The sequence below is a fragment of the Salmo salar genome, chromosome 02 (genome assembly GCF_965601325.2).
Source record: "Salmo salar chromosome 02, fSalSal1, whole genome shotgun sequence".
In the NCBI taxonomy this organism is placed as follows: Eukaryota; Metazoa; Chordata; class Actinopteri; order Salmoniformes; family Salmonidae; genus Salmo; species Salmo salar.
The window spans coordinates 43,932,208-44,220,565 of NC_138292.1; the positions used below are offsets into that span (position 1 = coordinate 43,932,208).

Here is a 288,358-nt window from a genome sequence, read left to right on the forward strand (position 1 = left end):
GAGTTGGGCTTTACAATCACCATGCCATTGGCAATGACAATCTTCATGATTGATTACATTTGATTACATTACATTGATCACTCCCCTCCTCACCGTGGAGAGAGAAACAGACTGCTGGATAAGAAAGGAGAGAATAACAGGGGCGTTGAGAATCCCTCAAGGTCAGTGTGATGTCCAGGCTTTTGTTTTCACCACTCAGATCAGTGGTCCCGGCGAATCACGAGGGGGACAGGAAGAATAAACTCTTAGAAACAAAGGTGCTATCTAGAACCTAAAAGAGTTCTCCGGCTGTCCCCATAGGAAAACCCATTTGAAGAACCCTTTCTGGTTCCAGGTAAAACCCTTTTGGTTCCAAGTAGAACCATTTTGGGTTCCATGAAGAACCCTTTCCCAAGAGGGTTCTACATGGAACCCAAAAGGGTTCTACCAGGAAACAAAAATGGTTTTACCTGGAACCAAAAAGGGTTCTATGGGGACAGCCAAAGAACCCTTTTGGAAAGCTTTTTTCTAAGAGTGTAGCTAAGGTGGCAGGAACAGATGTTCTAACACAATGAACATGGATCTCTTCTTCGGTCAGAGTCAAGAGTGTGGCTTCCTCTAACCAGAAATCAGCTGGGAGCCACACTGCATTCCAATGACTATACATAACAGAGATGTAAAGTACATGTGAACACATAAAACCAAGTTATGAAGGGAGTTACTTTCATGTCCACATTTATAAATGTGGTTACATTTATGATGTAAGAGAATTGCCATGCAAACCCACGGCATCATATTATCAACAAGCACTCAAAGGCTATGGCATACAAGCAGAGTTTCCTTTTCACTTTCTCCCCATGCTTCCTCCTCTCCTTTGTGTTCATATGGCTGTGAGGCTCCCCTCGCTCTCTCTCTGCCAGCTCGGCTATAATGGGCTTGATTCCACAGACAGAGTCATTATGTTTGTCACACTGAATCACAAACATCAATTCTCCCAACTTCCTGTCATTGTCAGTGTATGAAAGCTTCGTTATTAATACCCGTCACGGGTCATTCACTGCCAAGGACAAACATTTAACATTCAGGTGACTCTTCCTTTGAGCAGGAGTGACGAAGCAGAGGATTGTAATTGGCCTTTTCTCAATTAGATTTGCTCACCTCCTGTGTCTGCACTCCTCCTTCCTCTCTGGCCTCCTTTGGAAAAAGGTCAAAGGTAATCGGGGAGAGGCGGCAAGGAGTGGACGAACATGCGCTTGTATGAAATGAGAATCTCGTCCGATCGCGAGCTATCAGGCAAATTAAGTGTACAGGGTGGAATCCCAATGTAAATGTATGAAGTGGTAAAAAGAAATGGAGCTAGTATAGATAAAAGGATAAGTAACATATTGCTTTTAAATGTTTGCATCTTTTCCTCTTTCCAGAAAACAATAGGTGATTCTAAGGGGCATTGGCAAATTTCAAAAGTCTTCTGCGAAGTACTCAGGTAGGATATACTTGTCCTTCCTCGCCAATAGGAGGTTATTGAGGAAGTGAGGACCGACAACTCTTCATTTTTGCAAGATTCAGGAAGTTGAGATTGCCTCTCTAGGCAGAACAACTGATCTCAATGGACCGTATCTTATTTTAGCAGCAATGGCAGCCTGTTGACAATTTGCAGATTATCGCTTCTGTAGCAACAATGGCGAAAATTCACAAGTCACTGCTGTCCTCTACTGGTCGATTTATTTACCTTTTTCACACACCAAAACCAACCCAAGATACTGTATCTGTGTGTGTGTGTGTGTGTGTGTGTGTGTGTGTGTGTGTGTGTGTGTGTGTGTGTGTGTGTGTGTGTGTGTGTGTGTGTGTGTGTGTGTGTGTGTGTGTGTGTGTGTGGTGTGTGTGTGTGTGTGTAGGTTTATGCAATCTGGAGTGCATACACGCGTGTCCACCAGAAGTGCTTAGTTCTTGCACAGTGATGGATATAGAGGTGCTGTGTGACCTCAGGGTGAGGGAAAGGGGAAGGGTCACATCAAAACAAAGAGTCTTTTAGTGCTCCAGTACAAGCACAGCACAAAACATAGAGAGAGACAAATGACTCACAGTGAATTGTACCCCTACTGTAAGTTTAATTAAATAATAAGTTACATTATATTTTGAAATGTAGGGAGGCAAATTCAAAATACATTGACATTTATTTGCAATATGTTCATGAAATACTGTATATACAGTACCGGTCAAAAGTTTGGACACACCTACTCATTCCAGGGCTTATCTTTATTTTTACTATTTTCTACATTGTATAATAACAGTGAATTATTAAACTATTAAATAACACATATGGAATCATGTAGTAAACAAAAAAGATCATTCAAAGTAGCCACCCTTTGCCTAGATTACATCTTTGCACATTCTTGGCATTATCTCAACCAGCTTCATGAGAAATGCTTTTCCAACAGTCTTGAAGGAGCTCCCACATATGCTGAGAAATCTTTGGCTGCTTGACATTAACTCTGCGGTCCAACTCTTCCCAAACTCTCTCAATAGGGTTGAGCTTGGGTGGTTGTGGAGGCCAGGTCATCTGATTCAGCACTCCATCACTTTTATTGGTCAAGTAGCCCTTACACAGCCTGGAGGTGTGTTTTGAGTCATTGTTCTGTTGAAAAACAAATGATCGTCCCATTAAGCACAAACCAGATGGGATGGCGTATTGCTGCAGGATGCTGTGGTAGCCATGCTGGTTAAGTGTGCCTTGAATTCTTAATACATCACAGACAGTGTCACCAGCAAAGCACCCCCACACCCCCTCCTCCATGCTTCACGGTGGGAACCACACATGCAAAAAAAAAAAGATCTGTTCACCTACATTGCATCTCACAAAGACACTACGGATAGAACCCAAAATCTCAAATTTGGACTCATTAGACCAAAGCATAGATTAACACCGGTCTAATGTCCATTATTCGTGTTTCTTGGCCCAAGTAAGTCTCTTCTTCTTATTGGTGTCCTTTAGTAGTGGTTTCTTTGCAGCAATTCGACCATGAAAGCCTGATTCACACAGTCTCTTCTGAACAGTTGATGTTGAGACGTGTCTGTTACTTGAAATCTGTGAAGCATTATTTGGGCTGCAATTTCTGAGGCTGGTAACTCTACTGTAAATGGTAAGTTCATTAGAAGGTAACTCTGGGTCTTGCTTTCCTGTGGTGGTCCTCATGAGAGCCAGTTTCATCATAGCGCTTGATGGTTTTTGCGACTGCATTTGAAGAAACGTTCAAAGTTTTTAACATTTTACAGATTGACTGACCTTCATATCTTAAAGTAATGATGGACTGTCATTTATTTTTGCTTATTTGATCTCTTCTTGCTGTACTATGGACTTGTTCTTTCTTCTGTATACCACCCCTACCTTGTCACAACACAACTGATTGGCTCAAACACATTAAGAAGGAAAGAAATTCCACAAATGAACTTTAACAAGGCACACCTGTTAATTGAAATGCATTCCAGGTGACTACCTCAAGAAGCTGGTTGAGAGAATGCCAAGAGTGTGGAAAGCTGTCATCAAGGCAAAGGGTGGCTCTTTGAAGAATCTCAAATATAAAATATATTTTGATATGTTTAACACTTTTTTGGTTACCACATGATTCTGTATGTGTTATTTCATAGATTTGATGTCTTCACTATTATTATACAATGTAGAAAATAGTAAAAAATAAAGAAAACCCCTTGAATGAGTGTTCGCTAACCTTTCTCTGCCCTTAACCTTGTTCTGAACGCCTCCAAAACAAAGGTCATGTGGTTTGGTAAGAAGAATGCCCCTCTCCCTACCGGTGTAATTACTACCTCTGAGGGTTTAGAGCTTGAGCTAGTCACGTCATACAAGTACTTGGGAGTATGGCTGGACGGAATGCTGTCCTTTGACTCATCACATATCAACGCTGCAGGCTAAGGTTAAATCTAGACTTGGTTTCCTCTATCGTAATCGCTCCTCTTTCACCACAGCTGCCAAACAAACCCTGATTCAGATGTCCATTCTACCCATGCTAGATTATGGAGACGTAATTTATAGATCGTCAGGTAAGGGTGCTCTCGAGCGGCTAGATGTTCTTTGCCATTCGGCCATCAGATTCGCCACCAATGCTCCTTATAGGACACATCACTGCACTCTATACTCCTCTGTAAACTGGTCATCTCTGTTTCCCCGTCGCAAGACCCACCGGTTGATGGTTATTTATAAAACCCTCGTAAGCCTCACTCCCCCCTATCTGAGATACCTACTGCAGCCCTCATCCTCCACATACAACACCCGTTCTGACAGACACATTCTGTTAAAGGTCCCCAAAGCACACATATCCCTGGGTTGCTCCTCTTTTCAGGTCGCTGCAGCTAGCGCCTGGAACAAGCTACAACAAACACTCAAACTGGACTGTTTTATCTCCATCTCGTCATTCAAAGACTCAATCATGGACACTCTTACTGACAGTTGTGGCTGCTTCGCGTGATGTATTGTTGTCTCTACCTTCTTGCCTTTTGTGCTGTTGTCTGTGCCCAATAATGTTTGTACCATGTTGTGCTGCTGCCATGTTGTGTTGCTACCATGCTGTGTTTTCATGTGTTGCTGCCATGCTATTTTGATGTCTAGGTCTCTCTTCATGTAGTGTTATGGTGTCTCTCTTGTCATGATGTGTGTTTTTTCCTATATTTTTATTTTATTTTTTATTTTGAATCCCAGCCCCTGTCCCCGCAGGAGGCCTTTTGCTTTCTGGTAGGCCATCATTGTAAATAAGAATCTGTTCTTAACTGACTTACCTAGTTAATAAAGGTTAAAAAAAGTCAAATCAAATTTCATGGCATCCTAATCTTTAAATATTTATGAGCTCCTGGTTGTGTCCATAAACCAAAATACACATTTATTTGTTGCCTGGCTTTACCACCCCCCTACTGCCATGGCGGATGCTATCTGACTCAATTGATATCAAAACTTACACGACTAAATGTGAAAAACCCTGTTAACTCTTCATTGATTGATTTAATTCTTACTAATAACCCCATAAATATTTATCTAGTGGAGTATTTGCATATGATCTCGGTGATCATTGTCCTATAGTATGTATTAGAGATAGGAAACAACAAAATACTAATCTTTGTTTAATTAAGAAGAGACATTTTAAGTTTTCTGCTCAATGGTTTTTACATGACATGTTCTACTCTGATTTAGCCACTGTCTCCAGTATTCCTGACCCTGAGTTGGCTCTTGAAAATGTATCCTCCATATGTATTTCTCGGGCAGATAAACATGCCTCATTTAAACAATTCAGAGTCAAAGATAGATCAAAATCCTGGTTTTCTTCTGAATTATCTGAGCTCATTCAGAGGAGAAATCAGGCCTGGAGCAAAGCAAAGAAAAGTGAGTCTGTAGTGGACCGGCAATCTTTCAGACAATTGAGAAACAGATGTACAATCTTGTTTAATAAAGCTAAATCAAGCTACTTTAAAAGCTCTATCTCTCACTCTGCTGGTGATCCTTCAAAATTTTGAAAAATAGTAAATGTACTGAAGCGTAGATTACTCTTTTTCCCTGCCTAAGCAAGTCTTGTCTGACTCTGACATCATAACTGAGAAGAATGGGATAAGTGATGCTTTTAATCATCATTTTTTATGAACTTTTTATTTGAGGTAAACTTTGGTTTAATTGACCCTGGTCAGTCAATCGACTGCTCTTCCCTCTGCCAGCCTCTAGCTGACTTGAAGGTTCAACTTGTAGTGAATCTTTGTTTTCATTTCAACAATTTACTATCTGTGATTTGCTATATTCCTTGCTTAAGATTGTTGTAAAAAAGAAAATCCACTGCAGATGATATGCTTGATCCATTTTTGTTGCAGCTATTAACCCCCCGATTGCTGAATCATTAACCCATATTTTTAATCTGACGATAATATCTAGTACTATCCTCAAGGTTTGTACTCCCCCTTCACAAAGGTGGTGACCCTTGTAACCTAAATAATTAATTGGCCTATTTCTAAACTTTCTTGCCTAGCTAAAATATTAGAATCCTTGATTAATTCTTAACTAAGATCTTTCTTATCTTTGAAAAGTATTCTAAATGTACATCAGTCAGTTTTAGACCAGGTCATAGCACTACTCATAGCTGCATCCCTGGCTATACATGATGTGGTTAACTGTATGGATAAAAGGCAACATTGTGCTGCCCTCTTCATTGACCTGTCAAAGGCTTTTGATACTGTTGATTATTCACTGCTTATTCAGAGGTTTTTGACAGACAGAACAGCTACTGAGGGTATAAAATCAGCTTTCCAGGATATTACGAAAGGTGTCCCTCAGGGGTTGATTCTCGGTCCTGTACTTTTTACTGTTTACATTAACAATATTGACTTGTCTGTAAGAATCATAATCTGGACTTGTACTGAGGGCAGGTAAAACTAAGTATATGTTGTTCTCTAGAGCACCAAAAAACAAGTCTGATGATTTAAGCATATGTACTTTGGATGGTGTCCATATTGATTGTGTCTGTGATTACAAATATCTGGGTGTCTGGATAGACGAAAAGCTGTCTTTTAAAAAGCATATTGATAAGTTAGTTAAGAAGCTGAGAATAAAAATGGGCTTCTATAGAAATAGTTGAAAGCAGATTATTCCATTGACGTTCCTATCGGTCCTAGACTATTGGGGCGGCAGGTGGCCTAGTGGTTAGAGCGTTTGATTAGTAACAAAAGGTTGCGAAATCAAATCCCTGAGCAGACAAGGTAAAAATCTGTCGTTCTGTCCCTGAACAAGTTAGCCCACTGTTCCTACGCTGTCATTGAAAATAAGAATGTGTTCTTAACTGACTTGCCTAGTTAAATAAATAAAAATGGCGACACCATCTATATGAATGCAGCTGCCACTTCATTAAAGCTGTTAGATGCAGTTTATCATGGCACACTGCGCTTTATTACGGGCAACAATTTTAGTACTCATCACTGCATTCTCTACCAGAAAGTTGGTTGGCACTCTTTGATGTCACTTAGGTTGATACATTGCTGTGTTTAAAATAAAGCCCTTTTACAAAATCCCACTCATCATTACTAAACTTTGGACATACAGTAGGAGTTACCACACAACTCAGGGATGGCTAATTCTGGAAATTCCTTTGGTCTCTACTGAGTTAGGAAAATCAGCTTGTAGTTTTCTTGCACCTTATTTATGGAAGAATCTTCAAAATGTTTTTAAATTTAAGGACCTTATTACTGATGAATGTGTTCGTTTTTTATGACCATGTTTTTCTTTTTGCTTGCATTTTGTATTGATATTTTGATGTGTCTATTTTCTGTAATTTATTTAATTCAGGGCTCATCTGTAAAAGAGACATTGATCTCAGTATGACTCCCTGATAAAATGAAGGTTAAATAAAAAAACGAATATTTCAATTATTTTTGTGTTTGGAATGCTGTAGTTGCTTTGGGAGATAATGCTGTCATAATGAGAATGTTGTAAGCATTTGTAGGCCAATTTTGAATCTGCAGTATTAGTACATTGTCCATAATGCTCATTGACTGGATATTGCAAATTACCATGGCAACTATGCATCACAACAGTAAACCATTGCAATTATGCATCGCAATAGTAATTATATTTATATTGTGTAGGGCAGAGTTCGACGTTCGACCAGACACGTGCGACATGCGCGCACAGTTACAAGCGGCAAGCAGACGAGCAATATCCACAGTTGTAGTACAGATGAAGCCTGAGCGGGAATGTGAAGCTACATGAAGCTGGCTAGCTTTATAAATGCCTGTGGAAATCTAGCTTCTTTTGTAGTATACCCCTATAGCCAGTTTCGTTTGAAACCTATTTTACTGTGCCAGGTCTCAGAGAGACCGTGTGGTCACACAAGGTGTCACCTGTGGATTCAAAATGAGAAGCCTAATATTTGGGGTAGATGTTCCTAAAACTGATCTATATATATAGACATATTATAAAGTATGAAATGGCTTGGTCTTTCACGTCATGAATTTACATTCATATCATCATATCAGTATATGGTTTATTATGCTTTCATTATGTACTAGATCATATGGGTTGAAAATATATATTTTTTCTCAGACATAAATAAACAATTCCAGGTGAAAGTCAAAGGCCTAGCTTTCTGGGGGGACACATTTTGCAGTTTCCCAAGGCTCTGACACTCTTATCCAGAGCGATTAGGGTGAAGTGCCTTGCTCTAGGGCACATTGACAGATTTTTCACCTCAACCCTGCCCTTTGCAATTGGGTCCTGAACTTCCTGACGGGCCGTCCCCAGGTGGTGAAGATAGGAAAAAACATCTCCACTTTGCTGATCCTCAACACTCGGGCCCCACAAGGGTACGTGCTCAGTCCCCTCCTGTTCTCCCTGTTCACCCATGACTGCGTGGCCATGCACGCCTCCAAATTAATCATCAAGTTTGTGGACGACACAACAGTTGTAGGCTTGAGTACCAAAAACTACAAGACAGCCTACAGGGAGGAGGTGAGGGCACTCGGAGTGTGGTGTCAGGAAAACAACCTCTTACTCAACGTCAACAAAACAAAGGAGATGATTGTGGACTTCAGGAAACAGCAGAGGGAGCAGCCCCCTATCTACATCGACGGGACAACACTGGAGAAGGTAGAAAGTTTTAAGTTCCTCGGTGTACACATCACGGACAAACTGAAATGGTGCACACAGACAGTGTGGTGAAGAAGGCGCAACAGCGCCTCTTCAACCTCAGGAGGCTGAAGAAATGTGGCTTGTCACCTAAAACCCTCACAAACATTTACAGATGCACAATTGAGAGCATCCTGTCGGACTGCATCACTGCCTGGTATGGCAACTGCACCGCCCACAACTGTAAGGCTCTCCAGAGGGTGGTGTGGTCCGCACAACACATCACCGGGGGCAAACTACCTGCCCCCCAAGACACCTACAGCACCCGATGTCACAAGAAGGCCAAAAGGATCAAGGACAATAACCAGCCGAGCCACTGCCTGTTCATCCCGCTACCATCCAGAAGGCGAGGTCAGTACAGGTGCATCAAAGTTGGGACCGAGAGACTGAAAAACAGCTATCTCAAGGCCATCAGACTGATAAACAGCCATCACTAACACAGAGAGCCTGCTGCCTACATACAGGTTTAAAATCATTGGCCACTTTAATAAATGGATCACTAGTCACTGTAATAATGGCACTTTAATAATGTCTACATATCTTGCATTACTCATCTCATATGTATATACTGAATTTTATACCATCTATTGCATCTTGCCTATGCCACTCTGTCATTGCTCATTCATATATTTATATGTATATATTCTTATTCCATTCTTTTACTTAGATTTGTAGATATTGCTGCACTGTTGGAACTAGAAGCACAAGCATTTCGCTACACTCACAATAACATCTGCTAACCATGTGTATGTGACCAATACAATTTGATTTGAATACAGCCATAGCAAAACAGTGCAAAATGTCTGTTAGCTCAAGATTAAACTACCTTTTCTCCTGGAATAGAAATCTCCATGTGGAGTATTCATTCCAGCATCACACACTGGTCATACCATGGTGATGATGGGAGGTGGTGGATTTACAGTGAGGGAAAAAAGTATTTGATCCCATGCTGATTTTGTACGTTTGCCCACTGACAAAGAAATGATCAGTCTATAATTTTAATGGTAGGTTTATTTGAACAGTAAGAGACAGAATAACAACAAAAGAATCCAGAAAAACACATGTCAAAATGTTATAAATTGATTTCCATTTTAATGAGGGAAATAAGTATTTGACCCCCTCTCAATCAGAAAGATTTCTGGCTCCCAGGTGTCTTTTATACAGGTAACGAGCTGAGATTAGGAGCACACTCTTAAAGGGAATGCTCCTAATCTCAGTTTGTTAACTGTATAAAAGAGACCTGTCCACAGAAGCAATCAATCAATCAGATTCCAAACTCTCCACCATGGCCAAGACCAAAGAGCTCTCCAAGGATGTCAGGGACAAGATTGTAGACCTACACAAGGCTGGAATGGGCTACAAAACCATCGCCAAGCAGCTTGGTGAGAAGGTGACAACATTTGGTGCGATTATTCGCAAATGGAAGAAACACAAAAGAACTGTCAGTCTCCCTCGGCCTGGGGCTCCACGCAAGATCTCACCTCATGGAGTTGCGATGATCATGAGAACTAGAGGTCGACCGATTATGAGTTTTCAACGCCGATACCGATTATTGGAGGACCAAGATAAGCCGATACCGATTAATCCACCGTTTTTTTTGGGGGGGGGGTAATAATGACAATTACAACTATACTGAATGAACACTTATTTTAACTTAATATAATACATCAATAAAATCAATTTAGCCTCAAATAAATAATGAAACATGTTCAATTTGGTTTAAATAATGCAAAAACAAAGTGTTGGAGAAGAAAGTAAATGTGCAATATGTGCCATGTAAAAAAAGCTAACGTTTAAGTTCCTTGCTCAGAACATGAGAACATATGAAAGCTGGTGGTTCCTTTTAACATGCGTCTTCAATATTCCCAGGTAAGAAGTTTTAGGTTGTAGTTATTATAGGAATTATAGGACTATTTCTCACTATACGATTTGTATTTCATATACCTTTGACTATTGGATGTTCTTATAGGCACTTTAGTATTGCCAGTGTAACAGTATAGCTTCCGTCCCTCTCCTCGCTCCTACCTGGGCTCGAACCAGGAACACATCGACAACAGCCACCCTCGAAGCAGCGTTACCCATGCAGAGCAAGGGGTACAACTACTCCAAGTTTCAGAGCGAGTGACGTTTGAAACGCTATTAGCGTGCACCCCGCTAACTAGCTAGCCATTTCACATCGGTTACACCAGCCTAATCTCAGGAGTTGATAGGCTCGAAGTCATAAACAGAGCAATGCTTGAAGCATTGCGAAGAGCTGCTGGCAAACGCACGAAAATGCTGTTTGAATGAATGCTTACGAGCCTGCTGGTGCCTACCATCGCTCAGTCAGACTGCTCTATCAAATCATAGACTTAATTATAACATAATAACACACAGAAATACGAGCCTTTGGTCATTAAAATGGTCGAATCTTGAAACTATAATTTCGAAAACAAAACGTTTATTATTTCAGTGAAATACGGAACCGTTCCGTATTTGATCTAACAGATGGCATCCCTAAGTCTAAATATTGCTGTTACATTGTACAACCTTCAATGTTATGTTATAATTATGTACAATTCTGGCAAATTAATTACAGCCTTTGTTAGGAATAAATGGACTTCACACAGTTCGCAATGAGCCAGGCGGCCCAAACTGTTGCATATACCCTGACTGCTTGCACGGAACGCAAGAGAAGAGACACAATTTCCCTAGTTATAAGAAATTCATGTTAGGTGGCAATATTAACTAAATATGCAGCTTTAAAAATATATACTTGTGTATTGATTTTAAAGAAAGGCATTGATGTTTATGGTTAGGTACATTGGTGCAACGACAGTGCTTTTTGTCGTAAATACGCTTGTTAAATCATCACCCGTTTGTCGAACGAGGCTGTGATTCAATGAGAAATGAACAGGCACCGCATCGACTATATGCAACGCACGACACACTAGATAAACTAGTAATATCATCAACCATGTGTAGTTAACTAGTGATTATGTTAAGATTGATTGTTTTTTATAAGATAAGTTTAATGCTAGCTAGCAACTTACCTTAGCTTCTTGCTGCCCTCACGTAAGAGGTAGTTAGCCTGCCATGCAGGCTCCTCGTGGAGTGCAATGTAAGGCAGGTGGTTAGAGCGTTGGACTAGTAACCGGAAGGTTGCAAAAAAGAATCCCCAAACTGACAAGGTAAAAATCTGTCATTCTGCCCCTGAACAAGGTAGTTAACCCACCATTCCTAGGCTGTCATTGAAAATAAGAATGTGTTCTTAACTGACTTGCCTAGTTAAATAAAGGTGTAAAAAAGAAATAAAATAAAAAAAATCGCCAAATCGGTGTCCAGAAATACTGATTACCGATTGTTATGAAAACTTGAAATCGGCCCTAATTAATCGGCCACTCCGATTAATCGGTCGACCTCTAATGAGAACGGTGAGGAATCAGCCCAGAACTACACAGGAGGATCTTATCAATGATCTCAAGGCAGCTGGGACCATAGTCACCAAGAAAACAATTGGTAACACACTACGCCGTGAAGGACTGAAATCCTGCAGCGCCCGCAAGGTCCCCCTGCTCAAGAAAGCACATATACATGCCCATCTGAAGTTTACCAATGAACATCTGAATGATTCAGAGGACAACTGGGTGAAAGTGTTGTGGTCAGATGAGACCAAAATGGAGCTCTTTGGCATCAACTCAACTCGCCGTGTTTGGAGGAGGAGGAATGCTGCCTATGACCCCAAGAACCCCATCCCCACCATCAAACATGGAGGTGGAAACATTATGCTTTGGGGGTATTTTTCTGCTAAGGAGACAGGACAACTTCACCGCATCAAAGGGACAATGGACGGGGCCATGTACAGTCAAATCTTGGGTGAGAACCTCCTTCCCTCAGCCAGGGCATTGAAAATGGGTCGTGGATGGGTATTCCAGCATGACAATGACCCAAAACACATGGCCAAGGCAACAAAGGAGTGGCTCAAGAATAAGCACATTAAGGTCCTGGAGTGGCCTAGCCAGTCTCCAGACCTTAATCCCATAGAAAATCTGTGGAGGGAGCTGAAGGTTCGAGTTGCCAAACGTCAGCCTCGAAACCTTAATGACTTGGAGAAGATCTGCAAAGAGGAGCGGGACAAAATCCCTCCTGAGATGTGTGCAAACCTGGTGGCCAACTACAAGAAACGTCTGACCTCTGTGATTGCCAACAAGGGTTTTGCCACCAAGTACTAAGTCATGTTTTGTAGAGGGGTCAAATACTTATTTCCCTCATTAAAATGCAAATAAATGTATAACAGTTTTGACATGCGTTTTTCTGGATTTTTTTTGTAGTTATTCTGTCTCTCACTGTTCAAATTAACCTACCATTAAAATTATAGACTGATCATTTCTTTGTCAGTGGGCAAATGTACAAAATCAACGGGATCAAATACTTTTTTCCCTCACTGTATGATGCCTGTTGAAGGGATCCCCTCCCTCTTCACAGGGGATGCTGGCTGCTGGGAGGATCCCCTCCCTCTACACAGTGATGCTGCCTGTTGGGGGATCCCTTCCCTCTTCCCAGGGACGGTGGCTGTTGGGAGGATCCCAAACATCTGTGTAGTGATGCTGCCTGCTGGGATGATTCCATCCCTCTGTGCAGTGATAGACTTGCCATACAGATTTTAGAGTAGACCTATGAGACCTATGCCAGGATAAGACAAATAGTTTACGTGCAGGACCATACGTTTATCTGAGACATGCTTGATAAAGCGAATCTGTCAGTCTGTTATCAAAGCAGATCGAATTTATAGCCTTATATACATTAAAGGTCACAATCATATTTGGTAAATCTTTGCATCACAAGTTAGGGTACAGTCAGTGATGCATATCAGTGTTTTATATACAGTATATGCAGTGAACAGGGTTTAGGGATACTTTATTAAAGTGAGAAGATTAAGCCTATAGGCTATGCATTTTAGTTCTAAAGCTCATCACATTCCACATAAAATTGAATTGAGATTACATGTACTGCATCACGGAAACTATGTAGCCCACAATCCTATGAGGATAACATGTCCAATGCCATAATCATGGCACAGGAACAGGTAGGCCTTGACTACATTAGCCTACAGGAGGATAATACATCTTAATACATGTATTAATGCTTCAATGTTGCTTTCCCCCCATCCTATAGTAGCCTATCCTTGCTTTTTTTTGCATGATTTTGAACAGGAATTCTGCCTACTTTATAAAAGTCCTAATTATATGCTGTCATTGGACTTGAAAAAAATTGACTTTATTCGTTTTTCTCTCTTAAAACTATACACCAGTTGTATTCAGCGCATGTGACAAATACAATTTGATTTAGATTTGAATGGTGTCACGTGATCGATGACTTTCCCCTTTCCTTTTACAGTCTTTTTTTTTTATTATTATAATTTTTTATATAATGTAGAATAGTCTGTATACATACAAGAAGTACACAAATAGACAATGATAACATATGCTAGGGGGTACAACAAATTACAGATTATACAAAGACCTTAAAAGAAACACACATATTGATTGTTTTTACAGCTTTCTTATTAGAAGAATGTTGAATGGTCTTAATGTACTGCTCGAATGCCTTATAGAAAACACGGAAGTGTTTTTTTTATTAGTGAATTTACATTTATGAATATGAAATTTTGCCATTAGCACAATTAGATTGAGGTAAAATTGTGTTTCTTAATCTTTATTATAGTAAAGGAAACCGAGCAGCACATTCTCCCAAAACAAACAAAAGTCATCAAGAACATTAACAATTATAAAACTGTGAATGTCTTTCCATAATTGTTTTACATGTAGACAATGCCAAAATAAATGTGAAACTGTTTCTGGATGCTCAACACAAAAAGTACAATCAATGTTAATGTCTTTTTTGAGTTTCTTCAGGTAATGATTCGCAGGGTAATACTTATGGATCATTCTGAAAGAGACCTCTTTGACCTTGTTAACAAGCAAATATTTGTGTGGTAATAACCCAACTTTTTCCCAAAAGATATTAGTGACCAATGTATTCCAGTAACTTGTGACATAAGGAATGGATACAATATCCCTTTGAAATAAAGCAGGTATAGATCTGTTGTTCTGAGGGGGTAGGGAGAAACATATTTTCCCTATTGGAGAGTCAACAGGATCAAGCGAGGGTAGGTCAAGAAGGTGAGGTCTGGTTACACCTCTAAACATGAGAGTTCCAGATGGAATAGCATCAAAGACTATGGCGAACTCAACAGGATATGATTACTGAACCAGTTCTTAAAAAATAAAGAAAAAAATAGACTTCATTCCCTATTCTTATTAAGAATTTGATGACACTCCTCCTTGAGACAATGCATATCCATATACGCTAGATGTCTCCCTCTTCCATGCATCGGAGCCTCACAACAAGTAGCCTAGCTAGACGTGCACTACTACCGCACTGAAGAGTTAATGTGTTCGCGAAGTGCTCGTCGTGAGGCAGTCGCCATTTTGAAACCCAAATCGTTCACAGTACACCCGCCCTGAAACCTGGAACTATGCCGCGGGGCCGGCCTCGCAAACTGAGGGATAAAACCAACGACGGAACAGGTAATCAGTCCCAAAATGTCACGAATAAAAAAAGGCAGCAACCATGCTGTTTACACAAGTTCGTAATGAATGGACAAGCTGCTGCGTAGCTGAGATAAACTCACTTGAATATAGTGTATATAGTCCCCGGATATAGTATTCCGGGTGTCCATTGCTTTGTACTGTAAAGTAGTGATTGAGGCGGAATGATATTAATAACATTTCGGTGGCTCTACTTATCCAGATTTAGTCTAATTTACACTTCAGTGAGGCAATAGTTCCCGTAGAGTCCTGTCAAATATAGACAATTTGGCTAAGTAACGTTAGTTCGATGTGTTTTTCTGACTCGTGTGTTAGCATGTTGGTGCTAGGCAGTTGGCTAACCTTTGTTTTTATTTTTTGTGTGCGAGAAGACCGCTAGCTAGATGTCACTCGGCTAGCCAAACCATCAAGAAAGTGGAGTGTTTCACCATCCAGTCTCCGTTCGCTGCAGCTCGATAGCAACATTAGCGAGTTATAACTACTACTGCTAATTAGTTAACTAACATTAGTTTAGCTAGTTAGCAGCCAACTCAAGTCGAGTGATCAGAAGAGAATGGGTTTTATGCATGTGGCTAAGTTAAAGTTTGTTGCCATCCGATAGCTAACTAACGCGTTGCCAGCGAGATACAGCTGTAATACAAAAAAAACGAAGAATATCCCTATGCCAGAATGAAGTCAATTAGTAGTTAGCTAGCTAGTGTCGTAAGAATAGTAACGTTAGTTCGACGAGCTAGCCATAGTATCAGATAATTTTCCCATGTTTAGTTTTATGACAGCCTACTAACTCGTCCAAGGAACTAGCTAGCGTACAGTATGTTCTACCAGCTAGGCCATCGGGTGTGTAATCATTACTCCTAGAAAACTAGCGTTTCTATTGGTCAGATTCAGGTAGGTCCATCCCTATTTGCTGAACCGGTCCAATAGAAACGCTAGTTTCTGTTCAAACGTTTGGCGTGATGATTACACCCCAGGAATATTCAGTGGGTTTGTTTAGTGCAGTGGTCACCAACCTTTTCAGAGTCAAAATGCAAGGCGAGATCTACCACTCAGATTTGTTTTGAACATGACTTAAAAAAGTAAGCCTATGCAACATTAACCTATTAAAAACAGTACTGTAGCAATGAGGTTTGTGCTCTAGCCTATAGGCCCAATACATTATCACTGCATTGCTTGAATTGCCCTGCCAATGCGTTGTTGTTTGGACAATTTCAAATATATATATATATATATATATATATATGATCACACCGGTAATAGTCAGTTGTATTACTTGTGAGGTACAGTTGAGTGAGCATACACTTAAGTAATTTGCTTTTTATTGTACTGGGCTGATGGTGCCTGCATCTGGTCAGTCTCAGTGGAGAGAGAGGGCAGAAGACTGAGGGTCTACCTCTCAACTTCCCGCCACTCTCCCTTTCCACCTTTGACACTGACCAAAAAGTGACAGTCTTCCAGTTGATGGTGAAACTCGAGTCACACTGCATTATTTCTGCGTTACGCACAAATTCATGTTACTCCTATGAACAGAGAAAGTGAAATATTCGTTGATATAGAAAAATAATTAAAGACCCAAGCTGCTAATAATAATGCAAGCATGTCGATACAATTTCCTACTCATTACAACTCAGTGCTGGTTGTAGCGCGAGTGGAAGTAGGAAGAACCCACATTTTATGGCTTATAAAAGTGTTGAACAAAAGTTTTTGACAGTGCGGAGTAAAAACAAGGACTCACTCGTAAAAACGGCAGCTCTTTGATGTATTCGTTGACAGTCTCTATTAATGGCTTTAAAAGTTTTTGAAATCTCACAGTATTGACTTTTCTGTAGCTTACTTTTACGCCTGCTATGTTACTGCAGACACGGTAATCTTAGCCATCCGATTGGTCAGTGTTGGGCCTATAGTGCACTTGATTTGCTCTCCGGGCACGCCAGGAAGGCAGAGTTCGTACCTTCAGACACATGAAATGGTTCAAAATCATTGTCGACAAAACAAAATATGTTAGACAAGGTGGGATATTTCTTTGGTCAATTGCGGTGGAAACCCTTTTCTGTGCAAACATGTCACAGTAAACTTGGAGTCACGTGATGCTGTAGCCTACTACCACCACGACATATGACCATTACACACAACATGCGCAATGGCTGTGGATATAATTACAGCTACCTATTTCAATAACAACTTGTGTACCTCTAATTTTCTATCAATGAGCTGGGCACATGTAGTAGTTACAGAAAATATACAGGCCTATACATATATACAATATGACCAAGTGAAGTGCAATTATGAGATCGCAACAGTTGTCATAAAAAGTAGGCCCAATCCAGAAAGAACTAGTCCCCCTGATATTCAAATTCGGCCCCTGACATTTCATGTGGCCCCTGGTGTTCACTAATTTCATAGACGTAAAGAACAAATCATTTTGAGCATTGTGCACACTATTGAAACTGAACTCCCTATTTGCTCCTGGCCCTAATCCTTCAATGTTTGCAGATCTGTAAGGTCAGCCTGACCTGGTCAGGTGTATCATTATGGTGGTAGCATCACCACTGCACTGCATAGCCTACCTATCCAGACCCTTCAGATTTGCAAACATTGAAAGATTAGGCTAGTACCAAGGGGAAGGGGTTGGTAGTGATTTGGGACAGGCTCGTATCTGTTACCCCATGTAGGCCTGCCCATTACCTGATTTGGCTACCAGATAAAGGCTAGCATAATAGGCCAAAACATATTAGTGGATGCACTGTCTCTGTGTCTTAACCCTCTTTTTAGTTTAAATATGAAAATTACAATAAAATGTGATTTATTAGGGCTATTCCATTGCTTGGCTGCTTGTTATTTGGATTAGTTTAGTTCTACATATCTCCTTTCCACACATCAATCATACTAACCCAGGGTTTTCCCCAAATAATGTAAGAGGCGCTGTGACACCTTGTGGACTGGCTGCCACACTATTTAAATGCACTGCTCAAAAAAATAAAGGGAACACTTAAACAACACAATGTAACTCCAAGTCAATCACACTTCTGTGAAATCAAACTGTCCACTTAGGAAGCAACACTGATTGACAATAAATTGCACATGCTGTTGTGCAAATGGAATAGACAACAGGTGGAAATTATAGGCAATTAGCAAGACACCCCCAATAAAGGAGTGGTTCTGCAGGTGGGGACCACAGACCACTTCTCAGTTCCTATGCTTCCTGGCTGATGTTTTGGTCACTTTTGAATGCTGGCGGTGCTTTCACTCTAGTGGTAGCATGAGACTGAGTCTACAACCCACACAAGTGGCTCAGGTAGTGCAGCTCATCCAGGATGGCACATCAATGCGAGCTGTGGCAAGAAGGTTTGCTGTGTCTGTCAGCGTAGTGTCCAGAGCATGGAGGCACTACCAGGAGACAGGCCAGTACATCAGGAGACGTGGAGGAGGGCAACAACCCAGCAGCAGGACCGCTACCTCCGCCTTTGTGCAAGGAGGAGCAGGAGAAGCACTGCCAGAGCCCTGCAAAATTACCTCCAGCAGGCCACAAATGTGCATGTGTCTGCTCAAACGGTCAGAAACAGACTCCATGAGGGCCCGACGTCCTCAGGTGGGGGTTGTGCTTACAGCCCAACACCGTGCAGGACGTTTTGCATTTGCCACTGGCGCCCTGTGCTCTTCACAGATGAAAGCAGGTTCACACTGAGCATGTGACAGAGTCTGGAGACGCCGTGGAGAACGTTCTGCTGCCTGCAACATCCTCCAGCATGACCGGTTTGGTGGTGGGTCAGTCATGGTGTGGGGTGGCATTTCTTTGGGGGGCCGCACAGCCAGAGGTAGCCTGACTGCCATTAGGTACCAAGATGAGATCCTCAGACCCCTTGTGAGACCATATGCTGGTGCGGTTGGCCCTGGGTTCCTCCTAATGCAAGACAATGCTAGACCTCATGTGGCTGGAGTGTGTCAGCAGTTCCTGCAAGAGGAAGGCATTGATGCTATGGACTGGCCCGCCCGTTCCCCAGACCTGAATCCAATTGAGCACATCTGGGACATCATGTCTCGCTCCATCCACCAACGCCACGTTGCACCACAGACTGTCCAGGAGTTGGCGGATGCTTTAGTCCAGGTCTGGGAGGAGATCCCTCAGGAGACCATCCGCCACCTCATCAGGAGCATGCCCAGGCGTTGTAGGGAGGTCATACAGGCACATGGAGGCCACACACACTACTGAGCCTCATTTTGACTTGTTTTAAAGACATTACATCAAAGTTGGATCAGCCTGTAGTGTGGTTTTCCACTTTAATTTTGAGTGTGACTCCAAATCCAGACCTCCATGGGTTGATAAATTGGATTTCCATTGATTATTTTTGTGTGATTTTGTTGTCAGCACATTCAACTATGTAAAGAAAAAAGTATTTAATAAGATTATTTATTTCATTCAGATCTAGGATGTGTTGTTTATGTGTTTTTTTAGCAGTATATATATTTTTAAACTGTTATCATATAAGGCCATTATTTTCTCTAGATTACATGAAATGGCAGTTGCAGATGTTCAAATGCCCCCCCTGTTAAAAAAATTCTGGGGGGAACCCTGCAAACCCTAAACCTAATATTTTACTGTCTTGAATCTGCTGGGAAATAGGCTGGTGGACCAAAGCATTAGGGAAATTGCAGATACCGTTTAAGTAACCTAATTATGAGCACCATGGTAATATGATGGTAATATAATGTCTTTGTCTCCCTCTCTGTTTTTGTCAACAGAGGGTATATCTGGAGCCAAGCAGGACTACAGCCATGGGGATTCCAAGGACAACAAGTGCACTGTCTGCTCTCAGAGCTTCACTACTGAGAGCCAGCTACAGAGGCACCAGCGCGACCATGAGGCTAACGACAAGGCAAGCACAGTGCAAAGGGCCAGACGAGGCCGTTTGACACGACATAGACTGGACAGACCTAGCCTGGGTGCCAGTCTCTTTCTGCTCTTTTGCCAACGCCTTATGGAATTGTCATGCCAATGTTTAGCTTGACAATGACAATGGAGTAAGCAAAAGCATAAACCCATCTGGGACCGGGCTAGTACAGACCTACCTTAATGATCTCATTTGATATGGATAGAAATGTACTTCATTCACATGATTAATTTTGTATATGTATGAATGGTGTGCCGGATGTGAAAACACTAGATATATGTTACATCCATTGTTGATGAAGGTGAAGAACCCCAAAAAAGTACCAGCATATAGGCCTAGTCCTTTTACTGATGTTCCTGCCTGACACACGGATGAGTTGTCCTCAGACGACAGTTGTAGCTTGTCCACAGAAATGCAGTGCGAGTAGATTTAAGTTTGTGTTTACTATTCATTATTCAGCAGTCAGAGTGGGAGAGCCTCTTTGCAGGCCAGTGAGCAAACAGACAGAGGGAACATCCTCTTAAGACAAATAGCCCAGTGTATGAGGGAAATGTAGTGCCACTAGAGAGCAAATGCAACTGACAAGAGTTATTGAAGAAATAAGTATATTAGAAAATATACCCTGGAAATAAGACCTTCAGCCAAGCAGACCAACTGACATTTGCCTGAAAATTATAACAGGGAGAAAATATACTGTCCGGACTATTTGTTATTGTAGGACTCAGTTACTCAGTCACATTTCTAAAAACTTTTAAGTCATTTAGCAGACGGTCCTATCCAGAGTGACATACAGGATCAATAAGGGTTAAGTGCCTTGCAAAGGCACATTGCCAGATTTTTCACTTGCTCTGCTTGGTGATTCGAATCAGCGACCTTTCGGTTACTGGCCCAACACTCTTAACCACTAGGCTACCTGCAGCCCACACAGCCACTCACTTGCGTACACTTGCTCGCTTACTCACTCACTGTCTTTTCTCTCTTTTTTCCCTTCCAGCCTCACCGGTGCGACCAGTGTGCCCAGACGTTTAACGTGGAGTTCAACCTCACGCTCCACAAGTCCACACACGCCACCTCCAGCCCCACCTGCCCGGTGTGCCACAAGAAGTTCTCCCGCGTGGCCAGTCTCAAGTCCCATATCATGCTGCATGAGAAGGAGGAGGTCAGTCAATCAGTGATATGGGGCGGCAGGTAGCCTAGTGGTTAGAGCGTTGGGCCAGTAACCGAAAGGTTGCTGGATCGAATCCCTTAGCTGACAAGGTAAAAATCGGTCGTTCTGCCCCCTGAACAAGGCAGTTAACTCACTGTTCCCCGGTAGGCCGTCATTGTAAAGAAGAATTTGTTCTTAACTGACTTGCCTAGTTAAATAAAGGTTAATTAAAGAAATGTGATTGAACTCATTCAAACATGTAATTTAAAAAATGTGATTGTCTTCTATCTGCTGGGAAATATGGTTTATCGAAGGTTAAAATGTCATTTGTAGCTGGTGGCTACTACTTTTAATTAACTTATTAATTCAATTAATCAATAAATATCTGTGGACTTTTTCACATCAGGTCACAACCATCCTCATAATAATAATGATAATACATATAATTTATATAGGTGACAGCTTTCTAAAGCACATGCATGTCTTCTGAATTGGGGTTCTTCTCCGTCCTCCTCCTCTTGTCTGTGACCTCATCTTCTCGTCTTTTTCTCCGCCTCTGTTTTTTCCCCCTCTCCTCCTCTAGAATCTGATCTGTACAGAGTGTGGCGACGAGTTCATTCTCCACAGTCAGCTCATGCTGCATCTGGAGGAGCACCGCAAAGAGCTGTCTGGGGCCAAGGTGTACACCTGCAAGACCTGCAGCAAGGAGTTCAAGATGGCGGGCCAGCTCAAGGAGCACACCAAGACCCACATCAAGATGAGGTTAGAGAGCGAGGGGACAGTAGCACAGAGGGTCTCAGGTTTATTGATACTGTTGTCCAAAGTGCTTGCTTAGCAACACATTACTAAGTGTACTGAGTGCTCTTATCTCCCTGCGTCTTTCTGTTTCCTATTTTTCGTTTGGAGGACCAGCAGTTAAATTGTGTTTCAAAAGAACAACCTGACCCAAAGACTGTTTCCACATTGCGTTGATTTCTGTTTCTCGGAACTTGTTTTTTTCCGTCAGGCCACTCAGCTCGAATTCCAGAAACTACAAGAAGAATATTGATCGCAGTGGATTTACCAACAGCTGTCAGCACTGTGGCAAGACGTTTAAAAAGCCCAGCCAGCTCGTTCGACACACACGAATACACACAGGTAAGCAAAAGACAGCTGGGTCATGTTCATTATGGCACGCATCAGAAAACATTGAAAAACATTTTGCAACTGAAAATGAGTCCCACCCTGTTTGTATGTTTTCTTCCATTTCTTGCCTAATGAACACGACCGAAGACTCAGATTTGGAGTTGTTTACTTCAGAAAGCGAATTAATTGGAGAGCATGAGATGAAATAATGGCCTCTTCAGCCCTAGAGGCCCAGTCAGTGTGCTGTATCACTGTTGGACACCAGGGGTCTCCACCATGATTGGGAATAATCCTTGTCTCTCATCAACAAGGACTCCTTTTTCACTGTTGCACCTACTAAGGATTCTGTCACAGGAGGCTGCTGAAGGGAGGACGGCTCATAATAATGGCCGGAACGGAGTTAATGGAATGGCATCAAACGCCTGTAAACCCTGTGTTTGATGTATTTTATAGCGTTCCACTCCAGTTGTTATTACGAGCCCGTTCTCCCCAATTAAGGTGCCACCAACCTAGTTAATACATAGGAAGCAAAGGCCACATTTGCCCTGAGAAATACAACAGGGCCATACAGTTGTCCCATACATGTTTCTACATTTTCCCCTTGTAAAATGTGTTGAAATAGATATGGCATATAGCCTTAAAAAAAAATCTCCCAAAACATCCACTAAAATATAATAGTCATAAGCTACGTGCACAGGGGCATTGTTATTCTGAAACAGGAAAGGGCCTTCCCCAAACTGTTGCCACAAAGTTGGAAGTACAGAATCATCTAGACTGTCATTGTATGCTGTAACGTTGAGATTCCCCTTCACTGGAACTAATGGGCTTAGCCTGAACCATGAAAAACAACCCCAGACCATTATTCCTCCTCCACCAAACTTTACAGTTGGCGCTATGCATTGGGGCAGGCAGCGTTCTCCTGGCATCCGCCAAACCCAGATTTGTCTGTCAGATTGCCAGATGGTGAAACGTGATTCATCACTCCAGAGAATGTGTTTCCACTGGTCCAGAGTCCAATGGCGGCGAGTTTTACACCACTCCAGCCGACGCTTGGCATTGCGCATGGTGACCTCAGGCTTGTGTGCGGCTGCTCGGCCATGGAAACCCATTTCATGAAGCTCCCGACGGACAGTTCTTGTGCTGACATTGCTTCCAGAGGCAGTTTGGAACCCGGTAGTGAGTGTCAGAACCGAGGTCGGATGATGAGTCTCCACTTCACAGTAACAACACTTACAGTTGACCGGGGCAGCTCTAGCAGAGGAAAAATTTGACAAACTGACTTGTTGGAAAGGTGGCATCCTATGACAGTGATACGTTGAAAGTCACTGAGCTCTTCAGTAAGGACATGCTTATACAAATGTTTGTCTTTGGAGATTTCATGGCTGTGTACTCGATTTTATACATCTGTCATCAACTGGTGTGGCTGAAATAGCTAAATCCGCTCATTTGAAGGGGTGTTCACATACTTTTGTATATATTCAGTAGTGTAGCTTGCCAGTGGTGTGGAAAGTGACCCTGTTTAAACCCACAGCGTCATACACAGCTACTGACAGCTGTGTTGACACGCGCGCACACACACGCACGCACGCACGCACGCACGCACACACACACACACACGTATGATGCTAAGAAGGCGCCGACAGAGATGGTCGCCTCGCTTCAAGTCCTTAGGAAACTATGCAGTATTTTGCTTTTTTAATGTATTATTTCTTACATTGTTAGCCCAGAAAATCTTAAGTGTTATTACATACAGCTGGGAAGAACTATTGGATATAAGAGCGACATCAACATTACAACCAGGAATACGACTTTCCCGAAGCGGATCCTTAGTTCGGCCCCCACCCAGGACAATGGCTCTAATCCCAGAAGCCGTCCCAAAACAAGGTTGCCGCTGAAGAGGCAGACGGAGGGGCCTCCTGGACAGGCTCGGTAGATGTGCACACCGCCCTTTCGAGTATACTACTCGCCAATGTCCATTCTCTTGACAACAAGGCAGACGAAATTTAAGCAAGGGTTGCCTTCCAGACAGACATCAGAGATTGTAACATTCTCTGTTTCACGGAAACATGGCTCTCTCGGGATTCGGAGTCGGATCAGCCACCGGACTTCTTCATGTGTCGGGCAGACAGCAATAAACACCTCTCTGCGAAGAAGATGGGCGAGGGTGTATGCTTCATGATTAACGACTCATGGTGTAATCGTAACAACATATAGGAACTCAAGTCCTTCTGCTCACTCGACCTAGAATTCCTTACAATCAAATGCCGGCCATATTATCTCCCAAGAGAATTCTTGGGAGATAAGTCTTCCAAGAGACACCACGACAGCCCTCAAGGAACTTCACTGGACTCTCTGTAAACTGGAAATGGTATATCCTGAGGCTGCATTTATTGTAGCTGGGGATTTTAACAAAGCAAATTTGAAAACAAGGCTACCTAAATTATATCAGCATATTGACTATAACCATCGCCTCTCCTTTTCTGTGGCCGACGTAAGACATTTTAAACGTGTTAACCCTCACAGAGCTGCTGGCCCAGACGGCATCCCTAGCCGTGTCCTCAGAGCATGCGCAGACCAGCTGGCTGGTGTGTTTATGGACATATTCAATCGCTCCCTATCCCAGTCTGCTGTCCCCGCATGCTTCAAGATGGCCACCATTGTTCCTGTACCCAAGAAGGCAAAGGTAACTGAACTAAATTGACTTCTGCCCCGTAGCACTGACTTCTGTCATAATGAAGTTCTTAGAGAGACTAGTCAAGGATCATATCACCTCCACCTTACCTGCCACCTTAGACCCACTTCAGTTAGCATACCGCCCCAACAGGTCCACATATTGATGCAATTGCCTGCACACTGCCCTATCCCATCTGGGCAAGAGGAATACCTATGTAAGAATGCTGTTTATTGACTACAGCTCAGCATTCAACACCATAGTACCCTCCAAGCTCATCATTAAGCTGGAGGCCCTGAGTCTTAAACCCGCTTTGTGCAATTGGGTCCTGGACTTTCTGACGGGCCGCCCCCAGGTGGTGAAGGTAGGAAACAACATCTCCACTTCGCTGACCCTCAACACTCCCCACCCCACAAGGGTGCGTGCTCAGCCCCCTCCTGTACTCCCTGTTCACCCATGACTGTGGACATGCATGCCTCCAACTCAATCATCAAGTTTGCAGATGACACAACAGTAGTGGGCTTGATTACCAACAACGACGAGACAGCCTGCAGGGAGGAGGTGAGGGCACTCGGAGTGTGGTGTCAGGAAAACAACCTCTCACTCAACGTCAACAAAACAAAGGAGATGATTGTGGACTTCAGGAAACAGCAGAGGGAGCACCCCCCCCATCCACATCAACGGGACAGTAGTGGAGAAGGTGGAAAGTTTTTTACGTTCCTCGGCTAACAAATCACAGACAAACTGAAATGGTCCACCCACACAGTCAGTGTGGCGAAGAGGCGCAACAGCGCCTCTTAAACCTCAGGAGGCTGAAGAAATTTGGCTTGTCACCTAAAACCCTTACAAAGTTTTACAGATGCACAATCATCAAATGAAATGAAATCAAATGTATTTAAATAGCCCTTCTTACATCAGCTGATATATCAAAGTGCTGTACAGAAACCCAGCCTAAAACCCCAAACAGCAAGCAATGCAGGTGTAGAAGCACGATGGCTAGGAAAAACTCCCTAGAAAGGCCAAAACCTAGGAAGAAACCTAGAGGACCCAGGCTATGAGGGGTGGCCAGTCCTCTTCTGGCTGTGCCGGGTGGAGATTATAACAGAACATGGCCAAGATGTTCAAATGTTCATAAATGACCAGCATGGTCAAATAATAATAATCACAGTAGTTGTCGAGGGTGCAACAAGTCAGCACCTCAGGAGTAAATGTCAGTTGGCTTTTCATAGCCAATCATTGAGAGTATCTCTACCGCTCCTGCTGTCTCTAGAGAGTTGAAAACGGCAGGTCTGGGACAGGTAGCACGTCCGGTGAACAGGTCAGGGTTCCATAGCCGCAGGCAGAACAGTTGAAACTGGAGCAGCAGCACGGCCAGGTGGACTGGGGACAGCAAGGAGTCATCATGCCAGGTAGTCCAGAGGCATGGTCCTAGGGCTCAGGTCCTCTGAGAGAGAAAGAGAGAATTAGAGAGAGCATACTTAAGTTCACACAGGACACCGGATAAGACAGGAGAAATACTCCAGGTATAACAGACTGACCCTAGCACATAAACTACTGCAGCATAAATACTGGAGGCTGAGACTGGAGGGGACAGGAGACACTGTGGCCCCATCCAATGATACCCCCAAACAGGCAGGATATAACCCCACCCATTTTGCCAAAGCACAGCCCCCACACCACTAGAGGGATATCTTCAACCACCGACTTACCATCCTGAGACAAGGCTATAGCCCACTGAGTATAGCCCACTAAGATCTCCGCCACGGCACAACCCAAGGGGGGGGCGCCAACCCAGACACGAAGACCTCGTCAGTGACTCAACCCACTCAAGTGACACACCCCTCCTAGGGACGGCATGGAAGAGCACCAGTAAGCCAGTGACTCAGCCCCTGTAATAGGGTTAGAGGCAGAGAATCCCAGTGGAGAGAGGGGAACCGGCCAGGCAGAGACAGCAAGGGGCGGTTCGTTGCTCCAGAGCCTTTCCGTTCACCTTCACACTCCTGGGCCAGACTACACTCAATCATATGACCTACTGAAGAGATGAGTCTTCAGTAAAGACTTAAAAGGTTGAGACCGAGTCTGCGTCTCTCACATGGGTAGGCAGACCATTCCATAAAAATGGAGCTCTATAGGAGGAAAATGGAGCTCTACAATGGATGGATGACTAATGCTGTGCAAAAGATGGTTGGTCTGTGCTCTGAATCTCAAACAGCACATTAAGGGGATGTGCTGAAGGGGAGCTATGGTGCTTCAAACACAGCCTGCAGACTCCAGTTAGCTAACTGAAACTAAAGCCGGTATCCTCAGCTAAGTATCCACCTCTGCTCTGATTCTACATCCTCATTGTCTAAAGCAAGGCAGGTTAGTCCCTGTGGGCTTCTCAGCTTAGCTAAACTCAGATCTCCCTGAGCAGTCGGGCTTCAAGACGGGTTACTCAACCAAGACTGCTCTTCTCTGTGTCACGGAGACTCTCCGCACTGCCAAAGCTGACTCTCTCTCCTCTGTTTTCATCCTCCTAGATCTATCTGCTGCCTTTGACACCGTGAACTATCAGATCCTCCTCGCCACCCTCTCAGGGCTGGGCGTCTCATGCGCTGCACACTCTTGGTTTGTATCGTACCTTGCAGGCCGCTCTTACCAGGTGACGTGGAGAGGATCTGTGGCTGCACCACGTACTCTCATTACTGGTGTCCCCCAGGGCTCGGTTCTAGGCCCTCTCCTCTTCTCTCTGTACACCAAGTCACTCGGCTCTGTTATATCCTCACATTGTCTCTCCTATCATTGCTTTGCGAATGACACTCAACTACTTTTCTCCTTCACCACTTCTGATACCCAGTTAGCGACACACATCTCTGCGTGCCTGGCAGATATCTCAACTTGTATGACGGAACTGCTCTTCACACAGGAAGCGACGAAGGTCCTAATCCAGGCACTTTCCTCTCCCGTCTGGACTACTTCAGCTTGCTGTTGGCTGGCCTCCACTTGTGCCATCAAATCCCTGCAACCTATCCAGAACGCTACAGCCCGCCTAGTTTTCAACCTTCCAAAGTTCTCTCATGTCACCCCGCTCCTCTGCACACTCCACTGGCTTCCCACACACACACACACCTTCAGGCTATGCTCATGCCCTACACCCCAACCCGAGCACTCCGTTCTGCCACCTCAGGTGTCTTGGCCCTCCCACCCCTACGGGAGGGCAGCTCCCACTCAATCCAGTCCAAGCTGTTCTCTGTCCTGGCACCCCAATGGTGGAACCAGCTTCCCCCTGAAGCTAGGACAGCAGAGTCCCTGCCCATCTTCCCGAAAACATCTGAAACCCTACCTCGTCAAACAGTATCTTAAATAATCCTCATCTCGGGACTTAAATGTAAATGTAAGCAATGGTTTTCCTACGGGATATAGACCCTTTTCTGTGTTTGCTAACATTGTCACATGAGGGCGACGCGTGCAAGTTGGTGGCAGAACAAGGGGGAGTTCTAATAAAACACCAGCAAAGAAATATTCTATTTACATGTTGCTTATGAGTGCATGTCACACTACTTTTGGATTATAATTGGATTTTAAGGCTCGTATGAATGTCCTGCTTAACATAATGTTTGTGTCATCGCAAATAAACTGCATTAAAAACGGAGCAAAAAAAGAAACGTCCTCTCACTGTCAACTGCGTTTATTTTCAGCAAACTTAACATGTGTAAATATTTGTATGAACATAACAAGATTCAACAACTGAGACATAAACTGAACAAGTTCCACAGACATGTGACTTAATAGAAATGGAATAATGTGTCCCTGAACAAAGGGGGGTCAAAATTAAAAATAACAGTCAGTATCTGGTGTGGCCACCAGCTGCATTAAGTACTGCAGTGCATCTCCTCCTCATGGACTGAACCAGATTTGCCAGTTCTTGCTGTGAGATGTTACCCCACTCTTCTACCAAGGCACCTGCAAGTTCCCGGACATTTCTGGGGGGAATGGCCCTAGCCCTCACCCTCCGATCCAACAGGCCCCAGACGTGCTCGATGGGATTGAGATCCGGGCTTTTCGCTGGCCATGGCAGAACACTGACATTCCTGTCTTGCAGGAAATCCCGCACAGAACGAGCAGCATGGCTGGTGGCATTGTCATGCTGGAGGGTCATGTCAGGATGAGCCTGCAGGAAGGGTACCACATGAGGGAGGAGGATGTCTTCCCTGTAACGCACGGTGTTGATATTGCCTGCAATGACAACAAGCTCAGTCCGATGATGCTGTGACGCAAAGCCCCAGACCATGACGGACCCTCCACCTCCAAACCGATCCCGATCCAGAGTAAAACAAAATGTTATGTCATACCCGTGGTACACGGTCTATCAGAATTCAGGGCTCAAACCACTGAGTTTATAATGAGTTTTATACCATGGAATTGTTGAGTACTCGTTTCTGATTGGCTTGAATGGCATTCTAGAGCGTGCATTATTTCCCTATAATGCACTGTATAATTTCACAGTATAATTCAATGGCAATGAAGTTCTATTTTTTTAGCTGCTTTTAAAAGCCAAAGTTGAATTGAAAATATCAATGGCATTGTTGAATTCGATTTTCATAATAGCAAGCTAGGATATTGGTTTAGTTAGCTAAGTCTAATTGTTTGGTTACCAGACTCGCATTAAGCATCTCCAATCCAAAATGTAATCTAGAATCGGCTTCCTATTTCGCAACACAGCATCCTTCACTCATGCTGCCAAACGTACCCTCGTAAAACTGACTATCCTACTGATCCTTGACTTCGGCGATGTCATTTACAAAATAGACTCCAACACTCTATTCAGTAAATTGGATGAAGTCTATCACAGTGCCATCAGTTGTGTCACCAAAGCCCCATATACTACCCACCACTGCGACCTGTATGCTCTCGTTGGCTGACCCTCGCTTCATATTCGTCGCCAAACCCACTGGCTCCAGGTCATCTATAAGCCTTTGCTAGGTAAAGCCCCGCCTTATCTCAGCTCACTGGTCACCATAGCAGCAACTACCCGTATCACGCGCTCCAGCAGGTATATTTCACTGGTAACCCCCAAAGCCAATTCCACTTTCGGCTGCCTTTCCTTCCAGTTCTCTGCTGCCAATGACTGGAACGAACAACAAAAATCACTGAAGCTGGAGACTCATATCTCCCTTACTAACTTTAAGCACCAGCTGTCAGAGCAGCTCACAGATCACTGTACCTGTACATAGCCCATATGTAAATAGCCCATCCAACTACCTCATCCCCATACTGTTATTTATTTTTCTCTTTTGCACCCCAGTATCTTTACTTGCACACTCATCTATCACTCCAGTGTTTAATTGCTATATTGTAATTATTTAGCCACTATGGCCTATTCATTGCCTTACCTCCCTTATCCTACCTCATTTGCACACACTGTATATAGACTTTTTCTATTGTATTTTTGACTGTATGTTTGTTTATTCCATGTATAACTCTGTGTTGTTGTTTGTGTCGCACTGCTTTGCTTTATCTTGGCCAGTTCGCAGTTGTAAATGAGAACTTGTTCTCAACTGGCCTACCTGGTTAAATAAAGGTGAAATAAAAAAATAAACCAAGGCAACAACTCTAGCTATCTAGCTAGCTAGTAAACATGCTAGCTACTTCAGTGGATGTTGTCACATCTCTAATGGCAAATATGTTAAATTATAGCCATGGTATAAAATAGATAATCACCTCGGGACTCATAATGCAACTCCGCGGAAGGTTTGTTCCACTCCGATAACGTGTTGTGGAACACACATTCCAGGTCATGCTTTATTTTCCAGAGAACGCATAGCCCCTCATTGATTATCCCTTTCGTGTTCTTTCTCTGCCTCCCTCTCTCTCTCTCCCTCTCACATTTTGTCATGGGGTGCAGAGAACATTTTTCAGTTTTAAAGCTCATTTTCTTGCAATTCTATACATTTTTCAATGTCTAATGTGTGTTCATGTGTTATTTGAATGACTCAAGCATTACAACAAAATCTATGGGCGTAAACACGCTAGCTGACATGGGCTAGTTGATCTTGAAATGTCTTATAAATAGCTCTCTGAAGTATGCAATGACTGACATGACAACAGGAAAACTGATGATGCAATACCCAATTTCGAAATTGCACCTCGTGCATTCTACTATTACAACTTTCAAAAGTAAGTTGAAAGCCTGACTGAGTTCCTTAAAAATTCTGCCGACCCACAATTTGGGAACCACTGATCTATACCACCCAGGTGTATTGAGTTGTGTTCTCTCTCCCTCCTATTCTCTCTCCTCTCCCACCCAGGCGAACGGCCGTACAAGTGCAGCCACTGTAGCAAGGCCTTCAACCAGAAAGTGGTGCTACAGACCCATATGGTGAGGCACACAGGAGAGAAGCCCCACCTCTGCATCTTTTGCCCCGCTTCCTTCTCGCAGAAGGGCAACCTGCACTCGCACGTCCAGAGAGTGCACTCTGAGGTAAACAACCAACTAACTACATCACCTGGCACATCTCTGTTGCCCTTGTCTTTAATCAGTAGGCTGGGTGGAAATATTATTGACAAATAACTTTCACCTGTCTGATCCTCCAAGTTGTCCACAAGTGTCTACAAGGTTGTGTGTGTGTGTGTGTGTGTGTGTGTGTGTGTGTGTGTGTGTGTGTGTGTGTGTGTGTGTGTAGTACCATTCAAAACTTTGGACACAACTACTCATTTTAGGGTTTTAAATTGTAGAATAATAGTGAAGACATCAAAACTGTGAAATAACACACATGGAATCATGTAGTAACCATATTTGAGATTCTTCAAAATAGCCACCCTTTTCCTCGATGACAGCTTTTCACACTCTTGGCATTCTCTCAACCAGCTTCATGAGGAATGTTTTTCCAACAGTCTTAAAGGAGTTCCCACATATGCTGAGCACTTGTTGGCTCCTTTTCCGTCACTCTGTGGTCCAACTCATCCCAAACAATCTCAATTGAGTTGAGGTCGGGTGATTGTAGAGGCCAGGTCATCTGATGCAGCACTCCATCACTCGCATTGGTCAGATAGCCCTTACACAGTCTTGAGGGGTGTTTTGGGTCATTGTCCTGTTGAAAAACAAATGATCGTCCCACTAAGCCCAAACCAGATGGGATGGCGTATCGCTGCGGAATGCTGTTGTAGCCATGCTGGTCAAGTGTGCCTTGAATTCTAAATAAATCACTGACAGTGTCACCAGCAAAGCACCATCACACCTCCATGCTTCATGGTGGGAACCACACATGCAGAGATCATCCGTTAACATACTCTGCGTCTCACAAAGACATGGCAGTTCGAATCACAAATTTCAATTTTAGTCTCATCAGACTAAAGGATAGCTTTCCTCCGGTCTAATGTCCATTGCTCGTGTTTCTTGGCCCAAGAAAGTCTCTTCTTCTTATTGGTGTCCTTTAGTAGTGGTTTCTTCGCAGCAATTCGACCATGAAGGACTGATTCACGCAGTCTCCTCTGAACAGTTGATGTTGAGAGTGTCTGTTACTTGAACTCCAAAAAGTGAAATCCGAAGTGCAGTTAACTCTACTGAACTTATCCTTTGCAGCAGAGGTAACTCTGGGTCTTCCTTTCCTGTGGCAGTCCTCATGAGAGCCAGTTTCATCATAGCGCTTGATGGTTTTTGCGACCTCACTTTCAAAGTTCTTTACATTTTCCGGATTGACTGACCTTCATGTCTTAAAGGAATGATGGACTGTCGTTTCTCTTTGCTTATTTGAGCTGTTCTTGCCATAATATGGACTTGGTCTTTTATCAAATAGGGCTATCTTCTGTATACCACCCCTACCTTGGCTCAAACGCATTAAGAAGGAAAGAAATTCCAGAAATTAACTTTTAACAGGCACTCCTGTTAATTGAAATGCATTCCAGGTGACTACCTCATGAAGCTGGTTGAGAGAATGCCAAGAATGTGTAAAGCTGTCATCAAGGCAAAGGTGGCTTCTTTGAAGAATCTGAACTATATTTTGATTTGTTTAACACTTTTTTTTGGTTAATACATGATTCCATTTGTGTTATTTCATAGTTTTGATGTCTTCGCTATTATTCTTTAATGTAGAAAATAGTATAAATAAAGAAAACCCTGGAATGAGTAGGTGTGTCCAAACTTTTGACTGGTACTGTATATTTTAGCGATTTACATTTACTTTTGATACTTAAGTGCATTTAAAACCAAATACTTTTATACTTCTACTCAAGTAGTACATTTTCTATTAAGGTATCTTTACCTTTACTCAAGTATGACAATTGGGTACTTTTTCCACCACTGATCTTTATCAAGGGTGTGCATATTTCGGACCCCACTGTATATTTTCCTTCTAGGGTAGAGTCTAAAATGCTGACCACACCACTCGCGTCGCGTGCGCAAGCATTGTAAAATAAATGTACACATACATGTTATTCAATCATTGCACCCACACTGCTCACGTGTGCCAACGAGTGTCTGCTTTGCCAAGCGCTAAAATAGAAGTCAGTTCTATTTGTGACGATGAACGTGGTGCAAATCCTGCCTCTCCCATCTCCTCATTGATTTATAGAAACAGATACCCACGTGCCATCTCCTCATTGGTTATACCCACGTGGGTGATTGAAAGATGAACTGAGGTCGGTCGGTCATTGTGGTAATACTATGAAAGTTAGATGCCAATCACCATATAAAGTCCAAATAAGAAAAGGCCTGGAAGGAGGAGAGATGACTAGAAACAATTCGGTTGACTGTTTTATGTGTGGATTAATTGTCGGAATAGAGGACCTTGTGTATTTCAGCTAAAATAACAACTCAACATTTATATCCCAGGACAAATGAGCTAGCAACAGTAAGCTAGCTAAATAGGACAAATGAGCTAGCAACAGTAAGCTAGCTAAATAGGACAAATTAGCTAGCAAGTGCAAGCTAACTAGCTAAATTGACATAAATGTTTAATGCTTTTTGACCTGTCCCTAATTTAATATAATTGGTTCAGAGTTTGTTTTGATATTTCAACCTGGGATCGTGATCGCGTTTGGTGTGGGGGGACAAAATATATTTGCGCACGTCCGGTCTGGGCATGATGTAAGGGTCTCTGGACAGGCCCCCCTGTCTCGCTCTCTCTCTCACTCACTCCCACACACGGTCACCCTCCTCCCGGCTCAATTGCTTCAATAGAGCGAGACTCTGTTGCAGGTAAAAAAAGTTTCAGTCTCTTAGACAGAGAATGAGCTTAAATTACAGTTAATTGTCCGCGTCACATATGTGCCTCTGTAATTCGAAAATGTATTTTATGAGTCATCTAGCTGAACGCAAGACCTGGCTGTTTCTCTATTATACGCCAGCCAGGTCATTTTAGGCTCCCTAAATACCCTGTGATGTCCATAGAAGAGCATGACTCCTCCATCGGTTGCGGGCCCATAATAAATGGAGACTAATGGAGAGGGAGAGAGAGCGAGGATAGCTCCCAGCTCCTGTAGCCTCGATGGAGAGGCAGCTCTGTGGGGTCATGAATAGGTAGTGGCACGTAAAGAGATGGCTCTGTCATGGATGCAGGGCAGGGCACGCAGATCGATGGATGGATCCAGACTAATGCTGCACTAGTTCATGATCTGCTGTCGCATTTTACCACTCAGAAAAGAAGGCTTCCATTCTATTACACTGTCTGCAACGGAGCTTGTTCGTTTAAAAAAAAAAAAGCCTCTGCATGCATTCTGATCACAGACAAAATCATACATTGTCAATGGTAGGAAATGGATTTGATGTGAAGGTGGGTCTTGTGTCTTCTGACCTTTGTCCCCCCCCCCCCCCCCCCCTCCCCCTTTGTCTGTAATCAGTTAGATATACGGAAGTAATATAGAACATTCTTATGAAACAGAAGCTTCTATTACTGATGTAGCAACATTGCACACATTGAATGTGATATTTTCACATATTTGACGGTCCATGGGGAAAATAATGAGCCTAAATGAAAAGCAGTCTCTGGGTTATTCAGTATGATGATGGCAGTCGCGGAGTTGGTGTTTTATAGGCAGCCGTTTTTAAGTGAATGGCTGTACGTTCTTCTGGATCTGAGTGCTACTTTCATCGGATTTGTGTCCAGTAGTCACCATTACTTACATCGGTGCAAATGAGGACACGCAAATGTGAGGCTTCGTCCTTGTTGAGTGGCCAACTCAATCAGATAGCCTTTCAATTTTCCCCACCCCTCACGACAAACACATGTGATCGTTTTATCAACCGAACATTTTTAAACGAATGGGGGAAGAGATTGTAAAGATCGTCTGTAGCGTGTTTTTGTCCGTCAGTGCTAACTGGCAATGATGCGGTGAGTTGATTTGAATCTGCCCCGAAGCCCCAAACCGTAGCTATTCAACGTTTTTTTGAATAATGCATGTGATTCTCACGAGTGTCCTTCAACCTACTCTGGCAGTCAGGACCTCGGCTTTATGAACGGACTTCATGAATATATTGAAGTCGGATGTGAGTGGGAATGCATTTCATAAAGCGGAAGCATCTGGAATATGGACAGGGAAGTGGGACTGTTTTTAGATTACCCCAAAGTTTTAGCATGAAATTATTCTCTATCCTCCTAATCGCTGCCTTATATTAGATTGCTCTTTAAAATAATCAGAAGATGGATATTTGTAATATCTGTCTTGGCTGAAGATAAAATATGTATAATGTATACACTGATTGTACAAAACATTAGGAACACCTGCTCTTTCCATGGCATAGACTGACCAGGGGAATCCAGGACTATGATCCCTTATTGGCACTTGTTAAATCCACTTCAGTCATTGTAGATGAGGGGGAGGAGACAGGCAAAATAAGGATTTTTAAGTCTTGAGACATGGATTGTGTATGTTAGCCATTCAGAGGGTGAATGGGCAGGACAAAAGATTTCGGTTCCCTTTTGAATGGGGTATGGTATTAGGTGCCAGGCGCACTGGTTTGAGTGTCAAACCCAGCAGCGTTCCAGTTATTTTCACACTCAACAGTTTCCTGTGTGTATCAAGAACCCACCCAAAGGAAATCCAGCCAACTTGACACAACTGTGGGAAGCATTGGAGTCAACATTGGCCAGCATCCCTGTGAAACGCTTTCGACACCTTGTAGAGTCCATGCCCCGATGAATTGTGGCTGTTCTGAGGGCAAAATGGGTGCAACTCAATATTAGGAAGGTGTTTTGTACACTCAGTGTATATCTTAGTTGGTATTAAATTATGACATGGCATTAGGTAGTTTATTTTTACCTGATGTAAAATCATTTATTTTTAATATAAAAATCGACGAAGAATGTAGCCTTCTGCTAATTCCCAACGGCATCATATCCAACGGAAGCATTTAGGCCTTTAACAGCTCATTTAATAGAAAGTAATAACCACAGTTGTGTGTGTATACTGACTTTGTTTCTTGTATATGTGTCTCTTCAGCTTACGGGAGTACCACTGTTCCCGTGTATGGACTGTAGCTGTGTGTTCAAAAAGCTGGGCAGTCTCAACGCCCACATCAGCAAGATGCACATCTTGCTCATAGAGGAATCGGCCAACACACAGGTGAGCGAGTGCATGCAGATGATGTGAACTTGTAGAAGTTTCTGCTGATTCGGTTTCTGACCTCTGCATTCAGTTTGTTGCCTCGCGCTGCAGCTAGCTTGATGCTGAGGGATCAGACACACACACACACCCACACTGGAACCTCCCTGTAGCTCTACCACTACATGCAGATTTCTATGGGATTATTTCAGAGTGGGGCTCAATATAAAAAAGCCTCTCATTTTCATATGTCATCGTGTTTTTGTAAGTAAATGGAACCTTGAAAATCAGGTGTTCAGGTTCCCTATTAATTAGGTGAACTAGGCTTCCATAAAAACTTTTCGCTCATCAGTGATGCACTGCAAAAAACGAAAGATAGAAAATGCTCTACGCTGCTCAGATCAGCTAACCTCTGCCATTCTCAGTATTCCCTTTTCTCTCATTCTCTCCACTTTCACACCCTCCCTCGCTGTCCCGTAGGAGGTGGAGGAGTCGGGTCAGGGCGTGGCGGGGTCAGAGGGCAGCGAGGTGGTGACTGACGTGATCCAGCAGCTCCTAGAGCTGTCAGAGCAGGTGACAGGGGAGGGGACCCAGTCACAGCCCCAAGAACAGACCATCACCATGGAGACGGCCATCAACCAGGACATCCTACAGGTGGGAACCATAACACACTCAGGAATGCATGCATACATGTACATACACACGCATGTGCATAAGTGTACACGCACGCACAGACACATGAACGCACGCACTCATGGATACATGTGTGTACACACACACACACACACACCTGCCCTACTATACTTGAGAGGACTTTTTGGGGACCAATTCAAAGTCCTATTTTCCCTAAACCTTACCCTAACCTTAACCCTTAACCCTAATTGTAACCTTAACCTGAAAGCCTAAAATAGCCTTTTTACAAGGGAGGACCAGCAAACTTCTGGTACCAATTTCTAGAAAACAATAGTCTATATTGATTTAAACTGGTGTTGAGAACAACGTGGCAGAGGTGGGCGGCAGCGGAGTGAGGAGACGGGGAAACAGCCGTTGGGCCTAGAAAAAGCTCAGAGAGAGGAACACTCACCGTAGTTATGATCAACTGAATGATGAAAATAGTAGATTAAAGTAGGCTAATGCAATTGAAGGCATGTATCAAATTCTTGCTTGGACTGAAACTCCCAAAGTCATATCCAACCGTTTATACTCATTTAAAGGAATAGTCGTGTGTGTGTGGTCACCTAGATGATCATTTCAGCACTGTTTTGATTGGGACAGCACCATCGCACTGCTTTGAGGCAAAAGTGGGGGAGTTTCTTTCTCACTGGATCTCCGTTTTGGATATTTTGTAACAATTAAGCTGGGGAAATGTTAGCTAAATTGAGGTGAGTGCTAATGATCGTCCTTATATTAGTTTGCTCATTATATTAGCTGATCAGAACGTTTTGCTAGCATTTATACCAGTGGATTTTACTCTTCACTCGCGTAGTAGCCTGTCTTACTCCCTTCCAAAAGCCTGTGACTTGTCTCATAGTCAGTCAATGTGATTTTGTTTTCACTGAATCTGTCTGTATATTTGGTTAATTGATCTCTGGCTGGACAAGTGGAAGTGGTAGCTCGTTTATTCGTTCCCTGATCAGAAACATTTAGCATGCAATAATGTAGCCTAAATCGACTAATATACTTATCTATTGTCTTACGTAGTAGCCTTATATAGAGCTATTTTCATATCGTCCCGAATCCCACTGAAACCCAAAATCCTGACTCCTGTCTCGCATGAAAAATCCAAACTTTATTCTGTAATCCAGGGGTTGGATTATCCAAGCACATTTTTGTGAAGTAAATACGCTAGGCTTAAGGCTTCTATGCAACAACCTGTTTGGATAATGTGATATTTTATATTTTAAATCTGCTGCTGAGTATGTTGTGTATTTCGTGGAATTGCATTAGTGCGACATTGGGGGAAAACGTTGTAATTTCCCTTTTTTGGGGAAATGTTAGGAGTGGGCCCAGGACAGTCCCGGGATCCTGGTTACCGGTGTTTATCCCTAGCGTCATGTAGCCTAGCTCTAATAATGTGATCGAGGCATACGGCACAGTATTGTCCAATACTGTGGATGGAAAAATGTACTAATACATAGTATTAGTCACAGTTTTTTGTTAAACCCTGTCACCCCTGAACCCATACCCACACAGCAAGCCCTGGAGAACAGTGGGTTGAGCGTGGTTCAGTCCCAGACCAATGGAGCGGCCAGACAGACTCAGAGCCATGCCGCCGAGGGGGCTCTACCTGACAGTAAGAAGTTCCCAGTCCAGGACAAAACCGCCAAGAAGGAGAAGAAAAGTATCTTCAAAAAACCTGTACAGATGCCAGGTAGGGCATACCCCAATAATGTCCATGTGTGCTTATGTATGTCACTGTCTCTCCGTTCCGTTTGAACTCCCATCAGTTTACTAGCTCGTGAAATGTCCGTTGACAATAAACAGGTATATTGCATACTGTGCATTCGGAAAGTATTCAGGCCACCTTCCCTTTTACCACATTTTGGAACGTTACAGCCTTATTCTAAAATGGGTTAAATAAATGTTTTTCCTTATCAAGCTACACACAATACCCCATAATGACAAAGCAAAAAAAGGTTTTTAAAACTCTTTGCAAATGTATTCAAAATAAAAAAACAGAAATACCTTATTTACACGTATTCAGACCCTTTGCTAGTAGACTCGAAATTGAGCTCGGGTGTATCCTGTTTCCATTGATCAACCTTGAGATGTTTCTACAACTTCATTAGAGTCCACCTGTGGTAAATTAAATTGATTGGACATGATTTGGGAAGGCACACACCTTTCTATATGAGGTCCCACAGTTGACAGTGCATGTCAGAGCAAAAACCAAGTCATGAGGGTGAAGGAATTATACATAAAGACAAAATTGTGTCGAGGCACAGATCTTGGGAAGGTCTACCAAAAAATGTCTGCAGCATTGAAGGTCCCCAAAAACACAGTGGCCTCCATCATCCTTAAATGGAAGAAGTTTAGAACCACCAAGACTCTTCCTAGAGCTGGCCGCCCGGCCAAACTGAGCGATCAGGGAGAGAATGATCTTGTTCAGGGAGGTGACCAAGAACCGTATGGTCACTCTGACAGAGTTCCTCTGTGGAGATGGGATTACCTTCGAGAAGGTCAACTATCTCTGTAGCACTCCACCAATCAGGCCTTTATGGTAGAGTGGCCAGACGGAAGCCATTCCTCATTTAAAGGCAAATGACAGTCCACTTAGTTTGCCAAAAGGCACCTAAAGGACTCTCAGACCATGATAAACAAGATTCACTGGTCTGATGAAACCAAGATTGAACTCTTTGGCCTGAATACCAAGCTTCACGTCTGAAGGAAACCTGAAACCATCCCTGCGGGAACGAAGGAAAGATGAAAGGTTCTAGTTAGGTCCTAGGGAAAGATGAATGGCGCAAAGTACAGAGATCCTTGATGAAAACCTGCTCCAGAGCGCTCAGGACCTCAGACTGGGGTGAAGGTTCACCTTCCAACTGGACAACGACCCTAAGCACACAGCCAAGACAACGCAGGAGTGGCTTTGGGACAAGTCTCTGAATGTCCTTGAGTGGCCCAGCCGGACTTGAACCCGATCGAACATCTCTGGAGACACCTGAAAATAGCTGTGCAGCGACACTCCGCATCCAACCTGACAGAGCTTGAGAGGATCTGCAGAAAAGAAGGGGAGAAGCTCCCCAAATACAGGTGTGCCAAGCTTTTAGCGTCATACCCAAGAAGACTCAAGGCTGTAATTGCTGCCAAAGGTGCTTCAACAAAGTACTGAGGAAAGGGTCTGTTAAAAATGTTATACATTTACAAAAAGTTCACAAAATATCAGATTTTGCTTTGTCATTAAAGGGTACCAACAATTTAAATAATTTATGAATAAGGCTGTAACATAAAACAATGTGGAATAAGTCAAGGGGTCTGAATACTTTCCAAATGCACTATATATCGGGAGTTTCAATTGATCCCCTGAACTGAAGAAATTTAAGTGTATTTGCTCTCAGCTCTGTGCCTGCTCATCTCATGTGGGACCAGTGTCGTATCCATTAGGGCACCCTATAACAAAACATTTTGAAACCTAACACGAAAATTCATGTTTGTTATTGGCCAGGTCCAAGGTAGTCTCCCTGTTTCAGTCTGTTTTTCTTCCATTTGGTGCTTAATGAACACAACCCATGTCACCTCTTTCCCCCTTCCCCATAGGCTCCATCAGGGAGGAGAATGGCGTGCGGTGGCACAGCTGCCCTTACTGCAGCAAGGAGTTCAAGAAGCCCAGCGACCTGGTGCGCCACGTCCGCATCCACACACACGAGAAGCCCTTCAAGTGCAAGCAGTGCTTCCGCGCCTTTGCCGTCAAGAGCACCCTCACTGCACACATGAAGACGCACACAGGCGTCAAGGCCTTCGAGTGCCAGTGCTGCATGAAGTGCTTCTCCACGTCAGGCAGCAGGAAGGTCCACATGCGCCTACATACAGGTGAGGGATTATTATGGTGTTGTTATTATGGTGTGATATTAGCACCAACAGAGATTTGAATTCAACCATTTTGATTGTATTCGTAGATACACGTTTAGTTCCTGTTGGCAGCTATATCGCTCCATGATGGTCATGCATGGGACTGTGTTGTCAGGTTTGCAGGAAGGTTGCTTTTGTACACAATTCTGAATTTGTAATCAAGACTTATTATGATTAACGTTGGTGTCATAATCTGGTTTTGACGAACTTGATTAAGTTCTAGAAAAAAGTCCTATTTTCTTTTATTAATTTGTCCTATTTGTCCTCTTGTTTTTGTTGTGTTTAATTACAGTGCCTTCAGAAAATATTCACACCCCTTGACACAGCCTGAATTTAAAATTGATTATATTGAGATTTTGTTTCACTGGCCTACAAACAATATATCCCATAATATCAAAGTGGAATTATGTTTTTAGAAATGTTTACACATTCATTAAAAGCTGAACTGTCTTCATTCAATAACTATTCAACCCCTTTGTTATGGAAAGCCTAAATAAGTTTAGGAGTAAAAATGTCACATAATAAGTTGCATGGACTCACTCTGTGTGCAATAATAGTGTTTAACATGATTTTTGAATGACCACCTCAATCTCTGTACCCCACACATACAATTATCAGGTCTCTTAGTTAGGGCTGTGGCGGTGATTGTCAAGCAAATAACTGTCGGTCTCACGGTAATTGATCGTTAATTAACATAAAAATAGTTAGCATCTCCTGAGTTCCACACAGCCTACAAGCCACTGATGCAGACCTTTTGAACATCTACATTTTAAAAATCAAATAAATCCATGTAATATAGCCTACACCTTCACAATAAATCCATTATGTATTTTAAACAGGTCTAAAGAAACGTGATATGAAGAAAATGTTGTCTATTTCAAAAGAACAGAACAGCATACTTTGAGTTGTTCTTATGTTAGATCCTGATCTGGCTATGCCATATGGCTGTGGGCTACACTAGTTCATTTAGCAGACAAGATTTGCATTGAATTCCGTGGCATTCATTTATATTATTTTATGGTATGAAGAATGCAATTTAACAAAGCTGAATAAAATAGCTATCCTGTGTTTGGCAGTTAACAAAGATACTGTAGGTACTCCTATATGCTTAATTTAGAGTTATTAATGTAACTTTAGTTGTTCTACAAACGTCGGGCTATATGTGTTCCTTACATTGTAAGGCTGCATGATGTGACTAATGATGTTTTGAAAAAAGTAGCTTGAAAGGAATGAGCTCTGCTTTGCGCAGGCTGTACACACTTCATCAGTCTCTCATTCACAATTTGAGAAGAACTTGATAATGCCTTTGTGTGGCCACAACGCACCTAAAAAAAATCCATGTCTTTTGCGGCCCTTCTCCCTGAGTGCTGCCTACTCCGAAGCACCTCTCACTCACACGGCTCTCCATCACGCGATCGGGTCTTTCTCACAGGCTACAAGTGATGACAGACACATCGGGGACACAACTGTGCACATCCTTTTCCAATTCCGAGGTGCATATTAAAGAGATTGGAAGAACTGTCCACATTTACAGTGCCAGTCAAAAGTTTAGACACATTCAAGGGTTTTTATTTATTTTTACTATTTTCGACATTGTTTAATAATAGTGAAGACATCAAAACTATGATATTACACATATGGAATCATGTAGTAACCAAAAAGGTGTTAAACAAATCAAAATATATTTTATATTTGAGATTCTTCAAAGTAGTCACCCTTTGTTTTGATGACAGCTTTGCACACTCTTGGCATTCTCTCAACCAGCTTCATGAGGAATGCCAACAGTATTGAAGGAGTTCCCACATATGCTGAGCACTTGTTGGCTGCTTTTCCTTCACTCTGCGGTCCAACTCCTCCCAAACCATCTCAATTAGGTTGAGGTCGGGTGATTGTGGAGGCCAGGTCATCTGATGCAGCATTCCATCACTCTCCTTCTTGGTCAAATAGCCCTTACACAGCCTGGAGGTGTGTTGGGTCATTGTCCTGTTGAAAAACAAATGATCGTCCCACTAAGCGCAAACCAGATGGGATGGCATATAGCTGCAGAATGCTGTTGTAGCCACGCTGCTTAAGTGTGCCTTGAATTGTTAATAAATCACTGATAGTGTCACCAGCAAAGCATTCCCACACCACCACCTCCATGCTTCACGGTGGGAACCACACATGCAGAGATCATCCGTTCACCTACTCTGCGTCTCACATCGTCACATGGGTTGGATTTGGACTCATAAGACCAAAGGACAGATTTCCACTCGTCTAATGTCCAATGATTGTGTTTCTTGGCCCAAGCAAGTCTCTTCCTCTTATTGGTGACCTTTAGTAGTGGTTTCTTTGCTGCAATTCGACCATGAAGGCCTGATTCACGCGGTCTTCTCTGAACTGTTGATATTGAGATGTGTCTGTTACTTGAACTCTGAAGCATTTATTTGGGCTGCAATTTCTGTGGCTGGTTACTCTAATGAACGTATCCTCTGCAGCAGAGGTAACTCTGGGTCTTTCTTTCCTGTGGCGGTCCTCATGAGAGCAAGTTTCATCATAGTGCTTTATGGTTTTTGCGACTGCACTTGAAGAAACTTTCAAAGTTCTTTACATTTTCCAGATTGACTGACCTTCATGTCTGAAAGTAATTATGGACTGTCATTTCTCTTTGCTTATTTGAGCTGTTCTTGCAATAATATAGGCTGTATTCTGTATACCACCCCTACCTTGTCACAACACAACTGATCAAACACATTATGAAGGAAAGAAATTCCACAAATTACATTTTTACAAGGCATGAAGCTGGTTGAGAGAATGCCAAGAATGTGAAAATCTGTCAAATTGCATTTTTTAATGGTGAAAATGATCTTCCCCAAACATGAAACTCGTGCTGCTTATGTATGCGAGTTAGGTTCTACACCCCTTGTAAAGCGGATTAACGTGCTTAATTTTAAGAAGTTTTTTGGCCACTTTAGTTGTGATACAAACCTTATCAAAACATAAAGGCCTATGGGCTAGGCTACTTAAGGTGTGCTATTTATGATTAGAAAAAAAGGCATTGTTTCTTGCCTTACACTGGGGCATCATTCACAAGTGATAATATATTAATATATTGTCACCCATCAGACTATTCTTGATTTAATCTTGTAGTCACATATACTAAATAATATGTGTGCAATTTGATTTTAGAATGGAGCATTATCATGCCCCTGTCTCTAAACGGGGGTAGGGGGGGAAAAAATATCTTAAATATTGAATGAAGGATGATTTTCCTGTGGTTCATTTTCATGCAAGCCAGGTAGGCTATACTCCTGTTCTAAAGATAAGCAATGTGCTTAATATTAGGAAAGTTGTGAAATACCTATAGTAGGTCTAGCCTATAGAAAGCTGATGGGATCCTCCTCTATTTAGTAGAGGCCTACTATCACTCTGTTTTCTCCTGTAATAGAAATGTTGTGTAACATGTGCTCATGGGCTCTCATAAAGTGTTTGATTAGATTTTCGATTACATTTGCATTGATGTCAGAGTGATTAGAGGGACAATAGAGTGCTGAGTACCAGGCAGTTAGCAAGTTTGGTAGGCTACTAATGACCAGCAGCAGCATCAGAGCTTGGAGAAGCCTAATTACCGTGACTAAACGGTTATGTGGAATTTGACTGCCTTCATGACTTGTGACCACCGGTGTGGCGGTAATACGGTCACCGCAACAGCCCTACTCTTAGTCGAGCAGTGAATATCAAAAACAGATTCAACTACAAAGACCAGGGAAGTTTTTCAATGCCTTGCAAAGAAGGGCACGTATTGGTCAATGGGTAAAAACAAAAAACATTGATTCTATAACCCTTTGAGCATGGTGAAGTTATTAATTACATGTTGGATGGTGTATCAATACACCCAGTCACTGCAAAGATACAGGGATCAAATCAAACTTTATTTGTCACATGCTCCGAATACAACAAGTGTAGACCTTACCGTGAAATGCTTACTTACAAGCCCTTAACCAATAATGCAGTTTAAGAAAAGTAAAAAATAATAAAAAGTAACACAATTAAATAACAATAACAAGGCTATATACAGGGGGTACCGGTACCGAGTCGGGTTAGTTGAGGTTATTTGTACATGTTGGTAGGGGTGAAGTGACTATACATAGATAATAAACAGCGAGTAGCAGAAGTGTACAAAACAAATGGATGTAAGGTGGGGTGTCAATGTAAATAGTCCGGGTGGCCATTTAATTAATTGTTCAGCAGTCTTATGGCTTAGGGGTAGAAGCTGTTAAGGAGCCTTTTGGTCCTAGACTTACTTGGCGTTCCGTTTGCCGTGCGGTAGCAGAGAAAACAGTCTTTGACTTAGGTGACTGGAGTCTTTGACAATTTTTTGGGCCTTCCTCTGACACCGCCTAGTTTATAGGTCCTGGATGGCAGGAAGCTTGGCCCCAGTGACGTACTGGGCCGTACGCACTACCCTCTGTAGCGCCTTGCGTCAGATGCCGAGCAGTTGCCATACCTGGAGGTGATGCAACCGGTCAGGATGCTCTCGATGGTGCAGCTGTATAACTTTTTGAGGATCTGGGGACCCATGCCAAATTTTTTCAGTCTCCTGAGGGGGAATAGGTTTTGTCATGCCCTCTTCACGACTGTCTTAGTGTGTTTGGACCATGATAGTTTGTTGGTGATGTGGACACCAAGGAACTTGAAACTCTCGACCCGCTCCACTACAGCCCTGTCAATGTTAATGGGGGCCTGTTTGGCCCGCCTTTTCCTGTAATCCATGATCAGCTCCTTTGACTTGCTCACATTGAGGGAGAGGTTGTTGTCCTGGCACCACACTGCCAGTTCTCTGACCTCCTCCCTATAGGCTGTCTTATCGTTGTCGGTGATCAGGCCTACCACTGTTGTCGTCAGGAAACTTAATGATGGTGGTGGAGAGCATTCCAAGACGCGTGAAAGCTGTGATTGAAAATCAGGCTTATTCCACCAAATATTGATTTCTGAACTCTTCCTAAGTTAAAACGTTAGTATTGTGTTGTATAAAAATGGTTATGAACTTATTTTCTTTGCATTATTTGAGGTCTGACAACACGGCATCTTTTTTGTTATTTTGACCAGTTGTCATTTTCTGCAAATAAAAATATTGTCATTTAGAGCATTTATTTGGAATTTGAGAGAAATGTTGTCAGTAGTTTATAGAATAAAACAAACATTTTTATTTTACCCAAACACATAGCTACAGTTGAAGTCGGAAGTTTACATACACCTTAGCCAAATACATTTAAACTCAGTTTTTCACAATTCCTGACATTTAACCCTTGTAAAAATTCCCTGTCTTAGGTCAGTTAGGATCACCACTTTATTTTAAGAATGTGAAATGTCAGAATAATAGTAGAGAGAATGATTTATTTCAGCTTTTATTTCTTTCATCACATTCCCAGTGGGTCAGAAGTTTACATACACTCAATTAGTATTTGGTAGCATTGCCTTTAAATTGTTTAACTTGGGTCAAACGTTTCGGGTAGCCTTCCACAAGCTTCCCACAATAAGTTGGGTGAATGTTGGCCCATTCCTCCTGACAGAGCTGATTTAACGGAGTCAGGTTTGTAGGCCTCCTTGCTTGCACACACTTTTTCAGTTCTGCCGACAACTTTTCTATAGGATGGAGGTCAGGGCTTTGTGATGGCCACTCCAATACCTTGACTTTGTTGTCCTTAAGCCATTTTGCCACAACTTTGTAAGTATGCTTGGGGTCATTGTCCATTTGGAAGACCCATTTGCAACCAAGCTTTAACTTCCTGACTGATGTCTTGAGATGTTGCTTCAATATATCCACATCATTTTCCTCCCTCATGATGCCATCTATTTTGTGAAGTGCACCAGTCCCTCCTGCAGCAAAGCACACCCACAACATGATGCTGCCACCCCCGTGCTTCATGGTTGGGATGGTGTTCTTCGGCTTGCAAGCCTCCCCCTTTTTCCTCCAAACATAACGATGGTCATTATGGCCAAACAGTTCTATTTGTGTTTCATCAGACCAGAGGACATGTCTTCAAAAAGTACAATCTTTGTCCCCATGTGCAGTTGCAAACCGTAGTCTGGCTTTTTTATGGCGGGTTTTGGAGCAGTGGCTTCTTCCTTGCTGAGTGGCCTTTCAGGTTATGTCGTTTTACTGTGGATATAGATACTTTTGTACCTGTTTCCTCCAGCATCTTCACAAGGTCCTTTGCTCTTATTCTGGGATTGATTTGCACTTTTCACACCAAAGTACGTTCATCTCTAGGAGACAGAACACGTCTCCTTCCTGAGCGGTGTGACGGCTGCGTGGTCCCATGGTGTTTATACTTGCGTTCTATTGTTTGTACAGATGAACGTGGTACCTTCAGGCGTTTGGAAATTGCTCCCAAGGATGAACCAGACTTGTGGAGGTCTACAATTTATTTTCTGAGGTCTTGGCTGATTTCTTTTGATTTTCCCATGATGTCAAGCAAAGAGGCACTGAGTTTGAAGGTAGGCCTTGAAATACATCCACAGGTACACCTCCAATTGACTTAAATGATGTCAATTAGCCTATCAGAAGCTTCTAAAGCCATGACATCATTTTCTGGAATTCTAAGCTGTTTAAAAGGCACAGTCAACTTAGTGTATGCACATTTCTGACCCACTGGAATTGTGATACAGTGAAATAATCTGTCTGTAAACAATTGTTGGAAAAATGACTTGTGTCATGCACAAAGTAGATGTTCTAACCAACTTGCCAAAACTATAGTTTAACAAGAAATTTGTGGAGTGGTTGAAGAAACGACCTTTGTGTATGTAAACATCCGACTTCAACTGTATAAATAGTAAAACCAGAGAAACGGGTCATTTTGCAGTGGTCTCTTCATTTTTTCCAGAGCTGTATTATGACAACATTTTGCTCGTTTTGTACTTCGGTGAGGTTTTTTTCAGTTGTTCGGGCAGCTGGAGTCAAGCGAGTCTACGGCCCTTCGTCTGTGATTGGTCAACAGTAGGGATTCATCAATAAAGTATTTGTTGTCATTCGAAGAGAGAAGACTCGTTTTCGTGCAAATAAAAATATTGGAAAACGCTGCACCAAACATTCTAGTTAGATGTAAAATTGAGCGATTAAGATCTCTTCGGCAAAAACGTAAAAATGAATGACAGATTTCTTGAGTTATCTTAGATTAATTCTGAGGAATCGTATACTGGCTATGGTGTCTCAAAATGGACAAACAGTACTATAGCCACTTAAAAAACGAAAAGAAAAAGTGAAGGTCTTTAAAAGGAGTATGCGAGCACACTAGTTTGGTTCGGCTAGCCGAACTGAAGCATGCTGACAACTTTAGGCGTTGGCATTCCACAGGATTCTTTTGATTTTATGTCATCTCTCAGGAGGCATTGGTACGTTAAATCAATTTTGGCCTACTCAATACGATACTGTTTAAGTTTGTATTTTCTCTAGTTTGTCTCTTGATTTAACTGACATCAATACATTTCCATTTCAAAACTGCTGCAGTTTGTTCTCGTTATTGTTATTTCATTCTACGTGCTAATTGAGGTGTATGTTCTTGTTGTCAGGTGTGCGTCCGTTCCCGTGCCCTCACTGTGACAAGATCTTCCGTACGTCGGGCCACAGAAAAACACACATCGCCTCCCACTTCAAGAGCCTGCAGCAGAAGAAGCACAAGTTCCCACGCAAAATCCACAAAACCAAGGTGTCCAAGAGCAACCTACCTCTGCCTGATATCCCCCTGCAAGAGCCCATACTCATCACGGACCTCGGTAACGCATGCATGCTCGCTCGCTCCCTCACATGCACGCATGCACACATGCACTTTGTTCATATTGTCCCCTCCTCCCCAGGCCTCATCCAGTCCCAGAACCCTCGCCTGGCCTTTCAGGCGTACCTGGAGATGGTGGACAATGATCGGCCGTACAAGTGTCCCTGCTGTAACAAGGCCTATAAGAAATCCAGCCACCTCAAGCAGCACGTTAGGTACAGCTATCCTCTATGCGCACACACGTACACATACGTACTGTGTCTCTCACACACACACACGAGCATTTCGCTACATTCGCAATAACATCTGCTAACCATGTGTATGTGACCAATAACATTTGACACACACAGCATATGTTTTACTATCCTTCTGGGGCCTAAAATGGATTTGTCCTCGTCGGAAATGTCCCCACGAGGGAGAAATTTCCTTGTTTTACTATCCTAGTGGGGACTTCTGGGGATTTCCGGTACCCACGAGGATAGTAATACACACACACACACACACACACACACACACACACACACACACACACACACACACACACACATTTAGTTTGTAGTCACATTTATTCCTTTAGAAATATCATCCTCTCTGAAGCAGCCGGCATTGCCGACATATACCAGTGAATGTATTTCTGATACAGTGCATGGATATATAGTAGTGAGAGGAAGTTTATATATTTCGCCTCAATTTAGATCCTCTTGTACCTTGTCACTGGGATAAGCCTGCTGTAGCATGTCAGACAGCTGCTGAGCTGCCGTTATCAGTGGCATTAGAGTCCACCCCTGTGGCTTAGGGGCATTAGCTCCTCATTTGATGCGAGAGGGATGAGCCGGGCTGAGCAGAGCCCGGGGATAGACAAGGAGGCAGGGGGAGGAGGGCTCAGCACATGGCAGAGGGTTTGAACCACTGGCAGACGCATGGGTTCAAGTAGTATTTGTTTTCTTTCAAATACTTTGAGGGTTTTATTGAGCCTGCCTAGAGTGCCAGGCAAACTCGATCCAGCTCAGCTAAAGTACACTATATACACTACCGTTCATATGTTTGGGGTCACTTTCCATGAAAACATACATGAAATGAGTTGCAAAATGAATAGGAAATATAGTCAAGATGTTGACAAGGTTGTAAATAATGATTTTTAATTGAAATAATAAATGTGTCCTTCAAACTTTGTTTTTGTCAAAGAATCCTCCATTTGGAGAAATTACAACCTTGTAGAGCTTTGGCATTCTAGTTGTCAATTTGTTGAGGTAATCTGGAGAGATTTCACCCCATGCTTCCTGAAGCACAACCCACAAATTGGGTTGGCTTGATGGGCACTTCTACGGTCAAGCTGCTCCCACAACAGCTCAATATAGGGTTGAGATCCGGTGACTGTGCAGGCCACTCCATTATAGACAGAATACCAGCTGACTGCTTCTTCCATAAATAGTTCTTGCCTAGTTTGGAGCTGTGCTTTGGTTCATTGCCCTGTTGTAGGAGGAAATTGACTCCAATTAAGCGCCGTCCACAGGGTATGGCATGGCATTGCAAAATGAGGTGATAGCCTTCCTTCTTAAAGATCCCTTTTACCCTGTACAAATCTCCCACTTTACCTCAACCAAAGCACCCTCAGACCATCACATTGCCTCCATCATGCTTGACAGATGGCGTCAAGCACTCCTCCAGAATCTTTTCCTTTTTTTCTGCGTCTCACTAATGTTGTTCTTTGTGATCCGAACACCTCAAACTTAGATTAGTCTGTCCATAACACTTTTTTCCAGTCTTCCTCTGTCCAGTGTCTGTGTTCTTAATCTTTTCTTTTTATTGGCCAGTCTGAGAGATGGCTTTTTCTTTGCAACCCTGCCTAGAACGCCAGCATCCCGGAGTCGCATCATCGCTGTTGATGTTGTTTTGCAGGTACTATTTAATGAAGCTGCCAGTTGAGGACTTGGGGTGTCGGTTTCTCAAACTAGACACCCTAATGTACTTGTCCTCTTGCTCAGTTGTGCACCGGAGTCTCCCTCTCCTCTTTCTATTCTGGTTCGAGCCAGTTTGCTCTTCTGTAAAGGGAGTAGTACTCAGCATTGTACGAGTTTCTTGGCAATTTCTCGCATGGAATAGCCTTCATTTCTCAGAACAAGAATAGACTGACGAGTTTTAGAAGAAAGTTCTTTGTTTCTGGCCACAAATGCTGATGCTCCAGATACTCAACTAGTCTAAAGAAGGCCAGTTTTATTGCTTCTTTAAATCGGCACAACAGTTTTCAGCTGTGCTAACATAATTGCAAAAGGGTTTTCTAATGATCACTTAGCCTTTTTAAAAGGATGAACTTGGATTAGCAAACACAACGTTCCGTTGGAACATGATGGTTGCTGATAATGGGCCTCTGTACACGTGTGTAGATATTCCTTTAAAAAAATCTGCCGTTTCCAGCTACAATAGTCATTTACAACATTAACAATGTCTACACTGTTTTTCTGATCAATTTGATGTTATTTTAATGGACAAAAATGTGCTTTTCTTTCAAAAACAAGGACATTTCTAAGTGACCCCAAACTTTTGAACGGTAGTGTATACAAAAGTACTTGGAAAAGTACTTGGACTCCCCGCGAGCGCGGAGTGCTGAAGCACGTAGCGCATAAAAGATTCTGTCCTCGGTTGCAACACATTTACATTTAAGTCATTTAGCAGACGCTCTTATCCAGAGCGACTTACTCACTACATAGTTTCAAACTGCCTCTAGAAGCAACGTCAGCACAATCATTGTTAGTCGGGAGCTTCATGAAATGGGTTTCCATGGCCGAGCAGTGGTACACAAGCCTAAGATTACTATGCGCAATGCCGAGCATCGGCTGGAGTGGTGTAAAGCTCGCCGCCATTGGACTCTGGAGCAGTGGGAACGCGTTCTCTGGAGTGATGAATCACACTTCACAATCTGGCAGTCCGACGGATGAATCTGGGTTGGCGGACGCCAGGAGAACGCTACCTGCCCCAATGCATAGTGCCAACTGTAAAGTTTGGTGGAGGAGGAATAATGGTCTGGGCTCCTTAGTTCTGTTGAAGGGAAATCTTAACGCTACAGCATACAATTACATTCTAGACGATTCTGTACTTCCAACTTTGTGGCAACAGTTTGGGGAAGGCCCTTTCCTGTTTTTGCATGACAATACCCCTGTGCACACAGCGAGGTCCATACAGATGGTTTGTCGAGATCGGTGTGGAATAACTTGACTGGCCTGCACAGAGCCCTAACCTCAACCCCATCGAACACCTTTAGGATGAATTGGAACGCGGACTGCGAGCCAGGCAAAATCGGCCAACATCAGTACCCAACCTCACTAATGCTCTTGTGGCTGAATGGAAGCAAGTCCCCGCAGCAATGTTCCAACATCTAGTGGAAAGCCTTCCCAGAAGAGTGGAGGCTGTTATAGCAGCAATTATTTTGCAATTAGATGTTAAACTAGCAGGTGTCCACATACTTTTGGTCATGTAGTGTATTTAAAGTATAGAAAACAAATACTATTTGAACCCAGGTATGGCTAATGTCTACTGTCTATGCCCTGTGGGCCTGGTTTATGATAGGACAGGCCAGTTAGAGAGGAAAACATCTACAGAGGGAAAAGATCTGAGGGGATTTAGGGACAGAGAGGGGGAGAGAAATATTCAGATGTAGTGTGGTGCGGCAGGTAGCCTAGTGGATAAGAGCGTTGGGCCAGTAACCATAACAGTAATTGCTCCTGTAAGTCGCTCTGGATAAGAGCGTCTGCTAAATGACTAAAATGTGTGACAGGCCATTTTATTTTGTCTGGTTTAATCTCCAGGTTGTTGTCAGGAATAACGTGTAATGTCACAGTGATGGATAGGTCTTGTTTTTGTTTTCAGTAGCCTAAGTCATTATAGGTCCATTAACTAGCAAATGTATCTGGAAAATGTCACTTCGCCATTTACCACAGGAAAAAATCTCTCTACAATGAGTATTGCATTCAGTTTCAGTGTTTTTTTTTTAGGATGAGAAAAATGGGAGATTGAAGTTTGGGGCTCCAAGGAGTAATTGCCGAGCGATATTCATTGATTCTCTCAAGATGTCGTTTTGACCTTTGGGCTGACACATCGAATCTTCCCCTTTACTAAAATGTTTCTTCGTTTTACCACTGTGGGGAAAAGAAAAGTAACAGCCTATTTAATAAAGGTCACAGTCTCAATAAACAAGGAAACAAAAGTTAACCTTAATAACGACGTTGCCTTCGCTGCTCCGCTCAGCCTATCTGAGATTGATGTTCTGTATTCCCTCGTGTCTGTTTACTTCAGACCAGGACCGAGCCCAAATCAAAACTCTGTCACATTATACTGATAAACGTGTTCCTCAGTCAGAGGGAATTTACTGCATCCACCATGCATAACGTATAACGCTTATTGTTTTTTTAGGATTTGCAAATTCGAGTCCCTTGACATGTATTGAACTATTTATTCTTCCTAATTTGAGCCATTGACTCAGACCATAACACCCAGTCATAACATCACCTGTCATAACATTCTACTATACTCAGGGTTGATATGCAAAGTGTTTGTGATATGACCTGAGGAAGATCCTTGTGGATCGAAACGTTGTCAGTAAAGGTGGTCTTTGGGAGCATATTCAGTGTGCGGGCCTTTCTGTTCTTGTGATGACACCGTGCATTCGGAAAGTATTCAGACCCCTTGACTTTCTCCACATTTTGTTACCTTACAGCCTTATTCTAAACTGGATTTAATTGTTTTTTCCCCCTCATCAATCTACACACAATACCCCATAATGACTAAGCAAAAAAAGGTTGTCAGAAATTTTAGCAAATGTATAAAAGAATGTAGTATCTCACTTACATAAGCATTCAGACCCTTTACTCAGTACTTTGTTGAAGCACCTTTGGCAGCAATTAGCAGAGTCTTCTTGGGTATGACGCTACAAGCTTGGCACACCGGTATTTGGGGAGTTTCTCCAATTCTTCTCTGCAGATCCTCTCAAGCTCTGTCAGGTTGGATGGAGAGCATCACTGCACAGCTATTTTCAGGTGTCTCCAGAGATGTTTGATCGGGTTCAAGTCCGGGCTCTGGCTGGGCCACTCATGTACATTCAGAGACTTGTCCTGAAGCCACTCCTGCGTTGTCTTGGTTGTGTACTTAGGGTCGTTGTCCTGTTGGAAGGTGAACCTTCGCCCCAGTCTGAGGTCCTGAGCGCTCTGAAACAGGTTTTCATCTCTGTACGTTGCTCTGTTTATCTTTCCCTCGGTACTGACTAGTTTCCCAGTCCCTGCCGTTAAAAAACATCCTCACAGCATGATGGTGCCACCACCATGCTTCACTGTAGGTATGGTGCCAGGTTTCCTCCAGACGTGACGCTTGGCATTCATTCCAAAGAGTACAATCTTGGTTTCATCAGACCAGAGAGTCTTGTTTCTCGTGGTCTGAGAGTCCTTAAGGTGCCTTCTACTGAGGAGTGGCTTCCGTTGGGCCACTCTACTATAAAATCCTGATTGGTGGAGTGCTGCAGAGATGGTTGTCCTTCTGGAAGGTTCCCCCATCTCCACAGATGAACTCTGGAGTTCTGTCAGAGTGACCATCAAGTTCTTGGTCACCTCCATGACCAAGGCCCTTCTCAGTTTGGCCGGGCAGCCAGCTCTAGGAAGATCTTAGTGGTTCCAAACTTCTTCCATTTAAGGATGATGGAGGCCACTGTGTTCTTGGGGACCTGTCACGACACAATCCTGTCTCGGAGCTCTACGGACAATTCCTTCAATCTCATTGCTTGGTATTTGCTCTGACATGCACTGTCAACTGTGGGACCTTTATATAGACAGATGTGTTCCTTTCCAAATCATGTTCAATCAATTTAATTTACTGCAGGTGGACTCCAATCAAGTTGTAGAAACATCTTAAGGTTGATCAATGGAAACAGGATGCACCCGAGCTCAATTTGGAGTCACATAGGAAAGGGTCTGAGTACTTATGTAAATACGTTTTTTTCTGTTTTTTATTTGTAATAACTCTGCAAAAATATCTTTAACCTGTCATTAGGGGTATTGTGTGTAGATTGAAGATATATATATAAAAAAAAACAAAAAAACATTTAGAATAAGGCTGTAATGTAAATAAATGTGGAAAAATTCTTGGTCTGAATACTTTCTGAATGCACCGTCTGTCTCATGATATTAACATTGTTAGGTCATCTTCCATCAGGTCTCACACGGGAGAGAGGCCGTACAAGTGTGTCCAGTGCAGTAAGGGCTTTGCCTCCTCGGGGGTGCTGAAGGCCCACATCCGGACCCACTCGGGCCTCAAGGCCTACAAGTGCCTGATTTGTGACACCACATTCACCACTAGCGGCAGCCTGCGCCGCCATATGACCACCCACAGCGACATGCGGCCCTACATGTGCCCTTACTGCCAGAAGACCTTCAAGTCCTCACCCAACTGCAGGAAGCACATGAAGACCCACAGGTTAGTAATGCTCATGTGTTGTCGGGCACGGACTTGTTTCAGGTCATGTGATCTGACCAGGAGGAAAAAGGAAAATCTACAGGCCCTAATTCAGGGCATGTGATCAAGAATGTTGGCTAGCGAGAGCGTCGCTCTCTCAGTTTGGTTATTGTCACATTGCTGAAATTTGTGTGAAATTGAATCTTTCTCAACTCTAAATCTCTAGATGTCAAATCTTTCCATAAAAAATGGCTGATTTCTGTTTGTTTTGTAGGTCAAAGTAGTAAGCAACCTGAATCCACCTCCCCATTTCCCCCTCCCAGGTATGAGTTGGCCCAGCAGCTCCACCAACAGCAGAACCCGGAGCCCTCGCCACTGGACGACCCCATGGACGGCACCACCGTGACCCACGACCTGCAGGTGGAGCTGGAGGACGGCACCCTACAGCAGGAGGCTCCTCCCACGGTGGGCTCGGAGCAGCAGGGCATGCTGGGACTGGGCCAGGCGCAAGTGGTGGATGGCGGCCAACAGGTGTCGCTGGAGACCCAGCTGAGTGACCAGCCCCTGGGACAGGAAGAGGGTAAGAGTGTCAGTGTTTTAGAAGGTATCAGTTTGGACAAGGCACAGACTCACTGGTCTTGAACACGTAAAGCGTAGTTATTAGGGACGCATGCTGATTGCCAGATCAGTGATTCTGTGCAGTCTGACGGCAATCTGATCTCGAACATAGTCTTTTAATGTCGATGACAATCATGCCATAACTTTATAGGCCTGCTGCCACATCTATGGGGTCAATTTCACACCATGTGTATTGAATTCTAAATAAAGTTAATCGTGAACATGAAAAATAAAGTTGAGAATATAAACATATTTTCAAGGACGGGTGAAGTAATGTATGTTGAAATCAAAAACCAAACAATTGAAAGCAAAATTGATAGAATTGTAAACTAAAATAAGACATCAAAATGCAAAATCTTGTAAGCAAATAATTTTAAAGCGAGAGAGCAAAACTCTATGACAAATGATAAAAAATATATATTTGAAAACAAATGCAAAAATCATTTTCGGTTAAACTTTCCCAGCAACCAATCCTATTGAATACATTTGGCCTACGCTCGTGCCTGCATGTACTACCTTTTGGTTACGCTACTCATATCTCTGCTTTTGATGTCTGTTTCTTTGCTTTCACTGCCAGTCTTTTCGATTGCGAGTTTTGGCATTTATTTTTCCATGACGAGCAGGGTTTAGAGGAAGGCGTAGACAATGAGTCTCCATCGGTCTGCTAGTTTTGGAATGACAGTTCGTCTTAACCCAATCAATAATTTGATGTGTCACTGGCTCTGACCCATTGAACTACTTAGGTAAACATACGAATTACCTGTTGCACAACGTTCGGCGCAGGTGTTAGTAACTGGTTCGCCATGTTCAGAACATGCAGGGGGGAAGATTTGGTGTCATCAGACAGTCTACCTAAGTAGGCAATAGAAAAAAAGCCTGTCTCATGTTCAGTGATTAGATTAAGACAAACTGTCACTCCAAAACTAGCGGACCAATGGAGACTCATTGTCTACGCCTCCCTCTAAACCCTGCTCTTCACGGAAAAATTATGCCAAAACTCGCAATCGAAAAGACTGGCAGTGAAAGCAAAGAAACAGACATCAAAAGCAGAGATATGAGTAGCGTAACCAAAAGGTAGTACATGCAGGCACGAGCATAGGCCAAATGTATTCAATAGGATTGATTGCTGGGAAAGTTTAACTGAAAACAATTTTTGCATTTGTTTTCAAATATTTATTTTTTATCATTTGTCATAGAGTTTTGCTCTCGCTTTAAAATCATTTGCTTACAGGTTTTAGGGTTTTGCTTTTGATGTCTTATTTTTGTTTATAATTCTATACATTTTGCTTTCAATTGTTTGGTTTTTGATTTCAACATCCATTATTTCACCTGTCCTCGAAAATATAATGTTTACATTCTCAACTTTATTTTTCATGTTCACGATTAACTTTATTTTGAATTCAAATCATATGGTGTGAAATTGACCCCGTACACATCCCTCTAACTTTCATTGGGGGATCCACGTAGTTCTATGTTGGATGTACAAAGGATGATGTGAACAAATTGATCCACCCCTAGAAGGTGTCTGAACCCTTCCCAACATCAACAGACACGTCTACAGAGATAGTCTTGCTCTCCACCCATCTCTCTTGATCTTAGACTGTATTTTTCATTTGGCCAGTCTACGCGGCAAGGTGTTTAATTTTCAGGGACATGGGTTGGCTACAACTGTGTTAGCAAATAAAGCAAGGAACTGTTGAATATGGAATCTTATTAATATTTTGAATATCAATATCTTTCTAAACGGCACTCCTTTAACATGGCAAAGGGCAGAAATCTAGGTTTCTAAAAGGGCACTCATCTTGTCCACCTATATAACTCCTCCATCTCTATTCCTTCCTCCACTCCAAATAGTGAGTCCATTTATTTCACTTTTTAATCTGTCCCTTACTCAAACGCTATTTCCATCCCAACGCTGGATCTTCAGAAACCTTCTCTTTTCTTATTGATGCCTTTCTTGGAATTGTTATTTCAATGGGTTTTTCAATACCATGAGTTTTTGAATGTGTCTCATTTAGGATTCATGGTGTGTGACTGACGGAACCACGTCCTTGACCTTGTAGCTTTTAATATTTAGAACAGTTCCAACATATACTATATTTAACCTCAGAACAAAGCGAGAAGAGCATAGCACAACCAATGAAACTGGGCCAGAGGTCAAGCTTCAATCCTCATTTAAATTGCTACATTACCCTTTCCACCTCACGAGTTCACGGTGAGTAAAAGAAAAGAGAACTGAAAGAGGGGAAAAAATAAACTTACCCTAGCTTTACCATTGTACGTGATTTAGATTAGTATTTGTCCTCTCAGCCTTCAATCAAGTCCTTTTTAGAGCTATTGCTTAAGACCGTAACGTTTGTAAAAAATGCATGAGCTTAACCCCTGACCCATTCACAGAGAGAACAGATAACCTCTTGATTTGATTCACTGATGCCTATGGAGTCAAAAATAAAAAAAATATATGCACTAACGTTCAAAAGTTTGGGGTCACTCAGAAATTTCCTTGTTTTTGAAAGAAAAGCTAAAAAAATTGACCATGTAAAATAACATCAAAATGATCCGAAATACAGTGTAGGCATTGTTAATGTTGTAAATGACTATTGTAGCTGGAAACGGCTGATTTTTAATGGAATATCTACATAGGCGTACAGAGGCCCATTATCAGCAACCATCACTCCTGTGTTCCAATGGCACGTTGTGTTAGCTAATCCAAGTTTATCATTTTAAAAGGCAAATTGATCATTAGAAAACCCTTTTGCAATTATGTTAGCACAGCTGAAAACTGTTGTCCTGATTTAAAGAAGCAATACGTTTCTGGAGTATCTGGAGCATCAGCATTTGTGGGTTTGATTACAGGCTCAAAATGGCCAGAAACCAATAACTTTCTTCTGAAACTCGTCAGTCTATTCATGTTCTGAGAAGTGAAGGCTATTCCATGCGAGAAATTGCCAAGAAACTGAAGATCTCATACAACGCTGTGTACTACTCCCTTCACAGAACAGCGCAAACGAGGAGTGGGAGGCCCCGGTGCACAACTGAGCAAGAGGACAAGTACATTAGAGTGTCTAGTTTAAGAAACAGACGCCTCACAAGTCCTCAACTGGCAGCTACATTAAATTGTACCCGCGAACACCAGTCTCAACATCAACAGAGAAGAGGCAAGCTGGCAGAGTTGCAAAGAAAAAGCCATATCTCAGACTGGCCAATGAAAAGATTAAGATGGGCAAAAGAACACAGACACTGGACAGAGGAACTCTGCCTAGAGGGCCAGCATCCCGGAGTCGCCTCTTCACTGTTGACGTTGAGACTGGTGTTTTGCGGGTACTATTTCATGAATCTGCCAGTTGAAGACTTGTGAGGCATCTGTTTCTCAAACTAGACACACTATTTTACTTGTCCTCTTGCTCAGTTGTGCACCGGGGCCTCCCACTACTCTTTCGATTCTGGTTAGAGCCAGTTTGCTCTGTTCTGTGAAGGGAATACTGAACAAAAATATAAACGCAACATGTAAAGTGTTGGTTTCATGACCTGAAATAAAATATCCCAGAATTTTTCCATAGGCACAAAAAGCTTATTTCTCTCAAATTTTGTGCACAAATGTATTTACAACCCTGTTAGTAAACATTTCGCCTTTGCCAAGATAATTCATCCACCTGACAGATGTGGCATTTCATGAAGCTGATTAAACAGCATGCTCATTACATGCTCAGCACTTTGTGTTGGGGACAATAAAAGGCTAAAATGTGCCGTGTTGTCACACAATGCCACAGATGTCTCAAGTTTTGATTGAGCGTGCAATTGGCATGCTGACCGCAGGAATGTCCACCAAAGCTGTTGCCAGAGAATTTAATGTTCATTTCTCTACCATAAGCCGCCTCCAATGTTGTTTTCGAGAATTTGGCAGTACGTCCAACTGGCCTCACAACCGGAGACCACGTGTAACCACACCAGCCCAGGACCTCCACATCCGGCTTCTTCACATACAGGGATCGTCTGAGACCAGCCACCCGGACAGCTGATGAAACTGAGGAGTATTTCTGTCTGTAATAAAGCCCTTTTATGCGGAAAAACTCATTCTGATTGGCTGGTCTTGGTCCCAGTGGGTTGGCCTGGCTCCCAAGTGGGTGGGCCTATCCTCTCGCAGGCCCACCCATAGCTGCGCCCCTTCCCAGTCATGTGAAATCTATAGATTATGTGCTAATTTATTTATTTCAAATGACCGATTTCCTTATGAACTGTAACTCAGTAAAATTGTTGCAGTTATATTTTTGTTCAGTATAATATGTACAGGTAATTGCCAAAATAATGGAAACACTTGAGTAAATTAGGTATACAAAGTATATTGAAAGCATGTGCATCCACAGGTGTGGTTCCTGAGTTAATTAAGAAATCAACATCCCATCATGCTCAGGGTCATGTATAAAAATGCCCATTTGCCCATTATTTTGGTTACCATCGCTAGAAGAAGAGATCTCAGTGACTTTCAAGAAGGGGTGTGAAAGGAGCTTTGGGGGTTTAAAGGGTGTGTCAGTCTCCAGATATCATCCCAATTGAACACTTATGGGAGAATCTGAAGTGACGCCTGAGACTGCATCAACAAAACACCAAATTATGGAATTTATTGTGGAAGAATGGTGTCGCATCCCTCCAACAGAGTTCCAGACACTTGTAGAATATAAGCCAAGGTACACTGATGCTTTTTTAGCGGCTTGTGGTTGCCCAACACCCTATTAAGACACTTTTTTTTTGTTGCAGTTACCTGTACAGGGAAACTTTCGAACTACAAAATTGCCTTGTCATATCATGTTTGCCTCGGTTAAACGCCATATAACAGTCAACATAGAGAGGCTGTTTGAGTCTAAAGTCTCTAAAGTATCCCCCCCCCCCCCCCCCCTGTCTCCATCTTGGATAGGGTAGGATAGTATTCTTGGTCTCTGCGGTGCCACATAGGGCTCTTGTCAAAGGTAGTGCACTATATAGGGAATAGGGAGCCACTTGGAATGCAGTCTGAGTATCACAGTGTGACAGTGATTGGGACTGGGGATCTTTAGACGGATCAAAGGTCAGTAAACTGGAATCAGGTTGTTACTCCAGAGGACAGGTCGCCTGCCTGTCTTCAAGAAAGGTCACTGTTGTCAGTGGCAGTCTTTTTACCATTCTAAAAACTAGAGGGCAAACGAAAATGTAGACTTGATTAGTGACCTTTCTCTCTCAACTTTCAAAAAATATGTTCATATGACTTTCATTTTGCCAGGATAGACCATGGATGTTAGAAACCTCTGTTTCGAGGGTAATCCTGATTGCCATCTATAAGGTTTGAATTGAAACACCATGCACGGTAGAACTGGCCGAATAAAACCATCTAAGATCAATAGTCTATAATTCCTCTCAGTACAAAGTACAAAAAAAAACTGGACTTGCTCTACGTGAAGCATCTCTATTTCTCCAGTGCTTTGTGTTTGACATTTAGCCTGGGGTCAAAGACCGACAGCAAATTAAAGATGAACCCCAATTTGACTACTGAACCTTGACTTGCTCTCTTGTTGCTGTCTGTGTGCTGTATTGCTTTAATGGCCTAGAGCAGTCGAAAGCGTGATTTTTCGGTGCTTTATATATATTTCCATGTTGACATCACCATGCGGTAAATTAGTTAATAGACCAATAAGAAAGAGTTCCAAACTTCTCTGCCGATAAGTGCCCATTTTTTGTTTTCCTCTCCCCACTCAAATCACTCCCATACAGTCCTAGCAAAATGTTTTTTGTTTTTTTTTCTTGCTTGAGAAATGTTTCTTTGCTAAGAAGCTACAGTATTTTGGGTTTTGTTTCTTTTTGACCATTTTCATTGAAAAAAATCACAGTAATTATTTGATATTAAGATAAAGGTCCAATGCAGACGTTTTTAAGTGAATCGTAATACTTTGGTCTTTTATTTATACAGTCTACCCAGACTAACCTGCTTTGTTCCTCTGTCCTCTTATCTTTCCCCCTCTGACTCCAGACACCTTTGTGACTACCCAGCATGCTCTGCCTCAGAATATTAGCCAGTTTGAGACACAGACACTCCCGCAGCCTGGCTTTGACCAGCAAGCACTTACTCAAGGTAACTCATGCACGTACACACAAAAACACCCCCTGCATGGTAGTGGCACACAAACCTTTCTCTCGGTACATTTAACAATGTCTGTGAGTTAACCTGGGGTAAATTATGCACTGGCACACACACACACACACACATTGGCAGCCCACGGCTGTCTCAATCCAGTGAAATGGACAAACGCCATGGTTGCCTCTGACCTCTGGCTGAGAAGAGCCCAGTTACAGCGAGGACTGTCAGAAAGCATCTGCTTGGCACATCAGATGTAACATTTTCACAATGGGTAGCCTAACCTTTTGTCTCCGTAACGATTGCATTCAGCCTCTATTGCCCACAGCAATATGCTCTCCCCCTCCTACAGAGGTGCATCAAACACTAGAACACGTTCTCTTTCGAAAGGTTTCCTGCCACATCCAAGGCCTCCTATACTCTCTGTATAGTTTGATAAAGTAAAAAGTTTGATGTCATAAATAAACCCGAGACCGACAGCAGGGAGGATATTGATGTGTGTGTGTCTGTGTCTGCATGCGTGTCTGTGTTTCTCATTAGCATGTGTGTGGCACTCCACCAGATGGACTTCTACGCATTTCCTCTCCTCTCTTGTTCTTTTCAAGAAGGAAAGTAAGGAATTAGAAAAATCCGGGAACTTCTCTCTGCCGTCTGCCAGCATTTTAATGAACCGTGGCCGTTCATTAACTTCTCTAGTGTATGTGGGACGGTAGCGTCCCACCTCGCCAACAGCCAGTGAAATAGCAGAGCGCCAAATTCAAAACAACAAAAATCTCATAATTCTAATTTCTCACACATACAAGTATTATACACCATTTTAAAGATAATCTTCTCATTAATCCAACCACACTGTCCGATTTCAAAAAGGCTTTACGGCGAAAGCATAGCATTAGATTATGTTAGGACAGCACCTAGACAAGAAAAACCACACAGCCATTTTCCAAGCAAGGAGAGGCGTCACAAAAACCAGAAATACAGCTAATATGAATCACTAACCTTTGATGATCTTCATCAGATGGCACTCATAGGACTTCATGTTACACAATACATGTATGTTTTCCTCGATAAAGTTCATATTTATATCCAAAAACCCCATTTTACATTGGCGTGTAATGTTCAAAAATGTTTTGCCTCCCAAAACTTCCGGTGAATGAGCACATCAATTTACAGAAATACTCATCATAAACGTTGATAAAATATACAACTGTTATTCAAAGAATTATAGATACACTTCTCCTTAATGCAACCGCTGTGTCAGATTTCAAAAAAGCTTTACAGCGAAAGCACACTTTGCAATAATCTGAGTACAGCGCTCAGTCACAAAACCAAACCCGCCATTTTGTGGAGTCAACAAAACTCAGAAATAGCATTATAAATATTCACTTACCTTTGATGATCTTCATCGGAATGCACTCCCAGGAATCCCAGTTCTACAATAAATGTTCATTTGTTTCGATAAAGTCCATCCTTTATGTCCAAATACCTCCATTTTGTTCGCTCGTTCAGTCGAGTAACCCAAATCCACTGTGCTGGCGCAGTAAATTCAGACGAGCAGGTTTTTGCCTGCCATATGAGTTCTGTTATACTCACAGACATCATTCAAACAGTTTTAGAAACTTCAGTGTGTTTTCTATCCAAATCTAATAATAATATGCATATCTTAGCTTCTGGGACTGAGTAGCAGGCAGTTTACTCTGTGCACCTTCTTCATCCGGATGTCAAAATACTGCCCTCTACCCAAGAGAGGTTAATATCAGTGAATGGAGCTTTAATGAATGACTGTGTGGTTCAGAGAGTCCCCTAATTTGCACCCAAAGACAATCCGACTGGTGGCACAGGAAGTGTCCTGCACAGTCTTTGTCCACACGCGCGCACAGACTGGCGGCATGGGCTCTGGAAGCATCAGTCTGTTAATGGCGCGTTGTAGGAGGATGAGCCGTTGCGATCCTTAATTTGCTTTTGAGGAACTTTTCCAATCACACTTTTAGCCATATCATGTTTGCAGTAAGTCATTAATTAATGTCCTCCTCCTAATTTGGCAAAGGCTCTAGCTTCTTGCCAGATATCCAGATGTACAGGGTTAACTCATTTCGTGCTGTAGTGCATCTCCTGTTGGGAAGTGTGAGGTTTATCCTTAATAGGCTTTTCAAATCCACTTCTATCTTTGTAATCAATTAATCTATTCTAAGGTTCAAGCTGTGTACCAGTGGAGGCTTGTGGGGTTAGAAATCATAGGACAGGTTCCTGGAATTAAATTGATTGGAACGGTATCAAACACATTCATTCCCTTACAGCCATGACAATGAGCCCGTCCTTTGATTTCAAGCCTACACATGTCTATACAGTGCATTTGGAAAGTATTCAGACCGCTTCACTTTTTCCACATTTTGTTACGTTACTGCCTTATTCTAAAATTGATTAAATATTTGTTTCCCCTCATCAATCTACACACAATACCCCATAATGACAAAGCAAAAACAGGTTTTTAGACATTTTTGCAAATGTATTAACAATAAAAACTGAAATATCACTGTTACATAAGTATTCAGATCCTCTCTAGCTCTGTCAGGTTGGATGGGAAGCGGCATTGTTGCACAGCTATTTTCAGGTTTCTTCAGAGATCGGGTTCAAGTCTGGGCTCTTGCTGGGTCACTCAAGAACATTCAGAGACTTGTCCCGAAGCCACTCCTGCGTTGTCTTGGCTGTGTGCTTAGGGTCGTTGTCCTGTTGGAAGGTAAACCTTCACCCCAGTCTGAGGTCCTGAGCTCTCTGGAGCAGGTTTCTATCAAGGATCTCTCTGTACTTTGCTGAGTTCATCTTTCCCTAGATCCTGACTAGTCTCCCAGTCCCTGCCGCTGAAAAACATCCTCACAGCATGATGCTGCCACCACCATGCTTCACCGTAGGGATGGTGCCAGGTTTCCTTCAGAGGTGATGCTTGGCATTCAGGCCAAAGTGTTCAATCTTGGTTTCATCAGACCAGAGAATCTTGTTTCTCATGGTCTGAGAGTCCTTTAGGAGCCTTTTTGCAAACTCCAAGCAGGCTGTCATGTAACTTTTACTGAGGAGTGGCTTTTGTGTGGCCACTCTATCACAAAGGCCTGATTGGTGGAGTGCTGCAAAGATGGTTGTCCTTCTGGAAGGTTCTCCCATCTCCACAGAGGAACTCTGGAGCTCTGTCAGATTGACCATCGGGTTCTTGGTCACCTCCCTGACCAAGGCCCTTCTGTTCCCTGGGCGCCGAAGACGTGGATGTCGATTAAGACAGCCCCCCCACACCTCTTTGAGGGGTTGGGTTAAATGCGGAAGACACATTTCAGTTGAAGGCATTCAGTTGTACAACTGACTAGGTATCCCCCTTTCTCCTCCGATTGCTCAGTTTTGCCGGGCGGTCAGCTCATATTTTTTTATTTAACCTTTATTTAACTAGGCAAGTCAGTTAAGAACAAATTCTTATTTACAATGACGGCCTACCCCGGCCAAAACCTCCCCTAACCCGGACGAGGCTGGGCCAATTGTGTGGCACCCTATGGGACTCCTGATCACGGTCGGTTGTGATACAGACCCGGGATCGAACCCGGGTCTGTAGTGACGCCTTTAGCACTGCGATGCAGTGCCTTAGACCACTGCGTCACTCGGTTCCCAAAGAAGAGTCTTGGTGCTTCCAAACTTCTTCCATTTAAGAATGATGGAGGCCACTGTGTTCTTGGGAACCTTCAATGCTGCAGAATATTTTGGGTATCGTTCCCCAGATCTATGTCTCGACACTGATGTCTGCGCTCTACGGACAATTCCTTCGACCTCATGGCTTGGTTTTTGCTCTGAAATGCACTGTCAACTGTGGGACCTTATATTGATAGGTCCAGTCAATTGAATTTACCACAGAAGGACTCCAATCAAGTTGTAGAAACATCTCAAGGACGATCAATGCAAACAGGATGCACCGGAGCTCAATTTTGAGTCTCGTAGCAAAGGGTCTGAATACTTAAGTAAATTAGCAAAAATGTCTAAAAACCAGATTCCGCTTTGTCATTATGGGGTATAGTGTGTAGATTGATGAGGACTTTTAATTATTTATTTTTTTTTAATTAATAGGGGCGGCAGGTAGCCTAGTGGTTAGAGCATTGGGCCAGTAACCGAAAGAAAGGTTGCTAGATTGAATCCCCAAGCTGACAAGGTAAAAATATGTCGTTCTGCCCCATGAACAAGGCAGTTACCCTCTGTTTCCCAGTAGGCCATCACTGTAAATAAGAATTTGTTCTTAACCTTTATTTAACTAGGCATGTCAGTTAAGTGAAAAATAAATAATAATAATACATTAGAATAAGGCGTAACAAAATGTGGAAAAAGTCAAGTGGTCTGAATACTTTCTGAATGCACTGTACATCCCCCTTTAGAGTTGCTAGGGTCCCTTAAGTTCTCATACAGGGTTAACCCATTGTATGCTATAGTGCTGACTGTACCCCTTTTGTGTCCTCCTGCAGGTTTCACCATCACCGCAGAGGGCTATGCCCAGGCCCAGTTCTCCACGGTGCAGCAGCTACAGGACTCCAGCACCCTGGAGTCTCAGGCCCTGTCCTCCAGCTACCACCCTCAGAACCTGCTCCATGTGCCCAGCCAAGAGGTGGTGAATCCAGCACCGTCAGCCTCTACCTCCACACCTTCCACATGGGGCTTCCATCTCACCATCATAGCGTGGCATTGGCTCTATGTAGAGTAGGGTTGCAAAATTTCCCCAAAGTTCTCAGTAAACCCTCCCATAGGGATTTCTGAAAAACCCAGGGACTTTGGGAAATGTCAAATGAAATGTTATTTATCACACGTGTCGAATACAGCTGGTGTAGACTTTACAGTGGAATGGTTGCTTACAAACCTTTCCCAACAATGCAGAGTTTTAGAAAATTATAATGAATCAAATATTAACTAACACAAAATAAATAAAATACACAAGAAGGTAGCTATATACAGGGAGTACCAGATCAATGTGCAGAGGTACGAGGTACTTGAGGTAGATATGTACATGAAGGCAGGGTAAAGTGACTAGGCATCCAGATAGATAATAATAATAAGGTACTTGAGGTAGATATGTACATGAAGGCAGGGTAAAGTGACTAGGCATCCAGATAGATAATAATAATAAGGTACTTGAGGTAGATATGTACATGAAGGCAGGGTAAAGTGACTAGGCATCCAGATAGATAATAATAATAAGGTACTTGAGGTAGATATGTACATGAAGGCAGGGTAAAGTGACTAGGCATCCAGATAGATAATAATAAGGTACTTGAGGTAGATGTGTACATGAAGGCAAGGTAAAGTGACTAGGCATCCAGATAGATAATAATAATAAGGTACTTGAGGTAGATATGTACATGAAGGCAGGGTAAAGTGACTAGGCATCCAGATAGATAATAATAATAATAATAAGGTATTTGAGGTAGATATGTACATGAAGGCAGGGTAAAGTGACTAGGCATCCAGATAGATAATAATAAGGTATTTGAGGTAGATATGTACATGAAGGCAGGGTAAAGTGACTAGGCATCCGGATAGATAATAATAAGCGTAAAATAAAGAGCAGAGTAGCAGCAGCAAATGTTGTGTCTTAAAGTCTGTGTTATGTTTGTGCGTGTGTGGTGTTTGAGTGAGCGATTTGTGTGGGAGTGACAGTGTAGTGTGTGATTGTATGTATATGGTGTGTATACAAAGTCTAGTGAGTGTGCGTAGGGTTAGTGCAGATAGTTTGGGTACCATTTAATGAACTATTTAGCAATCTGGCTATTTAGCAGACATATGGCTTGGGGATAGAAGCTGTCTCAGAGCCTGTTTTGCCACCCTAATTTAGCAGGTGTTCTATCAAGCCGAGAAACGGCTGAATTAAATGGATCCCTAAGTAGTCCGTTCAAATGGACTGTAGAGCATATTGTCAAGAAGTTATTTTTTGTATTCGGTGATTTAATCACAATGTAGTTAATTAATGGTTGCGTATATTTCTGTTTAGACGAGTGGCCTGCTCCAGGAGACTAGCCAAGGAGACCTCCATCTGTCTGACCAGACGCAAGACTACCAGGACCCAGAAGACAGCGAGGACAACAGCAAGAGGGCTTACAGGTGTGTGTCTGCATGCGTATGTGTGCGGTGTGGCTCAGTTGGTAGCGCATGGTGATAGCAATAGTTGTGGGTTCGATTCCCACGGGGTCCAGTACAAAAAGAAAATAAAAGGTATGAAAAACGAATGAGCTCACTGAGGTGAGTCGTTTTGGATAAGAGCCTCTGCTAAATGACTCAAATGTAAATGTGTGTGAGCAAGCGAGACCGAGCCCTATAACTTTCGGGAAGTAATAGATACATTTACTTTCTGTCATTGTTTGAGCTTCCCGGCTCGTCTGCAGATAACACTGTTATGCACCTTTATCAACAGTTGTGCTCTAGGGCTGTAAACAGCATTAGCAGTCGACACAGAGGAATGCAAAGCTACGATAACACTATCAGAATTGCACCTCCGTTGTTGTCCTTGTCCCCTGATACCGTGACCATTTTGAGAGCGACACATAAATCATATTTAGGGTCTTTTTAGAATCAAGCTGTTTTTTTTATCTACCACCGCACAACACTCCCGCTCATACAGTCAAGTCTTTGTCTCCTCCTTTCTAAAGCCGTTTGTTAAGTTCCTCGAGGCCCCACTACCGCTAGCTTTCAATTTGTTTATTTAGAATTTGCGCAACTAAATATATGTGTCCCAAATGGCACCCTATTCTCTATGTAGTGCACTACTTTTGACCAGGGCCATTTGGGAAGCAGACAATGAGTTAACTCTGCTAGCTTTCTGTCTGTAAAGGTGACGGTGTCAGCTTGTTGCTACAAGCTTTTTTGTTTTGTGACGAACTTGTGCGTCATATGTCTGTGGAGGTGACGGTGGCAGCTTGTGTTGCTACAAGCTCTTGGTTTTCCCACTAACTTGTGCGTCAGATGTCTGTGGAGGTGACGGTGGCAGCTTGTGTTGCTACAAGCTCTTGATTTTCCTACTAACTTATGCGTCACATGTAGGCGGAGAACACTAGCCACTGACGTTGTTGCGTTGTGGAAGCAGAGAGTGGGACAGCAAGTGGACTGAGTAATGCGTCATGCTTTTATTCAGCTTTGCCTCTGTTGTTCCCCATGGCACTCAGAACGGATGCAACAACAAAAAAAAGAAAGACTTATGAAATCCCTAACACGTCAGCGCACGATGCATTATTAGTGCTGGTCTAGGCTGAAACGACTAGCGGTATAGACAAAACAAGAGAAAGGACAACCTAGATAGATATGGGAAGGGAATGTGTATTTGAGATTGTAAACTACTGAACTTTCTCCTTCAGGTACGACACGGATGTAATGAAGACTAAGGTTATAGCAGTGAGAAAAGAGTATAGTGTCTGGAATGGTGTGACTTCAGTTTGGGTGTAATGCTCTGTATGGACTCCTGTATATGTATCAAAATTAGACTCCACATTCTGTTTAGATAAGTATACACATACACCTCATATCTATGGGGAGATGATCTCTCTGTCTCATTCTAAACGCAGAAAAAGTGGTGGAGCTTCAACACATAACTCACAATTAACCCACACCTTCCAAACAGGAAGCACAAACAGATGCCATAGGGCTGAGTTAGTGACCTTTCCAAATAAAAGTTTGGTTTTCAATTATTCTACTCTTCACAAAAAGTCTGATGTGCTTTTATAAACCTCAACTTGCTTTGTGAATCAGTGGTGGAACTTTGAAATGATTCCTGTTGTCGGTATTGTTAACTGATGATTTGTGACTTTTGATAGGAGCTTTATTGATACACATGTCATTGACAGAAACAGACAGTCTATTATATCATGGTCGTGTTCATTAGGGCACGCAATGGGGAAATGTATTGCAACAGACCAAATTAGTATTTCCTTTTGGTGGTCAGTTAGTCCCTCCCTGTTTTAGCCTGTTTTCTTCAGTTTGATTCCTAATGAACACGACCTGTGTGTTTTGATTCCCCCCCAGGTGCACCATGTGTAATAAACCTTTTAAGAAGTCCAGCCATCTGAAGCAACACGTGCGCTCCCACACCGGGGAGAAACCCTACTGCTGCAACATTTGTGGCCGATGCTTTGTCTCAGCAGGGGTCCTCAAGTCCCACCTCAACACACACACAGGTAAGAACAGTGTACCTCAACACTGCGTGCATAGTTAAAATAGCACGCTATTTATCTCACCGACCCAGACTCACCCCTCTCATAGGACAAGCAAAGTGCTTCATTTGACGAATTCTGTTTGTTCACGTACGACTGTCAAATATCGATTTCAGACTTGTTTCTCTCTCGTGGCTGTGCAGCTGGGTTGTGGAGAGAAATGACGTAATACTATAGCCACAAATGCTTTGGGATACCCAGTGGTGTAAAAATACTTTAAAATACTACTTAATTAGTTTTCTGGGGTATCTGTATTTTAATAAAAAAAATTTTTTACCTCCGATCTTGTCTCATTGCTGCAACACCTCATCAGGCTCGGGAAGCGAAGGTTGAGTCATGCGTCCTCTGAAACATGACCCGCCAAACCGCGCTTCGGATCATACCCCCTTTTTTTTTTCAATTTTCGCCTAAAATGACATACCCAAATCTAACTGCCTGTAGCTCAGGACCTGAAGCGAGGATATGCATATTATTGATATCATTTGAAAGGAAACACTTTGACGTTTGTGGAAATGTGAAATTAATGTAGGAGAATATAACACATTAGATCTGGTAAAAGATAATACAAAGAAAAAAACATGTTATTTTCTATTTCTTTTGTTCCATCTTTGAAATGCAAGAGAAAGGCCATTATCTGACTTAGGACTCTAGGCGAAATTTAGAGTTTAGCCACTAGATGGCAGCAGCAGTGTATGTGCAAAATTGTAGACTGATCCAATGAACCATTGCATTTCTGTTCAACACGTTGTATCAAATATGCCTAATTGGTCAAGTACATAACTGTGCACTCTCCTCAAACAATAGCATGGTATGTTTTTACTGTAATAGCTACTATAAATTGGAGAGTGCAGTTTGATAAAAAATAATTTAAGCTTTCTGCCCATATAAGATATGTCTATGTCCTGGAAAATGTTCTTGTTACTTACAACATCATTCTAATCACATTGGCGCAAGTTAGCTCAACTGTCCCGATGGTTGGACACCGATCCTTATTACCGTTCGCTTAACCTGGAAGCTAGCCGCACCAATGTGTCGGAGGAAACACCATTCAACTGACGACCGAGCCGCCACAAGGAGTCGCTAATTCGCAATGGGCCAGGTAAAGCTCCCCCGGCCAAACCCTCCCCTAACCCGGACGCTGAGATGCAGTGCCTTAGACCGCTGCGCCACTCGGGAGGTGGGGCATCTGTACTTTACTTTACTATTTCAATTTGTAACAACTTTTACTTTTACTCCAATACATTCCTAAAGAAAATAATGTACTTTTTACTCCATACATTTTCCCTGTCACCCAAAAGTACTTGTTACATTTTGAATGCTTAGCAAGACAGGAAAATGGTCCAGTTCACACGCTTATCAAGATATCATCCCTGCTATCCCTACTGCCTTTAATCTGGCAGACTCACTAAACACAAATGCTTTGTTTGTAAATTAGCCCCTTAATAAATGTTTTGTTCGTCTTGTTTGCTTAATATAAGGAATTTGAAATGATTTACTTTAAAACCAAATACTTTTATACTTTTACTCAAGTAGTATTTTACTATGAAGGTATCTTTACTTTTACTCAAGTATGACAATTGGGTACTTTTTCTACTTCTGTGGAAATCAAAACCTTTATTGGTCAACACACTGATGAAACATATAGTTATTTATATTTTCATCTCCTTTGCTCCCGCTCCTAGGAGTGAAGGCCTATAAGTGTAACATGTGTGACACTTCCTTCACCACCAACGGCAGTCTGAACCGCCACATGGTCGTCCACCTGAAGCCCTACAAGTGTCACATGTGTGAGGACAGCTTCCGCAACAGCGTGCTGTATAGGAAGCACTTGAAGAAGGACCACGCCGAAGTGGACAGAGGTACAGACATAGGCTGCGTCCCAATAATATCTCCTTTCTCCTAAAGTGTGCATTCGCTCAGTACTTCCCACAAATCTAAAAGCATTGGATTGGTGGAGGTAAGGAAGGAGAGGTATTTGGGACATTCCCATAGAGATATACACTAGACAAGCATTTCACGACACCCGCAATAGCATCTGCTAAATATGTGTATGTGACCATTACATTTGTATTTAGAGTGGCTAGTGTCATAGATCTGTTTAGCTCTAGATTTGCTGATAATGGCAGCCATATTGGTCAGTGTCCTATTTAATTATATGTGTACAGAGATGCAGTATATACAGAAGTATGTGGACACCCCTTCAAATTAGTGGATTCGTTGCTGACAGGTGTGTAAAATTGAGAACAAATTCATGCAATCTCCATAGACAAACATTAGCAGTAGAATGGCCTTACTGAAGAGTTCAGTGACTTTCAACGTGGCACTGTCATAGGATGCCACCTTTCCAACAAGCGAGTTTGTAAAATTTCTGCCCTGCTAAAGCTGCCCCGGTGAACTGGAAGTGGAAACATCTAGGAGCAACAACAGCTCAGTCGCGAAGTGGTAGGCCACACAAGCTCACAGAACAGAACCGCTGAGTGCTGAAGTCTATAGCGCTTAAAAATACTATGTCCTCGGTTGCAACACTCACTACCGCGTTCCAAACTGCCTCTGGAAGCAACCTTAGCACAAGAACTGTTTGTCGGGAGCTTCATGAAATGGGTTTCCATGGCTGAGCAGCCGCACACAAGCCTAAGATTATCATGTGCAATGCCAAGCGTTGGCTGGAGTGGTGAAAAGCTCGCCGGCATTTGGCTCTTCTGGAGCAGTGGAAATGCATTCTCTGGAGTGATGAATCATGCTTCACCATCTGGCAGTCCTACTGACAAATCTGGGTTTGGCAGATGCCAGGAGAACGCTACCTGCCCCAATGCATAGTGCCAACTGCAAAGTTTGGTGGAGGAGGAATAATGGCCTGGGGCTATTTTCTCATGGTTCTGGCCTAGCCCCTTAGTTCCAGTGAAAGGAAATCTTAACGCTACAGCATACAATTCCAACTTTGTGGAAACAGTTTGGGGAAGGCCCTTTCCTGTTTCAGCATGACAATGCCCCTATGCACAAAGCGAGGTCCATACAGAAATGGTTTGTCGAGATCCGTGTGGAAGAACTTGACTGGCCTGCACAGAGCCCTGACCTCAACTCCATCGAACACCTTTGCGATGAATTGGAACGCGGACTGCGAGCCAGGCCTAATTACCCAACATCAATGCCTGACCTCACTAATGCTCTTGTGGATGACTGAAAGCAAGTCCCCGCAACAATGTTCCAACATCTAGTGGAAAGCCTTCCCAGACGAGTGGAGGCTGTTATATCAGCAAAGGGGGACCAACTCCATATTAATGCCCATCATTTTGTAATGAGATGTTCGACAAGCAGGTGTCCACATACTTTTGGTCATGTAGTGTATACTCTGTAGAGATGTGCTCTTTTTAAAGATGCAGTCTTGCGCATTTTGTCAGAAAAGGGACGATAAAATGAGTATCAGCTTTTGCGAGGTTTTATGTGGATTTTGACACCAAGGCAACATACACCATTTTCATTTTGGCCCTCCAGACCTCTGCAAAGAAAGAATTTGGGAAAGAAAATGAGTTTGACACCTCTGGAAAAAGGCAATCAGCCATGATTACATAACAGTTAAAGCAGACCTTGGTCACATACGCTTTCCAAATATTTGAAATACTTGATTTAGCTGGTCTGCTTCCATATAGAGTGAGCACTTTTAGTAATATTCTATTTGATTCTATTCTGCTTGACAAGCGGCAATTCTTTAGAAATGCAGCTGAAATGGGAGCAGGTCTGAGTCGTGGCCGTGATGTTGAGTGACACTTAAAGAGCATGTGTATCCTTTCCTCCTATAATGTCTCTCCCCTTGCAGGGCTGGAGGATGAGGACGGCGAGGAGGAAGAGGAGGGTGAGCAGACCGTGATGAAGAGGAACCGGGCCAACATCATAACCTTCACGGAGGAGCAGGCGGAGGAGCTGGCCAAGAATGACCCTGGTGACGAGGCGTCGGTGTCGGAGAAGGTGCTGGCCCAGTCGGCGGCGGAGCGCGACCGCATCAGCGAGATCAAGGACAAGGCGGTGGAGCTGGAGACTGAGCCCAAGTTCGCCAACTGCTGTAACTTCTGCCCCAAGAGCTTCAAGAAGCCCAGCGACCTCGTCAGGTGAGCTGAGTGTCGGAGAACTGTCTCCCTCTGTCCCGTACTCTCTTGTATGCTCTTTCTCACTCTCTCTTCATCTACTTTCTGTCTCTCTTTCGTTGTCCTATTCGGGGCTTGAAACTAACTTTTTGTTCCACAGCCACTCTGTGGATTTAAAAATTGACCAGCCACTCAGATTTTTTACTAGCCAAAATCAGATGAGCATGCTTCTAAAACAAGAAATGTATTACTAATAAGAAGTTATGTGGTCTATTGCCCAATGCTATTTCATTTTTTTGTGACCGGAGTCTTTTAATCAAAATATCACAGATGAGACAAAAAAAATTCAGCTGCCCCTTTAAAGGAAAGAGTCACCCATTTTGAGCGATGTTCAATCGATTCCCTTGGTCATTTCATGTTTTTATGTGTATCTGAGCTATTGCTGTTCAAGCAGGCATACATTCGGCTGGTATGAAGCATCTCACTACACTGGAAGTTAATAGGAATATGACTTTGGGATCACAAAAACATCTACAGTATCATACACGTCAGGTTTCAATACTGGCCGATGTCACAATGCGAGAGGTTGTCTTCAAATGAGCCACTGATCATATTTTTGCAATATTCCTACCTGGAGAAATGTGTAATTTAAGAGAGTCTAGCACATTTCTCAGATTTGTCTGCCTCTTCACTCCAGGGTGCGTCGCCTGGTGGCGTTGCAAATGTCAAACTCTGCAGGTTGAACACGGTGAGATTGTAGACTCCTAAGTTGATAGTGCCGTTTGTTTAGGCAATTTTACAGCTAACTAGCTACTTCACATGCTGATGTTAACTTTGGTTTTATTGTGTGTAGCTACGTTTGCTAGCTAGCCAGCCCTTAGAGAGCATTGCATTGTGGGTTTTGTAGTTGACTTGAGCTGCAACAGATTTCCACGTTTCCACATCAATTTTCACATGTTGGTGCCATCCTTATTATAACGATAAAATAAAACATTTGTTCACAAAATGTACATTTTATGCCTGTGCGCAGCACTTCTTCAGCACAGGCAGTGTTGTTGCACGTGATGGGATATTATAGGATTTGGAGTTCTTTGTGTGATTACCAGCTATGAAACAAAACGACAGAAACACTTTGAAAACAGCTACTGCAGCATTTATTTTGCTATATGTGATCATACTTGGCTTTTAATTCTATTTTTATTGGCGAATGCGAGTGAAATGCTTGCACTGTGGAGCCCTGACCACCCGCCAACGTGGCTGCTGAAATAGACATGGCAGGTGTTCATTTTAGGTCCTGGTCCTATTCCCCCTCATGCTCTGATTCTGAGCGACTCAGACCCTCTCTGTGTCTCTGAATATCTTGCTCTTGGGGTTGGAGTTTCCCCCACCTCTCTGAGCTCTTTGACAGGGGCTCTTCTCTGTAGTCATGTTCAGGTGCAGTCCAGCCCGTGTGCCCACCTCTTCTTTCATCTCCACCTCCCTCTCTTTCTCTCTCCTTCTCATTATTCTGTCATGATTGTTTTTCCCAGCGGTTGAAGAGTTACCTTGTCGTTCCAGCCGCCCCCTCTTCCTGGACCTCTCAAAGAGCAATGCCCAGCTCATTGTCTCCCCACCCACGCCCATCCTATATCCCAGAAGAGCCCTCCACCACAGAGAGCCCAATTACAGGGCCTTGAACAGGCTCCAAACTGCAGCCCTGACCCAACCTCTCTCCCAGAAGAAGAGCCCTCCTGCCAGTCACTACAACAGTTTCCACTGCAGACCTCTGCTCTGAGAGGGGCTCGACAATAGACCTTGTCTGAAGTTATTAACACCGCCCACAGCACTCACAGGCTGGCTGACGGGGTTAGTGTTTAGTTGGGTGCTTATCACCTGCCAATCACACACACACACACACACACACATGTTTACTGGGGTGTTAATTTGTGAGATCACCGCCAAACAAACTGTTAAACAGCCGATTTGATTTTTATCTCCCCTGTATATATGATTGTCCTCGTCAGGCGCTGGAGAAATGAGTTGTTTCCCCTCTTCATTTTCCTCTTGTTTGACACTAGTGTTCCACCAGTGTGTGACAGGCAACATTTTTCTTAAAATGTCAATCTGCAGTAACAATAACACAGCGGTCCCCGTCACTCAGCTGTTTGGGTAAACAGCTGAGTGATGGGGCTGGAGAAATGTAACCACTTTCAAATTCCTAGAAATAGGTATGGATGTAAGGACTGACCATCCGTGATTGCAAATGTATATTTTGAGTCGTGTTTTGAGGCTATACAGTGTTTGTTTACAGCTGCATTGTTTTTCGAACAGTGGAGTTAAACAGTGTTGTATTTTGGGTTCTGATGGGGTACGACAGTTTGAACTAAGCTCACGAGGCATGTTATGTTCTTCAAAAATCAATGGGTATATATCATGGATGTAGCGATCGCAGATCGCCCCTTTGAGGAATGATGCCTCCGTTATACATGAGCGGAGCTGAGTGAGGAGAGGTATGATATAGTTTGACAGCTGGAATTGTCCCATCTTTTTTTTTTCATCTTGGAAGAAGAAATAAAGACTGCTATGAAATGGACAGAGGTGCTATATCAACAGCTAATTTCTTTAGTAGTGTTTCGGGCAGTAACTTTCAGTTAGTCAAATTTCGGTCCGTCATTCATTGCAAGCCGAGCATAAAACGTTCTGCTACCAAGAGAATAGGTTTCACTGAAATGAACTCTGGTTTTATTGGGCCATAAACGTTTGGTTGCAATTAATGGCGAGGAATATTAGATTGGGGTATTAAGATATTAAGTAATGATCATTATTGCATCATCAAACATCCACAAGGCCATATTGAAGTATTTATGGGATAGGCTTAGCTTTTTCATTTCAGAAGTTCTTCAAAAGTAGCCCCATTGGATTATGGAGTCACTAAGCATGCCAAAAACAAGGGGAAATGACACCAACACCCTAGGAATGGCTGCAACAAAGATATATTCACTTTGTTTTCATGGTGCTCTTTTATCAAAAACAATAAAGCTGACATGTTTTTGGCAAAGACGAGTTACCCTGACACGCTACCCATTCTCAAAGAAAACTTTCTGCTTTGTCAGGAAAGATGTAATAATATCAAAATAAACGTACCCCCGCTCAGGGAGACGTAACAAAGTTACCTAGTACACATTACAAACAAAGACCAAAGTTATGAGAGGGAGTAAACTAACAATTTTGCCGAGTCAGTGGCCTTGTGCCTGAAAACCTTGCAGATTCAAGTTCAGAAAGCGAAGACGTCGACATGTTGTTATTTAATTTCATGGGAGCCTTGGTAAGCACAAAGCATGCAAAATGAAAATAGGAAAAATCAGAATGGCCACAGGTGATAAATGCATTGTGTGTTGCACTGTATTTTTTATGAAAACAATGTGAGCCTTCTTTTAATTTAACTTATTTGTAATAAATTCTTCAACTCTGCAAACTTAACCTAAAGCGTTCCCTTGACACTCTCTCCATTCTAACAGGAATGTTCATGAGTAATTTGCTCACTCGCTCTTTCTCTCCCTCCTCTCTCTCTCTCTCTCTCTCTCTCTCTCTCTCTCTAGACATATCCGGATCCACACAGGAGAGCGTCCTTACAAGTGTGACAAGTGTGGGAAGAACTTCACAGTGAAGTCCACCCTGGACTGCCACATAAAGACCCACACAGGTCAGTGTGTAGTGCACAGTGTGTACTTCCACTCCATCTGATCAATAGGAGGGAACATGAGTTAAAATGCCGCTGCTCTGTCCCTGTTAATTTAGTTTAAATGATGTTAGGGTTGTTACTACATTCGTCACAATATGTTCTCAATATGGTCCAACTCTGTGGGTGTAGAGTGCACTTTGATTCCACCATTTAAGAGTTTTATATTACGTAAATCAATCAGTAAATGCAGTGAAAGAGGGCCTGTACTCAAAAACAAGAGTTTATACACTTCTTGGATGCGTAGTCCTATTTTATTATGAACAATATTTAAATCCGCCTCATTTGCATGTCTTATAATCTAACGGCGCCGTGGGGGGTAATTGTGCCCGATGATTTATGGGACGGAGTTGTAGGTTTGATCGCCCGGCGCGAGATGGCAGCAGAAAAGTTTTGTCAGTCGAGGGATATTAGGAGATAATATCTTCTCACACCTTGTTCTCTTTTGGTAATTACTGTGGTTGACACTCTGACCCTGGATCAGACACACTCATTCTCCCTGATTTTAATGAGAAGGCCCAGACATTAGCTAAGTAGGCCTCATACTCCCAAGTTATTGTTGATGAGCTGTGGGTTAGTGTCCTCTTTAGCGACGTCTGAATTAACTTTTGGAACGGCAGTAATCAGAAAAGTGACTCGTTTTATTGGTGCTCTAGGGGAGAAATCGAGGAAAAGGCGTCTGTCAGCCAGTCAGAACGGAGGTGCAATACATTCGTCAATGGAACAATGACGTTCAAACACTCAAGTTTCAAGTTTTTTGAGAATATTTTTTTCTTTGTATTGATTCACGTCAATCTAGAGTCACAATAAAACCTTGGCGGCCCTCACCCGATCCCAGACCTCAGCCACATTATTGCAAAACCTACCACTATGTCAAATAATGAGAATCAGTGGTACACTGTAGGGCTACATACTATAGGGAAAACAAGAAGAAACCTACCGTTAACAATGCTATCATTCTGTTGTTCTCTCCCCTGTAGGTCAGAAGCTGTTCAGCTGTCACATGTGCAACACGTCTTTTTCCACCAAAGGGAGTCTGAAAGTCCACATGCGTCTCCACACGGGCTCCAAGCCCTTCAAATGCCCCTTCTGCGAGCTCCGCTTCCGCACCTCAGGCCACCGCAAGACCCACATCCAGTGTCACTACCGGCCCAGCTCAGAGGGTCGGAAGGCCAAGCGAGCGGCATCATCAAGAAGTAACCAGAACCAGCAGCAGCACCCAGCTCACCCAGAGACCCTGCACCCTGTGGGCCTGCTCCAGGCTACTACCACAGACCATAACATTTACCTCCCAGCCAACCAGGTCCTCACAGGCCAGTTTGACCAGAACCTGGTGCAGCAAGGCCTGGTGGGCCAGGCTATCCTGCCTACCTCCATGTCAGGTAAGGACTCACTCACTCACATCAGGGTTGGGGCTCAATTCCAATTCTGAGACTGAAATTGTTTGCGGTGAAGAGGGGCACGAGGGGTGTTGTACGAAACAAAGTCATCAGCGATTGGATCATCTCTAACCAATCAGAGTACACATTTCCAAACTGTCGCTTTACCCACTTGTGTTCTGTCTCTGGCCCAACCCATCGGTTTCTGGACCAATAAGTCGGCACCAAATGTCTGGGTAGTCTGGGTAGTCAGGCAACGTCTTTCACGCCTGGTTCAAAAGCAAGACCGATGTTCTGCAAATATTGAAAAACACTTTTCCTGTAGTTTTCCTCGTGTGAGCCTCATGTCAACGACAAGTTTCCATCTTATGTAGACTTACGGAAAATAAGTATTTGTTCAATCCAATTCATTAAGACATTCTAGGCTACGACTACAGTATGATGTATCTGTTAATTAGTTATACAGACTGGGATGGAATAAGGAGTCTGAAACAACATTTGTGGAGTCGGAAAAGCATCAACACTTAAGAGTTTAAATGTTTTGACTGAACTCTGGCTCACTTCACCTCTAATCTGTCGTTTGTTCAAACTGGCGGTGAGGAGGAAGCCATCCAAAAAAAAGCAGCCGTGAAATGAATTTCCCTCAGTGCTTGTTCGAGAATCGACGTAGTAGCGCTTCGAAATGGCTTCCACGCACCGTGCTCATTGCTGGCACACAGCTACGCTTGAAGCCCCCTAGTTCCCTTGAGGATCCCCCATTGGATGATAAGTCACTCCGAGCCACTCTCCTCTTATCTGTCCGAGCAGACAGAAGGCACATCGAGCAAACACAGAAAAATCGGAATTATTACAATTCGTTTTTTTATGATGTGAATCTGCATTAAATTAAATGATTGAAGTTATTTTTCAAAGTCCCACACCTTATATTTTGTTTTATGGTGGGTTTAGAGGCTAGACACTTGAACTGGGCACATAATGCATTTATAAGTGACATTTTTCCAGAATAGATGGGTGTTGGTGATTCATTTAAGTGATAGAAAATGGCTGTAAATATCACAGAATGGGAGTCTTGCTTTTTATAACAGCCCGTTTTGTGTTGTGTATAAACTTAATGACATTTTGTGCCTTACTGATGTTGTGAAACTTCAAATAAATATCCAATTATCCAAGCTTGGGACAATATATGTCTTCTGATCTAATCGTGTGGTTTGTGATTGTATTGTAGCGGGTGGTGACCTGACAGTGTCTCTGTCGGAGGGTCTGGCTACTCTGGAGGGCATCCACCTCCAGCTTACCTCTGCCAACCTAGTGTGTCCCAACGTCCAGATCTCTGGCATCGACACCAGCAACATCAACAACATCACACTGCAGGTAATGAGGGGGGTGTGTGTCCGCCAGTGTCACCTACTTCTCGCCCTCTCTCTTTCCTCTCTCTCCTTTGCTCCACCTCTCCTCCCTTGGTTCCCTCGTTTTCACCATCTGTCCTACTCTCCTCTATCACTCTCCCTCTCTTTTTTCACCTCTCTCTTCCTCCCTCTCCCTCTCCCCCTCCCCCCACCCCACTCCTGTGTTGACTCATTGGGATTCTCCCATCCCCTCCAGATTGACCCAGCCATCCTCCAGCAGGGAGGTCTCCTCTCCCACGCCCTGACAGGAGACGGAGGCCTGACTAGCCACCCTGGTTCCCACCTCATGGCCACGGGAGACCACTTGGCTCCCGGCTCCAATGTGGTCCTGCACCCGCTCACCAGCCTGGCCCTGCAGCCCTCCGCCATCGGCCCCGGCCACGTCACCATGGGCAGCCTTGGCGAGCACGACAACACAGGTGCATGGTGGTCCCGTCTGCTCCGGGGAACTTTGCATTTCTGTTCCTATACTAACATGATCACTCAGGAGAATTGAAGGGATAGTTCACCCGGAAAGTTCACTTGTTTTATGTTTATTAGTCAACTGTTACTACGATCCCATAACATTGTGCATGTCAGCAGTCACGTTTTGAAGATGGAGCATTTTCTGTACAAAAGCAAAAACTGTGATGCCTTTTTGATAATTATTTTTTTTTTTTTCTCCTCAACTTACCTGTTCCTTCAACGGATGCATACATTTTCTTTGACAAAACGGGTGCATGGTGCTCCCGTCTTCTCCCCATACCTCTCATATGCGTTCCTATACTAGCATTGCCCACATTTACATGCGCACAGTATTCCTGATAGTAGTTCATAGCCCGCTTAAGGTGTTATCCGGGATAAGCTGTTTACATACACATTTGAAGTCCCGCTCATGAGTATCCCTGTATCCATGAATTAACAGAATATTCCTCATTAAAGGTCATATGGGTGAAATGGAATAGTAACTGAAATCTGGACACTGACTTTGGCCTATAACCTTTCACATGTAACGTAATATAATTTGAACTCCAGCAGAATGATGCATTTCTGGCAGTGAAATTATACAAATGTTCATTTTGTCTCGGGAACAGGAGTGGAGAAATATGGTTTCTTTCTTTCGGCATCTCTTGAGAAAATGTGACTGCGTGTGTAATGTGTTGTCTTTGACACTGTCATGCAAGAAGACAGTATTTCAACCACATAAAATATGCAACCAAGACGAACAGAAGTCTTTCCCGAAACGTGTTTCGTCATTTTCTCAGCTTTTAATTTCCTCAAAACCGGTCAAACTGATGCCATTTGGACATTTTACACAGGACTGTTTTTGGAGTTATTGCGTTTTTCTCCCCGGTCCATAAACGAACCAGACAACTTTACTGGTGTTTACTTGATTACTAATGCATTCATTCTACCGATGTAAGACTTTCTGGTGAGCCCCGTTTTATTTAGTCTTCTGGGGCAACATGTTATGACAGAAGAGAGGCTGCGTGTTTCAAGCTTTAGTTGACAAATGGACTACCAAATGTCGGAAATTATAATATGGCCTAGCAAATGTCTGATTATTATTATTTTTTTATTATAGTAAATTAATTATAGTAAGCAAAATTATTATGGTGGATAGAGCTGCGCAGGTAGCCCACTTTTTGAAGTGATTTTGTTTGACAATCAGATGAAAACATCATCACACAACACCCATGATAAGCAAAACTCAGCCTGCGCAGACCGCAAAAACAACAGTAAACTGATAAGATTTTTACATGCCGCATTATCCCGTCGTCGATCAGCATATCCCAGGCTTATCCGGGTTTCTCATAACCGGGATGCAAGCCTTTATTGTAAACGGGATTTGTTGTTTATATGCATCAACTCAAAAACAGAATTCTTGAGTATTGTGAATAATAACATTATCACTCAGAATAATTCATAAAGTTCTGGATTTTCCTCGAACACACCGAATCCTTTTGCTTCCTTGCAGCCAAACTCAAAATGGGTAGATGTTTCACTGAAGTGTTTTTTTAAAACTAATTTATGCAGCTGACCGTGTCTCTTCCCTTTTACTCATATCCTTTCCTCTCTTTTGGGCCCCACAGCTTTCTGTTGTTTATATGAGTGTCTGTGATGTGTGGCCCCCCGAGAGGAAACTGTCACGATGAGTTTGTTCCACTGCCATGCTTTCACATCAGCTGGACCTACTTTGACGGTATAGGGTGTCAGCTTAAGCCATGGGGGGGGGGGGGGGGGGGGTGGCAGGGAGAGGAGAGAGGAGGGAGGGAGTAAAAGAGGGATAAGGAGAGGAAGGATAAAAAGAGGAGAGGATAGGAGAGAAAAGAAGGAATGGAGGAAGGATAGAAGTGAGGACAGTCAATTAGTTAACGATGACGTCTGTAACTCCCTGTTTTCTCTCTTTCCCCCATTTAGGCTCTCATCAGGACCTGAGCCATGTGATGAGTGCTCCAGGCATGGTGTCCAGTGGGGCTCATGGTGCCCAGGAGATCACCCTGACCATCAACAACTCCAGCCTCACCCAGGCTCTAGCTCAGGCTCAGGCCCAGGCCAATGCTGCTGCTGGGGGCAACACTGCTGCAGGCAACCACCCCCAGGAGATCACACTTACCATATCAGGTAGACACACACAAATGATCTGTCCCTGTTCTCCATCCTTTTCCCAAAGTGTACGCCTGCACGCTCCCCGACATGGATTTATCAATGAAGGAAACTCTCCTGCTAATGCTTTCATCAATCCAATATGCTTTAAAATATGCACTATGCAGACATTTCTCTGCCATTTCCTGGTTGCTTTTAAATTCTAATAGTTGACCTAATTTCAGTTTATGTGACAAAACAAGCAAGTATAGTGTAGCAAATCATAGTATCATCTAAACCGCTGTGAAAAAATATTTTCAGCTGTTTGAAGAGTGTGTGCAAAATCAAAAGTAAAAGACTCAAAAACGAACCTTAAGAAAGGGAAGCATAGAAAAGGCACACATAGAACACATCTACTGCTTCTTAGGACGTGCTTTCAATGAGATTGACAGATCTACCACACACATTTTTATGTGAATTTGGTCGGGTCGCCCAAAAAGTTACATATTGTAGCTTAAAATCTGACACAAGTGCACACTTTGGGAAAACACACACACAGCTACAGACAAACACTCACCACAGGCACTCACTCACTCATGCCCACACACACGTGGCAGCTAAACAAGCTGGCTCACAGGAGCACAATCATCTATTTGTCTCTTCACCTTAATTCAACAAACCAAGTATATAAAAAGGTTTCGAAAATCAAGAACTGTATTTTCTACAGTTGCCCTTGAGAGTAACACATATATTTTCATGAGACTATAATTGGTATACTGTCCAGATGCGTCAACAGCGCTTCAAGAATCGTGAGATACTCAAAATATGTATGAATAATTCACAAATAATTATCCTCTCCTATTCTCATATGTCGTTGAGGCACTCGCATTCCACAAAAATGTCAATTGACATACTGGACACACACACACACACACACACACACACACACACACACACACACAAGTTTGATTCATCCTCTTACATGGAGCCTTCAATACCCCAAACGTAATCCAGAATACCTACATCCAGCTTAGAATCAGTTCCCCTCCACTCTGCCCGGAATTCAATTTCAGTCGTAAAATTTCATTTAAAGTGCATCATCACAGAGAGGCAATTTCACAGTAGCCGAGTGATGCTGAGACTAAAAAAAGTTTTATGCCAAACAAAAACCAAAGCTTTCAAAGTTGCAAAGACGACTTTTAACAATTTCCACAGAAAATATTACAAAAACACATTTACTTGACGAACGGTGCAGATGCAAAGTTTGGTAACAGAATGCTGGCTTGTGCTTCTTGTGCCGTCGTTCTGTTACCAAGCTTTGCATCACTGTAAACAAAAAAAAAAACAAAAAAAACGAGAGATGAAGACTGCAGACATAGGATGAGCAAGAAGGGGCGGGAGGAAGATAATTGAATCACGTCACACTGGGCTGGAGATCAAATGTATTTTCTCTCTTTCTGAAGGTCAAGACCTCCTCCAGCAGCATGGCGCCCCTGGTGGCGGAGAGATGATTGGCGGGATCAGGCTGGCATCCCACCAAACCACAGGTGCCACCCTCACCATGGGAAATGACCACCTCCTACCTCAGAGCAACGCGGGCCTGACTGGTAAGGATTGGCAGCAGCACTGCTGTGTGTGTATGTATGTTTGCGTCTACTCACCCATTGTGCAGCCCGCTGGGAGCACACAGTGAAGCGCCTGTGATGTAAAGTGTGTTGAGTGATTTGTTCAGCGGGAGCGATGGAGAGCTGGGTCAATTAGCAGGCTGATTGCAGTACCTCTCAACGCTCATCACTTGTGGAGTTAAATCAACTTCTCTGAGCCATTGTCATCACTCTCCTCTCAACTCAAGTGGACAATATCCTGTGACAAACAATGAATAGGCATTGAGAGGAGTTGGTCATTTTACAAATGTATTCTTATTTAACAACAGTGAGTCATCTAATCGAGAGACATTATGAAAGAATGAGACGATAGTAAAGCTTTGGGTTAGATGAATGGAGAATTGTGTATTCGTATGCCAAGGCATAGGCTACTCTTCCTGGGGTCCAAACGCATTAAGGCACTTGCGTCACACATAAAACAACAGATAAAACAGTACATCATATGACATTATTACACCACTACATATCTATAAATCAAAACGTATAATGCCACCATACAACAATATTACGATGTACGTGTGTGTAGAGTTTGTGTCTGTTCCTGTGTGTTTGTGTCTCTTCACAGTCCCCGCTGTTCCATAAGGTGTATTTTTATCCGTTTTTTAAAATCTGATTCTACTGCTGTCATCAGTTACCTGATGTGGGATAGAGTTCCATGTAGCCATGGCTCTATGTAGTGCTGTGCACCTCCCATAGTCTGTTCTGGACGTGAGGATTGTGAAGAGACCTATGGTGGCATGTCTTGTGGGGTATGCATGGGTGTCTGAGCTGTGTGCTAGTAGTTTAAACAGACAGCTCGGTGTATTCCGCATGTCAACATTTCTTATGAAAATAAGCAGTGATGAAGTCAATCTCTCCTCTACTTTGAGCCGTGAGAGATTGACATGCATGTCATTAATGTTAGCTCTCCGTGTGCATTTAAGGGCCCGCCGTGCTGCTCTGTTCTGAGCCAATTGGAGCGGCAGGTAGCCTAGTGGTTAGAGTGTTGGGCCAGTAACCAAAAGGTTTTTAGATCGAATCCCCGAGCTGATGACAAGCTGTCGTTCTGCCCCTGAACAACCCACTGTTCCTAGGCCGTCATTGTAAATAAGAATTTGTTCTTAACTGACATGCCTAGTTAAATAAAGGACAAAAAAAAAAAAATAATGGTAATTTTCCGAGGTCCCTCTTTGTGGCACCTGACAACACGACTGAACAGTAGTCAAGGTGCGACAAAACCAGGGCATGTAGGACCTGCCTTGTTGATAGTGCTGTTAAGAAGGTAGAACAGCACTTTTTATTGTGGACAGACTTCTCCCCATCTTAGCTACTGTTGTATCAACATGTTTTAACCATGACAATTTACAATTCAGAGTTACTCCAAGCAGATTAGTCACCTCAACTTGCTCAATTTAGGCCTAGGGGTTCTTGGTCATTCACATTTTTATGCTGTGGAACATAGTTGGCGAGATTCCTTGTAGTGGTGAGTGTGGGCACGCTGCTACGCCTAATTTCTCTTCACACTGTCACGTCACAATTTTAAATGATGTCTGCAGAGAACAAGTCAGTTATCTGGTGACCTCTTATAAAATGTGCTTTTTTTTTTCACGTATTTGCTGTTCATGTGGCGTTTTCAGGCATCTGCCCAATCCACTCCGTCAATTTCCACTGGCTTGCTCTCCTTGCGATTATCACATGCCACAGTGCATCATTCTACCCATTTGAAAATGCATTGCCAGTTCATTTTCAATGGCATGACACCAAAATGGCTTATTGAAATCTTGCAAGTATTTCTGTCAAGCTAAATTCTCACCTACTTCCTGTCTCTCCTGTCAGTCACCAGCCTGCCGTCTAGCACCTCCCTATCGCAGACGGCTGGCTCCCAGAGCCTGGTGATGTCGTCATCGAGCATGGCCAGCGACGGCAGCGTGACTCTCACACTGGAGGACACACAGGGTATCCTGGACGCTCAACCTCAATTCACGCTCAACTTCAACGCACAGGTAACCACTCTGAAACACACACACACACACAATCATGCACGTACACAACAGCACATACACAGGTAACCACTCTGAAACACACACACACACACAATCATGCACGTACACAACAGCACATACACAGGTAACCACTCTGAAACACACACACACACACAATCATGCACGTACACAACAGCACATACACAGGTAACCACTCTGAAAAATACACACGTGGGCGTGCATACACTCACCCACACTCAGATATCTATCTTACTATACTTTTTGGGGACCAACAATTGATTCCCCATTCAAAATCATATTTCCCTAAACCTAACCACTAACCTTAATTCTAACCCTAAATCTAAACCTAACCACTAACCTTAATTCTAACCCTAAATCTAAACCCAACCACTAACCTTAATTCTAACCCTAAATCTAAACCTAACCACTAACCTTAATTCTAACCCTAAATCTCAACCTAACCTTAATTCTAACCCTAAATCTAAACCTAACCCCTAAGCCTAAAATATACTTTTTTACAATTAAGAACCACATCTTTACTATTCTTGTGAGGGCTTCTGGTACTCACAATTATAGTAAAATGTCCCCCCCCCCCACACACACACACACACACACACACACACACACACACTCACACTCACACTCACACAGTAACAGTGAGTATCTTCTCTCCATAGAGTCAGCAGTACCAAACTATGCTCAGTGACCAGGATCTCTCAGGACAACAGGCCGGCTCCACCCAGCAGGTCATACTGGTCAGTCACCACCCCCAGGCCACCGAGGGACAGCCCAACAATATTTACAGGGTCAGTCAGTCACTGTGTGTGTATCTGTACGTGTGTTGTGTTGTTAACAGATATCTAAGAAGGACCGGGCGGTGGGTAGGATAACGTGCGTGTAACGTGTGTGTTGTGTTGAAACCAGCTGTCAGAGGAGGGCCAGGCGGTGGAGAAGGAGGACCAGGGGGAGAACCAGAAGCAGAACCAGTGTTTCTACTGCGATCAGGTGTGTCAGAGCGCCAACACGCTGCGACGCCACTGCAGGCAGGCCCACGGCAAGGAGCGCTGCCACGTCTGCAGAGTGTGTGGCAAGGCCTTCAAAAGAGCTACTCACTTAAAGGTAAGCACGGACAGACACACAGTTGCCCACACACACACACACACACTGGAGACTGGACTATAGCATGGAACACACTGTCAAGTTTGCAGAGTGTGTGGCAGGGCAGCACACACACACACACACACACACACAACAGCATGTTTATATGTTGTATGTATTCCTTCCCTTCCCTGATAGTAGTTGCCCTGTCTTGCCCTCAGAGCAGAGTTCAACTCTGGATAATCGTTTCCTGTGGGACCAGCTCTGAGTACTCTTGGGTGTATTCTGGGTGTATTCTGGGCGGTGGGACGGGGTTAGGAGTGGGTTACAGGAGTCAAACGGCCGAGGGTTTCTCAGCGTTCAGGGGAGTTTAAACACAATCGCCTTAGAGGACTTGAGCACAATGACTAAAACCTTTCTTCTGCTGCTTCAGTTTCTGAAAGAGAAAGCATGTAGGGACTCTCAGGAGAATGATAAATCAACTGTCACTCTTCCCTCTCTCTGTGTCCCAAATGCCTACTGCCTCCTGACAGGGTAATAATAGCCCCGGGAGGAGCGAGTGGTAAAAGTTAACAGCTGAAGTCCAATTTCAGATTGTTTTTGGTCATTTTCTCCAGTGCAGACTTTTTCGCATCTGACAATGCTACTCATGGGGATACGGCTGCCCTAGGAAGAGAGGCTCTCCATTTAATATCTCCACCCCAGCACGTAAACTGTGGGAAGCTCTCAGCAATGAGGAGAGGCAGGAGCTTGACCTAATTTCTAGAGTTATAAGCAGAAGCAAGCCCCCTACAAGTTGCTCTCATCCAGCCTGAGAGCCATGATGCTCTGCAACTCCTCAACGTCCTCCTCTGTCCTTGGCTGTGTAGTGTGTGTGTGTGTACTGTGTGGTGTGTGCGTGTGCGAGCGTATGACCGTCTTTACCTGATATAACACGTGTGATCCCCTGATGGTGTGTCTGCGTCCATGTGTATGAACAAGAGAGAGAGCATATTGGATGTGTGTTTGATTGTGCGTCATTCAGAGAGCGTTCGTGTGTGTTAAGATACTTCTATATCTTCTCTGGCTCATTGACGCCCCCCTCATTCCTTGCTCATCCTGATCCCAGAAGCTTTCCTCATCTCATTTACGGAATTAAACGCTCCTTTGGAAAGGGGGAGCACGGCTGGAACCGTATCAAAGCCTGTTCCGTACTAATCGGCAGCCCCATGTAACCCCAGAGGGGACATTTGGCCCATAGACTTCCCTGAAACTGGCTGATTTTCCATTTAGAGGAGTGGATACTTTGTTAGTACATTAAGCTTATCAAGCATCTGATGCAATTACGCAAACAGATTTTAGTTCTGGGTGTCTGAGATTAGAGAATGTTTAATTCATGTTTTGTTTTATTTCTCCACTTTACAAACTGTTGCTGGGTTCATTAACGTTATGTCATTTAGCGATGGAGAGAGACAAACGGCAACCGTTTCAGCAATAGTTAAGAGGGAAATACCAGTACTTTTATCAATAATGTTTAGGAGATGAGTAGCTTTTATTTAAAGGTCAATACTAGGGCTGCTCAAAGTGGGGCCCGCAGGCCAAACTTCACCCTGGATGACATTTGGCCCGCTAGACCGAAAGTTTGGGCGCATGTTCACACGCGCACATTCACACACACGCGCGCACACACAACCCTCACACACGTTTGTCTGTGTAGTTGGTTTGCTTGCTCAGACTTTTCTATGACTCTGGGGAAGTTATTTTACAAACTTTCAGTTACTGACTTTTCTTGATCTTAAAAGCAATCAGGGGCCTACTATACTATCCTTTTCATTCGTCACACTACCCTATGACGAGACTGGCCGCCTTGTTTCTTTGTTCATGACTAGACAGGAGTTTTCTTCAGTCTTCTTCATTAGACGTTGCAGTCTCTTGAGGATTCGTTATTAGACTGGAGTTTCTTGATGGGTTGTCATTGGACTTTGAGCTTTATTGATGGTTTGTCAGTAGACTTTGGGGTTTCTGGATGGTTCTGCATTAGAATTTTTTTTTTAAATGTTGGGATGGTTCATCATTAGACTTTGGGGTTTCCAATGTTCCCAGATGTTTTTTTTCTTCTAGTTTTAAGTGTACGCTGGCGCAGTTGGCGGGCCAGTTCTCGTGTAAATTGCAGATTTCTTTTAAACATATTTGCTATGTTTCACATTTTCTTCTGAAATATTTTTTGTTCTGTGTCCCCGGACCTTTGACCTCTTTCTCCTACAGGAGCACGAGCGTGTCCACCAGCGAGGACCCTCACTGGGCTCCCAAAGGCCCAAGTTCTTCAAATGCTCCTCCTGTGACAAAGCCTTCGCCAAGCCCAGCCAACTAGAGAGACACAACCGCACGCACACAGGTAATTCCACAAACGCGCGCACAACGTTCACTCGAATAAATCTCAGACTACTATTCTGTTTAGGACTATTGTACATCCCAGCCTTGAAGGAGCAAAATTAAAAATGTACCATATCCGAGTCCTCGACTAGAGTGACCTTCCATCAGGCATTTGGGACACTTCAAAGACCTTAGGAAAAACGATTTAATGTATATCCCTCAATGGCAAAATGACCAAATGATCTTCTTCAGAGCAAATCATGGACTCTCCTAAGATAAATTTAACACAACTCCGACACGACAAAGTAGGATGTGCATTTGCTTCTTTTGAATTGGGACCTTTTTGTTCTGGAGAGGTAAGTATTAATCTGAAGTGCGACTTGAACGTTTTGACTCGTTGGTACCTACTGCCTACTCTTATGGCTACCCACTCAATGGCTGTGTCAGTGGCAGGCCGTGGTGAGATTACTGTAATGTTGTGTGTTGAAGAGCCCACTGTGGCAGCTGAACCGGTAGGGGGGGGGGTCCTGTCTTACCTATTATCGTCCCCAGCAGGAGAGACTGTAAGGGAGCTTGTACACACGATATGTAATGACATAGCCTAGCTTGTTAGCGTTACGTCAGCAAGCGAAAAGCATCACAATCACAACCGTTGCTCTTAGCGCTTCTTTAAGCTAACGGGGGGGGGCCTCTTCGTACTGGAAATTGGTTTTACTCTCCATCTCCACATCAGAGGAGAGGCAGAGCCATTGTCTTCAACAAATTGTGTGGCTGTTTTCTCACAATGCAGTTTTCATGGTTTAGACTGAGGAAGAGGTACTTAATAATGTCCATGGACTTAGTTACAGACATAACAGGTCTCTTCAATTTCAGTTCATTAAGTCAATGTATTTTTGACTGTAATGGTACCAATTATGGCAGGTCATTATGTTCCAAGATCATGCTGAAGGCCTTACTTACACTATACTTTCTAAATGGGAATCTGGAGGGGAGGTGGCACCTGGCGACGCTATTATTCTGAATTGGCACAGTAGGCTACAAGTTATTTTGGTCAATCGGATTTACACTTTGCCGGCGGTTCACATCTTTCAGCAGATAATGTAAGCTGACAAGACCTTTTCATTTTTTTATACATTTTTTATTAAATTGGATGTAAATTGCTACCGCTTGCAGTAATATACTGCAACGCATCAATTACTGTACGGGCTTTCACTTTTTAGAAGTACTTCTGTTCCATATTTTAAACTTATTTTAGTGCGAGACACCTTTTTATTGCCTCCTTCACAAGATTGAATCAGAATGTGTGTTTTGTATTCATCTGGCGAATTGCACCGCCATTTGGACTCCTTTGTAGTCCTTAAAGTCTTGAGAAGGTGTCTCTCTGTTTTTTTTGTGTTTTTTTTACAGGTGAGCGTCCCTTTAAGTGTTCCCAGTGTGACAAGGCCTTCAACCAAAAGAGTGCCCTGCAGGTACACACGGTCAAGCACACAGGGGAGAAGCCCTACAAGTGTGAGATATGCAGCATCAGCTTCACACAGAAGAGCAACATGAAGCTGCACATGAAGAGGTCGCACGGCTACGGTGAGCCACGAACACTCAAAACATGCGCAGTACCCCCCCCCCCCCCACCGCAAGACTATCACACTCGAGACACGGCAAAAATGTCTAAAGCCCGAGCACATCTCAAGTGTTTGTGCGTGTGTGTGGTTGAGATGAGATTTACATTTACATTCCATTTACATTTAAGTCATTTAGCAGACGCTCTTATCCAGAGCGACTTACAAAATGGTGCATTCACCTTATGATATCCAGTGGAACAACCACTTTACAATAGTGCATCTAAATCTTTTAAGGGGGGGGGGGGGGGTTAGAAGGATTACTTTATCCTATCCTAGGTATTCCTTAAAGAGGTGGGGTTTCAGGTGACTCCGGAAGTGGTGATTGACTCCGCTGTCCTGGCGTCGTGAGGGAGCTTGTTCCACCATTGGGGTGCCAGAGCAGCGAACAGTTTTGACTGGGCTGAGCGGGAACTGTGCTTCCTCAGAGGTAGGGGGGCCAGCAGGCCAGTGGTGGATGAACGCAGTGCCCTTGTTTGGGTGTAGGGCCTGATCAGAGCCTGAAGGTATGGAGGTGCCGTTCCCTTCACAGCTCCGTAGGCAATCACCATGGTCTTGTAGCGGATGCGAGCTTCAACTGGAAGCCAGTGGAGAGAGCGGAGGAGCGGGGTGACGTGAGAGAACTTGGGAAGGTTGAACACCAGACGGGCTGCGGCGTTTTGGATGAGTTGTAGGGGTTTAATGGCACAGGCAGGGAGCCCAGCCAACAGCGAGTTGCAGTAATCCAGACGGGAGATGACAAGTGCCTGGATTAGGACCTGCGCCGCTTCCTGTGTGAGGCAGGGTCGTACTCTGCGAATGTTGTAGAGCATGAACCTACAGGATCGGGTCACCGCCTTGATGTTAGTGGAGAACGACAGGGTGTTGTCCAGGATCACGCCAAGGTTCTTAGAACTCTGGGAGGAGGACACAAGGCAGTTGTCAACCGTGATGGCGAGATCATGGAACGGGCAGTCCTTCCCCGGGAGGAAGAGCAGCTCCGTCTTGCCGAGGTTCAGCCTGAGCTGGTGATCCGTCATCCACACTGATATGTCTGACAGACATGCAGAGATGCGATTCGCCGCCTGGTTATCAGAAGGGGGAAAGGAGAAGATTAATTGTGTGTCGTCTGCATAGCAATGATAGGAGAGACCATGTGAGGATATGACAGAGCCAAGTGACTTGGTGTATAGCGAGAATAGGAGAGGGCCTAGAACAGAGCCCTGGGGGACACCAGTGGTGAGAGCGCATGGTGCGGAGACAGATTCTCGCCACGCCACCTGGTAGGAGCGACCTGTCAGGTAGGACGCAATCCAAGCGTGGGCCGCGCCGGAGATGCCCAACTCGGAGAGGGTGGAGAGGAGGATCTGATGGTTCACAGTATCAAAGGCAGCAGATAGGTCTAGAAGGATGAGAGCAGAGGAGAGAGAGTTAGCTTTAGCAGTGCGGAGAGCCTCCGTGACACAGAGAAGAGCAGTCTCAGTTGAATGCCCAGTCTTGAAACCTGACTGATTAGGATCAAGAAGGTCATTCTGAGAGAGATAGCAGGAGAGCTGGCCAAGGACGGCACGTTCAAGAGTTTTGGAGAAAAAAGAAATGAAAGATGAGAGATGAAAGGTGACCTTGTGCGAAATTCACAGCCAGACAAAACCTTGCTTGAGAGTTCCTACATGCTTTCTCTCTGAGGAGGCCAGTCCATTATTGATGGACGCCACAGCCCAGATGACACCCTTTTCTCTAAATTCTCGCGGACTGGGATATGTTCCGAGTAGCCTCTGAGAATAACATTGACGTATACGCGAACACAGTGACTGAGTTCATCAGGAAGTGTATAGGGGATGTTGTTCCCACGCCTAAAATGACATACCCAAATCTAACTGCCTGTAGCTCAGGACCGGAAGCAAGGGTCAAATCAAATGTTATTTGTCACATCCGCCGAATACGACAGGTGTAGACCTTACCGTGAAATGCTTACTTACAAGCCCTTAACCAACAATACAGTTCAAGAAATAGAGTTAAGAAAATATTTACTAAATAAACTAAAGTAAAAAATGTAATGAAAAGAAACGCAATAAAATAACAATAACAAGGCTATATGCAGGGGGTACCAGTACCGAGTCAGTGTGCGGGGGTACAGGTTAGTCAAGGTAATTTATAGGTAGGTGTAAAGTGACTATGCATAGATAATAAACATTGAGTAGCAGCAGTGTGAAAACAAAGGGTGGGGGGGTGTCAATGTAAATAGTCCGGGTGGCTATTTGATACAATTTTCAGCAGTCTTATGGCTTGGGGGTAGAAGCTGTTAAGGAGCCTTTTGGACCTAGACTTGGCGCTCCAGTACCGCTTGCCGTGCAGTAACAGAAAGAACAGTCTATGACTTGGGTGACTGGAGTCTTTGACAATTCTATGGGCCTTCCTCTGACACCGCCTAGTATATAGGTCCTGGATGGCAGGAAGCTTGGCCCCAGTGATGGACTGGGCCGTACACACTACCCTCTGTAAACCTTTACGGTCGGAGGCCGAGCAGTTGCTATACCAGGCGGTGATGCAACCAATCAGGATGCTCTCAATGGTGCAGCTGTAGAACCTTTTGAAGCCAAGAAACATGAGCAATGGACATTAGACCAGTGGAAATCTGTCCTTTGGTCTGATGAGTTTGGTTCCAACCGCCGTGTCTTTGTGAGATGAAGGGTAGGTGAACGGATGATCTCTGCATGTGTGGTTCCCACCGTGAAGCATGGAGGAGGTGGTGTGGGGGTGCTTTGCTGGTGACACTGTCTGGGATTTATTTAGAATTCAAGACACACTTAACCCGCGTGGCTACCACAGCATTCTGCAGCGATATCCCATCTGGTTTGTGCTTAGTGGGACGATCATTTGTTTTTCAACAGGACCATGACCCAACACACCTCCAGGCTGTGTAAGGGCTATTTCACCAAAAAGGAGAGGAATGGAGTGCTGCATCAGATGACCTGGCCTCCGCAATCACCCGACGTCAACCCAATTGAGATTGTTTGGGATGAGTTGGACCGCAGAGTGAAGGAAAAGCAGCCACGTAGTGCTCGATATATGTGGGAACTCCTTCAAGACTGTTGGAAAAGCATTCCTCATGAAGCTCATTGAGAGAAAGCCAAGAGTGTGCAAAGTTGTCATCAAGGCAAAGGGTGGCTACTTTGAAGAATCAAAAAATATATTTATATTTTCTTTTAAACACTTTTTTTGGCTACTACATGATTTCATATGTGTTTATTTCGTAGTTTTGATGTCTTCACTATTATTATATAATGTTTAAAATAGTAAAAAATAAATAAAAACTCTTCAATGGTTAGGTGTGTCCAAACTCTTGACTGGTACTATATATTTTATTCAGCTTTGTTCAATTGTATTTTTCATATTATAAAATAATGCCACAGAATTATAAACAAATCTTGTCTGCAAAATGACTAGCCCACAGCCATTTGGCATAGCCACATCAGAACCTAGCAACTCAGAGTATGCTATTCTGTTCTTCTGAAATAGACTACATATCATGCTTCTTTAGACCAGTCTAAAATTTAAAAAAATGGATTTATTGTGAAGGTGTAGGCTATATTATATGGATTTATTAGACTTTTTAAAATGTATTTATTAAACTTTTTTAAATGGCTTGTAGGCTATGTGTGGAAGCCAGGAGATGGTAATTGTTAATTAACAGTCAATTACCGTTAGACGGACAGTTAGTGCTTGTGACAATCACCGGCAGACGAAATATCGTAACCGCCACAGCCCTAGGCGCAACAACGCCTCTTCAACCTCATGAGGCTGAAGAAATTCGGCTTGACCCCTAAGACCCTCACAAACTTGTACAGATGCACAATTGAGAGCATCCTGTCGGGCTGTATCACCGCCTGGTACGGCAACTGCACCGCCCGCAACTGCAGGGTTCTCCAGAGGGTGGTACGGTCTGCCCAACGCATCACCGTTAAATAGCCATCACTAGCCGGCTACCACCCGGGTTACTCAACCCTGCAAGGTGCAGAGGCTGCTGCCCTATATACATAGACATGGTACCGCTGCCCACTTTAACAATGGAACACTAGTCACTTTAATAATGTTTACCTACTGTTTTACTCATCTCATATGTACAGTTGAAGTCGGAAGTTTACATACACCTTAGCTAAATACATTTAAACTCAGTTTGTCAATATTCCTGACATTTAACCCTAGTAAAAAAACCCTGTCTAGGATCACCACTTTATTTTAAGAATGTGAAATGTCAGGATAATAGTAGAGAGATTGATTTATTTCAGCTTTTATTTCTTTCATCACATTCTCAGTGGGTCAGAAATTTACATACACTCAATTAGTATTTGATAGCATTGACTTTAAATTGTTTAACTTGGGTCAAACGTTTCGGGTAGCCTTCCACAAGCTTCCCACAATAAATTGGGGGAATTATGGCCCATTCCTCCTGACAGAGCTGGTGTAACTGAGTCAGGTTTATAGGCCTCCTTGCTTGCACACGCTTTTTCAGTTCTGCCCACACATTTTCTATGGGATTGAGGTCAGGGCTTTGTGATGGCCACTCCAATACCTTGACTTTGTTGTCCTTAAGCCATTTTGACACAACTTGGAAGTATGATTTGGGTCGTTGTCCATTTGGAAGACCGATTTGCGACCAAGCTTTAACTTCCTGTCTGATGTCTTGAGATGTTGCTTCAATATATCGTCATCATTTTCCATCCTCATGATGCCATCTATTTTGTGAAGTGCACCAGTCCCTCCTGCAGCAAAGCACACCCACAACATGATGCTGCCACCCCCGTGCTTTACGGTTGGGATGGTGTTCTTCGGTTTGCAAGCCTTCCGCCTTTTTCCTCCAAACATAACGATGGTCATTATGGCCAAACAGTTCTATTTTTGCTTCATCAGAACAGAGGACATTTCCAAAGAGTACGATCTTTGTCCCCATGTGCAGTTGCAAACCGTAGTCTGCCTTTTTTATGGCGGTTTTGGAGCGAGTGTCTTCTTCCTTGCTGAGCGGCATTTCAGGTTATGTCGATATAGGACTTTTGTACCTGTTTCCTCCAGCATCTTCACAAGATACTTTGCTGTTGTTCTGGGATTGATTTGCATTTTTCACATCAAAGTACGTAGAGATGTAGAGATGACTAGGAGACGGAACGCGTCTCCATCCTGAGCGGTATGACGGCTGCATGGTCCCATGGTGTTTATTCTTGCGTACTATTGTTTGTACAGATGAATGTGCTACCTTCAAGCGTTTGGAAATTGCTCCCAAGGATGAACCAGACTTGTGGAGGTCTACATTTTATTTTTCTGAGATCTTGGCTGATTTCTTTTGATTTTCCCATGATGTCAAGCAAAGAGGCACTGAGTTTGATGGTAGGCCTTGAAATACATCCACAGGTACACCTCCAATTGACTCAAATGATGTCGATTAGCCTATCAGAAGCTCCTAAAGCCATGACATAATTTTCTGACATTTTCCAAGCTGTTTAAAGGCACAGTCAACTTAGTGTGTGTAAACTTCTGACCCACTGGAATTGTGATACAGTGAATTATAAGTGAAATAATCTGTCTGTAAACAATTGTTCGAAAAATGACTTGTGCCATGCACAAAGTAGATGTCATCACTGACTTGCCAAAACTATAGTTATGCTAACAAGAAATTTGTGGAGTGGTTGAAAAACGAGTTTAATTACTCCAACCTAAGTGTATGTAAACTTCCCACTTCAACTGTATATACTGTATTCTATTCTACTGTATTTTAGTCAATGACACTTCGACATTGCTCGTCATATTACTTATGTATTTCTTAATTCCATTCTTTTACTTTTAGATGTGTGTGTATTGTTGAGAATTGTTAGATACTACTGCACTGTTGGAGCTAGGGGCACAAGCATTTCACTACATCCACAATAACATCTGCTAAATATGTGTATGTGACCAATAAAATGTGATTTGATTTGTGGACTACTTTTGACCAGGGCGCATGGGGATAAAGCGCACAGATCAGGCTGATACTCCATCTCTCAATTCTGCTGCATTTCCCTGCCTGAAAGGCCTTTTGACAGAGAAGGCTGCCAGACTTGTGATGACAGAACCTGTCCTTTTTATTCTCATTTGGAAGCTCATACGGAAGCTTCGGGCCTTAATATTTCAACAGCCACCGAGCTGATTGACTGGAGCTGTAAGTCAGCGCTCTGCTTCTCACTTGAAACGGGGAGTCACTAACTGTTTGTGACAAAATGCTTATGACGGTGGCAAGTGTTTGAACAGGATTTAGCATTTTCAATGGATTGTTGTGTTGGATGTTGGCTTTAGGACTGTCTGGAATATGCAACTCTGGCACTAACTTTTTGTGCTATATAGCGCTTCTAATACCATGGTAAATATGTGAATAGGGATTATTGTGCATTTTGTGACATTCTAATTGATTAATCCTCATTATAAACTGGGTGGTTCGAGCCCTGAATGCTAATTGACTGACAGCCTTGGTATACCAATCCGTGTACCACGGGTATGACAAAACACTTATTTTTACTGCTCTAATGACGTTGGTAACCAGTTTATAATAGCAATAAGGCACCTTGGGGGTTTGTGGTATATGGCCAATATACCACGGCTAAGGCCTGTATCCAGGTACTGTGTGTGTGTGGGGGGGTGAGTGCGAGCATCTGTCCTTGCGCGCTTATAGGCGAAGGCTAGCAACAACAAAAAATTCAAAGCGATTTCTAACACACATTCACCTGGATGATTCACAATAGCTCTTTTATTGAGAGCGTCTGTAAGAGACAGTCCCATTTAAGTGAGTTCATTCAATAGATAGATGGGTTTAATTATGGAACCTTGCTGTGACGCACTCTCCCGTTAGTGCCTGTTTGGTTCTGTAAGACCTCCATTTAAACATTTGATGGTTCGTACAACGGAAATGTCCTCTGCTGAAGTGACTCTCGTGTTTATTGATGTATCCCAGACACGAAGGCTCTGTCTCGACTGCTTACAACATTTGTCCTCACCACCTCTTCATCTGCACTGATTGGAAAAACAATATGGCTGAAGGCAACTCGTCCTCCTCAGGCTGACTCATCGTCACCTTGCCAATTCTTCCAGATCAATGCATCGAAGGAGAGGAGGCGAGGAGAGGATTTTTTTTAAAAACAAATTTCACCTGCCACTCACCCCTTCCTCTAACTTACCTCACAGGTGATAAATGCATTGTGTGTTGCACTGTATTTTTTTCATTCTTAAACTCCGAAACTTAACCTAAAGAGTTCCCTTGACACTCTCTCTCTCCGTTCTAACAGGAACGTTCATGAGTAACTTTGTCCCTCTCACTCTGTCCTTTCTCTCGCTTTCATTCTCTTCTCTCCCCCTTTCTCCCTCTCTCTGTGTCTTTATCTCTCTCTCTGTCTTTCTTTTTCTTGGACACAGGTCCCGATCGGACCCAGGAGGTGACGTTGGAGCAGGGGACAGAGACGGAAGTGGATGTCCCTCCCGAGCTGAATGACATGGAAGAGGTTGTCCAGGAGTCTTCTGGAGACTGGCACTGTGGTATTCCCAACGTTTTCCCTTAGCTCCCAACTCAGAATTGAATTGACCATCCCAGTTTATCCCAGCATAGACTCTTTACTAGGCGTCTGTGCACTGATGATACAAAGCACTGATTTTACCACTAAGTAGGTGTGGAAAAACCTACCCCTCAGATCAACCCCCTCCTTTCCTCACCTCTTTTTAATTGAGTTGGACATTTCTGCACTTTTTCTAAAGCATATCCAAGGTGATGTTGCCACGCACATGCTGAAAACTGAAAGTGTGTGCGGCCATACCTACACGCATTAGGTCTTAGCAGCAGCTATTTCTGCCTGTTTCTCTTGTCCTCAGATATGCATTAAAGGGACAATCTGTGATTGCTACATCAATGTTTTTTTTTTTACTTTTAAATTCATGATATATACCCATCGATTATTGAAGAGTATAACTTAAAAAATGCCCCATGAGCTTAGTTCAGCTTGTTCCTCTTTTTTTGTAAAAAAAAAAAAGCAATTGTAAACAAACATTTTATCGCCTCAAACATGGTTAAATCTATCCTTTTGATATCATGGATATCATAGGTCGGTCTTATGAATTTGGTTACATTTCTCCAGCCCCATCCCTCAGCTATTTACCAAATCAGTGGCGGGTTGCCCACTTTTATTATTGTTTGAACTGCAGATTGTCCCTTTAAAGGCAGAGAACTGGTTCCTCCATTGACTAAATTGCTGAATCAACCTGCGCTCTGATTCTCATTAGTATGAGTCCCTTACGAGACGTTTTAGGCAATAAGCTGTTTAGTAACCAGACGCTGACCTCCCAGTACAGTTCACCAGTCGGGGCTGTAGCTAGCTGAGGTAGGCTACCGGCGGTTGGTTCCTCGACTGTACTCTGTTTGCCAATAAGAGGGGCGAACACTATAGATCTGCATGGCTGCACTGTCAATCCTGCGGTACTGGTTCACATCACCCTGTAGAGTAGAATAACCACTCACCTGCCCCATCCAGAAACAGCACCCCTGTAGATCCGCGGTCCATAAGTCAGCAGTAGTCAGTCACAAACTGCTCCGTATGACCTATTACGGACTGGACTAGGTATAAGCAATAGTGTAAGAACTCCACCTTGCCCTCTGAAAGTCTGGATGAAAGGTTTGCCTTATTGCTTATTCCTATCCAATCATTTCAGATCTACACAAGTGTATAACGGGCTGGGGCAGGGTCTAGGCGTTGTTTCTAGACGGGGAAGTCAATCTCTCCCGTGCTCCCGGGGCTGCTCCACACACTGCGAACAGGCCCACTCTTAACTGTTTGACAACTTGAGCTGTGCTTTAACAGGCATTTAACACATTGGAGTGATCTATGTGCAGTTTACCAGAAAAGTACTTTTCTTTTTAAAGTCACATATTTTTGCATATTTATGCTATACACTTTTCTAAAAGGCAAGCTAAACATTTTGTTTTTGATTAATTAGTTGTAAAAAATATACATATATTTTTGCCATAAAGTTGAAGGTAGCCTTGAATGGTGAGACTATAAAGTGCTAAGATATGGTCATATGGTTCAGACCTGGGTTCAAATACGCTACTATTTGAAATCATTCACTTTAGTCTCCCTAGAGTTCCAGATGGGTGGGTTTGCAGATGACTACTCTATAGGTTTCATTGTGCCAGGCAAGCTCGATCAAGCCCAGATCAAGTATAATGATTTCGAAGAGTATTTGAACCTTGGTCTGGTGAGGATTTGATCCCTCTCTTCTGAAACGTTATGCCTGTACATTTGACGATGATGACGATGGCCTGTGATACCACTGTTATTGGCTGCTGTATAAGGGCTTCAGGGGTTGACTCTACGTTCACAAGGTGTTGCATGAAATTGTAATTTAGTTGTAAGCTTATGCACAGCCATTTTGTAATCTGATATTTAATTTTGCAATGTAAATAGTGTATGATTGCATATATTTTTGGATTCCTTATCAAATTGGCTGTGAACAAGAGTTCATTTTTTTTTGTCAATTGCTGAACCAGTTTAGACTATAAGCTGTTAAGTGTTTTTTTTTTTGTTTTTTTTGGCAGGAATGTATTTTGTAATGTTGAAAAGTATTTAATTAATAAAACCAGTCATTTTTTACAGATTTAATGTGTGACAATTGTTTTAGAAATCATGTGTGAAGTTGATTGCATTTTGTCTGTTTTTGATTTTCTGTGATACCTGAAGATCTCGGTATGTCTCTGCATCAAAACCTTGTATCTAGAAAAGGCAAGTGTTTAGTGATTGAAAAATCCATTGCCACATAGTCAAAATCCATTTTTGTCCCTCTATCTTTCATTAGTCCCAGAGTTAAACTTTCGCAGCATATGGAAAAAGCTTGACCACTTTCAACTTCTATAAAAACAAATGTCTCTTCCCCCACATTGAGGCATTATTAAATTCCTCTCCTTGATTATGCAATTATTGAGCAAACACAATTACTATTGGAACCAGGAATGAGATGCGGCTCTGGCATGAGTCTGCTTCAAACGACACAATGACCTGACCGAAACAAAGATGGATTCCGCAACAGAGTTGAATATTTCATCACTTCTTGTACCCTACACCTGCAAGTTACTGCATGTGTGTACACTACTTTTTAAACTTCTATCAAACAACACAACCAGAGACCCATAACGATTTAATGATTTTTAATTCCTTTATTTATTTTTTTCCAAGTTAAGTGGCTGGTCGTACATCTTTTTTATTACCGATACAACAATGAGAGTCTCAAGAGTTTCATTTACATTCATTCACAGGACCCATACAAAAACGAGCGCGCACATTTAGACATGGGGGAGGGGTGACGGGGGGGCAGGCAGAGTATACTACAGATTACACACGTTTTGTTTTTAAACAAATGGAGGAAAGACTGGTGTGAGGATATTGGACAGTACAGTGGCAGTAATAAGCAGTTTATGCAACTCATCGCTCGTACCTTGGTCACCAAACTCCACGCCCTCTATATCCATCTTCATCTTTTTTTAATAACATTTATGCTTTTACACAGTTAAGTAAGGAGCACCTTTATGACAGTGTTGGTATTTTAATATCCACATAGAGTAAACACGGCACATTGTTTTTGGCAGTCAGAAATGGTATTGCTTAGCTAGCTGTTTTGTGTTCATATTTTGTGCAGTGCTTCGATAGATATATAAAGCAAGAGATACTTGAGACAGAAAAGACTACACTAATGGGGGAAAGGGTCTGAATCTGTCCTGGAAATGCCATGCTTGTAGCAGGTCCAGTGTGAGCTTGGTTTCAGAGCAGTCTGTCTGCTTTTCAACGGTCAAAACAGTGCACTTTAGACAAATCTCCGTTATATCTGGATGGGGAAACTCCCAATACCATACATATTAGTGTCTTAATCAATCTACATGGACTGAAAATCAAATGAAAATAACATTAGAAATGATAACATCATCCATTGATTTCTACAATTCAGTGGATACTACAGACAGACTTTTAGTAGGTTAACAACTTTCAGTAGCTCGATGTCATTTTACCACCGAAGATCCCTGCCAGCCATAGACCCTAACGTAAAAACATGGAAAGACAGCAACACTTAAGACAGGACACTTACACTGAGGATACAGGAGGGTAGACATACAAACACATGACCAACTGGCCATCACAACAACCCATGCAAGCTGAGTAAGACAATGCTTAGCTATGAATTCATGTCAGGTTGTACAGAAATGGGAGAGTGTGTGGGGTTTGGGGGGAAATGACAAAGACAAGCATGACAAGACAGATAATCACTTGTTTCTGAACCAGAACCAGACCTGGTCACACCTTCACAAGCGGTCAGGGCCAGGTCAGTTGGACCTAAGCTACTTCAGCCAGGTCTGGTCCAGTTAACCAGCCTTGTTAGACGACTCTATACAGACAGACAGACAGACAGAGAAATAGAAATGAAGACACAGGTACTGTAGAGCTACGACGGGGGTCCTTTAGGCTGTAAAAGGGGGTCCGGATGACTTCAGCAACAGTTCACATCCAAGATGGTTGCACAGGAGAGGTGGGGGGGGGGGGGGGGGGGAGCAGGGGTGGGGGGCACAGATTGTGTCGCTATATCTACCAGCCGGTGGCGGAGGCATTTGAGTTATAAAATGAAAGTGTTAGAAAAGCAGGGAGAGGTGTGTGTGTGTGAGTCGACAAAGATCCGTTCTTTTATCTTCTTTGTTTTCCCCCACTTGTGTCCCTTTTCTTGACGTCTGCCTTTGTGCTCTTGAAAGGGGACCTCATTTTTTGGGTAGAGACCCGGTCCGGCTTGCGCCCTGCAAGAGAGCGAGAGACGAAACATAATCAGGAAATGGACAGTTTTTGTCATTCGCTAACCATGCTCACTAAAGGGACCTGCTAATTAGGACACAAATGTCCAGCTGTATATTGACGTACAGTCTATGTGGCCTTGGGCATTGTGTACTATTGTTTTGTTAGAATAGGTGGGTGAGTTCTAGGCCTAGAGTATGATCGTAATTGTTTATTTTGTGAATTCTCGGCTATGCCCTAAAAAGAAACATCTCCCAGTTCTAATTTGCATGTTGTTGCCAAAACTGATCAGTGATGTGTTGTACTGTGTTCACCAAGCTCAATCCCTAAGAATAGATTGTGCATTTTCTCGTGGGGATATAAAAGTAGGAGAAAGAGGGGAGGATTGGTACGGAACAAAGATTATACAAATGAGACAATTCTTTAGGAGAACTATTGGAATGAATATAATCCATAACATACAAAGCCTTTAAATCTCCTGAAACATAAGGAGATCAGAGGAAAATGGGCCAAGCTCTGAGCCATTCCTACAGCAATTTGAGTTTAAAATCATTATCGATTCAAAAAACAAACTAATTAGAATGCGGTAACAGAACGGGAGAATGGAAAACAAATGAAAAGAAAACGTGAAATAAAAGTCCGTCCCCAGATAACGATTAAACAAAACGGTAATCAGAAGCGCTAGAGATGGTGGCTTTAGCTTAACGCCAATTAGGCAGAGAGATTGTGGGGAAACAAGCTATCAGCAAGAGAAGAATGGTGTACTATTTACCCACACGTTTGTAAATTTGATCGTCTTCATCTTTTAGTTTCATAATGCCACATAGTCCAGTTTAGCAAAGACACCTATGCAGGGAGCATATGTATATATACAGACTCTCTAAACATGTTTAAAAGTAGGCCCCTGTATGGTATGAGGGAGATGACTGTGCTTGGTTGCCTTGCTAATCACTGTGAGTGCACTGACTGTACCTACGGGAACATAAGCTCCCAGTGCCTATTCTGCCTAATTAAATAACTGTATCTGAAGCTTGGGCCAGACTGGATAATTAAAGCTGCCAGAGACCTCCAGAGCATGTCCTAGAGATTAGCATTCACCATGCCATGGATGACGCAAGGAGAGACAAACAAACAAACAACAGCCTCAGAATGCAGGAGCTCTCCGAGTCACTACTCAGAGGAGAAAGTGAGTCTACGGGCAGAGTGAGAGGTGAGGAAAGATAAGCGGAGAGCGTAAGAGAAGGAGGGAGACAGACAGGGTTGGAGACCAAAAGAGAGAGGTAGAGAAAGATACAGTAGAGACTGTAGTAAAAAATATCTATAAATGGTATACTCTCTGTTCAAACACCTCAGTCATCTGTTTGCGATGAACACACCGGGGTATTATGCTGCTCCTCTAAAAGTCATTAAGTATTCACTCAAGTGTATATAAGTGTGTCTGCCTTACCTTTATGCGTGGCCTACTGTGTCGGAGAAAGACCTCTTGAATAAGTCTGTCTGTGTAGTAATACATCCCGGTATCATGTATAGTGTGCTTGGTACACACATGCAGGAACCAGATGGTCAATCTAATTAAAAGCGCAATGTCCTAGCTGTAGAAAGAATGAAAGGCACTGCTTCCATAACAGCTTGGCTTACCTGACGGTGTGTTTGCAGCCGCGTAAGCCATCGGCAAAGTGAGCAAAGCTACCACACGCCACAATTGTAATTACTAAGCATGTCCCATTGCAGTTAGCACAGGGCTTAGAACAGCCATTAAGAGTAAGCAAGACTACTATCCCTAAAGCTGGTTTCGAAGCCCTTTATTTCACAGCCAGATGTAGGCCCACAGGTGCAAGATCACTGCCTGCAAGTAAGCTGCCAATTATGTTAGGTGCTGCATGTCCATATCAAGCCAAAAATAGCATTACCTTTGACATCAAACTGCACTCTTTAATGCATGAAGCCTGTAGCATCAGCCAGACACTGTAATTATCACTGTCTAGAGGCTGTCTCGAGGTGCAGTTATTCTGCTGGTGGTATGATAGGCAATGGAAGGTGTCACCTTAGCCTATCAACGTTGAATAAATTCCTAGCAAGTAAGAGTAAATGTATATTGCCGCCCATGACTCATTAGCTACTCACTGAATGGTGGGTATCGTCACTGAGGTGAAAGAAGAAGAGAGAGACAGAAGGGAGGAATAAAAGAGAGAGAAAGATCCCATCTGTTTAATCGAGTGCACATTCGGGAATAGGTTTCAATAACATACAAAGGGAATTATATAATTGGATATTCCCTTTTTATGTTAATGTCAAAGACAGAACAGTGTTTTTGTCCTGTTAAAAATGGGTTTCGTTTCCGTTTACCATTTTGAAGATCTTGGACAGGGTTCCGCTGTCTCCTGCACCGGCCTTCTTCGCCTTAGCGGATCCTGTTGACTTCTGAGTCCCCTGGAAGAGAGCAGGGGTGAGGTAAGACACCGGGAGACGTTGTTGTTGTCACCTAGCATGGTGGCCCAGTCAGTGTGTGCTTTTGCCAGCTCATCTCTGTGTTTGTTCATCTAAATTATTTACTAATGGCTAAAAAAGCGGCATCATGCGTACATATCTGACGTGAGTATTGCATGGTTGTTTAGTACAAAACAATGTTTTCTGATAATATCATGTTGCATGAAAACAATAGAAGTGATAGTGTCGTCTCCAGGCTCAACTGAAAGCGGGGTTATAGTAGAGATGGCTATCTAGTCAGTGACTCTTATCACAGAGTGAAATTTTACATACAGTATTGAACCAGACTAGATCAAAAAAGTGGCGCATTCGTGGTGGCAATCTGAGTCAAAGTGGAAGTGCTTCACTTAAGCATTTCCAAATCAAACATTTGAAATTCAATCTCAGTAACAGCTGAGCTGTGGCTGCTCCGACTCTCACAGGGGGGATTTAGACTGGGAACCGTTCACGCAAAACTCCAATAAACATGCATGAGGATGAATGAAATGTTGGGGAGGAACACCTCAAAGTGTTATCTAAAGACCTCAGAGAAGTGCTTTAAAGGTCTCATCCCTTATCACTCTCTTATTATACCCCCCACACAATGTTAGCTGTTATGTGTGACTCATAACATCCACACACACACACACACACACACATCCACACACACACACACACACACCAGTGGAGGCTTCTGAGAGGAGGACGGCTCATAATAATGGCTGTAAGGGAGTCAACGGAATGGCATCAAGCACATGGTTTCCATGTACAATTCCAGTGAATCCATTCCAGGCATTACTATGAGCCGTCCTCCCCTCAGCAGCCACCACTGACACATACACACACAGAGACATACAGAGACACACACAAAGACACAAACGCATGTGCACACACACACGTGCATGCACGCTCGCACAAGGGCCAACAGGGGCCAAGAGAAGAGGACGAGACTTCAAATTCAGCAGGGCGAATAAGAAAAAGCAGGATTAATGCTGGTTATCATACCGAAAGGGAAAAAACGACTTCAACAAATAAAGAACTGGATATTCAGTTGAGCCGGAGGCGGAGAGCTTGCCAAACAAAACCTCTCAAAACATGTAAATGTACATGTAAAACATGATTTAATAAAATAGAAAAACTGATGCGGGCGTTTGTGACGTAGAAGTCCGTCACTGGCCGCGGGCAGCATTTGGTACTTTAACGCACGCACACATTCATCACTCCTCCCTGCTCCGTTATCAGATAAGTTAACAATGTGGGTCGACACACAAGTTAACTTCTCTATCTTAGTACATACATTTCACACTTACGTCAGTAACCGGTTAGGGTATAAAGAAATAAACAGACAAGTGTTCATATTTAATATAAGCAATATTTATTATACTTAGATGTTATGGATGAGCGCGTTGTTTGTTCTGTTCCTCTATCTCTCCATCTCTGTAGCTTCCGGGTATGCTGGATAAGGACCCGAGCTAAGGGAATTGGGCTGACTTGGTAGTGCCTGTTCCGGATTGGCTCATTAATGTTAATTGGATATATTGGAAGACACTGTCAGTAGTGATGTAATTGTGTAAATGTTATATTGTGATGTTGTTTCATAAACGTGTTGCAATGTATATATTTTGGTATGTTTAGATAAATGGAAACTCTAGGTTGAATAGGTAATTGCGTAATTAATTAGTGTTAATTGTTCTGAGGGGAGGGGCTACCCCTACAAAAGGAGCCTCTCTTTCAGTTCATGGAGAGGCATTTTGGATTGAGCTGTGGGCGGGGCAGCATTGTTTTTAAGCTGTCCCATAAGGTGTACGTTTGATGGCAGTACTGTTGTTTTTGTTCCGGAATCACTATGTAAATAAACACCTTTGCACAGAACAACTTTTGCGGCTCCGCCATCTTTTAATTTTTTATAGAGGTTAGGTTTTCCAGTTTAGCCTACTCTACGTGACAGCGTTATGCATGTATCCTTGGATTACAACAAGCTCTCAAGTCTCAAAATGGCTACAGAATATACTGTTTTAAAGAACGGCCGGGGATTTTTCTCTTCGTTTTCTTTAGCTGTAGCGTTTAACCACGTACCTGGCCTAGTTTTGCAGTCATTGCCGTCCACTGGACAAGGACACGTAAGAGACAGAGACAGGGAATAGACAGGGGTGAGACACAGGGGTGAGGGGAGGAAAGGCAGTGCAGCAAAGAAGAGATGAGTACACATCCAGGGTAGAGCATAGCAGAGTAAGGCAGACGCTCGCGTCACCAGAGAGAGCACAGACTCAGTGACATACGTTCAGTGACATCACATGTTAACAAAGCCAAATACACAATCCCATCCAAAGACTAAAACAACCTTCAACTCCTCAATTGGACAATATTGACAAAGAGTAAGGTAAATGGGGCTCACCCTAGACTTAGGAGGGGCAGGGGACACCTGAGGGGAGAGAGTGACACAGACCTTTAGAAATACAATAGATGAGGGTATTTCTCATTACATTTTAGTCCTTTAGCAGACACTCTTATCCAGAGCGACTTACAGGATCCATTAGGGTTAAGTACCTTGCTCAAGGGCACATCAACTGATTTTTCACCTAGTTGGCTCAGGGATTCGAACCAGTGACCTTTCGTTTACTGGCTTAAGTTATTTCTACTGCTAGGCTACCTGCTCTTAACCGCTAGGCTACCTGCTCTTAACTGGTAGACTACCTGCCACCCTCATATCAACAAGTCAAACATCAACAGTAGTAGGCAAACTATGCAAATGATGTGACTCACGATCGTTCTGAAGAGGCGCACAACAGCGTTCTCCCCACCCTTAGGGGCTGCCTTGGCAGGTCTGACAGGAGAGGACAGGCCACGGAAAGAACCCTGGAGGAAATGGAGGGAGGGATGGAAGAAGGAACGGAGGGAGGGAGGGATGGAAGAAGGAACGGAGGGAGGGAGGGAGGGATGGAAGAAGGAACGGAGGGAGGGATGGAAGAAGGAACGGAGGGAGGGATGGAAGAAGGAACGGAGGGAGGGATGGAAGAAGGAAAGGAGGGAGGGATGGAAGAAGGAAAGGAGGGAGGGATGGAAGAAGGAACGGAGGGAGAGATGGAAGAAGGAACGGAGGGAGGGAGGGATGGAAGAAGGAACGGAGGGAGAGATGGAAGAAGGAACGGAGGGAGGGATGGATGGAAGAAGGAACAGAGGGAGGGATGGAAGAACATTATAAAGGCACAGCGGGAATACATATAGCCCAACACAACCTAACAATAAAGTGTGCTCCCTGAACCAGACCAGGTTCTACTCTGGCTCCACTCTCCAGCTCCTGAAAGGTGTTACCATTGGAAACAGCTGGTGGCATATTGCCAAACACCAGGGATGCTGGAGCACATTTTCTGGGTCTGTAGAACGGCTTCTTCTTCAGCTGGATGGACTACCTGGGGAGCTCTTACATCACAGAGGACCTGCGATAAGCTCTCTGAGTCATTCACAGCAGACTCACGTAGGCGTACACAGATAACGCCCATCCAAAACTCATTCAAACTGAAAATAAGTGATTAAAAACTAACTGGATGAAGGAATTATAAATAAATGAATAAAGTCAGTAAGAAAAAGTTTGGGGTCTTTTGCAAAAGTGTGGTAAATATTAACACTAAATGCTGTTGAAGGGGAAGTTAAGTAGAGATCAATACAATTAAGTTGTACTTCAGACAGATACATCTTCAGAGGATTGGATAGGGATGAATGCAAAATTAGCTCTATGTCTCATTCTCTTGAACTTGAATAAATAGCATCCCCCCTTTTTCTCACAATAGGCTTCAACGTGTACTTTCCAGACGCACACAACTGGGACCTTAATTAAAATGGTGTGATTCTGAAAAGATTCATTGTCATTTTCTCAATAATAACCCTGATTATTCCCGGTCGGCTATTTAGGGATATGTTTGTGAATAACATCCTTTGATATAGCGAAACCCATTTCTTCCTAATGAGTGCCTCTCTCTCTCTGTGGTATTTTGTGGAGTGAGAGCAAGGGGACCTTTATGCCCCCATTAATGTCAGTAAGTGAAGAGACTGGAGAGGCTGAGGCTCTCACTGAATCCCTGTGATTATCCCTATGAGAGAACTTTACCAAAATGAGAGGGCAAACTTTCACCCCTGTACATCATTCACAATATAATACTCTCATTAGTGGTTCCAATTGAATCTCATTCACTGTCTTTTCTGCCCATAAATGGATGGATGGTTGGATGGATGGATGCAGCCCATGCAGACAATGACCTCTGGAAGGAAACACATTGTTATAGAAAATGTGTTTGTTCTTTTGAGCATTATCCTCTCCAATAAATAGGTATCTAACCCGGAGGACCAGAGGTCCTTTAGAATCTATCAAACTAAGAGGCGCATTCTATTGGAAAGTGGATGATAATATCCAACACATTTCTGAATGCAGATGACGCTCAGTAGACTAGCCAGGTAGCATGGTTGTTGGTTGGTCAGTTCGTTCCCTACGAGCAAAATATGTCCAAAACAAGTGGAAATAAGTTATTTTCAACCAGAAAGTGCTCGCTGGGTTTGTGCTGGAGCTGGTACAGGTGAACTAATTTCACCGCTTGTGGTTGTTGTGAAGAACTGATCTGTCTCACAGCTGCAACTGGATGACTCAACGGTTATTCTTTCTGTGTCCCAGCAGCTCTGTCACCAAGATGGAGACAACGGGGGTGCGCACCAAATGGCACCCTATTCCCTATATAGTGCACTACTTTTGACCAGGGCCCATCAAAAGTAGTGTAATAAATAGGGAATAGGGTGTCATTTGGGATGCAGACCTAGGGGTTCATTATTGATTGCCATTGCAGAACCCTGTCCACAGTTGATTAGGAATTATATCAAAGTTAGGTACTGCACACATCAGAAGTTCCAGTTATGTTCCCACTAAATACAGTTCCAGAGATTGAGCAGCCTGAGAGAAAGAGTTAGGAAGAGAAATTCAGAAAGTGGAGGGAGAGAAGTAGAGCGAGAGAGACATTGAAAGACAGGGGTAAGACAGGCAAGGCGTTAGTAAAAGAGGAATAGATGTGAAGAAAGAGAGGTGCTCAGTGGTGATTTCAGTGTTGCCTCGGGTTTGTCTGTACCTTCAAACCCATGCTTTGTCTTCAGATAATGTAACTAGACCAACAATTATACAGTATTGTATGTTGCATCATGTTGGCAGCTTGAGAAAACGTTCTACATTTTTTTAAAGTATTGTTCTGTGGAATTTTTATGACTCTAGGAGTCACAGGAGGTTGGTGGCACTTTAATTGGGGAGGACGGGCTGGTGGTAACGACTGGAGTGGAATCAGTGGAATGGTATCAAATACATCAAACACATGGCTTCCAGGTGTTTGATGCCATTCCATTTGCTCTGTTCCGGCCATTATGATGAGCCGTCCTCCCCTCAGCAGCCTCCTGTGCCAGGAGTAAAAGGTTATTCAAAATGCATCAGTGATTCAGGCAATAGTTCTGAAAATAAGTTTTGTAATCCTAAATTCTGAATTTAGAATCCGTTTTGATTTATTTGTAAAGAAGGATCACAATATTCAGTTATGAACTTCACATGTCCTTTACGGAAACATGTTGCATTGAACGTTGTCAATATAGTATAGTATTTTCTAACACGAGAAGAGTGTTCAAAGGACAACGCAATTCTGACGCAAGGAGGGTCCTTTCAGGATAGAGCAGAGTGGGGGATTAATGCGTAGGGAGGGAGGAAGGGAGGGAGGGAATGTTCTCCTCTCTCTGTTTGATGTTTGAAGAGTAAGAGAGGTAAGTGTGTGTTCCTGGCATGAAGCGCATTGTTATTCGGCCACAATTCAGACTTCACAAAGTAGCTGTGCTCGTTCCACAGCGGAAAAGAAAAACAATAAAATTGCATCACACTGCCATCCAACTTTCAGAAAACTGCAAATATCCCGTTTCATCCTCAACGTGCATGATTGTATATACATAACAATGGACGTCCATTTATCATTTCTAAACTCAGCGAGCTGCTCTCATGGCAGCCCAGCTGTCGTAGAGAAAGTTCGGTGACACTTCACTATCCAATTAACACGTCAGTGTTGTTTCACCTCTGACATAGAGGCTGTACATAGAGGTCAGTACAGTCGTAATGCAAAATGTCACCTCGATCATGACAACAGTCATAAGTTAGAACTGCAGTCACGAATGGATTTGACACCAGATTACACCGTCATGTTAATGTCATAGCGAACCAAAAGTTTCCTGCAGTGAAGAACAAGGTCACCTAGCCCGAGGTAGAGAGAGTATTCAGGACACATAGGACACCTCCTCCCTGAGGATTTAATTACTGTCAAACCTCTCTCCTCGGAGGTGCTGGAGGTCAAACCTGGACGCCGACTCCTTCAGAAATGGATCACGGTCAATCATTTATTCTGGATTAAATGAATTGTAATAATGTATTATTTCCTAAAGAGCAGGAGGATATGTGGGCCACATAGTTATCACTACATCCTATCCTATTGAGACAGTGTGTAAGTTATTGTGGACACACACAAATCACAACTGCCCACTGTCAAATAAACAGATCTTACCCATGCACCATACATTAAAATGATGTACAGTTGAAGTCGGAAGTTTACATACACTTAGGTTGGAGTCATTAAAACTCCTTTTTCAACCTCTCCACAAATTTCTTGTAAACAACTATAGTTTTGGAAAGTCGGTTAGGACATCTACTTTGTGCATGACACAAGTAATTTTTACAACAATTGTTTACAGACAGATTATTTCACTGTATCACAATTCCAGTGGGTCAGAAGTTTACATACACTAAGTTGACTGTGCCTTTAAACAGCTTGGAAAATTCCAGAAAATTATGTCATGGCTTAAGAAGGTTCTGTTAGGCTAATTGACATCATTAGAGTCAATTGGAGGTGTACCTGTGGATGTATTTCAAGGCCTACCTCCAAACTCAGTGCCTCTTTGCTTGACATCATGGGAAAATCAAAAGAAATTAGTCAGACCTCAGAAAAAAAGTGTAGACCTCCCCAAGTCTGGTTCATCCTTGGGAGCAATTTCCAAATGCCTGAAGGTACCACGTTCATCTGTACAAACAATAATACGCAAGTATATACACCATGGGACCACGCAGCCATCATACCGCTCAGGAAGGAGACGTGTTCCGTCTCCTAGTCATCTCTACATCTCTGATGTAGAAAATGCAAATCAATCCCAGAACAACAGCAAAGTATCTTGTGAAGATGCTGGAGGAAACAGGTACAAAAGTCCTATATGAAAGGCCGCTCAGCAAGGAAGAAGACACTGCTCCAAAACCGCCATAAAGAAAGCCAGACTACGGTTTGCAACTGCACGTGGGGACAAAGATTGTACTTTTTGGAGAAATGTCTTCTTGTCTGATGAAACAAAAATAGAACTGTTTGGCCATAACGACCATTCTTATGTTTGGTGGGAAAAGGGGGAGGCTTGCAAGCTGAACAACACCATCCCGATCGTGAAGCACGGGGGTGGCAGCATCATGTTGTGGGTGTGCTTTGCTGCAGGAGGGACTGGTGCACTTCACAAAATAGATGGCATCATGAGGATGGAAAATTATGTGTATACAGTATAATGAAGCAACATCTCAAGACATCAGTCAGGAAGTTAAAGCTTGGTCGCAAATGGGTCTTCCAAATGGACAATGACCCCAAGCATACTTATAAAGTTGTGGCAAAATGGCTTAAGGACAACAAAGTCAAGGTATTGGAGTGGCCATCACAAAGCCCTGACCTCAATCCTATAGACAATTTCTGGGCAGAACTGAAAAAGTGTGTGTGAGCAAGGAGGCCTACAAACCTGACTCAATTACACCAGTTCTGTCAGGTGGAATGGGCCAAAATTCACCCAAATTATTGTGGGAAGCTTGTGGAAGGCTACCCAAAACGTTTGACCCAAGTTATAATTTAAAGTCAATGCTACCAAATATTAATTGAGTGTATGTACATTTCTGACCCACTGGGAATGTGATGAAAGAAATAAAAGCTGAAATAAATCATTCTCTCTACTATTATTCTGACATTTGACATTCTTAAAATAAAGTGGTGATGCTAACTGACCTAAGACATGGAATTTTTTACCAGGATTAAATGTCAGGAATTGTGAAAAACTGAGTTTAAATGTATTTGGCTAAGGTGTATGTAAACTTCCGACTTCAACTGTATATATGGTGCATGCTCCTCAATCCAGCACAGCTTTACATTTGACTTTGTTTTGATTGATCACAAAGAACAATGTCCGTCAGTGTCATAACTGACAACTTGGCGATTGACCAATAAGACTGACCGGCTGCAGATCCACTAGCCACTGACTGACTCCTTTGAAGTGAAATCTACTGTAACAGTTCGTAGTCTCAGGAGGACAGACTTTTTGAAGTACTTCTACTGCCAGATGACCTCTTCAGTTGTCTCTTTGCTGCAACTTCTCCAACTATTTAAGAGAACCTAGCAGGAATTAGACAACTACCTCAGGGGGTTGACAGTTTACAACAAAGTGTCATATTAGAAAGCAGTGGAGCTCTCGGTCATTCCCTAACACTGACAACAATAACAAGACAAAGTTGGGGACTACAATCTAATAAACCATAATTGAACTGGTTCTTTACCATCCAATACCAGGGTACTGGACCGGACATCTAGTGAGACCTAGCTCTTGACATTTGACAGGGCTTGTCTGACAGTGCCAGGTGAAAGTAGGGTAATAGTAGGAATGCTCTACACTCCTCAGCCCTTTGCTAACCTGAATACAAAATGAAAACAAGAAGTAAACACTGTTGTTTTATCCTGATTTACTATATCTTGATAAGCTTTCCAAGATGTTAAATTAAAAAGCAATTCAAAAAATACTTTCAATTAAAAAAGCATAAAATACAAATGTGACTGAAATATAATTTTCAGTTGAAACAAAGTCATAAGGCAGACAGTACTAAGATGCATTTCCAAAAGAAAGAATTCAGCATATTAACCTGGTCCCAGATCTGTTAATGCTGTCTTGCCAAATCCTATGGTCATTGTCATGCCGAACATGATTAACTTCTCACTGTGCCCATCAATGACAGCATGATCAGATATGGAGATTGAGGTGAGGCCAGACTGTTTGGCATGAATGACAACAATTATAGGAGTTGGCTAAGAAAGCGCAAACAGATCTGGTACCAGGTATCAGTCAATGTCGGTGTACTTTCTAGTTCTTTCATCCAAGGAACAAGACATTAGCCTACATTTTACATGGCCTTAAGCTACTTAATAAAAGCTGAGCTAAGAGTAAGCCTCATATTTCCATTAGGGTCTACACCACACTTCTCCCAGCCTCGTCTAGACAAGTATGCACTTACTGCAGAGCGTGGTCTTATCCACTTAAGTGAAAAGACAAAACAAATGGGAATAGTTTGATGATGTACATTCCATTCCCTCTTCAACTAGGCCAGCTTCTCCATTGGCTATTCCTAGCATTGACCACCTCAGCCCAGCATGAGAGGTTACTTCTCAAGCTAGACTGGATCGAAACTGAATTGTCAGAAGGACATTCACCGTAGTGTTGCATCAGAGGAGGGTTATTAAGTGTCATGACTGTCCTTTGAGGATCAGAATGGGCAGATCAGACTGGTGGGGGGTGGGGGGGTGACAGAAACCAGGCCTCTCTCTCTCTCCCACAGAGATGAGAGGGGGAGCTGATGGATGGTCACCTTCACACCCTGCTGCAAATCTCTGGAGGTGGGAACTTTCTCTCTCTACTCTTTAGTATTGGGATTGGAATGTCTTTTGTCTAGAGACTTTTACAAGCCAAAAACTCTAACATTCAAACATCCCTCTCCATATGTGTAACAAGCCGTCATATCTGGTCAGTCTACTAGGGACTTTGGTCTCATGTAATTGTGTATTCTGTGTTATTATTTAGTTAGTAAATAAATTATTAAACCAATTTGTGTAGTACTGAATAATCAACAACGGTTGGGGTTCTTGCGGATCCAAGAAGGTCACGACTGTTCAGAATGAGAACTGATGAGGTAATGATTAATAAGTGACTGTTATGGATATATATATATATATATATATATATCTCTTCTTGAGTTTAATTCGAGAGATGGTAACTTGTTAAACAACTTCCTCCGTTGTGCCCCAAATTCCTAATGAGGTAGTTGTTACATGATTAATTTAAATCTGGTAACAAGTAAACATAGTTAGGGGATTGAATAAATAACAGTCATCAGATTAATGAAATTCACATCACAACAAAAGTGACATTACATAATAAAAACAACAACAATACAAAAGCATAACAAAACACTGCTCAGGGTGGGTGTTGTTAAGAGAGTTTAATCAAGCCATTTATCCAAAAGCTCAGAACAGGATCAGGTTAGGAACAGATGTTGGTCATTACAATTCACAGGAAATACAAACAAAATTACAAGCATCAGTTGGATATCTCAAAGCATTACAAAAGGGATCAACGAATAGGATCCATGGATCCACCCTGGGATCAAACAGACTCCCACACACACAAACACAGTTCCTGACAGGGTAAAGGAAGACCTGGGTTCAAATACTATTTGAACTCCTTAAAATACTTAAAAGCCCACCTGAAGCATTTGAAATGATTTGAAATAGTATTTGATCCAGGTCTGGGTAAAAGACACCAGTGAACCTGAGCGGTGCTCCATCTAGCTGGCGGGAGGAGTTCAGCTCTTGGAAGCTTTTGGCCAAGACTCTGGGGTTGAGTTAGCTCAGGTATCAGTCTGCTTCTGCTATCATGCCACTCCTTGTCACGCAAACATTTTTTTGACATGTTTGGCATGATGGCACAAACAGACTGGTACTCAGGCCAGGGATGAGTGCAAAAAATGTTGGGTTCTGAATCATAAACTGTTGTACTGTACTTTTAACATTCTTCAGGGTATCGGGTCCTAGTTCTGACAAAGTTACCCAATAGACCCCATATTTAAAATGGACTTATTTTGCTGTCATGGAGTTCAGTTTCATGGTGACTGCACATAGACACTCATTTATCCATCAAATTAGTCTAATAAGGTCTTCCCCTTTTTGAATAATACGGATTACCAATCAGCTTAGACAGGTCACAAATTGGCTTTAGTTCCTGCGGTTAAACCATTTTTTTTCTTCGCTTTTGGTGATATCGTTCTAATTTCTTAAAATAAATGACATCACCATGCAGATTCCCATGAACTAGTTTCAAACCAGAATCAACTAATTAAAAGACAAAACAAAATACAGGTGAAACCAAGACAAGAATGTACAACAGAAAGAGCTAATTCCAGGTTGTAAAAGGATCCATGTCTCAACAGTGAACGTTCATATCTGTCAATAACAGTAGCCCTTTCCTGCAGTCACATTACCTAGTGGCCTCATGGGTGAAATGTGATTCATAAATGAAGCTGCAAATCTGGTGTTTCTATGTCAAACGGTTTTGTTATATTTCAGTCTTCTGTGATGTATATAAAGTGTAATATTGGGATGCAAACTCAAAATTGAATACATTTCAACTCTATATCTGACATAGTACAGGTGTCTTCTTTTCTTTAAGCCCATAACCATGTGTGTGAGGTGTATACTTTTGTTTCAAAATAGATTTGTTTAAGACTACCAAGAAACACTGACCCTGATTTAGCCCACTGCAGTAAAAGGTTAAAGAAGGATTTTTAAGCCTCGAGACTATTGAGATATGGATTATGTATGTGTGCCATTCAGAGGGTGAATGGGCAAGACAAAAGATTTAAGTGCCTTTGAACAGGGTATGGTAGTAGGTGCCAGGCACACTGGTTTGAGTGTGTCAAGAACTGCAATGCTGTTGGGTTTTTCTTGCTCAACAGCTTCCCGTGTGCATCAAGAATAGTCCACCCTCCAAAGGACGTGTTCCTAATGTTTTGTACACTCAGTGTATATTTCCACACTATGAGGTTGGAATAATACTGTGAAATTGTGAAAATTATGACAATTCCCTTTTAGTGTAAGAGGTGTTTGAAAATAAAAAAGAATTTAAGCCTGTTTTGGTGGGATTACCAGGCAGTCAATTAGTTAATAGACCAATAAGAAAGAGATCCAAACCTCTCTGCCAATAACAGCTAGTTTTCCCCTCCCCACTCAGACCACTCCCCCATAGTCCTAGCTAAATTCTTGCTTGAGAAATTACTCTTTGCTAAGAAGCAATTTGTTTCTTTTGACCATTTTAATTGAAAACAATCACAGTTAAGTACTTGATTGTTACCCGGAAATGATTTGATATTAGATTTTTTAAAACGGCTACATTGGATCTTTAAGATTTTTTTTTTTTTTTACCTGTTTATCCTTTTTGAAACTTTGATCAGTGCAGAAAAAAACCCAATTATGCTCGATGCAACAGAGAGTTAGGGATCATATATTTGAAATCCAAACACTTATCACACATCTGAAGGCAACTCCACTACTCTGATGTAGAAAACACACCATTTCCTGAAAGAACAGAAAGAGGTGACAATGAAATTCAAACAAATAGATCAAATAGATAAAAACAAAAAGCTAATACTGCCTCTTTTCACAATAATTTTGTTCATTCAATTTTGACAGGCAAAACACTGAAATCTTCACTCATGGCAGATGTGTTTTAGCAGTACATTTCAATTACGTTTAAAATGTGAAAGACTGATCTACAATGCACGCAACCAAATAATTCCGAAACGAGAAAAAAAAAAATGCTAAAATTACTTTGATCTGGGATTTAATTTAAATATGTAAAAGTCAAAAGATTTTTGTCCTCTCTGAAGTTGTTGTAAGGCTTGGGAGAACACATATTGTTGAGACTGTTCAGACCACATTCTGCAACCTACTGGATCATCATCTCAAACTACCATTCTCCTCTCTGAACCAATGAGGAACTCATTCCCCATCCCCAGAGTGAAACAGAGCTAGACAACATAACAGAGTTGGACTTGAACTCTCTCTTCAATACACTGTACCAACTTCAACACATAACTGTTGAAATATACAGTACCTTTTGTTTTAGACTTTCCTCTGCTTCCAAAGGTGACAACTGATACACAAACAGTGCCAAGCTGACTGAACTGTGCACTGCACTGCGTTGCCATATCGATTTATCTACATCCCTTGTCACCAGCTCAAAGGAGAGGCTTTGGGATTTAGCATTAGCACATCACAGAGAGATCGAGAGAGAGCGAGACAAACAAGGCAATGTGGGCTCAACTATTCTCACCGTACCGCAACAGTTATCCACACACACGTCTGAGTCCAGGTGGCGCTTGCTACGCCAGGATAGTGGGTTCAATTCCCGGGACCACCCATACTTGAAATGTATGCACGCATGACTGTAAATCGCTTTGGATGAAAGCGTCCGCTAAATGACATATATTATCTGAACTCCGACTACACAACGCATCATCTTGAATTCTACATAAACCCATATAGGATAAGGATTAGCCGAGATAAATGGGTTTTCCTACTCTATAGTATATTATATTATTTATGTTGGATTATGTACAATATTATGGGCTAGAGCGGTCTTTGTAAAGAAGGAGTGAGAGAATCCTAGTCGAAGACACTCTCTGCACCCGATGGAGGTCCATGCAAGGCATTTAGGTTATAGTTCCCCACCATGGACGATCCACAGTTAAAATGGCTAACAACTAAAGACTCAGAAATCAGGAAAATTGAAAGCCTAACAATCATAACAGTCTCTCCCAAAATACAACCAAGTAAGGGTGCTGACATATATGACATTTATTCCAATTTCCTCATGAAATCTCCCGAATCATTACTCTCTCTTACAAATACCTGATACACAACTTTAAAATGGCTCCAGTTTTAGATATATTTATGAGTTAAGCATACAGTATATTTGGAATGAAAGCGCACACACATGTGAATGGATCAATTCAATCATTCACTTGTACTGTACCACAACTATGACCATATAAGTAGCACAGATGCTTTGAAGCTCTAACTGAAATAAAATGTAAAATATACCATTTTAATGACATTTTATTGTGGTACTAACAATCACAAAACAATTATTCCAATGACTAAGTCAAAGCCTCTTTGCACTACACCAATCTCAAACCACACCCAAATCAGTTATCCAGTGTCTAAATGTAGCTTTCAATGCCATTCATTCGCAAATAAGCACATTTCAGGAGAATGTCATAAACTTTGGTACATCACAAGAAAAAAGAAAAATGACATCAAATCTAAGCAAATTGAAACAAAAACTTGTGACAAATTCTTGCAGATCACAATCTGCCAAAACCATAAGTCAGACAATTGTCCCTCAAATTAAGACTGAACACAAAAATAAACCATAGTACTTTAGAGGTGTATCTTTGAAACAAATCAAACTCTCTCCTTTCCTCACCTTGCTCTTCCTCTTCTTGTCCCCTCCAAAGAAGTTCCCAATTTGATCCATAAGGCCAGGGGCCTTCTTTTTCCTTCCCAGGCTAGACAGTCCAGAGGAGCTTGCAGTTGCCATGTTGGTGGTTAGGGTTGGGTAATGCTGCTAGTATCTCTGTAAGTGGGGTTCGGTCTCTCAGGTAAGAGCGAAGGGGGTATTAAGAGTGAGAAAGGAGGACAAAGAAACAAACTTAGTCTAGATCCTGATCCTCTGAACCGCACTCTGATCCTGCTCCGCTGTGCTCTTGGATGGTCTGTAGCTCATCCGATTCAGAAGGACGGTCTTTGAAGGTGTTGTCCTCGCGGCCCGGGGCATCTCGGGAGAAGAGGCGGACCAAGTGGGGGCGTGGCACGGCGCTATCGTCAGCATCAGCTGTGCTGGCCTCGTTCCAGGAGCTGCTGGGCCCCTCAGCGCCCGTGGAGTCAGTCACCGCCGCCGCCTTCTCAGAGGGGCAGCCATTGTTCGGGTTCACATCTGCCTCACCCAGGCCTGCGCAGAAACAACAAGGGTTATCTATTGGACTATGGGCCTGCATGGCGCACAATGAGTCCCTTTGACAAGACCCTGCCCTTTCTGCCAGAGAAACTCAACAGAGAAGGGATCCTGAGTGACATACCCTGTAATAGATCTAGAACACAGATCAAATACATAGCTCGGAGATTATTGCACCTGGGAAAACCATACATTGTTAGCAAGGGACATTACCTACGGTACTATCAAAACGGTTTCAGTGTCTCCTCCCTCAGTCCATGCCAAAAGCCCTTTACAGTTATAACACTGTATTAAAGTAACATAGCACACACATATCCTTCCCCAAACCCCCACCACAAGCCCAATAACTCTCTTGGAATGATAATGGCATGCTTTCCACATTCCTGGACAGGAATCATTTCACCAGGTAAGTTGACTGAGAAGACATTCTCATTTACAACAATGACCTGGAGAATAGTTACAGGGGAGAGAAAGGGGGATGAATGAGCCAATTGGAGGCTGGGGATGATTAGGTGGCCATGATGGTATGAGGGCCAGATTGGGAATTTAGTCAGTACACCGGGGTTAACAACCCTACTCTTAAGATAAGTGTCATGGGATCTTTAGTGACCACAGAGTCAGAACACCTGTTTAATGTCACATCCGAAAGAAGGCACCCTACACAGGGAAATGTCCCCAATCACTGCCCTGGGGCATTGGGAAATATACTTTTTTTAGACCATAAGGAAAGAGTGCCTCCTACTGGCACTCAACACCAGATCCAGCAGCATCTGGTCCCCCATCCAGGAACAACCCTGCTTAGCTTCAGAGCCAGGCCAGCAGATGGATGCAGGGTGGTACTCATATCCCTAGGTCAGTCATTTGTCATCGAATGTCCAACGCTGACACGCTAATTCACACGTTTCTCCATTTGTTTTCCACGTGTGCGAATGGACACTATGGCCATCAGTGTGACGCTGAGATCTACGGCATTAACTGTAACTTATCCCTTCTGACAGAAGCCACCATGCTAGCTAGCTCCCGGAGCACAGGGCATGCAATGCAGCGCTCCCTGAAGAACAATGTAGACACTATACTGGACGAAATGGTGTAGGAAAAAACAACAGTGGAATCCGCATGCTAATATTTCCTCAACAGTGGTCTATTGTCAGAGCCGCATAGTTATTTATGTGGGACAAGGAGGCCAGTGTCACTAAAATAACTCCTATAAGTATGGATTTTCAACCCGATGCACAGTGACACTTATCTGACTCCTGAGCAACTGCAAGGCAGGCGTTGGTTTGAGCCGGTTTGAGCAGATCATTGGGTTCGAGAAAGACCTCAACAGTAACTCAAAATGGATCAACAAGGCGTTCAGATGGAAGGATATCACAGCATTTAGAATAAAACATAATTTTAAAAAAATATGCAATTTGGAGAACCAAACCAAACTTCCAGATCTGGATCTACTGACAAATGTTCCGATTCTATGATCAAAGAGACGCATTACATTCCTGATCAGCTATCTTCCAAAGGGCTATGATGGATCCGAGTACAACTAAAGCACGGACGCTGAGACTGTTAGGGTTGTGTGAATGATGTACATGGAGGTAGAGCCATACTGCTCGAGTCAGCCACAACGACAAATCACAGGCACTTGAACTGGCACACTGAAATGAAATATCTACCATGAAAGCAGGTTTACTGTAGCGGAAGCCATTTACTTACTAAAACAAATTGCTCTTAGATATGATTGTGTAAGGATGAAAGGATGGCTGGTCTCAACCAAAGCTCAAAGCCCATTCGGGAACCAGGATGCCACCAGCACATCTTTTCTTATTTCTCTAGGAGTCAGTAAGACCTTGATACTTTCCCAGTGAACAAATCACAGAACCAAACATCCCTTGTCACCTTGGTGAAAGGCAACTGTAATTGCGATCCTACACCTCACAACATGGAATATGTGAGACTAGAAGACCAGGAAAGAAAAAAGAAAGATCAGGAGAAAGAGAGAGAGAGAAACAGAGAGAGTATGGAGAAAGAGATTCATTGATATAGTATGAAAAGGAAAGAGAGAGAATGAGAGAGAGGATGAGAGAGAGATTTCCCCAGTAGATGTGGTTGAGGTTTGTGCTGCTGTGACAATGCTGTAAAGACATTGTGATTTGATGTTATAAAATGATGATGAAAGCAGTGCCTGTGCTCCGGTGCTCCAGCAGATTCCCAATATGAGCAAACTGTTCAGACTTATTTCCTCCAGGCAGTGGCCCTGTTATGTTACAGAGTCATCTCACTCCACCACCTCCATCATCAATTACCATCAAACCCACTACCTCAGCAAAACAAAACTACTAGCGTTGCTCTGATAAGCCTTTCCACTGCACTTACAATATGACGACAAGTCACCTTGCATCTTGTATGCTTGGCAAAGACAAAAAAAAAACGCTGAATAATCTGTCTAACCCCCATTCCTTCTCCCTCGCTCTGTGACTCTGGGAAAGGAACTCCATAGATGTGGTTATCTATGTATGTGTCACATGCTTTGGCAATGAAACACCTCTGCAGATTAAAACTCCAACAAACGTAAAATGTTATAGTTTTGCATTGCCCATCTACTCTACATGTGCGTACTGTTAGAAAATCATACAGTTATGAATAAAGTTTATAAAGATAAATGGTCATCTTGACATCAGATTGCTTTTAAAAAGGACTAAACACATCTGACTGACTTTGATTTTGAGGTGGAATACCCCTTTAATACTTTGTCTTTGGTTCCCTGACAGCAATACTGCGACAGAGACCTGAACAGGACTCTCGATCTCCATTAGGCTCGGCCACTGTTTCCAGGTGCACTCAGAATATGTCTGCACCGGGCCACCGTCTCCACTTTATCCTAATAACACATATCGTCAGTCATTCAATCAACAGGGCTGAATGCTGATTAAATAGTCTCTCTTACACACTCTCCCTACCAAATAAGTTAAGAGCACTGTTCCCTCCACAGATAACGGAGCTTAATCTAACTCAATGTTCTATTAGGAAATGCTGTGAGTCATGCTCAGAGAAGTGTGGCGCACCACGACGACGCCTTTAAAGATTGTGGACGATTACATTTCATTAACGCTCCCTACATTGCTGTGAGACACTGAGTTGGGTCACAAACGTCGGCCCCACTTTATACGTAATATACTGTATATTTTAAGCCCTAATGAAGTGGCACTGGAATGTCGAAGCAGGCCCAAAGCAAAACCCTAAAAATAAACATTTGCTTCATCTTTTGGAAAACAAGACTCAAAAGAGCCTAAAAAAAGCGAGATGAAAAGTGAGATGCAGTAGCAGAGATAGCGGGGGTGATAAAACACTGGTGCTTGTCAACAACATGAAAGGGAAATGAATGGGCAGGCTGACGCTTAACACTGAGGAGAAGGGGGGTGGGAGGTAGAAAGGTCTTTACAGAGCTGCTCGGGGGTTTCGCAATGTAACACGCTGTTGCTCACTTTTCTTGATCTATTGCTCTTCCGATGAGAACATTTAATGAGGCTCTCATGGTCTCTCCGTCACAGGGCAGGCTGAAGCAGGCACAGGGCCTGGCCGGAGACAGATGATAGGCCTTGGTTGAATGGTTGAAAAGCACACAGCCACTCATCGTGACACAGTACATATTCTCTTGGGAGACGGACCACTTCAAAATCAGGCCTGTTATTGATCTACACTCTTTGAAAAAAAAGGTGCTATCTAAAACCAAAAAGGGTTCTTTGGCTGTCTATATACCCTTTAAAGTCGGAGAAGCCTTTAAAGAATCCCATAAGAGTGTACTTTAAATATGTGCTTATTCACCAAGCCGTGACCGTTCCATAACAAGAAGCTCTGTAGTGCCGAGTGAGAGGAGAAGAAGGAGAAGCGACAACCCACAGTAACAAACAGACAAGAGAGGAGAGGAGAAATGCAGCGAGTGGGCCTTGGCTCTCAAGCTCTCTCCTCATGGCCCCTGTAGTGCAGAGGACGTTTAGCCTTCTGGTGGACCAGCTTCTGGAACAACAACAAGGAGCAAGCTAGGATCCACCCATAGTGGTGGGACCCAGGCACGGGAAGTATTCCTCTAAGAAGCAGCGCAGCTATGTGGCCCTTGACCAGACCTCCCACCCAGGAGTAAATAACTGCCACCACCCACTCTGCCACAGCATTCATCATGGATCCCGGACCTCCACCCACAGGCCCCGGGGAGAATGACCCTCTGTCTTCAGACTCATCAGGCATTCATGGTCAGGCTGTCCTCCGGAGATTTTTCAGCGGTAGATAGAGGAGATGCTACAGATGCTACAGCTAAACCCCTTATTTTTCGCCTCGGTCCTTGAACCCCCCAAGCCCCTTGCATGACTTTTGTGACCTTCACTTCCTACAACTGCTCAATCCAAATGGGGAATCATGTGTACGTCAGAAATAACAGCTCAACCAAACCTGTGTACGCACTTAGAAAAAAGGAGAACCCTTTAAAGAACCCTTTCCGGTTCGAGGTACAACCCTTTCGGGTTCCATGTAGAACCTTTTCCACAGAGGGTTCTACATGGAACCAAAAAGGGTTCTCCTATGGGGACAATGAAAGCGTGTATGTGATATCAGCTTTTACCCAGGACAAAATCGATGATAAAAATGAGTCAGTGGTAGTGCCAATCTTCATTATTCCAGCATGCACCTCAACTCTTCTGTCAACACCGGCCAATACTTTTCGCACTGATCTGTTTACTGGCAAAGAGCTCTCTCTCTCTCTCTCTCAAGAAGTGTTAGGTAACAACAGCACAGAGCAGGCAGATACAGCATCAACAGGTTGCTAATGATCAGTGTGTGTGTGCGTATGTACAGGGACCTTGCCTTGCCATCTCCTAGACAAGACAGCTGTTAGCTGTGTGGATGTGGGCTAACGTAGCCTCCATTTACAGTATGCCCATAGAATACACTAGTTAGTTTCCTCTCCCACCACCATTGTCCTGGCAAACTTAAACGGAAAAGGAGTAAATCCAGTCGGTGACAATGGATTTTGTTACGCCCCGAGCACAATCCACCATTATCCTGCTTTAGATGAACATATAAAGTGGGCTTTCGTCTAATTGCTTAATTTCTTCTTGCTTCATCCCATTTCCTCTTTACGTTAGGTTTCATTCTTTAAAGTCTAAGACGTTGGGGGAGGAGGGGTGCTAAGCTGACATATGGAGTTGTTTTAAGACGGCCAAATTACATTTTCAATTTAAGGACCTCTTTAGGTATTAAAAAAATTATAAAAGAATGATTTGATAAAAATATAGATGTTGTCCTTCATTACCAAAGCCCATAGAAAAGCATTGAATAACATATTCATAAAAAAGGAAAGTCAAAAAATGAATCATAACAAACAAGGTTTTTGAAGTGTCTATCCAAAATCTGTCAAGGCAGCTTTAACACTTTTTTCGTTACAACACGATTCCATATGTGTTATTTCATAGTTTTGATGTCTTCACTATTATTCTACAACACAGAAAATAGTAAAAATAAAGAAAAACCCTGTTCTGAGCAGGTGTGTCCAAACTTTTGACTGATATACAGTTGAAGTCGGATGTTTACATACACCTTAGCCAAATACATTTAAACTCAGTTTGTCACTATTCCTGACATTTAATCCTAGTAAAAAATCCCTGCCTTAGGTCAGTTAGGATCACCACTTTACTTTAAGAATGTGAAATGTCAGAATAATAGTAGAGAGAATTATTTATTTCAGCTTTTATATCTTTCTTCACATTCCCAGTGGGTCAGACATTTACATACACTCAATTACAATTTGGTAGCATTGCCTTTAAATTGTTTAACTTGGGTCAAACGTTTCGGGTAGCCTTCCACAAGCTTCCCACAATAAGTTGGGTGAATTTTGGCCAATTCCTCCTGACAGAGCTGGTGTGACTGAGTCAGGTTTGTAGGCCTCCTTGCTCGCACATGCTTTTTCAGTTCTGCTCACAAATTGTCTATGGGATTGAGATCAGGGCTTTATGATGGCCACTCCAATACCTTGACTTGTTGTCCTTAAGCCATTTTGCCACAACTTTGGAAGTATGCTTGGGGTCATTGTCCATTTGAAAGACCCATTTGCGACCAAGTTTGAACTTCCTTAGTGATGTCTTGAGATGTTGCTTCAATATATCCACATAATTTTCCATCCACATGATGCCATCTATTTTGTGAAGTGCACCAGTCCCTCCTGCAGCAAAGCACCCCCACAACATGATGCTGCCACCCCCGTGCTTCACGGTTGGGAGGGTGTTCTTTGGCTTGCAAGCCTCCCCCTTTTTCCTCCAAACATAAGAATGGTCATTATGGCCAAACAGTTCTATTTTTGTTTCATCAGACCAGAGGACATTTCTACAAAAGTACAATTTTTGTCCCCACGTGCAGCTGCAAACCGTAGTCTGGCATTTTATGGCGGGTTTGGAGCAGTGGCTTCTTCCTTACTGAGCGTCCTTTCAGGTTATGTTGATATAGGACTCGTTTTACTGTGGGTATAAATACTTTTGTACCTGTTTCCTAAAGCATCTTCACAAGGTCCTTTGCTGTTGCTCTGGGATTGATCTGCACTTTTCGCACCAAAGTACATTCATCTCTAGGAGACAGAACGCGTCTCCTTCCTGAGTGGTATGACGGCTGCGTGGTCCTATGGTGTTTATACTTGCGTATTATTGTTTGCACAGATGAACGTGGTACCTTCAGGCATTTGGAAATTGCTCCCAAGGATGAACCAGACTTGTGGAGGTCTACAATTTTTTCTGAGATCTTGGCTGATTTCTTTTGATTTTCCCATGATGTCAAGCAAAGAGGCACTGAGTTTGAAGGTAGGCCTTGAAATACATCCACAGGTATACCTCCAATTGACTCAAATGATGTCAATTAGCCAATCAGAAGCTTCTAAAGCCATGACGTCATTTTCTGGAATATTCCAAGCTGTTTAAAGGCACAGTCAACTTACTGTATGTAAACTTCTGACCCACTGGAATTGTGATACAGTGAATTAAAATAATCTGTCTGTAAACAATTGTTGGAAAAATTACTTGTGTCACTTATAAAGTAGGTGTCCTAACCGACTTGCCAAAACTATAGTTTGTTAACAAGACATTTGTGGAGTGGTTTAAAAATGAGTTTTAATGACTCCAACCTAAGTATACACTACCGGTCAAAAGTTTTAGAACACTTACTCATTCAAGGGTTTTTCTTTATTTTTGTATTATTTTCTACATTGTAGAATAACAGTGAAGACATCAAAACTATGAAATAACTACATGGAATCATGTAGTAACCAAAAAAGTGTTAAACAAATCAAAATATACTTTATATTTGAGATTCTTCAAAAAGCCTCCCTTTGCCTTGATGACAGCTTTGCACACTCTTGGCATTCTCTCAACCAGCTTGAGGTGAAATGCATTTCAATTAACAGGTGTGCCTTCTCTTAAAAGTTAATTTGCGGAATTTCTTTCCTTCTTAATGCGTTTGAGCCAATCAGTTGTGTTGTGTCAAGGTAGGGGTGGTATACAGAAGATAGCCCTATTTGGTAAAAGACCAAGTCCATATTATGGCAAGAACAGCTCAAATAAGCAAAGATAAACGACAGTCCATCAGTACTCTAAGACATGAAGGTCAGTCAATCTGGAAAATGTCAAGAACTTTGAAAGTTTCTTCAAGTGCAGTTACAAAAACCAAGTGCTATGATGAAACTGGCTTTCATGAGGACCACCACAGGAAAGGAAGACCCAGAGTTACCTCTGCTGCAGAGGATACATTTATTAGAGTTAATAACCTCAGAAAGTGCAGCCCAAATAAATGCCTCACAGAGTTCAAGTAACAGACACATCTCAACATCAACTGTTCAAAGGAGAGAGTGTGAATCAGGGCTTCATGGTTGAATTGCTGCAAAGAAACCACTACTAAAGGACACCAATAAGAAGAAGAGACTTTCTTCGGCCAAGAAACACGAGCAATGGACATTAGACCGGTGGAAATTTGTCCTGTGGTCTGGAGTCCAAGGCACACTTAACCAGCATGGCTACCACAGCATTCTGTAGCGATACGCCACACCATCCCATCTGGTTCGGGCTTAGTGGGACTATCATCTGTTTTTTAACAGGACAATGACCCAAAGCACACCTCCAGGCTGTGTAAGGGCTATTTTACCAAGAAGGAGAGAGTTAATTGGATTCCTGCATTGATTTCGCTAACAGGTTTTACAGATGGGGGTGTTACCAAGTGAGTGTTTTGCTCAAACATACCTTGGGAATATCTTATACTGCAACTTGTCCATGCTAATTCACAAAATGGTGCAAAAAAAAATTCTCTTAAGCTTTTTGTCCATATATCAAATATGGCTTGATATGACTCTTGTTGTAGATAGTCTTTTTTAACTCAACTGGCATTACAAAAAATACATTCCATTGTATGAGCCACATCAGTTAACATCATTTGAATTCATATTCTACACGACCATGGAAATTGTTGCATCACCGTACCAGGTAGCCATTACGCATGTACCCATGAATTTACCCATGAATTTACTAGTCAAATTGCAACGAAGCTTCATCACGTTGTTCAATACGCTTATCTGACCACTGGCATAATTAACTCATCATCCTGAGTGCTTGTATCAACTGGAGAGTCAGAAAACACCATAAAAACAGACCATCTATACACATCTATATTTACCATCTGCACGAGTATCGACAGGACAGCGAAACTGCTCACTCAATTTCCTGAAGACGCCTTATCGTATCACACAGGTTCACAGAAAGTTCAGAAAGCAATCGTAAAAAGCTGTGTGACTCGCGCTGGCAAGTTTGTTAGGAAAGAAGCATCAGGAAACTGGGGTATTTACAGCTCTATTTGTATGTAAAGCATTTGAATGATCATTTTGGGAATGGGGAAGCAGTGAGCTACACTAGGTCCAAATGCTTTCCCAGAGTGATGTGTGACGGATGTCCAGTCCTTCCTCTACTCTACAATAGCCATCATCCATCCATCACCAGCTGTTCACACACTTCCTAATTGTCCAGCCAGATGGTCAAGGCTAGTTGACATGGACCCTGGACCCACTGATTCACACACGACACACACAATGCATGTAGCCCCATCACTGAATGAATGACTCCACAAGACATTGCCGACCATTCTCAGTTATATGTTATATATTCTCTCTCTCTCTCTCTCTCTCTCTCTCTCTCTCTCTCTCTCTCTCTCTCTCTCTCTCTCTCTCTCTCTCTCTCTCTCTCTCTCTCTCTCTCTCTCTCTCTCTCTCTCTCTCTCTCTCTCTCTCTCTCTCTCTCTCTCTCTCTCTCTCTCTCTCTCTCTCTCTCTCTCTCTCTCTCTCTCTCTCTCTCTCTCTCTCTCTCTCTCTATATATATATATATATATATATATATATATATATATATATATATATTTATGTGGACCCAGGTCCTCCTATACTGTGCCTGTTGACCAGTCCCTCCAATGAAGCACACGCTTGGTCAGATGGATATCAACCAAGTATGTGTCCAAAATGGCACTCTATTGCCTGATAGGAGTCTCTGGCCAGAAGTAGTGCACCAACTTTATGGGTTAGCAATTTCACTGTCAAACTGCTTCTCACATTTGCTTTAGCTTTTCTCACACGCACACAGAGAGAGTGAGAATGAGAATGAGAGGGACAGAGAGTGAGAATGAGAGGGACAGAGAGTGAGAATGAGAGGGACAGAGAGTGAGAATGAGAATGAGAGGGACAGAGAGTGAGAATGAGAGGGACAGACAGACAGACAGACAGACAGACAGACAGACAGACAGACAGACAGACAGACAGACAGACAGACAGACAGACAGACAGACAGACAGACAGACAGACAGACAGGAGAAAAAAGAAAGAAAGAAAGAAAAAAAAAAGAAAGAAAGAAAGAAAGAAAGAAAGAGAAAAAAGAAGGAAAGAGAAAAGAAAGAAAGAAGGAAAGAGAAAAAAGAAAGAAAAAAAGAGAGAAAAAAGAAGGAAAGAGAAAAAAGAAAGAGAAAAAAGAAGGAAAGAGAAAAAAGAAAGAGAAAAAAGAAAGAAAGAAAGAAAAGAGAAAAAAGAGAAGAGAAAATACAGAAAGAAAGACAGAGAGATAAAGACAGAGACAGTGAGAGAATCTGAACAATGGTGTCAAAGCAGAGAACACTGGCCTAGTGATGAATAGTGGCTCTCAACAATCAACCCTTTTGAGTGGCGAGGAGCTCTGCTGTGGCAGTGCCAGGGTCTAGTGCCCGCTGTACCAGCGAGTGGTAGCCCCAGCCACCGAGACAAATGCCTGAGCCATCAGCCTCTTTTATATATGGCCTGACATAAGGCACAGCAAAAGACTGTAGCTAAATAATGGCCAACCCAGCATTTCTAAACATGACCCTAAGCATGATGGAATGTTAATTGATTAATTCCCTCAGGAACCGCACCTGTGTGGAAGCACCTGCTTTCAATATACTGTACTTTGTATCCCTCGTGTATTCAAGTGTTTCCATTATTTTGTCAGTTACCTGTAGATATAAAGAGAGAGCGAGAGAGACAAAACAGAGGAATTCTCTCCCAGTCTATGTTGTTAAAGTGCAAGCAATAAACGAATAAAGTACACAGAGCAGGCCCTGTTTTATGTGGCTCAGGTGTCCAACATCCCTCGCAGTCTTGTCTGATAGACAAGAAAACTTTTAACAGGCCCAGAAGAAAATCTAATTCCCCGGCATGTTGTGGTTCACTTTTCATTTTACATCCTGACCCTTGGAGCTTTTCAATGGAGTTAGTAACGAACAGACCAACGAGCGATCGACGGATGGAGCGATGGAGGGAAGGGAGCCAGGTTGAAAAACAGCAGCACCCACTCATATCCTCTTCTCCTTCAGCCAGAACAGAAGAGCATAGAGCTCTTAACCCAATCAGCCCTGGGACAGACTAATGTAGTCTGCTGCAGCATAGGCAAGGCAGCAGCAGGCCCGTTAGAAAGGCAGAGGACGGGCCAGGTCCCAAATGCAATCAGAACCAAGACGCAAACATGAAATAAGTAATATTTGACTTATGGTGAAATCATTCAATTTTCTTGAAAGAGGCAAGACGGTGGAGATCTTGAACGGAATTGCTCTTTCATAAAAGGTCGAAGACCAATGTCTATTCCTCTATTTTTTTCCCTTCTTTTATATCCAAGACCTTCAGCAATTCATTCCAGTTGCTTTTGAATTCAATTCAATATCTGAATCGAGCTATTTTGACTTTCCCGGGTTTCAAGGTTGACTACTTGAGCACACAGTTTTGGTTTCATAATGTCGGCCCAACAGACTTTAGCCACACTTTCCTTGAGCTTTAAAGAGCAAACGCAGTTCAAGTGGATCGAAAAATATACCCACGTGGTCTGAAACCTTCTCCAGCATGAGAAAACATTCACCTGCAATGGGATTATGCTCAGAGAGCCTCTCACATCCCTATGGCGACCCCTAGGCCTAGACCACCCTGTCCATAGTGAAAGAGAACCACAGCGCCAGCGCCACGAGAGATCTTGATTAGAATCTCCCAGCTACTGTTTGTTTAATTCTATTCCGAGGAGAGGGGACGGGGGGACGGGGGGGGGACGGGGGACGGGGGGGGTAGAGTGACAGACTGACAGGCAGGGAAGAGGGTCAGCTAAGGAAACCCAGACAGGTCAGGAGGATCTGGAGCCAGGGCGGACCCAGACAGACCTGGACTGTGGCTGCAGCCTGAGTGTAGGCCCCGGAGCAGACCTAGGTAACGGAGCCATAATGGCCTTTTAACAGCACACAATGCTGACTGGGGTATGTTTGCTCAGGACTGGAAAACGAGTGCAAAGTCTGTTAACAGAAAGTGTGGCGTGGATACGTTAGAGACCTTAACGCTTGAAAGGCCTCGGCGACCAGAGAGGTTTTCTGATGACAACTCAAAACAGAACAGACCACTAAGCTGGCTCTCACAAACCACTTTAACCATGGCAATTTGGTGGGAAATTCCATATTTTTTACTCTCTGTACCAAGCCGTCAAATTGTTTCGGTCAATGTGCTTGAGAGCAATAATGAATGTTCTTTCCTCTCTCGAAGTTGATGAGAGTTCTAGAAAGAGGCATTTTACAAAATAACAGTGTGCTAACAGCCTGTTAAGAACGGTTTGATATTAACAACACCTGATGAAAATAGCATACCATAAAAGAGCCTGGACTTCAGACTGACACGAGATCAGGATCCACCAAACCTGAACGTTACATACCTGTTGTGTCAGTGCCCTAACAAAGCCCACACTTCTAATATAATAATAACAACAACAATAATAGTAATAATATTGGATAATTTGTCTCATTGACATAAAATCTGTTTTGCAAGAGAGAGCTGTCAATTCAACAATGAAAAGATCAAGCCTCAAAAGCTCGCTCTCTGTCCTTTGGCCGGTGTTGCTTATCTTAATGAATCAAAAAGCCAATCCAGTGATTTTCTCTATATAGGTTGCCACCAGGTGAGTTGCATAAGAACAGCTTTGAAGCACATCCCTATAAAAATTTGATGAGGGCTGCAGGGATAATAATTGCATTCGATGTGTCAGAGTAAGTGTCTCCTTTCTTAATGAGATCAACGACTTTCACCTGCATCGGAACTCTCTCAAATCCCTTAAGACTTTATAGCAGAACCTGAGCCGGGCTAACGTTCCAGTTAAAGGAAGAGTTTCCCCATTTTCAACTTTGTACGGTATAAACAAAAGGGTATCATCCCTCGCCTAATCCCTTCCGCCACCTTCATAAAATCATAATTTGTCACTCGCTGAACGTCACTGGTGGGTGACCATTTTGTGCTTTCCAAAATATGTTTTCCCTCCATCTCAGAATCAGCAAGGTACACCGACAGACAAACGTTTATGTTTAATAATTGACAAGTTGTGTATAGGTTGTTTGTATGTTATTCTAGGATCAGGTGATACTATATCTTACCTCCCCAGGTTAAAACAGGGTTTCCATTAGGTGGGGGGGTTTGAAACAACCGATTTTCGATTGGAGAGCCTAGGCCTACACAGCATTGACCAATGACAAGTGTTTAACTCATGGGACATGAATTGGCTGCAGGTGGATCTCTAGCTATGGATCCATCTAAATGCTGTGCACTGTAACATCCCCAGCTGATAACAAGGTGCATTATTGAGGATGAAAGGATACCTGCCCATAACAGAACATCTCACTGTCAGGTACATGAATACAGACTCACCCGCATCCACACGCACAAATGTGCACAGGGGCGAATGTAAGTAAGAATGTGCAAGCGCCAACCCGCACACACAAACACGCAAACAAACACACTAGATCAGTCAATAATCCCAGTTACATGCCACATCTCATGCTTCTTGACCTGTAGTTAACCTTGTTCCCCAACCCTGAATCCCTCCCTCCGCCCATCTCCTCTCCTCCACACACACACCCCAACCAGATCACTCCATCGCACAAACAGGCTGCGAGAGACACAGAGAAAATGGCTTTTCTATTGATCTGGTGCTCATTGTAACCAAGGCACACTGAGCTTTCATCTCTTGTTCTGCTACTTGGGGGCACTCTCTACCTTCCCTCTCTCTCCCCCTGCTCTCTCTCTCTCTCTGTTTCTCTCCTCCCTCAGTCTCCCCGCTTTCTCTCACTTCCTTCGCTTCCCTCATTCCTGGCCTCTTTCTCTCTCTCGGTCTCCCTGCCCAATCTCCCTTCCCGCTCTAACGTACAGCTCTCTCTTACCTGGTTCTCTTTGTGTTCTCTACCTTCTCTCCCTCTTCCCCCTCTGTCTTCCCTCCCTCCCTTACTCATCTTCTCCTCCCTCTCTCAATGGAGACGTGACGAAAGCCGTAAGACCTTCCTTTGCACTGTGCCACATGACAAGCACTAGGGTCATCATTACCCTTACAGAATAACCGGCAGGGGCCTTCTCTGCCCCCTGCCTACCTCACACCTCTCCCCATTAATTAGTGTTGTCTTTGTGTCTCCATGTCTATAGTGATCAGAGGCAGTGGTGCGCCACAGGGGTCAGCTTTGAGCTGCTTGTTTGTTGTTCGGCTCCCAGTCGATACGGTGTTCCAGGGGTGTGCTCATGTGCAGGAACACAAAGAACATTTCTCCAACGCCACGGGTGCAACAGCCAGACCTCAGCTCTTTTAATCAGAACTGATAAAAGGTGAAAAAGGGGGAGAGAATGACCGTTTGCTGTTCAAATCACAGAGTGTCTGGTGTGTTGTGACTGAGACTTTTGATTCAGGATTTATGAGAGGATCAATTAGATGTTGATATTCTAATCGGATTGTGTCTGGTTAAACTGAAATATGTTGACGCTACCTTAAATTCGCATTTTTCAATTGATCGATAGGTGCAGCCATTGTACGAGGGATAAAGAAGGGGTTTCTCAAAACATATTGTTTTATCTTGAGATGAATATGTACAGTTGAAGTCGGAAGTTTACATCTTAGCCAAATACATTTAAACTCAGTTTTTCACAATTCCTGACATTTAATCCTAGTAAAAATTCCCTGTCTTAGGTCAGTTAGGATCACCACTTTATTTTAAGAATGTGAAATATCAGAAAAATAGTAGAGAGAATGATTTATTTTCGCTTTTATTTCTTTCATCACATTCCCAGTGGGTCAGAAGTTTGCATACAATCAATTAGTATTTGGTAGCATTGCCTTTAAATTGCTTAACTTGGGTCAAACGTTTCAGGTAGCCTTCCACAAGCTTCCCACAATAAGTTGGGTGAATTTTGGTCCATTCCTCCTGACATAGCTGGTGTAACTGAGTCAGGTTCATAGGCCTCCTTGCTCGCACACGCTTTTTCAGTTCTGCACACAATTTTTCTATGGGATTGAGGTCAGGGCTTTGTGATGGCCACTTCAATACCTTGACTGTGTTGTCCTTAAGCCATTTTGCCACAACTTTGGAAGTATGCTTGGGGTCATTGGACATTTCTCCAAAAAGTACAATCTTTGTCCCCATGTGCAGTTGCAAACCGTTGTCTGGCTTTTTTATGGCGGGTTTGGAGCAGTGGCTTCTTCCTTACTGAGCGTCCTTTCAGGTTATGTCGATATAGGACTCGTTTTACTGTGGATGTAGATACTTTTGTACCGGTTTCCTCCAGCATCTTCACAAGGCCCTTTGCTGTTTTTCTGGGATTGATTTGCCCTTTTCGCACCAAAATACGTTCATCTCTAGGAGACAGAATGAGTCTCCTTCCTGTGCGGTATGACGGCGGCGCGGTCCCATGGTGTTTATACTTGCGTACTATTGTTTGTGCAAATTAACGTGCTACCTTCAGGCGTTTGAAAATTGCTCCCAAGGATGAACCAGACTTGTGGAGGTCTACAATTATTTTTCAGAGGTCTTGGCTGATTTCTTTTGATTTTCCCATGATGTCAAGCAAAGAGGCACTGAGTTTGAAGGTAGGCCTTGAAATACATCCACAGGTACACCTCCAATTGACTCAAATGATGTCAATTAGCCTATCAGAAACTCCTAAAGCCATGACATAATTTTCGGGAATTTTCCAAGCTGTTTAAAAGTCACAATCAACTTAGTGTATGTAAACTTCTGACCCACTGGAATTGTGATACAGTGAATTATAAGTGAAATAATCTGTCTGTAAACAATTGTTGGAAAAATGACTTGTGTCATGCACAAAGTAGATGTTCTAACTGACTTGCCTAAACTATAGGTTTGTTAACAAGAAATGTATGGAGTGGTTGAAAAACGAGTTTTAATGATTCCAACCTAAGTGTATGTAAAACTTCTCACTTCAACTGTATGAGTGAGTGAAGCAGACTTAGATTTTCTACATTGAAAGATACACTACATCACAAAAAGTATGTGGACACCCCTTCAAATTAGTGGATTTGGCTATTTCAGCCATGCCCGTTGCTGATAGGTGTATAAAATTGAGCACACAGCCATGCAATCTCCATAGACACACATTGGCAGTAGAATGGCCCGTACTGAAGAGCTCAGTGACTTTTAACGTGGCACGTTTCCAACAAGTCAATTTGTAACATTTCTGCCCTGCTAGAGCTCCCCGGTCAACTGCAAGTGTAAGTAAGTGTAAGTAAGTGTAACTGTAAGTGCTGTTATTGTGAAGTGGAAACGTCTAGGAGCAACAACGGCTGAACTGTGAAGTGGTAGGCCACACAAGCTCACAGAACGGGACCACCGAGTGCTGAAGCGGGTAGCGTGTGAAAAATCATGTGTCCTTGGTTGCAACACTCCCTAAAGAGTTCCAAACTGCCTCTGGAAGCAAAGTCAGCACAAGTACTGTTCGTTGGGAGCTTCATGAAATGCGTTTCCATGGCCGAGCAGCCGCACACAAGCCTAAGATCACCATGCGCAATGCCAAGTGTCAGTTGGAGTGGTGTAAAGCTCGCTGCCATTGGACTCTGGAGCAGTGGAAATGCGTTCTCTGGAGTGATGAATCTGGGTTTGGCAGATGCCAGGAGAACGCTACCTGCCCCAATGCATAGTGCCAACTGTATATTTTGGTGGAGGAGGAATAATGGTCTGGGGCTGGTTTCATGGTTCGGGCTAGGCCCCTTAGTTCCAGTGAAGGGAAATATTAACGCTAAAGCATACAATGACATTCTAGACAATTTTGTGCTTCCAACTTTGTGGCAACAGTTTGGGTAAGGCACTTTCCTGTTTCAGCATGACAATGCACCTGTGCACAAAGGTCCATACAGAAATGGTTTGTTAAGATCGGTGTGGAAGAGCTTGACTGGCCTGCACAGAGCACTGACCTCAAGCCCATTGATCACCTTTGGAATTGGAACGCCGACTGCAAGTCAGGCCTAATCGCCCAACATCAATGCCGACCTCACTAATGCTCTTGAAGCTGAATGGAAGCGACGTTACAATATCTAGTGGAAAGCCTTCCCAGAAGAGTGGAGGCTGTTATAGCAGAAAAGGGGGGACCAACCCCATATTAATGCCCATGATTTTGGAACGAGATGTTCGACAAGCAGGTCTTTGGCCATGTAGTGTAGGTTGAACAAAAAGATTGGACAAACCTACACATTCCAGGGTTTTTCTTTATTTCAATTAACAGGTGTGCCTTGTTAAAAGTTAATTTGTGGAATTTACTTCCTTCTTTAATGTGTTTGAGCCAATCAGTTTTGACAAGGTAGGGATGGTATACAGAAGATAGCCCTATTTGGTAAAAGACCAAGTCCATATTATGGCAAGAACAGCTCAAAAAAGCGAACATAAACGACAGTCCATCATTACTTGAAGACATGAAAGTCACTCAATCCGGAAAATTTCAAGAACTTTGAATGTTTTTCAAGTGCAATCGCAAAAACCATCAAGTGCTATGATGAAATTGGCTCTCATGAGGACCGCCACAGGAAAGGAAGGCCCAGAGTTACCTCTGCTGCAGAGGATACATTTTTTAAAATGTTAAATTTAACCTTTAACTAGGCAAGTCAGTGAAGAACACATTCTTATTTACAATGACGGCCTACAATGGCAAAACCCGGACGACGCTGGGCCAATTGTGCGCCGCCCTATGGGACTCCCAATCACAGTCAGTTGTGATACAGCCTGGAATCAAACCAGGGAGTCTCTAGTGACACTTCTAGCACTGAGATGAAGTGCCTTAGTTGGGCTCCCGAGTGTTGCAGCGGTCTAAGGTTAAGTTCATTAGGGTTACCAGCCTCAGAAATTGCAGCCCAAATAAAAATAAGTTCAAGAAACAGACACATCTCAACATCAACTTTTCAGAGGAGACAGTGTGAATCAGGCCTTCATGGTCGAATTGCTGCAAAGACACCAATAAGAAGAAGAGACTTGCTTGGACCATTAAACACGATCAATAGACATTAGACTGGTGGAAATCTGTCCTTTGGTCTGATGAGTCCAAATGTGAGATTTTTGGTTCTGTGTCTTTGTGAGACGCAGAGTAGGTGAACGGATGATCTCTGCATGTGTTGTTCCCACCGTGAAGCATGGAGGAGGAGGTATGATGGTGCATTGCTGGTGACACTGTCTGTGATTTATTTAGAATTCAAGGCACACTTAACCAGCATGGCTACCACATTATTCTGCAGCGATACGCCATCCCATCTGGTTTGCACTTAGTGGGACTAGCATTTGTTTTTCAACAGGACAATGACCCAACACACCTTCGGGCTGTGTAAGGGTTATTTGACCAAGAAGGAGAGTGATAGAATGCTGCATCAGATGACCTGGCTTCCACAATCATCCGACCTCAACAGAATTGAGATGGTTTGGGATGAGTTGGACCGCAGAGTGAAGGAAAAGCAGCCAACAAGTGCTCAGCATATATGGGAACTCCTTCAAGACTGTTGGAAAAGCATTCCTCGTGAAGCTGGTTGAGAGAATACCAAACGTGTGTAAAGCTGTCATCAAGGCAAAGGGTGGCTACTTTGAAGAATCTAAAATCCAAAATATATTTTAATTTGTTTAAAAATGTACTACATTCCATATGTGTTATTTCATAGTTTTGATGTCTTCACTACTTTTCTACAATGTAGAAAATAGTAAAAATAAAGAAAAACCCTTGAATAAATAGGTGTGTCCAAACTTTTGACTGGTACTGTATGTCCAAACAATTTGATATAGAACACTTCATGGGAAACCTCATCTGCATGTATAATGTAAATGAACTCACATCAGCATTTCTAAAGTGCACGGTTTGCCTCATTACTGGCATATGACATGGTACTGTAATGATTATTGAATGGTAATGATCAGTTGGTAGATCATGGCACTTGCAATGCCAGGGTTGTGGGTTCGATTCCCACGGGACCAGTATGAAAAAAGTATGAAAATGTATGCAGTCACTACTGTAAGTCGCTCTGGATAAGAGCGTCTGCTAAATGACTAAAATGTAAATGTAAATGTAAATGGTAGCCATCTCCATCACTGTAGAGAAATCACAGAGTAGCCAAACAGCTAGGACTCTCAGCCAGCTTTCTGTGGCTCTGCTATAACACAATGGATTCTGCCCTCACCTGTTAGGTTAGAGTACTACGTTTAGGGCACAATCATCTTTTTATAAATTTCTTGTATTTCTACACTTCTTATTTGTCTAGTCAAACCCTGGGATGCATCCGCAATGTACACAAAATGTGCAAAGCTCTCAATTCACTGTTAGAGCAGACAATCAAAGTAGCCTAGAGGAGTAGAGAATGAAAAACAACCTTCATTTACAGGTTGACAGAGTGTGGAGGGAGGGAACAGGGGATGTAGCACTCTTTCCATTACCAGGTTGGGTCACACCCATCACCATTAGCAATGAATCCCTGGGCCACGGATACCTTGTCATCACCCGGGTTCCTTCACTGAAAGATACTCTGCATTGAGAGATGGGCTGCATGTGTGTTGTGCTGTTAAGAAGCACTGCTTTTTTTCTGCAGCTGAAAAGGTTCAGCTTTTTCTGCAGCTGAAAAACTCTGTCTAAATCATTTAAGAGCATTGCTTGAAGTGGACCAGTGCTGACTGGTATAGAGTACCAGCAATTCAAATTGTCTGCTTTAGTACCAGAACCCCTTGCAAAATATTGGCACCCAAGAGTACCGGCACCCAAAATGAGTACCGTCACCTATTTTTATTCCACTTGAAGCAATGTTTAAAAGAGCTTTCGGGTGAGGGGCTCTCAGATAAGGCATTTAGGGAACCCTTTTTACTACAACCTTTAATCATTATGAAGCAACAGCAGTGTAGCATAATCACGACAACCCTTTCCATCTTTTGTAACTGTATGTATTATGGCTGAATTTGCTTTGTGTCTGCGTGTTCTTTACCAAAAATTACTAAAACTAAAACGGCTGAAATAAATGTTAAAAAACTCCTTACCAAAGACCTCGTCTTGTGATTCGGGTTCTGCCATGGTCTCACCAATGGGTGCGGGTTCTATGGTCTGTTCTGCTTCTGGTGACGAAGGCTTTTAAAAGAGAGAGAGCACAAACAGAAAGAGGTGAGCTGAGATACCATGGCAACAGAGCAGAGAGGCTTTTCATTATCAGCCACATGGAGCCGAATCTGATATTTGTTTAGAAGCTTACCTGAATTATCGCAGCACACAAAAGTCAGGCACATTTGCAGTATTTTGGGGACGTGCATATTATCATAAAAGCATTGCTAAATGCATTAACCCCCCTCTCCTCTAGACACTTACACACCCACACACCTACGCCATCACGTGCATGTACACAGTGTACAAAACATTAAGAACACCTTCCTAATATTGTTTTGCACCACCCCCTTTTGCCCTCAGAACAGCCTCAATTCGTTGGGGCATGGACTCTACAAGGTGTCGAAAGCCTTCCACAGGGATGCTGGCCCATGTTGACTCCAATGCTTCCCACAGTTGTGCCAAGTTGGCTGGATATCCTTCGGGTAGTGAACCACTCTTGATACACACAGGAAACTGTTGAGCGTGAAAAAGCCAGCAGCATTGCAGTTCTTGACACACTCAAACCGGTGTGCCTGGCACCTACTACCATACCCCGTTCAAAGGCACTTAAATATTTTTTCTTGCCCATTCACCCTCTGAATGGCACACATACACAATCAATGTCTCAATTGTCTCAAAGCATAAAAATCCTTATTTAACCGGTCTCCTCCCCTTCATCTACACTGATTGAAGTGGATTTAACAAGTGGCATAAATAAGGGATCATACATAGCTTTCACCTGGATTCACCTGTTAAGTCTATGTCATGGAAAGAGCAGGTGTCCTTAATGTTTTGTACACTCAGTGTAAATGCACACACAAACACAAAAACGCACGTGCAAACACACACATACGCACACATGCACGCACACACACGTCAACAAAAAAATATTAGAAATATAGAAAATTGTCCCTCTGAGAAAAGCTTATGGTGTGTTCAGAATATTATGGTGACTCAGCTGGACTGAGATTGTGTTCTTTTTCAAGCATACCTTGAAGTTAATAGCGTCTTACGTATCCCGTTCCATGAATTCCAATTAAAACGTACCATTATCTGAGCACTGGTGGTACATTAACTTTACTTTGAATCTTACAATATACTGTATTATTTCCCATTATTCACCATTCGAAACATTTTGAAATCCCCTTTCCAGTCACATTTCCCATCTCCTTCCAAAAAGATAATACACCTCCTCTCTTCTCTGACTGCTTTTTTTATCACAAACCATGGGGGACTTTAAAAACGTGGCTACTTCTACAAAGTGGGCCATGCAGCCACGAGTGGCAGCCTGCTTGTCACCGTCCGCAGGTAGGAGCTGACGACGTGACTTTGCACCTGCTTATCATAATAGAGGGATGATATTTCCATCTTGTTGAGAAGAGCATCCCAGAGGGAAAGGACAGACGGAGGGACGGAGGGAAGCAGCACAGCTACACAGAACGAGATAAGACCAGCCACTCGCACCACAATGAAGGGGGAATCAAATTCAACTTTGCGAGGAGGGCCGAGGCGGAGGTTAATGCTAAATCAAGCAGCATAATAGCTACTCTTGCTGCAGAAACAGGTAAGACTGGGAGAATATGCAATCTCAACCAGAATCTGTCTGTTCTCTATAGCCAATGGGGTTCTTCATATAAAGCATGCCTATCTGTTTCTCCAAGGTTAGGCCTATCGGTCCTATAATTCTTGAAATGCTACCTTTTGAAAATGTCTGTATCTGATTTCAATTGGATGGGCTTTCGAATGGATGTATATAAAAAGATGAGCTGGTTCTCCTTTTTTCCATTTGTAGTGTCCAAAAGCTTTCTAAGCTCTTATAGTCTGGGGGGATTTGGAGTGTAGTGATTGAAGTAGGGTTACAAAGGTTCGGAAACTTTCCGGAAATTTGCCATGGGAAGTTAAGCCCGAGAATTTTGCTTAAATTCATCAAAAAATGTTAGCTTATAACAGTGAACCTTTTTTTGTGGGATTCACATAAGGCAATTCTAGGTCTTGTGACATATTCTGGTTAAACTATCCCCAATTCAATGGAATTGCAACTCTCTGCATGCACAGTGAATTCTTCCATCACATGTACAGCTGATTCTCAAGATCTTGCACACTAATGAGATGCTATTGAGCCCACACTACTACACTGTCTGAGCAAGGACTACGTGCTTTCTGGTAAGTTTTGATTACAATACTGGGTGGGGTGAATGTATTTTATATGACATACAGGATGTTTTGTTAACTAGTAAATAGTAGCTTACAGCCAAGTGTGTTTAAATCATTTCTAACTTGTTTAACAATTTCTGCTAGTTAGTTTTTGCTACCATGTGGGTTTTAGCTTGCTTGAGCCTGCTAACTGAGGAGGGTTAATTCACCTGTTCCCATACAGGTTTCATTTTAAAACATGGATCTTACAAAGAAGTTGTTTAAAGGAGTTGTTTAATCTAACTGCTGTGTACATTTGCAAATACTGTGCCAAATCATTTGTGAAGAATGCAACAAAGAAGCAGAATCATCTGGCCAAGTGCATAAAGTTCCCTCAGCGCTCACAACAAGTAACCTCTGACAAAAGTCCCTGTACTTCTATTCAAGGGGAAAATGATGAATCAGACACCTTATCGATATCAACAGCTCATGGTCCTCCTGGAATCAGAAGTTTTTTTTGACTCAATGGAGGAACGTAGTCAGAGAAATGCTGATGAATGGCTTGATCGAGCCGTGTATGCAACTGGTTCACCTCTGATGCTCACAGGCAATGTTTATTGGAAGAGATTTCTGAATGTTCTTCAGCCAGCATACACCCCTCCAACCAGACATGCTTTATCTATTCATTTGCTGGATGCAGAGTTCAACAAAGTTCAAGTGAAGGTCCAGCAAATCATAGAGAAAGCAGACTGTATTGCAATCATCTCTGATGGGTGGTCGAATGTTCGTGGACAAGGAATAATTAACTACATCATCTCCACCCCTCAACCAGTATTCTACAAGAGCACAGACACAAGGGACAACAGACACACCGGTCTCTACATTGCAGATGAGCTGAAGACAGTCTTCAATGACCTTGGACTACAGAAGGTATTTGCACTGGTGACAGACAATGCTGCGAACATGAAGGCTGCTTGGTCTAAAGTGGAGGAGTCCTACTCTCACATCACACCCATTGGTTGTGCTGCTCATGCATTGAATCTGCTCCTCAAGGACATCATGGCACTGAAAACAATGGATACACTCTACAAGAGAGCCAATGAAAAGGTTAGGTATGTTAAGGGTCATCAAGTTATAGCAGCAATCAATCTCACCAAGCAAAGTGAGAAGAATAAGAGCACCACATTGAAGCTGCCCAGCAACACTCATCGGGGTGGTGTTGTCATGTTTGACAGTCTCCTGGAGGGGAAGGAGTCTCTCCAGAAAATGGCCATATCACAGTCTGCCGATATGGACAGTCCCATCAAGAGGATCCTCCTGGATTATGTATTTTGGAATAGAGTGGTAAGCAGCCTGAAACCTACAGCAGTAGCAATTGCACAGATTGAGGGAGACAATGCCATCCTGTCTGATGTTCAGACTCTGCTTGCAGATGTAAGAGAAGAAATCCGTACTGCCCTGCCCACTTCACTGTTGCTCCAAGCAGAGGAAACTGCAGTTCTGAAATACATCAAAAAGCGTGAAGACTTCTGCCTGAAGCCCATACACACCGCAGCGTACATGTTGGACCCCAAGTATGCTGGCAAGAGCATCCTGTCTGGTGCAGAGATCAACAAGGCCTATGGTGTCATCACTACCGTGTCTCGCCACCTTGGCCTGGATGAGGGCAAGGTTCTTGGCAGTCTGGCGAAGTACACTTCCAAGCAAGGGCCAACATATCTCTTCATCCACATAGTGGAAGGGACTTTGTTGATCTGAGGCTCTTTCCCCTGTTGCCTCCATCCTCCAAATCCCACCAACATCGGCCACCTCAGAGCACAACTGGTCCTTGTTTGGGAACACACACACCAAAGATGCAACAGGCTGACCAATACAAGGGTTGAACAATTGGTGGCCATCTAGGCAAATTTGAGGTTTTTTCAGCCTGACAATGAGCCATCCTCAACAAGGTTGGAACGTGACAGTGAAGATGAGGCCTCAGAGTCTGATGTTCAAGAGGTGGACATTGAGGAGGTCCAGGGAGAAGATATGGAAGCCTGAGAGGAAGACAACCAAAGCTTCAGTTTCTAGACTATCATTTTACAGATGTTGAATTTTTTGGGGGAAATGCGATGGATCATTGGGGATCATTCAATATTCCCTTCCTTTTGTTGTTCAGTGAAATCATCCCATGTGAAGAGTCAACTCATTTAATTAAAGTTCAATTCGTAACTACATTCTTATAATTTCTTTCTATTGGAAGGATTTCATCATTTGCAATTATGTCTACTTATGATAAGGTAAAATGTTTATGTTTCTGTCACCATATGATATGGTAAATATATCCAATGCAAAAAACATCTACATTTAAATGGCATTAATATTAATTCCCATATATTCCCGTTAATTCCCACACAAAGTTTCCACCTCTGAATATTCACCAAAATGTGCAACCCTAATTGGAACCTCTCATAACTTGGAGGAATTTCTTAGAGAGAGTCAAAGGTCATGGTCTTATCAGTTTCCTCTCTGATAGGTGTGCCCTTAAGCATGTGTTCATCCCCAAGAGGAATGGTGAATGGGGACTTGGAGACTCCATCCCACAGATTTCTTCTCAAACAGCAGGATGTGCTCACACTGCAAATGTTCACAATATCTCACAGACCTGCTCACATGAAGTATGATTGCTCACAAGTCCCCCCCCCTCAGGCTCCTCAAAGCCTCTAACTTGAAAAAGATACTTTTTCAAACCACCCGCAAAAACAAACTAGGGTATAGGGTAATTAGCCAAAAGGTCTTAAGCAACCATGACTTGGCAAATAATGTGGCCACCTAGCAATTTGACATTGCTCTTAGAACAAGAAAACAATATTATATTCCCAAGGGATACGTAGAGCCTATAGCTCATCATTACCAAACAGAAAGCCTGGCCTTAACAAAAAGGATGTAATCATACTGAGGGATTGTACAATTTCTAATCCACATCCTAAGGAATACATTTCAAACAGAGAGTGAAGCAATATTGCTGGCCACAGATATAAAATCAGTGTCAGGAAATAGACAAAGAAGGATCCCATTGAACTTAAACTGTAAGGACGTTTTTATCAGAGTACCAACATACAATTACTTGAGCTAAGTGAAAATCATAGCCCTCAGGGAATTGTATAATTTTTGTCATTGTAATATTAAATTGTCAAAGAGCTGGTAATTTAACAGCATGTATCCCACTTTAATTATGAGTAAAACAAATTAGTGTGCAACAGGATAAATGTCAGTGGTGCTGTGACATTAATGGTGAAAACAAGCATCAGCATCAAACAATGCTCATCTGTACAACTGCAAGCCACACTAGTCACATGAATATTACCTAGTTAAAGTCTTTCTGCTGTGCTTGTCTGCTGTGTTCGACAGGTCGTCATTGCAAATAAGAAAGTTATTCTCCGCAAAAATAAAGGTTAAATACAAAATAAATATATCTGCTGTATTTGTCCCTGCGTAGGTCTCCAAATGTGGAATGTATTTGCGTTCTAACAGTAATATCCAGAGGTACTCTCTTTACCTTAAAGGAATGTTGTGGGGAGCTTTACTTCTCTGTTTTGGAGAGCAGTGAACATTAATGTTACTATGGGGCATGATTGCGCAACATGGGGGAGAGCAAGAACAGGAAGGGAGCGCTTCTGCTGCTACCCAAGCATGAACAGGTTTGGAACAAATGAGAAGGAGCTATTTACGACCCCCTTAGCTTTAGGGAGAGATACTGAACAAACCTGGGTTCAATACTATTTGAAACTGCAAACCCCGCCCATTTGGCACTCCCAGGCAGACTAAAGCAAACACTCAAAGTATTTGAAACATTTCAAATAGTATTTCAACCCATATCTGCTACTGAAAACAATTCCAGTCAGGCAGAAACCGGAGCCAGCATGCTGAGCTGAACATGGGAGTCTGTAAGTTACAGTTCAACACAAAAAGAAACTCATCTCGGGGCAGGAAAGTGTGGACAATAGCCTAACTTCAGGACCACTAACTGGGCCTCAGGCTCCCTCCACTGGAGACTGGATTTACACGCTGCCTCTCGTCTTAATATGCAATGAATTCACACAATACAACATGACTCTCTTGAAACTGAGAAAAAGCCAATAAGGCGGCGTTCAAAATGGCAGAACATGATCAACAGCTGTGGAAGTTGGACATGGATTAGAGTCTCCACAACAGTTCACAATGCAGGCTTATCAGACAGGAGATTGGATTCTACCACAGGCCTGATAATGCATGAATTCTCCTCAGACACAACCACGTCTCCCAAATCTGCTTTGTGAGGGTGGATAAATAGTCCTATCCCCGATGTACATGTGTCTCAGTGTATGCATAAGGCCTTATAGCCAGCACCATAATGGTTGCTTGGAATCAATGTTGTGACACTCTTTAAACTGTAAAATGTTTTGTGTGTTTGTGTGTGTGGGAGGGGGGAGATATATCAGCTATCAGCTATGATACAAGCAGGCAGATTAGTATATGAAATAACATTACTTGCATCATTTCTGATCCCCTTTCTTTTTTCCCTACCACTCCCTCCCCTGGTTGGATCACCAGGTGAAAAATATTACAATTCAATATACACTGCCTCAACACTGTGAGTCTGCCTGGGCTCTCCTGTTTTTCATGGTACCCCAGCAGGCTGGCTGAGTCTGACAGAGCCCCATAGATTCTCATCAACCCTGGGGCAGGTGGCCAGGACAGGCAGGCCCAGCCCCAGCCCGGGTTTCACTGTCACTGTCCTGTTGTCTAGGTAAGTCCATGCCAGGAATATTAAGGCCTCGTTATTCTGTGCTTCTGACACCATTCAAAAAGGCTGTCTTCCCTTTCTCTCTCTTTTTTTTCCTCCCTCTGTCTTTTCTAATTCCATTATGCAGTGGAAGAGGAGAAGGGTGGGGCAAAGTTGATTGCGGCCACAGCTGAATTTTAATGGCGCGCCTATTTTCTCTGCTGTAATTTGAAAATCGGTGACAAATTGACTTCGGCAAGGCGGAGGTTAATTACCTGATGTCGTTAAAGTACATTACTCGCCATTTAAAGCCCCCTCTTTCCTCCCCACCCACGCCGTAACAGACAGGAACAATAGGTGGGGTGCAATTTCGGGATTCAGAGAGCGAGACACAGAGAGAAAACAACTCACCTCTTAATCATCTTTGTTCTGTTCAATTATGGGCGGCATCGCGTTCTGCTTTTTTCAGTAAAGTTGCTGCTCTCAGACCCAACCTGACTGAACACAGTGGTGTGTTAAATAAGCCTCTACTTGTCCTTATCGGTGGACCACACAGCATTAAGGCAGCTACTGTATATGCAAAACATATACTGTAGATCAGGTAAGAGTTCAACTAAAACCATGGATACACCACGCATACGTCTCCCCATGGGGGATAGATCCAGCATCACCTCAGTGCAGCCCATCTAAATTAGCCTACATTTATTTATATGTGTATTCAACACTATGTTGGGGTACAAGTCAAAGTATAAGGCTTGTTTGGATGTCAACCTCAATGTATGTTAATTTCATATTCACCAATTAACTGCATTACAGTAAAACATTACGTCAACTTCCACCACCAATTTCTTTTTGGCTAGCTATGCTACCACCTTATCCAAACAGGAGTTAACCATTAGCAAAAAAAATAAATAAAACATCTTTGCCAAGAGTGTGCAAAGCTGTCATCAAGGCAAAGGGTTGCTATTTGAAGAATCTCAAATATAAAATATATTTTGATTTGTTTAACACTTTTTTGGTTACTACATAATTCCATAATGTGTAATTTCATAGCTTTGATGTCTTCACTATTATTCTACAATGTATAAAATAGTACAAATAAAGAAAAACCCTTGAATGAGTAGGTGTTCAAAAACTATTGACCGGTAGTGTACAGTATATGCTAATCGGATTTTAGTAACCACATTGTGGGCCTGTTAGGACACACAAATAGCAACGGATTTCACAAATATCCACTTTGTTAGATCCAGGTTTTTTTTTTATGGCGCCAATGACGGTGTCCTTGTGCTATCCCCCTTGATCTCTTACCGTATGTATAGAGCACATGGAATAACAGCAGATGAAACCTCCTCAGAAAACTGTTTCATGTATAGGTCTACTATATATAAAAAGATAAAAGATTTTGTTTTGAGCATGGACATCTACACTATAAATGTAGACCTTTAAGTTAGGTCATATTGACAATTCTTGAGATATTTACATGGAACACAAATGAATCATACAAAAGGTGAGAATGTTGTTTTTAATCATACATGTTGCATACACTACCTACAGTAACAGAGCCACCCAAGGACTTACAGACATCAAGCCATGGAAATAGAAGAATAGCTATTCTCTATGAGTCAAGCAACCCCACAGCCAAAGGTTTTATCTTATCTGTGCCAGTCCTCTTCTGCACAAAGGCATTCTAAGGCTTTGGCTTAATCCAGTTTATTCTACTGAGTGGACAGAACAAACCACAGAGGGCTAACCAGCTTCAGAACGAGCACCCAAACACTAAGGCTGGGAATTGCCAGGACCTCACAACACGATATTATCACGTTACTTAGGTGTCTATATGATACAGTATGTATTGCCATTCTATATGTATCACGATTCTATATGTATTGCGATTCGATACTGCAATTTTATTGCGATTCAATGTCCCAAACATATTTTTTGCGCAGGAACAGCTGACTAGCAGTAGCTTAATTTAACTTCCTTCTTTTAGAGAATAGATAGTTGACGTCAGAGTCTATATAAAATCGTGACACTCAACTGTATCGATTTAATCGCCCTCCCCCCCATCACTACCAAACACCCCCATTGACTGATGATACTTGACTTTTAAAAGCATTTTAATTTAATAATTTATGTAGGCTAGTTCAACAGAAAAGAATAACAAATTAACTAATGATAGAACTGACAAATCTTCCCCAAAAGGGTAAAAGCATCAGTGTTTGAGACATGATATAAAACATGACATCACTCAATGTGTAGGATGGTTGAGATGAGCTCAATGTTACTGGACAGCTGGGCTCTTTGGGTGGGAGTGCTGAATGGGCTCTTGTGGACCATTGGCCCTGAGCTAATGATAGTATGAAATTGACAATAAGCTGATTCGTACAAAAAAGAAGAAAAAAAATGTCTCTGGATAAGAGCATCTGCTAAATGACTAAAAGGTCAAATGTAATTCATAATAATCTTCCAAATGGTCCATTCATCCTTACAGAAGGAAAAGGGACACTGACGCTGCTTTCGTCTCTGTATTGTGTGAGGTGGGTGGCTGGATGGATGTCGGTGACGCGGCGATGAAATGAGCCATTGAATGGCCTAACATAACGCATCGGATATCGCCATGGCAACATATATGCCCGCCAAGACTGAGAATTTCATTGGTGGGATGTCTAAACGACCATCTGTCAATAAATGCATCGTGCCACGGAGATACTGCTTTCTCCTTCACATTTTGATGAAAAAAAAACACACCAACGCCTCTTCTTGAGTAAGTAACAACACTGTACCCTCCACAGCTATAGTCATTACAGTTGAAAGATCTATTTCATCATTATGAGCGAGCAGTTTAGCTTTGCATAGGAGTCCCAACCCATAGCAATGACAAGCAAGGAAATGTCATCTTTCTGAGGTGTAACAGGGTGATATTCTAAATGAATGCGAGTTGGGAATCAGTCCATCACCAAAAGTGTTCTAATATTCGTCAGTTTGTCATTTGAAAAACCTCGTTCTGATTCTGTGACCCCGAACAAGACAGGGCTACGACTCTGCTGAAAATTATGAATCGAAAGATGCTGTACATCACATCCAACATTAACCTGAAACGGCCTAGTTATATAACCAGGCTAGCTCCTGAGACCTGACCTGACATAACCTTTCCTCCTCTAGCAGGCAAACTTTGTCATCACTTACTGAAATCCTAGTGTCCTGACCACCCAGGCACACTCTGATACTAGCTAATTAACCACTGCCTGGCAACACCGCCAGTCCGCCACTCTAAGATCTGGCAAGTCGATAAGAAGACTCAGCGGCTCCGAGTCGCAACACTCCCACTGATAAAAAACCCACCTCTCTCAGGACTGGACTGCCCATAAAGAAAATCATCTCCCCAGAAGCATGGAGAGAGAGAAGGAGTGGCAGAAAAGAGAAGGAGTGATCAAAAAATATTGAGGGTGTCAAGCTCATTTTGCCCTGAGCGCCGCATTCGGACTTCACCAAGGTCTGGAGGTCCGCACTTACAATTTATTATATTTCCTCGCCGTCAAAAGCTATTTAAAAAAAAAATTTCGATGCTCCCTGAATGTCTAGGTTAAGTTTCGATGACCTTTAGCAAGCTTGACAGAGGAGAAAGTTTATAAATGTAGGTCCATTATTATTTCCAATAAAATATTATGAAAATGCTCTCAGTGTAAACAGTTTGGGCCCTGGTCAAAAGTAGTGCACCACATAAGGGAAAAGGGTGCCACTTGGAATGCAACCTTTGTCTGGCGTTCATTTGAGTGTTATATTATTCAAGTGCCGCGCCAGACTCTTTTTGAAGCCATTTGTATTTTTCTGAGTGCTTCAGATATGATTGAGAGCTTTTTTTTTTTTTTTTAAACGGTCATAACTCCATTGTTCTGACGGACGACTGCATGACTAAACTGTAGCAGGGTCCAAAGTTCTGCCTCACCTCCCTGATAAAGGCTTAAGCTGTGAATGACATGAGAGGCTCTACAGTCTACAATCACTTTGAACTTTACCATTGTCAGTATTACTCCCATAAAAAAACAAAAGGATCAAATGTATCTTACACACAATGCACATCTATGTGCACTAAAAGCGTATACTGTGTATGTCCTGTAGTGCTGAGCGATTAGTGCTTTTTTTTACATTTTCAATATTTTTTGAAACAATAAATGCATTATGTGGGTTCACTGCTGTAACAACACAGAATAAAATAATTGATTGGTAGTGACTGCCCATTACTATCACTTATCAGGCTCTAACCATCATTTATTCACATAAATGTTACACATTTGTTTTTAGTATGATGATGATGATGATGATATTATTTCATTAACACAACCCCAATGACTGCCCATTTCTGCATATCACCTATTAATAAACCATCCTTAATTCACATTACTTTAATAAAATATTTCAGTTGTTGTGTACATATAAAAAAAAAAAATCTCTATATATTTGATGATTTATTATTTTATTTCAAGTCGTTATCTAATCTCTGCTCAGGCAGTAGCCAGCCAGCCATCTACCTCTGTTCCCCAAAGAGTCATCCCTCAGGCTAGTTGGCTAGCCTAGCTGGCTAACTGCCGGCTGTCTGACAAAAATCACTGTTTCAGCAGTTCTTCAAAATAGATTTTAAGACTGCTAAATAACACCTATGAATCTATTAGATGCATTGTCAGGTAGAGACACCTAAGCAAATGCTCTCTATCCCTCTCGTGTCTCTCTATCGCGCTTCCCCTCAGTGTCTGTCTGCTGGCCCCACAGGCAGGCTTGAACCAATATAGGCGTAATGGATTCTGGTCATTGTAGTTAATTACCACATTTACTTCATTTAACTATGATGAGTTGGACAACATGTCCCAGAGAGTAATCTCTCTAGAGAAACGGCACAAACGGCGCGTTGAGCGCACAGAAAACAAATAATTTAACTAATGTAGGTAAATTACTTATTTTAAAAAACAAAAATAAACCAAGATTTCGGTTAATCGCTGAGCACTAATATCCTGTATACTTGCACAAAATCATGCATACATACACTTCCAACTGAGATGCTTACCTTGCTCTGTGGCTGTGGCTCGCGTTTTCCTAGATGCTGTCCCATGTTGTCAACAGAGACTGTGGAGAAAAGAGAAGAATGGTATCAGACCCATCCGGAAATACAACACTCCTTTAAATCAGAGACTCTCTGCTGCCACTGAAACTGACATTAAAGAAGAGAAACAATACTTCATAAAATCACATAAATCCCTCTTCCTCCATTCTCCAACCCACACCACCATCCCCCAATGCACCAACAACAAACAAAATTAACAAATGAGGAAAAAAAGAGAAAAACAAAAGGAAAACCAAAACAGGTCACGCAAAATAAAAACACATCAAGGAAAACAAAAATCTAAACAGCAAGGCCAACTGTATACGTTTCAGTGCATGTGTGGCACTGTTTACCTGTGTGTATGCGTGCGTGTATGTGTGTGCGTGCGTATGTGTGTGTGTGTGTGTGTGTGTGTGTGTGTGTGTGTGTGTGTGTGTGTGTGTGTGTGTGTGTGTGTGTGTCACATGTGTGCGTTTGAATGCGGGTTTGTGTATATGCATGTGTACATGCGTACAAGCACCTGTGCAGCATCGGTCTCAGGCAAACAGGCATAGTGTCATTCAAAACCTATTATTATTATTATTTTATTTTTTTACTTTATTTTACACTTTTATCTTTGACCGTCATTCTATCCCCGGCCCAGCAACTCCACCCCCACTTGTCTGCAGTTTCACATCCCAACCCTCAGTTTCCTTCAGTCTATCCCACCTATCTCTGCTGACCACCCTCTTTGGATTTCTTCGTGCCATATATATATATATACTGCTCAAAAAAATAAAGGGAACACTTAAACAACACATCCTAGATCTGAATGAAAGAAATAATTTTATGAAATACTTTTTTCTTTACATAGTTGAATGTGCTGACAACAAAATCACACAAAAATAATCAATGGAAATCCAATTTATCAACCCATGGAGGTCTGGATTTGGAGTCACACTCAGAATTAAAGTGGAAAACCACACTACAGGCTGATCCAACTTTGATGTAATGTCCTTAAAACAAGTCAAAATGAGGCTCAGTAGTGTGTGTGGCCTCCACGTGCCTGTATGACTTCCCTACAACGCCTGGGCATGCTCCTGATGAGGTGGCGGATGGTCTCCTGAGGGATCTCCTCCCAGACCTGGACTAAAGCATCCGCCAACTCCTGGACAGTCTGTGGTGCAATGTGGCGTTGGTGGATGGAGCGAGACATGATGTCCCAGATGTGTTCAATTGGATTCAGGTCTGGGGAACGGGCGGGCCAGTCCATAGCATCAATGCCTTCCTCTTGCAGGAACTGCTGACACACTCCAGCCACATGAGGTCTAGCATTGTCTTGCATTAGGAGGAATCCAGGGCCAACCGCACCAGCATATGGTCTCACAAGGGGTCTGAGGATCTCATCTCGGTACCTAATGGCAGTCAGGCTACCTCTGGCGAGCACATGGAGGGCTGTGCAGCCCCCCAAAGAAATGCCACCCCACACCATGACTGACCCACCGCCAAACCGGTCATGCTGGAGGATGTTGCAGGCAGCAGAACGTTCTCCATGGCGTCTCCAGACTCTGTCACATCTGTCACGTGCTCAGTGTGAACCTGCTTTCATCTGTGAAGAGCACAGGGCGCCATTGGCGAATTTGCCAATCTTGGTGTTCTCTGGCAAATGCCAAACGTCCTGCACGGTGTTGGGCTGTAAGCACAACCCCCACCTGTGGACGTCGGGCCCTCATACCACCCTCATGGAGTCTGTTTCTGACCGTTTGAGCAGACACATGCACATTTGTGGCCTGCCGGAGGTCATTTTGCAGGGCTCTGGCAGTGCTTCTCCTGCTCCTCCTTGCACAAAGGCGGAGGTAGCGGTCCTGCTGCTGGGTTGTTGCCCTCCTACGGCCTCCTCCATGTCTCCTGATGTACTGGCCTGTCTCCTGGTAGCGCCTCCATGCTCTGGACACTACGCTGACAGACACAGCAAACTTTCTTGCCACAGCTCGCATTGATGTGCCATCCTGGATGAGCTGCACTACCTGAGCCACTTGTGTGGGTTGTAGACTCCGTCTCATGCTACCACTAGAGTGAAAGCACCGCCAGCATTCAAAAGTGACCAAAACATCAGCCAGGAAGCATAGGAACTGAGAAGTGGTCTGTGGTCCCCACCTGCAGAACCACTCCTTTATTGGGGGTGCCTTGCTAATTGCCTATAATTTCCACCTGTTGTCTATTCCATTTGCACAACAGCATGTGAAATTTATTGTCAATCAGTGTTGCTTCCTAACTGGACAGTTTGATTTCACAGAAGTGTGATTGACTTGGAGTTACATTGTGTTGTTTAAGTGTTCCCTTTATTTTTTTGAGCAGTGTATATATATATATATATATCTTTCAACTATGCTGTGATGTTTAACATACAATTTGAATCTAATCGAATAGAATCCACAGATTGCGAGTTGAAGATAAATACTTTCACTAAGAGTATTTGTATATCAGTAACTGACTGACCAAGTCTCTCCAGATACTTCTAGGGTAAATTTTAGATCAATGTTATGCATTTTCAGCCATTCCTGAACCTGAGACCAGAAACAAGCTACCTGAGGGCAATACCAAAATAAATGGTCTATTGATTCTGTATCATCACATCAAAATCTCCTGAGCTGTGTTGATTGTATGCCACAAATATTGAACATTTTGTTGGTGGCAAGAATTCTGTACAATCATTTTAGCTGAAAGGCAGTAAGTCTTGAATCTTGCGTCGTTTTATATATCAACTCATACACCCTGTACCATGGAATTAGTACATCAATAATCACTTCCCAGCTATTTTGAAATCTGTATGGCACAGCTGTCAACATCCTGGTCCTCAAATGAAACTGGTATGCTTTCCTATTTATTCTATTTTTGTTCCTCCACCAGTTTTGATCCTTTACATTGGGCAGACAGACCAGTTCCCTACCTCCTCCTGCTGCTCTCGCAACCGCACTGCCCTAACCCATATGGACAAGAGGAATACCTATGTAAGAATGCTGTTCATCGATTACAGCTCAACATTTAACACCATAGTGCCCTCCAAACTCGTCATTAAGCTCGAGACCCTGGGTCTCGACCCCGCCCTGTGCAACTGGGTCCTGGACTTTGATGGGCCGCCCCCAGGTGGTGAGAGGAGGAAACAACATCTCCACCCCGCTGATCCTCAACACTGTGGCCCCACAAGGGTGTGTTCTCAGCCCTCTCCTGTACTCCCTGTTCACCCATGACTGCGTGGCCATGCATGCCTCCAACTCAATCATCAAGTTTGCAGGCGACACTACAGTGGTAGGCTTGATTACCAACAACGACGAGACAGCCTACAGGGAGGAGGTGAGGGCCCTCGGAGTGTGGTGTCAGGAAAATAACCTCACACTCAATGTCAACAAAACAAAGGAGATGATCGTGGACTTCAGGAAACAGCAGAGGGAGCACATCGGCGGGACAGTAGTGGAAAAGGTGGAAAGTTTTAAGTTCCTCGGCGTACACATCACGGACAAACTGAAATGGTCCACCCACACAGACAGCATGGTGAAGAAGGCGCAACAGTGCCTCTTCAACCTCAGGAGGCTGAAGAAATTTGGCTCGTTACCAAAAACACTCACAAACTTTTACAGATGCACAATCGAGAGCATCCTGTTGGGCCGTATCACCGCCTGGTACGGCAACTGCTCCGCCCACAACCATAAGGCTCTCCAGAGGGTAGTGAGGTCTGCACAACGCATCACCAGGGGCAAACTACCTGCCCTCCAGGACACCTACACCACCCGATGTCACAGGAAGGCCAAAAAGATCATCAAGGACAACAACCACCCGAGCCACTGCCTGTTCACCCCGCTATCATCCAGAAGGCGAGGTCAGTACAGGTGCATCAAAGCTGGGACCGAGAGACTGAAAAACATCTTCTTATCTCAAGGCCATCAGACTGTTAAACAGTCATCACTAACATTGAGTGGCTGCTGCCAACATACAGACTCAATCTCTAGCCACTTTTATAATTTTATAATTAACATTTGGATGTAATAAATGTATCACTAGTCACTTAAACAATGGCACTTTATATAATGTTTACATACCCTACATTACTCATCTCAAATGTGTATACTGTACTCTATACCATCTACTGCATCTTGCCTGTGCCGTTCGGCCATCGCTCATCCATATATTTATATGTACATATTCTTATTTATTCCTTTACACCAGCGTGCATAACGTAGTTGTTGTGAAATTGTTAGATTACTTGTTAGATATTACTGCACGGTCGGAACTAGAAGCACAAGCATTTCGCTACACTCGCATTAACATCTGCTAACCATGTGTATGTGACCAATACAATTTGATTTGATTGGATTTGCCACCTGCCTCCTCCATTTTTGGGGTAATGCTTTAATCAGTTGGTTGTAATCAGTTGGTTGTAATGTTTGGATTGAGCAGACCTTCCTATACATTTCCGATAACTCCATAAAAGACAGAACTCTACCATTCCAATTTACAATATCATTTAAAAACAAAATACCCAATTATCTTTTCCATAAATACAGGTCTTATTATCCAGCAAATTTGAGTTCAACCGTAACATTTGTTCTATCTTTTTGGGGGGACGAAATTGAAATTGTAACCAGCTCTGCAATGCTAGTTTGAAAAATATTAATTAATCGAAAATCAAAACATGGCAATTTGCACAAAGGCAATTTTTAAACAATGGATGAGCTTTTCTTAGTAATCTACTTGAGAACCATTTTGGGTTCAAGTTAAACTTTTGTATAAGTGAAGCTTTTAGAGAGAGGTTTAGTGCTTTTATATTTAATAATCTCAACCCACCTAGTTCGTATTCATTTCAGAAATAGGCACGCTTTATCTTGTCATAATTAGGTTTTAGTCCAGAAGCCAGAAAATAATGAAGAATTAAATCAATTGGAAATGTCTCCTGTAATAACATTGATCCAATTGACAAGGTAATGAAGAATAAATCCTGTATCAATGCTCCAATCTCATCTTTACCTTAACAAAAAGGTAAAAATCTTAAAGCCCTCATGCCCGAAACAAATTACCACATGAAACATTGAGCAGAACAGTCTGGAATTAGAGACAAAGCCACGGACTGTGCGGCTGATGAAACTTTTCTCATTGTTCCGGCAGCAGGGGAGCACTGCTCACCGCACATTTCAAATTCCGATAATAAACTTCCGGTGTCTCAGAGAGCAAGATCGTGATTAAAAACACACTGAGGGTGGGTGCCCACACTATGCTTGATATAGCATTTGAATATGTCCCAAATCTCGGGGCCTGTACGCAAGGGGGTTGGCACAGCACTACGCACTGTTGATCCTAACAACTGAGTGATGCTTTTGGACAACTAAATCATGAGAAATAATGAGCGTGCTGAAACACTTAATTTACTTGTAATGGCATTGAGTGAATCCGGGATGTGACCCGTGTGTGCTGGGAGCTATGATGCATTTTTGTTACATTGTCTTTTGTTTGGACTGAATGCAGCCCTACTTATGTGTGACAGTAGGCTACACAGCATGAGAGATGAGATGGTTGTTTTCTGTCACGTGGGGTTTCAAATGGGTTCTGATATCATGCTGTAATAGGGAGCCGTTTCCATTGGCTTTAGCATTCACAGTAGGGGAGGGGGACAGGCTTTATTTTACCTCTGCATTAATGCACTGATCTGCACTAGAAATAGGCCTACCTAAGGGGCAATCTGTTATTGCTACATTAATTTGGGGACTTTTAAATGAATTATATATAGTATACTCATTGATTATTGAAGAATATAGCTTGTAAAAATCTCATGAGATTAGTTCAACTGTCATACCCCATCGGAACGCAAAATACAAGCTTGTTTCACTCCAATGTTTGTTAACAATGTACAGTTGAAGTCAGATGTTTACATACACCTTAGCCAAATACATTTAAACTCTTTTTTTCACAATCCCTGACATTTAATCCTAGTAAAAATTCCCTGATTTAGGCCAGTTAGGATCACTTTATGATAAGAATGTGAAATGTCAGAATAATAGTAGAGAGAATGATTTATTTCAAGTTTTATTTCTTTCATCAAATTGCCAATTGGGTAAGAAGTTTACATACACTCAATTAGTATTTAGTAGCATTGCCTTTAAATTGTTTAGTTTGGGTCAAATGTTTCGGGTAGCCTTCCACAAGCTTCCCACAATAAGTTGGGTGAATTTTGGCCCATTCCTCGTGACAGAGCTGGTGTAACTGAGTCAGGTTTGTAGGCCTCTGTGCTCGCACACGCTTTTTCAGTTCTGCCCACAATTTCTATAGGATTGAGGTCAGGGCTTTGTGATGGCCACTCCAATACCTTGACTTGTTGTCCTTAAGCCATTTTTGCCACAACTTTGGAAGTATGCTTGGGGTCATTTTCCATTTGGAAGTCCCATTTGCGACCAAGCTTTAAATTCCTGACTGATGTCTTGAGATGTTGCTTCAATATATCCACATAATTTTCCTGCCTCATGATGCCATCTATTTTGTGAAGTGCACCAGTCCCTACTGCAGCAAAGCACCCCCAAAACATGATGCTGCTACCCCCGTGCTTCACGGTTGGGATGGTGTTCTTCGGCTTGCAAGCCTCTCCCTTGGCTGATTTCTTTTGATTTTCCCATGATGTCAAGAAAAAGGCACTGAGTTTGATGGTAGGCCTTGAAATACATCCACAGGTACATCTCCAATTGACTCAAATTATGTCAATTAGCCTATCAGAAGCTTCTAAAGCCATGACTTCTGGCTTCTAAAGCCATTTTCTGGAGTTTTCCAAGCTGTTTAAAGGCACAGTCAACTTAGTGTATGTAAACTTCTGACAAACTGGAATTGTGATACACTGAATTATAAGTGAAATAATCTGTCTGTAAACAATTGTTGGAAAAATGACTTGTGTCATGCAAAGTAGATGTCTGAACCGACTTGCCAAAACTATAGTTTGTTAACAAGAAATTTGTGGAGTGGTTGAAAAACGAGTTTTAATGACTCCAACCTAAGTGTATGTAAACTTCCGACTTCAACTGTAAATGTAAAGAAACACTGTATGGCCTCAAAACATGGTAAAACTATATATTTTTTATTAAATGGATGGTCGGTCCTTGAATCCAGAGCTCTGTCTATGAATTTGAGAGTGGTTACTTTTCTCCAGCCCCATCCCTCAGCTTTTTCCCAAAACAGTGGTGGAAATGCCTTACTATTATTATTATTATTATTATTATTATTATTATTATTATTATTATTGGAACTGCAGATTGACCCTTTAATAATCACAATATTGCAGCAGCAACAATCTCATAACATTTCTTTTATGATTACCGTGTAGCGGTTGTGATTATAAATGTGAGTTTAAAGTAAATGTGCGGGAACAACCTTTTCTCATGGACATCATAAAAGAAAGTTACAAGATGATTAACTCTGCAATATAGTGAGTATTACCTACGACATGTACAGTTACAGGATGATTACCTCTGCAATATAGTGAGTATTACCTACAGCATATACAGTATAGAGAGCAGATTAGAGCATTTTTCAGAGGCCAAATGTAGCCCTTGATGTCTCATACAGTATACTACTGCATATGGCTTAAGATTAGAAACAGAGTACAAAGCAGCATCTTGATAGCCATTAAAATTAAAATTAACCTGTTGGGGCTAGGGGGCAGTATTTGCACGGCTGGATAAATTTTTTTACCCGATTTAATCTGGTTACTAATCCTACCCAGTAACTAGAATATGCATATACTTATTATATATGGATAGAAAACACCCTACAGTTTCTAAAACTGTTTGAATGGTGTCTGTGAGTATAACAGAACTCATTTGGCAGGCAAAACCCTGAGACATTTTCTGACAGGAAGTGGATACCTGATGTGTTGTATTACCTTTAAACCTATGCCATTGAAAAACACAGGGGCTGAGGAATATTTTGGCACTTCCTATTGCTTCCACTAGATGTCACCAGCCTTTACAAAGTGTTTTGAGTCTTCTGGAGGGAGATCTGACCGAACAAGAGCCATGGAACGATGATGGCCCATTAGACACCTGGCGCGCGAGTTCATGTTGGGTACCCTCGTTCCAATACGTTATAAAAGAGAATGCATTCGTCCACCTTGAATATTATTCATGTTCTGGTTAAAAAAGGCCCTAATGATTTATGCTATACAACGTTTGACATGTTTGAACGAACGTAAATATATTTTTTCCCCTCGTTCATGAAGTGAAGTCCGGCGGGCTTAGATCATGTGCTAACAAGACGGAGATTTTTGGACATAAATGATGAGCTTTTTTGAACAAAACTACATTCGTTATGAACCTGTGATACCTGGAAGTGACATCTGATGAAGAGAATCAAAGGTAATGGATTATTTACATAGTATTTTCGATTTTAGATCTCCCCAACATGGCGGCTAGTCTGTATCGCAACACGTATTTTTCTGGGCGCAGTGCTCAGATTATTGCAAAGTGTGATTTCCCAGTAAGGTTATTTTTAAATCTGGCAAGTTGATTGCGTTCAAGAGATGTAAATCTATAATTCTTTAAATGACAATATAATATTTTACCAATGTTTTCTAATTTTTATTATTTAATTTGTGGTGCTGACTTGAATGCCGGTTATTGGAGGGAAACGATTTCCTGAACATCAACGCCACAGTAAAACGCTGTTTTTGGATATAAATATGAACTTGATAGAACTAAAAATGCATGCATTGTCTAACACAATGTCCTAGGAGTGTCATCTGTTGGAGATTGTAAAAGGTTAGTGCATCATTTTAGCTGATTTATGGTTTTGGTGACGCCTGTCTTTGAATTGGCACAACATTACACACAACTCTTGTAAATGTACTGTCCTAACATACTCTAAATTTATGCTTTCGCCGTAAAACCTTTTTGAAATCGTAAAACGTGGTTAGATTAAGGAGATGTTTATCTTTCAAAGGGTGTAAAATAGTTGTATGTTTGAAAAATTTGAATTTTGACATTTATTTGGATTCAAATTTGCCGCTCTTGAAATGCACCTGCTGTTGATGGAGTGCACCACGGGTGGGACGCTTGCGTCCCACCTAGCCCATAGAGGTTAAATGGGTCTTTCAGATCCAGAGCCAAAAAACTCCAGCTTTGTTGCTACGGGCCTTTTTGGAAGCTCATCCCACCACCAGAGCACACCGCCTGTCATCTTGAGAACGTCTCCATTTTCAAACAGACAGGTGAGACTGAAAGCAGCCACGATGCCCGAGTTATGGGTGATAGATTTCAGCAGACTGCTGAAAGCAAAGAGAGGAGGAGTTTATGCGAGTTGCTCTGTGAATTGAACGTTTCCCTTCAAAACAAAAAGAGGTCTTACATGTTGGCTTTGGAAAAATCTGCTGTTACTAACAGAAAATTACATTGGGCTCAATCATGTAGGCATGGTTACGTAGTTCAATAGCTATAACCAAGAAAGACAAACAACTAGGCTAGATGAAAATGTAACGCAGAAAACAAATTGACAAAAGACTAGCAAACCAAAGTAAGACGCCGACCCTTCTGTATGCTTTGCCATATTTCTCCAGACTAGAAAGATTAAATGCATTCCTGGCTTTGCCTGTGAACAAGACTACCTTTCAAGTAACCACACTGACAACGTGTTAACATTCTTCCCAAGGTTGGGAGTGTGACAAACTCTGTGAACGTATTATCTGCAAGGTTCTGGGAAACCAAAAATAACACCCAGAGAATATCTATGTCACAAAAAAGTGGTGAGAGAAAACAGTACCTGGCCTTCCGAGATGAGGTTTCCCTGAAATAAATATTACACAACCACAACGGGAGCCTGCGAGGACTTGCAAAACATGGCCGTAGCATAACAATAAAAGAAAAATCTATGCTGTATTTAAACTTCTACACAGCAGCCTCCAATCCAACATAAGATGATCCGTTCCTTGCCTTTTTGGCACATAGGCCTCTATAAGATTCTATGACTCAAACACTTATTAGCAAATCAACGGGAGGTAGACTACAGGCAGGGGAAGAGAACATAAAGAGACTGAGACAGTGGATGAGAATGATTTTCCCCCGGGGACATGATCTTTGCCTATTCTATTTGAAGGTTGTCCAGGAGATACAGCACCAGGGCAGCATGCTAATTATAGGACGACCCTCCTCACATATAGGCCAGCACTCACAGCACTGCAGCACTCAGCCATCAGTGCATATGAGCAATTATCTATAGTCCCTCTGACTAAGTTCTGCTTGTGTGATTACTCTGCTGTCTCTTACCTAGGGCCATGAGACTCAAATATTTTGATTTGGTCTTGCTGAGTGGCCTCATACTGTACACTCTTCCTCATATCAACATACTGCCTTCTGACTTGGTTGCCCATCTACTGTCAGTGGGTTGTTTGTCTGATAGCTAGTTGTTAATGTCTTTTTATTTAATACTAGTCCCATAAGAAACTGGGAGTTTGTTAAAAATGTATGTCCACTCTCTATCCACGGAGGATCTACAGTTGAAGTCGGAAGTTTACATACACTTAAGTTGGAGTCATTAAAACTCGTTTTTCAACCACTCCACAAATGTCTTGTTCACAAACTATAGTTATGGCAAGTCATTTAAGACATCTACTTTGTGCATGACACAAGTCATTTTTCTAACAATTGTTTACAGACAGATTATTTCACTTATAATTCAGTGTATCACAATTCCAGTGGGTCAGAAGTTTACATACACTAAATTGACTGTGCCTTTAAACAGCTTGGAAAATTCCAGAAAATAATGTCATGGCTTTAGAATCTTCTGATAGGCTAATTGACATCATTTGAGTCAATTGGAGGTGTACCTGTGGATGTATTTCAAGGCCTACCTTCAAACTCAGTGCCTCTTTGCTTGACGACATGGGAAAATCTAAAGAAATCAGCCAAGACCTCAGAAAACAAATTGTAGACCTCCACAAGTCTGGCTCATCCTTGGGAGCAATTTACAAATGCCTGAAGGTAGCACGTTCATCTGTACAAACAATAGTACGCAAGAATAAACACCATGGGACCACGCAGCCATCATACCGCTCAGGAAGGAGACGCGTTCTGTCTCCTAGAGATGAATGTACTTGGTGCGAACAGTGCAAATCAATCCCAGAACAACAGCAAAGGACCTTGTGAAGATGATGGAGAAAACAGGTACAAAAGTATCTATATCCACAGTAAAACGAGTCTTATATCGACATAACCTGAAAGGCCGCTTAGGAAGGAAGAAGCCACTGCTCCAAAACCGCCATAAAAAAGCAAGACTACGGTTTGCAACTGCACATGGGGACAAAGTTGGTACTTTTTGGAGGAATGTCCGCTGGTCTGATGAAACAAAAATAGAACTGCTTGGCCATAATGACCATCATTATGTTTGGAGGAAAAAGGAACAGGCTTGCAAGCCGAAGAACTCCATCCCAACTGTGAAGCACGGGGGTGGCAGCATCATGTTGTGGGGTGCTTTGCTGCAGGAGGGGCTGGTGCACTTCACAAAATAGATGGCATCATGAGGCAGGAGAAGTATGTGGATATATTGAAGCAACATCTCAAGACATCAGTCAGGAAGTTAAAGCTTGGACTCAAATGGGTTTTCCAAATGAACAATGACCCCAAGCATACTTCTAAAGTTGTGGCAAAATGGCTTAAGGACAACAAAGTCAAGGTATTGGAGTGGTCATCACAAAGCCCTGACCTCAATCCTATAGAAAATTGGGCAGAACTCAAAAAGCATGTTTGAGCAAGGAGGCCTACAAACCTGGCTCAGTTACGCCAGCTCTGTCAGGAGGAATGGGCCAAATTACACCCAACTTATTGTGGGAAGCTTGTGGAAGGCTACCCGAAACATTTGACCCAAGCGAAACAATTTAAAGGCAATGCTACCAAATATTAATTGAGTCTATGTAAACCTCTGACCTACTGGGAACGTGATGAAAGAAATAAAAGCTGAAATAAATCATTCCCTCTAGTATTATTCTGACATTTCACATTCTTAAATTAAGTGGTGATCCTAACTGACCTAAGACAGGGAATTTTTACTAGGATTAAATGTCAGGAATTGTGAAAAACTGAGTTTAAATGTATTTGGCTAAGGTGTATGTAAACTTCCGACTTCAACTGTAAATGACTGCTCTCCCATAGCGTAAGAGAGGAGAGCTCACCATTTGTAACATGTACCAACTTGGAGATAAAGGCATCACAGCTCAATTCATAAGCCATACCTCCAGATCTCCATCTGAGAGTGATGGTTTTAAGTATCACCAGAAAAAGCAATCTTCCTTCTCTACAGTGAGAAACAGATACATAAGTATTCATTTCTTCTGCTTCCCAACCTGCGAGACTGAAAAGGATATTACTTTCCTGCAACATAAATCGCCCTTTAGGGATAAAGAGCTATTTATGATTGCTGACAGAAGGAACTATGGATTATCCTGTAATACAATCAGCGGGCACAATAAAAGCAAGACACAATGTGATACACTTCTCAAGTTTGACAGAATGAACACATATTCTTGTTCCCATCACTGGCTATATACATTTTACAGGCTCAGAGAACAACAAACCTAAACGTTGCTCTAAACATTTGAGTTTCCTCCTCTTTGACACGTTATTCTGGTCACTGTACCAAACACAGGGTCAGCGAGCACACTGAGTGAAGTAGACACTCTCTATTCGGAGTTAACTCCGGAGATTGGGAAAGACAAGAAAACAATTTACAGTGCTGCTGAGCAGTTTTCCCATGGGACTAAGATATCATTCTAAGATATCAGGGTAGAACGGTGCCATGACTCACTCCCTCTAAGTCCTCATATCATCAGTGTTAACTGGCCACAATGGTAAAGTCCCAGAAGGTTATGCATGCCAGTAGTATCTCCCAGCTGTGTGTGGTCTTAGTTAGGGTGAGAAGCACTGCCCTGTCCATGGTGCTGAATGCAGACCAATACACTCACTCATCATCTCGGTCACTCTCACACACCCCACACACCCAAACAGACAGATTTCCTGTCATTATGTCAGATAACGTGTGAGGCTGGTGTGTATGTGTGTGGCTATTCCATGGAAATGAGCTAATATACAGTCGTCCTTGTGGAAGGTGGACAAGTGCTTCATTTAACCCTCCAGGTGCCCTTGGTTGCCCAAGGGCTTACGTAACCCACTTGGAGAAACTCAGTGATACTAAGTCCCTGGTAGTGACACTAGAGCCAGGGTCAGAGGTCAACATCTGTCCTTGGAGAGAGCATCTGGTGTACAGCAATCAAGGTCGTGTTCATGAGGGCACACAACTGAATTTTTTTTGGCGACAGAAAACAAAAAAGTCCATGTTATCCCTTCCTTGTTTCAGTACATTTTTATTGCGTTTCGTGTCTAGTGAACATGAACCTGGAGACAGAGTTGGATGGAAGAAAACTTTACTAGGAAGAGAGAGGCTCATGTTTCTCTATCCCTGTTTCTTATCTCCTTATGTTCTCCTCTTTCTCTTCTCCCTTCCTCCATATTCATCTCTCTCAATCTCTGGGAAGAGAAAGGCTATTGTTTAAATATCTCTCTGTCCTGGTTTCTTTCTCTCGATCTTCTCCTCTTTCACTTCTACTCCTTCCTTTGCTCTCTACTCATCGCTCCCTCAAGCTCTGGGAAGAGAGATTTGTGAGTGTTTGAATGCCATGCTTGTGGGCAAGGCACTTTCCCTGTTCACTGGGCTTCAAGACATTTTTGTAATTTTAGAAGTTCACAGAAAGGATGACCGTAAACACCATGGTCACACCACGGTCCACTGTCTAAGTCCGAAATTTGCAGAAATGCCAGTATAGACCGCATTGCAGCATCACTGTGGTCCTGTTCTACATAGCAAGCCCAGAAATTAGCAGCAGAATCTAGCTTTGCTTTAGGCCCATTCAGTCAGCACTGAATCATTGATGCGGACAGCTGTGTCTTTTACAGTAGGAAGTTTGGGCAGTTGTTCTCCGCTCCATAGCATCTCGTCCTGATACTCCATATGACCTGTGATGTTTCCAGTTCCAGGCAACAGCCTGTCCATCACTTAACTCTCATACTGCCACACAATCTCTCCCAACCCCTGGGCAGAAGAAGCAAACACTGAAGACTATATTCCGTGATTTCTGGAGGACCTTCACAACAGAGAAATGTGTTTGGGGTTAGTAGTATCCTTGGGTTATGTTCTGTAGAATCCTCCAGAACAAATTTGAAATCAAAAATAACCCTGATGCTTTTGAAGAGTGAGAGAGATCGTATCAAGTGGAGTATCATTAGTCTTCTCATCAGGCTAAATAAGTAATGTAGGAAGGCATTTAAGAGTACAGCAATATAAATCTCAGCCCTAAGGACCGGTGTCGATGTTGGTTTGTGTGTTTATTTTCTGCTTTATGGACATGCCTAAATCCCCTGATATGCATCTATCGTGTTCCCAGAGAGCGTTGTTTCTGGAGTGTACGTTGATACTATTCGCCCACAGCTTACACAATCCACGGGCACCTGGGGTTCACCACTAAAACCTAGGAATTCTAAACTTGGCACAGGTGGCATGAAAATGATCCCTGCCATCTGTTTCTACTGCACGTTGTAGACACTACGCACGGTCTGACCATGCTGGGTGAACTCAACACGTCAGCCAACTATGCTGTCATCATCATGGCTTTCTGTGCACATGAATAGTCGGGTTGCACCTCTCTTGCGTCACATGACGAAGTTCAAGGTGATATGAATCAACCTGCCTGAAAGCAACACCAACTGACGCAGACAGGAGAGGAAGTGAGATAGACAGAAGGGAGGAAGTTGGTGAGGGTGTGAGGACGGAAGTTACCTTGGTGATTCACCTGCTTGCACAGGCATGCACATGCAGACACGTACACCTACACACACACATTAGACATGCAAACAGGAGACTCTCTAACATACACAGAAAAATACACTTCCGTGTTCTTTCCCACACAGGATAACATACACACAGATACATTTACACACATTTCAAGTCTTATATTGCATCTGTAAGCTACTTCATACCCCGATACATGCATGTCTAATATGGACCAGCTTGAGGAAAGAACTAGAAGACTTTACTGTTGCTCTGGTTTCGTAGAGACCCAGCCATTCCCCTGGGTCTCTACAGCAACAACAACCAGAATACTATGAATAGTCACAAACCGTCCCAACTTATATCAGGACAACCTGAGGGTTATAGCCAATAGACACACTCAAAATCGTGTTCACGCAGAGTGTCAGGTGCGAGAAGGTGTGTTTTGTGAAAGGCAAATGAAGGAACGTTAAAGCACCAAGACACGTGACTGTTAAACAAACAGCTGAGCAATTGGGACCGACTGAGTTAACACCTCCGTAATATATTATGGAATCTCTTCCAATAACCTGGTTATTCAGTGGAAAATCGAGAACTGTCGCTTTCCTGTCAATTCTGTTCAAAACTACAACTGAGAATGCAAAGTTCCACTTAAGCAGAATGGTCTCACTTCTCCACCACAAGAGATGTACATTGTATTTTTTGTACATAATACATTGATCTTACAGATTCCTTTTTTTCCCTCTCAATTCAGTCGGGAGTTAGTGTTTTGTTCATTTGCTACTACCAGATGTCTTCTTTGAGAACAGCACTTAGAAGAGGACACATGTCGATGATGTAAGTCTGTCAGTTTCGACCTGGGCTATAATAGTATTTGACATATTTTGGAAATAGTCCCAAAAGTGCACTGTCCACCCATCTGTGTCCAGTTTGAACCCAGGTCTGGTATCAGTTCCTTTACTACTCTATTGTGTGTTACGAGTCCTGGAGAGAACCGTGGCTATAGACTTTTCAGTCACTAAATCAGTGCAGTTCAGATAGAAAAACCCACTCACGTGCATGTGTTTTTATTTATAGAACTCAGCACATCATGATAGAGGATGGCTTCGGGGTCAAATGTTTTTTTCTGATCCGCATTAGCCTGGTTAGGTGACTAACCTACATGTAAACAAATACTTTCAAAGCAGTAAAAGAGAGTAGGCCTATGAGTTTCTGTTTGTTTGGTTCCTTCTCTGTGTGCAAGCTAACTAATTATGTAACAGATGTCTTGTAGTGTGAAATGCATTCTGAAAACAAAAACATTGTACATAACGCCAGCTCTCACCAGCTTGAATAAAATAGGCTTAGGTTATAACACAGCAGGTCCAGAGAATGCATCTCATTGTGGACTACAGGTAGGCTATATGATGTTAGTCTTGTTTATATCATGTTTTTCACGCAGAGTGGGCTGCTCTCTCCATCCACTCCTTTATGAAGTAGTTCTGGCCAAGGTGCCTATACAAGCATAATATTCAACTGAGAGTTGGCGTGTGCACTACTTAGAGGAAAACGTAGTGACATTCACTGTGATAGCATGATGTGATCTTCGACCAACAGTGATAGTCTAGCCTATTTTGTTCTGTAGGCCTACGTGAGGCTATAGAAATATATGCGTATTGACAATAGGCATGTGTCGCTTTGTCAAACATCGAATTGAACTGATGAATAACACGACATTCCTCGCATCTTATGCAGGTCGAAACCTAACAAGCTCTTACAGATTAAACAAGACAACGTACATGTTTACTAAATCGGTTGATGCTGCAAGCAGCGCAACAAAACAGCTGTCAACAGAATTACAACGTATCCGTCACATGGTCGGGCGCCGCTACAACCACAATGTACTATTATTTGCGTTTCGGTTTTTGACTCTTTTACATACCCTTCTCCGTTTAGATTGAATCAAATGCATCCACAATAAGAGGCTGTGATTTTGATGTGTAGTTTCTCTTCTCGTGGACAATAACGTATTTTCTTCCACGGTTTGACGTGGTTTTCACAGACTGCCTTCGTAAAAACGTATGTCTCGTTGCTTCCTGTTTTAGGTACAGTGATGATTGTTTCTTCGGGGTGGGGCGGAATGTTGATACTCCGCAAAGAAATGTGGGCAAAAGAGCAGAGCATGCCCGTACACGCACGCACTCGTCTGTATCACAAGACACGTTCGTTTAAGGTATGTGATAAGAGTGGCTTCTGCCCTTGACAGTTAGTGAAGAAACCATATTTTGTTGTAAAACAAGGTATATCGGGAAACATAAACTGCTGCAATGTACTATATTTCTTAAAAAGGCTAAACATGTCATTACTGCAGATAGGATAAGATTCATACACAGGCTTTGAATAAAATGGAATTGGACATTGTGAATTCGGTTTCTTATTCAAATCAGATAGGGCCACTAATTACACAGTATTAATTGCACAGGAATTAAAATATTGTACTGATCCTCGCTATTTGAGCCACGTTACAATTTTCAACAAGTCAGTTAAAAGGATCCGACCCTTTAAAAAAAACTAAATCGCCTAAAATGACATACCCAAATGTAACTGCCTGTAGCTCAGGACCTGAAGCAAGGATATGCATATTCTTGATACCATTTGAAAGGAAACACTGACATTTGTGGAAATGTGAAATTAATGTAGGAGAATATAACACATTAGATTTGGTATAAGATTATACCATCATCTTTGAAATGCAAGAGAAAGGCCATAATGTATTATTCCAGCACAGGTGTAACAGTGTAGGTTCCGTCCCTCTCATCGCCCCAACCTGGGCTCGAACCAGGGACCCTTGCACACATCAACAACTGACACCCACGAAGCATCGTTACCCATCGCGCCACAAAAGCCGAAGCCTGTGTATGAATCTTATCCTATCTGCAGTAATGACATGTTTAGCCTTTTAAAGAAATATAGTACATTGCAGCAGTTTATGTTTCCTGATATACCTTGTTTTACAACAAAACATAGTTTTAGAGAATTTGGCAGTACATCCAACCTGCCTCAAAACCACCGACACGTGTATGACATCGTGTGGGCGAGCGGTTTTCTGATGTCAACATTGTGAATAGACTTTCCCATGGTGGCAGTGGAGTTATGGTATGGGCAGGCATAAGCTATGGACAACCAACACAATTGAATATCTTTCCTACTTATTGCGTTTGAGCCAATCAGTTGTGTTGTGATAAGGTAGGGGTGGTATTCCGAAGATAGCCTTATTTGGTAAAAGACCAAGTCCATATTATGGCAAGAACATCTTAAATAAGCAAAGAGAAATGACAGTCCATCTTTACTTTAAGACATGAAGGTCAGTCAATCTGGAAAATTTCAAGAACATTTAAAGTTTCTTCAAGTGCAGTCGCAAAAATCATCAAGCGCTATGATGAAACTGGTTCTCATGAGAACGGCCACGGGAAATGAAGTTACTTCTGCTGCAGAGGATAAGTTCATTAGAGTTACCAGCCTCAAAAATTGCAGCCCAAATAAATGTTTCACAGAGTTCAAGTAACAGACACATCTCAACATCAACTATTCAGAGGAGACTGTGTGAATCAGGCCTTCATGGTTGGTTTGCTGCAAAGAAACCACTACTAAAGGACACCAATAAGAAGAAGAGACTTGCTTGGGCCAAGAAACACAAGCAATGGACATTAGACCGGTGGAAATCTGTCCTTTGGTCTGATGAGTCGAAATTTGCGATTTTGGGTTCCAACCGTGTCTTTGTGAGACGCAGAGTAGGTGAAGGGATGATCTCTGCATGTGTGGTTCCTACCGTGAAGCATGGAGGGGGAGGTGTGATGGTGTGGGGGTGCTTTGCTGGTGACATTGTTGGTGATTTATTTAGTGACACTTAACCAGCATGGCTACCACAGCATTCTGCAGCGATATGCCATCCCATCTGGTGTGCGCTTAGCGGGACTATCATTTGTTTTTCAACAGGACAATGACCCAACACACCTCCAGGCTGTGTAAGGGCTATTTGACCAAAAAGGAGAGTGATGGAGTGCTGCATCAGATGACCTGGCCTCCACAATCACCCGACTTCAACCAAATTGAGATGGTTTGGGATGAGTTGGACTGCAGAGTGAAGGAAAAGCAGCCAACAAGTGCTCAGCATATGTGGGAACTCCTTCAAGACTGTTGGAAAAGCATTCCAGGTGAATCTGGTTGAGAGAATGCCAAGAGTGTTCAAAGCTGTCATCAACTTTGCTAATGTCACGGATAGCTCATTCTGTTCACCAGTTCCGGAAGTCTACGTCACCGGCTATCTATGCTTCACTGAACGGGATTCATTATCATCAACCCCGGACTGTCTTGTCTGGCCCTAGCCCTCACCCTCCGATCCAACAGGTCCCAGACGTGCTCAATGGGATTGAGATCCAGGCTCTTCGTTGGCCATGGCAGAACACTGACATTCCTGTCTTGCAGGAAATCACACACAGAACGAGCAGAATGACTGGTGGCATTGTCATGCTGGAGGGTCATGTCAGGATGAACCTGCAATAAGGGTACCACATGAGGGAGGAGGATGTCTTCCCTGTAACGTACAGCGTTGAGATTGCCTGCAATGGCAACAAGCTCAGTCTGATGATGCTGTGACACACCGCCCCAGACCATGACGTACCCTCCACCTCCAAATCGATCCCGCTCCAGAGTACAGGCCTTGGTGTAACGCTTATTCCTTCGACGATAAACGTGAATCCGACCATCACCCCTGGTGAGACAAAACCGCGGCTCGTCAGTGAAGAGCACTTTTTGCCAGTCCTGTCTGGTCCAGCGACGGTGGGTTTGTGCCCATAGGCGCCATTGTTGCCGGTGATGTCTGGTGAGGGCCTGCCTTACAACAGGCCTATAAGCCCTCCATCCAGCCTCTCTCAGCCTATTGCGGACAGTCTGAGCACTGATGGAGGGATTGTGCGTTCCTGGTATAGGGCACATAAACTCAGCAGTTGTTGTTGCCATCCTGTACCTGTCCCGCAGGTGAGATGTTCGGATGTACCGATCCTGTGCAGGTGTTGTTACACGTGGTCTGCCACTGCGAGGACGATCAGCTGTCCGTCCTGTCGCCCTGTAGCGCTGTCTTAGGCATCTCACAGTACGGAAATTGCAATTTATTGCCCTGGCCACATCTGCAGTCCTCATGCCTCCTTGCAGCATGCCTAAGGCACGTTCACGCTGATGAGCAGGGACCCTGGGCATTTTTCTTTTGGTGTTTTTCAGAGTCAGTAGAAAGGCCTCTAGTGTCCTATGTTTTCATAACTGTGACCTTAATTGCCTACCGTCTGTAAGCGGTTAGTGTCTTAACGACCATTCCACAGGTGCATGTTCAATTATTGTTTATGGTTCATTGAACAAGGATAGGAAACAGTGTTTAAACCCTTTACAATGAAGATCTGTGAAGTTATTTAGATTTTTACGAATTATCTTTGAAAGACAGGGTCCTGAAAAAGGGACGTTTCTTTTTTTTCTGAGTTTATGTGCCCTCTGTTCCCTCTGTCTGTGTCGGTTATTGTTCCCATGTCCGTTGGTGGTGTGAGTACCTATGCGTTGGTGCAGCTGTTATGCTGCATACTATATATATTCTGTATTACAGGTATCTTCCCGTGTCGTTCAACAAGGTTTACCCTCACTTTTTTGTTTGGGTACAGCTGTAACGAGGGTCGTATAAAGGGGACCAAGGCGCGGCGTGTAGAGTGCTCATACTTTACTTTAATGATAACACTTAAACAAAACAACAAAACGACAGCCAACAGTTCCGTCAGGTGATACTCACAAAACGGAAAACAACTACCCACACCAACACAGGAAAAACAGGCTGCCTAAGTATGGCTTCCAATCAGAGACAGCGATAGACAGCTGCCTCTGATTGGAAACCATACCTGGCCAAAACATAGAAAACAAAAACATAGAATGCCCACCCATCTATCACACCCTGACCTAACTAAACAGAATAACACAGCTCTCCTAGGTTAGAGCGTGACATCACCACCCCCCCAAAGGTGCGGACTCCCGGCCGCAAACCTGAACCTATTGGGGAGGGTCCGGTTGGGCATCCATATTTGGCGGCGGCTCTGGTTCCCCCTGCTTCTGTTGTTCCGGAGGAACCAGACCGTGGGTCATCGCCGGAGGCTCTGAAACGCCAACCGCCGCTGAAGACTCTTAGCTGAAGGCCGCCGCTGAAGACTCTGGGCTGCAGACCGCCGCTGAAGGCTCTAGGCTGCAGGCCGCCGCTGAAGGCTCTGGGCTGCAGGCCGCCGCTGAAGGCTCTGGGCTGCAGGCCGCCGCTGAAGGCTCTGGGCTGCAGGCCGCCGCTGAAGGCTCTGGGCTGGGGAGCGTCGCTGGAGGCTCCAGGCTGAGGATCGTTGCTGGAGGCTCCAGACTGGTGAGCGTCGTTGGAGGCTCCAGACTGGTGAGCGTCGCTGGAGGCTCCAGACTGGTGAGCGTCGCTGGAGGCTCTGGACTGGTGAGCGTCGCTGGAGGCTCCGGACGGAGGAGCGTCGCCGGAGGCTCCGTACTAGGAAGCGTCATGATCGGTTCCGGAATAGTGACCGTTGCTGCTGGCTCCATGCCATGGATCATCTCTACAGGTTCCACACCATGGATCATCACAGGAGGCTTCATACCATGGATGATCTCTACAGGTGCCGGGCCATGGATTATTCCTACAGGCTTCGTGCCAGGGTTTATCCCTACAGGCTCCAGACCATTTATAATCCCTTCAGGCTTTTTGCCAAGGATTATTTCTACAGGCTCCGGGCCATGGATTACCTCTAGAGGCTTCGTGCCATGGAACATCCCTACAGGCTCCGGGCCATGGATCGTCACTAGAGGCTTCGTGCCATGGATCATCTCTATAGGCTTCGGACCATCGCTTATCACTGGAGGCTTAGATCATGGAGCTGAAACAGGTCTCACCGGACTAGGAAGACGCACTGAGGACCGAGTGCTCAAAGCAGGCACTGGCCGTACTGGGCTATGGAGGCGAACTGGAGGGAGAGTGCGAGGAGCAGGCACAGGACGTACTGGATTATGGAGGCGCACTGGAGGGAGAGCGCGAGGAGCAGGCACAGGACGTACTGGGCTACGGAGGCGCACTGGAGAGAGTGCGAGGAGCAGGCACAGGACGTACTGGATTATGGAGGCGCACTGGAGGGAGAGCGCGAGGAGCAGGCACATGCTAACCACAATAAGCACGGGGAGTTGGCTCAGGTCTCAGTCCTGGCCCAGCCAAACTACACGTGTGCCCCCCCATATTGCCTCCCGTTCCTCCCCGGTAGGCTCCGATATCTCTCTATTACTTGCCCCCAAGTCCAGTTTCTCCTTTCTATCCACTCCTCACTTGACCAGGTGTCCATTTCTGCCCGGGCACGCCGCTTGATCCAATCATGGTGGGTAGTTCTGTAATGAGGGTCGTATAAAGGGGACCAAGGCGCGGCGTGAAGAGTGCTCATACTTTACTTTAATGATAACACTTAAACAAAACAACAAAACGACAGCCAACAGTTCCGTCAGGTGATGCTCACAAAACGGAAAACAACTACCCACACCAACACAGGAAAAACAGGCTGCCTAAGTATGCCTTCCAATCAGAGACAACATTAGACAGCTGCCTCTGATTAGAAACCATACCTGACCAAAACATAGAAAACAAAAACATAGAATACCCACCCATCTATCACACCCTGACCTAACTAAACAGAAAAACACAGCTCTCCTAGGTCAGAACGTGACAACAGCCCAGTGTTTTTGTATACGTGTTTGTTTTGGGTGTATTAAAAAACCCTATTGTGTAACCCTGCGCCTGTCTCCAAAATCCTTTATACCAGCGTGACAGCTACCTTGATTGCAATGTTACAAAACACTATACTGCAGGCAGAAGAATAGTAGCCATTCTTCTATGACATTTAAAAAGTGGGGTGGGGGTTTCTACTACGCTATATGGAATTGTTTTAAGAAGGTCATACCAAGGATCATTTAGCTATTGGATTTTGAATTTTATGACCCCTTGAAGTATTAAAAAAATATATAAACAATTATTTGCCAACATTTTTTGGAGGGTCTTACTGCTATTAGCCCATACAAACGCATTCAATAACATATTCACTACATGGAACAACAGTACCCAAAACATATCAAAAGGAAGTTTGTTTTGAAGTGTCTAGCCTATATCTGAGAGATATAACAAAGATCAGGATACATTTGTTAGTTTTTTTACGTTTTTTTTTACATGTATTTAACCAGACCGGCTGATGACAGCTCTCTGGCTGGACAAGAACAGGTGGTCGCTCCCTGTCCCCGATGACAGTGGTGCTGCTGCTAAATCCGACTCCCAGACAAAAAAAAACATAAAAGATCCCGGTGAGTGGCCAAAATATATGAATGGATCTTTATGGGATATGTTAGAGCAGGCTGGGCCACATCAGGATAAGGAGGGGAATTTCCCAAGAGATGAGGGGCAACGAAAGTTTTCGGTGGCCCACTACAATAGGAGGATGGCGAACGGGAGAGAGTGGAGAGACCAAGGCTTGTCTATTCCAAGCAAAACGATGCAGCCTTCTGTTTTTGCTGCAAACTTTTTTACACCTGTGGAAATCTGCGCTGGTCAGAGATGGGACCAGGGACGGGAAGAATCTATGCCACCTCCTCAGCACGCATGAGAAGTCGTATGACCATCTAGATAGTTTCCAGAGGTGGAAGGAGCTGGAGATCAGGCTGGTGTCCAAGCAAACTCAGATGATTTGACTTCAGGGACCATGCGCAGCTACCGAGAGAAAACATCGCTGACTGCAATGCAGCACCACAGCAGAGGAAAGAGGCCACTCTAGACGGATCTGAAATAAATAAATGCTGAAACTGATGTTGGACAATCAAATTCGATATGTAAATGAATGAAAATTGTTAAGGCTGGGTCATTTACATAAAGCTTATTTTACACTGCTCCAGCGAAACAAGGCCCGACATGCATTTATAAAAGCACTTGTTTCCAAAGCTCAAATGATCTTACTCTGTTTTACAGTTCTACAGGAATATTAAAATATTTGTTAAATATGTAACATAAAAGTGTTATTTTTATTGTAATTGAAACAATTATGGGGTCGTGCCATGTGTGATAACAGGTGGGATATTATTAATATGAAACCTGTTCTCCTACTATAGGTTGAAGGTTGCATAATGATAGCAGCAATGTAACTCTCCGATGCAGGGGTTCAAGTAAAACTCCCTTATGCCCGGTAAGGGACCTTCTATATGTGCACGCGTGCATCACATTTTTTTATGGGCCTAAATATAGAATTACTGTACATAAATAATTGGAGCTTACTTCTTCATCTTCCAATAAATAAGTGGTAGGCCTACCTATTTGACAGACACAATTATCCTATCCATAGATCTCGGTATAGCCAAATACTCCAATACTGTCGCATGCACTGATTAAATACCTCCGTGTCTGGGAAGGGCTTGGTGTGTTTGATCAAAACCAGGGCTCGAATTGAGTGAGGGTATCACATACACTTTGTTAAAGAAAAGGGCAAAAAGGATATCTATTGTTTGATTTATATTTTGAAATAAATACGTACAACGCATCGCAGTGCTAGCTGTGCCACTAGAGATTCCGGGTTCGATTCCAGGCTCTGTCGCAGCCGGCCGCGACAGGGAAATCCATGAGGCGGCACACAATTGGCCCAGCATTATCCGGGTTAGGGGAGGGTTTGGCCGGCAGGGATATCCTTGTCACATCGCGCACTAGCGACTCCTGTGACGGGCCGGCAGCAGTGCACGCTGACACGGTCGCCAGGTGTATGGTGTTTCCTCCGACACATTGGTGCAGCTGGCTTCCGGGTTAAGTGGGCATTGTGTCAAGAAGCAGTGCGGCTTGGTTGGGTTGTGTTTCGGCTGACACACGGCTCTCGACCTTCGTCTCTCCCGAGTCCGTATGGCAGTTGCAGCAATGAGACAAGACTGTAACTACCAATTGGATGTAACTGTAACTACCTATCAAGACTGTAACTACTTATTGAGCTTTTCTCTTTCTGAAAAGAGAAGATGTTTGTTTAAACCCAGGCAGCTTTTAGGGAAGCACTTCTGTTGTTGGGTAAAACAACGGATGAGTAGCCAGCAGTTGAAACGTACAGTTTTCTGCGTCAATAGAGCCTCTGTGTCACGTCCTGACCAGTATAAGGGGTTATTTGTTATTGTAGTTTGGTTAGGACGTGGCAGGGGTGTGTTTGTTTAGAGTGTTTCGGGGTTTGTTGGGCTATGTTCTTATTTAAGAGGGGTGTTTGTTTAGAGTGTTTCGGGGTTTGTTGGGTTATGTTCTTGTTAGTCTATTTCTATGTTAGTTCTAGTATGTCTATTTCTATGTGGTGTTTGTTGGGTTGACCTTCAATTGGAAGCAGCTGCTCCTAGTTGCTTCTAATTGAAGGTCCTATTTAAGAGGGGTGTTTTTCTATGGGATTTTGTGGGTAGTTGTTCTTTGTATAGCCTAGTTGCCTTACAGGACTGTTTCGGCGTTGGTTTTGTGTACGTACGTGTGTTTTGTTTTGTTTTTCCTTCTTTCTGACAATAAAAGAAGAAGATGAGTATACCTATTCCCGCTGCGTTTTGGTCCAATCCCTACGACACCTGTGACACTCTGTCTGTGTGGAAAGGTAACTTTTGAAAGTGCCATGCTTAGATTCATAAGGATGTCTAAGATGTAATTATTTTTGTCTCGCCTAGGGCGGTAGAACATCCACGGCATTGGTGATTTTATCATTGTAATCAGATTGAAAATATTAGGCTATGTTATTGACATTGAACTGATTATATAGCCTACAAACCAGATGTGTTAAACAATGTGTTCAATTTGTAGCATAGGCCTATTAATTGGGCTGCTATTATGTTCTGTTCCTCCGACTTTTAGCTGAGATTTTTTTTTGGCTAGCCTAGGGCGGCAGAACGTCCAGGACCGGCCCTGTATTTAACCACATATTTTGGGCATTAAACAGTCTCCATACACTGTAGACTTCCATTAAGTTTTTTTGACTGGTACTGGGAGTCTTGTGAGGCCTAGAGCAAAACATAGAGCAAAACAACCGACATATACAGTGCCTTCAGAAAGAATTCAGACCCCTTGACTTTTTCCACATTTTGTTACGTTACAGCCTTATTCTAAAATTGATTAAATTACACACAATACCCCATAATGACAATAAGACATTTTTTGCAAATGTATTACAAATGAAAAACAGAAATACGTTATTTACATAAGTATTCAGACCCTTTGTTATGAGACTCGAAAGTGAACTCAGGTGCATCCTGTTTCCATTAATCATCATTGAGATGTTTTTACAACTTGATTGGAGTCCACCTGTGTTAAATCCAAATGATTGGACATGATTTGGAAAGGCAAACAGCTGTTTATATAAGGTCCCACAGTTGACAGAGCATGTCAGAATAAATACCAAGTCATGAGGTCGAAGGAATTGTCCGTAGAGCTCCAAGACAGGATTGTGTCGAGGCACAGATCTGGGGAAGGGTACCAAAAAATGTCTGAAGCATTGAAGGTCCCCAAGAACACAGTGGCCTCCGTCATTCTTAAATGGAAGAAGTTTGGAACCACTAACACTCTTCCTGGAGCTGGCCGCCCGGCCAAACTGAGCAATCGGAGGAGAAGGACCCTGTCAGGGAGATGACCAAGAACCCGATTGTCACTCTGACAGAGCTCTAGAGTTCCTCTATGGAGATGGGAAGAGGGACCACCATTTCTGCAGCACTCCACCAATTAGGCCTTTATGGTAGAGTGGCCAGACTGAAGCCAGTCCTCAGTAAAAGACACATGACAGCCTGCTTGGAGTTTGCCAAAAGGCACCCAAAGACTCTCAGACCATGAGAAACAAGATTCTCTGGTCTCATGAAACCAAGATTGAACTCTTTGGCCTGAATGCCAAGTGTCACGTCTGGAAGAAACCTAACATCATCCCTACAGTGAAGCATAGTGGTGGCAGCATCATGCTGTGGGGATGATTTTCAGCAGCAGGGACTGGGAGACTAGTCAGGATCGAGGCAAAGATGAACGGAGTGAAGTACAGAGATCCTTGATGAAAACCTGCTCCAGAGCGCTCAAGACTTCAGACTGTGGTGAAGGTTCACCTTCCAACAGGACAATGACCATAAGCACACAGCCAAGACAACACTGGAGTGGCTTCGGTACAAGTCTCTGAATGCCCTTGAGTGGCCCAGCCAGAGCCCAACCAACCTGACAGAGCTTGAGATGATCTGCAGAGAGGAATGGGAGAAACACCCTAAATAGAGGTGTGCCAAGCTTGTAGCGTCATCACTAGCGGTTCATCGCTAACATGGTCTTTTGCCTGCTAATGCCTGCAATGCAGTGAAGAAAATGATATGACAACAATAACGTCTAATGTAACAGCTTGGCCCCCCCAGTTGAAATGGTCTAGTACCGCCACTGAGCGTCATACCCAAGAAGACTTGAGGCTGTAATCGTTGCTTCATCAAAGTGCTGAGTAAAGGGTCTGAATACCTATGGAAATGTGATATTTCAGTTTTTAATTTTTTATAAATTAGCAAAAATTTCTACAAACCTGTTATTGCTTCGTCATTATGGGGTATTGTGTGTAGATTGAGGGAAAAAAAACTATTCAATCAGTTTAGAATAAGGTTGTAACCTAACAAAATGTGGAAAAATTCAAGGTGTCTGAATACTTTCCGAAGGCACTGTACATGTTCGTGAGAGTTTCACCTTTGCACAGAGAGGTTAGTATTAGTGTGTAGCCCAAACGGTTCAGAAACTACAGACAGAAGTTGGCAGAACTGCTCTACCGACGAGTCTCCTGACATTTGTAGAGGTCATAGAGCAAAACGGATGGACGCTACAGATGATTTTCTGTGGAGACAGATTTTCGGGATGTCGCATGATTTGACTGCTCTAGCTCTGTCACCTGTTGTATTATTTGTTCTGTCTTTTCTGCTGGATTAAACTGAAATTGCAACCAACTTTCTATGGCTTGTTTAAAAAATCTGTATTTTGGAGATTTGTTTTCAAATAACCGAAAGTGAGTGAGAAAAAGGCCATTCTTGAACATGGGGTGAGACATTCTTACTAATTTGTAAATAAAGCCAATTTGTTATTTAGAATTATTTATTTCTGTTTTTAGAGGGAGAGAAACCAAAAGCCCACCGTCGCCTCATGGGTCTCCCGGTCACGGCCGGCACAGGTATCGAACCAGCATCTGAAGCAACGCAGTCTGCACTGTGATGCAGTGTCTTAGACCGCTGCGCCACTTGGGAGGCCCCATCTAAGATGCTTTTAATGCCGATCAATTGCCATGCACCAAGTTTCTATTGTCCTGCTAATAGCCCATAATGGTGCTGTACAACGTGACCGGTCGGGAGTAGGCTACAGTACTACAGTAAGAGCAAAATAATCTTAACGTTTCCACACCCTAATTGTAGTCTAACCAATACCCAAATGGAGATTCAGTGAAAATAAAAATCTCATTGATTTCTCAAGACTAATCCCCATGCTTACCTTCCACTTGCCTCTTTCATTAATTTTGAAAGAGTATTTCCCAGTAAGCAACAATTTGTTTACCTTCATTAGCCAACTTTGTTCCAATATTTCTGTCATTCAGTAATATTTACTCCCATAGTAATTCGTTATGGATCCATATGGAAAATGACATGCGCAAGAAACGGTGGTAATATTTTTCCTTTTAGAGACTATAATACATGGTGTCCAGGTCAAGATAACCAAAACATTTCTTTATTAAAGACTATCAGAAAGAATGTTGGTACTTATTTATTTTGACCCAAAGCCATGAATGAGTGAGTCACTCAGCATTATGTAGGTGCCGAGGCTATATGACTGCGCTATCAACTTGATAATTTAGCAGACATCACTTGCTTATATTCAGTCAACACATATATCTTAAGAATATCATGGAATATAATTTAACATTTTAGTTTCTCTTAGAATAAAATCCTTAGTGTAACAACAGTTTTGTTAAGTAATACTGACGAATAGTAACAACAAAATAAGTGTATTTTTCCGGGTGTGCGCGTGCAGGACAGAGGAATAGCAATTCTTACACTATTGTTCTAAATTCAATCACCTTCTTCATCCTCATCATTCAGCTCATTGAAATTCGATTTTGAAGTCATGCACAATTATCAGTTTCTATTTGGTTTATGTCGCCCATTCACTGTCAGTTAGAGACACATTAGTGCCTTGGGACCCAAAAGCATAATCAGTGCTCTTACTACCCCTTGCGGTGGTCTGGAGCAATGAAGCAGTGATGCAGGGTACCGTACTAAAACCACAAAGGACCTCTAAATCCCGCAGCATAATCTCAAAACTTTTAGTTGAGCAACCACTGTAGGCGGATGCGATGGATTGAGATGCATCAACAGTCTCATTGGATCCGAGGCTAAGCAATCCTTCCCTTTGTGTCTGTTTTGACACATTCACGAGTAGTATCCATGGTTGAGCTTCTTCGACTAGCTCAACTTCATACGAACAAAAAGAGCAAGAAAGCCAAGCCATATTAGCTAGGTGTTGGCAATAAGTGCACACACCTGTTTTATGTTCTACAATATTTAAAATGAGGTTCACAAAGTAAGGCTGCAACATTGTCAGCTCTGGAGAGCTCTTGCACTATAGCGGGCTAAATCGACAAGTCTCCTTGAAAATATCAGTTTCACTTTTAACAATAATTGTTGCTATATTTAAAAATATGTATCTTTTTTGGGGCGGGGAAGACCGCAAATTAATATTGCACTGTGCATTTTGATTATTTGTAAGTTATGTCGCCCTGTGACAACCCAGGCACCCTTATTGTAAAATGACCAAGTCACATCAAGGTCTTATTGTCATAAGCGTCGTAGTGAGTGGACCAAAACGCAGCGGGTATATGTATGCTCATCTTCTTTTATTGAAGAAAACAAAAACACTTATACTAAACAAACGACGAAAAACAGTCCTGTAAGGTACACTGACAACACATGGAGACAACTACCCACAAAACCCATGGAAAAACACCCCTACTAAATAGGACCTTCAATTAGAGGCAACGAGGAACAGCTGCCTCCAATTGAAGGTCAACCCAAGAAACTTAAGCATAGAAAGACACACTAGAACAAACATAGAAATATACTAACATAGAACATAAACCAAAAACCCCGAAACACATAAAACAAACACCCTCTGCCACGCCCTTACAATAACAAGTAACCCCCTTTACTGGTCAGGACGTGACACTTATGAAAAAAATGTACAGGGTATTTATTTTTCCAATTCCTGAAAAGACTATACTTGAATTCTAATCGAACCCAGAATTGAAATTGCACATTTTAGATCTGTTTGGGGGTTGCATCGAAGCATATAACGCAGTAGACCCACAGGATCAGGTGTTCAGAGACAAATACAAAACAATTTATTCATTCACTTTCAATTTCCTTGAAAATGTGTGCTTTTCTGCCCTGCTATAACTGTCAGATGGAATCAAATTACACAATAAATGTTAAGAAAAGAAAGTGTGGAAGAAATAGGTTGTAATAACTGATATTCTTTCTGAGTTCCAGCTCAGACAAGGAAACATGTGTCCAAAGATCTCTGGTATTATTTTGGATGTAAGAAATGACCAACTATTGTATGTAAATGTCACATACTGTAGGATTAATGTACAACAGACCATACAGCAAGCCATACAATCTTGGGTTGTATTCATTAGTGCACACCATTGCAAAAACATTGCAACGGAAAACAAAAGCGAGCGATTCATATTGAACAAGTTGAGGTACAGTAGTCCCTCTCGGTGTCAGTCTGTTTTCATCCATTTGGTGCCAAGCGAATACGACCTTGAACAACCACATTATGGTTATTACAGGAATCTGTGGTTGTCTCTCATCAGTAATGACCAATGCAATTATGCTGATAGGAGACTTTTGGACACAGGTGTTGTGTCCAAACCTAGGAGCAGGAAATACAGAGATTGCAAACAGAGATTTTCCATCTCATGTTACTCATTTTTTATTTTTTTTTCCTACGTTGATAATCAGTCATCATTATCAAGAAGGCCTGGCTTCTCCTTCGGGAGGCAATCATCTAGAGTGTGTGTGTGTGGGGAGGGGGGGGCGCTAAAACCACCATTAAGACAGGGCTTCACGTTGATTTGTGAATTGTCATTGTGTTATTGACGCTACAACCTAACACTATTATTTTTACCATCTGATTGAGATGGATATGTGTTCAGTTGGCTATTGTCATTGTCCTCACTATTGTACATTTGCATATGGCTAAAGCCTCAATAAGTGGGCTTTACAAGTGAGCTGCTGTTCTGTTTCCTCTATGTCTGCCACTTAGGAGACTGTACTGATACCAGAACTGTATGCTGGTAGCCTATAATGGCCAAAACGTTTCCTGCATGCTGCTAGCAAGCTAGCTTCCTTTCCTGGACAACAACAAGCAGGTAATTGCCATATCATTGGAGTCGGAGGCACCTTCACATCAGAAGCAGTGATTAAGGTGCTCTGGAAATAGAGAGTCTCCCTCAGAACACTCAGGCAACAACATCGGAAGAAAATTGACAGGCCATTCTGGGGGTTTTCCACCTTGTGCTCAGAAAGCCTGTATTGAGCATTCTATCTGTAGCTAGGTGAGCCAAGGATGAAATAGCATAAAATAGAGGCACAACAAAGCTCTGATATTTGACAAAATGACAGACCAATCACAGAGGGAACAGTCTTATTTGTGGTGCGTTGCCAGCAACATGGGGTGTTCACAATTCAGCTTTTAGTGCTCACAGCCTAGGAAACAGTATCTGTTGGTTGTCCGAAACCAAATATTTGCATATACATTCTACGTACTTATTTGATTGTAAAGGTTGGCTTTTATTCTCATTGCATGTTCACTTCTGTAAGTACAGATAATGCTCACATCTTAAACAGACAGCACCAATTGAACATTTTGGTGCACTAGAATTGATGAAAACACATAATTTATTTCACACCTATTTAGGTTGGCTGTACTAAGGATTCAACTAAGTAGTTCAGTTAATCAGCTAATCAATTACCGTCACAGCTGCTTCAGACAACCCTATCTCTTCAATATAGAATAGCCCCATCTAGTGGAAGTAAAATTCCATAGTAACCATGTGGTCTATTTTTCAAGAACCTATAATCTCAGTTATTTGTTTGGCCATATGAAAAATCCTGAAAAAGGTTGATGCCGATAAGTTGACAGGGTAAACGGATGTTGTATTCATCAATCTGTTTGAAGTATATTGAAGAATATTCTTAAATGTATTGTGTTCATTTGGCATGCTGGTGCGTGTTCTTGTTGCTGTACATCGTCCTGTCTCAATGTTGCTTTTCTTCTTTCTGCACCATGATCATCTTCTGGAGTCATAAGGCTCACCTAAACCAGATCTAAAATCCAATAACTATATAAACCTTACTGTTTACTTTCACTTTGAAATGATATATTTATTTGTGAAATAATCTTTATGATTGCCGTCATTTGTTTGGTGTCAATCTGTTTACATCATTCCATTTTAATCTCAATCACATTAAGCCCAGCGAATAAAACCTGCATGTTATTAATCATGTCTTATGAAAATACCAGGGCTGTCTAAAGTTCATTTTCCTTGTGTTCATTGAATGACAGAGTGCAGTAAACAATGACATTCAGCCAAATGAAGAATAAGCTATAGCTTATAAATCTACTCTCTCTTGTCCACAATGCCTTTGTTGTCTGTGACGCAAAAGGTCTTGAAGCCAATGGAGTGGTTCTGACTCAAATGGCAGGTTCTCTTCTTCCTGCCTTTGATGTTGATGACTCTTTGCTGATGTGGGTAAACACAGCTGCATGATTGGGGTGATATGGGTGCTGTGTGGAAATGTGTGTTTGGGCATGCACTGATAGCTCGGCGCTAGCCGGGCTGAGAAAAGCCATTCGACCCTGACCCAGGACAATGAGGGAAATACACGCTACCTAGCATCGTGGTTCTGTTGCCATAGCTTCTAGGGCAGCGCTTGCTGAACTTCTGGGTCCATTCATCTCCCAGCTTAGGCCAGCACCATAGCATTAACACAGGCATCGAAAAATAACCCCCAGAATGCCTGGAGGTCCTGAGAAGAGATGGTGGTCAGTTCCATCTCAATTTCAGTTTTAGCATGGTTATTGTTGTTCTTTGATAGCTCCAGGTATTTTGGTAAATCATTCCCCAGAGCTCTATGACACCCCAACAATAGGCCACAACAGGGTTTATGTGTCACACTGTCTAATCTTAATTAACATTCACTATCTTGGACAATAAGTCATAACTCACAGTGTACTATAGAGTCCCATACGCTACCAAGGAACTGTACAAGTCCCACATATAGTGTGTTTGTTTTAGAGGTCGACCGACTGTGATTTTTCAACGCCAATACCGATTATTGGAGGACCAAAAAAAGCCGATACCGATTAATCTGCCATTTTTTTTATTTATTTGTAATAATGACAATTACAACAATACTGAATGAACACTTATGTTAACTTAATATAATACATCAATAAAATCAATTTAGCCTCAAATAAATCATGAAACATGTTCAATTTGGTTTAAATAATGCAAAAACAAAGTGTTGGAGAAGAAAGTAAAAGTGCAATATGTGCCATGTAAGAAAGCTAACGTTTAAGTTCCTTGCTCAGAACATGAGAACATATGAAAGCTGGTGGTTCCTTTCAACATGAGTCTTCAATATTCCCAGGTAAGAAGTTTTAGGTTGTAGTTATTATAGGAATTATAGGACTATTTCTCTATACGATTTGAATTTCATATACCTTTGACTATTGGATGTTCTTATAGGCACTTTAGTATTGCCAGTGTAACAGTATAGCTTCCGTCCCTCTCCTCGCTCCTACCTGGGCTCGAACCAGGAACACATCAACAACAGCCACCCTCGAAGCAGCGTTACCCATGCAGAGCAAGTGACGTTTGAAACGCTATTAGCGCGCACCCCACTAACTAGCTAGCCATTTCACATGGGTTACACCAGCCTAATCTCGGGAGTTGATAGGCTTGAAGTCATAAACAGCGCAATGCTTGAAGCATTGCGAAGAGCTGCTGGCAAAATGCACGAAAGTGCTGTTTGAATGAATGCTTACGAGCCTGCTGGTGCCTACCATCGCTCAGTCAGACTGATCTATCAAATCATAGACTTAATTATAACATAATAACACACAGAAATACATGCCTTAGGTCATTAATATGGTCGAATCCGGAAACTATCACGGTTATTCTTTCAGTGAAATACGGAACCGTTCCGTATTTCATCTAACGGGTGGCATCCATAAGTCTAAATATTCCTGTTAAATTGCACAACCTTCAACGTTATGTCATAATTACGTAAAATTCAGGCAAATTAGTTCGCAACGAGCCAGGCGGCCCAAACTGTTGCATATACCCTGACTCTGCTTGCAATGAACGCAAGAGAAGTGACACAATTTCACCTGGTTAATATTGCCTGCTAACCTGGATTTCTTTTAGCTAAATATGCAGGTTTAAAAATATATACTTCGGTGTATTGATTTCAAGAAAGGCATTGATGTTTATGGTTAGGTACATTCGTGCAACGATTGTGCTTTTTTCGCAAATGCGCTTTTGTTAAATCATCCCCCGTTTGGCAAAGTCTTTGTTAGGAAGAAATAGTCTTCACACAGTTCGCAACGAGCCAGGTGGCCCAAACTGCTGCATATACCCTGACTCTGTTGTAAGAGAAGTGACACATTTTCCCTAGTTAAAAGAAATTCATGTTAGCAGGCAATATTAACTAAATATGCAGGTTTAAAAATATATACTTGTGTGTTGATTTTAAGAAAGGCATCAATGTTTATGGTTAGGTACACGTTGGAGCAACGTGTACCTAAGCGATTATATGCAACGCAGGAAAGGCTAGATAAACTAGTAATATCATCAACCATGTGTAGTTAACTAGTGATTATGATTGATTGATTGTTTTTTATAAGATAATTTTTATGCTAGCTAGCAACTTACCTTGGCTTCTTACTGCATTCGCGTAACAGGCAGGCTCCTCGTGGAGTGCAATGTAAAGCAGGTGGTTAGAGCGTTGGACTAGTTAACCGTAAGGTTGCAAGATTGAATCCCCAAGCTGACAAGGTAAAAATCGGTCATTCTGCCCCTGAACAAGGCAGTTAACCCACCGTTCCTAGGCCATCATTGAAAATAACAATGTGTTCTTAAAAAAAATATCGGCCAGATCGGTGTCCAAAAATACCGATTTCCAATTGTTATGAAAACTTGAAATCGGCCCTAATTAATCAGCCATTCCGATTAATCGGTCGACCTCTAGTTTGTTTGCGTGTGCGTGTTTGTATGTGTGTGTTTGTGTGTGTGTGTGTGTGTGTGTGTGTGTGTGCATATGTGTGTGTATGTCTGTGCATGTATGTCTGTGTGTGTATCCATGCGTGTATGGGTGTGTGTGTTTTAAGCATGATCCACCAGTCATGAATCTCGTCTGTACTGTTTAGTCCTGCACATGTGTGAGACTTCCATTAAACAGAGGGCTGTAACATCAATTAGTAAATGGTATGGGTGAGTGGAAGCAAATTGAAGGATATCAGAGATAACTGAAATGATTTGTTCTGGAGAGCACACTTTTCTTTGTCCTGATGTTGTTCAGCAGAGGAGGAATGGCACCAACATTTGGCCATCCACAGGGGAGAACCCTGGGGGATATACTAATGGGCTATTGTGGATTCTGTATCTTTTACTGAAAATGCCTCCATCTCATGAAGTATCCTGTCCCTAAATACATGCTCTAGGCCTACTGCCAGAACAAGAGCCAGGCACAATCATTTACCATTATCAGAGAGGAGCTAATGCTTGTCATTTTTTTTTAAATATAATAATTTGGGATGAAATAATGTTTGTCAAGCCTGGACCACTATCCTTCATTGGCTAACCACATATCCAACACCTTGTTTCATAAGCCAACAGGCCCATTTCACAGACATGATGAATGCCAACTACACTGAGTGTACACAACATTTTCAAGAGATAATGCTGGACTATTAATCAAATGGCCACCCGGACTATTTGCATTGAACTGTATTGTTGGTTAAGGGCCTGTAAGTATAAGCATTTCACAGTAAAGTCTTCAGGGCATGTGACAAATACAATTTGATTTGACATTAGGAATATCTGCTCTTTCCATGACATAGACTGACCAGGTGAACCCAGTTGAAAGCTATCCTTATTTATGTGTTAAATCCACATCCACCAGTGTAGATGAAGTGGAGGAGACAGGTTAAAGACGAATTGAGACATGGATTGTCTATGTGTGCCATGTGCCTTTAACAGGGTATGGTAGTAAGTGCCAGGCGCACCGGTTTGAGTGTGTCACGTACTTCACGCTCAACATTTTCCCGTGTGTATCAAGTATGGTCCACCACCCAAAGGACATGCAGCCAATTGTGGGAATCTTTGGAGTCAATATCGGCCAGCATCCCTGTGGAATGCTTTCGACACCTTGAAGAGTCCAAGCCCCGACAAATTTAGGATGTGCTGAGGCCAAACGGGGGTGCAACTCAATATTAGGACGGTGTTCCGAATATTTTGTACACTCAGTGTATAGTAGACTGCTGTTAGCAATTGCAATCACCCCAGATGTTAGCCAACAAGATAATCATGTCATTCGATGTCTTATACATCGCATTGTGCATAATTATGGCCAAGTTTAATTTTGGAGTGCTTTTTAGTACATCTTGGGCGGTGGTACTGAAAGCTGACGTGAGACGCGCAGCCCAGCCCCTTCTATAATATGTAGGGGGAAATAGGGCGAGGAGGGATTTGAGCGGAGCCATCCAGCGACTGAGGACGCACCAGGTGGAGACAGCAACTGCATTACGCACCAAGAATATATAGAACAGTACATACACTCTGGGCAGCTAACTTCAGACATATTGACAAAATGTAACGTAAAAAGTATCTTCACTTACATTGTATCGAAAAACAATGAGGAACATTGTAACGAATTGAGATACAATATTGTCTGATGGCTGTATTCAAGAGACTCAAGAGACTTTGAAACAAACTATGCTTTTATTATCTGAATAGGCAAAAACGTCTGCCAGCTACTGTCAAACGACCCATGAAGACATATGAAGGCATTTGTGCGCCCTACACTTACATTTTAAAATAGTTCAGCACTAGAAAAAGTGATGAACTCGTCTGGTTTGGACAACCTTACCGAATTTGCGTCATGGTATCTCAACAGAACCGATGTCGAGGAGGAAAACCAGAAACTTCTGTTCGGGATTGGTATGGACAACTTCATTACGCTTTTGGTTTTCGGACTCATCTTTACGCTTGGAGTGTTGGGAAACTCCATGGTCATCACGGTGCTCGCCCGTAGTAAACCCGGAAAACCACGGAGCACCACCAACATATTCATCCTCAACCTTAGCATCGCCGACTTGTCCTACCTGCTTTTCTGCATCCCTTTTCAGTCAACTATTTACATGATGCCGACATGGGTTCTGGGTGCCTTCATCTGCAAGTTTATTCATTATTTCTTCACCGTTTCCATGCTGGTCAGTATTTTCACCTTGTCCGCAATGTCGGTGGACCGCTACATTGCCATTGTTCACTCCAGAAAGTCGTCCTACATCCGCGTGTCAAAGCACGCTTTGATCGGAGTGGTGGTCATTTGGATACTCTCTTTGGCCATGGCGGCGCCAGTCGCGGTCATACACAACATATACCAGAGAGACGAGAATCACACCTATTGCTGGGAAGTGTGGCCGGATCAAAACCAAAAGAAAGTCTATGTTGTGTGCACGTTTGTTTTTGGTTATGTATTGCCCCTGCTGCTGATTTCGTTCTGTTACGCAAAGGTACGCAAGCAATCCTGATGTGCTTAATATTGTATTGATAGATAATTGCCTTTACATATGTCAATTTCTGAGTTTGTGTAATCTAAGATGGGGACAACTAAGACATAAATTAGATAGCCTTTGAAAATAAATGATTTCAATACAATGCTATTACATATTTGTTATAGCATAGGCTTTAATTAATCGTTTGATAGGTCATCACACAATTCTTTATGCATTTTCAGGTTTTAAATCACCTGCACAAAAAACTCAGAAACATGTCCAAAAAGTCAGAGGCATCGAAAAAGAAGGTATGTAAAACCATTCATGACATTTGCATATTGACTGTTGATGGTGATCGTTAGTGTATGGCGGACAGCCCCACAAATGCATTTATGTTGGAGTATTACAGTCTCCCACACCAGTTGTCCAGCAGCAATAGTAGGGGAACAAGACCAACATTAGTTACAGTCTGGGATTTAAAGCTACAGTCTGGGATTTAGGAAGCCGTGCAATTGTAATTTCAATTCTTAATATTTACTTAATGATTCTTGAAGAATATAACTTATACATGTCTCATGAGCTTAGCACTATGCCCCACTCTGGCTTTGTCATAACCCAAAATAGAAGGTTGTACTACTTGTTTACATCAAGAATGTAAAGATACATTGTTTAGCTTCAAAATGTGGTTAAAACTATATCTAGGAGTTTGACCATCTTGGCCTGTCAGTCCTTGCATTTAAAGAGCTGTCTATGAATTTGAAAGGAGTTACGCCTCATCACTCAGCTCAGCTATATGTCAAACAATTGTGGGGGACACTGTTTTGTTGTTTTTTGACATTTTTACTTTAATGCTTTTTCTAGACATCTTGTCAAGAGCTCTAGGCAAGTGTTAAAACATTCAATATCATTTAAGCTTTATAAAGCTTCTATCCCTGTAGCCTAAAAACACTATTTGGATAAGATGTTTTCAAAGACATAATGATGTAAAAAAAAATATATATATATATATTGGTTGTTGTTTCTCGCCACCTAGCAATTTTATGATGTTGGCTTTAGCAGGGACAGATAGCTTCCCAATCTCCCAACCTCATATCTGACTACCAAGAAGCCATTTCATGCTATCAGTCAAGTTAGAGTAGCTAGCTTGTCTAACTATCTTAGCTGACATGTCTTCTAGCAAGGTTGGTAGACTTTAAAAAAAGCAAGCAAAAACTACATGTACTGAACAAAACTCACATTCCTTTCAACCTTTTACCCACATTTTAGCAGAGATGCAGAGAAGCATATTTAGTTTCTTTCAAAGAAGAACCACAGACAGCTCAAGAGGTATGTTTAGATATGCAGACAAATAGAAATATTATTGACATAGAATTAATCATAATGATTATGGCTCTAGATTGTAGGAAAAAGCTGTCTCCAACTTCCGGACTAGCGGCTTAGCCCCCGTCCGGAACGACCCCCTAGCCGTCCTCACATACTGACGCACCTGCATAGAGCTGCAACGTATACCATGGAAGAACCAACATCCCATTGCCAGTTTTCTAGGCAAAAATAATAGTCTAGTGAAGAAAAATAACCAATACACTTAGTCAGTATTGTAAATTGAATATAAGGCACTTGGTATCGACAGTACATTCCATCTACAATGTCCCTGAAGCGCCTGTCAATTGCCACACTTGAGTGAAGCAGCAGAGTGGGAAAGTGCAATTAAACTGGACTTTCAGCCATTACTCTTCTTAATGGCCATTTGCCTGTCTAAGCCAACCCGCTGCTGCTGCTGGCCTGGCTCTTTAGTGTTGGCCTTTAACAATATGCCCAGACACTGGTCCACATGGCTTACGCATAACTAAACAATAAAAGATTAATGTTGGTCTGAACTATGTGTTTACAAAAATGTATTCTCATTTTGTCACATATAGACAGTTTAAATGTCATTCAATAAGTATAAACTTTGATTAATGAAATAATATTTGTCTATAGGAATATCTTCACTATAATCAGGTTTCCATCCAACCTTTTTATGCAGGTAAAGTACATGTCGGATCAAAAATGTCACGACAGGCCTGATGGAAACAGTTCATTTGTCGGTAAACTTTCCAAATGTTGACAAAGCAAAATACGATAGACAAGGTGGGATCTTTATGTCACTCGGAGTCACTCGATTACACGCGGTGTGGTCCTCCCACTAAGACTCAGGCCATCCTTCAGTTTATTAGGCTACAAATGAAATAAATGATGATGAACTTCACAGGGTGGGGATGCTCCTTTCCAATAAATATCAACGGTCTTACTCTGGTGACATGATGATCGATGCTTGGCTGCGATTTGACAAATAAAAACGCATGGGGCACATGCACTATATAATGCAACTTTTTTTGTGACAAAACCATCGGTACAGTTGAAAATGTGATGGAAACCCATTTAACTTATATTTTTTTATCCGGTACATGGGAATTTAATGACAAAAGTGATTTGTATGTGGACTATGTCATTACGCACAGCCACAATAAGTCAATTCGATGGAAACACATCTCTGGTGGGAAAATGCACATATTGTTTTTATGCAGATTTTTTGAATATTCTCATGATAATATATTGACTATTGGATGGAAACCTAGCTGATGAGATATTGCTGGTTCAAATCGATGTGTATGTTTGAGTCGTCAATCATCTCACCCAACCAGCCTAATTTATTTACAGTTAAAGCTTTCACTGTGGATACAATTAAATGTGTCAAATGAGTAAAGAAAACAGAGGCTGTGTCCATTGGCAGATCAAGACGCGAGGTGTTCAATTAAAGGTATAATCAATTGTGTGTGTGCTTGTGTGTCTGTGTGGACAAAACATTAAGAACACCTTCATAATATTGAATCCACCTGCCACTTTTGCCCTCACAACAGCCTCAATTTGTCGGGGCATGAACTCTACAAGGTGTCGAAAGCGTTCTACAGGGATGCTGGCCCATGTTGACTCCAATGCTTCCCACAGTTGTGTCAAGATGGCTGGATGTCTTTTGGGTGGTGGTCCATTCTTGATACACACGGGAAACTGTTGAGTGTGAAAAACCCAGCAGCGATGCAGTTCTTGACACAAACCGGCGAGCCTGGCACCTACTACCATAACCCGTTCAAAGGCAATTAAATCATTTGCCTTGCTTATTCAACCTCTGAATGGAACACGTACACAATCCATGTCTCAACTGTCTCAAGGCTTAAAAATCCTTCTTTAACCTATCTCCTCCCCTTCATCTACACTGATTGAAGTGGATTTAACAAGGGATCATAGCTTTCAACTGGATTCACCTGGTCAGTCTATGTCATGGAAAGAGCAGGTGTTCATATTGTTTTGTACACTGGCTGGCCTCGATCTCCAGCCATTAGTTCAGTAACTCCTCCAATGCTGTGAAACGGCGTGTCAGGAGCAGCTGGGAAAATCATGCTACTATCGCCACTGTTATAAAACGTCTCCACTTATCAGCCCTAGGTACACACAGGAGGAGGACAGGGTGTTTATAGACTGTCGTGTGTGGCATCCCAGCGCAACAAAAAAATACAGATTTTCAACATCTTGTTCTCATAGGGATATCTCTAAAGCTCCTGTAATCCTCTTTGTCCTTTTACTTTGACAAGCGTATTGAGCAAATGTTTTACTTTCAATACACTCCTCAAAAATAATCCTGACAATGTGTTTGGATTATTATAAAGGGGATCGTAACATGGGAGATCAATGGAGGCCAGATAAACCTGGATTTTTGTATCATGCACTTGGTTATAAATGGGACGTGTCATATGAATTCCAGTACTTTCTGACACTTCATAATAAACCTACTCAAATAAATGAAATGTCAACAGACGGTTGTTAGCGATTGCAGTCTTAAAAAAACATCTTTAGGCTGTTCTGCAAAAAAAAAGGTGTTCCCTGGAGTAGGTAATGGGTTTGTTTTTGATTGGCATGCCACTATGTTTTAATGAATTCCCTGTGTAGGAGGTGTGAGGCACAGTTAATTAGCAGATTTAACAGTTTTACTCTGTTATTTCATTCAATTAGGCGTTTAGTTAAACAGCACACAGGAATCGTTATGGATGCCAATGCTGGACTTGTTCTTCCAATAGCCTCTAAATGGAGAACTGAAGCCCTTCAATGTGAGGATGGCAGAGGGGAAGTCACAATGTCCTACCTCCGCTGTTTCACTTCATTGATTTTGTCTTTTGGGGGATTTTGAGCCCCTCTGACTGTGTGTGTGTGTGGGCGTGTGTGTTTGGGCATGTGTCTGCGTGTTGTGTTGGGGGGGGAGGTATATGTGTATGTGTGCGGTACTATACAAACAGATTCAGATTCCCCTTCCATACCATATACAGTAACTTAAGATAGTGATTTATATATTTATATTTCCATATATGAGCCCAAGAACTATTTACAGATTCACAAGTTGTCACCATCAAATTAACTGTGCTCGGTCTCCAAGAGAAACACCACATAGACTCAAACACCGAGACTAATGATGGTAACAATAAATAACAGGTCAAGGTTATTTCCGTTTTAAATTTGGGATTTGACTGTTGAATGAGTAATTGAACACTACACATACCAATTTGACAGCTCTGAATGATTGGGAGTTCAGGGTACAGTCAGTTCTGCTAGCCTTCAAGGGAGACCTGGGAACAGGTGAAAGGGAGGTTTTTTATGTGGCTGTGCCTTTCGCAACAATGTGGTTGATGTTGATTTTGGGCTGGTTGTAGTGCTGAATGGTAGGTGTTTGAGCTGGACTTGCGTACATTTTCATGATGCCACCAAGCTTACTGAAAACCTCACTTCATTCAATTCATTACTTAGCTACATCTATCCCTCTGTGTTTGCATGTCTGATCTCTCTGTCTCGATATTACAGGTCTGTTTTTTATAGCCTGCGTTCCTATCGGTCTTTGACCATATATCTTTCTCCCCGCCTCACTCCTCTCTCTGTGTCCTTCATCTCCCTCTCTCCTTCCCTCCCTCCCTCCTTTTTTCTGAGCATCGTCTCCCAGTTTCCTGGAAAAGCTCCATGTGCTACCATGTTAGTGGGGCTAGGGGACTGCTGTGGCAGGCACTCAAGCCTCCCTTTTACCCAAATAGCAGCGGAAAGCAAGCAGACACATTTGTAAACATCTCCAGCCTGGCCCCAATGCCTTCTCTGTATGTTCCCGCTCTTTAATATATCTCCCATGTTGCGTGCAAATTATTTAACACAGCGGTAAATCAATCTGCAAGCCAGGAATGCAGGGGAAAGACAGAGCAGGTCAGCAAGCATGAAATTGGCATTTCATCTGACAGGTGCCACCTTTAACTCTGCTAGTTTTGGCAAAAGACGTGAGAACATCCCAGGTTCTACTGGAAGGCAATCTCGTAAAGGGACAAGGTTATACACGTCACATGCTTAGTGGACGCACATAGTTATAACAACTAGACAATGTATTGACATTAATAGATGCGTTCAGAAGTCCATTTAAAAAAAAAAGAAGATAAAACTGTAGTGGACAAATTCCACTCTTCATACTTGAAGACCTTTTACCCTGTGCCCCCCCCCCCCCCCCCTCTCTCTCTCCCCACTAGACTGCCCAGACGGTTCTTGTAGTGGTGGTGGTGTTCTGCCTGTCATGGCTCCCCCACCATGTGGTCCACCTGTGGGTGGAGTTCGGCAACTTCCCCTTGACCCAGTGGTCCTTCTTGTTCCGGGTGGCGGCCCACTGCCTGGCCTATAGCAACTCCTCCGTCAACCCTGTCATCTATGCCTTCCTCTCTGAGAACTTCAGGAAGGCCTACAAGCAGGTTTTCAGGTGTCAGATTACCAACTCCCCTCTCAACGAACTCAAGGAGTTCCGCAGCAAGGTGGACAACACACCACCCTCCACCAACTGCACCAACGTCTGATTGGAGGTCACTGAGTGCCAGCTCAACTACGGCCATGATGATTGGTTGTTTTCAAGTGTCCTTCTGAGACCTAATGCTATGAGGTTCCATGTTTCGATTCGGAAATGGTATGAAGATAATATGAAGAAAACTGGATATGCGCTCAAGCTACATAGTTCCACATCAGCGCTGTTCCATCATCAGAATAACGCCACGCCAGACGATGTGCCATACTGGACGTACTATCATATGTGTAGTGAGCGTCTCTTTCTTTCTCTTTCTCTCTTGCTCCCTCTCTCTCCCTCTATCTTGCTTTCTCTCTCGTTCTCTGTCATTATCACAGGAAGATTGCTGAGTCTGACTCTCAGGAAAGGAAAGAATGTGGATTTTGATATTTCACTGACCATCTTATCATACATCAAAACTGTGAATGTTTGGTAATTTGCCTTCTTATATGTGCATGTGCATAGTGTTGGTCCTTTGTGATGCTGTATTTCTGTTCTCTTAAGTAGCTATTGAAATGAGCATCTATAATATAGCTTCACGCTACACATTAAAACCTGATGTTACTGCTGTGTATGTTACATGGTAGCCTATCATGGAGTAGTTTTCAATTGTTAAAACATATTAGCTATAGATATTGCCCAGAATATAAAAAATGTACACAGTGAAATTTTGTCTTTAAAGTTGAATATTGTTTGAAGAGAAAGCATTTTGTTATTTGAATGTAATGGCCAATTCTCTTGTTGTGAGTTGCGAACGTGTATACAAGGGAAATGTTGTCCATGTAACTTAAACCTGTCTTGCCATCTGTAATAGACTTTTCAATGGAAAAAAAAAACCACAAGTTGGGATTTTTAATAACGCTGTTGTATAAACTATTTAAAAATACTCTAATGTGTACTCAATATAAGCCTACTTTATCTTATTTATTGAATTGGTGTACGATATGGGAAGTCCATGTTTTATGGCGTATTGTTTTGTCATGACATTGGCTTGTACATTAGAGCTTGTACAGGTACTGTATGTGGTTCAAAGGCATTGTGTGGGATCTCGTTACCCTTTGACTTACATTTCTGCCCATCATTAGAGAGTAAACTAAAGAAAAATCTTCAAAGATCAGAGTGCCAAGATTTTGTTTGTCTGTGGTAACCACTTACAATCAGAAGTAGACAGAAAAAAACACACAATTATTCTCACAAAAGTATATCCTGCTCCTTTTCACAGTTATCACCACATCCATGTTTGGTAGTTCAGTATATGTGAGAGAGATTTGAAAAAGTAACTTCTTCTCATTTTATGTGTCGAAAGCTAGCTAATACTCATTAAATATTTTGTTTGGTTAACATAAGCCAATCAGGGATTGCCTACTCTAGATAGAGAACAAGAATGAATACAGTAAAAAACAAAAAACATGGAAGAGACAGCACTTTGGTTATTTCTATCCATGGTATAGGACAAAACTATCTCATACGGATTTGTATATATTTGAGTACTGCCATGGGAAACTCACTTCGTGGTCATTGTACGGTATGTGGCCATCTCCATAGCGAGGCGCCTTTGCACACTCTTACTTAAGCATAAACAAATGTTAGTAATGAACATCTAGAATGGGTAAGGTTTAGGCATGCTATGAAGTGGTTAAGATAAGTGTTAGGCAGGGTAAGGTTAAGTTTAGGTATGCTACTGTAGCAAGTGGCTGAGGTAAGTGTTAGGGTAAGGTTAGAAAACAAGAACATGCATGGAGTGGAAACTGCTGCTACTCACATATTACAAATCCTGCAATTTACGTTCCCCACAACCCCCAACCAAGCACCTGGCAAAGCAACGTGACTCTTGTCACGTTTTCACTCACCACCACATAAGGGCGTTACAATTACACTCAAACTCAGCTGCCCACAGAATCGTTGGAGCTACAAATTATTTATTTAACTTTGTATTTACGGATTAATGCAACCCAGAGACTATCAAGTGATAATCATGTTAAATAATTCCTTTTTATCCCTCATTACTCGTTATCAGTGTGTTTAATGAAGACTCTCTTGATGAATTAAGACTCTTGATGATTCTTTCGTTTCTGCTCCAGAACACTGTGAATCAAATATTTGCTTTCTGGAATAGAAGAAACCTTCTACACATATCTATCTGTATTTGAATTTCTAAAATGTTTGGGAAAATGTAAAACGCTTCTTGGTTTGTTTTTGTGCCATATTATGCTGAAAAAAATCTACACTTTTATTTTTTGCCAATGCAGTGCTTATACATGTTGATATCACATTAAACTGTTGATCATGTTGTGACAAGCAATATGTTTCCTCATGAAAAGACTCACTGATTTAATTTGTTGTATTTCTTTCTACTATGCACATACAATATACAGTATCGTGATGAAGGTAGATGGATTTGACCAGTATTGCCGCAGCATAATCCTGCAGCAACTGGATTCGAACTTTTAGTACATAATATTGCTTGAACTGTGGTTAGGCAGTTAGCTGGCTAAACTTAGGCTACAAGAAAAGTGCAGTACTGTTAAAATAACCGTGTGCTAGTGCAGGTTTTCAGTGAATTTATGTAAATCACAAAACTAATCTCCAACAAATTAAGAGCCTACATCTGTACCAAAGTTATTAGGCAATAAATACAACTCTTTAATCATGCAGAGAACATCCATGGTTCTAGCCTACAGTACTGTAACAAGGTCACTCTTTTTCCTCAAAAGCGCAAACACATTCCAACCACATCTTGTGCAATTGATTTTGGAGGACTGAGATACATTTATTTAATTCCGAAGATGAAAGTAAGCGCTATTATTGACTATTGTTGAGGGCTATACCAGTCAAACCTGGTTTCATCCTGGGTATGCTTTTGGGATACGTTTTTTTGGTCATGTTCTTTCTACCCACGTTGAGGTACAAATATTAATGTGTAGTTAAAGTATATTTAGCACATTTTGTGCTTTGGTGGATGTGCTGGTATTTTGTGAGTTGATAAGATATCTGCTCTATGAATTCTAGTTTATCGACCCAGCAGGTAAATAACATTGGACTAAACAAGCTATCTGCTCCCTCCCTTGCATGTAACATATGCTAGGAGTATGTGAGGGTTTTTATCTTACCTTCCCACTTATGTTTCCACACAGCTTTGACTGTTTACTTATGATTAAACAGCATATGTACTGTAACAAGGCACTGCTTGGTTAGAGACTGCTGCCACTGTTTCGCCAGCACAATTATGATTTATATTTGACTATACACAGGGTGGGGGAGGGTTTGTACACACCATGTTATGAGACTGTAAACATTTTAGAGAAGCTGCCCTCCAAAGCTAATAAATATGAATAAGATCATTAATCATGCATCTGTCTCCTGTGGAATAAAATATATTAGCTAAGGGATACTCTGAACAGGCAATATACTTTTTATTTATTTATTGAATATTCGAAACATACAATATACTTGCAGTGAAGCCACTCAACAACTACATCATACCAGTCATCCAACAGATTCCCATTCAGAGCGACACACAGAAGCATCCAGGCTCAATGCCCTGCTCAAGGGCATGTTGACCGATCTACCACCAGGCCAAAAAACGTGAACCCGAACCCTCCAAGATCCCCCCACAGTTCCCCAATAGATGTCCCTCAACCATTCGAGACCCCTCCCACAGTCCACCCCAGGAAGAAAAATAAAAAATACAATTAATTCCATTCCTGTCATGTCCTGACCAGTAAAGGGGTTATTTGTTATTGTAGTTTGGTCAGGACGTGGCAGGGGGGTATTTGTTTTATGTGGTTCGGGGTTTGTTAATATATGTGTTTATGTAGAGGGGTGTTTGTTTAGAGTATTCCGGGGTTTTGGTTATGTTCTATGTTGTGTATTTCTATGCTCTATCTATGTTGTGTATTTCTTTGTGTTGGCCTGGGATGGCTCTCAATCAGGAACAGCTGTACATCGTTGTTGCTGATTGAGATTCATACTTAGGTAGCCCTGTTTTCACCTGTCCCTTGTGGGAAGTTGTTTTTGCATAGCTGTGTGTAGCATGCATTACTGTTTGTCATCCGTTTGTTTTGTTTCGTAAGTGGTCTAAATAAAGTTAAAATGAGCACTCAACGCGCTGCGCCTTGGTCCACTTCATACGACAGCCGTTACAATTCCCCACCCCCCAAAATGCACCAACAACCAAGAGAATGAACTAAAGAGAAAAAAGGAAAAGACAGAAGAAAACAGCAAACAATGCACTTTTTTTAATAATACATTTAAAATAAAGGACATCAAGGACAACTGAAATCATAACAGCAATGCCAACTGTATATGTTTGTGTGCATGTCTGGCACTATTACATGTATGTGTGTATTCTTGTATGTGTTTATTTGAATGAGAGTGTGTGTATATGTATGTGTACAAAAACCGGCACGGCATCAGCCTCAGGCAAACTGGCATTAGTTGTAAAAACACTGCCACTTAGTGTCATTCAAATGTACTTTTATTATGTTTTATTTTGACTTTTTTTAAACTTAAAAAAAAACTTATCTTTGACCATCATTCTACACAGCAACTCCACTCCCACTTGTCTCCAACTCCACATACCAACCCTCAGCCCATCCCATCTATCTCTGCTGGCCACCCACTTCGGGTTTCTGCACAACACATATCTTTCAACTATGCTGTGATGTTTAACGTACAATTTCAATCTATCTAATCGAATAGAATCCACAGATTGCGAGTTGAAGGTAAATATTTTTACTAAGAGTTTTAGTATATTAGTAATTGACTGACCCAGTCTCTCCAGATCTCCTAACAGTAGTATTTGTAGGGTCAATTTTAGATCAATGATATGCATTTTCTGCCATTCCTGAATCTGAGACCAGAAACAGGCTATCTGAGGGCAATACCAAAATAAATGGTCTATTGATTATGTATCTTCACAACAAAATCTGCAGAGATTCGATGATTTTATGCCCCAATTATTCAACAATTTGTTGGTGGCAAGAATTCTATATAATAATTTTAGCTGAAATGCACGAAGTCTTGAATCTTGCGTTGTTTTATATATCAACTCATACACCCTGTACCATGGAATCGGTACATCAAAAATCTCTTCCCAACTATTTTGCAATCTGTATGGCACAGTTGTCAACATCCTGGTCCTCAAATGAAACTGGTATACTTTCCTATTTATGCTATTTTTATTCCTCTGTCAGTTTTGATCCTTTATATTGGGCAGACAGACCAGTTCCCTACCTCCTCCCGCCTCCTCCATTTTTGGGGTAATGCTGTAATTAATTGGTTGTACTCTTGGATTGAGCAGACCTTTCTGTATAATTCTGATAACTCCATGAAGGACATAACTCTACCATTCCAATTTACAATATCATTTAAGGACAAAATACCCTTTTCAAACATCTTCCCCATAAATACAGGTATTTTATCATTCAGCACATTTGAGTTCAGCCATAATATTTTCAGGGGGATGAAATTGAAGCCAGCTTTGCAATGCTTGTTTGAAGAAGAGAGATACTTTGAAAAAAGTATAATTTTCAATTAATTGAAAAGGAGACATGGCAATCTGCACAAAGGCAAAAAGGCTATTTTTAAACAATCGATGAGCTTTTCTTAGTAATCTACTTGAGAACTATTTAGGGTTCAAATAAAACTTTAGAATGAGTGAAGCTTTTAGGAGTGTCACGACTTCTGCCGAAGTCGGCCCCTCTCCTTGTTCGGGCGGCGTTCGGCGATCGACGTCACCAGCTTACTAGTTACCACCGATCTGTTTCCCTGTTCGTTTGGTTTTGTCTTAATTATACACACCTGTTTCATATTCCCTGGTTATGTTCATTATTTAACCCTCTGGCTTTCATGTTTGTCTGGTCCGTGATTGTTTCCCGTTTTGTAGTTGTTGGAGGTGTTTCTCCCAGCCATGTTTTATTGCTGTGGGAGAAGTTGGATTATTGTTTTTGAGGAAAAACGTTTTGTTTGCACCCATCCCTGAGTCCTGCGCCTGACTCCGATACTTCTAACGAAAAGCATTACAAGGAGAGAGGTTTAGTGCTTTTATATTTAATAATCTCAACCCACCCAATTCATATTCATTCTATAGATGGGTACGTTTGTTTTTAAGCCTTGGATTTCTAATCCTTATTGGATCAGATTTTAATAACTAGCACTTCGATGGCCATAACGAATAGATACGTTGACAGTGGACACCCTTATTTAACTCCTCTTGACAATTCAAAACTCTGAGAAGTAGCTGTTATGTACTATTTTACACCTGGGGTTGCTATACATTATTTTTACCCATTTTATAAGAGAATTACCGAAATTGAAAAAAATCCACTCATTTATAAATAAAATCCAGTCTTACTTTATTAAATGCCTTTTCAAAATCCACTATAAATACCATTCCTGGCTTCTAATATGTTCTATTATTTCTAGTAGTTGTCGTATATTATCTCCAAAGTATCGTCCATATAAAAAACTTGTCTGATCAGGATGAACAATACCTGGTAAAACCCTTTTCATTCTGAGTGCTATGCATTTTGCTAGTATTTTTGCATCACAACATTGAAGTGTAAGGGGCCTTACACTTCAAGGCCTTAGATAGACTGGGTCTTTATATTTGCCATCTGGGTCTTGTTTTAATAAAAGAGAAATCAGACCTTCCTGCTGAGTACCTGACAGACTACCATTTCTATATGAGTAGTTAAAACAATCTAACAATGAAGCTTTTAGTATATAAAAAAATTGATATACCTCTACCGGTATGCCATCAAGCCCTGGGGTTTTTCCAGACTGAAAGGATTTAATAGCCTCAAAAAGTTATTCCTCTAATTTGGCCTTCGCACTGATCTTTCTGTACATTTGTTAATTTTCCATTTGTTATATTATTTGGAAAGAATTACTTACCATAATCTTCATTCATTGGGAAAGGAGGAGACGGAAAAGAGAACATCTGCCTAAAATAATTAGCTTCCTCTTTTAAAATACGATTTGGAGAATCATAGATGACTCTGTCTTCAGTAATGAGTTTCTGCAAATTCTTTTTGTTAGCGTTCCTGTATTGGAGATTCAGGAAATATTTCGTGCATTTTTCCATCCAGTTTGCTTTATTTTTGTAATAGATTACATTAGATCGTTCTTGAATTTCTTTTTGTTTTTCCTCTAACTTATTTTGTATCTCTGTAGGATCGTTTTTATTGCTATCTACCTGTACTATTAGTTTATGGATTTCCCTTATTAGTCTTGTCTCTTTAGCCAGAAACTGCTCTTTTATTATTGATGAATATTGAAGGTACATTTAAAGGTATCCCAAACAATAAGGGGATTTTCTGAACCTATATTATACTGGAAAAATTCAGTTATACATTTTTGTTTTAGTTAAAAATAAGTTGTCCTCCAGTAAACTTTGATTACATTTCCAATATCCCCATCCACGTGGAAAATCTATAAGTTATGTGAATGCCAATTAGATGATGATCCAATCACATTCTGTCTCCTATTAAAACTTTTTTAACCTTTGATGTAAGAGAGAAAGAGACAAAGTAGTCAAGACGACTAGCTTTATTAAGTCTCCTCCATGTATATCTCACTAGGTCAGGGTTTTTTAGTCTCCAAATATCCACTATTTCTAATGTGTCCATAATATTTGTGATTTCCTTAAGGGCACAGTGATGAGAGTTTGTAGTGATTACCTTTACGGTCCATTGAGGTACTTGACACTGTGTTATAGTCTCCTACCATAATGATTAGATCATTTGTTGCCTGTAAATTCAATAAATTGGTATAAATATTTTCGAAGAAGTGCGGATCATCCTGATTAGGACCATATAGCCAAATCTCTTTCATCTACTTTCATATTCAAAAGGATCCACCTTTCTTGTGAATCATTCCTGACTATTTGCACATTCAGATCCAAATTTTGGTTAATTAATATCATCACACCCTTTGAGTTCCTTTGTCCATGACAGAAAATTATTTCACCACCCCATTCCTTTTTCCACACAACTTCATCTAAGGATGTAGAGTGAGTTTCCTGTAAACAGTATATGTTATATTCCATTTCTTTCAGCCATGTAAAGACTGTTTTTTTATTAGCTGCTAAACTGTTACAATTATAACGGTCTATACTTATTTCACCCCTACCATGACTAGATACTATTCTCAGTCTAGGGCAATATACTTACCGATGACAGCTTTCTCCTAAGGATAATGGAAAATACGGATTATCTCTGGAAAGTTTGAAATATGTTTGGTCAATATTTACAATACTGGGGAAAAAAGGGTGAGATGCAGGGTGTATTTTTGTACAAACTCAGTTTAGACCAGGTTTTGGGCAATAGTAATTAGTAAAATTGTTAGTTTTTGGTGTATAAAAAGTAATGAGCAGTAGGGTAGAAGTATTATTAGACATTGCATTGTGAATTGTGTGTGTGTGTGTATGCAAGGCCATAGCCATGGAGTCAACATTGAGCTCTGCTCTCGTTCTCTCTTCCAGTCCTATATTCTCCTCTCCTCTCCAGTCATCTCTTCTGCTCTCCCCTGATCTCCAGTCATCTCTTCTCCTTTCCTCTGCTCTTCTCTCCTATCCTCTCATCTCGTCTCCAGGCAATGACATTTGTTTTGACTTGCCGTTCTTCAAGCAAAGCATCCAAAGGCCTTTTTGCGCTTATCGTTGACACCGATAATAGACTGGCATATTCCTTCAAGGTCCAGTCTGTCCAGTTTCTCCTGGTGCACGTGACACATGGCCACATTATTCACCCTTGTTTGACTCATCAATGATCTAAGCCATGTCTTAAGCCTCCTCAGGGCACTAAAACTCCTCTCAGCCTCTACAGAGGAGGCAGGGATGACCAGCAGAAGCCTTACTAAAGCTTCCACCTGACTGAAGAGACCTCTCACCTCTGGCACCATTTCCCCAATAATGCTAGCAACATCTGAGCTCTTTTGATATGTGTAATTAGCCCCAAACATGACCAGCTGCACCTGCAGTAGTCTTGAATTCAATTCAGGATACTCGTCTACCACCTTGCCCATGTCTCCGCGTAGCAGCACATCTTCAAGCTGCTGCAGTTTGTGGAATCCAGTTTGATCAAACCTCTCTATAAATTGAGTATTCACTGTGTCCAAGGCGTTGTAGAATTGGGCTCTGAATTGGGCTCTGACTGGGCATCTGGATGGATATGGGCTGCAGCCTGACCGGTGTAACGCTTTGTAGGTTTACGGATATGAGGCATCTGAATAGGTTGTAGATCCAACTTTGTGGCCATAGCAGTTGCTTTTGCGAACAAGACATCAAAGTGCTCCTTCGCTTGTCCTGCATGCTTGTTTTGACATGGTCCACAGCCTCCAACATGCCTGAAATTGTATTTTTCCTAAGCTGCAGGGAGGTGTTCAGGCACTCCAAATCCCCCATCAGGTCTTCAGCCACTACAAGGTCGAGCACAGTGTTCACTTTTAGAAATGTTCCATGAATACCATTAGCCTTAGTTGAAGTGCCAGATGAGCTGCATGATGCAATTTCTTCAAGGACTGTCAGCACTGACTCATACTGGCTGAGATCTGAGTGGATGGCAGGGGTGCGAACAGTCCACCTGGTGGGACAGAGGTTTCAACAAGGTGAAACCATGCTTTGATTTTTCCATTTCCTGAAAATCACCTTGAACTTGCTAGATTGATTAAAGAATTCATTCACCAGACCCATTGAATCTCTTCCTAGTGGAGAGGCTACACAGGCAGCATGCGTAACTAAGTTCATGCAGTGCGGACCACAGTGACAATACATAGCCAGCGGTTGTTCTTTCCTTAAAATGGCTTGCACCCCCTGCAATTGTCCAGCCATGTTTGCGGCACCTTCATAGGCTTGTCCTCGAAGTTGGGACAAAGGAAGGCCTAGACGCATCATCACATCACATGCCATCTTGGCTATATTTTGCCCTGTCGTCGATGACAGTTTGTAGAGTCCCAGGAATTCTTCCTTCTGGTTGTAGATCTGCATCTACAAAGAGTCAAACATATTTACATTTAAGTCATTTAGCAGACGCTCTTATCCAGAGCGACTTACAAATTGGTGCATTCACCTTATGATATCCAGTGGAACAACCACTTTACAATAGTGCATCTAAATCTTTTAAGGGGGGGGGGGGTTTAGAAGGATTACTTTATCCTATCCTAGGTATTCCTTAAAGAGGTGGGGTTTCAGGTGTCTCCGGAAGGTGGTGATCGACTCCGCTGTCCTGGCGTTGTGAGGGAGCTTGTTCCACCAATGGGGTGCCAGAGCAGCGAACAGTTTTGACTGGGCTGAGCGGGAACTGTGCTTCCTCAGAGGTAGGGGGGCCAGCAGGCCATAGGTGGATGAACGCAGTGCCCTTGTTTGGGTGTAGGGCCTGATCAGAGCCTGAAGGTACGGAGGTGCCGTTCCCCTCACAGCTCCGTAGGCAAGCACCATGGTCTTGTAGCGGATGCGAGCTTCAACTGGAAGCCAGTGGAGAGAGCGGAGGAGCGGAGTGATGTGAGAGAACTTGGGAAGGTTGAACACCAGACGGTCTGCGGCGTTCTGGATGAGTTGTAGGGGTTTAACCTGTTGAGGGTAGGGGGCAGTATTTGCACGGCCGGATAAAAAACGTACCCGATTTAATCTGGTTATTACTACTGCCCAGAAACTAGAATATGCATATAATTATTGGCTTTGGATAGAAAACAACCTAAAGTTTCTAAAACTGTTTGAATGGTGTCTGTGAGTATAACAGAACTCATATGGCAGGCAAAAACCTGAGAAGATTCTGTACAGGAAGTGCCCTCTCTGACCATTCCTTGGGCTTCTTGACTCTTTTTATTGAAAACTTAGGATCTTTGCTGTAACGTGACACTTCCTACGGCTCCCATAGTCTCTCAGAACCCGGGAAAAAGCTGAATAATGTCGAGGCAGCCCCTGGCTGAAAAACATTAGCGCCTTTGGTAAGTGGTCTATCAGAGGACAAAGAGACTGAGGCGCGTGCACGAGGCGACCCCCATGTTTTTATTTTCTCTCTCTTTGTACTAAAACAGATTCCCGGTTTGAATATTATCGCTTTTTTACGAGAAAAATTGCATAAAAATTGATTTTAAACAGCGGTTGACAAGCTGCAAAGTACGGTAATGGAATATTTCGATTTTTTTTTGTCACGAAACACACTTTACCCTTTCGGATAGTGTCTTGAACGCACGAACAAAACGCCGCTATTTGGATATAACTATGGATTATTTTGAACCAAACCAACATTTGTTATTGAAGTAGAAGTCCTGGGAGTGCATTCTGACGAAGAACAGCAAAGGTAATAACATTTTTCTTATAGTAAATCTGACTTTGGTGAGGGCTAAACTTGGTGGGTGTCTAAATAGCTATCCCTGTGATGCCGGGCTATCTACTCAGAATATTGCAAAATGTGCTTTCACCGAAAAGCTATTTTAAAATCGGACATAGCGAGTGCATAGAGGAGTTCTGTATCTATAATTCTTAAAATAATTGTTATGCTTTTTGTGAACGTTTATCGTGAGTAATTTAGTAAATTCACCGGTAGTTTGCGGGGGGAATGCTATTTCTGAACGTCACATGCTAATGTAAAAAGCTGTTTTTTGATATAAATATGAACTTGATTGAACAAAACATGCATGTATTGTATAACATAATGTCCTAGGATTGTCATCTGATGAAGATCATCAAAGGTTAGTGCTGCATTTAGCTGTGGTTTGGGTTTATGTGACATTATATGCTAGCTTGAAAAATGGGTGTCTGATTATTTCTGGCTGGGTACTCTGCTGACGATCTGTTTTGCTTTCGTTGTAAAGCCTTTTTGAAATCGGACAGTGTGGTTAGATTAACGAGAGTCTTGTCTTTAAAATGGTGTAAAATAGTCATATGTTTGAGAAATTGAAGTAATAGCATTTCTAAGGTATTTGAATATCGCGCCACGGGATTACACTGGCTGTTGCGTAGGTGGGACGATTTCGTCCCACCGACCCTAGAGAGGTTAATGGCACAGGCAGGGAGCCCAGCCAATGGCGAGTTGCAGTAAACCAGACGGGAGATGACAAGTGCCTGGATTAGGACCTGCGCCTCTTCCTGTGTGAGGCAGGGTCGTACTCTGCGAATGTTGTAGAGTATGAACCTACAGGATCAGGTCACCGCCTTGATGTTAGTGGAGAACGACAGGGTGTTGTCCAGGGTCACACCAAGGTTCTTAGCACTCTGGGAGGAGGACACAATGGAGTTGTCAACCGTGATGGCGAGATCATGGAACGGGCAGTCCTTCCCCGGGAGGAAGAGCAGCTCCATCTTGCCCAGGTTCAGCTTGAGGTGGTGATCCGTCATCCACACTGATATGTCTGCCAGACATGCAGAGATGCGATTCGCCACCTGGTTATCAGAAGGGGGAAAGGAGAAGATTAATTGTGTGTCGTCTGCATAGCAATGATAGGAGAGACCATGTGAGGATATGACAGAGCCAAGTGATTTGGTGTATAGCGAGAATAGGAGAGGGCCTAGAACAGAGCCCTGGGGGACACCAGTGGTGAGAGCACGTGGTGCGGAGACAGATTCTCGCCACGCCACCTGGTAGGAGCGACCTGTCAGGTAGGACGCAATCCAAGCGTGAGGCGTGCCGGAGATGCCCAACTCAGAGGGTGGAGAGGAGGATCTGATGGTTCACAGTATCAAAGGCAGCAGATAGGTCTAGAAGGATGAGAGCAGACGAGAGAGAGTTAGCTTTAGCAGTGCGGAGAGCCTCCGTGACACAGAGAAGAGCAGTCTCAGTTGAATGACCAGTCTTGAAACCTGACTGATTTGGATCAAGAAGGTCATTCTGAGAGAGATAGCAGGAGAGCTGGCCAATGACGGCACATTCAAGAGTTTGAGAGAAAAGAAAGAAGGGATACTGGTCTGTAGTTGTTGACATCGGAGGGATCGAGTGTAGGTTTTTTCAGAAGGGGTGCAACTCTCGCTCTCTTGAAGACGGAAGGGACGTAGCCAGCGGTCAAGGATGAGTTGATGAGTGAGGTGAGAAGGTCTCCGGAAATGGTCTGGAGAAGAGAGGAGGGGATAGGGTCAAGCGGGCAGGTTGTTGGGCGGCCGGCCGTCACAAGACGCGAGATTTCATCTGGAGAGAGAGGGGAGAAAGAGGTCAAAGCACAGGGTAGGGCAGTGTGAGCAGGACCAGCGGTGTCGTTTGACTTAGCAAACGAGGATCGGATGTCGTCGACCTTCTTTTCAAAATGGTTGACGAAGTCATCCGCAGAGAGGGGGGAGGGGGAGGAGGATTCAGGAGGGAGGAGAAGGTGGCAAAGAGCTTCCTAGGGTTAGAGGCAGATGCTTGGAATTTAGAGTGGTAGAAAGTGGCTTTAGCAGCAGAGACAGAAGAGGGAAAATGTAGAGAGGAGGGAGTGAAAGGATGCCAGGTCTGCAGGGAGGAGAGTTTTCCTCCATTTCCGCTCGGCTGCCCGGAGCCCTGTTCTGTGAGCTCGCAATGAGTCGTCGAGCCACGGAGCAGGAGGGGAGGACCGAGCCGGCCTGGAGGATAGGGACATAGAGAGTCAAAGGATGCAGAAAGGGAGGAGAGGAGGGTTGAGGAGGCAGAATCAGGAGATGGGTTGGATAAGGTTTGAGCAGAGGGAAGAGATGATAGGATGGAAGAGGAGAGTAGCGGGAGAGAGAGAGCGAAGGTTGGGACGGCGCAATACCATCTGAGTAGGGGCAGAGTGAGAAGTGTTGGATGAGAGCGAGAGGGAAAAGGATACAAGGTAGTGGTCGGAGACTTGGAGGGGAGTTGCAATGAGATTAGTGGAAGAACAGCATCTAGTAAAGATGAGGTCAAGCGTATTGCTTGCCTTGTGAGTAGGGGGGAAGGTGAGAGGGTGAGGTCAAAAGAGGAGAGGAGTGGAAAGAAGGAGGCAGAGAGGAATGAGTCAAAGGTAGACGTGGGGAGGTTAAAGTCACCCAGAACTGTGAGAGGTGAGCCATCCTCAGGAAAGGAACTTATCAAGGCGTCAAGCTCATTGATGAACTCTCCAAGGGAACCTGGAGGGCGATAAATGATAAGGATGTTAAGCTTGAAAGGGCTAGTAACTGTGACAGCATGGAATTCAAAAGAGGCGATAGACAGATGGGACAGGGGAGAAAGAGAGAATGTCCACTTGGGAGAGATGAGGATCCCAGTGCCACAACCCCGCTGACCAGAAGCTCTCGGGGTGTGCGAGAACACGTGGGCAGACGAGGAGAGAGCAGTAGGAGTAGCAGTGTTATCTGTGGTAATCCATGTTTCCGTCAGCGCCAAGAAGTCGAGGGACTGGAGGGTAGCATAGGCTGCGATGAACTCTGCCTTGTTGGCCGCAGACCGGCAGTTCCAGAGGCTGCTGGAGACCTGGAACTCCACGTGGGTCGTGCGCGCTGGGACCACCAGGTTAGAGTGGCAGCGGCCACGCGGTGTGAAGCGTTTGTATGGCCTGTGCAGAGGGGAGAGAACAGGGATAGACAGACACATAGTTGACAGGCTACAGAAGAGGCTACGCTAATGCAAAGGAGATTGGAATGACAAGTGGACTACACGTCTCGAATGTTCAGAAAGTTAAGCTTACGTTGCAAAACTCTTATTGACTAAAATGATTAAAATGATACAGTACTGCTGGCTGGTGAAGTAGGCTAGCTAGCAGTGGCTGCGTTGTTGACTTTGTTTGAAAGTGTAGCTGGCTAGGTAACCTCGATAGTTTCAGTACTACACCTTATCATGATACAAAGGCAACTATGTAGCTAGCTAACATAACACTAATCAAGACGTTCCTTTGTAATGTATTTAGTCTCTACAATGCTGCTCGTCGGTAATAGTTGGCTAGGTTTGGAAATGGCGTCGCGGGGGACGAAAATAGCTGGCCAGCTAACCTCGATAATTACTCTAAACTACACAATTATCAAACTATGACAAAGACAACTTATTGACTAAAATGATACAGTACTGCTGGCTGGTAAAGTAGGCTAGCTAGCAGTGGCTGCGTTGTTGACTTTGTTTGAAAGTGTAGCTGGCTAGGTAACCCAGTGCTACACCTTATCATGATACAAAGGCAACTATGTAGCTAGCTAACACTAGATAACCTGGCTAGCTAACCTCGATAATTACTCTAAACTACACAATTATCTTAGATACAAAGACAGCAAAGACAACTATGTAGCTAGCTAACACTACACTAATCAAATCGTTCCGTTATAATGTATTAGTTTCTACAGTGCTGCTAGTCGGTAGAAGTTGGCTAGCTTTGCTAGCAGTTGTTGACTAAGTAGGAGAACGGTGGCGCGGACGAAAATAGCTGGCTAGCTAACCTCGATAATTACTCTAAACTACACAATTATCTTTGATACAAAGACAGCTAAGTAGCTAGCTAAAAAATTGCTCAGATCAAACAAATCAAACCGTTGTAATGTAATGAGATGTAATATTACCTGCGGAGCGGAGTGCAGCACGACTACTCGCTCCAAACCCGACTCCTGCTCAGCTCCTGATATATCCTGGATGCATTCAAACATATTGACTCCTGCTCAGCTCCTGATATATCCTGGGTGCTTTCAAACATATTGACTCCTGCTCAGCTCCTGATATATCATGGGTGCATTCAAACATATTGACTCCTGCTCAGCTCCTGATATATCCTGGGTGCATTCAAACATATTGACTCCTGCTCAGCTCCTGATATATCCTGGGTGCTTTCAAACATATTGACTCCTGCTCAGCTCCTGATATATCCTGGATGCATTCAAACATATTGACTCCTGCTCAACTCCTGATATATCCTGGGTGCATTCAAACATATTGACTCCTGCGCAACTCCTGATATATCCTGGATGCATTCAAACATATTGACTCCTGCTCAGCTCCTGATATATCCTGGATGCATTCAAACATATTGACTCCTGCTCAGCTCCTGATATATCCTGGATGCATTCAAACATATTGACTCCTGTTCAGCTCCTGATATATCCTGGGTGCTTTCAAACATATTGACTCCTGCTCAGCTCCTGATATATCCTGGGTGCTTTCAAACATATTGACTTCTGCGCAACTCCTGATATAGCCTGGGTGCTCTGTTTCTATTGTGCTAAATACTTTGCAACACAAAAGTCTAAGCTTGCGTCAAAAGCAGATTCATCTTTTGTCAAGACTGGCTTTCAAAATTGGAAGAAGGCACTGGAGAAATTTAGTGCGCATAAAGACAGCCAGTGTCACAAATTAGCTGTGATGACTCGGATTCAGGAGCCAAAGCCTGTTAATGTGCAACTTTCACGTGAGCTTGAAAGACAGCAGCAACAAGCGAGGAGAAATCTTATCAAGATTGTTGCGGTGTGTGAAGTATTTGGCGCGGCAAGGTCAGGCTTTTCGAGGCGTTGATAAGGAGAGTGAGAATTTCAGCCAGCTTCTAAAATACACATGAGAAGCCATACTTACAGGAATATCTCAGCTTAAATTAACATTAGGATTAGACTTTTGTGATGTCATTATGTCTTAACCATCAATGTCTTAACCATCAATATTTGCTCCTTTTCTCACTCACCTCCATGTCACCTGCTCTTCCTGCCCTGTTGGGCATCCTCGTGCTCTCTCTCTCTCCCTTTACTCTGAACGCCCCTGAGTGAACGTAATATTTATTTCATCAGTAAACAAACGACTTGAAAGAATGTTGATACATTCAGACTCCAACAGGAGTCTGTCTGTACGTTAGGATTAGACTGTTGTGATGTCATTATTCGTAACCAACTAACTACAGGTCAGTTGCAATGATGGTCCTGGAGCAACGTTAACTATGATGTCGTCGGAACAACCCCAACACTGCGATGTCAGCTCAGTCATCAATATTTGCTCCTTTTCTCACTCACCTCCATGTCACCTGCTCTCCCTCTACTCTGAACGCACCAGAGTGAACATGAAATAAATATTATCATTAAACAAGTGGTGTTTCTTGCCATGATGTTGAGGCTGCCCAAAAAACTGAATGTCACTGCCACCCTTCCTCTTGCTCATGATGACACTCACTGTGAATGAAAGCTGACTGTAATAAAACGGCTTGCACTTTAATCAAACACTAATAACGCTATTTATCATAAGCAAGTACAGCTATACAGTATACTATACTAATACGCAATAAATTAAAGCTACTACTGTCCACAAATTACACATGCAGCGCAACATGCATGATTGACACTTTACTCAGACTTCACGTGGGCTTTCTGACAAATATAACGTAATAAAGAATTTAACGTTAGTTGAATACGACCGTGAACAACTTTGTTGGTCCCTGGGTGAATGTGTGGCTAATAAACTTTTCAGGTTACTTAGCTATGATAGCTAACGTTAGTGATGTTTGATTGATAAGCACTCGCAAATACGCCCATTTTCACCAAAAACGTTTGTTTCCACTCCATGTAATTACTGACACTTTTTAGCTAAATATTATTTATTTACACAATTACAGTTCCAGCGCAAAATGACGTGTTGACGTTAAAACTATCACAATCGATAGTGATATAGCTTACGTAACACTCATAATACATTCAAATGTTCCACCTTTTAATACATTTGAAAGTAATGACATTGAAAGACAGTACGGTGTTTGACATTGATTGTACCTACCCACAGCAGTCGAGCAATGGCTTCTGCTGGGGTACGGCAACTCCACTTGGACTAAACACACGCACAACTGCACTACCTCGTAATACTAGAACTGGTAGTAGTAATAATGGCAATTTGTTAAGTTTAGTTATGATTATGATTATATTTTTCAGTTTTCAGCTGTGCCAACATAACTGCAAAGGGGTTTTCCTTTTAAAATTATAATTTTGGATTAGCTAACACAACGTGCCATTGGAACACAGGAGTGATGATTGCTGATAATGGGCCTCTGTACACCTATATAGATATTCCATTCAAAATCAGCCGTTTCCAGCTACAATACTAATTAACAACATTAACAATGGCTATACTATATTTCTGATCAATTTGATGTTATTTTAATGGACAAAAAAAATTAGCTTTTCTTTCAAAAACAAGGACATTTCTAAGTGACCCCAAACTTTTGAACGGTAGTGTATATTATAATTATGGCCCTGTGTGTGATTGATTTGCGCATGATCACTGCATTGTCAGCTAAATCTGAAGGGACAGATTTCTAGTACTTTGTGGCCAAGTGTCCATCTAGATTTCCTGTTATGCTAGCTATTATATTCAAACAAGGAATATTTGGAGTCAAACGAGGCCAAGGCTGTTTTGTGTCAGCTTCCTGTTACAAAAAAAACTGTGAATCGCAGTAAGCCACACACACAAATCAGAGCATTATAATGGGCAGAGACACAGGTACAAGCCCCACATTAGAGCTGAGATAACAGCATAAGTTACTGTATTTCATCATACAAGTTTGTAATGCTGTCAGAGGACCTTGTTGCAAAGGAAGATGGATTTGAAAACGAGGAATCCAGCACAATGAAGACTATGAATATTGGGGGTGGTGTTGGTGCTCAACTCTCTCTACATCTTCAGAGGTGGAAAGAGACCCTCCAGAGCTATGTGTCTGGGGCTGCTGCGAGTTCTCCTAATGGTTGGGATCATAGGACTGACTGTTCAATAAAATGGACTTATTGGTCAGTACTATGCAGGGGAAAACCAACAAGGCAGATTCAATACCCTCACGAAAGACAGAGACCAGTTACAGGAAAAGGTGAACAAACTGGACATGGAGCTCAATGGAAGAGGATGTTTGGAGAATCCATCTACTACCTCTCCACTGAGAAGAAATCCTGGCATGAGAGAAGACAGGACTGTCAGAAGAGAGGGTTAGACCTGGTGATCATAACAGCGAAGCGGAACAGGAATTTATATATGGATTCAAAACATTTCTGAAAGTCTGGATTGGCCTGCATAACATCAAAATAGAGGGAGACTGGATGTGGTTTGACGGCACAACAGCTACAACTACGCATTGGATGAAAAATGAACCCAATAACTATGACGTTGAGGACTGCGGTGTGTTTGGTGATATGGAGATGAATTTGGATATCCATGTAAGAATAGATTTTGTAAAATTTCAGTCATTTTAATCATTTGTTTCAGTCATTACAGTTGAAGTCGGAAGTTTACATACACTTAGGTTGGAGTCCTTAACTCATTTTTCATCGACTCCACACATTTCTTGTTAAGAAAAAATTGTTTTGGCAAGTCGGTTAGGACATCTACTTTGTGCATAACACAAGTAATTTCTCCACCAATTGTTTCACAGACAGATTATTTCCCTTATAATTCGCTGTATCACAATTCCAGTGGGTCAGAAGATTCTGATAGGCTAATTGACAACATTTGAGTCAATTGGAGGTGTACCTGTGGAGGTATTTCAAGGCCTACCTTCAAACTCAGTGCCTCTTTGCTTGACATCATGGGAAAATCCAAAGAAATCAGCCAAGACCTCAGAAAAAATTATAGATCTCCACATATCTGGTTCATCCTTGGGAGCAAAAGGTACCCCGTTCATCTGTACAAAAAATAGTATGCAAGTATAAACACCATGGGACCACGCAGCCATCATACCGCTCAGGAAGGAGATGCGTTCTGTCTCCTAAAGATGAACGTACTTTGGTGCGAAAAGTGCAAATCAATCACAGAACAACAGCAGAGGACCTTGTGAAGGTGCTGGAGGAAACGGGTACAAAAGTATCTATATCCACAGTAAAACGAGTCCTATATCGACATAACCTGAAAGGTCGCTCAGCAAGGAAGAAGCCACTGCTCCAAAACCGCAATAAAAAAGGCCAGACTACGGTTTGTAACTGCACATGGGGACAAAGATCGTACTTTTTGGAGAAATGTCTTCTTGTCTGATGAAACAAAAATAGAACTGTTTGGCCATAATGACCATCGTTATGTTTGGAGGAAAAAGGGGGATGCTTGCAAGCCGAAGAACACCATCCCAACCGTGAAGCACGGGGGTGGCAGCATCATGTTGTGGGTGTGCTTTTCTGCAGGAGGGACTGGTGCACCTCACAAAATAGATGGCATCATGAGGAAGGAAAATTATGTGGATATATTGAAGCAACATCTCAAGACATCAGTCAGGAAGTTAAAGCTTGGTCGCAAATGGGTCTTCCAAATGGACAATGACCCCAAGCATACTTCCAAAGTTGTGTCAAAATGGCTTAAGGACAACAAAGTCAAGGTATTGGAGTGGCCATCACAAAGCCCTGACCTTAATCCCATAGAAAATTTGTGGGCAGAACTGAAAAAGCGTGTGCGAGCAAGGAGGCCTACAAACCTGACTCAGTTACACCAGCTCTGTCAGGAGGAATGGGCCAAAATTCACCCAACTTATGTGGGAAACTTGTGGAAGGCTACCCGAAACGTTTAACCCAAGTTAAACAATTTAAAGGCAATGCTACCAAATACTAATTGAGTGTATGTATACTTCTGACCCACTGGGAATGTGATGAGAGAAATAAAAGCGAAAATAAATCCTTCTCTTGTAACGGCTGTCTGAAGAGAGAGTAGACCAAGGTGCAGCGGAGTTAGTGTTCATCTTCAGGAATTTATTAACGACGAAAGAACACTATACAAAAAACAAGAAAACCGACAGCCAAACAGTACTGTCAGGTGCAAACACGAAGGAGACAGAAACAATCACCCACAAAACCCAAAGGAAAAATAGGCCACTTATGTGTGACTCCCAATCAGCAACAACGAACTTCAGCTGTGCCTGATTGGGAGCCACACACGGACCAAATCAAAGAAATACAAAACCATAGAAAAAAGAACATAGAACGCCCACCCAATATAACACACTGGCCTAACCAAAATAAAGAACAAAAACCCCTCTCTATGGCCAGGGCGTTACATTTCTCTGCTATTATTCTGACATTTCACATTCTTAAAATAAAGTGGTGATCCTAAGACAGGGACTTTTTACTAGGATTAAATGTCAGGAATTGTGAAAAACTGAGTTTAAATGTATTTGGCTAAGGTGTATGTAAACTTCCGACTTCAACTGTATATTCATTATGCAACATTTGCACAAGCTTAGTTTATATTAGGTTGTGGGCAATGGTAATTAGTAAAATGTTACGTTATTGCTGTAGAAAAAGTGATAAGCAGAAGGCTTATCATTCTTTACTTTGTTAGTAGCTTAAACACAATTCACTCTGTTGAATTACACTGGCCTAAAACCTCGCTTGCATGTCTTTTGCAAAACATGGCACATAACACCATAAATATATATACACACACTGCATTCAGAAAGTATTCAGACCCCTTGAATTTTTCCACATTGTTATGTTAGTCTTACTCTAAAATTGATTAAAGTATTTTTTTTCCTCATCAGTCTACACATAATAACCCATAATGACAAAGTGATAACAGGTTTAAAGAAAGTTTTGCAAAAAACAGAATTATATTACTTACATAAGTATTCAGACCCTTTGCTATGAGACTCGGAATTGTGCTCAGGTGAATCCTGTTTCCAGTGATCATCCTTGAGACGGTTCAACATCTTGATTGTCCACCTGTGGTAAATTCAATTGATTGGACATGATTTGGAATGGCACACACCTGTCTATGTAATGTTCCACAGTTGACAGCGCATGTCAGCAAAAACCAAGCCATGAGGTTGAAGGACTTGTTGGCTGCTTTTCCTTCACTCTGCAGTCCAACTCATCCCAAGCCATCCAAATTGGGTTGAGATTCGGTGATTGTGGAGGCCAGGCCATCTGATGCAGCACTCATCACTCTCCTTCTTGGTCAAATAGCCCTTACACAGCCTGGAGGTGTGTTTTGGATCATTGTCCTGTTGAAAAACAAATGATAGTTCCACTAAGCACGAACCAGATGGGATGGCGTATCGCTGCAGAATGCTGTTCTAGCCATGCTGGTTAAGTGTGCCTTGAATTCTAAATAAATCACTGACAGTGTCACCAGCAATGCACCCACACACCATCACACCTCCTCCTCCATGCTTCACGGTGAGAACCGCACATGCAGAGATAATCCGTTCACCTACTTGATTTGTTTAACACTTTTTTTGGTTACTACGTGATTCCATATGTGTTATTTCATAGTTTTGATATTTTCTACATTGTAGAAAATAGTAAAAATATAGAAAAACCCATGAATGAGTAGGTGTCCAAACTTTTGACTGGTACTGTATGTCCAAGTTCCTGCTGTGTATTTGATTATCAGATGTCCATGTAAACAGCATTATTAGTAAAAATTGTTCTTCTTGCAATTTTTTTAAATTTTAATTGAACACACAATGTGCTGCAGCCTGTTCACTCTGTTGAATTATTAAGTGATAACGCCCGAGAAGCCGGTGTTTGGAGGATATATTGGCACGGTTGTTGTTAGGCCCGAGATGAAGTCGAGGGCCGGCAAACTGTGCCAATATAACCTCCAAACACTGGCTTCTCGGGCGTTATCACTTTTATACAACGGGTTACCAACATATTGAAATAATGATTCACATATATTTTTTATTTTGATTAATTTATTCACACTATTTCATCCTTCTACTAGATAGTCCCGACACAAATCTAGGGTTGCTAGAGATGCGACCCAGTCGTTCAGTGTTTTTGTATCTATGGACGCGACCCAGTCGTTCGTTCTAAATGTTCCATTGCCATACTGGCTGGCAACGTTCTTGTCCCTTGCTTGCTAGCTAGCCAACTATGGCTAACTTACAGTCATGTCAAAAAGTGCAGCGAGAATAACATCAAAGTAGCTTCATTTGCATTTGTTTAATCTGTTTTCTAGTGACATTTATTTGGATACATTCATAACAATGAGCTAATGAGGCACGATTTCATCTGGCATAGAAAATGTGCTCACTCGTCAGGACACTGTTGTTCATAGGAGCTAGCCAACAATACAGCTAACACAATCACTTTAAACTGAAGCTGGAAAGACTACAAATTACTTGCCTGGTAAAAAATTTAATTACTATGGGACAGCAGGAGATTGAATTTGAATATTGAAACAATGTTGCAAATGTTGGAGAGACAGGCATCAATGTTTATTCAAATCTCTGCTGTTGAAAACCAAATGTTAGACTAAAAGAAATGTGACATCATGTCTAGATACTTTTTTATAGATACTTTTTTATAGTGGAGATCAAGTTTATAAGTTGCCTGGCTGGGCTGATGAGACAGTGGATTGCGCAGTCAGATGGAACAGAGTAAATAGGTATTTTGACATCAGATTTAGCCGGTGGCAACTTGTGGAATAGACACCAGCTGGAATGCGGTTTTAACCAATCAGCATTCAGGATTAGACCCACCCGTTGTATAACTCTGGACACAAACCGGTCTTGCTGTCTTTGGAACTTGTCTATTGCTAAACATGGAACAGACCACTAGAATCGAAAATGTGTGATCCAGGAAGGATTCTGCAGGAGGATTTTGAGACCACATGCTGAGCTCCTTGGGCTGCCCAGAGTACACAGGAAAATTGTTGTCCCTCTCTTTCAGTGGAGAAAAAAACATGTACACAGTTGTATGTGTACAGATATATAGAAACAACAAATAAATGTATATTCTTTAAAATAGATAAGACGGTAGAGTTTCAGGCCTCAAGTCTGATGTCTGAGGTCACAGTGATCATACAAGATATTGGCTCTGCCAAAACACCCCTGGGCAAAAAAACAATTACTCCGACAATGCCACATTTCCCAGAAAGACATTTGGGAAACAACGTGAGTCCCCAAACCGAAGGTGCACTCAGTCGAAACTACCCTTTGCTCAGAACATTTTGCTTTTTCAGACCTTCCTTTTCCCCTTTCAGAGACCTAAAACAAAAATAAAATAAAATCAAGGCATAACATTGCAAAGATGTGTTGTGCATATTGTGTGGTTCAATTTAAAAATATGCATTCTGTTTTTAATTAACTCCACCGGTTGTGTACTCTGCATCCTGAGTATGCTGGGTTTGTTCCTTCCAGGTTGCAAGTACATTATCTCTGGTCTTCTCAGAACATCTCAGTCCTCAGGGTTTTTCATTTAGCAAGAATTACAATCAGATGCACTGGAGCAAATCAGATGTTCTATATGCAGGCAGGATGTTGGTGCCCAAGGTCCCCCATTAGCCACCTGCTGCCAGGCAGGAGTATGGACTGATTACTGCTCTGATTCCGTCTCCTTCTAATCATGAGAGAGATATAAAAAATGACTTGTGTCCCAAGGTGCTTTCATCTCTCACAAACTGCCTGTGAATACAAAATGTTCTGCCTACACCTGTACCATTACAGTGAAACATCAGTGTGTCCCTATGTCCCTACTGTACGTGATCCAGTATCTCCTTATCACTCCAGGCCCCAATGACATGTTGAACGAGAGAATGGCATCAGGTTTGCTACTGTCTGTGAATTTAAATCTGGTACGCAGTAAACTAGTATGCACATTTCTGTATTACTCTCTTTGTACATTCAGTACAGTTCTGCATATCCTTATTCCTTTCTTTCTATCTCTCTATTCTAGCCAATATCACAAGAAATCAAACAAGATCAGCCCAGATGATCAGCTATCAACCCAGGTTCCTATTCAAGGTTGTAAACGTCATAGCCCAGCCTGTCACTGCTGTAACCTGCTGAGTGACACCGGACTGAGCCCTGATTACCATACTATTATTAGCAACACCAACCTGTCTGAGTCTATTAACACTCTCTCCATCACATTACCTCTCTGTCATAATAGTGTGTAGTATGAACAATCATTAAAAAAAGATAACACATGACTTAATGCTTTATAAGCAAGTATATACATCTGTAATGTGAAATAATCTGAAGTCTGAAACATAAGTCTGTTATGTCAAAATGGCTGGTATTCAGTCAATCATTATGATACATGATAATAAGGCATTGTAAGAGGTTCATAAATGCTAGTGCATTACGACTTTAAAGGAGAAGTTCAGTATTTTACAACTTGGCAGGGTACTTGCCTCAACATCAGACTGTTACCATGGTTACTCCATAGCTATCAGTCTGAAAGAGGTCACTGTAAAGATGCAATAGCCTCAACAAGCCAGAATGTTGAATACACTTATATGAGGTTACTTTACCGATTGTATATGCTGTTGGTCCTTTTGACGGTAGGAGGTGGAGATAGGTAAACATCACTTTCCTATGGATACCCTGACTTTTTGTGGTGCCGGTAGGTACTGTTGCTTGTATTTTCAATCGCATCGCATTGCACAATGGTTAAACAATAGGTGAATGTAAACGAACGTAGTCAACCTTTCTAATCGACCTGGCCCTGGTATCCTGGAAGGATATTGACCTCATCCCGTCAGAAGAGGATGCCTGGTTATTTTTTTTAAATGCCTTCCTCACCATCTTAAATAAGCATGCCCCATTCAAGAAATGTAGAACCAGGAACAGATATAGCCCTTGGTTCTCCCCAGACCTGACTGCCCTTAACCAACACAAAAACATCCTATGGCGTTCTGCATTAGCATCAAACAGCCCCCGTGATATGCAACTTTTCAGGGAAGTTAGAAACCAATATACACTGGTAGTTAGAAAAGCTAAGGCTAGCTTTTTCAAGCAGAAATTTGCTTCCTGCAACACAAATTCAAAAAAGTTCTGGGACATTGTAAAGTCCATGGAGAATAAGAACACCTCCTCCCAACTGCCCACTGCACTGAGGATAGGAAACTCTGTCACCACCAATAAACCCACTATAATTGAGAATTTCAATAAGCATTTTTCTACAGCTGGCCATGCTTTCCACCTGGCTACCCCTACTGCAGTCAACAGCACTGCACCCCCCACAGCTACTCGCCCAAGCCTTCCCCATTTCTCCTTGTCCCAAATCCATTCAGCTGATGTTCTGAAAGAGCTGCAAAATCTGGACCCCTACAAATCAGCCGGGCTAGACAATCTGGACTCTTTCTTTCTAAAATGATCTGCCGAAATTATTATACCCCTATTACTAGCCTGTTCAACCTCTCTTTCGTGTCGTCTGAGATTCCCATAGATTGGAAAGCAGCTGCTGTCATCCCCCTCTTCAAAGGACGGGACACTCTTGACCCAAATTGCTATAGACCTATACTTGCCTTTCTAAGGTCTTCGAAAGCCAAGTCAACAAACAGATTACCGACCATTTCGAATCCCACCGCACCTTCTCCGCTATGCAATCTGGTTTCAGAGCTGGTCATGGGTGCACCTCAGCCACGCTCAAGGTCCTAAACGATATCGTAACCGCCATCGATAAGAAACAATACTGTGCTGCCGTTTTCATTGACCTGGCCAAAGCTTTCGACTCTGTCAATCACCACATCCTCATCGGCAGACTCAATAGCCTTGGTTTCTCTAATGATTGCATCACCTGGTTCACCAACTACTTCTTTGATAGAGTTCAGTGTGTCAAATCGGAGGGCCTGTTGTCCGGACCTCTTGCAGTCTCTATGGGGGTGCCACAAGGTTCAATTCTTGGGCCAACTCTTTTCTCTGTATACATCAATGATGTCGCTCTTGCTGCTGGTGAGTCTCTGATCCACCTCTACGCAGACGATACCATTCTGTATACTTCTGGCCCTTCTTTGGACACTGTGTTAACAACCCTCCAGACAAGCTTCAATGCCACACAACTCTCCTTCCGTGGCCTCCAACTGCTCCTAAATACAAGTAAAACTAAATGCATGCTCTTCAACCGATCGCTGCCTGCACCTGCCCGCCTGTCCTGCATCACTACTCTGGACGGTTCTGACTTAGAATATGTGGACAACTACAAATACCTAGGTGTCTGGTTAGACTGTAAAATGTCCTTCCAGACTCACATCAAACATCTCCAATCCAAAGTTAAATCAAGAATTGGCTTCCTATTTCGCAACAAAGCATCCTTCACTCATGCTGCCAAACATACCCTCGTAAAACTGACCATCCTACCGATCCTCGACTTTGGCGATGTCATTTACAAAATAGCCTCCAATACCCTAGTCAACAAACTGGATGCAGTCTATCACAGTGCCATCCGTTTTGTCACCAAAGCCCCATATACTACCCACCACTGCGACCTGTACGCTCTCGTTGGCTGGCCTTCGCTTCATAATCGTCGCCAAACCCACTGGCTCCAGGTCATCTACAAGACCCTGCTAGGTAAAGTCCCCCCTTATCTCCGCTCACTGGTCACCATAGCAGCACCCACCTGTAGCACGCGCTCCAGCAGGTATATCTCTCTGGTCACCCCCAAAGCCAATTCCTCCATTGGCCGTCTCTCTTTCCAGTTCTCTGCTGCCAATGACTGGAATGAACTACAAAAATCTCTGAAACTGGAAACACTTATCTCCCTCACTAGCTTTAAGCACCAGCTGTCAGAGCAGCTCACAGATCACTGCACCTGTACATAGCCCATCTGTAAATAGCCCATCCAACTACCTCTTCCCCTACTGTATTTATTTATTTTATTTTGCTCCTTTGCACCCCATTATCTCTATTTCTACTTTGCACTTTCTTCTACTACAAATCTACCATTCCAGTGTTTTACTTGCTATATTGTATTTACTTTGCCACCATGGACTTTTTTTGCCTTTACCTCCCTTATCTCACCTCATTTGCTCACATTGTACATAGACTCATTTTTCTACTGTATTATTGACTGTATATTTGTTTTACTCCATGTGTAACTCTGTGTTGTTGTATGTTGTTGAACTGCTTTGCTTTATCTTGGCCAGGTCGCAATTGTAAATGAGAACTTGTTCTCAACTTGCCTACCTGGTTAAATAAAGGTGAAATAAATAAATAAAATAAAAACCGAAGCTTGTTTCCTCGCAATCAGCTGGAAGTGTTTGCCGTTTGGTCTGTGGTTCAGTTAGGGTCAGCCATATTGTGCAAGTGTTTGTCATATGCGAATTGCATCAGTATTGAAAAATAAAAAACAGAAGTACAAACTGATAGACAGATCAGCGTACTGAAAGTCACGTTAATAACACTACGCTGTGGATATTTTGTCCAAATTTTAGAGCAGCCGAAGGACAAATCGCACAGACCAGACAACCAGTAGAGCGAGTTTAAATGTAATTTTGTTCAACATTCTGGCTTGTAAGGAACCGTTACACAATTTTGCACACAAATGTCTCAGGCTGTATACAGTAGGTCTAATTAAGAAGGGCTGTCACAACACCGTAGTCTTTCCCTACAATGCCAGCCACGAGGGTAATGGTTCAGTATCTAATAGAGGAAATAAGAATGTTAACAAACCTCAACATGAGGCCTTTCACTGCATGCCAGCCCAATTAAACACAGCCATAAAAAAGGGAAGGTAATTAAAGTGAAGCAATACATTCTTCAACTAATCTAATTAATAAATAGGTCTCTATTGGATTATCACTGCTGTATCTGCATTGCTGTATCCTATGCCATACTTGACAGTGGTTTATGGTGGAGGAGAACTGGCATGCATTCCACTGTTTAAATATGTATATTTGGCGGGACTAGCATATAGCTGACATTAGGGTAGTGATTGGGATCCATTTGGAGAAGCTTTTCATAAGTCATGTCAAAATATTTCATAAATCATAAACCAAGAACCCGATGGTCACTCAGACAGTGCTCTAGAGTTCCTCTGTGGAGATGGGAGAACCTTCCAGAAGGACAACCATTTGCAGCACTCCACCAATCAGGCCTTTATGGTAGAGTGGCCACACAAAAGCCACTCCTCAGTAAAAGGTACATGACAGCCTGCTAGGAGTTTGCCAAAAGGCACCTAAAGACTCTCAGACCATGAGAAACAAGATTCTCTGTTCTGATGAAACCAAGATTGAACTCTTTGGCCTGAATGCCAAACGTCACGTCTGGAGGAACCCTGACACCATCTCTATGGTGAAGCATGGTGGTGGCAGTATCATGTTGTGGGGATGTTTTTCAGCGGCAGGGGCTGGGAGACTAGTCAGGATTGAGGGAAAGATGAAAGGAGCAAAGTACAGAGAGATTCTTGTTGAAAACCTGCTCCAGAGCGCTCAGGACCTCAGACTGGGGCAAAGGCTCACCTTCCAACAGGACAACAACCCTAAGCACACAGCCAAGACAACGCAGGAGTGGCTTCGGGACAAGTCTCTAAATGTCCTTGAGTGGCCCAGCCAGAGCCTGGACTTGAACCTGATCGAACATCTCTGGAGAGACCTGAAAATAGCTGTGCAGCAATGCTCCCCATCCATCCTGACAGAGCTTGAGAGGATCTGCAGAGAAGAATGGCAGAAACTCCCCAAATACAGGTGTGCCAAGCTTGTGGGGTCATACCCAATTAGACTCAATGCTGTATTCACTGCCAAAGGCGCTTCAACAAAGTAATGAGTAAAGGGTCTGAATACTTATGTAAATGTGATATTTAATAATTTTTTTTTTAAATGCATTTGCTAAAATAAAAAATTGCTGTTTTTGCTTTGTCATTATGGGGGTAGTGTGTGTAGATTGATGAGTGAAACAACTATTTAATCAATTTTAGAAGACTAATGTAACAAAATGTGGAAAAACATATACAGTGAATAACTAACTAATTCCATGAGATAGAGAGCAATCATTTGAGCTCCACCGCTGATGTGCTCGCCTGTACCAACCAAGTTATGACATGAGAGCTATTCCCCAAGTTTCACAGCATCAAACATATATCTGCTGTTTACTTATTTCACTCAGATCGACATCATTGCTTTTCAAAGTGCAACAACGTGTCCGCATCAGTATCACCAACGAACATAGATACAGCCTCTTTCATAGTGAAAAGTTGTGTCTGTTTTGGCAGCGTTATTTTGAGTAATGTCAAATGAAAAGTCAAATGACAGCACACCCTGTTTCCGGTTGATGACAACAGCCACGCGAATATGACAACAGGTTGTTATCAAGTTAATTTTGAGATATTGACACAGATATTATTGTTAGAAAAACAAGGCCGTTTCTCAGCCGCCATAGTAATTTAAAGGCCATCGACGGCCACTATAAGTTCTAAAGGGTTTTAAGACAGTTTTCGTATTTGGTTGATGACGGACATTTGCCAAATGAAGATAGTTAGCTGCTTATAACATTAGCTTGGGGCAACAGAGCTAGGTAGCTGGCTAGCTTGTTTATTTCATTAGCCAGCTAGGTAGAGTTATTTTCATGAACTGAAGATATATTTCAATAAAAGAACAACAAGTGGCTGCCTAGCTAATACTTAGTCACATGAATTCCTAAATCATTGTTAATAAGAATCTAAAAACATTATTTCAGTTTCTGGTCATTCTTTTCAGGCTGGTTGCATTGGTTCTAGCTAGGTACCCCAGAAGTTGCTAATATTTTTTTATTTAACTAGGCAAGTCAGTTAAGAACAAATTCTGATTTACAATGGCCTACCCTGGCCACACCCGGACGACGCTGGGCCAATTGTGCGCCGCCCTATGGGACTCCCAATCACGGCCCGGATGTGATACAACCTGGATACGAACCAGGGATTGTAGTGACACCTCTTGCACTGCGATGCAGTGCCTTAGACCGCTGCACCACTCGGTAGCCCAGAATTAATACCCTGTCATGCTTTCTAAGAAACTCAGCTCTAAGAAGTTTTCACATAGAATACATTATCCTCACACACATAGCTACAGTAAGTAAATTATTCATATTGTAATGACCCGGCTGGGTCATAAAGGAAAAAGAGACGGACTCTAGGTGTGCAGGTCAGAACACAGGTTTATTCCTAAACTGGGCTATTGTTCAGGCCACAGCCCACGCCGCTAAATGCCGAATGTACACAACTATACCAAGTCTAATTAATGTTTACTCCCATAGGAACAGATCAAGGCCCCGAACAGAAAGAGAGAGAAGATGAGACAGTAATCCCTATTTATCATTTCCAAGTCCCGCGGGATTACCCATATTACCCCCCCAGCCTTTCCCTCTGTCCTGACATATTTAACCCCTGCTAGTAGCCATGAGAACCATAACACACCCACAAACACAGAACACAATACCGGGTCGTTACATAGCCCCCCCCCCTTTCTAAACCCTAGCCCCTAGGGTTACACAACAAAATCCTTAAAACGACCCGGAGGTCGCATCAGTCTCTTGGGCCTCCCCGTGGCTCTCACCGGTGAACCCCCAGAACACTCATCTGCCCCAATGTCATTTCCAGCGCCCTCCGAAGAAGCAGCCCCCATCCCAGGCTCAGGTTGCGCTAGAGTCTCCTCGTTAGACTGTTCCCGTGGGCTCACATCAGAGACCTCACTCCCATTTCCTACCGTTTTCCTCCCTCTGTAGAGTGCCAATCGGTCCCGGTGGACCACCACCTTCCTGCTCCGTGGGGGGACCTCCACCCGGTACGTCACCTCCCCCACTCTCTCTATCACCAGACACGGCCCCACCCATGCACTGTCCAGCTTTGGGCACCGCCCCTTCTTGCGCGTGGGGTTGTGAAGCCACACACATTCTCCCGCTCCAAAGTGCCTCCCCCTAGCGCGCGAGTCGTAGTGGCGCTTTTGGCGCACCCCTGCGTTCTCGAGTTGCACTCTTGCGAAGGTGTGAGCCGCTTCTAACCGGTTCTGCAGACGACACACATAGTTCGGGCCAGGCAAAACCCCGTCGTCATTATCAGGAGGGTGGCCAAACGTCAGTTCGGCTGGGGTGCGCAACTCACGACCTAACATTAGTAGCGCTGGGGAGCACGCAGTCGATTCTTGAACAGCCGACCTACATGCCATAAGAATAAACGGTAAGTGGGTGTCCCAATCTCTCTGGTGTTTTGAGGTAACGATGGCCAGCTGCTGTGCTAACGTTCTGTTAAATCTTTCCACCAGCCCATCACTCTGGGGGTGAAGCGGAGTAGTGCGCGTCTTCTCCGCGCCTAACCGTCTACACAACTCTGAGAACACCCGTGACTCGAAGTTTCTCCCCTGGTCGCTGTGAATAGACTGTGGCACCCCAAACCGACTGATTATTCCCCCCACCAACGCATCAGCTACTGTCTCTGCCTCCTGGTCTGGGAGAGCGTAAGCCTCCGGCCACTTGGTGAAGTAGTCCATAGCGGTTAGAATCCACCTGTTACCTCTGTCTGTGGTTGGAAACGGCCCCACTATGTCTACCCCCAGTCTCTCCATGGGCTCCCCTACTGGGAATTGTTGTAGGAGGGCGTGTGACTGACCTGGAGGTCCTTTTTTAGCAGCACACTCGTCGCACTGCCTACAAAAGTCCTCAACATCCCTCCTGTGCCTGGCCCAATAGAAGCCTTTACGCATGCGCTTTAACGTTTTGGAGACCCCAAAATGCCCTGCGCCAACTCCCCCATGAAGCTGCTGTAACACGCTCCCCTGCAGCCTTTTGGGCACCACTACCTGCCACGTAATTTCTCCAGTCGCTGGCTTTTTCCACCCCCTCTGGAGCACTCCCTCAGCCACTCTAAGGACTGTGAATTTAGCCCACAGTCCCTTGGTGACTGGTGATAGAGGGGCTACTTCCCCCCACGGCGGTCGTCTTCTCTCTTCTACCCACCGCAGCACAGGACGCAGCTCTGCGTCCTCCTCCTGGCGACGCCTCCACTCCCCAACGTCCACAGCCTCAGCTGACTCACCGTGGCGGTGACTCCCTCCTCCCTGCACAGTTCTCTCTCTCGCTCCACCCGTTTGGTGCAGTACCCACAGCCATCCTCAGCACACGGGCGGCGGGACAAGGCGTCTGCATTGCTGTGGCGAAGGCCGGCTCTGTGCTCCACCTGGAAGTCGTAGGGTTGCAGCTCCTCCAGCCAGCGGGCAATCTGACCCTCTGGCTCCTTGAAGGAGAGAAGCCACTGCAGGGCGGAGTGATCCGTCCGGACCACAAACGGCAGGCCCCCCAGGTAGTACTTGAAATGGCGTACTGCTGCCACGACAGCCAAAAGCTCTCTCCTTGTCACGCAGTAGCGTTTTTCAGCCTTATCAAAAGTCCTGCTGTAATAAGCTACTACGTGTTCCCCATCAGGACCACGCTGAGCCAGCACAGCCCCCAAACCCTCATTGCTTGCGTCGGTGTCCAGGATGAACGGACGGTTCGGGTCTGGTGAGGCCAGGACAGGGGCCTCCATCAGGGCACGTTTGAGAGTCTCAAACGCCCGCTGGTGCTCTTCGGTCCACTGAAAAACAGTGTCCTCCTTGAGAAGGTGGTTCAACGGAGCCGCTACCCCCGCAAACCCCTTCACAAACCTACGATAGTAGGATGCCAGCCCCAGGAAGCTCTTAACCTCTTTTTTCCCCCCTGGAACTGGCCACCCCCTCACAGCCTCTACTTTGTCTGGCATCGTGCTGATGCCCTCACCACCCAGCTGATGCCCCAGGAACGCCACCTCCCTTTGCATGAAATGGCACTTTCCCGGATGTAATTTTAGCCCCGCCCCCGAGATCCTCTCTAACACTCGCCTAAGTGCCCCCAGTGCCCCCTCAAACGATGTGCCGTGCACCAATATGTCGTCTAGGTACACAACACACTCGTCTCTCGGAACCCCCGCCAGCACTCTGTCCATGAGCCTCTCAAAGGTGGCAGGAGCATTACAGAGCCCGAAGCACAGCACCTTGAACTGCCAATGGCCCCTATCTGTGGAGAAGGCCGTTTTTTCACGTGCCCCTGGCGAGAGGGGCACCTGCCAGTAGCCACTGCGCAGATCAAGGGAGGAGAACCACGAGGACCCTCTCACGTGGTCTAGCGACTCATCAATCCTCGGTAGGGGATAAGAGTCTTTAGTGGTGACAGAATTTAGGCCCCTGTAGTCAACACAAAACCTAAGTTTACCCCCTTTCTTAGGCACCATGACGACCGGCGCGGACCATGGGCTATCTGATGGCTCAATGAAATCAGCCCGCAACATGTCAACAATAGCTGTGTCTGCTGCTTCCCTCCTGGCAAGGGGAATACGACGGGGCCGAATTTTAATGGGTCGGGCGTCCCCAGTGTCTATTTCGTGCTGAACTAGGTGCGTTTGTCCTACCTCATCTTCCCCCCAAGCGAAGCTATCTTTAAAGTCCAACAGCAGCTGCTTTAACTGTCTCTGTTGTCTGTCATCCAGACCCTGACAGTTCTTCAGCCACAGCCTCGACGGCGTCGATAGCTTCCTCCTTCCCCCCGTCGGGCTGATGGGGTGAAGGAGCCAGTGTGTTTTGGGCTACTGAGCTGCCTGTGCTTGCACCATGATGGGGAGTGAAGGCCGTCGCCGCCGGAGACAGCTGCTGGAATGGCACAACGACCAAGGGAGCAGCCGGGATGACCGGTGGAGTTTCTGCAAGCTTGGAGGAAGACGGAGGGACAGCCCTGCCCCCAGCTGGCTCTCCCGAAGGCGACATTCCCACTGTGGGCCCCCCCGACAGCCTCAAAGTGCCCGACGCTAAGTCCAACTGAGCCCCACAGTTTTTCAAAAAGTCCATTCCCAGTATACAGGGGTCCTGCACCGCTGCTGCACCGCCAGACACCCCACAGTTCTCCCCCCCACTGTCACAGATAGCTGACACTTCCCTAACATGGGGGCTAGCTCCCCCGTGACAGTCCGTAGCTGGACAAGGGTCGGCTCCACCCGCACCCCAACAGGTAGTATGTCTGGTCTCACCAGGGTTACTGTAGAGCCCGTGTCGACCAGGGACAAACATTCCACCCCCTCTACCTTGACGATGACATTGCAGAAGTCCCCAACGGTGGTACGTCCCACCACAACTACCGGACTAGGAAACACGGCGGCAGCTACACCCTGGGGGAGCAGGTCCCCACCCTCTTGTCTGCGCTGCTGGGTACCTCTTTTGCTTACAGTGGGTTTGGGGGCGGGGGGGTGGGTCCGCGCTGCCCCCTGCGCGAGAACCCGCCGTTGTTTCCCTGGTGACGGAGGAATCTGCCACACTCCCGCTGAATGTGGCCAGGCTGGCCACAACCCCAGCAGACAATAGGAGTTGAGCTGACACTGCGACGCTGCCTGGAGCCCCTCTCCATGACAAGCGAAGCAGTCTTGACTAGCCCGCCCAACTCGTCGACCCACTCTGGTTTCGTGACCCCTGGCACCCCAGCCACCACTGCTCTCACCTCTGGTTGACTGGCGACTTCCACTCCCACTCCCTCACCCCAGATCAGCTCCCTCTTCCTAGCTATCTCCACTGCAGCCCGCAGAGATGGTGGGTCCGCCATCTGAACATGCTTACCCAGTTCGGTGGAAGAGAGCGCTCTAATAAAACTGTCCCGTGCCAGCTCGTCTTGCACCCCAATCAGCATAGTTGCATAAGCCCGCCTGGTCAGGCTCAGAATACCACTTGCCAACGCCTTTAATGATTCCCCCTGAAGTCTCTTTTTGTTACTCAGTTCAATCCGCAGCATGTTGGGCTGCGCGTCGCTGAAACGGCCCCCCCAATGCCTCCACTAGCGCACCGTAGTCGCCCCTCTCGTCCGGGGCTAGCGTTAACAGGCATTCCGACGCCTCCTCTGTCAGGCTCAGGGCAAGCTGTAACGCTTTCGTCTCGTCAGACCACCTCCCGGCTCTAGCCAACAACTCGAATTGAGTGAAAAAAACTTCCCATTTACCTTGTCCATTGAACTTTGGCAGTTTAGCCGCTACCGTGGCTAATGGCAATAGGCCGCTGCCATCTCTGTTTACATAAGCAGGCCCCGCCATTTCCGCACCTGGTGACGTCGATATCCCCGTCGCCGTGACGTCTGCTCTCGAGCGGCGTGAAGGAAAACCCGCCAGTTCTGCCATCTTGCTGACTGACAATTTAACTCCCGCCATGTGGCCCTCCAGTTCTTCCACGGCAGTCGCCGCCCGACCCTCCCGACCGGGTACCCCCGAGCCCACAACGGACACATTGTCCGACTCTTCCTTAATTTTCCGCCTCGCCCCAAGCATCATGACCGTAGATGCGAGTCACGCTAAAGCTAACCCAGCCTATACTAAACAGCTAACTCGCCTAGTCTTGGTCCCGTAGTTCGAAAGCACTTCTGACACCAATGTAATGACCCGGCTGGGTCATAAAGGAAAAAGAGACGGACTCTAGGTGTGCAGGTCAGAACACAGGTTTATTCCTAAACTGGGCTATTGTTCAGGCCACAGCCCACGCCGCTAAATGCCGAATGTACACAACTATACCAAGTCTAATTAATGTTTACTCCCATAGGAACAGATCAAGGCCCCGAACAGAAAGAGAGAGAAGATGAGACAGTAATCCCTATTTATCATTTCCAAGTCCCGCGGGATTACCCATCATACCCCCCCAGCCTTTCCCTCTGTCCTGACATATTTAACCCCTGCTAGTAGCCATGAGAACCATAACACACCCACAAACACAGAACACAATACCGGGTCGTTACAATATTATGAGAGCAAACAGAGTAACCGAAGGCATAACAAAAACTCACAGGGGTGCTCAAAAACACTCAAATCTGTTTTATCCTGCAGTCTGAACAGCCAAAAAGCACATGGAATATGATAAATTCAAGCCACATTTCAAACCACTTTCGTAGGCAGTTTGAAATCAGATACAAATGCAACTTGTGTCTGAACGGTCAACTCATATTTTTCTTCCCTGAAGTGGTTTTAGACTGTTATTTGGCATATGTATATTGCTAGCTACGCTGTTGACAGTTTGACAAGAACATGTGGTAGCTAACTAGCTTGTTAATTGTTTACAAACAAAATGACTGAATGTGCTAGAAAGAAAAACAGCTACTGAACCTAGCTAGATAGTTGACTGTTGTGGTTAGCCAAAATATACTTGTTCTCTGGCTGCCAGCTCATCCTTTACCTCCTCCAATAATCCATGCAGGAACTTGTCGAACAGCGCTTCCGGGTTCCAGGTACCCTCCGAGGGGAATGAAGAAGGCTAGAGCTCAAAAACGAGGGAGCACTGGGAGAGAAAGGCCCGGCAGGTTCTGGAATCTCCATCGTAGCGCTCCGGGGGAGGTAAGCGGGGTTCCCGGGAAACCGGGGTGACGGCGCTGCTACCAGCCGGGTTACTGAGGGGCTGGGAGGTTACCGTCGTTGTGGGCTGCCTGGTTGGCAACCCACGGAATCCTGCAATGCGTCCAATGCTAGGTCGTGACGTTCGGCCACGTCCTGGAACCCTTCCATCAGACCGCGAAGCAACTCCTCGTGTCTACTAATGATGGCTCCTTGGGAGGAGATGGCGTTGTGTAGCTAGTCCAAGTCTGCTGGGTCAGTCATGGCCAGTTCGTAGTATCACGTTTGAAGATAAGATCCAGGTGCAAACAGTGTCGAAGTAGCAAAAGTTTATTCATTCGAACACAGGAAGGCAAAGGACGGCAGACAGACTCAGGGTCAGGGCAGGCAGAGGTCGATAATTCAGAGAAGAGGACAAAGGTACAGGTACATCCTGTGTTTATTCAAGCCTTCCACACAGCACAAACAGGAAGCTGTTTATTTATTCATAGTTCATATGAATAGGGACAGATATGAAAATATTCACACATGATCATTGACACTGTATCATCAACGTTTCTGAGAATCATAGTTCGCAATCACCAAAACATAATAAAAACAAGGTGCTGCGGACGAGTTCATTTTCAGTTCATTTTGAATGTATGAGTTCATTTTAGTTCAACTGAGATACCCTAAGGATTATAGCTGGAAGTAAAATTGGTCTCAAGCTGTGATCCCTAAGTGCGTTAGAGTTGGTCGTGGAAATTCAGTACTGAGAGAGACTTTGTAATTTCTTCAAATTATCATCTTTATTTAATATCGATTAATTATTGCAATAATAAGGCTGTCAACTCAACAGTCTTGACTGTTGAGCCGAGAGTCTACCCTTTACAGACCATGCTGTTTCTTATATAGCTGATACCAATAATGCTTATTCACCCCTCCCATATAGATTGGGGGGCACCATAAACCACTTTGGGTTTATCCTGTGGTCACCTGCCTCTGGTGCTGTTTGCCAGATGCAAGGATGAATAGACACAATAAGGATTATGTTCTACTCCCCCAGGCTCTCTTTATCTTGCAAGCTGTATATTTTTACCTAGCCATCACTTAATCAGTTGCCAGCCCCAGCTTAAAAAGACTCCTCTCAGTTCACTCAGAATGAAGGAAAGAAATGTCTTACTACAGTATTAGTTAAAACCTGTTTAGGATAGGGGGCAGTATTTTCACGGCCGAATGAAAAAAACGTACCCGATTTAAACTGGTTACTACTCTTGCCCAGAAACGAGAATATGCATATTATTAGTAGATTTGGATAGGAAACACTCTGAAGTTTCTAAAACTGTTTGAATGGTGTCTGTGAGTATAACAGAACTCATATGGCAGGCAAAAACCTGAGAAAATTCCAAGCAGGAAGTGGCCTGTCTGAGAATTTGTAGTTCTTCTTTTCATTCTCTATCAAAACTACAGTATCTGTGGGGTTCCGTAGCACTTTCTAAGGCTTCCATTGGCTCTCTAAAGCCTTCAGAAAGTGGATTGAGGCGTCTTCTGTCTCTGGGCAGAGTATAGTAGCTCAGTTTCTCAGTGGTCTGCCTGGGTCAAAGAGATTGGATATGCGCGTTCTCGCGTGCACAGCATTTTTTATTTTCCTCTTTGAATGAATACACAATTGTCCGGTTGGAATATTATCACTATTTTACGAGAAAAATACTGTAAAAATTGATTTTAAACAGCGTTTGACATGCTTCTAAGTACGGTAATGGAACATTTTGACATTTTTTGTCTCAATATGCGCTCGCGCGTTACCCTTTGAATAGTGACCTTAACGCATGAACAAAACGGAGGTATTTGGACATAACTATGGATTATTTGGAACAAAAACAACATTTCTTGTGGAAGTAGCAGTCCTGGGAGTGCATTCTGACGAAGATCAGCAAAGGTAATACCATTTTTCTAATACTAATTCTGAGTTTAGTGTGCCCCGAATTTGGCGGGTGTCAAAATAGCTAGCCGTGATGGCTGAGCTATGTACTCAGAATATTGCAAAATGTGCTTTCGCCGAAAAGCTATTTTAAAATCTGACATAGCGATTGCGTAAAGGAGTTCTGTATCTATAATTCTTAAAATAATTGTTATGTATTTTGTCAACGTTTATGATGAGTAATTTAGTAAATTCACCGGAAGTTTCGGTGGGAATACATTTTCTGAACATCACACGCCAATGTAAAAAGCTGTTTTTGGATATAAATATGAACTTGATTGAACAAAACATACATGTATTGTATAGCATAATGTCCTAGGAGTGTCATCTGATGAAGATCATCAAAGGTTAGTGCTTCATTTAGCTGTGTTTTGGGTTTTTGTGACATATATGCTTGCTTGGAAAATGGCTGTGTGATTATTTTTGGCTATGTACTCTCCTAACATAATCTAATGTTTTGCTTTCTCTGTAAAGCCTTTTTGAAATCAGACAATGTGGTTAGATTAACGAGAGTCTTATCTTTAAAATGGTATAAAATTGTCGTATATTTGAAAAATTGAAATTATTGAATTTTTGAGGTTTTTGTATTTTGCGCCACGCTCTTCCATTGGATATTGGCAAGGCGTTCCGCTAGCGGAACCCCTAGATGTAAGAAGTTAATACATTTTCATGTTCAAAACTGTGCACTCTCCTCAAACAATAGCATGGTATTCTTTCACTGTAATAGCTACTGTAAATTGGACATTGCAGTTAGATTAACAAGAATTTAAGCTTTCTGCCATATCAGATATGTCTACGTCCTGGGGAAATGTTCTTGTTACTTACAACCTCATGCTAAATGCATTAGCCAGGCACCGATCCCGAAGAAGTTAAACAACAATGCAATTTTAAGAAAATAGTGTTAAGAAACATTTTCTCAATAAACTAAAGTAAAAAATAGAATACATTTTTTTAAGTAACACAATAAATAACAATAATGAGGCTATATACAGCGGGTACCAGAACCGAGTCAATGTGCGGGGGTACAGGTTAGTCTAGGTAACATGTACATGTAGGTAGGGGTAAAGTGACTATGCATAGATAATGAACAGCGAGCAGCATCAGGGTACATTTTTTTAATAGGCAATTTAAATAGTCCGGGTGGCCATTTGATTAATTGTTCAGCAGTCTTATGGCTTGGGAGTAGAAGCTGTTAAGGAGCCTTTTTGACCTAGACTTGTCGCTCCGGTACCGCCTGCCGTGCAGTAGCAGAAAGAACATTCTATGACTTGGGTGACTGGAGTCTTTGACCATTTTTTGGGCCTTCCTCTGACTCCACCTAGTACATAGGTCCTGGATGGCAGGAAGCTTGGCCACAGTGATGTACTGGGCCGTACACACTACCCTCTGTAGCGTCTTACTGTTGGATGCCAAGCAGTTGCCATACCAGGCGGTGATGCAACCGGTTAGGATGCTTTTGATGGCGCAGCTGTAGAACTTTTCAAGGATCTGAGGACCCATGCCAAATCTTTTCAGTCTCCTGAGGGGAAAAGGTGTTGTCGTGCCCTCTTCACAACTGTTTTGATGTGTTTGGAACCATGATGGTTTGTTGGTGATGTGGACACCAAGGAATTTGAAACTCTCGAACGGCTCCACTATAGCCCATTTGATGTGAATGGGCGGCTTGTTCAGCCCTTCTTTTCCTGTAGTCCACAATCAGCTCCTTTGTCTTGCAATTGGCCATGCAATTGTGGGTGAACCAGGAGTACAGGAAGGGACTAACCTCGCACCCCTGAGGGGCCCCCGTGTTGAGGATCTGCATTGCAGATGTGTTGTTGCCTATCCGTACCACTTGGGGGCGGTGTGTCAGGAAGTCCAGGATCCAGTTGCAGAGGAAGGTGTTTCGTCCCAGGGTCCTGAGTGATGAGCTTTGTGAGCACTATGGTGTTGAATGCTGAGCTCTAGTCAATGAACAGCATTCTCACATAGGTGTTATTTTTGTTCAGGTGGGAAAGGGAAGTGTGGAGTGCGATTGAGATTGCATCATCTGTGGATCTGTTGGGGCGGAATGCGAATTGGAGTGTGTCTAGGGTTTCCGGGATGATGGTGTTGTGAGCCATGACGAGCCTTTTAAAGCACTTCATGACTACCGACGTGAGTTCTATGGGGCGGTAGTCTTTTAGGCAGGTCATCTTCGCTTTCTTGGGTACAGGGGCTATTGTGGTCTGCTTGAAACATGTAGGTATTACAGACTCAGTCAGGGAGAGGTTGAAAATGCATAAAAGGCATTTAGCCCGTCTGGTAGGCTCGTGTCAATGTGCAGCTTGTGGCTGGGTTTCCCTTTGTTGTCCTTAATAGTTTGCAAGCACTGCCACATCCGATGAGCATCGGAGCTGGTGTAGTAGGATTTAATCTTAGTCCTGTATTGACGCTTTGCCTGTTTAATAGTTCGTCTTGAGCGCATAGCGGGATATCTTATAAGCGTCAGGATTAGAGTCCTTGGAAGCGGCAGCTCTAGCCTTTAGCTTGGTGCGGATGTTGCCTGTAATCCATGGCTTCTGGTTGGGATATGTACATATGGTCACTGTGTGGACAACGTTTTCGATGCACTTACTGATGTCCACAACAGGTTTTAAGAAAAAGGGTATGAGCAAAGTGTGCAAACTAAGAATAATGGACAACCAAGACACTGAAGTAAGCTTGATGAGATCTCTTGGGAGTCATTATCAAAAAAACGATCTAAAATATTTAGGGAACATAATAGGTCAAGTCAGTATGAGTTACCTTCTCCACACAGAGTAACGTAAACATTTGATTGAACTTCTTTTTGAAAATCAAATGTTTGGTCTGAGTGTTTGATATCCATGATATGAAAATCTAAAATAACAAGCTTGGTATCAAATACATTGGACTTTGCACATCAAATGGAATTGGTGCCCAGCACACTGAGTTGATTTCACACAGTGGTGTAAAGTAATTAAGTAAGAGTACTTTAAAGTACTTTACTATTTATATTTTTGACAACTTTTACTTTTAATAATGTACTTTTTACTCCATACATTTTCCCTGACACCCAAAAGTACTCATTACATTTTGAATGCTTAGCAGGACAGGAAAATGGTCCAATTCACGCACTTATCAAGAGAACATCCCTAGTCATCCCTACTGCCTCTGATCTGGGGGACTCACTAAACACAAATGCTTCATTTGTAAATTATGTCTCAGTGTTGGAGTGTGCCCCTGGCTATCCGTAAATAAAAATAAAAAAATAAAATTGTGTTGTCTGGTTTGAATTTGAAATGAATTATACTTGTGATACTTAAGTATATTTTAGCAATTACATTTACTTTTGATACTTAACTATATTTAAACCAAATACTTTTAGACGTATAATCAAGTAAAATTTTACTTGGTGACTTACAATTTTACTTGAGTCATTTTCTATTAAAACTTCTTCAGGATTGGTGGGGCCCCTGCGGGATTGTTGAGCTAACGTAGGTTAATGTGATTAGCATGAGGTTGTAAGTAACAAGAACATTTCCCAGGACATAGGCATATCTGATATTGCCAGAAAGCTTCAATTCTTGTTAATCTAACCGCATGGTCCAATTTACAGTAGCTATTACAGTGAAAGAATACCATGCTATTGTTTGAGGAGAGTGCTCATTTTTGAACATGAAAAGTTATTAATTAACAAATTAGGCACATTTGGACAGTCTTGATACAACATTTTGAACAGAAATGCAATGGTTCATTGTATCAGTCTAAAACTTTGCACATACACCGGCGCCATCTAGTGGCCAAAATCTAAATTGCACCAGGGATGGAATAACACATTATGGCTTTTCTCTTGCATTTCAAAGATGATGGTACAAAAAAATGCAACAGAACGGTTGGTTTTTTTCTTCGTATTATCTTTTACCAGAATTAATGTGTAATACTCTCCAACATTTCTTTCACATTTCCACAAACTTCAAAGTGTTTCCTTTCAAATGGGGTGCTTCACTTGAGTGGGTTGAGTCACTGACGTAATCTTCCTGTCCGTGTTGGCGCCCCCCCCTTGGGTTGTGCCATGGGGGAGATCTTTGTGGCATATACTCGGCCTTGTCTCAGGATGGTAAGTTGGTGGTTGGACATATCTCGCTAGTGGTGTGGGGGCTGTGATTTGGCAAAGTGGGTGGGGTTATATCCTGTCTGTTTGGCCCTGTCTGGGGGTATCGTCGGACGGGGCCACAGTGTCTCCCAACCCCTCCTGTCTCAGCCTCCAGTATTTATGCTGCAATAGTTTATGTATCGGGGGGCTAGGGTCAGTCTGTTATATCTGGAGTATTTCTCCTGTCTTATCCTGTGTGAAATTAAGTTCTCTCTCTCTCTCTCTCGCTCGCTCGCTCGCTCTCTCTCTGAGGACCTGAGCCCTAGGACCATGCCTCAGGACTACCTGGCTTGATGACTCCTTGCTGTCCCCAGTCCATCTGGTCATGCTGCTGCTCCAGTTTCAACTGTTCTGCCTGCGGCTATGGAACCCTGACCTGTTCACCGGAAGTGCCACCTGTCTCAGACCTGCTGTTTTCAACTCTCTAGAGACAGCAGGAGCAATAGAGATACTCTGAATGATCGGCTATGAAAAGCCAACTGACATTTACTCCTGAGGTGCTGACCTGTTGGACCCTCGACAACCACTGTGATTATTATTATTATTTGACCCTGTTGGTCATCAATGAACATTTGAACGTCTTGGCCATGTTCTGTTATAATCTCCACCTGGCACAGCCAGAAGAGGACTGGACACCCCGCATAGCCTGGTTCCTCTCTAGGTTTTTTCCTAGGTTCTGGCCTTTCATGGGAGTTTTTCCTAGCCACCGTGCTTCTACACCTGCATTGCTTGCTGTTTGGGGTTTTAGGCTGGGTTTCTGTACAGTACTTTGTGACATCAGCTGATGTAAGAAGGGCTTTCTAAATACATTTGATTGATTTATTCAAATGGTACCAAGAATATGCATATCCTTTCTTCAGGGCATAAGCTACAGGCAGTTAGATTTGGATATGCCATTTTAGGCGAAAATGGAAAAAAAAGGATCCGATCTTTAAGAGTTAAGGCATCTTTACTTTTACTCAAGTATGACAATTTAATAATTTTTCCACCACTAATTCCACGACCCTGACTGTTGAAGATTGTTTGTGAAGGGTGCCTGCAATAACAGTACTGTTTTTCATAGCAGTCCATCATGCTAGCCGCTACACCATATGGAGTCAAAGTCATAATGTCCTTTAGAGGACATGAAATTACATGTTTATCTGTAATGGACATGAGGGGAATCATGGCTTCACTTCTGACGTCAATGTGATGTCCACCAGAGAAACTAGTGTATCTGATGTCTTAGATTAAGTGGTTCTTTGGGGTGTCAGTAATATGCTCCAACTCTTAATTGTCATAATAGATCAAGTCGATTCCCTTAGCTCTTGAAAAAAAGTAGTCAATTGGCAATCAACAGGTGTTGGGGATTGAATGAAAACACATATGGAGTACCGGTAGATACGTTCTGCATTTAGGGAGGACAGGTGTTAGTACATTCTCCAACTCCTAATAAAATGTCCTTAGCTACTGAAAGTCCATTGGCATGTTACAGGTATTTCAGATTGGATAAACCCTCTGGAGACTGCACAGATGGAGGACATAAAGCTTCATTTTCTGAACACACACCTCACTTAGTCACTTCCCAACCCGTCTGTTTTTCATTTTCAGTTCTGCGTGTGTCTCAAAGGTGTTCTTTTACTTTCATAGGAAGTCCTGGCTATTCTGCCATATTCCAAATACAGTAGGAGCAGCAAGGGATCTCGTCCCTCGGCATACTGTTCTATTGAAGATATCATTCGTCTGATAGGTTCTGAAAAGATCAGTCTCTCCCCACAAGGCGACATGGTTCAAAGAGGAGAGAGTGTTTGAAACTAGACATGAAGCAGGACTGTCAATGGATAGTCTGCATTATTTGGTTTAGGCTAAGTGAAGATGGGGACACACAGTATTATTTTGAGCTTTTCATGGAACAGAAGAAACCAAATTAATTAACACAACGCATTTTGCTAAAAAAGAAATGTTTACATTCAAATGCCGCTCCTGTGAAATAGTGACGTGCGTACGCTTAGTTTCCTGAAACAAGTCACATATGATTGCTTTGCGACATCTATTAAAAGTTGTGCCTGTTCCATATTCAGTACATTTTGAATATAACTCCGTTTATTGTGAACCTGACAGGGTTGAGCAGCTTCTGTCCCACTGTTTTGGATAATATTTACAGTACTTGGTAGTCACATAGTGTAGGTTCACATTATTCCATAGTTATTACAACTGTGATACCTTTGCAGTGTTAACCTTTTCTTCAGTCTTCGAACATTTCAACATAGAATTCGCCATTCTAGTCATTTTCACTGCTTGTGCTAGCTTGGAAACTATCAAGCTAGCACAAGCAAAACATGAGAAAAATATCTCACTTTGAAGTGTATTGTACACATAACATTAAGGACACCTGCTCTTTCCATGACATAGACTGACCAGGTGAACACATGTGAAAACTATGATCCCTTATTGATGTCACTTGTCAAATCCACTTCAATCAGTAGCTGAAAAGGAGGAGACAGGTTAAAAAAGGATTTTTAAGCTTTGAGACATGGGGAATAGTTAAGCCAAAAGATTTAGGTGCCTTTGAATGGGGTATGCTAGTAGGTGCCAGGTGCACTAGTTTGCGTCAAGAACTGTAACGCTAAAGCGTTTTTCCACTCAAGAATGGTCCACCACCCAAAGGACATCCATCCAATTTGACACAAATGTGGGAAAAATTGGAGTTGACATAGGCCAGCATCCCTGTGTAATGCTTTCAACACCTTGTAGAGTCCATGCCCGACAAATTGAGGGGTGGTATTGGATTTACTGTTTGCGCATCATGTCTCCTAAAGGTTTGAACCAAAAGTTTGATATCAGACCATTCCTTACAAGAATATGTCATGTTGATTTGTCCTGCCTTCCAGGTCTCCTACTTGGTTGTTTTGTACATAGACAGTACCAGTCAAAGGTTTGGACACACTTCCTCATTCAAGGGTTTTTCTTAATTTGTTTAAGGCAAAGGGTGGCTACTTTAAAGAATATTTGTTTAACACTTTTTTGGTTACTACATGATTCCATATGTGTATTTTCATAGTTTTGATGTCTTCACTTTTATTCTAAAATGTAGAAAATAGTCAAATAAATAAAAACCCTTGAATGAGTAGGTGTGTTCATATCTTTTGACTGGTACTGTATATTAGATTTTGTAATGACTAAAAGTGCTCATCACAATGATGTCACGTTGTATAAATGATTGGAGACAGGCGCAGGAATACGTAATAGGGGGATTTAATACTCCACCCAAAAATACAACATTCCATGAAAGGCACGGGGACGAAGCCCAAAACAAACACGTATACAAAAACACAGGGATGTAACCCAAACAAATGATTGAGATCAAACCTCTAATAAATACTTGGGACGAGACCCGTAATAACAATACACGGGACGAGACCCGTAATAACAAGTGCACAACAATACACAGGGCGAGACCCGTAATAACAAGTGCACAATACACGCAGCACGAAAGCCGAAACAACAAAACACAGGTACTGACAAGACCAACGGACATGGGAACATTAATCAACCAAACAATGGTGAGCAGAGGGCACATATATACAATTACTAATCAGGGGGAATGGGAACCAGGTGTGCGTAATGAAACAGTTCAGTGACGCCTAGAGGTCGGTGATGTAGACCTCTGGAGCTGGTGCACAGAATGAGCAGCAGAATAGGGGGAATCCGTTACAATTGATATCAAATTATTAGAGATACACAAGTTGTTTTTGAAATAGGTCACTGGAATTATATCTGCGGCCATGGCGCCTCCTGTGCATAATGGTTATATTATGCGAAGGATAACAGTTTCCAACATAACATATTTTACTATTGCCCAGGTTTTAAATTGAACCTATTTCTATGTATATAATCTTTTATGCCCATATGTACCTCTGTAATTAATTATGATTGATTATGCACAAAGTGAATTTAATTGTTTCCTCGCCCACCATGCGTCATGCGCGTTATGGTCATGTGAGGTGAAGTACGTATATTTTGGGAAGTGAGCACTCAGTTGGTTTGTTTGACCTGATGAAGATCTGTTTTGGATCGAAACGTAGCCAATAAAGCGGTGGAGCGTAAAGAGTGTGCAGGCCTTCTTGTTCTTTACTAGAGTTTCTGTCACTAACATCTACCCTGAGGGGTTATAAGATTGGTGGATTCATTTTGAGAGTTGCTGAAACACTCAGGCTTATCAAATTAAAGCCATGGACTTTAAGTTGGAAGCATTTGTGGTAAACCCTACATGGGAGATGTTTGATAAATGTACAAAGGTGAATCTGCTCGTTATTGCAAAGCATTATGACATCAGTGTGACAGCTGGCGATCCAAAGCAGCAGTCAAAGAGTTGATCTGTACTGCTTTAGTGGAGGAGGAAATCCTTTTGGAGAGGGAGTTTGATGAACATTTTCCTATGGGTAGTAGGGTGAGTCCCGTAAAACGTGCAACTGCGAGAGTTAGAACTAAAAGCAAAGTTGGAGCAACAGAAATTAGAGCTCGAGCAAAAGAAAAGAGAACGTGAGGAGAGATTGGAGTAACAGAAATTAGAACTTGAGCACAAGGAAAGGGAAAGAGAATGTGAGGAGAGATTGGCGCTGCAGAAATTTGATATTGAGCAAAAGGAAAAAGAACGCGAGTGTTACAAAAGCACGGAGGCTTGTTGTGCAATTAAACTGAACATATTTCCTTCAGATCAACATGTTAACAACTTGTACAAATCTCACCCATCGAATCCTCACACCTCCGTTCACATTCAACGTGCCTGATACATTCTTAAAGCAACAGTATTCTATACTCAACTGAGCTACGACACCATATTAATGAACACAACATCCCCCACCAACCCTCCCCGTTCAAGTTCAAATAGTCTTTAAGCCACGAGGGAGGAGCTATGACCCGTTGGGGTCTCCCAGTGTTCAGAGGTGCGGCTGATGGCAGGGGAACTGCAGGCATTTGAGGTCGGACTGGTGGAAGGGCCCTGAACTGAGCCTGGTGCAGGGGTGGAGGTGTGTGAGCCCCTTGACCTTGCTCCTGCCCATGGTGAGTTGGCCCTTTGAGGCGATTTGCATGCTAACGGGATCCAGCCTGAAGTTGGAATTTTGCAGGCCCTAGCTGTCATTCCACTCTCAGGGGCTTGGATCAAAATGGGGAGAGCTTGTTCCGACGGTTGTCAGTCCTGATCTGCACCCAGTCCTGGGCCTTCAGGCTTGGTTGTTTCACTCTGTGAGACATGTCATAACGTTGTTTTATCCGTTGCTGTGCCGCTCTAACATAGGCTTGAGTTGCTGCAGCAGGCTTGTTCTTTTGTTTTGGGCAGAGGCAGTCCAAAGGGAGTTTCAGTTCCCTGTCAATCATCAGGGAGCCAGGAGACACCCCAGTTGTGGAGTGCTTGGTAGCCCTGATGTGGAATAGTGTAAGGCACAAAGCCACATGAAAAGGTCGTCCCACAGCTAAGTAGACTCGTATTCCATCCTTCAGGGTCCTGTTCAATCAATCAAATGTATTTATAAAACCCTTTTTACATCAGCTGAAATCACAAAGTGCTATACAGAAACCCGGCCTAAAACCCCAAACAGCAATGAATGCAGATGTAGAAGCACGGTGGCTAAGAAAAACTTCCTAGAAAGGCAGAAGCCTAGCCAGTCCTCTTCTGGCTGTGCCGAGTGCAGATTATAACAGTACATGGCCAAGATGTTCAAACGTTCATAGATGACCAACAGGGTTAAATAATAAGGGTGCAATAGGTCAGCATCTCAGGAGTAAATGTCAGTTGGCTTTTCATAGCTGAGCATTCTCACTAATGCTAACGTGGCTGAATGGAAGCAAATCTTCACAGCTGCCAACCTGACACTTAATCTGTTTAAGAGCAAAATTACCCGAGCAACAGTGAAATGTCTCAGGAAGGTGGTGGGGCAAGGGAAAGTATGACCAGTTCTTGCAAAAGTGGAGGCCATCAATAACCTTCAAGTACCAGCCTCTCGCCAGGAACTGCTTAGATTCTTGGGAATGGCTGGTTACTACCATGCTTTTTACAAGAACTTTGCCCAGGTTGTTGCGCCACTCACAGATTTGATCATTCCAAAAGTTGTTTTCTGTTGGCACCTCGACTGTCAGCAGGCTTTTGAGGAGACAAAGACCCTTTTGGTCTCAGCATCAGTGCTAGCTGCTCCGGATTTCCGTTGTCCGTTTGCTCTGTACACCAATGTCAGTGACGGAGGCACGGGCTGTGCTCAGACAGAAAGACGATAAGTGTTGAGCACCCTGTCGGGTACTTTTAAAATAAATTGGCCTCATATCAAAAACACTACTCCACTATCGAGAAGTATACACTCTCTTTGGTAATGGCTCTTCAGCACTTTGAGGTTTATGTAATGGTCTCTACACCTCTGGTTGTCTATATCGACCAAAACTATCTTGTGTAGATCTACGGTGTACAAATGCCAAAACACTGTGTCTTGTTTGCTATGAAACTGTCCCTGTTTGCGAATAATTCAATCTGACACGTCATTAGGAATTTGAGCATTGTACTTTCAAAAGTTAGGCCTACCTTTCCACCCCAGACAGAGTAGGCCTGCTAGCGCAGAAAAATGTAAGCTTTAACTGCAGGCTATTCTTCTTCCGTGGCTTAACCTAGTGGGAGAAGGTCACAAGTGTTTCCCTAAAAGCTGTCTGTGTTTAAACATCTTCTATTGTACAGAAAGTGAATTGATTAATCAATTGATACTTCCCAAGCAAAGGCTTTTTATCTCCTCGGCTGTAGAAGGTTGTAGCTCAGCCTCTGAATGTCAAAGAGACTAAACAACGATATCCCCATATGCATGAGTCACATCTTTCTTGGGTATTTTAAAGCGTTGTGGACCAAAGCCCTGTTATAGATCACTTTTTATGAACCGGGTTGTTCGAGCCCTGAATATATCGGCCGTATGCCACACCCCCTCGTGCCTTATTGCCTAAATATAATCGGATTTGTTATATTTTCTTCAAAGTCTTACGCTTACAAGGGGTAGGCTTGTGCCTTTTGCCATTTTCTTTAATAAAAGGTAGGCCTATGGCATACCCTTTCATACTCCCTCAATTTGACTCTTGGTTTTAACTTAACAGCCCTTCAATGACACAGAGGTAGGCTATTTAAAGAGTGCATGTGTGTGGAGGAATTGACCAACAAATCTATGGATATAGCAGCCTATAGCCTACTTTCGTATGTCAAACAGTTAGGCCTACCTTTTAAATAGGAAAAAAATAGGCTCCAACACAAAGCCCTCTTGTTGTTAGTAAAGTGTAATTCAAATCAATATGGTTGAAATGAATTATGCCTATTCGAATTTGCCTACTTTCAGCACCATGAGCTGTCCATTTCCGATCGATTGTGCTGTGGCTGCTGCTTCAAGATTCAGCACCACAATGTAAGTTAATCGAAATAACTGATAAATACAAGAAACATATTGTTTTTAATCAAATTAATTATAGTAGTAGCAAGCTATCAAAGTTTACTGAACAGAACATAGGCTATAGGCTAGTCTGCATGCATAATCAAAAAACATTTGATTCTCCTCCTGAAATGCCAACGTAGGCCTACACGGCACAGCCATTAGTAAGTAGCACACAAAAAAAGTTATTGATCAACAAGAGCAGAGCAGGCTGGGGCTCAGGGTTGGAATATCCATTGCAGCCTAGTTGTATTTACACCATCCCAGCAGCTATCTCAGAAATACAACTTTGCTCTGTGCTTCTCCGAGCATGCACTTCATAGCCGATAGCCTATAGGCTATGGATCATTTGCTTGAGACCACACTAAATAGCCTATAGGCCCACTTGCTATTGTGTGCCCAGTGGAGAATCAGAGATGAGGGGCGGCATCGGGCACACATTGATATATAGCCTAGTAAGCAACTCATTCTAAAACACTGAGAAATGTAGAAATGTCATCAAATACATGACCCTCTCCTGAACTAGATTTAAAAAGCACTAAACCCTGCCTGAAATGTAAAAAGCATGACCCTCCCCCACTTTCCTCCAGGTAACCATTCTGTACATTTTGATCCATCCCTAATAGGGCTGGGGGCTGCAGAAGATCCAAAAGGCAGTCTGTGGACTTTCAGCTCATACCAATGCTTTTGTGATTTGTCTGTCTCCTGTCTCTCTCCTTGCCTTTGCGATGAATTTCTCTCCTGGAGGCAGACATTGATTCTGGTTACTTTGAATTGTTCTCACTCCATTAGCTAAAGTAATCTCACATGGCAATAGAGATCACTCCTGGCCTTCCTCTCCACTCAGCCAGATACCGACCAATACAGAAGGACATTTGCAATTTAGATCACAGATTTTTTCAACTTCTGTTCCATTCCCAGAAAAACTCAACAGAAAATAGTTGATTCATTCTGGGACCCACCAGACCACCTATGAGGCGGATGCATGACTCTGTTAAAGATATAATTTCATTAGCTGGAGCATTTCCATGTGAATCCCTCCTCCTTTTAATTAAGGTGAGCCAACCAAATAACAGTTCAATCCTCAAGGTTACTCCCGGGCCACACAGCCATAAGACAAAATTACTTCACTACATTAACTGGCCTATTCAACGGTAATTCGATTGTAGAGATGGTAGACATCCGCATATGAAATGTAATAGTTTTTTTGGGGGGGGTGGGGAGGTGGATGATTTGTTTAACAAAGCATTATTAAGTCGTTATTTCTTTTGTAATAGGGGGCTCAGAGCTGCAGAACATACAAAAGGCAGTCTGTGGTCTTTCAGCTCATACCAATGCTTTAGTGATTTGTCTGTCTCCTGTCTCTCTCCTTGCCTTTGTGATTGGTGTCTCTCCTGGAGGCAGACATTGATTCTGGTTATCAACACAAGCTTTGTGTGTCCTCTAATCTTTCTCGCTCCAGTATCTAAGTAATCTCGCACGCCAATAGAGATCACTCCAGGCCTTCCTCTCCACTGTCTGATTAGGTATCCCGACGCACGCACGCACGCACGCACGCACGCACGCACGCACACACACACACACACACACACACACACACACACACACACACACACACACACACACACACACACACACACACACACACACACACACACACGTAAAAGACTCCACTGCTGTGTGCTTGCTCTCAATCCTCAATTAAAGTGTGTGCATGTTTGTCTTGATCAATACAGCAGTATACAAGGCTGCAGTAATTCCATCAGGTTCATGACAAGATGGGGGTGGGTGGAGAGGCTTCCTCTACCCCATTGCTTTCTACTGTATATAATAATATGATTAGGCTATATCTTTACATTAAAAACACAAGTCTGTCAGATTTCCAGTCATTCCAATTAATTGAATACCCCTTGATCTTCAAGAATAGGACATGGAAATATGGAAATGTAGATTAGCCAAATTGTTTTACCTGAGCATAACCCAAAACCAAAGAACTTATTAGCCTACTCTGTTGTTTATGGTTTTGTTGTCATGGAGGACAGATTGGGCTCATTGCTTCAAGTAAAGAAAGTTCTATTTGCATTTGAATGTATGCCATATGCTGCATTTGCTATAGGCCTATTGTTTATGTGTTTGTTGGTGACACTATGATATCTCATTAATTTTCAGCTACTGTATGTAGCCATTTCCTGCTGTCAAATGACTTAATGGCCTCATGGGTGGAATGTTATTAGTATTTTCCATAATTTCATAATTAATAAACGTTTTTGTGTCACGGCTGTCAAAGGAATGAGAGGACCAAGGTGCAGCGTGTGTGTCGTTCCACATTTTATTTATAATGTGAAACTATGCAATACATAAATACACTGAATGGAAAAACAACAAACCATGACGCAGCGATGAACACAGACACAACTCAAAATGAATCACCCACAAAATCGAGGTGGAAAAACCCCTACTTAAGTATGATCTCCAATTAGAGACAACGAGGACCAGCTGCCTCTAATTGGAGATCATCCCAAACAAAACCAACATAGAAATACAAAACTAGAACATGAACATAGAACTACAAAACATAGAAAACCACCCCCTGTCACGCCCTGACCTACTCTACCATAGAAAATAACATCTTACTATGGTCAGGACGTGATATTTTGTTTGTTTTTTGGGGTAAAACATCCAGCATTTCTATGTCAAACATTGTTATATTTCAGTCTTCTGTGATGTATATAAAGTGTAATATTGGGATGCACAGTCAAAATTGAATGCTTTTGTACTCTATATCTGACATGGTACAGGTTTCTTCTTTTTTGTAAGCCCATAACCATGTGTGTCAGGTCTATACTTTTGTTTTGAAGTAGATTTTTTTTAAACTACCAAGAAACACTCTGTGTGTCCCTGATTTAGCCCACTGCAGTAAAAGGTTAAGTCTGTCAAAGTGTGCGAGTTTGAGCATTTGTCCGTCAGATCTTTTTTTTTTATCAGCACAAATTATAATAGATAAGCAGCTTAAACTTCTTCAATTCAACCATTATTGGGTTAAAATACACATGCAGAACCAGTCAAAAGTTTGGACACACTTACTCATTCAAAGGTTTTTCTTTATTTTGACTATTTTCTACATTGTAGAATAATAGTGAAGACATCAACACTATGAAAAAACACATATGGAATCATGTAGGAACCAAAAAAAGTGTTCAACAAATCAAAAAATCATTGTGTTTGACGGTTTTTGCGACTGCACTTGAAGAAACTTTCAAAGTTCTTGAAATTCTCCGGATTGACTGACTTTCATGTCTTAAAGTAACGATGGACTGTCGTTTCTCTTTGCTTATTTGAGCTGTTCTTGCCATAATATGGACTTGGTCTTTCACCAAATAGGGCTATATTCTGTATACCACCCCTACCACAACACAACTGATTGGCTCAAACACATTATGAAGGAAAGAAATTCCACAAATGAACTTTTAACAAGGCACACCTGTTAATTGAAATGCATTCCAGGTGACTACCTCATGAAGCTGGTTGAGAGAATGCCAAGAGTGTTCAAAGCTGTCATCAAGGCAAAGGGTGGCTACTTTGAAGAATCTCAAAAAATATATATATTTTGATTTGTTTAACACTTTTTTGGTTACTACATGATTCCATATGTGTTATTTCATAGTTTTGATGTCGTCACTAATATTCTACAATGTGAAAAATAGTAAAAATAAATAAAAAACCTATAACGAGTAGGTGTGTCCAAACTTTTGACTGGTACTTTATACATTTGTGAAAAGCCATCCACAGCAACCACGATCTGTAAGGCGCAAATAGCTAAATGAGAGAGCAGCAGTATGATTTACATCAATGCGTTACGTAGATATCAATAATCAACCTAGCCTCATAGACTAGACGTAATGTAATAAATGTAAATCCGGGACACTGAAATTAATACGATATGTTACGTTTGGTATTATTACGTAAGACAGATGGCTACAGATGGTCGGGGTGGAAGGGTCGGCGTATAACGTGAACGTCTAGCAACCGAAAGGTTGCGAGTTCCGATATCATCACGGACAACTTTAACATTTTAGCTAAATAGCAGCTTTTCAACTGCTGCATTTTAGCTACTTTGCAACTACTTAGCATGTTAGCTAACACTTCCCCTAACCCTAACCTTAACCCTTTAACGTAACTCCTCAACTTAACCCTAACCCCTAACCACTAGCCTAGCTAATGTTAGCCACCTAGACAGAATTCGTAACATATAGGAAATCCCTAGAATATAGTATATTTTGCAAATTCGGAACATATTGTACATTCTGAAAATGTATAACATATACTATGAATTGTAAAGCGTAACATATCATACAAAATAGGTGATGGACATCAACAAATTAATGCATACCATACAAAACATAACATATCATACTAAATGGAGTGTCTTAGATTTATGTACAGAATAATACGAAATGCTCTGAGACCAGGTTGCAATAATATGTGATATCTGTATGGCTTGTAGGCTACACCAAAGCTGTCGTCCTTCTTTACCTTGAGTGTTTATTGAAATTGGATAATCTTTAGATGCCGACAGCAGTCGCACCATTGGAAGACATAGCCTTGACTGTAGCCTACAAAAGCCTATTCCCCCTATTTTCCCGTAATCCATCAAACTCATTTGGTGTGTCATACTGAGTTGTGGTCAGACTCGCTCAGGCGGACCAAACTTACACTTGCGCCTTTTTTCAATGCTGGTTTTGCAAAACACCCTTTCTGAATTTAAAAGTAATCCTAGAAGTAATCATCTAGTTTTTCAAAAGTATCTGTAATTTGATTCCGATATTGTTGCTGGTAATGCAACGGATTATGGTAAAAAAAAAAGGATTACGTGTAATCTGTTTTGGGGAGTAACGGATTTAAACTTGTACACTTTTGATAGACTTAAACAGCTGTAAATGATCGAGCTCTCAAAGTGTCACCAATGAAAACGTAAACAATAGGCCTTTAGCAAATGCAGCATATGGTATACATTTTTCACATGCAAATAGCCCTTTTAGGTAGCGCTCAAAGCATGCCATTCCATGAAAGCAGCATTTCTTTTTCAACTCCAAGCAATTAGCCCAATCAGTCCTCTATGACAACACAATCAGTTCTCCCCAGTTTTACAGCTGCACCATTTAGAGCATTTTGACTGGCTGCATCACCGCTTGGTAAGGCAACTGCTCTGCATCCGACGTCAAGGCGCTACAGAGGGTAGTGCGTTTGGCCCATTACATCAATGGGGCCAAACTCCCTACCATCCAGGACCTCTATACCAGGCGTTGTCAGAGGAAGGCCCTAAAAATTGTCAAAGCCTCCAAGCACCTACATCGTAGGCTGTTCTCTCTGCTACCGCACGGGAAGCGGTACAGGATCACCAAGTCCGTGACCAAAAGACATCGGAACAGCTTCTACCCCCAAACCATAAGACTGTTGAACAGTTAATAAAATGGCTACCTGGACAATGTACATTGACCCTCTTTACTATTTATCTTAATTGTTTTGCACTGAACCCCCTTGCACCGGCTCTATGCACACTCACTAGTCTCGACCCATGCACTCACACATACGACACTGCAGTGGCGGTCGGGGCCGTTTTAAGATGAGGGAGGATGATTTGATTTTTACATTTCTATTACAGCATATTGGATGACTGTTATTCATATTGATTTGATTTGATCTGTCATTCATATTCCATTCCCCCATTTAAATATAACGTCGATAGGTTTAGGCTACTACATGATACTAGAATGCTCCCTGTACCCATCACGAGGTTGCTACAATCTAGTCTATGAATGAAAGTTCACAACCTAGGTGCACAGGTCGAGATAATTTTTTTGTCATCAAGGTGACACAGTGCCCTCTTGTCTGCATCTAGCTGATCTAGGGTGTAATCGTTAGACCTCTGATAGGTTGGAGGACGTCATAATTACTGTGAAAGTCTATGGAAGGGGGTGAGAACCATGAGCCTCCTAGGTCTTGTATTGAAGTCAATATACCCACTCCAACACACACACACACACACTACAAACGTGCAGGCACGCTCACACACAAAACACACACACATGCATATTGACGCCACACAGACACATACTCACACAGACACATACTCACACAGACACATACTCACACAGACACATGTTACATACGCTGCTGCTACTTAATTTGTCAACGTATTGTGACATGGAATCTACATAGAAAATGTAATGGATTTGAAAAAAAGTTGTTGTTTTGAGGGTGAAATTTCAACCGCAGGATTATGTCATCGTGTAATCCAAATTTCCACATAGACAAACATCGTATAAAATATGTTGAATGTGTACCTTTAAAACAACGTCATATTTTCAACGTTATATCCACTATCAGAAAAAAAAAATACGCTTGGCAGCACCTCCTATTGGAGAATGTATCCATCTACCCTTTAGTCTCCCATTCAAGATTTTAAGCACACCAAGCCCTTCTTAGCTATGATATTTGTCATTGACTATTATCAATGTGCTACACTGAGAATGATTGTTGAGAGAGCTCCGCTTAAATACTAAATAGATTGACTGTTGCAATCAAAGTCATTCCAAAGGGTAGGTTTAATAACAGAGCACATTAAATGTGACCATACTTTATCAATCATCAATGCTGCTATTTAGGCCTATATAGCATTTGCAAAGTCATCAACAGCAATTGTTTGAATTCAACCCAGAATTCAACATAAAATGGACTTGCGCTGGTTAGCTCTGATTGATTTCAAATGTAATAATATTTAGTGTCATTGAATTGTATTTGGTTGTCAAAGCAACCAAATAACATTTACATTTTACATTTAAGTCATTTAGCGACTTACAAATTGGTGCATTCACCTTATGATATCCAGTGGAACAACCACTTTACAATAGTGCATCTAAATCTTTTAAGGGGGGGGGGGGGGTTAGAAGGATTACTTTATCCTATCCTAGGTATTCCTTAAAGAGGTGGGGTTTCAGGTGTCTCCGGAAGGTGGTGATTGACTCCGCTGTCCTGGCGTCGTGAGGGAGCATGTTCCACCATTGGGGTGCCAGAGCAGCGAACAGTTTTGACTGGGCTGAGCGGGAACTGTGCTTCCTCAGAGGTAGGGGGGCCAGCAGGCCAGAGGTGGATGAACGCAGTGCCCTTGTTTGGGTGTAGGGCCTGATCAGAGCCTGAAGGTATGGAGGTGCCGTTCCCTTCACAGCTCCGTAGGCAATCACCATGGTCTTGTAGCGGATGCGAGCTTCAACTGGAAGCCAGTGGAGAGAGCGGAGGAGCGGGGTGACGTGAGAGAACTTGGGAAGGTTGAACACCAGACAGGCTGCGGCGTTCTGGATGAGTTGTAGGGGTTTAATGGCACAGGCAGGGAGCCCAGCCAACAGCGAGTTGCAGTAATCCAGACGGGAGATGACAAGTGCGTGGATTAGAACCTGCGCCGCTTCCTGTGTGAGGCAGGGTCGTACTCTGCGAATGTTGTAGAGCACAGGATCGGATCGGGTCGGGTCACCGCCTTGATGTTAGTGGAGAACGACAGGGTGTTTTCCAGGATCACGCCTAGGTTCTTAGCACTCTGGGAGGAGGGGACAAGGGAGTTGTCAACCGTGATGGCGAGATCATGGAACGGGCAGTCCTTCCCCGGGAGGAAGAGCAGCTCCGTCTTGCCGAGGTTCAGCTTGAGCTGGTGATCCGTCATCCACACTGATATGTCTGACAGACATGCAGAGATGCGATTCGCCACCTGGTTATCAGAAGGGGGAAAGGAGAAGATTAATTGTGTGTCGTCTGCATAGCAATGATAGGAGAGACCATGTGAGGATATGACAGAGCCAAGTGACTTGGTGTATAGCGAGAATAGGAGAGGGCCTAGAACAGAGCCCTGGGGGACACCAGTGGTGAGAGCGCATGGTGCGGAGACAGATTCTCGCCACGCCACCTGGTAGGAGCGACCTGTCAGGTAGGACGCAATCCAAGCGTAACAACATTAGAAGGAGATGTACATTATCTTCTACTTGGATAGGTACATCTGCGCCACTGACTTAGTCTGGTTTTAATTCCAGTTTGTCTACAAATTAAAAATGTATATGTTGGATTCACGTCTCCAACTCAACCAAAAAATCTAAATTATAGAATAGGACTAAATCAAATCAACAATAATGCACTTTAAATAAAGTTTGATTTGATTTAGTCGTATTATTTAACTTTTCTTTTTTGGTTGATTTGGAGACGTGAATCCAACATATACATTTTTCATTTGTATACAAACTGGAATTAAAACCAAACTAAGTCAGTGGCACAGATGGGCCTATATCCAAGCAGAAGATAATGTTGGTATTTGGTTGTGTTGACAACCAAACACAATTCAATATCACTTTTGAAATACAATAAATAGCCTATTAACTTGACGACAAGTTAACAAATTAGATTTATGTCTCCAATTCAACCAAAAAGAAAAGTTCAAGAATGTGATTAATTAATTGGCCCAGATGGAACTATACAAGCAGTAGATACAGTGCATCTACTTTGAATGTTGATATTTGGTTACGTTGTCAACCAAACACAATTCAATATTACTTTTGTCTTACAGCAAATAGCCTAAAATTAAGACTATTTTCAAACTAATGTAACATTCAACCTTTAAAAAAGTAACACATCCATGGCCACATTTTGAGGATACTGTAACTATACATTTCTTCATATGTAATCATATAAAGTGTGCATGTTCAAGATAGCATGAATAGGTCATCGCAGGTCTGTGGAGATCTTCACAATTGCTGTAATAATCTGCTCAGAATATCATATTGTATTGATCACTTGCACCATTATTTTTGTATGTAATCTCAACTGCAATCCAGGTCATTTCATTCTGATATTAGATGAAGCACAGTGATATCGCATTGTCTTTTATGAATAAACGAAATATCTGACATTGTTATCCCATTTGAATTGTTCTGTCCTTTTAAATAGTTTAAAGTGCAGTGATAGACATTTGGGTGACAACTAAACCAAAAACCCAGTATTGTTTTTCCATTGGAATGTCATTGTGCTTTAAGATGGTTGAAAGCATAGTGATAACACATTGAATGGAGCAGGGAATGGCTCATCACAGTAAACGTCCATGCACCGCTGCTCTTCATTCAGCTGTTGTATTGAGATTCAGACAATATCAGCCCCAACCATTTTCATAGCTGGTTGTAATGTAATGAAAGTAACACCATTGTGCCGAATAATCATGTTTTTGCAGGCATGGCTGTCGGACACTAAGCCAATCTGAAACGTCAAATATTGCACAATATTACAAAGAGAGTTATTATCTGGAGCTAACCACACAACCTAAAACCTCCTCAATTCTACAGCGGTTTAAAGACAGGGCAGGTGGATTTTAATAGGGTACAATAGTCTAGCTATACTGAGCACTTCTCACAAGCATCCTAATGTGAGACTCATTTTCATATATTTCACTCGGCCTACATACAGCGCCTAGTGAAAGTCTACACACCCCTTTAACTGTCTTAAAATTACAGCTAAAAAGGGATTCAATTAGAATGTTTCAAATGTACACAACCTACTCCACATATACAGTGCAGACTTGTATTTTTATGAAGATGTCTTCATTGCGTATGTCTTCACTGCCCAGAGTTAACACTTGGTGGAAGCACCTTTGGCAGCCATTACATCTGTGAATCAATTAGAATAATATTCTACTAACTTCACACAATTCTTAGGTCAACATTTATGCATTGTCTTTGACAAAATTACTCAAGCTCATTCAACAGCAATATTCTAATATTGTCTCTTTTCAATCAAATTAAAGTCAGGACAGAGACTGGACCACTGAGGAACACCCAACACCTATTGGAAAGCCATTCTGTCTCTTTGGCTTTAGAATTTGTGTAATTGTCCTTCTGAAAAATGTAACTCTATCCCAGGGTTAGTTTTTCACAATACTGCGGCAGGTTTTCCTCTACCTTTTTACCTGTGCTTTGCTCCTTTCATATTTATTTAGAGTCTGACAAACTCCCCAGTCCCTGCCAGTGCAAGCATACTCATAACATGATCCTGCCACCACCAAGGTTGAGGAGTAACGGATTACATGTAGGGTTGGGTAGGTTACTTTCTAAATGTAATCTGTTACAGTTACTAGATACCTGTCCAACATTGAAATCAGTAACATACATTTTGGATTACCCAAGTTTAGTAAAGTAATCTGATTTAGAGGCATTAGAAGAAGACAAAAATGGATGCTATAAATTGAACAACGTCTATTGCAGGATAAATCAATGTTAGAGTTTACATTGCTGGCCTTAAATGGATGTTGCATGTAGGTTTCTTCAAACCCATTGCTTTCTACTACCAATAATAATCTGATTAGGCTATATCTTTACATAAAAAACTGTCAGATTTCCAGTCATTACAGTTAATTTAATACGCCTTGATCTTCAAGAATTGGACTTGGAAATATGGAATTAAACAGGTGTAAACTTTACAGTTAAATGCTTATTTACAAGACCATTCCCAACAGTACAAGTGCACTGTTGGGTTTGAGGTGTCTGAAATGCATCTGAGAAATATAGAAAAGCATCAGAGACAACAAACCCAGGTCCCAAAAAAGGCTATTCAAGTCTATTTATTTTCATTAATGTTTTACCTCACAGTAACCTTCCCATGAGTCTTTCAAAACGGACGACATGTTAGTGTTTGTCAGAGTCTCAGCTTTCCATAGTAGGGTCATACTAGTTTGTAGTCTACAACCATTCAGACTATACAGATGTTTTTGTGAGAATACCAGTTTTCGGGATTACTCCTGGTCTGACAAACAACGCTGTACCTTCGCCTCTGCTGCATCAGCGCATGCGGTGGATTGAGATGCAGCCCATGCAAAAACCTAGGTTGAAGATGACAAAGGTTAAGACAGCGGGATTCTAACATCCCATAACTCTTTGCAACAAACAGCTATGCTAGTTAGCAATGGCGCAGGGAATTATTATGTTGCCGTAACCTGTATATTTTCGACCGCTCAAACAGCGATAAGAAAGGCAATTTAAATAAGAATAAAATGGCGATTCCGTGCGGGGGAGGACATTGACTTATCTACATAAGGCATGTTTATGGACGGTTGTTGAAAAAAATAGCTCAGCGTGCAGTCTCAGTTGGTCACTGGTTGGTCACATAGTTAGTCGTAGTTGGTCCTGATTCAATATGAATTGGCCACAGACAGTTGGACTGAGTTGGGAAAAAAACTACCCAACATATCATCGATAGTTCATGAACTGTATAACCAGATTCCAACCAATTGGTCTCTGTTATGACCAGGTACAGTAAATTCATCTTTTTCACATAGAGAATGGTAAAAACGTCTTATGCTGCTTGTTATCTGGTCAGATAAACAGATTACAACCGGAGTAAGGCACCTTTTTCTGGTTGCTAAAAAAAACAATTGCCACCATCAGTTTTACTGGGAATCAACTGAAAAAAAGTATACTTCTTAAACTAACACCATATGCTGAGGTGAGTCACTGAGTAGGTGTCTAGACAGTTGTCATTTCTAGTATTTTCTTTCATGAATATTCATGAATATTCATGTAAGCTTTTATAGAAAATGGTGACACTTAATGCTGATTATTGGAGAGAAGGACACGTCCTTTTAGTTTATTTGCTTCTGTCAATAAATAAAATAAAAACACCGGAGAGAAGAGACACTTCTGTTCTCCTAAAAAAGAATAATAACTGTAATCAAAATAAAATGATGTTTTCATTTCATTAGTGGTACACAGACTTGCATGGATGTGTACTTGCATTCATCCATACTCACTATGATAATCAGAGTGGATATACAGCAACAGAAGAAATATACTTTCATTATTTACTGGAAAAGCTGTAATAGCCCTTTTACGTCAACCGCTCCAGCCAATGCTTATTGGTCTCGTAGAAGCTAAGCAAACAGGACACACTGTCCAGTATCCACAACAGAAAGTTAAGCTTTGAGGAAATATCAACTTCTCAGCTACAGTCTGCATCGAGAACACTGCAAGTGAGTTTATGTACAGAAATCCGTTTTTTTTTTGTGCAAAGGGAGCTTAGCCTCCTGTGTGGATGAATATAAAAAAATATGAGAGAGAGAGAGAGAGAGAGAGAGAGAGAGAGAGAGAGAGAGAGAGAGAGAGAGAGAGAGAGAGAGAGAGAGACACAGAGAGACACAGAGAGACACAGAGAGACACAGAGAGACACAGAGAGACACAGAGAGACAGACTGAACACATCCACATGAATAGCAGCATTTCATGCGGTTCACCACTGGTGGGTGGGTATAATTTGTGGAACGTTCCAAATGGAATTTGTTCCAAAAACGTCATAAATAACACGTTGCCAACAAACAACGCGTACAAAGTTGTATAGAAGAAGAATAAGATAATGCAGTGGGCAATTTAATTCAGTTTTTCACTCACCACGTTTATTACGAAAATGTCTGTCCTTACTCTGGTAACCTATGGACAAACATTAACAATAAGCTACGTGGTGAGTTGATGCCTATTCGGCAGCTAGTTTGCTAGGTGAATTGATCATGCTACTTTGTATGCGTTGTTGGTTGGCATCCTTGTACTTTACAAAGTTTTTGGAACAGATTCCTGTTGGAACGTTCCACAAATTATACCCAGTCCCCCTGGTCGATGTGAGGACTCAGTCTGATCTGTTCTGCAGCCTCTAGTTTTGTCTAATCTTGATTATTGTCCAGTCGTGTTGTCCAGTGCTGCAAGAAAAGACCTAGTTAAGCTGCAGCTGGCCGAGAACAGAGCGGCACGTTTTGCTCTTCATTGTAATCAGAGGGCTGATATAAATACTATGCATGCCAGTCTCTCTTAGCTAAGAGTTGAGGAGAGACTGACTGCATCACTTCTTCTTTTTATAAGAAACATTAATGTGTTGAAAATCCCAAATTGTTTGCATAGTCAACTTACACACAGCTCTGACACACACACTTATCCCACCAGACATGCCACCAGGGGTCTTTTCGCAGTTCCCAAATCCAGAACAAATTCAAGAAAGCATACAGTATTATATAGAGCCCTTATTGCATGGAACTTCCTTCCATCTCATATTGCTTAAATAAACAGCAAACCTGGTTTAAAAAAAACCAGATACAGCAACACCTCACGGCACAACGCCTCTCCCCTATTTGACCTATATAGTTTGTGTATGCATTGATATGTAGGCTACGTGTACCTTTTATTTATTTTTTATGTTGTTTTGTCCTTGAGCTGTTCTTGTCTATTGATGTTCTGTATTATGTTATTCTGTATTATGTTTCATGTTTTGTGTGGACCCCAGGAAGAGTAGCTGCTGCTTTTGCAACAGCTAGTGGTGATCCTAATAAAATACCAAATACCACAGGCGATTCCAGAAGCCATTGCAGTAGCAAGATAATGGGATGATGGGACTCTCCGGAAATACCCACAATACCTCCCTCTACAGAACACAATGCATTATGAATGAACAGTCTGCACCAGCACTCCAGGGAGATCAACACTAATGATTATTTATTTTCCTCTGGCTTTTAGTTACTATAGATGCCTCCTTTTGAAAATACAAAATAAACCAACAGCAAACAAGCACCGGTCGTGTTCCTGAGATTAAAGGGGTGAAATGACAGCTGCAGAAATCTGTTTGTGTTGTGTTCTCTTCCTTTGCAATCCAATTTGAATGTATTAAAGCAACCCCTTACCATGGCTCACACAAAAACTGAGACGGAAGTTGAGTACTCACTCCAGTGCTGTGTTTCATTTAAAAAGTTTCAGTGGGCATAGAAATGAAATAAATAGACCTACTGTACATGGCTTAACACAAAGAAACGAACATGCTTTATCTGGTAGAATCATCTTTATATGGAATTTGATGAAAGGGAATGTTTAATGTTCAAACAGGTGTCAGCTGCTGACCGCGTGTTCTACCTTGGTAGCCCAGCAAAAAGCTTCCCCTCCCCAACAAAACCTTAACATTCCAATTGCCTTCAGATCGTAATTATCCTCAACTATCAAGCTGCATTTACGTCTGCTCTCAATTATTCTGGCTACAGGAAATGGTCAAATTATATTTCAGGATAAAAGGCTATCAGAAACCTGAAGGTAGTTTGCAAAGTTACACCACTAACTCAAGTTTTCTTTTAGCTTATGTCCTTTTCATGAGATGGAATGGATCATTTGTCCGATACAGGCAATTGCAAGAATATAAAATGTGTTAATCTCATCACAATTCACAATTCACAATTCTAATACCAGGTATTTGGATTGAAATGTCTACCGGAAATCTCCAATATTAATCTTTGATTAAATGTAATAACTCATTAGACACCACACAACATCGAAAGATAGGTTTATTAAGTTATTTATTTCCAATGTCAGTAATAAATAGGTGTATGTCAGAAATGTTTGTAACAGTTAAAAAAAACAAAAAAAGCTTAGTACAAAAACCTAGTTTTCTCAAATCCAAAGAAGTGATCATTCTCAAAGACCTGTTTAAGTGATATTGTATTGATTAACATGATACACTGAGTGTACAAAACATTAGGAACACCTTCCTAATATTGAGTTGCACCCCTTTTGCCCTCAGAACAGCCTCAATTCGTCGGGGCATGGACTCTACAATGTGTCGAAAGCGTTCCACAGTGATACTGGCCAATGTTGACTCCAATGCTTCCTACAGTTGTGTCAAGTTGGCTGGTAGTGGATCTCTACTCTGAATAGCTCGTTCCATCTCATCCCACAGATGCTCAACTGGCTTGAGATCTGGTGACTGCTGGGCAGGCCACTGCAGTAAGCTGAATACACTAAAGGACTCCTGATATCTCCAGGAGTGATAAGAATATTTTTTGTCTTTATCTGTTGTCTAGTACTGTCTTTTTGCTAGCTAGGGTCATCTACTTTAAGAGCTGTCTGTCCTCCCAGTAGCCTACTTGGTGTCTGAACTGCTGAGTGCTCATAACTTGCAGATGATTGTTGACACATCAACCAGGATCAAGTTCTCATCTCCTAGGCAATCAGCAATAAGTTCTCTTCACCTCTTCTAGGCAATTAGCAATTAGTGTTAGTACTTCAGTCTCTCCTGGTTTCTCAGCAGTAGCTGTAAGAGGGGGTCATGTCAGTCTCATCGGCATAACTAAGATCATCGCCGAAACAAAGACGGTTCCGCTGAGTTCTTCTGCAGAGTTCTCAGAGGAAGGAAAGATAGGAAGGCTCCACACCACTCTCTCACTTGAGTATCTTACCTAGTTATTTTATGATTATCTCATTTTGCTCTTTTGTAGCTTTGGCAACTTTGTGTTTTCTACAACTGTTTGCTCATCTCCCTGTAGGCTTTACAGATGCTCCCCACCCCTTGGCTCTAACCATTCCAATGTAGTTTACCATGCGAACAATCCATGTGGAATTCCTGGTAGCGTTTAGAACTGCCGATCTGCGGTCAAGAACGCCGAGTTCATTTCAGTCTATGCTGCCCTTCAGTCCCTTGACTTGTTGGCCCTGGCGGACACATGGATCGCCCCATAGAACACTGCTACTTCAGCTGCTCTCTTCATCTGACTATGTTTTCTCTTTTCTACCTCTCTCACCTGTCCATCTGCTCATTTGAATTCCATACTGTCACTTGTTTACTCAAGCTTAACAATATTGTCATCGATCGCACAACAGGTGCCCTTGGAGAGTTCCTCAATGAGCTTAACACCTTTTTTTTATTAACCCCTTTATTAACCCCCCCCCTTCGGAGTGGGCAAACGTACAAAATCAGCAGGGGATCAAATACTTTTTTCCCTCACTGTATATACACCGCTCAAAAAAATAAAGGGAACACTTAAACAACACAATGTAACTCCAAGTCAATCACACTTCTGTGAAATCAAACTGTCCACTTAGGAAGCAACACTGATTGACAATACATTTCACATGCTGTTGTGCAAATGGAATAGACTACAGGTGGAAATTATAGGCAATTAGCAAGACACCCCCAATAAAGGAGTGGTTCTGCAGGTGGGGACCACAGACCACTTCTCAGTTCCTATGCTTCCTGGCTGATGTTTTGGTCACATTTGAATGCTGGCGGTGCTTTCACTCTAGTGGTAGCATGAGACGGAGTCTACAACCCACACAAGTGGCTCAGGTAGTGCAGCTCATCCAGGATGGCACATCAATGCGAGCTGTGGCAAGAAGGTTTGCTGTGTCTGTCAGCATAGTGTCCAGAGCATGGAGGCGCTACCAGGAGACAGGCCAGTACATCAGGAGACATGGAGGAGGCCGTAGGAGGGCAACAACCCAGCAGCAGGACTGCTACCTCCGCCTTTGTGCAAGGAGGAGCAGGAGAAGCACTGCCAGAGCAAAATGACCTCCAGCAGGCCACAAATGTGCATGTGTCTGCTCAAACGGTCAGAAACAGACTCCATGAGGGTGGTATGAGGGCCCGACGTCCACAGGTGGGGGTTGTGCTTACAGTCCAACACGGTGCAGGACGTTTGGCATTTGCCAGAGAACACCAAGATTGGCAAATTCGCCACTGGCGCCCTGTGCTCTTCACAGATGAAAGCAGTTTCACACTGAGCACGTGACAGACGTGACAGAGTCTGGAGACGCCGTGGAGAACGTTCTGCTGCCTGCAACATCCTCCAGCATGACCGGTTTGGCGCTGGGTCAGTCATGGTGTGGGGTGGCATTTCTTTGGGGGGCCGCACAGCCCTCCATGTGCTCGCCAGAGGTAGCCTGACTGCCATTAGGTACCGAGATGAGATCCTCAGACCCCTTGTGAGACCATATGCTGGTGCGGTTGGCCCTGGGTTCCTCCTAATGCAAGACAATGCTAGACCTCATGTGGCTGGAGTGTGTCAGCAGTTCCTGCAAGAGGAAGGCATTGATGCTATGGACTGGCCCGCCCGTCCCACAGACCTGAATCCAATTGAGCACATCTGGCACATCATGTCTCGCTCCATCCACCAACGCCACGTTGCACCACAGACTGTCCAGGAGTTGGCGGATGCTTTAGTCCCGGTCTGGGAGGAGATCCCTCAGGAGACCATCCGCCACCTCATCAGGAGCATGCCCAGGCGTTGTAGGGAGGTCATACAGGCACGTGGAGGCCACACACACTACTGAGCCTCATTTGGACTTGTTTTAAGGACATTATATCAAAGTTGGATCAGCCTGTAGTGTGGTTTTCCACTTTAATTTTGAGTGTGACTCTAAATCCAGACCTCCATGGGTTGATAAATTGGATTTCCATTGATTATTTTTGTGTGATTTTGTTGTCAGCACATTCAACTATGTAAAGAAAAAAGTATTTAATAAGATTATTTCTTTCATTCAGATCTAGGATGTGTTGTTTAAGTGTTCCCTTTATTTTTTTGAGCAGTATATATATATATATATATATATATATATATATATATATATATATATATATATATATATATAGCATTCTGTTGGTGGCAAGAATTTTATATAATTTAAATGGAAAAACTGTTGGATCCAGACCACCTCCAGAGAACACGGATCAGTCCACAGCAACTGGGTTTGGACGAAGAGTGCGACCGAATATTGACCCTGGAAAGCACTAAGGTCCTCTCCACCGTTCGTTCTCTCGTTCCTTCACCGTGGAGCCAGCTGGGTTGTAGCAGCATGAATCAGAATCATCCAAGTGTTGAATCAAGTGTAGTTTTTTTCTACCAGTTCATAAACCATGTCCCATGGAATTGGTACATCGCAAATCTCTTCCCATTTATTTTGCAACCCATGTTTTTTTTTAATAATCAGTATATTTGAGTTTAACCATAACATTTGTTGTAATATTTGTTCTATCTTTTCTGGAGGATAAAACAGAAACTGTAACCAGCTTTGTATGGCGTGTTTAAGAAAGGGCGATACTTAATTTAATTATCAGTTAGTTGGAAAAGAGAAGTTGTAATCTGAATGAAGGCAAAAAGGCCATTTTTGAACAAAGGATGAGTCTTTCTTAAACCCAAAATGGTTCTCCAGTAGATTAAGTATAACATATGTATGAATGAAGTTTTTGTGAGATATTTAAAGCTTTAATATTTCAGAATTTTAGACCCCCCCCCCCCCCCCCCCCAAACTCATGTTCATTATAAATAGTCACATTTAATTTTGTCTGGCTTAGCATTCCAAATAAAATTATTTATTTTTTGCTCATAATGAAAATAAAAATGAGTCTGGAGTAGGCAGTGCCATTAGTAAGTAAGTAAACTGTGATGTGATATGATATGTCCCGTGTGGATATGTCCCGTGAGGCTCAGTTGGTAGAGCATGGTGTTTGCAACGCCAGGGTTGTGGGTTCGATTCCCACGGGGGACCAGTACAGGAAAAAAAATATATCAGTATGAAATGTATGCATTCACTACTGTAAGTCACTCTGGATAAGAGCGTCTGCTAAATGACTAAAACGTAAAAATATGACCAAATAGTTAATCTGTCACGCCTGACCATAGAGAACCCCAAGGGCTCTCTATGGTGTTTTAGGTCAGGCCATGACTAGGGGGGTGTCTAGGTATTATATTTCAATGTTGGTGTGTGTGTATGGTTCCCAATTAGAGACAGCTTATAATCGTTACCTCTAATTGGGGATCATACTTAGTGTGTCCTTTTTCCCACCTTCTAGGTGGGATATTGTTTTGTATGAGTGCGCTACGTAGTTCACGATCGTTATGGCTTTGTTGTTTTGGAAGTTTCACTATCATTAAAATGTGGAACTCCACTCACGCTGCGCCTTGGTCCAATTATTCATACGACGGTCGTGACATAATCAATGTAATTTTTCCATGAATAGACAAGTATTTACCTCTCCATGGTTGCATAATCTTCTATTTTTGCTAACTTTATATTGAAATTAGTTGTGGTAAGTTAATTTATATTTTTTTTAGATGTGAACACCAAGTATGTCTACTTCACCATTCGCCCCTTTTATTTGTAAACAAGGTCATGTGAACACTTTTTTTTTTAAACGATCCAATACGTAATATGGAGCACTTGTCATAATTAGGTTTTAATCCAGAGACGCTAGAAAAGTGATCAAGATCTTCAATGAGACTGTGCAAGCATCCAGATTGCGGACTTAAGAAAAAACGACAGTCATCGGCATGCATTGACACTTGTTTTTATCTCCAGGATTTCTAACCCCTTAATGTTCTTGGATCGAATCTTAATAGCTAGCATTTCAATGGCCATAATAAGTAGCTTTGGAGACAACGGACAGCCTTGTTTTACTCCACTTAAAAGCGCAATAATGAGAAGTAACCAATATTTACTATTTTACATCTGGGGTTGCTGTACATGACTTTAACCCATTGTATAAGAGATTCACCAAAATTAAAGTAAATAAATTCACCAAAATTATACAATTCTAGTCAGTGTTTCATAATGTTAAATTGTTTCAAGTAATTGTTGTATGTTATCTCCAATATATCGTCCATGTAAAAAAACCTGTCTGATCAGGATGAACAATATCTGGTAAAACCTTTTTTATTCTATGTGCTATGCATTTCGCCAGGATTTTCGCATCACAACATTGAAGCGTTAAGAGGCCTCCAGTTTTTTTAAATGGACTGGATCTTTATACTTACCACCTGGGTCCTGTTTTAGTAGTAATGAAATCAGACCTTCTTATTAAGTACCTGAAAGTCTACCATTTGTATGAGAGTAATTGAAACATGCCAATAATGGATCTTTGAGTACATATCCACTAGTTCTACTGGTATATCGTCAAATCCTGGGTTTTTTCCAGACTGAAAATATTTTATTGCGTCCGTTTCTCTTCTGTAAGAGTGCCTTCACGCAGGTCTTTCTGTGAATGTGTTAATTTTACATTATTATTATGAAAGAAATCCTTACAGTTAACACCATTCAGAGGAAATGGAGGAGACTGAAAAGAAACATATGCTAAAATATTTTGCTTCCTCTTTCAAAGTATAATTTGGTGAATCATGGACAACTCCATTTGTAATGAGTTTCTGTAAATTATTTTTGGTAGAATTTCTATGTTGAAGATTCAAGAGAAATTGTGTGCATTTTTCCCCATTTTCCTTCCAATTCGGTTTATGTTTGTAATGCATTACACTTGATTGTTCTTGAATAAGTACTTCCATTTCTTTTTGTTTTTCCTCTAACCTATTTTGTGCCTCTATAGTACAGTTTCCATTACCATCTACCTGCGTTACTTCCTCCATTTCGTTTATTAGTCTACTCTCTTTTGATCTAAACTTCTTTGTTTTAATGATGAGTATTGTGTTGAATGGCCTCTAAAAGCACATTTTAAAGTGTCCCAGACAATAAGGGGATCTGCTGTACCTATGTTGTGCAAAAAAATTGGTTTTGATAAAATTTCCAATATCCCCGTCCACGTGGAAATTCTCTAAGAGTTATATGGAGGCCAATTAGATGGTGGCCAATTAGATCACATTCGGTCTCCTATAATCCTTTTCTTTTTTTTTTTACTTTTGATGCCAGCAAGAATGAGACTAGAAAGTAATCAAGACTGGTATATTTTACTAGGTCAGGATTTTTCAACCTCCATATATCCACTAGTTCTAATGTATCCATTATCTTTGATCTCCTTAAGTGCTTGAGGGTGATTTTCCTTTACGATCCATTGAGGTACTTAAAACCGTATTATAATCTCCCACCATAATAATAGTGCCACCTCTGCTGGGCATCTCAGGCTCTGCACACTCTTGAATTGCATCCTACCTGACAGGCCGCTCCTACCAGCTGACGTGGAGAGGATCGGTGTCTGCACCACGTACTCTCACTACCGGTGTCCCCACCACGTACTCTTACTGCTGGTGTCCCCCAGGGCTCTGTTCAAGGCCCTCTTCTCTCTATACCGCAAGTCACTCGGCTCCGTCATATCCTCACATGGTCTTTCCTATCATTGCTATGCAGATGACTCACAACTCATTTTCTCTTCTCTCCCTTCTGACACCCAGCTGGCGGCACGCATCTCTGCGTGCCTGGCAGATATCTCAGTTTGGATGTTGACCCACCACCTCAAGTTCAACCTTGACAAGACAGAGCAACTCTTCTTCCTGGGGAAAGCCTGCCTGCTCAGACCTGTGGAGCAGCAACAGGAACTGCCCCTCCCTACCAGGCTATGCTCAAACCCTACACCCCAACCCGAGCCACCTCTGGTCTCTTGGCCCTCCCACCCCTATGGGGGGCAGCTCCCGTTCAACCCAGTCCAAGCTCTTCTCTGTCCTGGCACCCCAAAACCAAATTCCAAACTGAAGCTAGGACAGAAATCCCTGTGCTTCTTCCGAAAGCACCTGAAACCCAACCTCTTCAAAGAGTATCTTAAATACACCTCCCCCCTCGTGGAACCATTGCTAGATAATCCCAGCCTTATCCTGCTGAAAAAAATCTATTTGCAGATGGATACACTGCTGCCATGAAGGAATGCACCTAATTGGCAATGGTGTTCAGATATCCAGTGGTATTCAAACGTTGCTCCACTTTTATCAAGGGGCCCAATGTGTGCCATGAAAACACACCACAATGTTGAGACACGGGATGATGGATGCATGTACTCATGTGGTTTTCTCTATACCCTAGTCCTCTCAACAGCATGAAACAGCAGGAACCAGGATTCATCATACCAGGCAAGTTTTTCCAATTCTCCAGTGTCCAGTGTTTTTGTTTCTTAGCCCACTGCAACCACAGTTTCTTGTTTTTTTGCTGAAAGAAGTTTAACTCTGTCAGGTCATTGGCTGCCAAACCCCATTTGTGTCGAGGTACGACGAGTTGTGCATCCTTTTATGGGTCTTTGGACACCAATGTTGTACTGGACTGTCAGTTGACTAACTGTAGACCGTCTGTTGCTCTGCACAATTCGCGTCAGCCTCCTTTGTCCTATTTTATCAATTCATTGTTTTCGACTACTGGCCTGCTGTTGGCTGGATGTCGTTTGGGTGGTGGACCATTCTTGATACACACAGGGAACCGCTGAGAGTGAAAAACCCAACAGCGTTGCAGTTCTTGACACACTCACACTGGCACCTACTACCATACCCCGTTCAAAGGCACAAATCTTTTGTCTTGCCCATTCACCCTCAGAATGGCACACATACACAATACATGTCTCACGGCTTAAAAATCCATCTTTAACCTGTCTCCTGCTGGTCTCCTCCCCTTCATCTACACTGATTGAAGTGGATTTAATAGGTGACATAAGGGATCATAGCTTTCACCTGGATTCACCTGGTCAGTCTGTCCTAATGTTTTGTACACTCAGTGTACATTTCCTTTGTGTATTATTGCTTATAAGGCTATTTCTAAGGCCTATTTATATATTTTGGGGGGTTCTCTGTGGACTATCCTTTGGACCTGCTGTTTTCGACTCTCTTTCTCTACTGTACCTGCTGTCTCTAACTCTGAATGATCGGCAATGAAAAGCCAACTGACATTTACTCCTGAGGTGCAGACCTGTTGCACACTCTACAACCACTGATTATTATTTGACCATGCTGGTCATCTATGAACGTTTGAACATCTTGGCCATGTACTGTTATAATCTGCACCCGGCCCAGCCAGAAGAGGACTGGCCACCCCTCAGAGCCTGGTTCCTCTCTAGGTTTCTTCCTAGGTTCCTGCCTTTCTAGGGAGTTTTTCCTAGCCACCGTGCTTCTACATCTGCATTGCTTGCTGTTTGGGGTTTTAGGCTGGGTTTCTGTATAGCACTTTGACATCGGCTGACGTAAAAAGGGCTTTATAAATACGTTTGATTACACAGACTAGCAACTGAACTGGTAAAATCAATCCTTACTTAATTTCTCAAGGCTGAATTATTTAGATTTTTGCAGAATTATGGGACTGAATTGAAATGTTACTTTCATTGGAGAACAAGGACTTGCTTTTGCATTTTAATTTGTGATTCAGAGACTGAGCCCGTACATTTGCCAGCTGGTTCATTTATGAACAAGCATAATTCTGTACATGACTTTTGTGCTCTCCCTTGTTTTTCTATCAGCTATATTGGGTTTGGTTCTGCCTGACCATTAATTATTTGACTCAACGATCCAGGTGTCAATAGAGACAATACCCAGCACCCTCTAGGGAATAATGTTTGGTTCAATCATAGCTGAATCAACACCGGTTCTTTCCCTAAGTCAATAGAGGAGCCTCTCTCTTTCCATGGCAGAGGGAGGGTGATTACCAGAGAAATTATCTGAGGAGAGGGAGAGCGGCATTTGCTCTTCCCCTGTGTCTGTTTGATAATTAAAGTGGGATTGCGTGGACTGATGTCTTAATGTACTCTATCATCGCAGGCTTTCCTCTAAGTTATTCACTGCCTCTCCAAGGAGTTGTGGTGGGGGACAGAATCCGTGTGTATGTGTGTCTCTGTTGTGTGAGTGTTTACGTTTGTGCATGGAGATCGTCTGGAGGGAGGAGAACACTTTCTCTATCTAGTTGTAAGAGAATGAGTAAAGAGGGTCAGAAAAGTTCATTATGAAAAAGTAGGTACTGGTGTTGGTTGGTGAATGCATGGTAAAATACCTTAAATGTGTTTTACAGAATTAAATACTGTAGATTGCACTGCGTTATGGGTAAAATGCTGAATAGCACTTCTGAAAAATGACTAACTGTCATAGGCGTCGTAAGGGACAGACCAAGGCGCAGCGGGTATAGTGCTCATCTTCCTTCTTTATTTAGAGAGAACACTCAAACAAAATAAACAAACGACCAAACAGTTCCGTAAGGCACACAGGCTATACAGAAAACAACCACCCACAAACCCAAAGGGAAAAAAGGGCTGCCTAAGTATGGCTTCCAATCAGAGACAATGAAAGACACCTGCCTCTGATTGGAAACCATACTCGGCCAAACAGAAAACGAACATAGAAAATGAAAACTAGAACAAATCCCCTCTAAATAAACCAACCCCAAAACACACAAAAACAACACCCCCTGCACGCCCTGACCATACTACAATGACAAATGACCCCTTTACTGGTCAGGACGTGACACTAACATACTGTATTTCTTTAAAGTAGGCCTAATGGCATGCACCTACTGTAGACTAGAGTCACATTTTCAGTTTCATGCTCCAACCTCATGCTGTCGGGTGAGAGGCATAAAGCTCAGACTATAAGCTCCCTTACCCCAAATAGACTTGCTCCTGATCAGAGAATCCTAATTTTAACTCCATCTACCTCTTTCTCCCCCCAACCCCACACACAATATATATAGCTTTGAATTACTGTTGTAATGATGCACCGCTTTGGTTACATACAGTAAATAGCCGTAAATCGCAATGCACTCTGGGTGATTTTAGGCATAACTGGTAAATGATACCTGCGATGACATTGAAACATTGATTTAACAGTACATTACTGTAAATAAGTAGTGTATTTCAAATGGTGCTGTAATTCCACCCCACAGAATACAGCACCCTACCGTATTTTTTGAGCGCCAAAAACGTTTGACCGTTAGTGGGTGTATGGTATTGTTTCTGTCTCATTAACATATTATGAGGCGTGTCTTGTAAGAGGCTACATTTGTTGTGCCCGTGAGTGATGTACCAACTGATCTAATATGTGGTAGTAGTGCCTCAACAATTACGTGTATAGAGGACAGATTGGAGTGGCAGCAAGCCTCAAACCATTGATAATGGTTGAGTATTTGCTATGTTCTTGGTCTGTTTTGCCCTGTAGTCACTGCAAGTTTGGAAATATTCATATACACAATATATTTGATATGCTGTAATATGAAAATACATTACCAAGCAGCTGACCTGCTTGCACCAATTACATTAAAATACTGTAAAATACAAACCCTGGTAAATTTACAGCATTATACTGGCAGCAGAGTTGCTAGCAAATTATTGTAATTATATAATACAGCTGTGATGCTAATGACTACAGTGGGCTCATTCATATACAGTATAATTCTGTATTGTACTATTTTTCTTACTGTATAACAAGTGACACCATCGCCGCTGTAAAGCAAAATTACAGTATTTTGCTGGCAACTCTGCTGCCAGTATAATGCTGTCAATTTACAGGGAAAGGTTTTAAAGTGCAGGCACGCCACAAACATTTTCTGTTTGTACACGTAGTCTCCCCACAGCCACTGACTGAACAGACATGAGATATCCATGAGATAGAATTGACATATATTTTCCCCTGAACTTCTGCATTTCGATTGGCATTCCAAAGTTTTTCAAATCCAAAATAAACTATGTACACGTTGTCGTCAAACAACAAACCTTAGATTTGACACATCTGTCTTGCACTATATCAATACCCAAGGCACTCTGCACACAAAAGAAAACAGAGAAAAAAGGATGCTGTCACATCTTATCTTTTGATTATCTGTTTTTCTCAGTATCTGTCCCAAACAGCCTTGTTTATCAGGGGGAGACGCACACTTAAAGCTCCCATCCCTCAGCCCCACCCTGGGACTCTCTCCCGAAACCCCAGGATGTCTTGTGCCCGCCAGGTGCAGAAATAGCCCTGATAAACCCTTCCATTAAACTGTGGGTGTTTGCCTTCCATCCATTTGCTGTCTCAACGACGGTGCCCAGAGTTGCTCTCCTAGCCGGTCCCAGTGATAAGGTCATGGTATTTCAATCAGACTCCTGTAAAACTAACTTTAGAAGAGATGGCATGGGAGCCGTACCTGAATACTAATGGTTTTAGTGCAAAAACCGCATCCTCGTGAAAATGAATGCTTGAGACGTTAGGTATAGTAGCCCATAACGTCAGGACGCATGCAGCACAATGGATTTTGTGAGTGCAACCATTCCAGCATTTTCATCTACCTTAGCCTAATTGTTCTTAAGGACTCAACATATGAATGATGGCGTATGAAAAAGCAATAGTCACAAAGGCTGGCCTTTTAGTGTTGGAGCTAAAATCGTCAACACTCAGTCAATAATGCACAGTGCTCATAGAAACGGCTAAATGTGTTCAAGATTGTAGCAACCATAATGCCCTTAAGCTTTCAGTAAAGAGAGAAACAACTTCCTTTTGGATTATGGCTCAACTACGCCTCTTAGCCTCCCAAAGAAGCAAAAATATGTTGATTAGATTGCTAGATGCTGAACTAAGATTACATTTACATTACATTTAAGTCATTTAGCAGACGCTCTTATCCAGAGCGACTTACAAAATGGTGCATTCACCTTATGATATCCAGTTGAACAACCACTTTACAATAGTGCATCTAAATCTTTTAAGGGGGGGGGGGGGGGGGGGGTTAGAAGGATTACTTTATCCTATCCTAGGTATTCCTTAAAGAGGTGGGGTTTCAGGTGTCTCCGGAAGGTGGTGATTGACTCCGCTGTCCTGGCGTCGTGAGGGAGCTTGTTCTACCATTGGGGTGCCAGAGCAGCGAACAGTTTTGACTGGGCTGAGCGGGAACTGTGCTTCCTCAGAGGTAGGGGGGCGACCAGGCCAGTGGTGGATGAACGCAGTGCCCTTGTTTGGGTGTAGGGCCTGATCAGAGCCTGAAGGTATGGAGGTGCCGTTCCCTTCACAGCTCCGTAGGCAATCACCATGGTCTTGTAGCGGATGCGAGCTTTAACTGGAAGCCAGTGGAGAGAGCGGAGGAGCGGGGTGACGTGAGAGAACTTGGGAAGGTTGAACACCAGACGGGCTGCGGCGTTCTGGATGAGTTGTAGGGGTTTAATGGCACAGGCAGGGAGCCCAGCCAACAGCGAGTTGCAGTAATCCAGACGGGAGATGACAAGTGCGTGGATTAGGACCTGCGCCGCTTCCTGTGTGAGGCAGGGTCGTACTCTGCGAATGTTGTAGAGCATGAACCTACAGGATCGGGTCACCGCCTTGATGTTAGTGGAGAACGACAGGGTGTTGTCCAGGATCACGCCAAGGTTCTTAGCACTCTGGGAGGAGGACACAAGGGAGTTGTCAACCGTGATGGCGAGATCATGGAACGGGCAGTCCTTCCCCGGGAGGAAGAGCAGCTCCGTCTTGCCGAGGTTCAGCTTGAGCTGGTGATCCGTCATCCACACTGATATGTCTGACAGACATGCAGAGATGCGATTCGCCGCCTGGTTATCAGAAGGGGGAAAGGAGAAGATTAATTGTGTGTCGTCTGCATAGCAATGATAGGAGAGACCATGTGAGGATATGACAGAGCCAAGTGACTTGGTGTATAGCGAGAATAGGAGAGGGCCTAGAACAGAGCCCTGGGGGACACCAGTGGTGAGAGCGCATGGTGCGGAGACAGATTCTCGCCACGCCACCTGGTAGGAGCGACCTGTCAGGTAGGACGCAATCCAAGCGTGGGCCGCGCCGGAGATGCCCAACTCGGAGAGGGTGGAGAGGAGGATCTGATGGTTCACAGTATCAAAGGCAGCAGATAGGTCTAGAAGGATGAGAGCAGAGGAGAGAGAGTTAGCTTTAGCAGTGCGGAGAGCCTCCGTGACACAGAGAAGAGCAGTCTCAGTTGAATGCCCAGTCTTGAAAATAAGATAAAAAAATTAAGATCTCTATAGTATTTCAATAAGAAGATCCACATTTTGGTAAACTTTTATTCGCCTCACTTTAAAAAAATAAATCCATTACACATTTTCTTATTTGTATGGCCTCAGTGGAGAAACTGTATGGTGAATGAGGGACTGCACTTATTGAGTAATGTGTAATATTGCATTTGGTGGTACACTACATGGCCAAAAGTATGTGGACGACTGCTCGTCGAACATCTCATTCCAAAATCATTGGCAATAATATGGAGTTGGTCCCCCCTGCTTCTGTAACAGCCTCCACTCTTCTGGGAAGGCTTTCCACTTGATGTTGGAACATTGCTGTGGCGACTTGCTTCCATTCAGCCACGAGCATTAGTGAGGTCAGGCACTGATGTTGGGCGATTAGGCCTGGCTCGCGGTCTGCGCTTCAATCCATCCCAAAGGTGTGCGTGTGGGTTGAGGTCAAAACTCTGTGCAGGCCAGTCAGGTTCTTCCTCACCGATATCGGCAAACCATTTCTGTATGGACCTCGCTTTGTGCACAGGGGCATTGTCATGCTGAAACAGGAAAGGACCTTCCCCAAACTGTTGCCATAAAGTTGGAAGCACAGAATCGTCTAGAATGTTGTAGCGTTAAGATGTCCCTTCACTGGAACTAAGGGGCCTAGCCTGAACCATGAAAAACAGCCCCAGACTATTATTCCTCCTCCACCAAACTTTACAGTTGGCACTACGCATTGGGACAGGTAGCGTTTTCCTGGCAACCGCCAAACCCAGATTCATCTGTCGGACTGCCAGATAGTGAAGCATGATTCATCACTCCAGAGAACGTGTTTACACTGCTCCATAGTCCAATAGCTGCGAGCTTTATACCACTCCAGCCAACGCTTGGCATTGCGCATGGTGATCTTAGGCTTGTGTGCAGCTGCTCGGCCATGGAATCCCATTTTATGAAGCTCCGAACAAATAGTACTTGTACTGACGTTGATTCCGGAGGCAGTTTGGAACTCGGTAGTTAGTCTTGCAACCGAGGACAGAGTGCTTCAGCACTCAGCGGTCCCGCTCTGTGAGCTTGTGTGGCCTACCATTTCACGGCTGATCAATTGTTGCTCCTAGATGTTTCCACTTCAAAATAACAGCACTTACAGTTGACCGGAGCAGCTCTAGCAGGGCATAAATTTGGCGAACGGACTTGTTGGAAAGGTGGCATCCTATGACGGTGCCACATTGAAAGTCACTGAGCTTTTCAGTACAGGCCATTTTACTGCCAATGTTTGTCTATGGAGATTGCATGTGCTCAAAATAATACACCTGTCAGCAACGGGTGTGGCTGAGATAGCCAAATCCACTCATTTGAAGGTGTGTCCACATACTTTTGGCCATGTAGTTTATCACTATTAGTGATATCTCTAGGGATACTGTGTTATCTATGATAGTACGTCCGTAAAGGACATCATTGGATACTTACTCAAAACTATTTTATACTGTAATAATCTTAATTTTGGAATGTTTGAGGTTATAATGAGGTTTTACATATTACCCACTGCGCGCACCACGTCATTTCAACCTGGATAATTGGGCAATATGTGGTTGAGATGTTGAACAATGAGAATACAGCCTGTATTCACCCGCCAAAAGTTAGTTGAATGTCTAATGTGTTGTCACTTTCAACCATCTTAAAGCACAACCCAATTTCAATGGAAAAACGATGTCAGATTTTTGGTTTAGTTGTCACCCAAATGTCTCACTGCTCTTTCAACCATTTTAAAGCACTGCAAAGTTAAAATGGGAATACAATGTCAGATGTTTTGTTTATTTCAAATGAAATTGTATTTGTCACAGTCGCCAAATACAAACAGGTGTAGACCTTACCATGAAATGCATACTTACAAGCCCTTAACCAACAACGCAGTTTGAAGAAAAATAAGTGAAGTTATATTTAAGTTATATTTACTAAATAAAAAGAAAGTAACACAAAAAAATAACAAGGCTATAGACGGGGGTATCGGTACCGAGTCAATGTGCGAGGGTACAGGTTAGTCAAGGTAATTGAGGTGGTACTGCATGTACATGTAGGTAGGGGTAAAGTGACATAGATAATAAACAGCGAGTAGCATCAGTGTAAAAAAACGCGCAGGGGGGGGGGGGTCAATGAAAATAGTCTGGGTAACCATTAGATTAACTGTTCAGCTGTTTTATGACTTGGGGGTAGAAGCTGTTATTAAGGTGCCTTTTGGGCCTAGACTTGGAGATCTGGTACCGCTTGCCGTGCGGTAGCAGGGAAAACATGACTAGGGGTCTATGACTAGGGTGGCTGGAGTCTTTGACAATTTTTAGGGCCTTCCTCTGACATCGCCTGGTATAGAGGTCCTGGATGGCAGGAAGCTTGGCCCCAGTGATGTACTGGGCTATACGTGCTACCCTGTGTAGCGTCTTGTGGTCAGATGCCGAGCAGTTGCCATGCCAGGCGGTGATGCAACCAGTCAGGATGCTCACGATTGCGCAGCCATTGAACTTTTTGAGGATCTGAGGACCCATGCCAAATCATTTCAGTCTTCTGAGGGCGAATAGGCATTGTCGTGGCCTCTTCACAACTGTTTTGATGTGTTTGGACCATGATATTTTTTTTGGTGATGTGGACACCAAGGAAGTTGAAGCTTTCAACCTGCTCCGCTACAGCCCCGTCGATGAGAATGGGAGCGTGCTCGGCCCTCCTTTTCCTGTAGTCCACAATCATCTCCTTTGTCTTGATCACGCTGAGGGAGATGTTGTTGTCCTGGCACCACATTGCCAGGTCTCTAACCTCCTCCCTATAGGCTGTCTCATTGTTGTCGTGGATCAGGCCTACCACTGTGGTGTTGTCAGCAAACTAATGATGCCACGCAGTCATGGGTGAACAGGGAGTACAGGACGGGACTAAGCACGCACCCCTGAGGGGCCCCCGTGTTGAGGGTCAGCGTGGCAGAGGTGGTGTTGCTTACACTTACCATCTGGGGGCGGCCCGTTGAAGTCCAGGATCCAGTTGCAGAGGGAGGTGTTCAGTCCCAGGTTCCTGAGCTTTGAGGGTACTATGGTGTTAAACGCTGAGCTGTAGTCAATGAACAGCATTCTCATGTAGGTGTTCCTTTTTGTCCAGGTGGGAAAGGGCAGTGTGGAGTGCAATAGAGTGTGTCATCTGTGGATCTGTTGGGGTAGTATGAGAATTGGAGTGGGTCTAGGGTTTCTGGGATGATGGTGTTGATGTGAGCCATGACTAGCCTTTCAAAGGCCTTCATGGCTGCAGATGTGAAATACAGCTGATGATTGTGTTATCACTGTGCTTCATCTAATAACAGAATCAAATTACCTGGATTGCAGTTGAGATTATATTAAAAGTACATGGTGCACAGATTATTACAGAAATTAATAACAGCCTCAATTCGTCGGTACATGGACTCTTCAAAGTGTCAACAGCATCCCTGTGGAATGCTTGCCCATGTTAACTCTAATGCTTCCCACAGTTGTGTCAAGTTGGCTGGATGTCCTATGGGTGGTGGACCATTGTTGATACACATGGGAGTGTGGCAAAACCCAGCAGCGTTGCAGTTCTTGACACAAACCAGTGCACCTTGCACCTACTACCATACCCCGTTCAAAGGCACTTATATTTTTTGTCTTGTCCATTCACCCTCTGAATGGCACACATAAACAATCCATGTCTCTATTGTCTCAAGGCTTAAAAATCCTTCTTTAACCTGTCTACTCCCCTTCATCTACACTGATTTGAAGTGGATTTAACAAGCGACATCAATGTGATCATAGATTTCCCCTGGATTCACCTGGTCAGTCTATGTCATGGAAATAGCAGGTGTTCTTAATGTTTTGTATACTCAGTGTGTAGTTGCTGAAACCTCAATGTGGCCATGAGTGTTTTACTCATTTTAAGGTTGAATGTTACATTAGTTTGTAAGAACCTAAACTTTAGGCTATTTATTATATTACACAAGTAGTTTTGAATTGTGATTGGTTGGCAAAGCGATTAAATATGACTATTTAAAGGAGATGTGCTGTAAATACAGTACTGTTTGGAGAGTTCTGGCTGAGACACTGGCTTAATCCCATTCCTTAACTTTTTTGGTTGAGTTGGAGACTTGTCGACAACTTAATAGGCTATTTATTGTATTTCAAGTGGTATTGAATTGTGTTTGGATAGTGTGTTTGAATCTTCTGCTTGGATAGTTCCATCTGCGCCACTGACTTCTGGCTTTAATTCCAGTTTGTCTACAAATTAATTATTATTGATCTACAGCTATCATTTTGTCTTCCATTCAGGGTTTTAAGCAAACCCGGTCCTGCTTAGCTATGATATGTCACAGACTATTATCAATGTGCTATCGTGTTTGTCTACAAATGAACAACTGATATGTTGGATTCACATCTACATCTCAACCAAAAATCTAATTCAAAGAATATGACTAAATCAAAATGTAAATGCACTTTAAAGTTGAATTAGATTTTTGGTTGAGGTGGAGATGTGAATCCAACATATCAGTTGTTCATTTGTAGACAAACACGATAGCACATTGATAATAGTCTGTGACATATCATAGCTAAGCAGGACTGGGTTTGCTTAAAACCCTGAATGGAAGACAAAATGATAGCTGTAGATCAATTCTTTAGTAGGAAGTTCTGCCCTCAGCATATAGTTTTTTTTCTGATAGTGGATATGACGTTGAAGATCTGACGTTGTTTTAAAGGTATGAATTCAACATGTTATACACAAGGTTTGTCTATGTTGTAATTAGGTTACCATGATAACGTAATTATGTGGTTGAAATTTTATCAAAACAACAAAAAGATGATTATTTTTTTTAAATCCAATGTAGATTCCAAGTCACAATACGTTAACAAATTACATTGAAACAACATTGATTCAACCAGTTTATGCCCAGTGGGTAGAACGCAATAATCCTATCAGTTTCCATATGGAAGCTGAATTGACATTTTAATGGACCTTTTGATTTAATTCCATCCTCAGTGAAGGTCCACAGAGATGTGACTGACTTCACTAATGACTTCACTAATGACTAACGCATGACCACAAGGCAGTCCTAGATACTCTCCACTCTCAGTGCAACGGAAAACGAACGGAAAACTAAAACTTATTGGACAAGTTCAGATACAGTTACTCCCCATTTCTCACTTTTTCTGAACGTTTTGTTCCGTTCTGTGCCTACTGAACCTGCCCCCGATATCAGGACTACTGTTGACCTATAAAACGTATCTTATGAGGTGAGTTCCATATCCTTACACTGTAGGTCAATAATTATTCTTTGTATCTATGTACATTGGTTTACTGTGAAAAGTGACGATCGTGTCACCATCCCTGATGACATGCAATGGCATGACTTTCCAGAAATCAATACCTGAAAATATGTGGGCTTTAGAAAATGCAGTTGAAAACACACAACATAATTGTTACTATTATTTAATCAACTTTTCAAGAATGTCGGAGTATCCTTCACAAAGACAGCAGTTCCTGTAAGCCTTTTCCTTCCTGTCTATTCTTTCATCTTTTCATAAAATTCGATGGTATTATGTTTCAGATGTTTACGCCTCGGTCTATCATAAATGATTTTCTCTCTCGCTCTCAGTCACACAACGTGCACGCACACCCACAGACAGACATTCAGACAGACATTGTTTTGCTATCCTTGTGGGTACCAAACAATTGATTCCTGTATAATGCCGGGTGTCTATCCGGAACTAGTACACTATACGTGTGGTATATACGGACATCATTAGGCATGACACAATGTATAGAATCCCAATGGCGAAGTAAACATTGGACATTTTACACCTGCAGTAACGTTGTCCCTTCATCACGCACACGTTGCATGGTGTCAAAGTGGTGAAGTGGCACAGGGATTGTGCCGCATCGACCAGCTGGTTTTCAATGAAAATATCACGGACAACTGGGAAAAGTTTGAGAAGGAATGGCGAAGACCTGCGTTGCAGTATATATCGGACAAGACAAAGTTCAATCGTACACTACTAAACTTGGCTGGACCAGACGCAGTGGACAAGTCGGGAGTATTCGTCTTTGTAGAGGGGACCAAGTGTGGTAGGTCCAGGCAAGCACGAATACAAGAGCAACCATCTGGCAGCTATGCTAACAGTAACAGATACCATACTAATGCATATCAACCTAGAGCACAGAACTTCAGCAGAATTAATGATCTGGAATGTAAACTTGAATATGAAGCTGGTGATACATTCTACTGTGAAAGTGTCGATCTGATCACTAAAAAGGGGAAGATACTCGCTACTCTGACAGTAAGCCAAGCTCAACATGAAAGTGGATACTGGTGCTTAAGTGCAATGTACTATCTAGAGAGATGTGGAAAGACATTGAACCTACTGTAACTGTTAATACTGCTGAAAAAGTTAACCTGGTGGCCTATGGGTGGCAGGGACGCTGCTGGGATATATGCAGAGTATGCAGAGTGACACCTACTCCCGTTGCCTGCTGCTTGGATCCCACCCAGCGATCTGCTCTCCGTCTTCCCTGGCCTGGCCTTTTCAGTTCGCTGCAGCTAGCGACTGGAACGAACTTTTAAAAAGAAACACTCCAACTGGACAGTTTTATCTCCATCTCTACATTCAAAGACTCAATAATGGACACTCTTATTGACACTTGTCTCTACCTTTTTGCCCTTTGTTAGGCACAGACAGCAGCACAGTGTTTGTACCATGTTTGTGCTGCTGCCATGTTGTGTTGCTGCCATGCTGTGTTGTCATGTGTTGCTGCCATGCTGTGTTGTCTTAGGTCTCTTATGTAGTATTGTGGTCCCAGCCACCGTCCCCGCAAAAGGCCTTTTGCCGCTTGGTAGGCCGTCATTGTAAATAATATTATTTTTCTTAATTGACTTGCCTAGTTAAATATAAGTAAATAAATACAGAGAGCACAGCCACCCTCCATTGCACTCAAGGGGACTTTACCTTTTCATGTTGTTGACCAGGACGTGAAACCACTTCTAGGGTTGCCAGAGAGCATAGCACTGGGTTGTATACAACTAGGTCCTGATGTACAAATGCTGCAGAAACAGGCCCCAGAGGTCCAGGAGTATAGTGACCTGTTTAACATTGAAGATATTGGCAAACTACAAGTGGTGTATCACATAAAACTGGATGAGTTTGTTTTTGACACAGTCTGTGCACCCAGAAAGGTGCCAGTAGCTATTAAAGAGAAAGTGGTCAAAGGGCTTGACAGAAGGTTGGGGTTAGGTGTTGTAATCCCAGAGAATGTAGCCACAAAGTGGGTTTCCGCCATGGACCCAGTGCACCTGAACAAAGCTCTGCTATGGCCACACCACCCCATGAAAACTATAGAACAGGTCATTGCAGACATGTTGGGTGCAAACATTTAAAGCATTCTTGATTCAAAATGTGGATTCTGGCAGATTCCTCTCAATGACAGTTCATCTAAACTAACCACATTCATGTCTCTTGTTGGTTCAGGTTCCTCCGCATGCCGTACGGCATCTCCACTGGCAGTGAGGTCTTCCAGAGATCGATGGAGCATCTGTTTGCTGGGCAGCCATGTAAGATAGTGGACGACATCCTGGTGTGGGGGACACACACTGGATGAACACGATGAGCGCCTCAAACAGGTCCTCAACAGGATTAGGGCTGTCAACGTGAAGCTGAATCCAGAGAAGTGCAGATTCAGGCTCCATAACATTCCCTACGTCGGGCAACTTCTCACAGCCAACAGAGTGAAACCTGACCTGGAAAAGACAGGCCATCATGCAGATGCCCAAGCCAGCAGAAAAGCAGACACTGCAGCACTTTCTGGGTCTGACTAACTATCTAAGTTCACGCCACAATACAGTGAGGTGATGGGGCTCCTCTATCAGGATACTGAATGATGCTGTAAGGAGCAACATGACACTGCCCTGACCAAACTGAAAGAGTTGCTGTCGAAGTACTGGAGCACCGGTTAGCTATGATGTGGGCAAACCAGTGATGATATCTGCAGATGCATCCCAGCATGGTCTCGGAGAAATATGTCTACAAATAAAATTGTATTTGTCACATGCTTCGTAAACAACAGTGGAATGCTTACTTATGGGCCCTTCCCAACAATGCAGAGAGAAAAATATAGAAAAAGAATAACACAAGGAACAAATACACAATGAATAACAATAACTTGGCTGTATGCAGAGGGTACCAGTACCGAGTTGATGTGCAGGGGTAAGAGGTACAGTTGAAGTCGGAAGTTTACATACAACTCAGCCAAATACATTTAAACTCAGTTTTTCACAATTCCTGACATTTAATCCTATTAAAATTCCCTGTCTTAGGTCAGTTAGATCACCAGTTTATTTTAAGAATGTGAAATGTCAGGATAATAGTAGAGAGAATGATTTATTTCAGCTTTTAATTCTTTCATCACATTCCCCCTGGATCAGAAGTTTACATACACTTAGTATTTGGTAGCATTGCCTTTAAATTGTTTAACTTGGGTCAAACGTTCAGGTAGCCTTCCACAAGCTTTCCACAATAAGTTTTGGTGAATTTTGGCCCATTCCTCCTGACAGAGCTGGTGTAACTGAGTCAGGTTTGTAGGCCTCCTTGCTCACACACGCTTTATCAGTTCTGCCCACACATTTTCTATAGGATTGAGGTCAAGGCTTGTGATGGCCACTCCAATACCTTGACTTTGTTGTCCTTAAGCCATTTTGCCACAACTTTGGAAGTATGGTTTGGGTCATTGTCCATTTGGAAGACCCATTTGCGACCAAGCTTTAACTTCCTGACTGATGTCTTGAGATGTAGCTTCAATATATCCACATAATTTTCCTTCCTCGTGTTGCCATCTATTTTGTGAAGAAGCACCAGTCCCTCCTGCAGCAAAGCACCCCCAGAGCATGATGCTGCCACCCCCATGCTACACGGTTGGGATGGTGTTCTTCGGCTTGCAAGCCTCCCCCTTTTTCCTCCAAACATAACGATGGTCATTATGGCCAAACAGTTGAATTTTTGTTTCATCAGACCAGAGGACATTTCTCCAAAAAGTACGATCTTTGTGCCCATGTGCAGTTGCAAACCGTAGTCTGGCTTTTTTATTGCAGTTTTGGAGCAGTGGCTTCTTCCTTGCTGAGCGGCCTTTCAGGTTATGTCGATATAGGACTCGTTTTACTGTGGATATAGATACTTTTGTACAGCATGTTCACAAGGTCATTTGCTGTTGTTCTGGAATTGATTTGCACTTTTCGCACCAAAGTACGTTCATCTCTAGGAGACAGAATGTGTCTCATTCCATGAGCGGTATGACTGCTGCATGGTCCCATGGTGTTTATACTTGCATACTATTGTTTGTACAGATGAACGTGGTACCTTCAGGCATTTGGAATTTGCTCCCAAGGATGAACCAGACTTGTGGAGGTCTACACTTTTTTTCTGAGGTCTTGGCTGATAATTTTTTTCCCCCCATGATATCAAGCAAAGAGGCACTGAGTTTGAAGGTAGGCCTTGAAATACATCCACAGGTACACCTCCAATTGACTCAAATGATGTCAATTAGCCTATCAGAAGCGTCTAAAGCCATCACATCATTTTCTGGAATTTTCCAAGCTGTTTAAAGGCACAGTCAACTTAGTGTATGTGAACTTCTGACCCATTGGAATTGTGATACAGTGAAATAATCTGTCTGTAAACAATTGTTTGAAAAATGTATTGTGTCATGCACAAAGTAGATGTCCTAACTGACTTGCCAAAACTATAGTTTGTTAACAAGAAATTTGTGGAGTGGTTGAAAAACGAGATTTAATGACTCCAACCTAAGTGTATGTAAACTTCCAACTTCAACTGTAGGTATTCATCTTGATGATCGGATAGTCTCGAACGGAGATCATCCAGTTCTCCAGTGACTGCACATTCGCCAACAGAACCGAGGTCAATGGCGGTCTATTTGTTCACTGACGTAATCTTGTTAGAAGGCCGCCTCGCCTGCTTATTTTGCATGGCCATTTTCTCTTTCGAGTCCCGGGGATTAGGGCCTGTTCCAGTGTAATCACTGTTCTGATGTCCAGAAGCCGTTTTAGGTCATAGACATTATGTAAGGACAGACAAAAAACACGCAAAATGGCAGAATTGGTCAGGAGCCCATAAAAACTCTGCTTCCCTTATCAGTGGCTCCATCTCCAATGAGCGAAGTGCCAGAGACACACCTGCAGCAGGGGTTGGATTGAATTTGGCTACCAGAGGATTCAGTATGCATGCAAAGCGCTCATGCAGTGACTACAGGAGGACCTATGCCAACTGTTTTACAACAGTAGTTGACTGCAAGTGTGCCTCAAGTTTGAGCAGGCACGCACGGCACCACCTCAGATAGTGACTGGCTGCTGATGTTTCAAATAGGCCTAGCTTGTGAATCACTATCACTAGCTATCACTAGCTAACATGGGAAAAAAATCATAGGGCGAGCACAGCCTGTAGTGTGGTTTTCCACTTTAATTTTGAGTGTGACTCCAAATCCAGACCTCCATGGGTTGATCAATTGGGTTTCCATTGATTATTTTTGTGTGATTTTGGTGTCAGCACATTCAACTATGTAAAGAAAAAAGTATTTAATAAGATTTTTTCTTTCATTCAGATCTAGGATGTGTTGTTTAAGTGTTCCCTTTATTTTTTTGAGCAGTATATATAGTGAATGTAGCCTGTGTGCCATTTTTAAACGTATGTCGTTTTTTCTTGTTCTAGTCTATTAATGTTCTGTATGTCATGTTTTCTGCTTTCACAACAGCTAATACAGAGCCTAATAAAATACCAAATAAATCAACAGAATGATCAATACATCATCAACAATCCAGTTGACATCGGTAAAGTTCTCTCTTTCATTTTTGCTTCTCTCACCGAGTGAGGACGTTTATTGATGGAGATTTCCAAGTGACATCAGCTGGACCGGTTTACAGGAAATAAAAATCTGTAAAAACAATCCCACATGTTTCTGAAAGTATTTTAGTTTGTTTGGATGCATATTTTATGTGGTTGAAAATGAAATACCGTCAGCTTTTATGTCGCTGAAAGAAATTGCGAGTTTAGGCTACACAATAGCTCCCTGAGTGCGCAATCGCATTCTGTCAAGATGCTGAAATAAATAAATGATATTTCTCCAAAGTGTGCATTTGGTCTATCATTTTACTGCAAGAAACATTTAATTCTGCATGAGTTAATATTATAAAAGGCTACATGTGAGGCCTACAGTTATTGTCCAGACTTCAGTTACTATTAAGCTGCTATAATCTAAAATAATTTTGGCAGCCATACAGCGCCATTTGATAAATGCAAAGAGATGTCACTTACAAAACACCAAAAAGTGTTATGAATGACATCATTCATTAAGCCTACACAAGTTTTGTAACCTGAATTGATGCATACCAATGGTACCACCTGAACAAGGCAGCTAACCCCAATGTTCCTAGGGCGTCATTGAAAATAAGAATGTGTTCTTAACTGACTTGCCTAGTTAAATAAAGGTAAAATAAATAAAAATACACTGCGGTTTGTGCGCATCGGCCACTCATCTCTGCCTTGGCAAAATGTCAGTGTTAACATTGATCTGCTTAGCATTCTGTAACATTAAATGTTTTTAATCTTTGGAGCCTATTCCACAAGTTTTCATGTCTTCGCAAATGTTTCATGTGACTGACATGCAGTAATTCTAAATAGTGTAATAGCCTTTTCTTGAAATCTGTTTTAATGATTGTGATAGGATCATATTTTATGGAATGGCGTACCCCCACTATTTATTTAACTGGTAGTCGGCATCAGACCATTCCAGCTAACTTTCACCCCTGGTTGTCCACACATTACTGTACAATTCCCATTCAAAATCCTATTTCCCCTAACCCAACTCCGAACTCTAATTCTAACTTTTACACTAAACCTAACCTAAGCTTTTTTCCTTGTGGGCACCAACTGTCCGAAATTTCCTTGGTTTACTATCCTTGTGAGGACTTTTGAAAAGAAGATTTGAATCAAATGCAAATTTCATTGCAATTTGCATTTGAGGATTGTATTGTAGGCCCACTACAAGGTGACATAGACACAGGCTGTGCGACACACATGGCCAACATTTGTTTATTGTGAAGTAGTGATTTCTTCAGGATGTTGGTTGTCATGGAGACCATGTGCTTTGGTAAGAGCTTTATATAATCCACATTAGATAACATCAGGGTCATGTTCAGTAGGGGAAAAGTATTTTGAAATGGAGCGAAACGAGGAGGTACCGTCTTCACTGACATCGTGCCATTGAGTAAGAACACACATTTTTACTTTTTTTTAACATTCTTTGTCATTTAGCAGACGCTCTTATCCAGAGCGACTTACAGTAGTGAATGTATACATTTCATTTCATGCATTTTTTTTAATAAAAAAAATAAATTGTACTGGCCCCCCGTGGGAATCGAACCCACAACCCTGGTGTTGCACACACCATGCTGGTGTTAGAAACACCATGCTTTACCAACTGAGCCACAGCCTATGATGTGACTACTCCACAGGACCTGTTTATTTCCTGCTCAGGATCCACAACGTGCTTCTTTCCCTATATTGATTCACAGATACATAGGCTTAGATGATGGATTTCATTCATTTCCACTGTATCTTCAAAATCTAGCTGTAGGTACTTTCCCCTATAGGGAATCCATCTATGGATAAGCTTCAATGCTTTGGTCTTTGAACAGTGCTACTCCTCAGGCCTACACTTAGATTCAATATTGATGTGTGTTCACTGATCCGGATGTTGTTTGTGTAGAGCCACAGACAAAATATGGTCTTTATTGGATCCATTAGATGAAATATGCCCCAATATAGTATGACCTACAAAATGACTTCATCCAACAACTACGATACGACATTCATCAAGAAATTCACCAACTGGTACATTATATACAGCATAGTTCCAACTGAGACAGACAGGCATTTCAAACTACAATATGGTACCATTTCACGTTACCATTTGGTATCACTTTAGTATGACTAAAAACATATTTCTGGAGGATAGCATATTGTCTTCATAAAGTATATCCTTGGGAAATAGTCATGACATGCCAACAAAGTCAAGTTTTGTGTTCTTCCCAAGAACACTTTTGTCCTCATTTTAAAAACGTTGTTGAATTAATGTTGGGTAAGTCTCCGCATGGTCTTTAGGTGATGCACTGTGTAATGGGGACCCCTAGAGGTTTGCCACAGTCAGACATGCCTTGGTTGTGGAGGTGGGTTGCATTATTCTCACGTCTTTACCAGATGAGAAGGAGATGTGACAAAAATCAGATGGATGTCTTGGTTAAAGTTCGAAGTTTGAGTGGGCCCTTAGGCAACCTCTTTCATTGAAACATACAGCCTGAGCTTCTGAATCTCAAATCCATCATAAAAGAAAAGAAAGTGAATGATTATGGAAATGCAGCTTTTCTCTCCCCCTGGAGTTTCATCCATTTCCTGACACCAGTTGTGGTAAGTGAATTCAGGGTCTGCATTATTATCCTCTTCTCTTCACTCCCACTGTGAACTTTTCCAGCGTCTCATATAGAAATATAGATAAAGGGGAGGGGTGGGGGGGTGGGGG

The 288,358-nt window shown here is 42.7% G+C and overlaps 3 protein-coding genes and 1 long non-coding RNA gene across 15 annotated transcripts; 3 read left to right on the forward strand and 1 right to left on the reverse strand.

The window, feature by feature from the left end:
* Positions 1 to 14,998: 14,998 nt before the first annotated feature.
* LOC106583530 (zinc finger protein 236) lies at positions 14,999 to 101,770 on the forward strand. Of its 2 annotated transcripts, XM_014167831.3 has the most exons (32): positions 14,999 to 15,213; positions 19,972 to 20,105; positions 21,115 to 21,279; positions 21,851 to 22,029; positions 22,274 to 22,404; positions 31,351 to 31,523; positions 36,479 to 36,601; positions 37,061 to 37,234; positions 38,774 to 38,951; positions 40,838 to 41,110; positions 48,701 to 48,904; positions 48,986 to 49,118; positions 55,099 to 55,359; positions 55,662 to 55,918; positions 61,955 to 62,056; positions 66,544 to 66,683; positions 68,061 to 68,170; positions 70,082 to 70,233; positions 71,952 to 72,128; positions 74,084 to 74,372; positions 77,927 to 78,030; positions 79,047 to 79,448; positions 80,671 to 80,816; positions 81,048 to 81,270; positions 83,252 to 83,455; positions 84,880 to 85,023; positions 86,896 to 87,062; positions 87,740 to 87,868; positions 87,987 to 88,181; positions 90,405 to 90,534; positions 91,920 to 92,093; positions 99,542 to 101,770. In XM_014167831.3, exons 1-32 carry the CDS (start codon positions 15,162 to 15,164, stop codon positions 99,682 to 99,684), a joined length of 5,568 nt encoding a protein of 1,855 aa, XP_014023306.3. In that variant the 5' UTR covers positions 14,999 to 15,161; the 3' UTR covers positions 99,685 to 101,770. The 2 variants fall into 2 exon arrangements, with proteins under 2 accessions (XP_014023306.3, XP_014023312.3); XM_014167837.3 differs by lacking the exon at positions 61,955 to 62,056.
* A 530-nt stretch (positions 101,771 to 102,300) lies between these two features.
* Positions 102,301 to 170,183, reverse strand: LOC106583543 (myelin basic protein). Of its 11 annotated transcripts, XR_006761178.2 has the most exons (9): positions 169,980 to 170,183; positions 153,206 to 153,264; positions 141,170 to 141,257; positions 120,793 to 121,317; positions 109,171 to 109,263; positions 108,803 to 108,829; positions 106,288 to 106,362; positions 106,066 to 106,084; positions 102,301 to 103,946 (listed from the first exon to the last, which is right to left on the reverse strand). XR_006761178.2 is itself a non-coding variant. In XM_014167921.3 (7 exons), exons 1-6 carry the CDS (start codon positions 120,904 to 120,906, stop codon positions 106,082 to 106,084), a joined length of 342 nt encoding a protein of 113 aa, XP_014023396.1. In that variant the 5' UTR covers positions 120,907 to 121,179; the 3' UTR covers positions 102,301 to 103,946; positions 106,066 to 106,081. The 11 variants fall into 11 exon arrangements, 8 of the variants coding, with proteins under 8 accessions (XP_014023396.1, XP_014023375.1, XP_014023406.1 ...); XR_001323553.3 differs by lacking the exon at positions 106,066 to 106,084; XM_014167921.3 differs by lacking the exons at positions 141,170 to 141,257; positions 153,206 to 153,264; positions 169,980 to 170,183 and adding an exon at positions 108,484 to 108,513 and having other exon boundaries at positions 120,793 to 121,179.
* Positions 170,184 to 189,917: 19,734 nt separating this feature from the next.
* Positions 189,918 to 199,185, forward strand: LOC106583575 (galanin receptor type 1). Its single transcript, XM_014167942.3, has 3 exons — positions 189,918 to 190,991; positions 191,216 to 191,281; positions 196,562 to 199,185. The coding sequence occupies exons 1-3, from the start codon at positions 190,317 to 190,319 to the stop codon at positions 196,877 to 196,879; spliced, it is 1,059 nt and encodes a 352-aa protein (XP_014023417.1). The 5' UTR covers positions 189,918 to 190,316; the 3' UTR covers positions 196,880 to 199,185.
* An 81,359-nt stretch (positions 199,186 to 280,544) lies between these two features.
* Positions 280,545 to 282,826, forward strand: LOC145861348 (uncharacterized). Its single transcript, XR_014381066.1, has 2 exons — positions 280,545 to 280,849; positions 282,247 to 282,826. It is a non-coding gene; the product is annotated as an uncharacterized LOC145861348 (long non-coding RNA).
* Positions 282,827 to 288,358: the final 5,532 nt, after the last annotated feature.

Coding starts and splice junctions, on each gene's coding strand:
- LOC106583543 (XM_014167873.3), bottom strand. CDS start 120,906: ATGGCAACTGCAAGCTCCTCTGGACTGTCTAGCCTGGGAAGGAAAAAG. Junction 108,514..108,802: donor CTGCCCCTCCTAAGTCTAGG/GTGAGCCCCATT, acceptor GTCCTTGTCCAG/TGGACGGCAATGACTGCAAA. Junction 106,372..108,483: donor TGACTGCAAAACTAGGCCAG/GTACGTGGTTAA, acceptor GCTCTCTTCCAG/GGGACTCAGAAGTCAACAGG.
- LOC106583575 (XM_014167942.3), top strand. CDS start 190,317: ATGAACTCGTCTGGTTTGGACAACCTTACCGAATTTGCGTCATGGTAT. Junction 190,992..191,215: donor TTTCGTTCTGTTACGCAAAG/GTACGCAAGCAA, acceptor ATGCATTTTCAG/GTTTTAAATCACCTGCACAA. Junction 191,282..196,561: donor CAGAGGCATCGAAAAAGAAG/GTATGTAAAACC, acceptor TCTCCCCACTAG/ACTGCCCAGACGGTTCTTGT.
- LOC106583530 (XM_014167831.3), top strand. CDS start 15,162: ATGCCGCGGGGCCGGCCTCGCAAACTGAGGGATAAAACCAACGACGGA. Junction 55,919..61,954: donor GCCCCTGGGACAGGAAGAGG/GTAAGAGTGTCA, acceptor CTCTGACTCCAG/ACACCTTTGTGACTACCCAG. Junction 81,271..83,251: donor TGGCGAGCACGACAACACAG/GTGCATGGTGGT, acceptor TCCCCCATTTAG/GCTCTCATCAGGACCTGAGC.